The sequence below is a fragment of the Sprattus sprattus genome (assembly GCF_963457725.1).
Source record: "Sprattus sprattus genome assembly, chromosome: 5".
NCBI classification, from domain to species: domain Eukaryota; kingdom Metazoa; phylum Chordata; class Actinopteri; order Clupeiformes; family Clupeidae; genus Sprattus; species Sprattus sprattus.
Genome location: NC_137924.1, coordinates 24,737,095 through 25,002,094, shown reverse-complemented (window position 1 = coordinate 25,002,094; position 265,000 = coordinate 24,737,095). Strand labels below are relative to the sequence as shown.

At 42.4% G+C, this 265,000-nt stretch overlaps 12 protein-coding genes and 1 pseudogene across 17 annotated transcripts; 7 read left to right on the top strand and 6 right to left on the bottom strand.

Annotated features, from left to right (window-relative positions):
• Window positions 1-8,850: 8,850 nt before the first annotated feature.
• Window positions 8,851-13,292, bottom strand: LOC308365710 (uncharacterized protein). Its single transcript, XM_080839241.1, has 4 exons — window positions 11,871-13,292; window positions 10,236-10,445; window positions 9,701-9,803; window positions 8,851-9,525 (listed from the first exon to the last, which is right to left on the bottom strand). Exons 1-3 carry the CDS (start codon window positions 13,281-13,283, stop codon window positions 9,702-9,704), a joined length of 1,725 nt encoding a protein of 574 aa, XP_080695367.1. The 5' UTR covers window positions 13,284-13,292; the 3' UTR covers window positions 8,851-9,525; window position 9,701.
• A 13,056-nt stretch (window positions 13,293-26,348) lies between these two features.
• Window positions 26,349-51,736, bottom strand: chaf1b (chromatin assembly factor 1, subunit B; the record flags this gene model as incomplete). Its single annotated transcript, XM_080839172.1, has 13 exons — window positions 26,349-26,500; window positions 26,648-26,736; window positions 40,144-40,800; window positions 41,066-41,225; window positions 41,828-41,919; window positions 44,414-44,483; window positions 44,610-44,703; window positions 45,049-45,133; window positions 48,573-48,669; window positions 49,012-49,115; window positions 50,744-50,864; window positions 51,025-51,157; window positions 51,611-51,736. The coding sequence occupies 13 exons, from the start codon at window positions 51,734-51,736 to the stop codon at window positions 26,349-26,351; spliced, it is 1,980 nt and encodes a 659-aa protein (XP_080695298.1).
• A 4,809-nt stretch (window positions 51,737-56,545) lies between these two features.
• Window positions 56,546-61,422, bottom strand: LOC308366091 (annotated as a pseudogene). Its single transcript has 10 exons — window positions 61,297-61,422; window positions 60,787-60,906; window positions 60,592-60,689; window positions 60,372-60,479; window positions 60,166-60,294; window positions 59,463-59,534; window positions 59,291-59,327; window positions 57,968-59,185; window positions 57,387-57,709; window positions 56,546-56,705 (listed from the first exon to the last, which is right to left on the bottom strand). The product of its transcript is annotated as an uncharacterized misc_RNA (transcript).
• Window positions 61,423-71,987: 10,565 nt separating this feature from the next.
• Window positions 71,988-98,863, bottom strand: LOC308365660 (uncharacterized protein; the record flags this gene model as incomplete). Its single annotated transcript, XM_080839162.1, has 19 exons — window positions 71,988-73,270; window positions 74,723-75,057; window positions 75,330-76,590; window positions 76,834-76,900; window positions 76,991-77,078; window positions 77,384-77,494; window positions 77,600-77,642; window positions 77,773-77,844; window positions 78,047-78,175; window positions 78,494-78,601; window positions 78,706-78,803; window positions 78,950-79,069; window positions 79,293-79,421; window positions 79,734-79,881; window positions 80,557-80,715; window positions 81,012-81,236; window positions 81,637-81,769; window positions 86,531-86,603; window positions 98,825-98,863. The coding sequence occupies 19 exons, from the start codon at window positions 98,861-98,863 to the stop codon at window positions 73,111-73,113; spliced, it is 3,498 nt and encodes a 1,165-aa protein (XP_080695288.1). The 3' UTR covers window positions 71,988-73,110.
• A 2,374-nt stretch (window positions 98,864-101,237) lies between these two features.
• Window positions 101,238-102,530, top strand: hce2l2 (high choriolytic enzyme 2-like 2; the record flags this gene model as incomplete). The annotated part of the gene is made up of 6 exons (XM_080839726.1): window positions 101,238-101,271; window positions 101,391-101,543; window positions 101,627-101,744; window positions 101,936-102,114; window positions 102,234-102,315; window positions 102,401-102,530. 6 exons carry the CDS (start codon window positions 101,238-101,240, stop codon window positions 102,528-102,530), a joined length of 696 nt encoding a protein of 231 aa, XP_080695852.1.
• A 1,409-nt stretch (window positions 102,531-103,939) lies between these two features.
• On the top strand, window positions 103,940-105,263 carry hce2l1 (high choriolytic enzyme 2-like 1; the record flags this gene model as incomplete). Its single annotated transcript, XM_080839725.1, has 5 exons — window positions 103,940-104,066; window positions 104,245-104,362; window positions 104,513-104,691; window positions 104,854-104,932; window positions 105,131-105,263. 5 exons carry the CDS (start codon window positions 103,940-103,942, stop codon window positions 105,261-105,263), a joined length of 636 nt encoding a protein of 211 aa, XP_080695851.1.
• Window positions 105,264-111,386: 6,123 nt separating this feature from the next.
• On the top strand, window positions 111,387-113,528 carry tra2b (transformer 2 beta homolog). The gene is made up of 6 exons (XM_080839535.1): window positions 111,387-111,863; window positions 112,194-112,382; window positions 112,775-112,890; window positions 113,023-113,127; window positions 113,262-113,335; window positions 113,470-113,528. Exons 1-6 carry the CDS (start codon window positions 111,831-111,833, stop codon window positions 113,478-113,480), a joined length of 528 nt encoding a protein of 175 aa, XP_080695661.1. The 5' UTR covers window positions 111,387-111,830; the 3' UTR covers window positions 113,481-113,528.
• A 1,603-nt stretch (window positions 113,529-115,131) lies between these two features.
• igf2bp2a (insulin-like growth factor 2 mRNA binding protein 2a) lies at window positions 115,132-166,710 on the top strand. Its single transcript, XM_080838350.1, is given in 19 exon segments — window positions 115,132-115,180; window positions 115,829-116,017; window positions 117,175-117,235; window positions 150,693-150,741; window positions 153,593-153,644; window positions 156,638-156,701; window positions 156,926-156,948; window positions 156,951-157,009; window positions 157,011-157,222; window positions 157,627-157,761; window positions 158,283-158,405; window positions 159,263-159,398; window positions 160,783-160,917; window positions 161,350-161,418; window positions 162,062-162,181; window positions 162,743-162,817; window positions 163,163-163,294; window positions 163,553-163,666; window positions 166,431-166,710. Coding segments are annotated over 18 exon segments (1,830 nt in total). The 5' UTR covers window positions 115,132-115,180; window positions 115,829-115,842; the 3' UTR covers window positions 166,527-166,710.
• A 7,410-nt stretch (window positions 166,711-174,120) lies between these two features.
• Window positions 174,121-176,284, bottom strand: tmem41aa (transmembrane protein 41aa; the record flags this gene model as incomplete). Its single annotated transcript, XM_080839896.1, has 5 exons — window positions 174,121-174,341; window positions 174,526-174,664; window positions 175,149-175,310; window positions 175,491-175,641; window positions 176,142-176,284. 5 exons carry the CDS (start codon window positions 176,282-176,284, stop codon window positions 174,121-174,123), a joined length of 816 nt encoding a protein of 271 aa, XP_080696022.1.
• Window positions 176,143-181,567, top strand: ehhadh (enoyl-CoA, hydratase/3-hydroxyacyl CoA dehydrogenase). Of its 2 annotated transcripts, none has more exons than XM_080839895.1 (7): window positions 176,143-176,212; window positions 177,330-177,433; window positions 177,532-177,701; window positions 178,108-178,219; window positions 178,719-178,823; window positions 179,262-179,603; window positions 179,847-181,567. In XM_080839895.1, exons 3-7 carry the CDS (start codon window positions 177,561-177,563, stop codon window positions 181,097-181,099), a joined length of 1,953 nt encoding a protein of 650 aa, XP_080696021.1. In that variant the 5' UTR covers window positions 176,143-176,212; window positions 177,330-177,433; window positions 177,532-177,560; the 3' UTR covers window positions 181,100-181,567. The 2 variants fall into 2 exon arrangements, with proteins under 2 accessions (XP_080696021.1, XP_080696020.1); XM_080839894.1 differs by lacking the exon at window positions 176,143-176,212 and adding an exon at window positions 176,417-176,873.
• A 5,175-nt stretch (window positions 181,568-186,742) lies between these two features.
• LOC308366329 (splicing factor U2AF 35 kDa subunit-like) lies at window positions 186,743-199,656 on the top strand. 4 transcript variants are annotated; one of them, XM_080840004.1, is made up of 8 exons: window positions 186,743-186,797; window positions 187,491-187,578; window positions 193,272-193,338; window positions 195,592-195,641; window positions 195,797-195,895; window positions 196,051-196,184; window positions 198,412-198,504; window positions 199,198-199,656. In XM_080840004.1, the coding sequence occupies exons 1-8, from the start codon at window positions 186,754-186,756 to the stop codon at window positions 199,484-199,486; spliced, it is 864 nt and encodes a 287-aa protein (XP_080696130.1). In that variant the 5' UTR covers window positions 186,743-186,753; the 3' UTR covers window positions 199,487-199,656. The 4 variants fall into 4 exon arrangements, with proteins under 4 accessions (XP_080696130.1, XP_080696128.1, XP_080696129.1 ...); XM_080840002.1 differs by having other exon boundaries at window positions 198,412-198,534; XM_080840003.1 differs by having other exon boundaries at window positions 195,583-195,641.
• Window positions 199,657-200,713: 1,057 nt separating this feature from the next.
• LOC308365762 (cystathionine beta-synthase-like) lies at window positions 200,714-222,615 on the top strand. The gene is made up of 15 exons (XM_080839350.1): window positions 200,714-200,833; window positions 205,414-205,794; window positions 206,424-206,530; window positions 216,116-216,250; window positions 216,754-216,833; window positions 216,991-217,195; window positions 217,490-217,581; window positions 217,765-217,890; window positions 218,025-218,109; window positions 218,211-218,316; window positions 218,673-218,750; window positions 219,195-219,329; window positions 219,605-219,713; window positions 220,003-220,087; window positions 221,222-222,615. Exons 2-15 carry the CDS (start codon window positions 205,433-205,435, stop codon window positions 221,356-221,358), a joined length of 1,842 nt encoding a protein of 613 aa, XP_080695476.1. The 5' UTR covers window positions 200,714-200,833; window positions 205,414-205,432; the 3' UTR covers window positions 221,359-222,615.
• A 24,562-nt stretch (window positions 222,616-247,177) lies between these two features.
• sik1 (salt-inducible kinase 1) lies at window positions 247,178-258,587 on the bottom strand. The gene is made up of 14 exons (XM_080838798.1): window positions 258,337-258,587; window positions 257,549-257,772; window positions 257,231-257,347; window positions 254,207-254,270; window positions 253,685-253,846; window positions 253,165-253,289; window positions 252,941-253,064; window positions 252,578-252,798; window positions 251,889-252,038; window positions 251,646-251,753; window positions 251,213-251,438; window positions 250,851-251,105; window positions 250,494-250,686; window positions 247,178-250,366 (listed from the first exon to the last, which is right to left on the bottom strand). Exons 2-14 carry the CDS (start codon window positions 257,699-257,701, stop codon window positions 249,811-249,813), a joined length of 2,454 nt encoding a protein of 817 aa, XP_080694924.1. The 5' UTR covers window positions 257,702-257,772; window positions 258,337-258,587; the 3' UTR covers window positions 247,178-249,810.
• Window positions 258,588-265,000: the final 6,413 nt, after the last annotated feature.

Genomic DNA, 265,000 nt, shown 5'->3' with positions numbered 1-265,000 from the left:
ACTCAATGTGTGTGAACCTGGCAACATTTAGGTCAGAGGTCAACAAAAACATCAGAGAATCACTCACAGACAACAACTACAATGTGCACCTTCTCAGGCAAACCTACTGTCTTGATGGCAACTTCCGGAAAAACGCAAATATTGATCAATTTGTTTATTTAGATTGTAGGTCTATATCAAAAAGAATACAATACAGTTTAGCACCCACCTCTCTAAAGTTCTCTTCAGTGTTTGGCAGTAGTCCCTCGGTGAAAGTGTCATGTTCTGGTTTGAAGTTTGACCTGGCATTCCAGCACATTGACACCCTCTCCCTTGCTGTCTCCAGTGGGGTACAGCAAGAATACATGTGGGGGCAGAAACCCACAATTGAGGGATGATGATGCTGGCCAAGTCTTCAATTTGGTGCATGCAACAATACACACTTTGACTTTGACTTTACCTCCTACATCACCTGTTTGTGTCCAGCATTTTACATCTAAACACAATCGCCATACATTTTTAGTAAAGCGCTCGCTAAGGGCTTTCTAACTACAGATTCTACATAGAAGACTTGGCACAGAGCACAGATATTTGTGTTTACTGTTCTTCACAGCTAACATGTCCAACAACCTGCCTTAACCCCCCTCAAAAGACTCTTGTACCATCCACTTTTTCACCGAGCCAATGTCCACACAAAAACACCTCAGTAATAGATGTTCCTAAGGGGGCGGTGTGGGTATTGTGTGGGCAGGAGCGAATGCAGGAATGGAATGGCCTCTGTGCCTGACCCTGCGCGCTGTGTGTGCCCAGGCAATCAGGTGCACACAGCGGAGAAGGCACACAACAGAGGAGGCTCAAGCTGGACTGTCCCCTCATTAATTCAGGCTACGCTGCCATGGAAACTACTCTTCTTCATTTCTCAGGGACTGGACTCTATTTATCTGCCCAGGAGATGAAATGCCCCTCAACAGACACCTCCACCGCTCATTGCCACACAAACACAAAGAGAGATGCACGCATACTCCCACTCACACATCCACACCTGAACGAGAACATGAAATTGTTCCCCTACTAATTCTCTGACACAGGTTTTTGAAGGAAAGATAAATAATAAATAAAACCGCTAGAGAGGCTAGATGCATAAAGAACTGAGAGAGAGGCAGAGGGAGAGAGAGAGAGAGAGAGAGAGAAAGAGAGGCAGATGGAGAGAGAGAGACTACACTGGTGCGTGCTGCACTCTCTGCTTCACACTTTGATACAGTAATGAAACAATTACAAACATGCTTTTCATGAGTCTGCATTAGCATCACTGTCACTCAGCTTAGAGCCTTATCCTGAATTGCAGCGTCTCCTCTTAATCTGCAGCCATGACACCAGATAGACACTGACGCAGTAGAGAGAGTATGTGGGGAACAAACATCTCTCCATCGTCTGAAATGATTTATCTCGCTTACCTTTTACCTTAAGAAAAACAGACAGGCAGACAGAGAGAATGAAAGAAGGAATTAATCAAAGAAATGTGAATAAATTGATATATATGAAAGAATAAGAATGATATATGATATATGTGAATAAATGTTTAAACTGTATATCTGTCCTTCAATATAAAGAAAGAGCAAAATAGAAATTGAGAGAGAGAGAGAAAGAGAGAGAGAAGGTCAACCATGATTCAATTTCAACATCAGTTTCTGTGTGAAGGACCAGGTGTATACCTTGTACCTTGTCTGTACCTTGTACCTTTCCATCACCGTGCTCCCACAGAGATGGAAACAGGAAGGAGGTAGAGAGGTGAAAAAAAAACACTGCTTCCATTAAATCGTTCCCTTCAGCTCACCTCTGTTTTGCACTTCCAGCGATGAGATGAACTTTCTTCCCCTCACTTAAGAAAGTGTAGACTCAGCCAAAAACAAAAATAAGGAGGATTTTGTGAAAACACAGGAACTCCTTATGCTGAGTGGACAATCCAGATCTTTCCAGACAGACATTTGGAACCAAAATAATTCAAATGGAAAGAGACAGCAGTGTGCGCAGTGAGTCTGATTTTTACGGAACTTAACACATACAATCTTTATAATATTCTATGGCTGATCCCCAGGTTTCATACAAATAGACTGCTAGGAAGCACTATAACTACAAATTGCTTGTTTTTCAGTCACAAAATTGCAGGAAAAGTTTAAACTGGTACAATGGTTGGCACAGTGGCTAACTTTTCTAACTTTCTTTACTCTTTTTTCGAAATATTGCTCTAATGACTTAGTCAATGTGGCTGCCAGCAGTCAACGTTCAACAGTTTATAATTTTCACAGTGAACATCCAATCACCCTGAAGACTGGGACTTTGAGACATGGAGGAGTGGACCAACTCAAGGAGCAAATGGGGTTAAGGTGGGGCTGCAGGCAAGATGTTCACGTTTTAGCCACTCAGTGAATATCTCAGATATCACTTGACCTAAATTCAAAATGTCCTTTTTGTCCTGTTTCCTACAATCCACTTTTATACATGTGTATCATAAGTATGACTAGTTGTAAGTTAATCTTCCTGCCTTTTCACACCGTCTGAAATACCTGCTTTTAACAAATCATCCAAGACCATTTGTCAGATTCTTCTTCTAAAATTCCGTGTGAATTATTTAGAGACCATGCTTGTCAGAAGAGGTTAAAGACATTTTAATATGTCAAATCATTTTAAAGTAATACATCAAAATTTTATTTCATTAAATGTCATCAAAAATTCATTAATCTGATAAAATGAACTACTTCTCTAAAAAGAAATAATCAGTCATTACCAATAGTTGCATGTGTCATCATTAAGTCAGTACCAGCAAGGTATTTCAATAAATGTCTTCATTTAATTTCTGAATAGCTTGGAGCCATGACAATTCAACATGGTTGTAAGTTGGGCAGGTGAACTCAGGGAGGTTCCTTGGTGCTGAGGGTTAACTCCACATCATCACGACATGTCAGAAATCCTCAGTTTGAATCCTGACATAAGCTTGGCCTTCTGAATAACTGTTGAAAGGTAACTCACTGCTGCTTCAGTGAAGTTACCATAACCACATTTTGTCACATTGGGAAAGCATATGATTTTCTCAAATATCGGCAATTACCCAAGTTATTGCTCTTTATTCCATTTGACTCCAAATACTGGAATGACTAAGAATCTAAATTTATAAAAACCAATTTTCAGTGCCAAATCTAAAATATGTGTCCAATTATGAAGACAGTATTCATTTAACTTCAGGGGACACTTCTGTATTTTTTTTACTTGGGCCCTATTTTCCCATTTTTTGGGACAACATTTTTACTATAGACAACAAGCTAAATTGCATCAGTGTTGAGTTAGAACACTATAACAAGCAACCGAAAATTGACAATACATTGTAATCCTATTGGGCAAGCATCCGCGTCAAAGTGAACCGCTAATGTAATTATAAGTGTCTGACTACATGGAAAGGATACCTAAAGTCGGATTTCTACAGTCATTTTCCACAGAAACAGAAACCACAACTGAAACCTAAACTATACTACTGGATAAACTGTCATTATGAGCCTGTTAGTGGCCAAAATAAGCTGTTTACTTTCTAACTCAATACTGGACTGAGTTCGATTGTTTTTGTCCACAGTAAAAAAAATTGGACCCAGATTAAAAAATCCCAACGTTTCCCTCTTCTAAACTCTTAAGTTCATTCAATTCATAATGTATCCTGTGTGTCAGGAACTTTCTGGCCTTTTAAACACACATTGTATACTGTAAACATGCAGTAGTATAATTATTCCTTGGTATATTGCACATACAGTCAGGCTGGGAAGTCTGCACACCCCTTTCACCATCTCCCTGTTTTATTACGTAACAGACTATTTTTGCATAACAAAACATAACAATCAAACATCTACACACAATAGATGGGAAAGAAGCAATGAGCTTGGCACACTTGATTCTGGACATTTTTGCCCATTCCTCTTGGCATATCCTTGCAAACTCCGTCAGGTTGGATGGGGAGCTTCGATACACAGCCATTTTCAGCTCTTTCCACAGATGTTCAATTGCATTCAGGTCTGGGCTCTGGCTGGGCCACTCAAGGACATGCACAGACTTTCTTCATAGCCACTCCTTTGTTCTCTTGGCTGTGTGCTTCAGGTCCTTCGGCCCAGTCTGAGGTCCAGAGCGCTCTGGAACAGGTTTTCTTCAAGGATCTCAGTGTACTTAGCTGCATTCATCTTTCCCTCTATCAGGACTAGTCGCCCCGTTCCTGCTGCTGAAAAACATCCCCACATCATGATGCTGCCACCGCCATGCTTTACTGTATGGATGGTATTAGCCAGATTATGAGCGGTGCCTGGTTTCCTCCAGACGTGACGCTTGGTATTCAGGCCAAAAAGTTCCATTTTGATTTTTCATCAGACCAGAGAATCTTGATTCTCATGGCTTGAGAGTCTTGTAGGTGCCTTTTGGCAAACCCCAAGCGGGCTCTGATTTGCCTTTTAGTAAGGAGGGGCTTCCGTCTATCCACTCTACCATAAAGGCCTGATTGGTGGAGTGTTGCCTGGATAATTGATCTTCTGAAAGGTTCTCCCATCTCCACAAGGGTACGCTGGAGCTCTGGTGGTTACACAATCCTGTTTCTGAGGTCTGCAGATAATTCCTTTGACCCCATGGCTTGGAGTTTGCTCTGACACTGTCAACTGTCGGACCTTATATAGGCAGGTTGGCAATCCCCACTCATGTCCAATCAATTGAATTTATCACAGGTGGACTCCAATAAAGTTGGACAAACATCTCAAGCAGTATCAGTGGAAAGAAAATACACCTCAGCACACTTGTGTACATTTGATATTTAAGATTTAGATTATTAATAAATGAGCACAAACGTCTTAAAACCTGTTTTCACTTTGTCGTTATGGGCTATTTTGTGTAGAATTTTGAGACCAAAAACCAATTTAATCTATTGTATAATATGTCTGTAACGCAATTAAACGTGGAGAAGGTGGAAGGGGTGTGCAGACTTTCCGGCTTGACTGTACACACACACACACACACACACACACACACATGCGCGCACAACCCTGCTTCTTCCAGGCGCGAGTCCTATGATTCACTTACAAAAATGTCAAACTATCAGTCTTTAATAAGCAACAAGGGCCCTAATGTGCTCATGCTGCTTGGACCCCGTTATTGCCACTTGTAGCTATATTTGGTCTTATTTCCGCTCTCTTTGACACTAATTTTGATGGCGGAGAAGTGTTAAACTGGGAGGTAGTGCTACGTTGTTTGAATGAGAATGTGCAACAACTTTTAGAGATTAAAAGACTGGGACGACCACCATTAGATGTTACCACTGCAACAATATAGTAGCCCTGTTCACACTGGAACTTAAGCCCAGAAACTTTGTCCTGGGGTACCAGTATCAGGGCTAGTGTTTACACCATGGGCCATTTAACCAATAACAAAAATTGCAGCCATATTTACACTGTACAGCATTCCATAGACAGACAAACCAGAACCATTGGAGCAATCCACAAAAAAATTGCAATCCTGCTTATGATAGCTACACTGTACACTAAGGATGTTATATTTTTGACCATTGGTGGAAACTTTGGCGCTGTTCCAAGTTTGCTTTTGTAAAAAGCATTAATTAGTTAGTTAGCAGATAGGTAAGTTAACCCTATTTAGTAAACAGAAATGGCTAATTATAGCCTCTCTTACAATCAGCGACGGTAATTGTGAAAGCTTTTGGAATTACAATTGACTCTGTCCACACATTTGTGTGTGTGGTTGGGACATTAGAACAGCTGGATTGATTTGTCATGACTCAGTGCAGTGTAACCAATCAGATGCTGCATCCTGCCCACTAACATTGATGGCTGACATGAATGGTGTGTTGTACCAGTGATCATGAAATATATAAATGACAAGATAAATAATTAAATCATTACAAGCATGTGGAAATAGATACTACCATTAAATTATTCCAGCTCATATTCCTTGTTGAAATTCATTATTCCACATTTTAATTAATTTATTCATATTTTAATTATTCATTTAATTAACTTTTTCATTTTTTAATTTTGTCGCAAAAAGTTTTACATTCTTATTTTTATCATGAGGTATTTATTTGTATCCTTCTTAAGACATAGTAAAGTTTACGACATTTGATTTCATATGAGAGGTATGTTAGACATTAAGTTATCAAAATTATACATACGATATAATCTGTTTTTGAAAGTTCCACCTTGATATCTGATCACTACAGTATGTGTGTACAACAAAACTGTCCAAGTGACTGAAATCACTAATGTTATGTGACTACAAAGAGTTTCCCAGGAACAAACTAAAATCTTGAGCATCCACTCAAACATCCTAAATCAGAAACACATTCTCAAACTTTGTGTGAATTCTGCTCAAACACAACACACCATGTCTACAACGTACAATTTCACACCCCCCCACAAACACCCCCCCCCCCCCCCAACACACACGGTTATAAACAGCGACCCTGAATTTCAGAATCTCTTTTTCAGTTTATCCTTTTCTATTAGGGGGTGCTAGAGGGCTATTTTCTCTTTCCTTTGTCACACAAATACATAACACACACACACACACACACACACACACACACACACACACACACACACACACACACACACACACAGATACACTATACACAGCACCTGAAAGAGACCTCTTTTTGGTGGCCCCCTTCTGCTCACACTGACGAGGACATTAAAAGACTCGGGGAGCTGGTTGGTGAGGGGAGGGAGGGGGATAGTATAGCTATGGGGGCACCTAAGGGGCTTAGCGTCTCCTCTCCCTTACACTCTCCCCTCTTATCTCATGAAGTTGGTACAGTCCAGACATTCATTCCCAGTAGTTTTTAACACATGGTGAAAAGGCTTCCATCCAGCAACTGCTGACAAACCACAGGACTTTCTCCCTGCTTTCTCCCCTATTTTGAGTCTCTCACTCGCAACTGTTTAGCAAGAAAATCGTTTACAAAAACAAAGCAGTAAGCTGTAAATATACACAGACACCACCACAAATAGATGTGTAAAGATATGCTTGCAATCCCATTTCAATTTATTTTTAGTTTCCACACAACCTCCCCTCAGGAATGTATCACTCCTGAGCAGACATAACTACGCTATGTTTCAAACATTTGTTCATATAACTCCGCTAACATAGCACTTTATGAAATGTACAGGTCTAAACACTGTGATCACCTCTTACACTCTTCTGTTTCACACGGCGTAATACAACTGGCAACATGGAAATGGCGTGGCAGCGCCCTGAAGCAGAGTAGGAGATAGAGGTGAGTGCCCTTTCACGGCTGACTGGGCATCTTAATGTGATGGCAAGGTGAGTGTGCGGAGCAGCGGGATTAGGCGGCGTTCTATTTTTTCTCATTTCAGATGGGCCAAGGTTATCAGTGAGGGAATTACCCACCACCACCACCCCTCCCCCAGCCCGTTTCTGCCACTGCCATTCTGCAGCTGCGTCTAATTCTGAGCCAGTGTCATACCGAGTGAGTTTTTTTCATGCAGGTCTAATTGGGCTGCTCAGAACTCAACTTTCAACCAGGGGTTTGAGCCGCTTGGCCCGTGTTAGAATAGAGGGTTTGTTCCAACTAGGACGTTTAGCATCCTCATGAGGATTTCGTTAGAAAGAGGTGATGCCATTTGTTCCAACTAGCAGGCCTATCTGTTTGTCATATAGGTAAATCACGCCATTAATACAGGGGGTTGTGGAGATGCAAAATAAAACCCAATTGTGAATATTCCTTTCTGGTCATGACATTTTTCCCAGCTCTAGCAGATGGAGTTACTGAAGTTATGGCCTCTCTGTCATTGTGTTTATATTCTGATTTACAATAAATGGGAGAGGATCTGAATTCAGATAGATCAAAGCGTAACAGAACCATTTTCAACGAGGTGTCGCCCTCTTGTGTTTGTATGTGGACCCACTCCTCAAATGCGTTTCTTGAAAGAGGTTTGCATTCCTCCAGTGGAGGCAGTGAAGGTTGTAAATGTTTGTTCTGCTGTGATGGCATGACCGTAATCCTCCAATTAACGGCGTAACAAAACAATACACCACTAAAACGTGTAACATCCATTACAATTTCAACTTAAAAACATCTGTTAAGGAAAATCTTGACAGGTAATTCCACACACAAGTGATATTTTGCTATGCGGCATTCTGCTTATGCAAATTCTGGCAAATGATAATATGTGTATTGTTATGAACGAAGACACATCTATCATATAGAGAAATGACTTCAGACAATACTGAAGGACAGTCCAAGTGTAAAATGCGAAATTTATTCAGTTTCAGTCTTGTTGCAGTTGTTGAACCCCAGCTCGACTGTTAGACAAAAACAACATTCTATACATTTAGAATTTCTCTTCATAAGCTCATCAAAGCAAATGTTAAGTTTTTAAATATAAAAAGGTGGCAAATAACCTTTTAGATTTATAAGAACAAACAAGAAGTATATTGTGTCAATTACATTGTGAAAAATCAACCATTATCAATATGGCAGTATTCCCTTATTTAAAAGTAGGCAGTAGACACAAGGTTAATTTTGAATAGCCTGCCATTGGATATCAGCTCTGACCAGTTCATCCGAAACACAAGCAGGAATAACAACCCTCACAATACACTGAGGACATTTAAAAGGAGGACACCTGCGCCTAAAATCAGCATCTGTTTTCAATCAGTTCTAATGCACTTTTGATGGAGAAGTCAAACTCCTTCAACTGACACACAACTCCTAAGAAGTGGGCAAAAGCCCACCCACGATCAGTAGAATATTTCTCTTTATGCTCATGGCTTGCAATAATCTTCATTAAAAGCTTAACATTCTACACAAATCTCCCTCTCTGTATCTTTTAAAGACTGGCCATCCGACAAGAATGACAGCAACAGCAGTCCACATAGTCCTACAACAACAAACACTGTCCATCTTTCAAGTATATCCCATTATCCAACAAGGGCCTCTTAGGTTTACAACAAAGCTACCAGTTTAAGTGCACTCAAAATAACTATATTCATTTAAGAAATCAGCATAATAACATTAATAAGAACGGTAAACCCTAATTACAATAGCAGTAATCATTATTTTAACCCTTTCTGAACAATTCACAATGTACATATGTAACCATGACAACCAGACTCCACCCCATCCTGAGTGATTCACTTCTGGTTTCAGGTTACGTCCCGTAGCCATAAAAATACAACATCATTTTGGTCATTTAAATAACAATAATAAAGGATGGATGGAACCACAATATTAATATTAATCATTACAGTAATAATAATAGCAATAATTACATCTACCATTTGAGCATATTCTTATACGTGACAAATTCTTTGTATTCACAGCCATCGTATTTAAAGCAAAATAGAACATTCTCGCTCCTTCCACCTTCAATATATCATGACGGACTTCCAACCACTTCACTTTCAATGATAATTCTAAAATCCCTCTGCGTCTGCTTTCCATCTATGTGTAAAATATCTTCACCATGAATCATTTTACTGTTGATGTCCCTTCTGAAAAACCAAACAGAACAAAAACACATAAAACTCAATGATTGTTATTCAGCATACAGGTGCTTCTATTATCACAATCTGAACATGTAAATAAATTACAAAGTTTATGATTTTCTGTGTGTGTGTGTGTGTGTGTGTGTGTGTGGTTACGTATGGGTGTGAAGCTGTTTCATACCTCAGGACGAGGCCATACACTGATGACATTTGTACAACTTGGGGTCATGGTTCCGGATGTGATTCTTGACATTCTTCTGGCGGAAGAACGTCTTGCTGCACAGCTACAGAGGGAAGAGGAAAGAAAGTAGGGAGACAGAGCATAGGGAAAAATATGAACAGAAGAACCAAGGGATGACAACCGACAACACACAAAGACCATATATCAAACTCATAACAGCCCTGTCCCTCATCATAGCAGCACTGTCCCTCATTACAGCACTGTCCCTTATAGCAACACTGTCTCATTTAACATCACTGTCCCTCATAGCAACACTGTCTCAGTTAACATCACTGTCCCTCATAGTACCACTGTCACTCATAGTACCACTGTCCCTCATTACACCACTGTCTCAGTTAACATCACTGTCCCTCATAGTACCACTGTCCCTCATAGTACCACTGTCCCTCATAGTACCACTGTCCCTCATTACACCACTGTCTCAGTTAACATGAGGTCTTTCAGACACGTGAGAAGATGCTGCTGGGAGGCCTACCGGACAGGGCCAGTGCTTCCCCTCAATGTGGCGGATCCGGTGCATGATGAGGGTGTCGCAGTCCCTGTAGGAGCCCCGGCACTGCTGGCAGGCGTGGGACCCTCGTGGCGCTTGGGCGCTGGGGCCCCGCAGCTGCTTGAGTCGTGCCCGGCGGATGGACTCCAGGAGGATGGAGCGGCGGCTATGCAGCGGCAGCAGCTTGCCCAGATTCTACGAGGAAACACACCGGAACGTACACAAAACCGTCAACATTAATACAGTAATGTTTCAGTGGACTTAAACGAAGCTGGCGTGTCGAGTAGGCAGGTTCACTTCACTGACTGTTCAGCTAACAAAAGAACTGCCTCAACAAAAAGGCTAACCTTGGAAATGTTATTCATTCATGAGCTATTGGAGTGCAGTTACCATGGTTTTTCTCCTTGTTGTGACTATGGTGTGTAGGTATGATCACGTCTGAATGATGTCTAGATTAGATGTTGTGCTCCATAGATCTGTTGTTGTTGGACATTTACACTACATGGTTTTACTTTGAAAACAATAATCATGCCAATAGCTTTACCTTTCATACATTTCACAAGCCAGAGTAAATCACAGCAAATGTAGAATATACAAAGAAGGACAAAGGGACACTTCATTTTATATTTGGTTACACAAACACAAAAGCTTGTTAATGAATTTACTGCCAATGCCTCTAAAACTTCAAAACCTCAAAACAAAAGTTCTTAAACAGATCACCAATAAACCTTAGACTCAAACACATAGGTCCTATATGTGGCAGAAGTTAAAACAAACACTTGTGGTGGTTATTAGCAGTTGAGAATCACCTAATCTTCCCTATACACAGCACAGTATTGTGACTGTTGAGAGCTGTTAGACACCCCTCTGAAGGAGATAAAGAAGACTTTGGGAGACCGATACCCTCTAAGGTCTGACAGTGCTGGGGAGTTACATCATCAGCCAAGAATATGTGCAATTAGGATTACAATTGACTTTTTAAGTTCACAGGTAAGCAACTCCAAGATGTTACGAAAAATATGGGCTAACAAAAGACCACATAACACAAATGAATATGGTAGCTTAGCAAACCAAATTCAATTTTGTGGAAAGAGCTTGCTTGGAATCATTAGGCTTCCTTGATAACCCCTTGTAACATTGTGTCCACTCTTCACTTCATAAATCATTACAACTTTTACCCTTCATACATTTCATCTTAAACATTTGAGCCATTAAACATAAATCATTTAATAAAGCTTTACACCATCCTATTTCTTGGACTTGTTTTCATTATGCCCCTAATGCCTTTTTGCTTCGTTAATTTATAGTTTTTCAAAAGGTCAGTACTTAAGAAATATAAGATACAGTATAAACCTTTGAGAGCACTAGGAGACTACAGAAAAGTTCAACACTTCTCTCTGCCACACTACAACACTGCCTTTGAAAAACTGTATTTCCTTCAGAGATTAGTGATGTCTAACCACCCATTTCTATTAATTTTGTTATGTCTGCAACATCAGCATAATGATTAGATAGCTTGGCATCGGGTTTGCATCCAAACAGCTTGTGTACTGATATGTATAGCCATACATACTGACACACACACACACACACACACACACAAACACACATGGCTGTTACCTTTGGGGGCTCTCTCTTTGCATTTGAACTCTTCTTGGTGGCAGGTGGGCAAGCGCGAACTTTGGTAACCCTCTGACTCACACTCCTCTCCTCAGGCTCCTTCTTCACCTTGCGCCTGAGAGCTTTGGTGTCCCTCTGAGACGGCTGTACTGATTGGACCCCCTGCCTTTCCCGCTGAGGGCGCTCGGATCCTCTCCCGTCGACCAGGTTCCTTCTGCGGAGCCTTGTGTTGCTCCTGGTGTTCCCATGGGATGGATTGCTAGAGGGTACGTTGCCATGGGCAACAAAGCGGGTCAAGCAGATATCCACGCTCTCCTCCTCCCTCTTGATTCCGGCAGCCGGCTTACAGAAACTGAACAAGAAGCCTGGATCCAGAAGCTTCATGGGCAGCTTGCTCTGGCGTTTGCCCAGCTCGGGCATCTCCTGATCGGGTAACGGAACTGACAATGGAAGAGGGTCCGCTGGTTCTTCCTTGATGGCTTTGTACAGAGATTGTTGATGGAGGCAGTGGTGGTGAGCCCATTCTCGGCTTTCCTCTCTCTCTCTGATCTCCTTTAGCCGTCTTTTCACCTTACCTCTCTGCAAAACAGAGTTGTCAGAACTAGCGGTAGATCTTTGTCGACTCTGCGTCACCATACACCTGCTGTTATACCTCTGTGTGCGTCCTGTCACTACTGCAGATCTTGTGTGCACAAAACTGTCTTTCAGGACAGACTTCTTGGTTCTGCGTGAGGGCAGGGCTGCTCTCTGCCTCAATTGGCTGGAGTTGTGGTGTGGGATGTGTGGGATGTTTACGGGGTGAGTGGACACTAGGCAGTCTACAGGCTCCTGCTTGACCTTGACAATGGGCCTCTTCGGGGCTCTATCTGGCCATTCTGCAGGCTTGCCCTGGGCACGGGGGGCTTCCCTTACAGCGTGCCGATGCTCCTTCGGCCTGCGGACCTCCTGACACCTAGAGGGAGTGGGCAGAAGAGGCGGGAGTGTCACCTTACTGCGGGTGTTCTTCACCGTAGACAACAGGGGTGTGGAGTGGACATCCTTCTTCCTCTTCAGTTTCATGTCCTCGAGCCTGATAAGCTCAAGGGGCTCTGCCTTGATCACTCTTCGCAGCAGCTCCACTCGGGTCATGTCACAGAGAGAGAATGACGGGTTAATTCCGGCCATCACTCCGATGCTGGACCTTAAACCACCTGGCAGACCCACTGCCCCTGGTGCCAAATCACTGCCTGGGTCTTTAGGTTTTCGCCGAGCGGTGAGTGAATAATTGTTGACTTTAGGTTTCCTAAGACGGTTCTTCTGCTTCCAGCCGATGAGCGCGTCTGGACCTGGCAATAGGGATTTCCTCTGCAGGCCCAAGAAGCTGAGGAGACGGTACTTTTCTTGAGTCCGTGGGCTCAGCACCTCTTCCTGCATGCGGGCACTCTGGATCTCTTCCTCCACTGGTTCTTGCTTCACCTTTACAGGGGTCACCAGAACTGCCCCTTGGTTCTCATCAGCTTCAGCCTCGGTCTTAGGGGGACTGAACCTCTGACTCAAACTCTTGGAGGCAGAGGAAGTTGTGCTGGAGCAGAAAGAGGAGCCTATGCGTCTCCGCTTGCCTTTGAAGGAGCTGTCCAGCTTGGGTAAGAGCCTTCTCAGTGCAAGAGCAGCTCCTGGGCTGGAGCGGAGCAGGCGGGCCGGTTGACCGCCCTCAGCCCTTGGTTGACGGGGGGAAGTGCGTTTGGCTGCAGGTGAAGAGGTGTGAGTGGAAACGGAGGCGGGTGAAAGGCTGCAGGTGGACAATTTCCTCTTGATGGACGGAGACTTGAAATCCATCAGCTTCAACCTGCGACTGGGACTGCAGGGGAAGCCATTTTCCTCAGGTTGAGGGTGGCTGGAATGAAGTCTGTTCTGAGACTGGAACAAGCCTGGCCATTGGTGGCATTCTCCTTCGGACTCGTCCGAATCCTCCAGGCTAAGCTTAAAGTGGCCGTCTGCATTGTTCTCTTTGCTCTGAGCAGCACAGTTCCAAATTGATCCTCCATGATGATCGTCATCATTCCCCCCGCTGCTCAGCTCTCTCTTTCTCTTCCACTGAAACGCATCCGTCCTTTGTGAAAATGGAGAAAAGGTTCTTCGGCTGTTTGGCACCTCTGGGGGAGGGCACCCAGGTGCCAGGGAGAGAGGAAGCCCAGCGCGGTGCACTGTGCCTGGGGATCCATGCTCCCTCTGGATGGCTTTGCAGGCCTCCAGCGCAGGCCACATGCGGAGGTGTCTGGCCATGGTGGACACCTCTGGCAGGTTCTCCAGCTTCAGAGTCAGCGTGGAGGTGTAGGAATACTCCAGCAAGGGCATGAAGCTCTCCTCACTGAAGTCTGAAAGAAGTGAAGTTGAGAGTCACCATATGCAAATGGTCCATGAAAAAACTGTATTTTAGAGTTACACACATGTGACACATGCCCATTAGTAAAAAATGTACTTTAAAAATATGAAAATGGTAGTTTTCTACAATATGTACTTGAATACACGTGAAAACAACACAATTAATTTGCCATTCTTATAAAAAAAAACACACTTTGCAACACACTGGTTGCAGAGCAAGGCAGGTTAATAAGCTGTCAAAACCTAAAAGTACATACACATATCAGGAACACACACATCCTGAATAACAGGCCACACTGTGCTGTTCTTAGAGATCCCAAACACTGCATGTTTTTTCCTGGGACAGTATCCCTTATCAGTACAATACTCTGAATACAAAGACATGTCACAGAGACGACACTCTGTTTCACAATAATGATGTGTTCATAACCAACACATTCTCTCCTTTGGTGAAGTTTCAAGGGGAATCAAGTCAATCTAATATCCTCATGCAGTCATTCATAATAGCAGGGTGTTCTGTGTACACAGTTGAGGTACCTGTGAGATCAATGTATGACTGTGGAACAGCAGCAGAGTCCATCTCAGTAAAAACTTCCTGGAAGTATTCGCTGACTGCTGCCAGAACGGCCTTGTGGGCAGAGAAAGCGTGGCCACCGCCTGTTTTCAGAGTAATGTCACAGAAAAGCCCCGCCTCCTGTTGGGCCTTCAGCTTGCTCAGCACTTCCTGGCTGTGTGACATCATTGTCCTGGACGCACACCGGTCCTTTAACTAGAGGGGAATAAAGCAAACAACCAGATGATTAAAAGAGAATAGGAGTTTACAATATGTAGCAAGAGACAACCATGAGCTGAAGATTAACATGCAATTACACACACACACACACACACACACACACACACAGTCACACCACACACGTGGGTTTAAAAGGCATGAAACTGCTCTTTCAGAATTAAAACATGAAACTGACTAATACAAACAAAAATAAAATTTCATCCTGGGTAGATTTGTAACAAAACATTCAAGCGCCATTACATTGAGTCTTACCTCTTGCCTATCTGTCTTTCTGAGCTTGCACTCCTCACACCCCAGGACATACTCCCTCACCTGGAGGTACATTCCTGTGGGAATATTTGATCATATTTAATTACTCTAAAAGCAGACCTGGTAATAAAGTATAGCAACCAATTAGTTCAGTTACAAATAGTACAGTTACTGGTAGATTAGTGATTAATACAACTTCCTGGACCGTATGTTGTTCATCAGTGGTAAGCAAAAATGCCTGGATAATCATAATTCCACCAAGATGAAATCAAAATGCTGAGTATGTTTCAGTTCTGAACACTGTTAAGCTTACTGGTTCTAATTGGTGTCCTTAACATAACTACAGAATATGAGGTCGCGAGAACTCTGATATTAATATGCTGGTGTTAAACTCATTAAAAAGGGGGGAAAGTTGCCCATGTCACCTGCATCGAATACCATCCAGCATGCGGCATACCAACTTCAATTTACTACTCACTTTTCTATCTACACCAATGACACCCGGTGTAAAACTAAATCAGCACAATACCCCCTAGCAGGACATGTATTGCATTAAAGTGGGCTTAACAAGAAAGAGTATTCAGTCTGGCTGTGCTCAACTGATAGTGTCCTTAAATAACCTATACGCGTGTCGGGGATAAATCACCGGATTTCCGACATTCCCAAAACATCTGGGGACTTCAGGAAGTGGGCTAAGCAAGTTGCCATCCCAAGAGCTGGACATTAAATATCCATGGAGACGTAGTATACATCCTTTCACATAAGTAGCCTTAGGATAAAGCGCCATAGAAGTTGAAACTGAAAAGCTTGAAGACGACCTTCTGTACAGCACAGAATGTGCTTCAGTTTTTAGTAGGGGGATGAAACTGCGTGCACAAAGCATATGCATAATTAACACACGGGGTCGTTTATGTTCAGAAAAAGGGGGGAAACGACACGAAACAAAGGAAAATAAACAATTTACCTTCCCACCAGTAGTGCTCTGCCACGAATCTGTATGTGTCCTCAAGGGTGTGGTGTCTCTTTCCCGGTCGCTTCTGATGGAAAGTAGCGATGGCGTTCAGTCGCTGCTCTTCGGCCAGTACCTCTCGATACTGGACAAAACCCCTCTCCAACTTTTTGCGGTACAGAGAACCGCCGATCTCCTCGAAGTACGGTGACGGCGGCGAGCTGACGCTGCCCTGCGCCGTGCGGTCGCCATTGACATCTCCCACAAGCTCGTGTTGTCCATCCGCTGACTGTTTGATGGTGCCAAAAGTGTCATCATTAGCATAGTGCGTATTGTAGGTGCAATCGCCAGCCATTTTAACAGGTTCCTTGTTTAATATGCTTCCTCTTGGTAGTGCCTATGTTTTCCCCGCTCCGTCCCAAGAGGGGAGAAACCTAACGTATAGGCTACTCGCCCCTTCCTACCTTCGGGTCAAAAGGATGCTTGAAAAACCCCTCGTTACATACTTTCCATCATCCAAGAAAGTTGGTGGTCCACTTGACTCTCCATTGAGATGGCGGGGTCATAAATAGCCCCTATAGAGACCACGAGCATCACTCCATGAAACTTAAAAAAATTAATATGACCTATCACATAGCATCCAGTTATCCATCAGGGCTATGGTTAACTAGAATGACAAGAACCACTAAAGACTTCAAATATTCTGTTCTTCAAACTCAATTCAGGCTGCGAAATAATAGCCTACCGACAGAAACGTTGAGCTAAAACATCAATTCAAACCCAATGAAGTGTATGTGGGTTATAAGAAATATTACCATACAAGCCTTTGTGTTTTTTAAATTACACAATATACTGCTGAGAATAAGCAACCGCCATCCGATAGACCAAGTTAAAACTATACGATTTCCTATTGTCTATTCCTACATTGTGTTAAACGAGCAAAACAAAATCAAGCTATATCCAACAATAACACTACACGTGCACAACAGACAAAAGTCTGATGCTGTCTTCTTCAAGGGAGTTCACCAGAGACATCAGTTGGATCCGGTGTGTTAGGCTACTGCATTGATTTAGGCACAAAACAAAAGTTTGACGTACAATCAATTTTGAATTGCACTTAATCCGTGGCAAGATGGTGTTCAGAAGGCTATCAAATAATAAGTGTACGCATTATAACGTCCATCCTCCCCCGAAGTGAAGTAGCCTTGGGTACCGCGCCAGTGCTCAATGTAAATAAGTCCCGCAATTATGCCTGATTCTGGTTCCAGCGCAAGGGTTTACAACGTTCTGACACAGTTACTGGAAATCACACCAAACCATCAGCAGGAGAGGGGGACTAGGGCCAGTGTGCATCCGATTTCCCGCAAACAATTCCAATAGCGTGGGGATGTAGCCCACTGTCGAGAGACGGCTACCCTCTAGCTGTAACTTGGGATTTCTTTAACTCGGCAGCAACATGCTGCAGCTATCTATCGAGCATCGCGAGTTCAACGACCTATGCGCGAGAAGGTGTCTCCCTCCAAAATACGGAGCCGTCAAGGTGAATAAGCGGCTTCGGTTTGGAAAGAAATCCGTGTCGTTCGCCTCTCACACGTCCAGTATCTTTTGCCTTTACGCGAGGCTAGTCAGATGATCAAATAATCCAATTTTTTTTAACTCGTAACCTTCTGTTGGTAACCAGATGTCAACCTAACTTCGCGTTGACGCCCAGTGTCACTCCCCCTCCTTCACTGAATACCGATTAGCAGACCCTTTAAAGAACTTTAGCTACCGGCAATCCGATTGGTGTTTGGGGCTGTCATTCTATTGGAGTCTACTGTTTTTTCTACTCCTTTTTTTCCTGTAGGCTACATCAAGATAGGTTGTTGACGTCAATGTTGCTTTACTTATGTATAGGCTACGTCGAGTTGGTCTATATGAAATGGCAATAATTACCATGGCTACAGACTTACTATGCTATATTAAGGTGTAAGCACAATAGTGAAACGCGTTTTCTGTCGACATATTATAGGCTGCCACGAATCACGCACTACTAGCTTGTTATGTGTAAAAGAGTTACGTATAGGCTGGGCCTATTCATCTAACCAGAGAAACGGTGCATAGGCGATCTATTCTAGTGTATATCTTTCTTTAATTTGGCCAGACATGGAAAAGGCCGTGTGTCAATGTTGGTCTTTAACAGGCTGCCAAATAGGACAATATTTTACCATATTTGAATGTGTTGTCTGTTGTTTGCAATCACAGCCAATATTTCTGTGTGCAATTCTGGATGATACTGAGGCTCTCCTCGATCACACAGAACAGCAAAACAGAGAAAGAATAATGATAAAAGCATGGATGTTGCATCTAGCATGAAAGAAATATTTGAAAATATGTGTGTTTTTTTAAGGAAACAAGAATAAAAACAAAGAACGTATCTTCTTTTTGTATTGGTGTTAATGAAAGTGTTTGCTCGACTGGAAAATCAACATCTCATATTTTGGAGAATGTTTGGATAAGCCTCAGGGTTGATAATAATTGCTAAGCAACTATATGTGAAATCGTCACAGTAAACTAAGTGCTAGAAGATTCAATATTCAAATTGATTAGAGATGAGGTACTAAGACCTCACAAAATAATCCATACTCTCATATATGGGAGGCAGCCATATATAAGGTAAAAATTAAGGCAACGGACTGTATTTCTGATAAATAAATAAATCCATTGTGGCAGACATGCCTTTGATGGAATACACCACACTGAATGACATTATCTACATTTTCTCAGTCTGAAATTCAAATAAAAAGGTCCTAAGAGCAAACAAGTTGGGAAACGATACTTTGATTCCATGTCTTCTCATTATGATGGCATTCAGAACTGGGCTCTGATTCTGTTAAAGCATGCTGCATGTCTTGCTGAACAACAAACACTTTCACTTTTCAATCCCACCTATTCATTCCATAGGACATATTGATTCTTTATTGATTTGCTTGACAACTGAAGTTGGGGGTCCTTACATATTGACAGTGTCAATGATGCAAATACTCTGGGCGAGAGAAATGCATATACCAGCATGTTGGTTATGGATTCTGCTTACATCTTGTGAAATACCTTGTTCTTCAGGGTTTCTAAAGACACCATGGAGAATGTGTCCACCATCCCCAATGTTTCCCTGGACTCTATATCTCTGTCTGCTCAGTGACTCCCAAATCCGTAGATTTACATTGAAGTTGTCAACAGAGGGCCTCAGAGGGTCTGTAGAGCCGTGGCATCTAAGATCCTCCAGTGCTACCCCCATACCCGTGATGAATGTGATGTGATAAACAGGATCCTGAGCGGGGATGGCTCATGTGGCCTGATAGTTTACTATCCCAACATTTCATGCTAGTTAACCCTCAACATCTTGAAATTCCTCCGGTGACGCCACACTTCACCTTTTTTTCACCAGTTAATCAAAAGATTTTCACTTAGTATGTAATCATTACATAATCATAGAGATGATGAATTTATCTGTATGAGCTTTGTATAACGGGTCCCATGCTTTCTCTCTCTCCCTTCATGTATATCTGTTTTGTTGAACATATTTTCATGAGCTGCCGAGGTCTGTACACTGAGTTTCCTGAAACTAGGAATGCTACTTCACATTAATGTGTCTGTGATGCGAGATTCAGATAAGGACAGGCATGATCATCTGCACCCTGTGTGTCAGATGCTGGATCTCAAGCGCTTCTCTTGTAAGTGAAAAGGAAAGTGTGTAATTTGATAAATATTGATAATATTGTCTAATATTAACAACCTTTTGCCAGAATCGTGGACTCTGCCTTTAAAACTGAGAGGGTCTGCGGAAGATTACGTCACTGAGTGTCTTCACAGGCCAGGTCATTTTCGGGCAAGTCCATTCATGCCCTGTGTGAGAAATCTGGCCACTGGCTTTCACCAGACTTACTGCACACTAATCGCACAAAAACCTATTCTCAGGAAATTAAGTAAACATGCAGACTGAGAGGACCGTTTAATTTCAGCTGGAACAGTGGAACAATACTTGTGTTCGCTTTCACCACAGGATGAGTCACTTCCAACCCGGGGAGCACACTTACCCTCACACTCCATGAGTCAGACGGGCTCCATCCACATCTGATGAAAGGGCGATGTGTAAGGCAGCAGGCATTTCCTTGTGCTCCTGGTAGAAGAGCTGAGCCTGTGACTATACCCACACTATAGACACATCTGGATATGGATGGCACAACCACCACAACACTAAACTGAGAATAAACTATTTGCCCATGGCATTGATAATTACCTCCGTACTGTTAGACCAATGCCCTTGTATAAACATTTACATTTTTTACAAAGCATCAGGAATGAATGCAATTTATGTTGGTCATATATTCATATCTTCTCAAACCAGGCTGACCTTCATTCAATGGCAAATGATTTTTATGTTTCTTTGACATCGAACTGCAATTCACATTGCCAAACTGAAGATTGGTACATATTACAGCCTGTATAGTGAGTTTACAAATTAAAGTCAATGCAGAATACAAACACTGGCATCCAAAACTTTCGAAATGCTTCACATATTTTGTATAAAGTATATACACCTTATGATGTGATTACACGTAAGTGACAACACGAACTAAGCATGCACATTTTAAATAATAAAACAATTTTCACCAAAGAAAAGAAAAGATAAAAAAGCCAATAATTGAAAGCTATTATATACACTCTAGATCTCCAGTCACAGTTTTTATGGGGTATTCACTTGATCCTTAAGGACTGCCAAAACATGATTCAAACTGGTTGGACACTGTCACAGACAATACGGTCTAGCTCCTCTCATAGCAGATCAATCCGGTAAAGATCATGTGACTGGGCACGCATTTCACGACAGACAACCCTTTAGCTGACTCCTTCCTCTCCACATGTAGGCTACTCTGCATCGAAGTATGCTTTGGGATATTGACTTACAAGAAAGTGAAACTTGAACCAATAAGAAGCTGTCCAGAGAGAATTGCGATGTGTGTGTGTACTGTTGTGGTCAGCTGTCTTCTCTGTGCAATTTAGGTGTCAGTTGCAAAGACTGGAAACAGACATGTTTGAAAGGTGTGTCTTGGCCTTCCACTCTTCTCTTTACCTTCTCTACGGTTTGCTGACCTAAATTACTATAAAACACTAGACCAAGATTGATCCAGTAATCAGGCATCACAGCTGCCATACACTGCAAGTCTCATTTGATTGGTATATTACCATAATTATGTAAAATGATAGTTGGTCCTGTCATTGTGGTCACTTTAAGACATTTAAGCTAAGATATATATGGGCCATTCTACCGAATTCGTGTAATATGCAGTCCCTCAACAATAAAAACTATTTACAAAACAATTAGGTATTTAGGCATAGATATTTAATTAGAAAATGTTATGGTCTATATAAACCCAATGCATTACATGAGATAGTGATAAGCTAAATATATACAAAATCATCATTTATAGGGTACTTTCTATTGGGAAGTAGCTGTCCCCAACCCTGACATCTAAATTGCAATGCCTTTAAATAACACTTTTCAATTTTTTTCGATTTTTTTTCAATTATTTAATTTTAAAGATCTTTATGATTGGGTTGAAACAGAACTTGGAATATTTAGATTTATTGTGGGTTTAATTTTTAAATCAATTTACTATACTCAAAAAATCATGTCCCTAGTTTTCATGTCACTACCGAAACACAAGAGTTTTAGTCCATTGGCTGAGCTTGTGTTTTAGCCACGACTCTGCATTTTTGACCAAGCAGTGACACTGCATCTCTGTCCCTCATGGTTGAATGATAAGTAGCTAAATCCCATAGTTTTTATATAAATGTGTTCCAAAGTCTGAAAATCGACGTGTAACCTTTAGAATTGTCACTACCGAAACGCATCTTTTCTTCAATTAAGTAAACCTTTTGGGGTTTCATGGAAAATCTTATGTTTGTATGTGTGTTCACTTCTTCAAAGATGTGTTTGCAAGCCGTGTGCTTGCTAGAATTCTTTATTTATGCTTAAAGTTAGCTAGAATTGTCACTACCGAAACAGTCACTACCGAAACATATAGTGACCAGATGATTTCGGTAGTGACAAAATGAAATAGTTCAATCCCATCATTTTTAAATAAATGTGTTGTGTGTACTAAAGGGCGGCCCATAGCACCTTTTGGATGATTTTGGGAGAGAAATGAACATCCAACAGTGCAGTCACTACCGAAACAGTGCAGTCACTACCGAAACAGATAAATTGAACTTGAAAATTTGGTAAAAAATTCATTTCTATGAAAATATTTGTAAAAATACTCGTCAGAGAAGGGAAGGAAACACAATCTGAACAGGTCAATAATAATACTTTTTTTACTATAGTAAATGTGATGTTTCGGTAGTGACAATTTTTGGAAGAGGAAAAACATTCCAACACATTCTGAAAATACAATATAAAACTTGACTGTTCTTTTACTAGATATGTGTACTTTAGATATGGTACAATATACATACGGACAAAAATTTGGGAATAAACCATAAAAAAATTCAAAATATATCCGACATGACTTTGCATCAATTCGGTAGAATGGCCCATATAAGTCAAATATGCTCATATTTTTTTTTTAAACACTTTCACCAGGATGTTTCCAAAGGGCAATGTACAACAGTTAACATATTACAAATACAGTTCACACGCTCTTTGGCATTATTGTGGTAATAAACAAGTAGTAGCTGTAGCATTCATTTACGATTCACTTGTATTCTTAGGTCACTCTAAACAACTTGCACCTGCACACCTCCTGATCTCAAGACTTTATCAGACATATTACTGAGGCAACTTTGGTAGGTGACACCAAAAGCCCCACTTTAGAAACAAATTATGTACATTTCTAGTGTAAGTGCATGCAAGCACCATTGTGACTCAACTTGCTGACTTCTTTAGTAACTCGTATAGGTACAACACCGCTCTTCTGTCCAGTTAAGTATCTGTTGCAATGGTCTGTTGCAGTAGAATGTGTTGCAATGATCTGTTGCGTTAGAATGTGTTGAATCCTGAGAGGGTGCCTACACTGTGGTCACCAGGGCCAACAGGGACTATTATGGTGCCTTCAGGCAGCTTGGAATTGGGAAAGTTCCCATATCAGAACATCCCACTTCCAAGTTGAGAGCATTCACATAATAACAGGCAATAGTATCGACAGTTGGTAGGCTAAAATTACATTAGTTATAAAAGAGTAAACGTACAAAAAGTATCGTTTTACATCACAATCACCTGTGCTGAGTACAACTTAATTAAAGTCAAAGTCAAAGTGTGTTTATTATTGCATGTACCAAATTGCTTCAGCACAGCAAAATTCTTACGACTTGGCAAGCATCACTCATCTACGCAGTAGACGTCATACATATAACATATACCAAAAAATAACATAAAACTCTATAACACTATGACAATAAAACATATAAAATGTAACATTAACATACAACAATTTAAAGAACAACATATATCTCTGTAACACTATGACATTATAACAATATAACATATAACATTAACATTCAACAATTAGAGTACAGTAGAAGGGCTAGCAGCAGTTTAAGTGTGAATTGAGAATAAGTTAAAAAGAAATGTTAAGGATAAGTTAAAACAATTTTAAATTGTGCAAATATATCTATGAAGTGAATTGTATGAGTGGGGGAGCAGGGAGTAGGTGGAGGTGGCAACTGTTGAGTGGTTCAGTGTTTCTGATTCAGAAGCCTTACAGCCAGGGGGAAAAAGCTATTTGTGAGTCTGGTAGTCCGTGTTCGGATGCTCCGGTAGCGTCTACCATAGCCTGGGTGGCTGTTGTCCTTTAAAATCTTTTTTGCTTTCCTCAGGCATCTACTGTTGTAGATGCCTTGCACGGAGGGGAGATGGCTGCCGGTGATACGCTCCGCTGTCTTCACCACCCTCTGCAGGGCCTTGCGGTCGGCAGCGGAGCAGCTACCATACCAGGCAGTGATGCAGCCTGAGAGGATGCTCTCAATGGTGCATCTGTAAAAGTTTGTTAATGTTTTTGAAGGCATGCCAAACTTCTTGAGTCTCCTCAAGAAGTATAGCCGCTTCTGTGCAGTTTTGACTGCTGAGCCTGCCTGCATGGACCAGGTTAGGTCATCCTTGATGTACACACCGAGGAATTTGAAGTTGGAGACTCTTTCCACTTCAGCTCCCTAGATGTGTATGGGGTCCTGACCCCGCCTCTGCAGCTTCCTGAAATCCACGATCATCTCCTTGGTTTTGCAGACGTTGAGAGACAGGTTGTTGTCTGACTTGGCACCATTCTGCCAAGACCCTTACCTCATCTCTATAGGCGGTCTCATCGTTGTTAGAGATGAGACCCAGGATGGTAGTGTCGTCTGCAAACTTCAGGATGATGTTGGAACTGTGTGTTGCCACACAGTCATGCGTGTACAGGGAGTACAGGAGGGGACGGAGTACGCAGCCCTGGGGGCCCCCGGTACTCAGGGTCAGTGAGGAGGAGGTGTGGTTGCCCATTCTCACCACCTGGGGTCTGCTCGTCAGGAAGTCCAGGATCCAGTTGCACAGGGGTGTTTTAAGACCCAGGCCGCTGAGCTTCGGGACGAGCTTGGCAGGCACAATAGTGTTGAATGCTGAGCTGTAGTCCACAAACAGCATCCTCACATATGTGTTGCTCTTTTCCAGGTGGGAGAGGGTGGTGTGTGTAGCTAGGGCAATGGCATCGTCTGTTGATCGGTTTGGACGGTATGCAAACTGAAAGGGGTCCAGGGTGTTGGGAAGGGTAGAGCAGATGTGGGTTCTGACCAGCCGCTCAAAGCACTTCATAATTGTGGAGGTCAGTGCTACAGGGCGGTAGTCATTCAAGCAGGTTACTGATGTTTTCTTTGGTATGGGGATGATGGTGGCCTGCTTGAAGCAGGTGGGGACTTCAGACAGATGCAGTGATAAGTTGAATATGGAGGTGAATACCTCCGCAAGCTGGTCAGCGCACCCCCTGAGGACGCGGCCTGGGACTCCATCGGGCCCTGATGACTTCCGGGGGTTCACCCTTTGGAGCTCTCGCCTCACGTCAGCCACGGTCAGGGACAGAGTGTAGTCGTTCTGGTCCTCGGCCAGTCTTGCTGAAGGAAGGGGGTTTGTTGCCTCAAACCTTCCGTAAAAGGTTTAAACAATTAAGTGACTTTTTGAACAAATTAAAGAATTAAGTGACTTTTTTGATCGCAGAGCAAGTACATTTTTTATCTTTCATAAGAAACGTTTCTATGTCGAGTGACGTCAAACCTCCATCTCAAAGCTTTCCTAGTGTGATGTTCCGAGTTTGACAGGAGTTCAGGTGTATTCTCCCACCTGGAGGCAGGAACTTTCCTACTTCCCAGTTGCTCATGAACGCACCATTCACTTTAAGCATTAACAAGTATTAGACTAGATCTAAATTATATTTGCCTAGACCTGGGTGGGACTAATCTATGAAGATGACACTTTTATGTACTTTATGAACACAATCAATTTAGTCCATCAGATCTATACGTGGTGACAATTTGAGAGGAAAAAAATCTTGCAGAAATGATCTTTTGAAAATTCTTTTATATCACTTTGCAGAACATCAAAACATAAAAATTGTCCAGATAATCTGCTTAGAATAAGGTATAAATGCTGCACATGTACTTTAAGGATGAAAAAAATGAAAAGGGGACCACAGTATATGAAAGAGCAAATCCTTTCTTTTTTCATTAATGTGTAGAGACATAAACAAGAATTATTTTGCACATATTGTCATTATATTATATACAAAATGCTACCTTACAAAAAACACAAACGGCCCTTGGTTTAATGTTACAATGTAGACCATAATAAATGTTACTCTTTCTGGTTGTGTATACGTGTGTATGTGTGTGTGCATACTCATGTTCGTGGTACCAAAAAAAACAAATGCAGTTCCGCATTGACATCATAATTCCTGGACATTTTCAACTCTTTCTTCCCCTCTCCACTTAAAAGGATTGATATACAGTACATTTATATAAGTGCACATGTAAACACATGGGCATTCTTAAAAGAGGGCAGATGGTGGCATTGTTGAGACTGTCGGGACATGAGGTTCACAGATCCAGAGGTCAGCAGCTGGACTTAGACCGTGCTGGGCTTTTCCTGGGTAGGACCAGGGCTCGCTTCAGGATCTGGAGCAGGATCGCCAGATCCCTTTGGTTGGGGAGAATCCGTCTTCGGACGCTTGGACTCTGGAGGGTTGCACAAAGGGTCACTGGAAGGGGATGGCCTCTCTGAAGAACACACATACACACACACCTCAGTTAAAACAGTACAAAACAATGGTCTCGTTGTCACGCTACAAAAATGTGGTTGGCTGGCAGCGTGAAATTCTTGAGGCATTAGTCCAGGCCCCGCCCTTGTTTCTTGGCACGACTCACCGTGTTTGGCTTTTTCAGTGGAAGAGGGTGTGATGGCCTTCTGAGAGGGAGCAGGTGATCGCATCATAACTGATGTCAGAGAGATACGCCTACAAAACACAAAGCAAAGAATTGTGTCAAATCGAAGCGCAGATCAGGCTTGTTCCTACAAAAAATATACTAGTTTGCATTTTATTATGATCTTTTGTTGAGTCAAATCCTCCTTATCCCTTGCTTTGAGATGTCACCAAAAGATGGCTACTGGCAGCTCTTACAATTAAGAGTTGTTTTCTCTTACAAAAGCTGTTGGTATTTTGTGAAGATTTAAATAAAATTGAAAGCGAAAGATAATGAAGACGGAAGGAAATACCGTCTGCACTGCACCACCAACCCATCATTGAGGTTTCTTTGTTTTAACATACATCCGCATTACAACAACCAACACTTCCTTCTGGGAAAGAAGTGTTACTGCAATAATGAAAGTGAAAGCCTACATTTCTATTAGCCGAACAAACATTTGAGGCATAGATAAATCAAGAAGCAATAAATCAATATGATTTCTGTATATTTTGGTTTTAATACTATAAATGTGTTTTTCTAATAAATAATTTTGCTCCAAGTAGATATGCTTGAAAGCACCAAACATGTCTTTTAAATGAAGTTATTTTAATTAATTCATACATTTATCAGACTTGAAATGTGTTGCTGAAGCTACACTGGTAGAGCAGGTTGTGCCACCAATGACCTGACAGATGGCTGAAAAAAACCTGATATTAGGGATGCGCTTTAATAGCCTCTAAAAGAAGAGCATTCACGCAATGCTTGTTCATTTACAAAAAAATATTTCAAGAAACAGCTCCCCTGAAATACATGACCAGAGGTGTACAGATATTTTCTAGATTTCAATTTCTTTCTGCATTCCAGAATGTCTCTACTTCACTTTAGTCCTCATCCCCCAAGTTGACCTTGTACCAAATGTCATAGCAGTACCGCTGCAGTTCTCCACCATTGCACTAGGTCCATATTGAACAGGGAGGGTGTGAATGAGTATGTCTTCACCTGTCAAGTTAGTTGACAGCATTTCCTCACCAGCAGCTTCAGGAGCACACACCTGGGCCACAGGCACTGAAGCACAGACTGTAGTACACCCTCCTTCATTCCAAGGACAACCTAATGCAATGATGGCAAGGGAGGACTCAAAACCTAATCCTACGCTGATGCTTCATTATCCCTAAATCACAGCAAATGCAGACACAAATCAAAATATTGACGGTAATAATTATTATTGCCATTTTGGCCTTTTTCGGCCTCCCCCTCAGCTTCTATTCTATGGCTCATTCGGTCCCGATACACCATACATGCCTCATTATTTCTCCCGCTTCTTCACACTTCATTGATTTTGTCCACTTGTTCAATCGTTAGTTTTGCCTTTTTTCTCGCCTCTCGCTCTCTAAAACTCACACTTTCTCCCCTCTCTTGCCCCTGTCTTGCAGACCCTTGAAAGTACACAAGGACAGACTGGCCATTGTTTCAGAGCAAAGCTGGGAGGAACTCATTGTTACTGAACACACAGCAGGAGGTCTAACGATCCCCCCACCCTTCGTGTCCGTGACCATCAGACCTGGCCTGGAAACCAAAACAACACGAGGAGCCCAGTGCCAAGACTGGGGAGTCTGCTTCTTAATCCTGTTCCTCCATTGCAGCCACCACGTGCTCTGCTGACACCAATGTACTCTAAAACAACGAACTAAAACAGGTAAACAAATAAAATAATAGTTATTCAGCATCTAGATTCTTAAGAAAGATGAATGATAAATGTTAAGGGGAAAGTAAAACAGACGTTGATTTCCTGCTGCAAAAAATTCAAAACTAAGTCTACCTCTTTTCACATCTTCTTGTCACAGTTTGTAAATTAAGTTTCTTCATATTTTCAGTTACTTCCTAATACATGGTAAGGTTAAGATGATAAAATGTTCATTCCTAGCGCTAATAATTAAAGGATAAGGCCAACCTCATTTATCCCTGAACCCACCAAGGTCACAACAAACCCATAGGAATGATAACAGCATGCCACTGCTTCCCATGGTTGTGAGTTTAAATGCATTTAGGTATTTTTATTACAATCGAATTACAATCTACTGTAATCAGGGTAGCGGTATTAGAGAAATCTGATTTCCCGATATTTCAATGCAATATCCACAAGTAATTGAATTTCAAACCAGATTTCTGACTCACTTCTCACCCAACCCCTTACCAGGCATCTACCTGCAGAGCAGGTATTATTATCTCATCATCGTTATTGATAAGCTCAATAATAAGTTCAGCTATTTGCTAAGGGTTGGAATATGGACTCTCTCAAACCAAGCCCATGTCATAAAACCCTTTCTATAGAGTTAGCCATTATACTCTATTAGTCTTCATAGGGCGATCGGCAGGATTGTGACCTCTACTGAATGTGAATGGATGGTGAACATTTCATAGAAGCTGTTCATCAGACCTCTATTGACCAGCCATGACATCATCATGGGTTGATTTTCATCAGGTCTAACACAGGGATTAAAGCAAAAAAAAAAAATCATCTGACTGAAGAAAAAAAAAATAAATCAGCACTCACATGGGGTCGTGGCTGCATAGCCTACCGCCTCGATATTTGAACTTCATATTATCACGATATTATCACTTACTAGTTCAAAGCTAGGGCATAAAACCAATATTTTTGCAAGACTTCACCATTCTTGTTAATGGGCTTGTTACGGTGTTGTGGTTCTCGCTGGTGGGCGTGGTCGCGGACCTATTCTCTATTGCCGGGCGGGACCTCGCCCTTTATAAAGCCGGCCCTTCCAAAGATGGAGGCGCTCACTTGCTTGGAACTGGCCGCGTCTGCTTCCCACAAACTGTTCCTGATAACACACTGGATTACACACCGAACTTTGGAGACTTCTTGACTTGAGACATTTGCGCGTGTTACGCGCTTGTTCGTTGGCCTACTCTGGTTTGCTTGGTGGTTGTTTGTTTTGTCTGCACCTTTTTTAGCTTAGAAATAGCAAGTGCAGGTAAGGAAGTCTGCGGAAGACTCACCTCCTTTTTCATTTTGACAGGAGCTAGGTAAGCTGCTGCAACCAGTTAGTTTTATGAAGGCTTTTTTGTTGGTACTTTGTTTCCCCTCTCTTCCTCTTTTACTGCAACCACCACTGTGTTTGTTATAATAAACCAAACTGTTGATCCGCAAACCAGAGTCGGGCCTTTTATGTTACGGGACCTTTTGTTCTCAGGGTCTGCCGTAACATAAATGGGGGCTTGTCCGGATACGAATTTAGCACATTATTAATGGTGCCTTTAGTGCGACATTTCGCCGCCGTTATTGTCTCCGTTTATTGTGAGCCAGTGTTGTGTTTCACGTTGTTTTGCGTGATTTTGCCTTGGTAGGCTATTCCACACAGTAAAGATGTCTACTCTTGAAGAGTTTATTGAAGAGCAAAATCAGACTATTTTAACCAGTTTTACTCGCCATGAGTTACTGAGAATTGCGGGGCACTATAAAATAGAGGTACGGGGTAGTCCGTTAAAAGCGGAGCTCCTGACTAAACTTACGGAGGCTTTGCTTAGGCAGGGAATTATAGGGGAGGCCGAAAAGTTGCTTCCTGGAGCTGGAGCGTCTGCAGCGACGTCACCTGCACCTGATGTGTCAGGCGTCCAAATCACCAAAGGTGCACTCGAGCTTCGTAGAACAGAGTTGAGGGAGAAGGAGATCGAGTGGGATAAGGAAAGGACTCGGTTGGAAGCAGACAGACAGTGGCAGAGAGAGAAAGATCGACGAGAGCACAAGCTTAAGTTGAAAGACCTGGAGATAGGGCAGGCAATTCGGCTTAAAGAGCTAGACATAAAAGCTCGCGAAGCAGGGGTTATCATTCCATCTAATAATTTCGATGTAGCCTGGAATATTAGAATTGTCCCTCCGTTTAGAGAGAAGGAGGTGGATACATTCTTTGGACATTTTGAAATGGTAGCCACAGTCCTGAAGTGGCAGCGTGAGGTCTGGACAATGATGCTTCAGAGTGTGTTTACGGGGAAGGCGCAAGAGGCATACTCTGCCTTGTCGCTCGAAGATGCGCTCGACTATGATAAAGTCAAACAAGCGGTGCTGCGCATCTATTCACTTGTCCCTGAAGCCTACCGGCAGAAATTTCTGAACCATCAGAAGCAGGAAACGTTTTCGTATGTGGAGTTTTTTAGGGACAAAGCTGTATAGTTTGATCGCTGGCTTAAGGCGAGACACGGCAGGCAAAAACATCGTTTTTTCAGCAGTGGTCAATTTTGAGATTTTGAGCTAGTTCACTCCCTAAACATGTAATCTTTCATACTAGCATAAAGAAAATATCCTAATTATACATTAATGTGTATATTTATTCACATTTTGTCTGTTCGCGGCGTCAGCATTCTCATAGGTTTCCAGGAAAGTTAGCAGTCTAACGTAACGTGCAGTATGTCGGCTTTCTGATGCTTGACATGTTTGGTACCGTTGGAAAGCGCTATAGCTCTCACACAACGTTATCTAATCCAAATAAGGACATTTCCTTTCCAGCAGTAACCAATGATGTTAGCAAAAACGGGGGTTTAAACATAAGGACGCAATTTCATTGGTTTGCGGTGGTTTCTGATAACGTGATTCGCTCAGACGCATCACGTGGTATGGCTAGACACTTCCTGAATCTTTACATGCGATTTTCTCAAAATGAGTTTTTTGTCATTCTCCGGTAGATACTTCTCAGCCTATGTAGCACCTATGTACACCACACTTTCCAGTTATACACTTAGCAGTCTTCTGAAGATATTTACAGAAGGATTTGTTAATTAATCATTCCTGGCCTGATTTATGTGACATTTTGATCAAAAAAAGGTGGCGAAAATAAGTTTTTTAAGGCTGTAGACAGTATATTTTGATTTTCTAGGTAATGAAAGCAGATATCCTGAAATCCCTCTGTAAATGTGTTTGCATCTTGTATGTTAACAAAATGAAAATAAAAAAAATCACCTGGCTTTATCGTATGTCCAGATATATCTACCGGAAATATATGCAAATTTGAGCATATTTAATTAGATAAGGCCTAATTTGCATAATCAAACATAGTAATTACAGAAACTTGTAATACATTTTTTGTTCATACGTGTGTGAGTAATCAACTGAGGAAGTTTCATGGTGATATCTATTATTTAAAAAAATACCCTATTCACCTGTAGTGTCTCGCCTTAACTCACAAAACATCACAACTTTTGAGGGCCTGCGTGATTTAATACTGCTCGAAGACTTTAAAAACTGTCTACCCAAGAACGTCGCCACATACGTTAGCGAGCACAAAGACCTCAAGCCTTCCAGCGCAGCAGGGCTGGCTGATGAGTACATACTCTCCCATAAGAGCGTAAGCGCCTGCTCTATGAAATTTCAGCTCCGTAGTGGTAGTCCTCCGTGGGCCTCCAATACCTATAATATAATATAATAATATAACGTACCTATGGGTCAGTCTTCTTACACGGAGACGCTATGAACGTCCCGTCCGAGAGATACTGTTCCGATTTGCGGTTATTGCAAAAAGCGGGGCCATATTCTCTCCGACTGTTTTGCTCTGAAGCGTAAAAACAGGCCCAGCTCTACCAATTCCCGTATTGAGTCCAATTCATGTGTCTCTACACTTCTTATGACGTCTCGGAAAGACGAGAGTAGTAATAATTGCCAGAATTTTTCTCCGTTCATCATGGACGGTTTTGTCACGTTAGTGGGAAATTCTAGTGAGCGCATCCCAATAAAGATCCTACGCGACACTGGTGCGTCGCAAAGTTTTGTGTTGGAGAATGTCCTTCCTTTTGGTAAGGACTCCTGCACTGGAGCAAGTATAATTGTCCAGGGCTTCGAAATGGTCGCTGTGAGCGTCCCTCTGCACCCTATCTCACTTGTTTCGAAGTTAGTCACTGGTAATGTTACGGTGGGCATACGCCCCTCTCTTCCCGTAAAGGGTGTTTCGATGTTACTGGGTAACGATTTGGCTGGTGGAAAGGTTCTGCCTAGCCCTGTGGTGACTAAAATTTCTCCAACAATTCCAACCTCTTTAGGGTCTGATCTTTTAAACGTGACATAAAATAAGGCGCAAAGTGTTAAAGAGTCTCTACTCAAAGATCGCGAAAGTGAGCTGATGGCTCCTTCTGGTGATACTTTTGTTTCTCATTATTTGCCTACCTGTTCTGGTGGGGAATTATTTCAAGGGTCCGTATCACCTTTTATTCTGCCTTGCCTTCCTAATTTGACCTCTAGTCAAAAACCTACTGTCGTGCGAAAGAATGACCCTTCTCCTGGTCCTCTATTTGTTAGCCAGTTCCCAAGGACCACGTCAGGTAATCCGTACCTGCTGACTATTATGTCTACGTTAAGGAGTTTTCCTGTTGCCGTTTTTAAAGTGCTAATGGTGTTTTTCTTTATCGTTGCTGCTGTGTCTCTTTCTGACCTCGTTAATAAACGGTCTTTTCAGCACTTGGACTCCGTTAAAGCCCTCTCTAACACTGATTCCATACTGGCCGCTCTGAACTTGTCTTCTGCCTTTGCTCCAGCGGTAGACGCTGGTGTTTTGGGAGTGACGCGGTAGTCTGGCAATCAAGGGAAGACGGGCTGGAACACCCAGTGTGTTTCTTTTTGCGGAAATTTAAAGTTCGCAAAAGGGCGTTTTCCATTATCGAAAAGGAGGCCCTTGCTCTTGTGTTGGCTTTGGAGCATTTTGAAGTGCATGTCGGTGGGGCAGCGCAACCGGTGGAGCCTCACGATGATCTTTCTCGTGCCTAATTGCACGTCATGATGTCACTAAATTGTGGGTTGAATGTGGTGATGTTGTGCTAACCTTTTTTTTCAGCGGAGCCGGTGTGAGGGGTTCCAGCTGGAGAGATGAGTTATTTTTTGCTTCTTTTGCCCTCTGTATATAGCTTTACACATTTGTATATCTGTATAACCTTTGTTGTTTATCCCCCAATTTATTTCTTAAGGGTGGGGGTGTTACGGTGTTGTGGTTCTCCTCTGCTCGTCTCGACAAGGTGGAGTGGGCGTGGTCGCGGACCTATTCTCTATTGCCGGGCGGGACCTCGCCCTTTATAAAGCCGGCCCTTCCAAAGATGGAGGCGCTCACTTGCTTGGAACTGGCCGCGTCTGCTTCCCACAAACTGTTCCTGATAACACACTGGATTACACACCGAACTTTGGAGACTTTTTGACTTGAGACATTTACGCGTGTTACGCGCTTGTTCGTTGGCCTACTCTGGTTTGCTTGGTGGTTGTTTGTTTTGTCTGCACCTTTTTTAGCTTAGAAATAGCAAGTGCAGGTAAGGAAGTCTGCGGAAGACTCACCTCCTTTTTCATTTTGACGGGAGCTAGGTAAGCTGCTGCAACCAGTTAGTTTTATGAAGGCTTTTTTGTTGGTACTTTGTTTCCCCTCTCTTCCTCTTTTACTGCAACCACCACTGTGTTTGTTATAATAAACCAAACTGTTGATCCGCAAACCAGAGTCGGGCCTTTTATGTTACGGGACCTTTTGTTCTCAGGGTCTGCCGTAACAGGGCTATACATGGCAAAACGATTCACTGAAATCCAGGGGCATTTAAAAAAAAAAAAAAAATTGGGGGCACTTTTAGAAACTTGTGAAATAACATTTAGGCCTAACCTTTGTTCAAAAATAATAAACACACTTATTTAGGCTTACAGTATATGTGTAAAAATGGCTCCCTCCCCCAGAGCCATCAGCTGAAGCACCCTGCTGTTTTGGGCCACTCACAGAACCTGGGGTCCAGGCAGCGGTCAGCCTATCAGCTGATCCCTAGGTTCTGTGGGGGGTCGTAAACAGTGGAATGTCACTGTTTATTGGTCACCCCGGGACAGTTTCAAGGAAACCTACATAACTCTGTGGACTGTTTCAAGTCTTTCCCTGAGGCATGTCCTGACATGCCGCTCAGCCCCTCTCCCCCTATATAAGCCCGACCTTCTCTCTGGCCATTTTGTGGGAGCAGAAGCTGGAGAGAGGAGCAACAAGGATTTTGGGGGACTAAGTTCAGAGACTTTCATCATTGCCGTGCGTCTTTAAGACAGTGAGTGTTCTGTAATTACATGTATGCTTAGCTTATTAAGTTTGTAAATATTAGTTAGATAAATACCTGTTTATTATTTGTTGTATTGAGCATTCACTGTCGGACCGCTTCTCATTCAGGATATTGTCACCATTTCATGTTCACTCTTGTTGTACATAATGATTCATTTATTGTATTTGAGTGCTAATGTATATATTTGTTATATATTATTTCCATAGAAACCACGGATAACACAGTCATTACACGGTTCAATCAGTCATCACGGTTCAGTTCACGGTCACTTCATATCTGCACTGTGTGTTGGCAATAAACATTCATTATTGGACATTGACATCTGTATTGTTCTTACCGGACAACCTGTGGCGATTGTCACTCACTATTTCATCATTACCAGCAATACAGTCCTTTCTGGGGATTCTTCAACAGCCCCTATTTTATAATATGAACAATTGTCATCAAATGGCAATAATAAGACTATTAGCATTAGTCTACAGATTCAAAGTGTTTTCTTAGATTTTTTTAACAAAAACCAAACAGACAATGTAAATTAGACAATCATATTCAACAGTATTCTTATTTCTTTTAGGTTATTAGTTGTCATAGTAATAACAACTAATACAATCTTATTAAAGGTAAAAAAAAAAATTACTTTTAACAATCGTTTTTTTTAATTTTTTTATAACACATTATATTTATGGATTTTTGTGTTACCTTTAATCATATACCTACCATAGTAGGCCTACAGGAAATAGCCTACAGATTAGACTAATTAGCTAGCATGCAAGCAAGCCTTTGTAGCCAACGCACTATCAGAGATAGCCAACGTTAACTAACTAACATTAAACTAGCTTAACCGAACTTAATCATTTCTAAAAGTATTAAAGCTAGGGCCGGGACTTTAACGCGTTAATTAAGATTAATTCATTTCACAAAAATAAACGCGTTAAAAAAATTGACGCATTTTAAATCGTATCTATTTTTGCACCGCGGAACGTTTCTCACTGGAGGAGTTTCAGACGGACCGATTATACTGGCGCACCAACTAATGCGCATAAATTCGGTTCAAACAAGTTGAACCTTAGACATACATATATATGTCTATGAGTTGAACAACAAACCACAGTGGCACAGTGAACATGAACAAAGAAGCTGATGAGACCGCGTTGGTTGGCCCAGTGAATGGGACATTTTGTTACAAAAAATGAACGGATGGAGGCATCGATAAGAACATGGTTCAGTGCAAGCTATGCAACAAGGAATTCGCATATCACCGCAGCACATCGAGTATCACCTCAATGCAAAACATATAGCAGCTAGCGTGGACGTTAAGCCTGACTCCGGGTACAACCAGAGATGTTTTCTAACAGTCAGGGTTTCCAATGTTCTGAATGTACTTGAAAGTATTGTGTTTTACTTAAAAAACCCAAAGTATTATAGTTTACAGAAGGTCTACCTATCTATAGGCTACCTGGATTTCTGAAATGTACTACATTTCTAAATATGGTATTGCTACACTTAATGGCAAAACTTGCACTGGTCTGTTGAACTTGAACAAAAATAAACAATATTTGTGTTGCTTAAGCTTATGTATTCAGTCATTATTCAATGGTATACTAAAAATCCATGTGAAAAAAATTACTTCTCACTGTTCTCAGGTGAAATATTTATTTGCGATTAAAATGCGATTCATTTCGATTAATTAATTACAAAGCCTCTGATTAATTCGATTAATTTTTTTAATCGAGTCCCGGCCCTAATTATTACTAGTTATCATTCACCGTAGGCGATGTGTGTCGCTTGGCGCTTGGTGACGAAATGCCATGTATTTCTGAATGTTTTCGCTCCCCTTGATAGAGTCAGCAGAAGAATTTGCCTGTGCTGGATTGACAAGGATTCGGGCAACTCGTTGTCCACAATTTCGACATGCCTTGAAAACCGGGTCTGTTTCTCTTTGTCATTGTCTTCCTCCACCCAGTCAATCTAGCTTTCATTTTAGACAGTCGCTGGGTGTATACATTTTATATTTTAGAACCTGAGATGGTGACAGAGACTGCACTGATCCTCATTTCTCCTCACTCTCGCAGTCACAGCCAGGTCTGATTAGGAAGCGCTCCAAATATTTTTTGTTAGAACGTTCGTTTCTTCAAGTAACAATCAGTCAAGGCGAAAAATCAAAACATTAAATGGCAACTGACCGGGTCATATGCTACGATGTTTTTGACAAGTTAATTAAATTATTATTACAGAAAATGATATTATCCCCCCCCCCTCTTTTTTCTCTTCGGATCTGCATCAATCTCATTGTTGGCCTTATGCGAGCCAAGTTGACGGAAATCCGTCATAGCGACGGAAAACTTTAATCCATGCTAACAGCTACAGTGTTTCCCACACATTGACGAGACTATGGCGCACCGCCATAGTCTAATTTCGGCCGCCATAGTCTCTGCGTGCACATGAAGTTTTTTTTTTTTTTTTTTTTGCTCAGACGAAGTTCGTGTCGCTCTCATTGGGATTGCATGAAAGCACGAAGTTCGGCTGTCTGCCTGCGACTGTGCCGAAAACAAAACACTGTTGAGATATGTTAGTGTTTCCCCTACCATTGTATAAGGGGGGCGCCCTGCCCCCCAAACGGCACCCCCCCTGAAAGGTCAAGTTAACTTTGCTCAATTTAATTTTCTATAAAGCGCCAGATCACAACGGAAGTCAGTTAAGGATACCTTTCCTATAGAACAGGTCTATACTCTATAGCTTGTTATTTTATTAAACACAATAAATAGCTTTGTGTTATTTATCTTATTTGCACAACGGCATGTCATTTTTGTCACTAGATGATTGCGCGTTTACAATTGTCCTCTGCTCTCTGTATGCGCAAGGCGGACTTCTGCCCCGATGCGCACACGTTACTTTCTGTTTCAAGATAAGATAGCAGTTAGTAGTTGCCGGCCATCTAAAATGCATATTTTGCTCGCAATATATTTGGAAATACAGACAAAAAGCTGTCCGATTTGAATGGGGGTATTTATTCATGTATATTTTGTCATCACTCGATCTTGAGAGATGTCTTCAAGTAACGTTAATGTTCCAAAGTGAAACATTCTAATGTGTGCACCCAGTCTCAGAGAGTTACTAGCCAGACTAGCGGTAGCTACTGAAAGAATGCCATGGATCCAGCAAAGCGTAGAGCTAAACGAATGTATGAATATGAACACCGGGCGTTCTTGCCTGAATGGGAGGAATTATTTGCGGAGCGAAATGGAAAACCCCTTTGCTTAATATGCAGACGTCACGGTCGCATTTTAAAGCCTTGAACTTGGATGCTAACATAGCCCAGGAGTTCCTAAAAGCAGAGCTGGGCAAGCACAAGATACATTCTCTGATACATCAGTCAGAGAAACAGACTCGGCTAAGTACTCTGAAACGGTCACGTTGGCATCGTATCAGGTGTCATGGAATATTGCTCGATCAAAAAAGTAATATAGTGAGGGAGAGTTTGAAAATTGAACAGAGGATATCTGACATTAACTATAATGAGCACCTTTAGACCGTTATAGTCTTCAATATGTTTATTTTTGTGCCATATTTTAAATCTACATTTGTTAATTTCTCTTCCTAAAACAAAGGGAGGCAACTGCTGATACCAAGCTCTTCTCCAGGCACAGTCTGTTTCTCTGCTTTGTTTTGATCAGTCATTGCAGAGAAGGAGGCCTCACATTAATACGTGGAGGCAAAGTGTAGTAGCTGTTCCTAAGCTTTCTCTCCCGGGTCAGGGTGCTCTTGCTTCACACAAATCCCAAACAAAATCTCAGCAGATGTCTTCAATATGTTTATATTTGTGCCATATTTTAAATCTCAATTTGTTAATTTATCTTCCTAAAACTCACTAGAGGACACTATTTAAAAGGTTATTTTAAAAAAAAATCTTATGGGGGAGCATGCCCCCAGACCCCCCTAGTTTTGCTGGGTCACAGGAAAAATAATAGGTTTTATGTAGGGGCTTATCCCCGCCAAAAGTTGGAAGCTCCTGCGAAATCAGGAATTTTAGGCAAAAACATCCCCCCCCCAAAGTGGTAAACCGGTAAACATGCGCCCGCCGCGCGTCACTTCAAGTACACCAGACGCTGCTCATGCATGCAGATTCTAGACAACCGGATAACTAGAATGCTGTTGATATTTAGATACAGTTGAAGATGATGAAAGTTAAAAAGTGAAAAGTCCGTGCTGTCTGCTCAGGGAGTCGAATTGCGAAAATGCACGAAATAGCAAAAGATGAAGGTAGGCGAGGTCTTCTGCACTCATTTGTTTTCATCTGCGTTTGAATACCTGACTCAACAGCCATACCTTCAAAAGTACGTCACTTTATAAGAGACGAGTGAAACTAAATATGTTTTCAGATGCCTTCTTTGTAATCCAAAGAAAAAGTTCCTGTCAACGTCAATGACATCCAACACAAACATACGAACACGCAAATTTCATCCATTCAACCGTTTTTATCTGACTGACAGTTGTGTTGATCCCTAAAATTGCATTGACTTGGCATTCAGTTTGTTTAACTGAAAGTAGCTTCTAATGTATCAAACTACTTTTGACAGGTTTATATAACTTAGCTTGCTACTTTTTTTTTGAGTGGTAGCTTCTGTGTAGTGAAGCTGAATTTATTGTAGAGTAGCTGATAGCTTAGCTCACTACAAAAATCAAGTAGCTTGCCCAACACTGCATAAAAAAGGTTTGTAGCAGTAAGGCTTTAAGTCATCAAACAAATATTCACAATACACATAATATCCAGAGTTTCAAAGACAACATTTCCGTGTTTCAAAGTGTCAACTGCTGTGCTCCTAGCAAAGTAGACTATTCACCCATCTGCCAGACCACATACCTATATAGTGGATACCCTGGGTGACTAGTAGAAATAACAGGTCTGTTTTATCCTTCACATGACCATATACCACCAAAATCAACTTGAAGATACCAAAACTCTGCCTATAAAGACATGCCTCAAAAAGTGGCAAATACCTGCATATGGTTAGTTGGAAGATCACCAGTTGTTAAATACCTTACAGTTAACGTTCGGAATAATACCTCAATGCATTGACCATTTGTTAATTACTTAAATATTCTTGGTTAATGCCTTCCTAAAAAACTAGGGTGATATACATTGTTTAAAATGAACTGAGCACCTGCCTGAGACACTTCAAAGGATCCGCTGAACTAAGCATAATACCATACCACAGTATTTAACAATGAACTAGTTGACAGTTTTGTGCAAACAAAACTATTACTACCACCACCATCTTATTTACCATCTACCGAGATGAAGGACTTATAACTGGACACTATTAAGTGCCGTCATCAGATAAGTAACAGAAAGTTCTTCAGTAGGATTAAACACCATAGATGTACTGTACCTGGGACCGGGACCCTTGGCAGAGCTGCTGCTTTTCTGGTTTGCTACTCCGAGGGGGGTGAGAGGATCCGAGGAGCCCTTCTTGTTGCAGGGGGTGGATGGAGCAGTTTTGGGGGTGCATGATGCTGCTAATGTTGGGGTGCTTGCCGCAGACTGTCCAGGGGGAGAGGGGGCGGTTTTGGGGATGTCTGGTGAGGTTGTTAGAGGCGTAGTAACAGTGCTCTTGGCAGAGGAGGCAGGGGTTGAGGGCGCTGAACTGGGGGAGCTGGTATTTTTAGGGGTGCTGGGTTTGCTCCAGGCGGTCAGCGTGTTGAGGGTAATGCGGCGCGGCTGCGACTTGGCCTGCCGGTTCTGCGGCGTCTTCTTCTCCTCACTGCCACTGGGTTTGGCAGGTGGTGGGGAGGCCATGGTGGAGGCAGCAGCAGCCACTCTTTCCTTCTCCAGACTGACAGGTGTGCTGGGAAGGCGGGGTACAGGCGAGGCTGTCTTGCCATTGGCCGAGTTCCTTTTGCCCTTCTTCTCCTGGGCAGAGCCAGGCGTGGTCACCTTAAGGATGGGCTGCTCTTTGAGAGGGGTTCCGAGCTCACCCTCAGTAAATGTGACGAAAGAGCAGTAGCCATCTGTCGATGACACAGCCAACACTAAGCCATCTTTGGTCCTGTATGTGGAAGGCATGCGAAAAGGAGATCAATCCAATGGATTTCAAACCAATTCAGTGCTATCAGACATGCTGAATGCCTTTATTTAGCATTTTGAGAGGGCACACCTAAAGATAATCATGCATGCTTGCTAGAGTCTCTTAAACACAATGTTAATGTCACTTGACAGGGAATGTGAGGAATTGCAGTGGGTACACAACAAATACAACAGCTGTGTTTGGGGAAGAGGTTGTTAAGTAAATGGGATGAGTGTTAAGCACTGACCAGCTAAGGTCGCTGAGAGTATGGTAGTGTAGGTTGGAGACGTAGCCAAATGGGAGACTCTGCTGGGAGTCGTAGAAGAAGATGGAGTCTTCAGTTGCCACAGCAAACACCACGCGGTATGGCAGCTGCAGGGTGTTTGGCAAGGGTTTGACCTCACCATCTGAAAGACATGGTGGTTATGAGAGAGGTTATGAGTAAGAGAGACCTAGAGTTAAAGATGGCATTTGTGAAATTAAGGCAGCCCTTCGAATAAAACATTTTAGAATGTAATGTATCAAATTTTATCGATTTTGCACTGATACATTTTCATCACCACTAAATGCACTTAAATAGAAAAAGAAAAATGTGGACATTAAAATAAGTTATTTTACTCAGTCCTTTGTCTGCACCATTGACGACTAAACTGAGCAAGATCCAATGTCTTATCCCTGCCTTGTGTTCCAGATCAATAGATACAACTAGAGGCCAGCGCACATGGACTGTAACGGCACAAATGGTTTCGCTCTTTTGTCGATGACACAAAGCTTTAAACTACTGTAAAGCCTTTCAACCCCAGATATATGTATTTAGCGCTCACGTAATATCGGAGTGCAACACTGTACCACTGAGCTTGGCTTCACAGCTTAACATTAAAGCTGGTTTTGCCCCAAAGATCAAGCTGAGACTTCCTTCTACCTCAACAATGACGTAAAAGCTTCTTGTGCGTATGAGCTCAAAAGGAGAGCATGGTGAGGTCTTAAATGTTGTGTCGGGAGTCCTCACCTTCTCCCTTCTTTGTCCGGAGCTCAAAGTAGACAGGGCAGCAGCGCACTGCTAGCGTAGCCTTAGAAGGGCTGGGCAGATGAGCGACCGGCCTGCGGGGGACAGACAGATTTAGAGCAGACACAAGCAAACAAACAAGCAGAACCATGATGATTTAAGCCTGCAGAGTTTAGATGCAGATCGAGCTTATCAGGCTGAGACTGAACCTTTAACCTGCAGGAGGGTCTCTCAAGGGCCATTGGGCAGAGGAGAACACAGGACATGCAGCAGCCGGAAGATGGACTCACACATCCAAACACAGATGTGAGCTAGGGGTGCACCGATCCGCTTTTTTCACCTCCGATACCGATACCGATATCTGAGGTTTAGTATCGGCCGATACCAATCCGATACCGATATAAAAAAACAGCGCAAAACTATGGTAACTGTGTGTATGTGTGTGACCACACGTGCGAGGGGGAAAAATGAGGAGTGCATGACATGAGATCTTGGTGCATTTTTTGCTCATTTGCTACTTAACCCTCTGGGCGCCACAGTCGACTTTTGTCGACAAGATGCCGCACTGAATAAAAACGGTCGTTTTTTTTCAAAAAGGGTGTCAAACTCCGTTTCTACTCCCATCCACCAGTGGCAGAACATGTTGTACTTCAGTCTACACCAGGAATTACGTCATGTTTATATATAAAACTGAGGCGAAGAAGCGGGGTGAATCAGTGCGACGGTAGTGCAGCCGGGGAAAGTGCGAGTGTCCACCAAGCACAACAAACAACTTCTTGCCATGTTCCCCATACAGTAGATAGTGGTGTATCCGATGTCAGTGGGGGTGGCGATGTTTCACGGGGTCGGGGTGTTAGTGTGGAAGGTGTCGGTGAAGGTAATGAGCCTGGGGCAGCTGTTGAGGTCCGGTCATTTTACCGCGTTAGCCACCTAGCTCCCCGGTCTTCTGACCATGATTACCATGTTGCTACCTTTACTTCAGGTCGCGTTCCTCTCCGTAATGTTGGGGACACAAATGTGGTTCAGTCTTTGCCTGTCACTGGTGGTGTTGTTAGACGGGGGAGAAGTGTGCAGAGGAGAGGAAATGGGCAACGTAGGCACAGGGTGGGGATGGAAAATGACGATAGTCTGAGCTCCTCGGCCCGGCGTGCTGGCGGCAGAGGTCGGCGCGGTGTTGCTCGCAGCAGGAGCCGTGTGTCACGGGGGAGAGGGGCCGCGCGTAGTCGTAGTGCGCTGCCTGATCAAGACATGAATGACGAATAATGACGATGTTTATCAAAAAATACTAACGTTGTCTGTCGTCTTGTCTCGTCACCTCACTCATGAGCTGTGCCTTGCCGCGGCGAGTGAGCTTTCAAACTAAACGGGTCTTGTCTAATTTTTGTTTGTTTGTCATAAAAGTAATATAGGGCTATATTTGCTCCACATGGATTCTGAGTGCCTACATAATAAATGGAAAATAATAAATTAGCAAAAGAACAACCTATGCTACATGCATACATTCATGCACATAGCCTAAATACATTCGGTTTGTTTCTGCCATTTATTGCTCATAATTATTAAATAATCTTTATTATTTAGATAGATATGTTTGCTATTTACTATTTACCAGAGTATTCAGTATTGTGCTTTATAACATGTACAAGGTGAGGGCCATTTTGGAAGTGGAAACTAATGCATTTTACAATTCAAATATGTGTCATTTCGTGAAAATTCTATAATCTAAGATGGCCTCCACCCTATGACGTCATAATATGCAAATTAGATGGGTAAATCTAGTCTCCACATAAACTTTAGGTCATACTAAACATTTCTCTAATTTACAGAAAGTCTCTATCTATTATAATTTCTAAGTTATCAAATTGGAACATTTCAGAGAAAAACCTCTGGCGCCCAAAGGGTTAACATCATGTCTAGTCATCACTATCAATTCATAACATAGGCTAAAAATAAATCACAAATAATGTACGTTCTAACTAGCGCTAGTGTTCAAATTAGTTAACAATCATATATCCGCTAGCGTGAACTTTTACGTTACATTGTAGAGGCTCAGCATGGTGACCTGTTAATGTATTTGCTGGTTCTAGTCTATTAAAAGACCCACGATTACCAAAGCACTATTCTTTATCTCCCTTTAATGTGCATTCATCAATTTCCATTACATGACGATGCATGTGATCCTATTATGTGTGTGTCTGCAATGAGAATGGGGACTAATTAGCACTGCACTGAATTACTTTAACATGAGTTATTGCTACACGATTACAATTATACAACTAATATAACTCGATACATATAATTGTGGACATTACACAAGGCAACATGAATCTCATTCATAGCTCATCCAGTCGAAATCTTAACAGGATGAACCCATCTTTATTACAGCGAATCAACATCAGGACATAACTAAATCTCCGCTTAGCATGCTAATCGCTATGTGCACTCATAATACACTACCTATATACATAAACGTAAAAATACCCGATCTAGAAATGTCTTCAATATCGGTACCGATACAAATATCGGATCGGTGCATCCCTAATGTGAGCACGCATGCACGCTCCCACTGTCTCTCACACACACACACACCTTTTGAAGCTCTTCCTGGAGAACACATATGTGGTATTGGTGACATTCTCTCCGGCTTCCACACATCCCGCTGAGAATGAGGAAGAAAATTCAGTGTGTAAGTCAACCCAGGGTGGTGACTACATTAGAATGATGAGTATGTATATTAGTGTGTGTGTGTGCTGGTGCGTGTGCGTGTGTGTGTGTGTGTGCGTACCAGGGGCCAGGAGGAATGAGCCGTCTGGAGTGAAACTTAACCGTCTGAAGAAGGACCTCATGCTGTCGTCATGAAACATCCTGTAATTCCTCACCTATACATGTGTGGAACATGACAACAATGATAAGGCTCTACAGAATTAATCAAGGTCTTGGAAATAAATAGGCAGTCATGACCTTTTGAAATCTTTTATGCGGGAACAAAAACAAAAATGCCCCTATAACTGCCTGTCTGAGACCTTCCATTTTATTCTGATATGATTCTCCAAAAATCTTCCCCTTGCCACCTCCATGTAATTAGTCATAAAAATCACTACATTGTGGGTCAACACACACACACTTCCAAAGCCAATGATGCTCAAATTTGGGACAAATGCAGAAACTATTTCTACAAACAGGGTCTACAAATGGGGCCTAAATCATGTTCCACTTTCACATACCTCTCCCTCAGCTGAGGAGCTTGAAGCCATCTTGCTGATGCTGTGGACCCTCTTCTTCTGGTGGGCATTATACACACGCAACACCCTGAACAAAAGCAATGGAGATTGAAAATTATAATTTTCATCATACACTGTTAAAGCTCAACTAAGCCAGTAGAGAGCAAGAAGAACTACAGTTTCTGGTGCAGAAGCAGTGATTTGGGTCAGAAAGGGCTACATAGTCATGGACAAAAATATCGGCACCCCTGCACTTCCTTTAGATAATTCACAATTTCTCCCAGAAAATTGTTGCAATGACAAATGCTTTGGTATTCACATGTTTATTTCTTTTATTTGCATTGGAACAACACAAAAAATCTGAGAAAAAAAATGCCAAATCTGACTCGATTCCACACAAAACTCCAATAATAGACTGGACAAAAGTATTGGCACCCTCAACTTAATATTTGGAAGTAGGTGTGCAACGGATCATCATTGATCCGTGATCCGTTCGGATCATCTATTTCGGTTCGGCACACGCATGATCCGCGGATTGATTAATGAAAAAAATAAATTGTGCACATGTTCAGTCCACACACAGCCGTAACCATTCCTGCTAGTTCCAGGGACAGAGCTACTTAACACGCTCTGGGTAAAAGTCTGCAACAGTTCCCTTTTCAATAAGCAAACAGTCCTATGGCTCGTTGTGATTTATTGTCCTCAGCGTACAACATGTAGAACAGTGGGCATGGAAAATAAAAGTAGGCTAGACTTCGGTGACTACTGTAACGATAACTGCTGCCTCTAGTGCTACGTCTGTTTCCATATACTCGCACTGCCACACAAACCTGTCGCCTAGGTTACCACACAGACGTAACACGTAGCTGACATAGCGATTGCTAATGTCGCTGCCAAATGTGAGGACCCGCCTGATGTGAGTCCGCATGCGCAAACTTTGCGACACTATTGTAGTACAACGAGCCAGGTAATGCGGGTGGTGTAGGCTACAGCATGAAGTGGAATGACAAGCGCATTTGTTTATGTTTGAAATCCACCAAGGTTTATGATGTTAAGCTTCATGTTTATTGAATTATTAGTTAAGCAGTGCATTCATTAGCCTACTAGTAACAGTAATACAACATAGCCCCATATGTTGACACTGAGCCGTATGCTGTAAACCGTTGAAAAAATTATAAAACACTACGTTAAATAAACCTACATTATGCGTTAAGAGAAGCCAGATACGTTGATATTAAACCATGTATGAGCATGCACTTCTTGGATAGTTTGCTCCTGAGCCTTCTGCCGTAAACCGTTTGTGTTTGCGCATGCGGACTCACATCAGGCAGCGGCGGACTCACATCAGGCAGCGGACTCACATTTGGCAGCGACAGCTAACATAAAGAAAAACCTGCAACACAGCGTGGTCATGGCGAGCGGAGGAACAGAAGAACTTGAACGCCCCACATTTAAATCCCCTGTTTGGGAGCATTTTGGCTTCCCTGTCAAATTGAATGCAGAAGGAAAGAGGTTGGTGGATAAAACCGTGACGGTGTGTAGGCACTGAGGCACAAGAAAGCCATAGCCTACAACAGTGGAAACACATCGAGCATGGCCACGCATTTACAGCGACATCACCCCGGTGTTTCACTGACAGGAGTGAAACCGAAAGTGGCTCAACAACCGGTCATCACCACGGCATTTAAGCAGCCCCCCTCCACAATCAGACCGGGCTAAAGCAATCACAAGTGTTAATAAACAAAAAGACAAAATATGTTTATTTGTCTTGTCTATTTATTAATTTTTTTGCTGATCCGAAAAATGATCCGATCCGTGACTCTGATCCGAAGAACGATCCGAACCGTGAGTTTTTTGATCCGTTGCACCCCTATTTGGAAGCATAATTACCTTATGGAAAAAAAATACTGAAATCAATCGCTTCCTGTAACCATGAATGAGTGTCTTACAACTCTTTATTGGACTTTTGGACCACTCTTTTTCCAACTGCTCCAGGTCTCTCACATTTGAAGGGTGCCTTCTCTCAACTGCTGTTTTGAGATCATGCCACAGGTGTGCTATGGGATTCAGATCTGGACTCATCTCTGCCATTTCAGAACTCTCCAGTGCTTTGTCTTAACCATTTCTGGGTGCTTTTTGAAGTGTGCTATGGGTCATTGTGCTGCTGGAAGACCCATGACCACTGACGAAGACCCAGCTTCTGACACTCGGCCCAACATTGCGCCCAAAAATTCTTTGGTAGTCCTCAGATTTCCTGATGCCACGCACACAGTCAAGGCATTGGGTTCAAAAGCAGCAAAGCAACCCAAAAACATCGGTCCACCTCCATCATGTTTGACCGTAGGGACCGTGTTCTTTTCTTTGAAGGCCTCCTTTCGTTTTCTGTAAACTGCTTTACCAAAAAGCTCTACTTTGGTCTCATCTGTCCACAGGACGATCTCCCAGAATGATTTTGGCTCCCCCAGGAAGGTTTTGGCAAACGCCAGTCTGGCTTTTTTATGTCTCTGTGTCAGCAGTGGGGACCTCCTAGGTCTCCTACCAAAGCTTCCCATTTCATTCAAAAGGCGACGAATAGTGCGAGCTGACACTGTAGCCTTGAGATTGTCCATGCTTTTCTACAATTTTGGTTCTCAAACCCCCAAACAATTCTTTGCTCTTCATTCTTTTGTCCATGCTGAGTGCGGTATACACAGACACTCAACACAAAGGTTGAGTCAACTTTGCTACTCTTTAACTGGTTGCAAATGTGATTAAAATGTTACCAGCATCTGTGACTTGCCACAGGGACTTAAAATACAAATTAAAGGAGCATTACATGCTTGACTTTCACTTATTTCTTAAAATTTTGAAAGGGTGCCAATAATTTTGTCCGGCCAACTTTTGGAGATTTGTGTGGAATCATGTCAGATTTGGCTTTTCTTGTCTGCTTTTTTGAGTTGTTCCAATGCAAAAAAATAGAAATCAACATGTGAATACCAAAACATTTGAAATTGCAACAATTTCCTGGGAGAAGTGGTACATTAACTGACAAAAGTGCAGGGGTGCCAATATTTAAGTCCATGACCGTACCATAAAACGTCCAATAATCGTCCACTGAAATACTCTAAATCAGACAAATGTACGCTGGCCACTAATAGCCCAAAACTCTCTCATCCATTGATAGACTGGACTGCTATGATTGTGTTTACATGCAAAACAAACATGTGAATTATTGGTTATATGAAGGTTAGCGTGGAATACTAGCAGGGAAACACTTGATGTTGCACGAGGAAGTCAAATCTGGTGTGTAGGCTAATGGTGTCAAGTCCAGAGTTGGCGGTTAGGATGAATAGCCAACATGGAGAAGTTTGCAAGAATATGTGTACTTTTATACTTTCTATGTAGGATATTCATAATAGGTAATAGGTACACATTTGTCTCATTTTACTGGCAGGTCTCCAATAACTGCCAGGTGCGTAAAGGGACTCAAGCAAATAAACAAGGCCTTTACTAGAGGTTTTATAATATACCAATATCCTTTAGCCTACCTGTCACAACTTAATGTGCAAATATACTGTCCCAGAGGATCCCAGGTCACACCCTGCACGTAGCTTTTGTGGTCATTGAAGATGCACGTCTTCTGACCTGCACATAAGAACCAGACGCACACAATATAAGTAAAAAAAAGCTGGTACAAATAATTTACACAGCATACAATCAATGCAACAAAAAGATTTGCAAAGCAAATTACAAAGCATTTATATCCATATATATTGTGTTCAACATTAATTACAAAGCATTTATATCCATATATATTGTGTTCAACATGAATTTCAAAGCATTTATATCCATATATATCGTGTTCAATATGAATTACAAAGTATTTATATCCATATATATCGTGTTCAACATGAATTTTAAAGCATTTATATACATATATATTGTGTTCAACATGATTTGAAAAGCACACAGAAGCATAGGGCCCACCCTTGTTTACGTCCCACATGATGGCAGTGTTGTCCACAGAACCGGACACCATGGAGTTTCCATCATTAGTCCAGGATATGTCATAAACATCCTCGATGTGACCCCTACCACAGAGGAAACACATACATGAGCAGACTGCCATAGTACTCGGGGTCGGGGGCATGGTACCAGTGTTCATTTTGTCAATGAACCTTTTTCCAATGACTAAAACAGGACACTGATGAGACATTAAATACGTCAACATAAAGGCACTTTTTAGTTTTATTCATAAAGAAACGTTTTATTTATTTGAAAGATAATATGATTTGGTTTCAGATATTAGACTACCGTAAATCCTCAAATAAAGGCCGGGATTCAATTAGAAGCCGGGCTCCAGATAGTAGCCGGGTCCTGGTCCATACGGACTAATAAAGGCCGGGCCCCAAATACAAGCCGGGGGTAAAATAAAGTAGCCTATTACTGTAGCCTACCAGCATCAGTCCGTCGGCTCAAAGTAGACATTTAATTTAATTTAATTGAATGCATTTCACAAATACATGTTCTCCTCATGTTTAATATTATATTATATAATATAGTTGTCTAATTTCATGGGCTGTTTGCAATAAAAAAAAGACATTTCCCCACGTAGGATGACAAGGCTAATTTGTAATTGTTCATGAAGGGGCGTCTGGCAATTTGTTATGGTTTAGCCTAAATGCACGTATCGTATAGCCTACTGTTGTTTATCTGTAACGTTTTAGTTGGCTAGGTTACTTTTTCCAGAAGGGATCATAAAGCAGTAGTAGACTTACGTAACTTTGATATTAAATTCAAAGAGATGGTGTATGCTGATTGCTGAAGAACATTCGGGAGAAAAAGCAGCAAAGAAATTTGGCATTGACCCGAGACGAATGCAATAGGCTACGACTAGCAGGTGGATGTAGAAAGAAAGTTAGGCTGGATATCAAACCAGCTCTTTTCAGTCCGCGGTAAGCATAATAGAGTGTCTAGAAAAATGATTAAAATCAAGGCTTTGGAAATCTTTTCCTCCGTGACTGACAGTAGAGACGTTAACTCCGATGTTTATGTTTACGTTGACACCGCACATAAAGCGCTACGCGATGTGCAGGCAGTGTTGAACGCATATGCAATGAATTATATTAGCTTACTGCAATTATGCCCATTATTTAAATAATACAATTATATAACAGAAGATAAGTAAGAAATAAAGGCCTGCCCCTAATACAAGCCTGCCCCAAATAAAGGCCGGTGCGCTGTGCAGCCTAAGTAAATACAAGCCCCGGCCACAATTGGAGGATTTACGGTACGTATTTTTGCCTATATTGTGCCTTTATATGACAACTACACATTTAGTAGATTTATTATATTTCATTGTGCATCAAAATAGGCTAAAAGTTGACTAAAATATAGTGAGTCTTTATTGATTAAAACTACACTCAAATATTTGTTGACAAAAACAGACTAAGAATGTTTAAATCACTAATTATGACTAAACTGAACTTGCATTTTGGTCTAAAAAAATCAAGACTATGACTTAAAATGGCTGTCAAAATGACATGGCATGCCACCCAGCAATGGAAGTAGGGACAGAACATGGGACAACATAAAAAGGGAGGCTTGGAGTGGGGAGACAGGGAAATGCTGAGGTATAAAATGGAGGCTTTAGCACTCAAACAACGACAACCTTTAACTACATACTATGAGAATACTATGAGTGGGAAAAGAGGCTCACCTAAAGGTCTTTAGAACATTCCAGCTCTCCTTGTTGAGCTGTCCATCATCATCGTCATGGAAGGCGGGAGCCTGCTCCGCCTCCTTACTGTCATTCAGCTTCCAAATCAGAATGACTCCATCTAAGTAAGCACAAAACTCTCATTACCACACTGGCCACCACACACAAAATCCTGAAGTACATTACACTTGTAATGGGAAGAACTGCAACAAAATAAAAACACTTATAGAAATGACATCAATAATTTCCCCTTAACACAATTACACCTCCCTTAAACTCACCATCTCCTCCAGACGCCAGGAGCTCTTTATTCGGGCAGAAGCGGACCACATTTACAGCTTTAGTGTGGCGCGACAAATTAGACAGGAACTCCACACAGGCCTTCCCGTTAGGACCTTTGTCTACTCGCCATATCTGCAATACAGACGGAGGTCAAAGGCAAGCATGGGCACTCCGAGCCATTGACAGTAATAATGTTGTATACTGCTCACATATTGCTGATGGCAGCCTGCACAAATACAAGTGGATCCAACAGCACTTTCACTAAATGTCTTCTAATAGTTGTTTATCCATTTTGTATTGTCATTTCATAAATATTTCTCATATCCATAGGTCCAATTACAATGTTGTCGGGAAAAACATTTTAGTCCGTTGTAAATAGCCATGGCTTATTCGTTTTCAGGGTCATGACCAAGCTCAACCTGAAACGAGTATTACAATATTATTGATAGTATAGCACACGTCTCTGTAGAGGTACAGCCACTTCCACAATTGATACTTATACCCTTGAAACAACCTCAATGAAGTCACAAACCAGGCATCTGAAGTCCCGGACACGTCCAATCCCATTAATGCATGTGTGCTTACCCTAACTGTTGTGTCCACTCCAGCGGTGGCCAGCCGGTCAATCCTGGCCTCAGGGTTCTTCTGGAAATCTAAACTGTAGACGGGTTCCTTGTTGTGCCAGGCAATCTCACAGGTTACCACCTTCATCCTTTGACCTACTACAGCCAGTGGAAACAACGAGATTAATTACTAGGCGAGGTGATGAATCACTCGGAAACATACAATGACAGGGGGCAGCAAGAAACAAAGACATACAATGGAAAAAGCATGTTGTGTGGCAACAGAATTAAGGCGAGATAGCTAGAATAGCCATCTTAAAAATAACGCACTAAAGATACCGTTGTTAAGATCCCCTATCTTGCCAGGTTCACATGAAGGTAACGTAGTGACTTCATCGCTGCAGATCAACCAGTTCATGTTAAGCTCACTATCGTACATTTTCAAAATGCTTTACGTTACGCTAACGACTAAATACCGTTAACCTGCATTGGTGAGCTTTTCTAAATAGCCTGCTAGATAGCCAGATCCCTTTTCTGCAGAACATGACAAAATGACGGGAAACTAATGTTACCTAATGGTCACGTACACTCGGCTGTTGCGAGCAAATATCCGCCAGTATTAAAATCGAGCTTAGACAAGCAACTCTGGTTCGAAGAAAAGACAGTAAACCCTGGATCAAAGTGACTTCAAAGCATCTCTGAGAAACATATCTAGCTAGCAAGCATTGCCTGTAAGTGAAAGGCTAGCTAGTGATATATTGCTAGCTAACTTATATACCTCGTCGACTTAAGGAGTCCGTATAGAAAAGGTCGGTGATAACTCAAACCAAAACACAAGAAATATATTACAACTACTACGAAAGATACGAATATAAATATACGGTGACTGTCAACCAAACGTGTTTGTTTTACCCTTACCTGTTCACAACTGTTCACAATGTTGCCACGGTTGCCCCAGCTAGCAAGTTTCCCGCGTTGATTTTCATTCGCGGTCTAAACAGAGGTGTCATTGGAGGACTGCGTCATGCAATATTGTCAAAGCTGCGCAGTAAGAGCGCAGACAGACACAAACGTCAATTTGTCTAAAAACAAAACAAACAAGAAAACTACAATTGCATGTCCGCGAGAGAATGCAAATATTACTGCGCCTCAGCAGCAGTCGCCTGTATTATAACGATTGCAATTACGTGATGCTAACATTTCACCATACGAAAGAAAGGTTTGACTCTCCTACCACCTTTTTGACGAGCAATAAATAACAAGGCGCAAGGTAGCTATTCGTACACTGCTGCTGACCCACACACTCTGCTGTTAAAGCAGCAATACGGAGTTTCTCGTCCAAAATTTGGCAAAAGATGGCAATCAAGATTATTTTTCATTCATGGTACCTCGGTGGTGGAATGGCAATTATGTTACATGCACTTAGTTGTATTGTTATGGTTGTTGATATTTGTTTTGCAGGTCACCTCGGACATCCTTTAAATACCATTTACTGCTTAGTGAGACACAAGTGGAGACACTAAGCATATTTCTTTGAATAAAAAATGCTTAAAAACGGTGTAATATGATATAATGTTGACCATTACATATTATTAAACATATTTTAGACAACCATTCTAAGGATAAGACTGCATGCCACTGGTGTTTTGTGAAGGAGTCAAAGTCATTTTTTTAGTAGCTTTAGTGTGTAGCAATCTCAATACAAGTTATGCCTATTGCTGGTTTAGTATTTATCTACCGATCACTCAAGTTTTCAGTATGCGACAAATTAAGACAGACCATATAAATCCACACATACTTTCTAAGCCCCATTTTATTTAGCAACAAGCCTGCGTTTGCGACCAATCTTACAGACCATTATAAGGATTATAGCTTTTACCCTCGAAGTCTGACGACAAAAGAAAATTCACAACTGGTATGTGCTGTAGTCTAAATATAATAAACTAGCTTGTCCCATTACCATAGTCCTACATTCCCTGAGTTACCTTGTTGAAAGTTCTACTTCAAAAAGTGGATTTCCGTGTAATATCAGCATTACAAACAGTCAAAACACTTGGGGCCCTATCTTGCACCCAGCGCAATTGACATTGTCACCGACGCATGTATAATTCCTATCTTGCACCCGGCGCACAGCGCGATTTTTCCTCCAGAGGCGCGCTTCGAAATGAACTTGCGTCGACATGGGCGGGGGCGGAACAGAGAAGGCGTTTCTCTGGCGCAAGTGGTATTTTGCAGTTTCAAAACAACGCCGTGCGCCGTGCGCCATTGACCAAAAAAAAGCTGGTCTAATGTGAGGCGCAATGTCTAAAGTCTGTAACGCGTATTCAGAACGCTATTTTAAGGGCGCATGTGCTTGCCCGCACAGTATAGGACCTATAGGCTACACTTTACTTCTGTCGTCTTCACGAGAGATTTACACCAATTGTTTGGCAAGCCATATATAATTACAAGGAAAATAAAGTATTTACCACATGAGGAAATCATTGTGATATCCGTATCCAAGACATTTTAAAACTAGGCATACATCTAGCGTACACAATTGACCCAAATGATTCAGGTTAATTGAAGCTGCGTGACATTTGATTTATTGTATGGCTTTGTTGCATTTATTTAATGCCAGTATTATTATAAATCTTGTAAACTCATCTCTGTGTATGTGGACTTTATTTATGTACCTTGGGTTTGGTCAGCTGGTGCACTGGCTTGGGTGCCAATTTCCATGCCCCCAAATCCCTGCACGCTCTCAGGCGTGAGGGTAGACGTGGCGATGTCCTCTGCTGCCGTCAGATCTTGGGTCGAGGCAGATCCACCTCCCGTGAAGCCACGAGCCACGCTTCCAGCTTGGATGTCCCACGTCTCCGGACGACATTATAGCGTTTTCGGCAACGTTTTCGGGTGCCCCGTTGCAGAAACAATCACGGCAATATCTTGACATGCTTGCTTGACTTTGCTTACTTTTGGAGGGTTTCTCGCATCCCCATATATATCTATCTCCCGGCTTTTTACAAAGCCATACAATAAATCAAATGTCACGCAGCTTCAATTAACCTGAATCATTTGGGTCAATGTGTAGGCTACGCTAGATGTATGCCTATTTTTAAAATATCTTGGATATGGATATCACAATGATTTCCTCAAGTGGTAAATACTTTTTTTTTCTTGTAATTATATATGGCTTGACAAAAAATTGGTGTAAATCTCACGTCGGTCTCCTCGGCTGTGAACTTTTCCGGTCTTCCACCAGGTAATTCCGCCATCAAAATAACAAGCCGCTATGGACTATGCGCTCCTCGCTCTTAAAGGGAATGTGAGATGACGCTCGGATTGGTTTATTGCATATTACGCCCAAACCACACCTATGGCTGAGTAACCTCCTTCGGACCAACCCTTTTGACACTTGCGCTGGACGCAAGTGTGTTTTTTCCGCCGTTAAAATAGCAACTGCGCCATAGAGCCGCCCACACAGCTACTTGCGCTTGGCGCCGTCCTACTTGCGTGTCTGATCGGCAAGATAGGGCCCTTGATCTTTTGCCACTCATTTTATTATTGCTTAAGAAAAGTCGAAATTAAATATATTTTTTATCAATCCTCAATTGTATACAGTACCCTCATGTTAACACCCACTTGTACATCAGGCAAAACTAATGAACAATAATAACAAATAAAATGACACATTATTTACACACAAGTTTGGAAATTATCTTTATTGGGAATAACCACTTGAGATGTACCATCTCGTTTTCGAGGGGGTCCACAACACAATCAGATAGTAAACATACATTAAATGAACATAAACATAGAAACAACAATAAGACAGGACAAACAAAAACAACACACAACAAACGATCAGCAGAATTGCAGCAAGACATCAGATACATAACGGATCATACGACGTCGCTCCAAGCAGAGCACAACAACAGATCATCAGCTCAGGAGGAAGTGATACCAATGCAACTGTCTTCTTATATTGAGAGAGGGAAAGTTAAGTGTTTCATACATTGTACAGTGGTGGGTTGTGAAAGGACAGCCAAGGATAAACCTACACAATCTATTATACACAGTATTAAGAGGATGGAGATTTGTTTTTGAGGCCACCATATAAACAACATCTGCATAGTCGAGAGTTGGTAATATGAGTTGTGAAGCAAGTCTCTTCCTAACAGAAAATGAAAAACAGTGTTTAGATCTGTAGAGGACACTAAGGCAAAAATTCAGTTTCTTTACGGTGTGATCAATGTGATATTTAAATGGAAGTCCACAGTGTAATGTAAAATAACTGATAGCCCAACTCCTGTCAACATTTACAGAACTTGCATGTCTATAAAAGAAAGCACTCTGACACATCATATTCACATCAAAGACCAAAATAGTGTGATGACACACAAACAAACTGTATTTAAGTTAGTTTTTCAATGTTTCATTCTAGCTGGTCATACAAGTCATTGTTCCTGACCCAACTATTGATTCTGATTCCTTCTGCAAGGCACAGATTCCTTAGCCAACATGATTACTTCCATTACAAATAACTTTAAAAATTTAAGAATAGATCTCTTAACTTGAACATATTTGTATAAAGGAAATAATTCTATCCATTTAACATGTTCATCAACTGTATATCTTGCAACATCCGGCAGAAATTAGTTGTGCACAAGTTTCTGAATTTATTTGAAGACATAAGGAATGGATCTCTAGTGTTCCAAAATAAAAGCCATACATTTTGTCTTCAGAGAAAGTACAGTTCAGCTTCTTCTGTATCACAAACCAATATTCAGCAGTACAAAAATAAAATTATATAAATCTATGTACAAGATAATCAAATCCAGGTAGATTTAATTTCTCAGATATAAAATGAAGCATATTGTTTCAATTATTCAGAGCTTTAAAAAAAGACATTTAGCTGGGGTTAGTATTCTGTTATTTTTCTGTCCTAACAAAGCTTTGGTTAACTCTTTCTTTTCTATGTGGCATCAATCCCATTCTCACTCTGCGAGATCTCTTGAAGAACTTGGTCTAGAATTTCGTCAATGACTGAGCAGTTGTAGTCCACTTGGTTCAGGTCAAGAGCAGGTACAAATGTGACCAGGAGACGGCCCACACTGCGCCGAAGTTCACTCAGCCTGAGGAGAGAAGAGAGACATGGATAAATGGTTTGTCAGTGACGGAGACTTGTTTTGAGCCCGTTTTCTCTTAACATGGTGATGACCCCAGTTCATGCAACGCTTATCAGTTTAACTTTCTAATCACAAATAAATAGGAATAACAGAAAAATGGAGTTTTAACATAAATTCTATTTTCCAGCACTGACAAATTAAAATGTGGGATTTTTTCTTCCATTTTTAGTTTTAGTCAGATAAAAATAAAATAATAAAAAACTTTGAATCTTGGTTGGTGTCAAGTGTAAACCAGAGGCATTATAGTACATAAACTGTGATTGCTACTGATGGTTGCTACCCATATTTCATATCTAGGGAGGAAACAAAACCCACTACTAATCCATGCATAGCAGTGTGCATGCTATCCGGTTCCTGATGCTGCACTAATCCACATCACACATTTGATGTGGTTTTATATTCGTGGCAAAATATATCGTTTTATTCGTAAGCAAGCTAAAAGTTATTGTTCCTTTAAACTTGTCTTGAACTTGAATAGCATTCATCACCAATTTTCTGTTCTTTCCTCAGATATTTTATCAAGGAATTTTCCTACAGAAATACCAACTTTACTAATTTTCCCCAGTTCTCACCATCTGGCTTTCTAACAGTCAATATATGCATTAAAATATGATAATTCAAACCTACCTGTGCTTAAACTCTCTGCCAGGTCGGTTGGGGCTGCTGTGCGTCTGACTGCTCATCTGAGCCTCGTCCTCTCCCTGGCTCTCCACCTCCGTCACATCTGCATTCTCATTCTGGCGCAGCTCTCCCTCTCCCTGACGACTTGGGGAAGACCCACCGGCTGTGTCCACTCTGTCCTCCTGTTGGCTGGAGTGGACGGCTGAACTCTGGCCATTTGTTACTCCAGCTGGACCTCTGTACCCATCTTTTCTCACGTCCTCCAGTTCTTTCTGCAGCTGCTCCATCCGGGACGCCAAAGCTGCCTTTTCCACCTCCAGACTGCCCAGCTGTGGGAGAAAAAGAAAGACTTTGTTGGGCACGGGCAAATTAAATACTACAGGAAAAATGTGAAACTGTGCATTAGATCTAAAGCGTGTGAGAGGAGCATGGTCAGTGGTTAAATCAAACAGCAACCATCTTGTAGTTACGTCAGATGCCCCACAAGGCCTTTTTCAACACACTTAGTAGTTAAGCAAGAGAACTGACACAAAAGCCCACATTCAGCTCTCCAAAAAAAAAAAGCTCCCTCCATAGTAACCCATCACCTTGCTTTTCAGTTCATCCTGTTCAGCGTTCCGCTGGTCCAGCTCCCTGAGCAAGGAATCCACCTGCAGGGTCATTTCATCATCCACCTCAACCTGCGAGGTGCAGGTTCCCTCGTTCTCTTTTTGGTCTTTCTGTGTCGAGCTGCTGCTCCCTTCCCCACCGTTCTTCTCCCACTGTCTCTTTTCTTCTGCCAGAGCATCCCTCTCTTTCTGGATTCTCTCTATTTGTTGTTGGAGACTCGTGTAATCCTTCTCATAGTCTCGTTTGTCCGTTTGGCAAGCCTGATGGTTTGGTTCTTTGTTCACAGAGTCCATGGTGAGCAAGCGAACGGTCTGCTCCAGGTCCTCCACCTTGACGATGAGCTGGTGCACCTCACCCTGGTACGTGTCCCTCTCCTTGGCCGTTTTCTCCAGGAGCTCCATCAGCTGGTCTTGCTGCAGTTGAGCCTGTGCGAGGTAGGGAGTCTTACTGGAGCTTGGATCTGTTGGACGTGACATTGCCATCAATCCCCCCACTCCATCAGTCTGTGGCTCTGTCTCTCTCGCTAATATTGCATTTGTTTCACAGTGTCCTTCATCATCCATGCCTTCTCCAGCATTTTCCTCACCTCCCGGTGGGCTCTCTGAACACCCCTCCTTATCTTGTGCGACGTCAATCGCCGATGCTGCTGCCTCACCCACTTTCGTTGTTGCCTCTTCTTCAGCGAAAGATGACACACCCAAATCTGTTCTCTCCTCCTCCTCACCGTTTGGCCTGTTTTCCTCTCTGGTATCTTTTGTACTTTTAACTTCCTCCTTTTCCTCTTTAATATCGACAATGGCTTCCGTTTGGGTGGTGGCGCTGACCTGTCCCTGCTCTGGGCTTGAGGGTGAGCGGGTTGGGGTTGCAGCAGACGCTGCAGGAGATGCCACAGCAGGCTCGGGCACCTCTAGGGCAGCTGACGAGGATGTGGAAGCGCCCTCTGATGCTTTACCAGGATGATTGCTTCGAGCTTTCTTTGCCTCTACACTGTCAGGCACCGAGGTTTGCATCCTCTTCATTCTAGAAGTGAGTGTGTTCATTAATTTATGACCCTGTGTCTCATTAACAAATAACATTTAATTTTAATATTCATTACAAGTTAAGTGCCCTTATCCTTACCTCTGTCGAAGTTCCTCATTCTGCTGCGCCAGCTTGACCAGCCTCTGCATCTCCTCTTTCTTCTTCTCTTCCGCCTCCTTAAGGTGGAGGAAATACAGATTTTAACAGATGATCTCAACACACACAAGCATTAGGGTTGCACGGCCATGTTTAAACTCATGATGCAAGCATGTGTGCAGTACCAGATGCCTCTCCTGATGGATCTTGCTGAGGCGTTCACTGTGTGAAACAAATGTGTGGTCAGGTCACAATTTGCATTTCTAGGGCCATTATCATCACACGAAGACATAGAGCACAGATTCCATGGACACTCCCTGGGAGGACCTATTTATATTTAAGCAGAGGGTAACTTACTGTTGTTTGTAGGTTTTTTGGTAGGAGAGGTCATCGTCTGAATCCTCTATTTCTTGTGGGATGTGGCAACTCCTGAGAAGACAAATAAACAAAGGTAAGTTATTGACAATACACAAAGCTGAAAGCACTCAATATTTAAGAAATTTGACGTGAGTGAGAGTGGGGTTGGTAAAGCCATAAGCCAGAGGCCTCAAGCTGAAATATCAACAATCTTTTGCCATCTCTGGCCTCACTCCTTAGGAGATTGTTTCCAGTTGCATCCTAATGGGTGTAGACTTCAGGGTTAATTTTGAAACTGTTCAACCAGCCTTTAACCAATCAGCTATTGATCACTATTGCTATACTTCCTACTTCACTACTAATGGTGCAAGCTATATTAGGCTTGTCCCAAACCCCATTGGCAGTAAGACATATACTATACCAAAATGTGTGGTTAAATAAACACCATTAGGCCTAAGGTTTGTTAATTAGGTTAAAAAAGTATTATTATTATTGAAAAAATACATGCCTGCTTAAGTGTGAGATATACTCATTGAAAAAATATCAATCACTTAACTGACAGAATTAAGGGAAGTACAACAGACAGTATGGACTTGTTTACTGTATGAAGTATAGGGTTTCACAAAATAGAAACTAGAATCCTCCATACAACTAAAGAGAAACACTTTGCAAACTGTCAGAATAGTGGGGAGAGAAGAGTCACCTGAAGTTAGGCAATGGATTAATGTTGCAGGCCCATTGGGTAGGAAGTTTTTCTGGGTCGATGTCATCGGGGAGCTTTCTCCGCTTCAGGCACTTGACACACTGGACCCAGTTCTTATTCGGACGCTTGCTGAGAGTGTTGCGAGAAAAGAATGCCATCACTGTCTTCATTCTCCTGTTCTTATTTCATGATTCAAAGTCACTTACAAGTTGTTCTCCAAAGGAAATGAGCTGGTAGGATCTTCTTTTTCCCTCTTATAGCTAATTTCTTTCCAGCACTCCGCAAGTTTCAGCGCAGCACTATTGATGGTTTTCCTGCAAAAAGATTCACACACCAAGACATTAGAGAAATATCAGAATGCACATGCCGTTACAAAAATAGTGGTTCTTTATCTCACACAAAGTGATACACAGTGATGATCCTGACCTGTATTCGTCTGTGTAGTCAAAATCCTGTTTGTTGTGAGTTGGTTTGAGGATGTTACACTCTATAAAGCCTATGACACCCACCCCATTGATGTTGGCCTAAAAGACAAAAATACATCTAAGGGTTTGGCAGAGTAGGGACACAGCACACAAGACTGGTGAAACTAACAGGACTAAAAGTGTGGCCTTCACCCACCTTGAGCTGGCAGCCAACACGGTCATATGCTTTGATCAGGTGGTTTTTGTGGTACATCATGATACCATAGTGGTCTTTACTTTTGGTGTTGTAGCCAAAGGTTATTCGGACATGTGCAGTCTGGACTTACGTGCTTACGAGCACAAATACAAGTGGATCCAACAGCACTTTCACAAAATGTCTTCTAATGTGTGATTATCCATTTTGTATTGTAATTTCATGAATATTTCTCGTATTCATAGGTCCAGTTACAATGTTGTCAGGAAAAACATTTTAGTCCGTTGTAAATAGCCATGGCTTATTCGTTTTCAGGGTTATGACCAAACTCAACCTGAAATAAGTACTAAAATATTATAGTACAGCACGCATTTCTGTAAAGGTACAGCCACTTTAACAATTGATACTTATACCCTTGAGATTAACCTCAATGAAGTCACAAACCAGGCATCTGAAGTCCCACGCATGTGAAGTCCCAGACACGTCCAATCCCATTAATGCATGTGTGCTTACCCTAACTGTTGTGTCCACTCCAGCGGTGGCCAGCCGGTCAATCCTGGCCTCAGGGTTATTCTGGAAGTCTAAACTGTAGACGGGTTCCTTGTTGTGCCAGGCAATCTCAGAGGTTACCACCTTCATCCTTTGACCTACTACAGCCAGTGGAAACAACGAGATTAATTACTAACTTCTCGTAGTTGAAAGTCCGTAACAAAACAGACACAAATAGCTACACGGTCAAGCAATGTCATTTATTTCCTAAAATACGTTTTACGAATCCAACTTACATTACCACTGCACACTCACAACGGTGCTTCCTTTCGGTGCCAGCTAACTAGTAGTACCGGTAGTGGCGGAATTACAATATGAATTATTTTGTATTTTGTTGCTTGGCACATTTAGTGGGGCACATCTACAACTGCCCGAGCTCCCAATGTCAACGCTGTCCTATGTCCCTCACGCTCATTGGTGTTTTCATAGCAACATTCTTATGACAGTCGGCTCAGGCACCTAAAGGAAGCACCGAAATCTGCGTGACATTTTGGTCCGGGTAGGTACCTGTTGTATAGGAACCAGTGAAGAAGAGCAGGCAGCATTTCAGAGAGCAAGCACAAACAGAACTAGCCATCAAACTTTTAACAGAGAAATAACGAAAGGTAAACGGGCAAAAGTGTTGCTATATTTAGCACAAAAAGATTCAAACATCACGATGTGCAGCAAATGCAACAAAACAATTGCGTGTGTAACGAGGGGAGAGAAGGCAAGAGTAAGCAACTGCAGCAACTGCAGTGCAGACTGACAAATAAACGGAGATCACCGCAAAACTTATCCTATAGTCTCTTAAAGGGGCAGTACACATTTTCTCGTACTTAGTGTGTTCAGGTAACAAGTTTAACTATAAACAAGGTATAAAAGATATGTACAAACAAATCAGAAAATTATGAAATTTAATTAAATAAATACAAACAAAATAATACATTTTTGACTCAAAAGGCAATTAAGCTCAAATTTTTGCAAAAGAAGTTTGAAGCTGTAGTGTGTACAGAGTGAGTGTGTTTTGTATGTATTTATATTTCTAGTGTACTTTTAAACAGTTATTATATTGTTCAATTTGAAGAAAAAAATTGCCTTGGCAATAAAAAAGCCTTTCTTCAAAGTCATCAATCATTGTTTTCTTGCTTTAAAAAACAAAAGTATCGGTTCAGGCACCGGTATCGTTTTAAAAGTATCGGTTTAGCACCAGTATCGGATAAAACCCAAACGATACCCATCCCTAGGTATGAGCAGTAGTAACATTGGCAGCAATAGTTGGCCATTAGTGCAGATATGATACAGGTACAGGTGAAGGTTAGTCTGGGAAGTCCCGCCCCTCTTCTCCGGCCAATTTGATTTAGCCTCTGAAGGGGGTCTGGCAAACTTAGGATAGCAGTTCACTTCAAGATTTCCAGAATCCTTGGAGCCAATCACAAACTGGCTTTTGGCTACCTGGCGCGCCATTGGCGTAACAAAAGCGAAACTTAAGAGAAAAGCACAGTAAACTATATACTGCTCTCGCGGCTGTCTTGGATGATTTCAAAGGCAAGTTTTCTTTGAAAATAGAACAGAAACCTGCTCTGGAACAATTCATACAGAAAAAATATGTTTTTGCTTTATTACCGATCGTTGTATCGTTGTATAGTATCGTTGGTCTGATTGGTTAAAGGCGTGTCCAATTACGTGAGTGAAGTGGACCTCCATTGAGGAGTTGGCCAGACTAACTGAGCAAATGAAATGCAGTGAAGGGGCGGGGAATTCCCAGACAAGGTGAAGGTAGCAATAAAAGTTATGAATGAGGTAAGAGGCATGATAAGATATACTGTAAGTACATTTTGCAGTAACAATTTGCTGATTTCGGAACATTAATTTGTGGTTTTTGCTATTACAGATGAAGAGTGTGTGGTCAGGAAGGCCGTACTATGCAAGCCGTCAGTCCCCGTGTCGGAGATGAGTACGACGGAAGCCCGTTCCACAGTCGCAGCCTGGGTCCGGGTGCTCACCCCTGGCGCAGGAGTGCCGAAGTACGGGACGAAGCGTCAAGGCCAGTCTACTGGCCAGTGGGGATCCCGTTTGTCCTTCCGTCCAAGCCGCCCAAGGAATACGGAGGTACTGCCATATGCTTTATTTTTTGTATTTAAAAAAAATACTATTGACAGCTAAATAACACGTGACATATGACCGTGTTGATAGTCATATATTTCGTTCTAAATTATTTTACAGCTGGCCGGCTGGGGGCTTTGAGGGAAATCCAATCAAAACTATTTCTCGATTCCTGGCGAAGTTATGACGGGAAACCGGGAAATAATAATAATTAAAAAATCAAAAGGTGCGCGTCTATTTTTGTCATACAGTAACGTTAATGGAGGCGACGGTGCCGCCGTAGCTACGATAATACAGGCTCACCTGAAGGATGCTGCCGATGAGAATATGACCCAGTAATCCGAGCGCCCCTCATCCACAATGCAATGCCGTTCAACCATATACTCTGTGTGAAAATGCTTGAGTGAAGTTTTTTAATACCAATGTTTTATGCATTATTATTCATATACTCTGTGTGAAATTGCTTGAGTGAAGTTTTTTAATAACTATGTTTTCTGCAATATTAGCCATATAAATTGTGTGTGGGCTCTCTGAAACTAGCGTGTGAGACAAACCAGAAATGTGAGAAGTTGCTGCTGAGATAAATGTTAGTGAAGACTTGTATTCTGTATAAGGAGGAATATGCATGTAAGATCTCTGGGTTTGCTTAGACACGGGGCACACAGGAAGAGGCCCCTGATAACACAGGAAGCAAAAGGGGGGGTGTCACTGTGCAGGCTAAGAACCTAGGTTGCTAGGCGACCCAAGGAGGAAATCAGCTGTTGAAGGAGTGGTGAGGGGAGAGTGGTAAAAGTTTAAAAGCCAAGTCAGCTGTGGATTTTGGCAGTCTTTTCTACTTGCGCGCTGAATTGACTCAATTTGTTCCTCTGTTCACTTTTTACTTATTTCTTAGTTTATACTCTTTTGTAAAGGTCCAAAGCCTATAGTCTAGTGTTTTTATTTTGATTTTGTGCTTTTAAGCACTCTTGCCTCTTTTATAATAAACATCAGAGGTATTTGTTAATCTCCGTTCACCTGAGTCTGCGTCCATTCCTTGTTTGAGTGCCACTGAATTCGCTGAATCACCTTACTCATTAGCGTGTCCAGGAACCGTGCTATGACTTTGATAAGGTTGCCTATTAAAGAGGTGGGACTATTGATGAGCCATAGTGTTCGGACGGCCGCGTGACGGGGTAAGTGTCCGCCTTTTCCTATAAGGGAAAAGAATACAATAGTGGGGGCTAAGAGGGTTACTTTGTTGTATGGTGACAGAGACACCTAAGATGGAGCTATAAGGAGTGTCAAGATTTCCGAACTAGTCTGTTTAGATGTTAGTGACAAAGTGCCATCTTAGTTAATTGTGAGAGCTGTCGAAAAGGCTCTCGGCGTCGAAGAGCAAACAATTAATTATTAATGGAGGTTACTAAAAGATACATCTTACACACCATATCATGGTCAAGCAGGAAAATCCAGAAATACTTATATTGCTCTCATACCCTCACAACAAAAACACAGTAGCAAGTGAGAGATGGGACCGCAGCGCATTTGACGACGAAATTGCAGCTGAATAATGCCATCACACAAACAATGTCAATCTAACGACATAATAAAGTTGAGATGCAACATTTGTTTCCCTAAAAGACCTAGCTTAATGACATTATCCACATAAGACGCAAAGCGTTCGTGTTTTACCAGCCTTTCAAACCTTTAAATTCAGTGGTTGTCCAGACCGTTTTCCTTCCAATGAGCTGACATGTAAAGCAGTAGAACGCCTTTTTTGACGAGCCAAGTATTCCGCTTAATATAACCACTCCCGGTGTAATGGCCTAGTTTGTCTTTTCCCTCTTGAGAAATTATTAAATCCTCCGGTCGATGTGGTCCCAAACTTGTTATCTCCAACTTCTGCTCAAGTGGTAAAGTGCTAAATCAACTCGATTCACCATTCAATGAATGAATGAATGAATGAAACGTCAAGTAGGCCTATGTCCAAGGCAAACTTACGTTGGCCGAGCTAGCAAGATATGTGTAGAGCCAAAGTCACGGTCACGGACAATCCATCCGGCATTTCATAATTAGCGCTGCAGCAGATGTCGCGCAGTAGCCTATAATTTATTATTGCTTTGTTGATGGACATAAACTGTATTATTTTGCCCTAATAATGATACAAATAATGTGTAATCATTTGATACAAAATGTCAGTTTGGGATTTTCGAACGTATATTTGAATGATACATATACATTAAGCCAACTTGGGCTTAAAAAAACAAACAAAAAAACCCCCCGCTATTTCCCGCTATTTCCCACAGCACGACGCGCACTCGACCATCCACGACGCCGACCCGGACCAGGATTAATCCCTACTACGCAACCAACATGACCTAGACATGCCACCAGTACCGACTGTTCGCATGCACAGCACCCTGTGCACTCCACCATCAACGTCGTCGACCCGGACCAGATCCCCTCCAGAAGTCGCATCCACGATGCCGACCCGGACCAGATCCCCTCCAGAAGTCGCTGCTGCTGCTGCCTCGCCAATAGAAAGGCTGGTGTCTCGGGTATCACCAAGGAAGCCCAGCATAAGAGTAAAGAGGGCAAGGGTGGTTTACACGCCTTCGGGCAATCCAGAACAGGCTGCCTCGCCTATAGAAAGGCTGTGGGCCAGATCCCCTCCAGAAGTCTCTCCACCAAAGAAGCCAGGCAGAAGAGTGAAGAGGGCAAGGGTTATTTACACCAGGGTTTCTCAACCCATGGATGGGCCGCGGAGCACTATCATTGGGCCGTGAAAATGTTTCAGATTTTTTTTGTTCCCCATTGGTGGGCCGCGGAGCGAGTAACTGATTATAAATTGAGAACAATATGAATTAAGGACTTCAAAGTTAACACGTATCTATGATATTATTGTGGCCGAGATAAATGTGATACACATTTTGAATGCAGTTAACGCAACTTTGTTAACTTCCGGTGTGCGTTCGTTGACATGAAACCGGCGCGTGCCTGCAGTCAGTTAGGCAGAAGCGACCGAGACGGTAGTGAAAGTTGGAGAGAGCTGAGGGATTGTTTGGCGGAAAGTTTCTGTCTAAGAGGCAAAATGACGGAACAATCGACAAATCTAAAGTTGTATGTAGCATTTGTCACTGAAGCAACTCCTCTTTAAGTTATCACCTTAATGCAAGGCACCCGACAGAAAGCAACCCCAGGTTAGATAGTCGCCAACCCACACTATTCTAACGATTTACCATCGAGTGGCTACATTGTGTTTAGCATATTCCTTGCTTGACGGCGAGAGAGCACGAAAAATATACCATTAAACAACAGTGTCTAAAATACACGCTGTCTGAAGTGATTACTCGTAAATGTATAGGATTCGACGGACGTCAGTAACGTTACATTTGTGTTGTTTTTGTGCGTTATCATTGGAGTGGATATGCTTTTCTGTGGACAGTTACCAACTCAAACGACTGCCCAGGAATGATTGGTGCTATTTATGTTGATAATAGATTGCAGCCACAGATATAATTCATTATTTAAATTATTCTAATCATTATATTGACCTATTTGTTTGCATGTCTGAAGCATCACTTATTTTAATAAGGCCTAGCTGAGTGGTCTTGTTTGCATGTTCCATCACTTGTTTTGAGTACATGGTATCTTTTGGGTCCTGACTTGCTTGTTGTGCACAAATAGGCCTAGGCCTACTGCAATTCAGTTATCTGTGTGTATTTGTGTTGTTTTTGGGTGCACAATACAATTTGATGCAATTTTTAGAGTTAGATTTTCTTTTATTTCTTTCTAGGCTTCCACCTGTGGCAGGTGCTGATGTTGCTTTTTCTCACACATAACAATCGCTTATTAATTAGAATTAATGGATTATAGATTAAATTAGCCTAATGGAATATTCGCTAAAATAAGCGGGGTGTCTGTTGGGCCCCGACCTGTTACAAATACAAAAAGTTGGGCCTCGGAGTCAAAAAGATTGGGAACCCCTGATTTACACGCCTTCTTGATTTTCCTTCGTGGTGGTTTTTAATTAGTAAGATGTGTAATTTATATTTTGTGAGTGTATATTTTATATTTCTATTTTATTTTATTTATATTTCTTTCAACAAGATGTGTATTTTCTATTTGTATTTTGTGAGTGTGTATTTTCTCTATTAATACGACTCTCAACAACGTTTATAGTAGGCTAAGATCTTTAATAAGAGTCTCAACAACGTTTATAGTAGGCTATGTGCGCTGTGTGCTATGTCCCCCTGCCTCGAAGTGATGCAATGCGCCTCGAGCGCGTCTCATTCACAAAGTGGGGCTTCTCGCGTGCCAGATCGCGTCCTAGGTGAGGCGCGCCTCATTCACAAAGTGGGGCGTCTCGCCCAGGCGAGAAGTGCCAGATCGCGTCCAAGTGCTTACCTGTCTCGACAGATAGCCAGATCTCTTTTCTGTAGAACATTACAAAATACCAGAAAAGTAAAACTAACGTTACCTAATGGTCACTTACTCGGCTGTTACAAACAAATATACGCCAGCAGACAAATCGAACTGAAACTAGACGAGCAACTCAGGTTCGAAGTCAAAAGACCGTAAACCCTGGATTAGAGTGACTTCAAAGCATCTCTGAGAAACATAACTAGCTAGCTAGTTTGAGCCAAAAGTGTGCTAAAGCCTTTAAACTTGCTAGGTATGTCATAGAGACGCCATTTTCTGTGTCGTGTTTTGACGTATCGACTCATAAGCCCCTTATACATGCGTCAATGTAAAGCGGTTACATTGCGCCTACCACGATAGAAACTCGCGAGCGTGTTACAATTGCCTCATGTATAAGGGGTCTAGATGTAAACCGTTAGTTTTTCCGCCGATCGTCTGAGCCTTTCGAGAGAGGTGGTTTACCACGTTAATTCGTCTTACAAAAGGGCGTGTCAAATCAGGCCGATGTGTCATGGGGGAGGCCGTGCGTGACTGGGGGGAGACGGTGACAGGAGGCTAGAAAGTTCACTCCATCATCTCTTTGAAATTCCTTATTCCATGAGTGGTAGGCTACAATGACTGGCTGTTTTAAAATATAACTAATAGCCTAATGAAACAAAATAACCCAGGAAGTTTCATCTTCGACGTTAAGGCTTCTTCCAATACTGACAGCTGACTCATAGCTTGCAGGTTTGCGGGAGACGCGACATTTGAGGGATGTCACTTAATTTAAACCTTTTTTGCTTCCGTTAGTGTGTGTGTGTGTGTGTGTGTGTGTGTGTGTGATAGAGACAGAGAGGACTCAGTAAAACATCAGAAAACACAGTGTCTCGTAAGCCTTAAACTATCAATCACCCCCACAATGAAATATGCCATTACAGTCGCGACAAACTTCTTGGCATTGTGGTGCGCCCAAAACGCAAGCTATAAACGTAGCCATCCTAATGTAACCAAAATATACCTCTGCTGATATGCCTAACCTTCGTTCTATTTAGAATTTGTCTTAGCACTATGCAGGAATAAAATAGCATCTACAGTGTCAGGATTCAGGCGCTCTCGCCTGGCTTCTATAACGCGCCCTGCTGCACTGAAGGAGCGCTCACTCGCAGCACCTGTTGCTGGAACGCATATAATTCGTTTTGCAAGGTGCTGTAGTCGTGGGAACGACTGGCCTGGTTTCTCCCAAAAGGAAAGTAGATTTTCCTCTGCTGATCCCGCGTCTGTATGGAAGTTTGTAGAGAGATTGCCGGGGAGTAAAATGCTCCCTTTCCGTTACGTCTGCTGCTGGCTAGTAATACAGACAGCCGGAAAGGTTAATAAACGGAATGAAATAGCTACACATTACACACGCTATGTTTTAATAAAAGCCACGTTACTCACATACTGGTTAACACTGTTTGTTACAGCACATAAATGTTTGTCGCTACATCCAAACTGCGTCACCGTTGTCCCTCCCTGTGCTCCAGCCGCACCATTTTGCTTGCAATGTGAATAATTTAATTGAAATATGCTTATTGGCATTTGTTGCACCTTAATCATTTTCTACAAACATGATATGCTATGTATGGTGTAGTAGACTGAGACTCTATTCACTACTGCACAAAAACTAGACACGTTTGAAAAACTACGTTTGCAATGAAGTAGGTTAACTTTCGCCAATATCTCCGTAAGGGAGATGGGTTATGTGCTCAAATTTCCTGGGATCAAAGAAGACGTTAGTAGGCCTATTCATGTGCAAACTAAAAATCACGTCTCAGGATTGCTGCGCATGCAAGTTATTTCGGGTGTCTCAACTGTAACTAATACCACTGTCATATAATTATGAGTCCAGTAAAAGACGGAGCAAACACAGTTTTCTACCGTTGTTGAAACACATCCACGCGTAGACTCGTTTTCTTTCCATCCGAGAGTGGTTATTCAAAGAAAATATTAAGCACTATATGCTGATAGAAAGAAGGGAACTTTAAGCCACTACACTGCCTGTGCCCGATGCGGATCCACGTTGATGTTGTTAGTAAACAAACCAGGTGGGAGCACATCTCCGTGGTCTTTGCGCATGCCCGAGGCAATGTAACCGCTTTACATTTTGCACATGTATACAGGTAACGACAAGAGCCGTTTCCCTTGAAAATCTTCACACCTACACGCGAATACGATACGATAAACTGATCTGATCTCAGTTGGCACATGTATAAGGCCCTATAGATGTCTATGTATCTCCTCATTTACTAGTTGGCTACTGCTCGTGGAGTTCAAAGGCGGAGCTATTGAATGTATGCCCGAGGTAATAATATAAAGAGGACCTTTGATCCACACTAGCATTGCCTGTAAGTGAAAGGCTAACTAGGTTTATCTTGCTAGCTAACTTATATTTACTCACTGCCTTCAGGACTCCGTAGAGAAAAGTTCAGTGATAACTCAAAACAAGACATAAATTACTACGACAGATAAGAATATAAATATACGGTGACTGTCAACTAAACGTGTTCTACTCTTACCTGTTCCCAACTGTTCACAATGGGCCTCATTCTCGAACATTTTCGAGAATCGACAGACTCCACAGGAAAGCAAATCGAAAGCGAAAGTCATGTCATAGCAGAAAGCGAGCACCGGTCAGGTAAACGTAGATCTAACTCCACCGGTGCAGTGGTGGAGGTACTGTTGCAGAATGTAGATTTGTCCATTCTATTCCATTATGCACTTTTAAAAACACTTAACAATTAACACCAAGCACCAGGCCATATTTGACTCAGATCTCTGTTTTGAAACCCATATCAAAAATATAATTAAAACATATTTGTATCACTTATATTAGGAAACATTGCTAAGGGGCAACCGTCACTCTCTCAGGCTGACACTGAAAGACTGATGCACGCGTTCATCACAAGCAGGCTAGACTACTGTAAAATCCCTTTGTCTGGTCTACCAAAAAAGCCATTAGTCAACTATAAACAATACAGAATGCAGCAGCACGAGGACTAACTAAAACAAGACGGAGAGCGCACATCACACCACTATTAAAATCACTGCACTGGTTACCTGTTAGTTTCAGAAAAGATTTCAAGATTATTTTACTAGTCTATACATCACTCCATAGACATGCACCTGCATATATAACAGAGACATGCTCTCAAGGTACACACTGAATAACTCCCTGAGGTCCTCTGGCACTGAACTCTTAACAGTTACAAAAGTCAGGACAAAGAGACATGGAGAAGCAGCTTTTAGTTTCTATGCCCCCAGCCTTTGAAATACTCTGCCAGAATACCTAAGAATGGCTAAAACGGTGTAAACCTTTAAACATGCAATTCAGACGTACCTTTTTGATCTGGCTTAACACTCACACTCTGTTTACTTACCTCTGAAAAATGTGTCTCTTTAAAAGTGTTTGTAACCCCCCCCCCAGCCCTAGCACATATGGCACCCTAGGCAAGCTTCACTCCTGGCGCCTGTATAATAAATGGACATATTATATATTATTTTGGATAAAACCACCCCTGTAAAATCCTTAGAGAAATATGTGACAGTAAATAGGAAGGCTTTCAAAGATAAGGTACATCTTTTCTTCTTTACTCCACTAAAGTGCCTTGGTTTTCTTATTTGGGATTCATTCTTGGCTTTGAACAGGATTTAAGGATTTACCTTTCTCCGTGGCATGTTTCTCTTCTTCTACCTTTCTTTTCTTTTTCATAGTTTCTTTCGTCGGCGTTGTTATGTTATACTATGATCTGACCATACTGTTACATGCATTTTGTTGTATTGTTATGGTTGTTGTTCATATTTGTTTTGTAGGTCACCTTGGACATCCTCTAAATACCATTCACTGCTTAGTGAGACAGAGGTGGAGACACAAAGCATATTTATTTGAATAAATTAATGCTTAAAAACAGTGTAATATGATATAATGTTGAGGTTTACATATGATTAGACATCCATTCTAGGAAAGGATAGGACTGCATGCCACTGGTGTTTTGTGAAGGATTCGGAATAATTTGTTAAGTAGCTTTGCGTGTGTAGCAATCTCAATATTGTTGAGATTAAAGTTATAGTTATGCCTATTGCTGGTTGAGCTTTTATCTACCGATCACTCAAGTTTTCAGTTTGTGACAAATTAAGACAGACCATATAAATCCACAGATAGGTTCTAAGCCCCTTTTTATTTAGCAACAAGCCTGCGTTTGCGACCAATCTTACAGATATTATAAGGATTATAGCTTTTACCCTCGAAGTCTGACGCCAAAAGAAAATTCACAACACAAGGTATGTGCTGTAGTCTAAATATAATAAACTAGTTTGTCGCATTACCGGAGTCCGACATTCCCTGACGTTACCTTGTTGAAAGTTCTACTCCAAAAAGTGTATTTCCGTGTAAGATCAGCATTACAAAAAGTCAAAACACTTGATCTTTTGCCACTCATTTTGTTATTGCTTAAGAAAAGTGGAAATTAATTATATTTTTATCAATCCTCAATTTTATACAGTACCCTCATGTTAACACCCACATGTAGGTAAAACTAATAAACAATAATAAAAAAATATAAAATTACACATTATTTACACATAATGTAAAATAACTTGCATGTCTATAAAAGAAAGCATTGCGACTGAGGGTCTGTTAACGCATACAAACCCAGAACCTACCAACTACTGAAATATTCACATCATATTCAGACCAAAATAGTGTGATGACACCCTAAAAAACTGTATTTATGTAAGTTTTTCAAACTTTTGATTCTGATTTCTTTTGCAACGCACAGATTCCTTAGCCTACATAATTTCTTCCATTACAAATAACTTTAAAAATGTAAGAATAGATCTCATAACTTGAACATATTGGTATAAAGGAAATAATTCTATCCATTTAACAGGTTCATCAACTGTATATCCAGCAAAATCCGGCAGAAATGAGCTGTGCACAAGTTTCTGAATTTATTTGAAGACATAAGGAGTGGGTTTCTGAACATCAGTATCCAATGGATCTCTAGTGTTCCAAAATAAAAGCCATACATTTTGTCTTCAGAGAAAGTACAGTGCAAGTTCAGCTTCTTCTGTATCACAAACCAATATGCAGCAGTACAAAAATAAAATGATATAAAACTATGTACAATATAATCAAAAGGTACATTCAATTTCTCAGATATAAAATGAAGCATATTGTTTCAATTATTCAGAGCTTTAAAAAAAGACATTTAGCTGGGGTTAGTATTCTGTTCTTTTTCTGTCCTAACAAAGCTTTGGTTGACTCTTTCTTTTCTATGTGGCATCAATCCCATTCTCACTCTGCGAGATCTCTTGAAGAACTTGGTCTAGAATTTCGTCAATGACTGAGCAGTTGTAGTTCACTTGGTTCAGGTCAAGAGCAGGTACAAATGTGACCAGGAGACGGCCCACACTGCGCCGAAGTTCACTCAGCCTGAGGAGAGAAGAGAGACATGGATACATTGATTATCAGTGACAGAGACTTTATTTTTATGGTGATGACCCCAGTCCATGCAACGTTTATCAGTTTAACTTTTTAACCACAAATTAATATTTAGAAAAACAGAAAATGGAGTTTGACAAATTAAAATGTGGGATTTTTTCTTCCATTTTTAGTTTCAGTCAGATAAAAAATTCAAATAAAAGCTTGGTTGGTTGGTTGGTTTGAATCTTGGTTGGTGTCAAGTGTAAACCAGAGGCATTATAGTACATAAACTGTGATCGCAACTGATGGTTGCTACCCATATTTCATATCTAGTGAGGAAACAAAACCCACTACCAGTCCATGCATAGCAGTGTGCATTTTTATCCCGTACAGGATTTAGGCTGGGCTCGCAGGTAGAGTCCACACTTTAAAAGCCAAACTCACTGAATAAGTAGCCCCACCAATGAAATTTTACATAGTTTAATATTAATGGAAAAATGTATCGTTTAATTCGTTAGCAAGCTAAAGATATTATGGTTGAATGCAACCGTCCTTATCTACAAGACAAATAATGAACACCAGCCAGAAATTGAGAAAGGGAGTAGCCTATTGTATAAGACTAGTGGTGTAGTTGGGATTTTTAAAACACAGAGATATTAATGTTGAGTTAAAATGGTTCTCATGTGCGTTTCAATGTCCAAATCTGACGAAAAAAACAGTGCTTGTACAGGGAAGAGCTATCCACTCTCTTATCGTTATCCACTACAGCCCTGTTCAAGACAAGGTTAGCTTTTTCTCAGTTATAGTAGCATACCAGTTTAAAGGCTAGCCTAAAAAGTCAATCCCAGACCAAGCGTTAGCATCAGTCATCCTTAAACGTGTTTGTAGTATGAAATGTTAAGTTTATTCACCAGGTGTTGTAGCCCTGCCACAAATACTTCAACAGCTTGGTTTAGATTGATGCAAAACTATAGACTTTACAGTATCACAATTTGCATCATATCCCCACATGAAAACATAACATAACTTATAACCTTAACAAGCAGATATATTCTTTGGCAGTGCACCGTTAATCAGTGTAGGCCAACGTCATCGTACATAGTCGCATCTGCAGTAGCTTCAACAAACAAAACAATATAAGCTACCAACTTTACCCTCAACAATTGGGGCCAATTCAAGATGATAAAAACAGTAGTTGCTGTATCCCAGAAGTTGAGCTAAAAATTACAGACAAGCAAGATAGGACTCACCGTGGCTTATTTCATGTACACATACACAAGTTAATGTCCCTTGAAATTTGTCTTGAACTTGAATATAAATCATAACCAGTTTTCTGTTCTTTCCTCAGATATTATCTCAAGGAATTTATCGAACAGAAATAACTACTAATTTTCTCCAGTTCTCACCATCTGGCTTTCTAACAGTCAATATATGCATTTAAATATGATCATTCAAACCTACCTGTGCTTGAGCTCTCTGCCAGGTCGGTTGGGGCTGCTGTGCGTCTGACTGCTTGTCTGAGCCTCGTCCTCTCCCTGGCTCTCCACCTCCATCACATCTGCGTCCCCATTCTGGCACAGCTCTCCACTGCCATTGGTTTGCGCCTGACGGCTTGGGGAAGACCCACCGGCTGTGTCCACTCTGTCCTCCTGTTGGCTGGAGTGGACGGCTGAACTCTGGCCATTTGTTACTCCAGCTGGACCTCTGTACCCATCTTTTCTCACGTCCTCCAGTTCTTTCTGCAGCTGCTCCATCCGGGACGCCAAAGCTGCCTTTTCCACCTCCAGACTGCCCAGCTGTGGGAGTAAAACAAAGACTTTGTTGGACACGGGTAATGACTACAGGAACAATGTGAAACTGTGCATTAGATCTAAAGCTTGTGAGAGGAGCATGGTCAGTGGTTAAATAACACATCAACCATCTTGTAGTTACGTCAGATGCCCCACAAGGCCTTTTTCAACACACTTAGTAGTTAAGCAAGAGAACTGACACAAAAGCCCACATTCAGCTCTCCTATGCTTCTAAGGGGGGGGGGGGGGGGGAGCTCCCTCCATGGTAAACGACTCACCTTGTTCTTCAGTTCATCGCGCTCCGCGTTCCGCTGGTCCAGCTCCCTGAGCAAGGAATCCACCTGCAGGGCCATTTCATCATCCACCTCAACCTGCGAGGTGCAGGGTCCCTCGTTCTCTTTTTGGTCTTTCTGTGTCGAGCTGCTGCTCCGTTCCCCTACGTTCTTCTCCCACTGTCTCTTTTCTTCCACCAGAGCATCCCTCTCTTTCTGGATTCTCTCTATTTGTTGTTGGAGACTCGTGTAATCCTTCTCATCCTCTCGTTTGTCTGTTTGGCAAGCCCGATGGTTTGGTTCTTTTTTCACAGAGTCCATGGTGAGCGTGCAAACGGTCTGCTCCAGGTCTTCCACCTTGACGATGAGCTGGTGCACCTCACCCTGGTACGTGTCCCTCTCCTTGGCCGTTTTCTCCAGGAGCTCCATCAGCTGGTCTTGCTGCAGTTGAGCCTGTGCGAGGTAGGGAGTCTCACTGGAGCTTGGATCTGTTGGACGTGACATTGCCATCAATCCCCCCTCTCCATCAGTCTGTGGCTCTGTCTCTCTCGCTAATATTGCATTTGTTTCAGAGTGTCCTTCATCATCCATGCCTTCTCCAGCCTTTTCCTCACTCCCCGGTGGGCTCTCTGAACACCCCTCTTTATCTTGTGCGATGACCATCGCCGATGCTGCTGCCTCACCCACTTTCTTTGTTGCCTCTTCTTCAGCGAAAGATGACACACCCACATCTGTTCCCTCCTCCTCACCGTTCGGCCTGTTTCCCTCTCTGGTATCTTTTGTACTTTTCACTTCCTCCTTTTCCTCTTTAATATCGACACTGGTTTCTGTTTGGGTGGTGGTGCTGACCTGTCCCTGCTCTGGGCTTGAGGGTGAGCGGGTTGGGGTTGCAGCAGACGCCGCAGGAGATGCCACAGCAGGCTCGGGCACCTCTGGGGCAGCGTCGTCAGAACACTCCATGAGAATCCCGGGCACCTCACTGGCCCGGAGCTCTGTCTTCACTTTGGAGATGTCAAAGGTCGGCGCCTTGGGTTTGGGGGTGCTTTTGGTTTCATCGATGACAATGTCTCCTTCGTCATCACTGCTGATTCTTCCATTTGCACAATCTTCTTCATCATCATCATCATCAGGGATGACCACTGTAGGAGACTGGCAGGCTGCTGCTGACGAGGATGTGGAAGCGCCCTCTGATGCTTTACCGGGATGATTGTTTCGAGCTTTCTTTGCCTCTACACTGTCAGGCACCGAGGTTTGCATCCTCTTCATTCTAAAAGTGAGTGTGTTCATTAGTATAGGGCCCTGTGTCTCATTAACAAATAACATTTCATTTAAATATTCATAACGAGTTAAGTGCCCTCATCCTTAACCTGATTTAAGTGTGATAAACTGAAGGAATGGCAAGGGTTTTTACCATGACAACATAAATGACTACATCAAAGTTATCAAATCAACAAGTTACTGATAGATAGAATCCCTTGGGCATGGAGTGGAGCATGCTGAGTGTGTATACCTGGGAGGAGTGGAGAGGGAGCAGACACTAGAGATGATGGGCATGCCATGAGACGAAGGGCTGGGGCCTGCCAAATCAGAAACAAGTTCCATCAAAACACAGAGCACAGAAAAAATGCCAAAAACACCTCACAGAGCCTGGAGTGGTGTCTCCTCACCTGCTTGGCGGAGGGTACTGGAGCTCTGGGGAGCAGTTGCCAAGGCGCTCCTCAGTGGCGGTGGAGGCACAGACACTCTGAAAGAACTCTGTGAAGACAGAAATGTGTGAACACATAAACACACACCCTAATGTGAGCATTCAAAAGTGAGGTACAGAAGGACTACATCATACATAGTTGTCAAACAGCTAACCATGCCCAATAGAAACTTTACATTAGAAATCCTATTTCTTCAGCAGCTCATCACTTGAAGTAGACCAATCAACTTCAGACTATATTTATACTTGGCTTGCTAGGCTGTGCAAAGCAGGCTGTGACAGGCTACAGCAGTGGGCTTCGCCTAGCCTTCTTGTCCCACATACAGTATCACTGGCAGCCTTTGCGCCCACCCACCGTCTGTCTGAGCTGAATTTTGAGCCTCTCGTGCTGCCGTCGAAGTTCTTCGTTCTGCTGCGCCAGCTTGACCATCCTCTGCATCTCCTCTTTCTTCTTCGCTTCCGCCTCCTAAAGGCGGAGGAAATACAGATTTTAACAGATGATCGCAACACACGCAAGCATTAGGGTTGCACGGCCATGTTTAAACTCATGATGCAAGCATGTGTGCAGTACCAGTTGCTTCTGCCTCTCCTGATGGATCTTGCTGAGGCGTTCACTGTGTGAAACAAATAGGGAGCAGTGGTCAGGTCACAATTTGCATTTTTGCATCACCCCAAGACCTAGGCACAGATTCCATGGACACTCCCTGGTAGGACCTATTTCTGTTTAAGCAGAGAGTATCTTACTGTTGTTTGTAGGTTTTTGGGTAGGAGAGGTCATCGTCTGAATCCTCTGCTTCTTGCGGGACTTGGCAATTCCTGAGAAGACAAATACACAAACAAACAAAGGTTACTTATTGACAATACACAAAGCAGAGAGCACTCAATATTTAAGCAATATGACGTGAGTGAGAGTGGGGTTGGTAAAGCCATAGGCCAGAGGCCTCAAGCTGAAATATCAGCAATCTTTTGCCATCTGCTGCTTTGCAAACTGTTAGAATAGTGGGGAGAGAAGAGTCACCTGAACTGAGGGTCTGGATTCATGTGGCAGAACCACTGGGTAGGGAGTCTTTCTGGGTCGATGCCATCGGGGAGCTTCCTCCACTGCAGGCACTTGTCACACTGGACCCAGTTCTGATCCGGACGCTTGCTGAGAGTGTTGCGAATAAAAACTAACAGGTCAAACCAAATTGCTGATGCTCATTCATAGATGATGAAGTAAACTAAAACATGCACGCCTGTGTTTATTGCCCTTTAATGCATAGCATTTAACATGTCAACAAAGAAACTTTGGTCACACTAAGTATTATAATATTAAGCCAGTTGTTTATTCAAGGCGTCACGGTAATGCAGCATTCACAAAATGATATCATTACTCTAAATTCATGATCTGAAAGGACACCATTGCAACTCATGACATCACTGTCTGTATTCTCCTGTTCTTATTTCATGATGCAAAGTCACTTACAAGGTGTCCTCCAAAGGAATCATGCTGGTAGGATCTTCTTTTTCCCTCTTAAAGCGAATTTCTTTCCAGTACTCCTCAAGTTTCAGCGCAACACTATTGATGGTTTTCCTGCAAAAAGATTCACACACCAAGACATTATTGGAATGCACATGCCGTTACAAAAATAGTGGTTCTTTATCTCACACAAAGTGATACACAGTGATGATCCTGACCTGTATTCGTCTGTGTAGTCAAAATCCTGTTTGTTGTGAGTCGGTTTGAGGAAGTTACACTGTATAACGCCTATGACACCCACACCCTTGATGTTGGCCTAATAGACAAAAATACATCAAAGGGTTTGGCAGAGCATGGACACAGCACACAAGCACTCAATACTGGTGAAATTAACAGGACTAAAAGTTCAATTAAATTCAATTTTATTTATATTTTTATTTTCAAAGTGTGGCCTTCACCCACCTGGCGCTGGCAGCCAACACGCTCATATGCTTTGATCAGGCGGTTTTTGTGGTACATCATGATACCATAGTGGTCTTTACTTTTGGTGTTGTAGCCAAAGGTAATTGGGACCCGGTCAGTCTGGACTTACGAGTTAAGGAGAAATTACAACAATGTACTCGCGCTATCCACATGAAACCCAAGTTCATTAGATACCCAATTAAAACTTCAAACCCTAGGTCACATAATTCCACAGTTTACGATCAATCTTACATCTCTCCCCCATCACAATTCGTGTGAGTACCAGATGAATATTGCCGCATTTCTGAAAACCTCAGGCCTTGACCAAGTGGTAAAAAGATACAAGAAAGTTGGGCTTGTAGGAGTCTTTCCGGCTGTAGGCCAGGTTCTTGGAGACGAGCTGGGTCTTCACTTTCTGTCCCCTTATGATTATCTGCATCCTGGGCTTTAGGTACAGTATGCTACAATATGCCTGGAACAAAACGTTTAATAAAATATTCAACAAAAAAAATATCAAGAGCAACAAGCACAACATTCCAGTAATAGTCATATTGCAATCTTAAGATTTTATATATTAAAGATATTACAGCTCAAAGGTACAACAAAAGGTGCAATCTTAAGATTTTACATATTAAAGATACTACAGCTCAAAGGTACAACAAAGGTGCAATCTTAAGATTTTATATATTAAAGATACTACAGCTCAAAGGTACAACAATGAAACAATAAGATTGCAATGCGTGTGATCTTGTCATGTGTGTGAGCTGCTGCCATTCTGATTTACCTGGAGTGAGGAGTCGCTCTCCGGGGGAGACTCCATCGGCCGCTCAGGCCGTTTGTACATTTCCCGGTTACTCTCAAATACGGTTGGAGGGATCCGGATGTCATATTTGTCTCTGTTGAACTCAAACTCCATTTGTCCTGTTGTGGACCTGCAAGCCAATGGGACGCGTTGATTCATTCACACCGTGTCTGGAGCATCTAGCATGTTCTAGTCAGACTTACCACTCTGCAATACCACTCGAAGGTCTAAACCTTTAACGAAAATGTCATACCCATGTTCTTTATCCACCTTCTAAACCCACTACCCTTCCTGCTCTTCAGCCTGGTCTCCTCACACTCCTCTCCCCAGCATGTGCAGTGAGAGCACACTGGCACACAGTGAGTGCAGTCACGCCATATAGGTTGATGGTGAAGATAGGAGGATTCCCCTTGTGTCCAGTAATAATGCTTATACCAACAAATAAAACATATCCTTAAACTAGGCATTTGTGCTTTAACCACAGCAAAAAAAAAAAAAAAAAAACATTTTATTATCTTATTTTAGTGATTAATGTCGTCACAAAATGTGATCACTTCCTACTCTTATTAGACAGTGTGGGGGATTTCATCCAATCACGTTTCATTCTTCGTAAAGCTCCGGTGACACATCATGGTGATCAGCTGACCAAATTGTTCTATTTCTATGAGGAGGGCGCAAGTATAGGCTTCTTCACTTCTTTCTGCACACCTGGCCAACAAGCAAAAAACCCTAGCAGAAACCCTGCTATGGAGATGTTATCATAAATTCAATCACTATGAATTCACAATCTCTCTCTCCATCTCACCTTCTGAGGTTCCAGATGATGATGCGAGTGCCGCTTGTAGCCGTGGTTCCGTTGGCGGTGATAGTACGAAGCTCAGAATCTAGCTCAGGCACACTCTTAAACAGGGAGTATCTTAGAATGTCCTGCAAACTGGATGAGTGCTCCGGTGCAGGTCGGAGTGGAGGGCAAAGGTCAAGGTTAAATGAGAATATGAACTGGCACAGCTGATTTTGTCTTATCACCATATTTATATGTCACAGACATACTGACATCCCTCTGCCCAGTGTCAAACCAACTATTTTAAAAGTGGGCTCTGTAAGGTGTAATTTGTGTGTTCCTATGCCAGATAAATTATTCTTCCCAATCAAACCACATGAGCTACTTTGTAGTCTCTTGAGGCAAGGATGTTTTTATTTTTTTTCTGACCATTATGGCACTGCTCAATCTTACTTTTCTAAAAAAAAAAAAGGATATACAAGTTGTTTCCCGTGCGTCTGAAGGCGACGATGGGGACGACCACATTATTGGCCCTCGTTTGCTCCAGGTAGGTCTGAGAGAGCATGCCCACGCACATGGCATCCTGGGTCTTTGAGAATACGATGGCGTCCTTCCCCAGGCGCATGGAACCAGACTTGAAGCCGTTGCCATAAAGACCGACAGGTACGTGACCATTTATGGCTTGCTTATCACTGAAGCCAAAGCTGCAAGAGAACAGGCAGAAGTGAATGAGAGGAATCTGGGAAGTATGCATTATTCTGCTCATCGTGGGTGTTTACAAAGCAAGGCTGGAGAAGACAGGTATTCACTGTGTGCCTAGTATCCTAGAAGGATATTTCTACAGTTAAAGATGTGCTCTGACTGCCATGACAGACTAGAGTGGATTCAATTACTTATTTAATTCAAGGATATAATAACCAGGGTTATATTTCCTATATAAACTGAAATAACACAACCTATGGATTTCAGAGCGTGTGAATCATTTTTTTTTAAAAACATGTTTTCAAATTGTAAACTGATTAACGAGATATGTATTCAGAAGGTTAAGCAGTTTCCTGATTAAACATACTGGCCTTGATTGAGTGTTCCTGGTACGTGACTCACCTCAGCATCTTGTGCATCTTGTCATAGATGAGCCCGTTTCCATTGTCCATGAACGTCAGACAATCAACATTTCTGATCCGCGTTTTATCGATCCAAAACTGTTTGGCACTAACATCTGGATCATATGCATTGTCTGGAAACACAGGAAAAGGGCGTCTGGTCAGCCTCAAACACACCGAAGAGGACATCAGAAAGCAGAGTGGTGCTACTGTTAGTTTTGTTAAAGATGGGCACAACCTGCTAAGAACGCATTTACGAAGGTGCATTAATAAATATGTTAACGTAGTTATAATTTCTGTATTATCCAAACATCTATAGCCATAGACCGTGGGAGTGTAACCAGAGCATTTCTCCTTTGTTCAGTCCCTATGTTTATTCCCAGAGCGCTCCAGCTGAGCACCAGAGCAGCAGGAAAGGAAACGCACCACTGAGCCAGACCAACAGCCAGCCCAGCTACATCTGTGCAAGCAAGCCAATGACGGCAACCACTGTGCCAGCCGGCATTAGAGTGGCTTCTCCTTTGCCAGACATGGAGCTAGGCCACAAAACAGTAATTGTACTGAGCAGTACTGGTGTTTTCATATTTGAACACTAGGCTATGTATTGTGAAGCTGAGCGGATAGCGGAAGGAAAAGGATGACATCTTGAATGTATCTACGTGGTAAAGCTTAAAACAGATGGCAGCCATGCGTGTGGATTTGATCTTTGATCTAAGGGAGGAGAACAGCCATTTTGTGACTGATTAAAATCCCCTAGTAGAACACCCTTTAGAGTTAGACGATATTCATCATTGCTGGGGCCGTGGTCTGCAATGTACCATATACAAAGTGTCTTACTCTCTACCACTAGACTTCAACTGACTGACTCATCACTCCTCATTGAGTGGACTCTGTGCTCCTTTGTCTTTCTTCCCAAGTGGATCTACTGAATGTACCATGGAATGACAACCATTTCAGTCCGTCTGTTCCTCTCTACTGATGATGCCTACAGTTTTCAGGGCTGACAACGTTGTGCTCATTTGAGAGAACACTAGATTTCTGTATTGAGCCAGGTCAGGGTGACTGACTAAAAAGATGTAGTAATGTTGCTCCTCAAGGTGCTTGCGTGAATGTTAATCTTTACCTGTTAGCTGCTGCCTTGGGTTATGGTTGTCCAGCTCATTTGCGTATCTAACCCTCCCTAGCACAGCTCTTAAACCATCCTGGCTGCGTATCTAACCCTCCCTAGCACAGCTCTTAAACCATCCTGGCTGCCTTATCTCATCTTGGAAGCCTCTGAATTGGCAACTGTCTGGTACAAAATCTGTTTTTCTTTGGACTCTTTATAATAATAATAATAATACATTTTATTTATAGGGCGCCTTTCAAGACACCCAAGGTCGCCTTACAACATTGAATAAAACATGGAATTATACATAATACAGCAACAACTTTACAGGTTATAGGCTTGCTTGAACAGGTGTGTTTTGATTTGTGTTTTAAAAAGAGCGATTGAGTTAGGGTCAATGTTCCTGATGTCAGGGGGGAGGGAGTTCCAGAGGTGAGGGGCAGAGCGGCTGAAGGCTCTGGATCCCATGGTGGACAGATGGGCTTGGGGGACGGTCAGGGTGATGGAGGAGGCAGACCTGAGAGACCGGGTAGGGACATTGATGTGGAGGAGGTCAAAGAGGTATGGAGGGGCGAGGTTATGGATTGCCTTAAATGTGTGGAGGAGGATTTTGTAATTTATGCGGTGTTTAATGGGAAGCCAGTGGAGTTGATGTAGAACAGGGGTGATGTGATTGATGGATGGCGTCCTAGTGACGATACGGGCAGCAGCATTTTGTACCAGTTGAAGTTTATGGAGGAGTTTGTGTGGGAGACCAAAGAGAAGGGAATTGCAGTAGTCCAGGCGGGAAGTGACAAGGGAGTGAACCAGGATTGCGGCGGTGTTGGGAGTGAGTGAGGGGCGGAGGCGGTTGATATTGCGGATGTGAAAGTAGGCAGATCGGATGGTGTTGTTGATGTGGGTATTGAATGATAGGGTGCTGTCGAGGACGACACCCAGGTTTTTAACCTGAGGAGAGGGGGTAACCAAGGAGTTATCTATGGTGAGGGTGAAACTGGGGTGTTTGGTGAGGGTGTGTTTGGAGCCAATGAGGACTGCCTCAGTTTTTTCACTGTTAAGCTTTAGGAAATTTGAAGAAAACCAGGATTTGATTTCCTGTAAACAGGCACAGAGGGAGGAGGGTGGGAAGGTGGAAGTGGGTTTGGTGTAAACGTAGAGCTGGGTGTCATATGAGCGGAACCAGTCCAGGGGTGTGTGAGTTATGCCAATGGAGGCTAGTCTGTCAAGGAGGGTGGGATATGGTGTCAAAAGCCGCGCTCAGGTCGAGGAAGATGAGGATGGATAATAGTCCTGAGTCAGCTGCCATCAGGAGGTCATTAGTGATTTTGATGAGGGCCGTTTCTGTGCTGTGGCGGGGGCGAAAACCGGATTGGAATTGTTCATAGAGGTTATTGTTGAGAGATGGGCATGGACCTGTGATGCCACTACCTTTTCCAGGATTTTTGAGAGAAATGGCAGTTTGGAGATGGGACGAAGGTTATTGAAGTTGTTGGGGTCTGAACCAGGTTTTTTTAGCGTTGGTGTCACTGCAGCAGATTTAAGAGAAGATGGGACTGAACCAGAGGTCATGGAAGAATGGATAATGGCAGTTCAGGGGCAGTAGAGAGGGGAGGGAGGCTATAACCAGGGAGGATGGCAGGGGGTCGAGTTGGCAGGTGGATGGTTTGGATTTCCGGATGGCATCTGATAACTCAGCGGCAGAGGGGAGTTGGAAGCATGAAAGTGGTACAGAGATGGGGGAGTGGAGAACTAGAGGGGGTGGACAACTAGACATGTGAGGGGTTAGTTGCTGGTGGATGGTGGCTATTTTTGTATTAAAAAATGACATCAGGGAGTTACAGTGGTCAGTGGAATAGAAGGAAATCTGGGGGGCGCAGTGTGCTGTTGACCACTGAGAACAGGGCCCTAGTGTTCCCAGCACCAGCAGTGATTTTTTCTGTAAAGTGTTGGGATTTGGCTGAGGAGAGGGCGTCTTTGTATTTGATGATGTGACCATGATAGATCTGCTTGTGGATAGTGAGTCCAGATCTTCTGGAAATCTTCTAGATGTTGACTAAAACAGTTGGAGTGGGACCATTCAATTGTAGAGCGACAGATTCAAAGGACTGAAACACTGGCACGGTGACAGGCGAAACCTTCCAGGTCTCGCGGTGAATTATCGCGAGACCACCTCCTCTGCCGGTGTGACGGGGTTGAGAAGTGTAAACAAACCCAGGTGGAGTAGACTCATTCAGCTGAGAAAAGTCATTGGGTTGCTGCCACGTCTCCGTTAGACAAAGAAAGTCATACTTGCGGTCGAGGAGGAGGTCTTGTAGTAGTTGTCCCTTGCCTCTGATGGAGCGGATGTTAAATAGCCCAAGATTGATGACACTGTGTTCGTTGGAGAAGCCAGCGGTGGCCGACCTGCCTAGGCTGGCTAACGCGCTGTGGTCCACCTTTCTGGGGGTATTTCTCGGAGGTCGGCAGCGGCACGAGGACCAGAAGGAGCCGATAGCAGTGGAGTCATCGATGGGAAGGCGAGCAATATCCGGGAAGTGGTGTAAAATCGGTAGAGGTGACCGCACTCCACTCTTCCCAAATCGCACCAGGGCTTCAGATGGGATGTTCGCATCCGAGCAGCTTGTCCGATTATGGGAGATGATTTTTCCACCGGAGCCTCTGTGGATGTAGCGGGACGAAGACGGCAGAGTTGCGAGCTGGTATAGCCGAACACCATGGTGACCGATTAGAGATGCCGCCTAGCCTCGCCAGCTACACTGTGGTGAGATGGAGGAAAGTTGGAAAGCTGTCCGTCCAGGCGAGCACGATGGCTGGATCCCTGAGCCATTTCCCCTAGAGCCCTTTTCCAGGTGGGACGGACAATGCCGAGAGTCTTTTAAAGATTAGCGTCCTCGCCTCAATAAAAAATTTAATGAAAACAAGTCACCGGAATGATATTTTGGTAGCTGAACTAACTAAGACCCTTATGACGTTTTTAAATAGATCGAGCAGTATAAAAATCAATGGTTATGTACAGCGATTTAACTAAACTACGCTATTATATACAACAGAAGAACTGACATTTAGAATTATTTAAGATTACCGTGAAAATCTGATAAAAACTGGGCTAGACAGAGCGGCGTTAGACTCGCCAGCGTCCCCGTAACCTAGCAACCTTTAAGATATGAATGATCCTCAGTGGCATAGCAAATGCAGGTCTTTCACCCTCATATTTTTGTGTGCAACCTTCAACCTCCTTCTTCATCTTATTCTGTAACCCTCTAACAATGACTTAACTGAAAGGTATGTCTGGAAAATCTGAACCTGGCTTAGACTAGTTGTACTAGGATACAGACATGTTAAGTGTTAAAAACACACATTAGGCTATTTTGAAAAGTCAAAGTAAACTGCACTTAAGTGTTTCCATGGCAACACCACCCCTTCTGGAGGATTTGAAGGGCACCCAGCAACTCCTTGCAGGTAGCATACTTACAGCACATGACAACTCCCCTTGTAGTGCTGCATGGCAACAAATTAAATATTTGTGTGTCTGGCTAATTAGAATAATATGTGGTGGAAGTTTCATAAGAATGTTCCAGTACAGAAGGAAATATGAGTGCTAGTAACGGTTTGTGAAGAATAACAAAACACATGCAGAAAGTTTTGTCTGCCCAACTAACATTTAAAAGGACGGGAGCAAGAAGTGTTTCACTAATTCACATAATTGATTCATAATGGGCATTCCAAGTTAGGCTGTGCATTAGAAGGAGCCAATAGATGAGGAAGGAAAAACCTTAACTGTACTCACCGACAAGCTCTGCAATAGCGCTGAATGGCCAGGTGTGGCTTGTGGAATTCGTGTGCAGGAATTTCGGGCTGAGCTGTGAAGTAAAACAATGGCAATGGATGCAATCAAAAAACAAACAAGCAAGTGTTTCCAGACCGTATTTTATGCATTTCTATGAAGCAAGCCTGTGTATTAACCGCGTGTATTCAACGTTGCTTCATCGGGTCACGCAAAACTAAAACCGCGGATGCAAAGTCACCGATTTTACAAACCTTAGTCAAATCTTATAGCCTGATGATGTCATACTCATAATTCTAGTCAGAATATGAGTCTAATACTGCTCCATTGGGCAATGATTGGGGGGCGCGTTTCAAAGAACCAGACAAAAAAAGCCTCTTCGCTCAATTGGATATACCTAGAACCAGTCAGCGCAACGTAGTATGACCATCAGGGCCAGGCCAGCTGATACATTAAACTTTTACCGGATCCCGTAGAAAGGACGGCAAACAGATCTTTTCGATCGACAAATACCTTGATAGCGTGTCTCTGTTTCTCTTTCAAAATGAATGCGCTGTCAATGTCTTCTAAAACAGACTTGAATCCCCAAATTTTAGCTCTCCAGCGGCAGTCATGTTTGTTGAATACGAATTCAACCCAAGCGTTGGTGACGTAGTTGATTACGTAACGGTTGATCATCTGTCCATCATCGTATAAAGCTCGCCATGACAATTTGATTGGTCAGATCATTTTCTGAAATCTGATCATTTCTCCCCAATGGAGCAGTGCCAAACTTCCAGACCTCAAATGTTGTGGGCGGGGCTAAGTTCGTTCTGATATCCAGGCTACAAATCTCAAGCTTTCAGCCATGATTGCACTGTTGAGACTCTCGCAATGATTTTATACAGGTCACAAAATCCCGTTGGAGCTGTGGGTTACGACTTTTTCTACCCCGATTCGCCCCCCGCTTCTTGTGTTTTTGAAGACTTTTTAGTATTTCCACATTGGCACGCCATCGCCGTATCACACTTGCATGCATCTATACCATATTCTCGTCCAGCCTCTCTATTTCCTTTTTCTTTGGCCGGTTGTATCACATTTAATTTTAATCCAGCAGTAAAAGGACGACGCTGTTTAGGATTGGTATTTTCCATGATGATTTAGCCACAACGTTGGGCAAAAGCCGTTTTAAAAACCGCATTCAATGCAACGGGCTATCAAAACAGACCGGGCTAATTTTCCCTGATAACGGTATCTCTTAGCGTTTAACAAAGACAAATAATATCTTACTAAAGTTTTCTGCTACGAGAAACCTCCCTACTAGACTTTTTCTGACATTCAAGTAGGTTGGAGCATGCCTGAGTTTAGCATGATGGCATGAGCAGAGAATTTCTAATAAAGTAAGGCGCGGTTCATATCAGACATCTTTTTTAGAAAAAAGCGCTACCTTCAGCACCTTTTGAGCATTTCAGAATTCATGGATATCATGTGAAGTCACTGTGTTTAAGTGCCGCCATATTTGTGTCCGACGACACAGCCACATTACGGTCACAACCCACAGAAAGTTAAAAACGCTAGAGGATATGTTGTGCTGTTGAATGCGACAACCTTGATATTCAATTGCTAAAGATTTAGGGAATGACTGACCTGTTAAGTGAAATGCACCACGTTGATACAATCGTGAATATCTTTGCTGTGTCTTAGCAGTCTACTGAGCAAGGTAGAGTGCTAATAGCTGGCGAGCTGTTTAGCCATTAACCCAGGGCTTTAGCTACAACTAGTAAGCCCATATTGGCACTCTTGCCTGCTCAGTACGCTAGGGAAGGTACACGCACCTTCTCTCGTCCCGATTGGTCAGCTGTCAAAAAGGCACTTGACGTCACCCTGCACTAGGGATGCAAATGATTAATCGACTTTAGATTAATTGTCTATTAAGAGGTTGCTCGATCAAAATGTATTAATCACGATTAATCGCTAGAGGGCGCTAGCGCAAGAGACCGGTTGAAAACAAATGTTCTCTGTGTAATGCGGTATTGAAATACAATAGTTCCACTAGCTCACTCAGTTACCATTTGAACACCGTGCATGCTTCTGTCCTGCATGGCACCACCAGTTCACCTGGTCAACCTAAAAATCACAGCTACACTGTATTATACCTTCTCTCGCTTACTGCCGCGAGTTATGGCTTATAGTCTTAAAACTCAGGTTAGCTAATAGCTCGTTAGCGGGCTAGCTCACTGAGACTTCATAGAGTTAGCTACCTAGCTCGTTAGCGGGCTAGCTCACCTTGCTATGAATGTGAATATCTCTGTCTACTCCCGCGCTAACGTGTGCCCGCGAGTTTGGCTCATGAGAGTAAGTAAGTAAGTAAGAGTTGAGTTGGCTATTTAGCTTGATAGCGGACTAGCTCACTCAGGCTTAATGATTAGATACCTAGCTCGTTAGCGGGCTAGCTTACCTTTGCCTGATGGCTTGTCATTAAGAATGTAAAGTTACTCTATCCCTCACTACCGTGAGCGCGAGTTAAACTTCAGAGAGTTGTGTTGGCTATTTAGCTTGTAATAGCCTAGATGCAGTTTCTTCATAATCTATAGGCTCAATAATATTCTGTTTGGCTCTATTTAATTTCTTCTATTCTTTTTTGTTTTATGTCCGTTTCAAATGCAAGAACTGAGCCAGTCCATAATTTTTTATTTTTTTTTTAAATTAATGAATGGATTTTGTTATACCATAAAAAAACTTTTCTGCTTTCTTTTCCTAATGCATAATTACTTGAGGAATGTATAATAGAATATAATAGAATTATCATAATGTAATGTAATATAATAATAATAGGGCCTATTTTTAAAGGCCCTATTGAAGCACTGAAACTCAGGTGAAAAACGCCGCTTATCAATTAATCGAAAGTCGATCGATAAGATTATCAACTAATGATTAATGAATTAATCGATAATTTGCATCCCTACCCTGCACTGAAAAGTTGAGAAAATTGAACTCAAAAAGGCGTCAGGGGTTGCGCTTTAGACGTTTTTAAAAGGTAGCCGCTTTTTGAAAAGGCGTCGGCCTTTTGCCTTTTCCCATAGGGTTGCATGTAAATAAGGCGCTGAAAAAAAAAAAAGGGGTCAAGTGTGAACTATGGGGCCTAACACACAAAAGGTGTTTTTAAAAACGGGACGCTAGCAAATGCATTGATTCCTATGGTACGGCGCGCCTTGCGTGGGCACCTTTTCAGCATTTTTTTGTGTGCGCTTAAAAGTTGAACTATTCTCAACTTTCCAGCGCAAGGCAGGGAGGCGGTGGTGGTGGTGAAAACAATTCCCTGTTTTGTGAAAATGTAATTGAAGTTGCCGTCAGATAACGGTGGAATTGCTAATCGCTAACATAATGCTAACGTCTAAACCTAGCGAAACCTGTTGAATTTTGCTTATCTTGACACTATAACAAACTAGTGAGTCAACAACTTTCCTAACACAGTCAAACTTCAAGCACATGATTGTTTTGCTTGGTTTTATTGCAGGTAAAATAAAGACAAGCTGGTCTCAGGTAGCAGAGTATAATGCGTGATGCTCTGGGGTAAATAGCGTTATTGAGGTATTTAAGTCTGTGACTTTCAAAAAGTGTCCAGGTGACGCAATCCTAGCGTAATAGCAACTGTCACCCAAGAGTTGCTCGAAAGCCAATATTACATCATCCGGACACTTTTTGCCATGACAGTACCGTTAGATCATTGGCTCGCAAATGAAGCTTTTCTTCCATTTTTGCAGGGTGTTCCAGTCCAGTACACAGAATTACATAGGGCATATCCTGGATGGCAAGTGGGGAAGACACAGGTAGTTTATCTGTTCTTCACATGACCATATGCTATCAAAATTAATTTGAGGAAGGTCCCAAAACTAGTTGCCTATAAAGCCATACCTCAAAAAGTATCAAATTGTTGCATAGTGTTACTTTAATGAAACATTTAATGTAACTATGGATCAATTTTGCATGTGCAAATTATATTTTTACCATGACTGGTGACAGGGAAGCTTTTCAATGTAAAATCGTAAGCTTCTGGTTTTACAGTAGGCTTGCACGTACATTATGGTGTTGAGGGGAAGCCAATCAAGGACACCCCCACAGACCCCCTTTCACATATTTTTCTTTAGAAAAATTAGCTAATCTAAAGAGTGTTGTAATGCTCAGACTGGACAAGTGGGCTGCTGAGGGAATTAAATCTAGTATCGTCTTCACGCCAGTCAGTGTGTTAATCAGGTCACAAAGTCCATTGGCTTATCAAAAACAAAGTCCATTGGCTGATAATTGAATCTGTCTTTTAATTGTGAGGTTTAGTTGCAAACAATTTTCAAGGCTAGGCTACAACTAAACTGACTTTGTTGCTCTGCTAGCCTAACGTTTTACAACCAAATGCTGCTGAAGTGCAGTACATCTATCTTAGCAAGGACCCTGGGATGGTATTTTGAAACGGTTTCTCTCATTTATTTCGAGTAAGGGTATCTGTGATGTACTCGTAGAAAATCCTCTGCATCACCGCCCTCACATCCAAATTCACGGGAGTGGGAAGGGTCCAGTTTTGAAAAGGCCTTAGGTCTTCCGCAGCGGCTTGGTTAATACTTGATTAATAAGTGAAATTACCAGCAAAGCTTAAGTCAACTGATTCGTAACTTTACAATCAGTTCATGGTACATTTAGGTCGATCCACGGATATGCATATCGATGTAGTCGCGCCTTTTACGATACAACTATTTTTTCATTTAATTCAGGTGAATCGTTAGAATTTGAATCGATTACCCAATAATAGACTACTATTAAACTCATAAGGACACAGTGGAATAAAGAAAGTTAGACAGAAAAACTTTAGACATTTTCATTTTATTTTCCAGGCTTGGCTGTAAAAAGCAAGAAATGTGTGCCCATCTTTAAGAATATCTGTTACTGATTCAGGACTAATGTGACACATTAACATGGAGTTGATAACATCAAGATAGTGATTTACAACTTCCCCCTACTAACACTTAAAGGTAATGTTACATTAACCTTACTTATCAAGGAAGTTCTTTTAGATGCTAAGTTATGCAAAAATAGCCCCCTGACATTCGATGAACTGAAGTTTATTCAATCTTGCGACTTTTACTTCAATCAGAGTGGTGGTCCATGGAGATCCTCAGTCAAAAGACAAGTGCACTAACTTTTAAATGGTATATTTCGTCACTATGCTTTTCCAATCAAAACCTTATCCAAATTGAACCAATCGAGAACCCAAAACTATCCAAGTTGAACCAATCAGAATATTCTCTCAGACCTATAGATTTTATCTAAGGTCAGCCAACCAGAATATTATGCTCACTTGTTGCTGTCTGCATCACTTATCCAGAGACACCTCTAAGAATGCTTGGCTGTCTCCAGTTTTGGTTTTGAAAACAGGCCTTTTGGATTGATCTTACAACAAAATTCATCTCTGCACACATTTCTGCCTGATCCTACATTACTTTTTTTTTGCAAACCTGCTTCATGTTCCCCACACTACTGTATTACAACTAAGGATGCACCGATACCAATTTTTTACAAACCGATACGAGTACGAGAATTTTTATTTGTGTACTTTCCGATACCGAGTACCGATACCGATACTTTTTAAATTTGGTCTCAATGAAAGTGCAATTGATTTGAAGGCATATTTGATTTTATCCTCAGCAGATTATGTCAAGCCTATAGTACAAAATTAAGAGAAGGCTTTCCCAAGCCAAAAATAAACAGAGCTTTCTGGTTTTAACAAAAAAAAAGCCTTCAAAGAGTCAATATCATCACATTAGACAAAATGCAAATAAAACCAGATAAAGGCAATTCAATTTGCTGCATAGTTAACATCAAAGTCTGCCGTACAAAACTTGAACAGAACTATTACTGGATAAGCACAAGAGGCTCATTTCTTTTTTTTAAGTGGGGGCCACGCGAGGCCCCCTAACCCTGTGAGGCCCCCCGCGGTGCGGGGGCTGCGGGGGTATTCTCTACGGGCCTGTCATGACCACATTTTAGTTACAAATGGATCAAAAGAGTCTCCTGCTCAAGTACTCAAACAATCACTTAACCTATGTGTGGCACTATTAAGTGCTGTTTATACGAAGTCTAGTTTGTCTGCGTCCGAGCTGTTCATAATACAGATAGCCCTATCATTTGGACGAACACTCTCTATCCTCACACGATATCCGCAATGATCCGAATCGGGGGTAGAAAGTGAGTAGATTTGAATCGGTACAGGGGCTGGTGCACCGATTCACGCAACCTGATGACGTCATTGTCCCACGTGATCCACACGCGATCTCCAACCAATATATATCACTTGTTGTCGCTTTACATCTCACTAATGGTGTGTCTCGAACTCACTCTCATTAATCCAGCCTACTGATTTTTGTTAAGCCTCCTATCTTGATCTAATTCTTTTTATTCAGACGTTACATAACTTTCATGACCACAAATATAAATTGGCCAGCGATTTAATTAGCTTTTTTATTCATAAATTGATGTAAAATGGTCGGAGCAAAGCCTCATGGGAAATGGGATGACAGACATGTCATGTTGTACTGTTCCAAGCTCTTTATTATCAATAGAAAATAGAATTCAGGCGTGGGGTATGTACTACAGCCCGTTCAACCTAATCTGGTAGCTCCGTCTTTACGCAAATCTCTCTTCACCAGGCTCCATCCTTACGGAATTAAAAGATTCGATTTGTGTGAAAAATGAACCCGATTCAGTGGAACTAGGCTCCGTCTAAATTCAGCCTTAGTCTGTCAGTCTGTCTCTCTGTCTCTCTACCTCTCTCTCTCTCTCTCTCCGTGCGCGTTTTTTTCTTTTGCAAGACGTCGGTAAAGAGTGTTTGCTTTGGTCTTTCGCCACTAGCATTAGTGAACTTTGTGTACTTAGCACTATGGTGCGTCTTCAGATGTTTAATCAAATTGCTTCTGTTAAACAAAGAACTTTCCTTTCCGCCCCTCGACACCATAGCAGTGCAGATCTTACACTGTGAGTTACCGCTGACGTCGTCATTTATCTTCAAATTAGCCCAAATCGCCGGTAAGGCAGCACAACGGAATTGCTAATCGCTAACCGTTAGGCTAACGGTTAAATTTAGCGAAACCTGTTGACATTTACCTACTTTGACACTATGACAAACTTTCCTAATACAGTCAAACATCAAGCTAGTGCAACAACAAAACAAGACAGCAAATAAGCCACTTACTAGTAGGGCAGCGAGTGGTAGGAAAAGTAGGACCACAAATCACATTTAGTGTCCGCTTAGCCCAACCAGTTAGATGTAGTGAAATACTGTTAAGTGGTACCGGCAGTGTTTGGAAAGTTAACTTTCTACATAAAATAGTTCAGTTAATAGTTCAACATTTTTTAAATGAACTCAGTGTTTCCCACACATTGACGAGACTATGGCGCACCGCCATAGTCTAATTTCGGCCGCCATAGTCTCTGCGTGCACATGAAGTTTTTTTTTTTTTTTTTTTTTTGCTCAGACGAAGTTCGTGTCGCTCTCATTGGAATTGCATGAAAGCACGAAGTTCGGCTGTCTGCCTGCGACTGTGCCGAAAACAAAACACTGTTGAGATATGTTAGTGTTTCCCCTACCCATTGTATAAGGGGGGCGCCCCGCCCCCCCAATGGCACCCCCCCCCCCCTGAAAGGTCAAGTTAACTTTGCTCAATTTAATTTTCTATAAAGCGCCAGATCACAACGGAAGTCAGTTAAGGATACCTTTCCTATAGAACAGGTCTATACTCTATAGCTTGCTATTTTATTAAACACAATAAATAGCTTTGTGTTATTTATCTTATTTGCACAACGGCATGTCATTTTTGTCACTAGATAATCGCGCGTTTACAATTGTCCTCTGCTCTCTGTATGCGCAAGGCGGACTTCTGCCCGATGCGCACACGTTACTTTCTGTTTGAAGATAAGATAGCAGTTAGTAGTTGCCGGCCATCTAAACCATCTAAAATGCATATTTTGCTCGCAATATATTTGGAAATACAGACGAAAAGCTGTCCGATTTGAATGGGGGTATTTATTCATGTATATTTTGTCATCACTCGATCTTGAGAGATGTCTTCAAGTAACGTTAATGTTCCAAAGTGAAACATTCTAATGTGTGCACCCAGTCTCAGAGAGTTACTAGCCAGACTAGCGGTAGCTACTGAAAGAATGCCATGGATCCAGCAAAGCGTAGAGCTAAACGAATGTATGAATATGAACACCGGGCGTTCTTGCCTGAATGGTAGGAATTATTTGCGGAGCGAAATGGAAAACCCCTTTGCTTAATATGCAGACGTCACGGTCGCATTTTAAAGCCTTGAACTTGGATGCTAACATAGCCCAGGAGTTCCTAAAAGCAGAGCTGGGCAAGCACAAGGTACATTCTTTGATACATCAGTCAGAGAAACAGACTCGGCTAAGTACTCTGAAACGGTCACGTTGGCATCGTATCAGGTGTCATGGAATATTGCTCGATCAAAAAAGTAATATAGTGAGGGAGAGTTTGAAAATTGAACAGAGGATATCTGACATTAACTATAATGAGCACCTTTAGACCATTATAGTCTTCAATATGTTTATTTTTGTGCCATATTTTAAATCTACATTTGTTCATTTCTCTTCCTAAAACAAAGGGAGGCAACTGCTGATACCAAGCTCTTCTCCAGGCACAGTCTGTTTCTCTGCTTTGTTTTGATCAGTCATTGCAGAGAAGGAGGCCTCACATTAATATGTGGAGGCAAAGTGTAGTAGCTGTTCCTAAGCTTTCTCTCCCGGGTCAGGGTGCTCTTGCTTCACACAAATCCCAAACAAAATCTCAGCAGATGTCTTCAATATGTTTATATTTGTGCCATATTTTAAATCTCAATTTGTTAATTTATCTTCTAGTCTCCAAAATTTCTGTGGGAAACACTGGAACTAGTTCAGTTCATAGTTCAAAATGTTAAACTTAGTTCACAGCTCCAAAAAATTAACCAGTTCAGTTATCTTTTTCAATATGTTGCGGCTATAATTTTTCTACAATCTCTATCTGTCTGCAATACCACTCTCGGCCTCTACGCAACTTTGGCCACTCACACTTGCCAGGAAATCCTTCAATGAACGAGTTCAGACACAATACTGGGTATCGTTTTTTGGTAGCTGCAATTCGAAAAACTAGTATTTAAACGAAGTATCGGCCCGATACCCGATACTGGTATCTGTGCATCCCTAATTACAACCATGGTATTTACAACTCTTGGTTACACAAATCTACCCAGCATTGTTAACAAGAGCAATCCGAGATTTCTGACCTCCAGCTAAGAGGTACACAAATCCGGATCCAGAATCGTCCCAGGACCAAGATCCACCTCTTTCTAAAATTTCAGAAAGATCCGCCCAGTAGTTTCTGAGAAATCTTGTCCACAGACAGACAAACAGACAAACAGACGGACAAATAAATTAATGGACCCGATCGCATAACCTCCTTGCTGGAGGTAATAAAAATAAGTCAACAACCTGAAAAAACCCAAATAACCGTAAAACCCACCCTGCTTTTCCTATTGGAACATCTGTTTTGCTTGCTGAAGACTATTGGTGTTTTTCCATTCACTTCCTCAGTAGTTGCAACTTATGTGAAATCCTCCCCCACAAGAATGTATCACAATCACGTCACGTTTATTAACATTCAAATTGGCAGCCAGACTCTCCCTGTCTGCAGACCTTCACACCTTTCATGTCTAGGTAGTCCCCCATACTGTTCCCCTTTCCTAACGACCCAACACATAACACCTTGAACCAGACCCCCAGATACAACCATTATGTTAATGTGTGTAATCTACCTTTCAAACTACTTACTGAAATAAAACTGGTATGCCAGAGAAGAGAAAAACATTCAGAACAGGTTTTGCAGTGTCCTTCAGGTCTGTTGCATAAAACACGCAGAATAAACCGACACCCTACCCATCAGACCGGCATTACATCGAGTGCTTTGCTTAACTAACTTCAAAGGTAAAATAGAGGTCTTGTTATAATAAAGTATAACAGTGGTGTCCGTCAGAACTTGCAGATCTTTTAGTTGGCGTTTTTATCCAGTTCCATGATCTTTCCTTTATGTTTTTTTAGTTGGAGGAGTTGTTGGCTGTGGAGTAGGTCGGAGAGGGTCTTATAAGAACTCCCTCGGGAAGCTCCACAAAGTACTCTGGTCCGGAACTACCTTAACATGTTTTGCTACTGCCCTGTGTTTTCTTTGATTTTCCCGCCATTGCTTTCGCCTCTTTTCAGTTGTAACATTTGACAATTTCCTGATTGCTGAGTGTTCAGGATTTGCACCCAAGGCAGCCTGCTTTCTTCTCTAAAAGCTGAAATGCAAATTTGATTCAATTACTTACAAACATAAAATTATTGACATGAATATAAACTTAGTTATGACTACTTTCTGCTTCTCGGCCAAAAAATTACATAAGATGGACCCTTTGTCCAGAAAAAATGGTAGGCTAATATTCTGACTGTTGCAATCCTCAATATTTTTCTGGTCTCTTTGCTAGTAGCTCTGCCCTAGCTACTGGGTCTGCATTTATTTTCTGCCTGTGCTTTGCGACCTTCTCTTTAGGCAAGAGCATCTCAAATAGGGAAAGCATTAATTGAGGTTAAAACATAATGGTCTAAACTAAAAATCCCTCATTTATCTCAAATATACAGTACATACAATGCTAAAATTGATATCTATACAGTGATACTGTCATTCAGTGTAATAGATGAGGTGATGGAAAGCTGGGACATTGTTTGGACATTGACGAGGTTGTTCGACACAAAACAAAGAACTATGTTATTGTTATTGTCCCTCTCTTTCCCTGTGAAACATCCTGTGTAGCATTTATATGTCTTAGCAATATTTTTGCAGATGTATCAAATATTAGCAATTGCCTTAATAAATGCATATCCTGTGTTAGCACAGATGCATACCGTGATCCTGTTTTACAAATGTAAGATAATGAGGCAAGATATGTAATTGTCCTTTGTCTAAACTATAAAACATATGTGTTAACACTCCACTCACTTCGAGGAGAGCTAGGCCCCGCTTGCAAGCTGGTAAATAAACATTTGAAACTTTACTGCGCAGGGTCCCCGTCCGACTAAACTGAGATATTGTGAATTTCCATGACAGATGACACTGTAGTGTAACAGAGAAGCTGCATTACACTGAATGACAAACTTCCACTTAAACATATATTGTGTAGGCTTTCAACTGGCCACCTATATCAAACAATGACCTTGACAAGGATGGTAAATCACACCTATTCACAACAAAGCCAATACATCATTTAAGATCTAACAATATGCAAGTGTTTTTGGGGGCATTTCACGGAATGACATTAACTTAGGTTACTGTGCTATGAAAAGGTGAAATGATAAAATATTTAAGAGATAACCTCACCTTGCTGCAGCACCACAGGTGTCTTCAGGGGTCCTTATAATGATGTCACAGACTGTCACATAACTATACGTTTTTGCTATGATTTCAAATTATTTAAATACGTTTAGTAAAAATCATGTTTGTAAATTGTATTTGATGCGTATACACGCCTCTAGTCGTTGACCCTGCTGCTTTGGAATTCTAAAATAAAATAAATGTTAGAAGCTTAGTTTCGCCACGTTTGGGTATTCTGATTTACAGCACAGGCTTTCCAAATGTACACAGTTGTAGCTTCAAAGATGCTGTATACCGATATGGTGTTTGTGATTGTCAAGCTGGTTGTTTGTATCTAACTGCCACGGAAACCTTATAACTTTAACAGTGAAACGAAAGCGAAAGCATTGTATTCATTTCGCTGAAGTGTCATGCCGTATCCCCCGGGTTTTTGAAACATTCCGGCGACGTAGAGATGCGTCGGATGCATCTTTGACAATGGAAGATGAGAACCATTGGGCAATGCCGTGTGTGACAAGGAAAATAATACTCACGTCACCATAACAACTTAGCACATGACAAGATCTTAAGAAACGCCTCTCATGCTAAACTAACTTTATGGGAAGTTAAGAGCAATTAACGACACCGTCTCAAAACACACACTATGAAACATTGACAGTGTAAATAACAATTCAAAATTGTTACCCATGAGCTAGTTAACTCTTTCGTCGTAGCCAGCTATGCTAGTGTTTACGCTGTGAGCGTACCTTATTTCATGCTCAAATTTTCAAATACGGATGACACTTGGAAATGTAACAGTGCCTATGACAAGAATATAACATACAATTCATATTGTTTATAGTTGTAAAGGGAAGAGTCAATAATATATCACTTACTGCGCTCAGAGGTATGCCTCGCTCAGTCTGCGCCGCCATTTTCCCCCATACAGTTTTCTGTCACGCCTCATAAGGGGAGGAGGGTATGGGATTGTTAGCGCAATCGCAGTCTGCAGCCCTGTTTCATCCGAAGAGAGGGATACAAAGTGCTGTAACAGTTATCCAGCGAAATGAAATAACACAATGAAGCCCACTGTGGAACATGGTCGCTTTAAAGCGGTATATTACAAGGCAGTTATTACAACTCCTGGTTTCACTATTTGTGTACCATCTGACAAGGAGCTATACTCGAAGAACCTGTAGTCAAAAACTATGTACTAGCTCTGCATTGTCAGAGCCCGGATAGCTCAGTCGGTAGAGCATCAGACTTTTAATCTGAGGGTCCAGGGTTCAAGTCCCTGTTCGGGCGGAAGTTTTTTGCGATTACTGCCTTCATATGATGCTCAGCAATGTTCATTGATTAAGTGCATACTTTGATCAGCTCGAGAAACAGTCGCTAAGTGGTGGCCAATGCAGTCAATGCAGACGTTTTCAATGGGTAATTTCACACCGGCAGGCCTATTTACATCCAATTAGGGGAAAAAAGTGAGGTATTTGAATTTGTATATTGCAACGCAATAAGAATGTTTCCATATGACAACATTCCAAACTTTCTAAACAAGAAAAAAAAAACGCTGCATGCAACTAAACTTCTGAATTAGAACTGGCTTCAGTGGTTATATGCCTAATTGTACTGGTTTTATTGGGCACTGCAGTGGTCTGTTGAAAATATTAATCAGTTAATATAGGCTAGAACGTTTATTTTCTGCGGATAACACCTATAGGCCCAATTCTAAGGGGGGTTGAAACTTCATGGGGATCATTATTATTATTAGGTAGTGATTACAGCTTACAGCAGTCCAATGATTCATAGGTGAGAGGTCTCATGAATTTACTAACTTTCTGTAACATTTGAACAAGTTGCCTAAAAACAATAGCCCAGCCTTCAGAGCAAATACGTATTTAAACAGGTCCATATTTCAGTCTTTAGTGGTATGGTTGGTATTTCCAAAAGAAAAGTTCCATAAAAAGTACCATGTTCACTGGAAACCAATGTAGGCTACAACATATTTGATATTCAATTTGAATGGAATATCCCAAGACACATAAGCTTGCTTTTATTCAGTAGGGATAGTTGCAAGTAAACAAAACACTTTAAGGTTGCTCATAAAACTATCTCCTGAAATCTCTGCCATGACATATCTTTAGATGCATGATGCTAAAGAGGTTATTGTCATGGTGCTTATTTTCACCGTTTCAAACTCAGGTTCATTCCAGATAAGCTTGATAAATGTGACGGAGACAAGTACATTTACATGTTAATAACAGATAATTCTGCCTGAGAATGCAAATTCTTTGGAGACAAAATCAACGATAACTGAAGAAAATTTGTTCAGGTCCCCTTACGTGCAATTTACAGTATTAAATAAAAAAAATCATGAAAAGTCTGTAGGGTGTGTATTTGATGCATCTCCTCTATTGTTGAAAGATATTTTTTAATATAGGTTTATTTGTTTAAAGTTATTGCACAAACACTTCTGAAGCAGATAAACAAGTTGGAATGGATTGGTAAATTCAAGTTTTCAGAACAACTTATTGTTTGTTTGGGAATATTTTACTATTAACAAAACAGTGTGAGTTTAATGTAAAATGCTTTTCTTTTCAAGTAAGAAACAATCCACTTAGTTTTGTGGAATTTCCCATGGACAGGTGGCCTTGTGGTACTGTGTTTTGCTTCCAGTGAGGATATCAGAGTTGTTATGAGTAAAAACATCAATGATACACCGCTGCTGTCATGAAGCACGGCTAACCCAAGTTGACTGTGTTTTAAAAATTGCACGGTGTGTAACTATTGTTATTGTCACACCCAGATTACAATGTTGTGCCACCCTCAGTGAGTGACCAAATGTCTGTAGTCTCTGTGATGTCTGGATGTCTGACTTGTGTTTTCAGGTATGGACAGTTTAACTACTATTTTTGATATGTAATTATGCAGAAAGATGATATATAAGACTGTCAACTTGGCACAAAAACTAGAGAATCAAAATGGATGTTTTAGCTGTGATAATACTGTTCTTCATACTGCAAAGTCTGGCTGTATCCACTCAGGTAAACACACTAATTCAATTGAATTGAATCAATTATTATTATTTTATATATTAGCAGTTATGGAACCTATCATAATAGGTAATTTTTCTCTGTTGAAATAGAAGTCTTCCATGATGAATGTGAAAAGGAGGTTCCGAAGACGACTTTCAGGTAATTTTGATTACAAACCAAAGACTATTTTAAAATCACATTCCACAGTCAGTTACTTGATATAATTATTTTTCACTGGGCAGATGACCAACACCTGTTGAATGAAATGACAGCCATGGATCAAATTATTGAGGCCAATGAGTATGAAGGCAAGTCGTAATTTGTAAAATATTTCCTCATATCATATTTTACACTGTACACTGCATTTGAACACCTAAGATTAGACAGGTGTTCGACAATACTTGAAGTAGTATTCCTTCTTTTTCAGCCACCTCAATAACTGAAGGAACAACATTAAGAGAAGGGGACATAGCTGTCTCCAACAGGATGGGTTCAAAGACATGCTTTGCCAGGAGCTGTCTGTGGTCTAAATCTGTGGATGGTCATGTGTATATAGCTTACAGTCTTTCACCTGACTACAGTAGGTATCAAATACAAAAGATAAAGTATATCTCTGTGTAATAAGGGTGTGTGCACTTACATTTTAATTTTGTAACTTGGAAGATGAGTTGGATGAGAAAACCATCATGAAAGGCATGGAACTCATTGAGGAGGACACCTGTGTTCGCTTCGTGCCGAGGACTCATCAGAGGGACTACCTGGACATCCAGCCTAAGTCTGGGTTAGTGTTTCCCCAAGATATTATGATATTTCAAGTCTTGACTGAATCCCCCAGTGGAAAGCAAAACTATTCAGCAACTTCACATCTTAATACTGTCAATTTGCCCACTCCAGCATTTGTATGAACCCCCATCTTTACCAGAACAGAATCCACAGTAGAACACTGTATAAAACAACGTCTGTGGTATACAGGTGTTGGTCCTACCTGGGGGTACGTGGCGGAAGGCAGGCTCTGTCTATGCAGACACCCGACTGCATGTCGTCAGGCGTGGCCGCGCATGAGCTAATGCATGCCCTTGGATTTGTGCACGAGCAGTCACGAGCAGATCGTGACAACTATGTGACCATCAAGTGGTCTAACATCTGGAAAGGTACAATAGAAAACATCAATAGAAAATGCCTAATTTACGATGAAGAATGTCATCAGTTTTGATGATGTATGATTATATTCCACAACTTTTCACAACTTATTTTTGCTCTCTATCATCAGATCGTCTGAGGAATTTTGAAAAGTTCAAGACGAATAACCTGGACACTCCGTATGACTATGGATCTCTGATGCATTTTGGAATGTATGTGAGAGATTTACGTTCTACAAATTCCCTTATTTACCAGTGAAAATTGGGCCTTTTACTAATGATTTTTGTTTTCATAAAGGTATGCCTATTCTGAAGATGGTGATCCCACTGTTGTTCCAAAAACAAGCTGGAGTGTTCAGATGGGTCAGGGATATGGTCCCAGTCGTTTGGACAAATTCAAAATTAACCAACTCTACAAATGTGGTTAATGGTTGCTTGTTCATAACTCACTGAAAACACTGCTATGGATGACATTGATGGACACTGCTATGGATGACACTGATGCTTTGTAATGATAACTGCCTGTACTGTATCTTCAATGTGAAACTGATTACAATTTGATGTGCCTCTCTGATTTATCCATGTTGTTTCTCACAGGATGGTGGGCCATTCCACTATTTCCAGTTTAGGTCTCTGTGCCTGTTAATCTAGTCTGCTTGTCTCCTTCATAGATAATAAAGTCTTTACAATCTCTCTCACTTTTGTTGTAATATTTTTGTAAATTTCAAATATCTTCGCCTTCCTTCCCCAATCCTTGTACAGGATTCCTCCAGTTTCAGTGGCGATAGGCTGAGGCCATAACTTTGCATATATTTCAATTAAAGCACCTTAATAATAACACTTTTGTCAGAGAAGGTATTCATAAATTCACAGATGTACAAGAGAACTTTCTTGATAATCAGTTCAGATAGTATGATAACCCTAAACTGACTCTTCATCCCTCCTCTGTTTTGAATGGTATGTTGCTTAACTCTTACAATCCCAAGAATTAATAAATCTCTCATTACGTTTTTTAAATAAGTGTTTCATTACTCAGAGCTTATCAACATTTGACAGCTTTTTAATTAAATTAATACACTTTTTTCTCCCAAAAAATCTTTCTAAATGAGCAGGACTTTTATTACATCACAGGACACGTGACCTCATAATAATAACAGATTTCATTCAACGCTATAATTTCATCAGTGCAAAGCAATCTGATGAACGAAACGGCTTGTCATTGGTCGAAGGATTAAGATAACTCCCTTAAACGCTGGGGTTGGATACAGACCTGAGAAAACACAATGATCTCCATTGGAAGCTTCTTTGCAATCACCCTTGCAGTGGTGACGGAAATTCGGACTGTTCCTCTAAAGGTTAGCTATAAAATAATGTAGTTGGTGACTTTATATCGATTCATTTATTAATCTTTACATTGGTACTGTTCTTTACAGAATTCTTCTATGGCACAACAAGCAGTAGTGAGGGTCAAAAGGAGATACTCAGGTATGTGTCAGTGTTCTTCATTCATTTTAACAACAATAGTATTAATATAAATATGTATTATTTTCTGTAATGATAATATCACCCCAAAGTAAAGTATACAAAAGTCCTCTGAAGCACTCTGAGGAGAATATGCTTCCTTGAATAGTCAATGAAAATAATTGTTTAACATTTTGTATATTTCTCAGGAATGTTAATAGACCATGAGGATATGAGTGTCATGGACAAGATCATTTTGGCAAACAGAAGTAAGTTTAACTACAGTGTGCCCAAATGTTCTGTTGCAGAAACTTTGAATTATTTCAGAGGGTCCCTTTCTCTGCTTTGAACAGGACTGGGTGTCGCGGGAATTTCCATGAGAGATGGTGACATTGCCAGCTCAAACACACGAAGTGCTCTTATTTGTCAAGAATACTCTTGCCTTTGGCCAAAATCTGTGGACGGTTTTGTCTATGTTCCTTACATAATCTCGCCATTCTATGGTGAGTACAACACAACCGTATTACAGTCACGAAAAGAATACAGAGTAAGTATTGATTAGTCTTTTACTAATATAATGTATTGGTTCCAAACTCAGTGTAGCTACAGTCAAGTAATGGACAGAACATACATTCATCCAATGTATCCAGCAGGCTTAATGAAAAATGTGGTGCTTTTCAGATGACATGGACAGAATCACCATTGAGACAGGTATGCTGGACATCTTGTCTCAAACTTGTATCAAGTTTGTTCCACGAACTCATGAAGCCAACTTCCTCAACATTCAACCCAAGCGTGGGTGAGTGCCTTTCTGTTTGTCCATGAACCATTTTGAAAGTAAGACAGTCATTTTCTTTATTAAAATAATGGAAGGTAAGTGAATTTTGTGTTGAAGGAAAAATAATGAGTTGAATACCACACAATGCTTTTCTCTCTCCTGGCCCCACAGCTGCTGGTCCTTCTTGGGTATGACAGGTGGAGCTCAGACTCTGTCCCTGCAGACCCCAGCCTGCATGTGGTCAGGGGTGGCCTCCCATGAGCTCATGCACGCCCTGAGTTTTGTTCACGAGCAGTCGCGCTCCGACCGGGACACCTATGTCACCATTCTGTGGGGAAATATCATGAGAGGTCAGTATTTGGTTCTCCACCCTAAGATAAACACTGTTGTATCAGACAATGCCAGACACAGCTTGACTGGTAGCTTTGCATGTAATGTATGTTTATGTTTGGGATCAAGGTCAAATTGCTAGTTACTAAGGACTTGTCATTTTTTGCTTACATATCTGACAGGCCAGACACACAACTTTCAAAAGCACAAGACATACATCAACACAGCATATGATTACAATTCAGTCATGCACTATGGGAGGTGAGAACTGCCACGTGTGTGTGTGTGTGTGTGTGTGTGTGGGGGGGGTGTGTGTGTGCGGTGTGCGGTGTGCTTGTGCGTGTGCGTGTGCGTGTGCGTGTGCGTGTGTGTGTGTGAGTGTGTGTGTGTGTGTTTTCCACTGTGCATTACAATATGAATCATATAAGATCAATCAGGGAAGCCATGGCTGTTTTTCAGGTATGCCTTTTCTCAGGATGGTGAACCAACGATAATTCCCAAACTAGACCCAAACATCCCTATTGGACAAAGAGATGGACCCAGCACATCAGACATTCATAAAATAAACGTTTTGTATGATTGTGGTGGGTGAAGTGATACTGTCTCTTTTAATTTGGATTTATAGTATTCACATTTATACATCATATTTTTAAATATATAGTAAGTCAATTATTTATCTAAATGTCCAATGCCATCATTTATTTCATCTGAATAATGAGAGCATTATATATTTTCATTTTGTCTGAATTAATTTGATTAAATAAGACTAAATGTCCTATTTTTTCTCTCCACTAGGTGGCATGGTGTAACAAGGATAATGATACCTGCTAATTTCATGTTCAGCACACTTGCATTAAAGTTACATTTGATCATTCAATTGTAGTTTACCTAAATGAAAATGTACCTCAGTATAAATTGTTTTTACTTGAATCTGAATAAAATAATAGATATTGTTGCATTTCAATACAGTTTTGTAAACATTCTTATAAGGTCATGGGAAACCACACTGTTCATTCAAAGACCATCATCCCTCAGTGCAGTTATCATACCACCTTTATGTAATTAATGTAAACTTCAGATTATTTGTCTGATTAAGACAAGCTCTTGGTTATCCTGTGATCTTTATAAAAAACACATATGCACGTAGCTGGCTCTGTGAGAGGTTTAGACTGAGGGATGTGTTATAGGCTAACTTATAAGAGCATGACAGATTGGCAAACATGTGAAAGATCATGATTTATTTGTTTATCTAACAAGCCATACCATTCAATCTAAGCAGCAGGCATAAAGGTTCAGATGGTTTTCCAATAGACATGGTTCAAACAAGGATTTGCGATTAGATTAACAAGGCACTGTAATCATTTTAATCCTGACACTCTCGTCATTCATGACACCTTGCCCTCCCTACTCTTCTCAGCAAATAAAATTCAACCTCCCTCTCTTCTCTTAATGCCCACCCAAAAGACTTGAGGCTGCAGTAAACTGGTGTGGTATTCCTCTTATGCTTTTAATAGTAGTTTCGTATGATCTCGTAAGAAAGAGCCATGTTTGACAAACCTCTAATGGTGATCTTTGCAGTTTTCTGTGAATCCCAGGTTGTTAGTGGATGCTCTTGCAAAAGGCCATTCTTTTGGATAGCCCGGAAGTTCATGTCCTGCGACTTTTCCTTCAAATTCTTGCTCTTTTTTGCTTTCCACTGTCCATTGTGAAGTAGCTGTGAAGAAATATGAAGTACAGGTACAGAGAAAGGTATGTGAGGAACGTATAGCAGAACCAAATAATCATGCTGAAATAGCACTCAAGTAAATGAATTGTATAAAATCTGTAAATAAAAATGAAATCTTATTGCATATTTGAAATAATAGGGTAAATAAAAAACAAGACCACTGCAAGCAACGAGGAGCAATGGCTTTAGTGTTTTCACTCTTGTGGTTCCAGTCTGTCTTCTTAAGCTGCTTGCACCGGAGAAATTGTAATCATGGGCCTCATTAACATTGTGAGTCATTTGTTTTTCTTCCCTGTGCCTGTTGGTATTGTATTTAAGAAGCTGGGATTATCTTAAAGTTTTGGTTTAATTTTCTTACCATGATTTCAAGGAAAGAGGCAAGCTGAAATGATTATTTGTGGCTTGAAAGAGAAGTTAAAGCACTTCTGGAACACACATAGAAATGAATCCCTTGGCCTCTCCCTTGGTAATGCTTTATTTCAACCCACATGGATCAGATGTCTTACGTGCCTTACACAAAGTATACAAGTCAAGAGGCATGAATGGTATACAAACTTTCCCACAGAAAAGGTCGTGCATTTAAAACTTAAAATAACCACCTGGTGATGGTATATACCAACTGATGCTATATAAACTGTTATGTTTCTGTGTCATTTATGACATTACGACTAGATGTAACAAACAACGTTTATCCATAGTCATCAATAGTTTAGGCCTGCAGGTTCTTGCGTCAAAAGAGCTACTTTTATTTTAATTCGGAGCAGTAGGCAAACTTGCCATCTAATCAGAAGTGGTCCTCTAGGAGTCGCCAGCTTCAATTCTATTCATTGACCAATAACATCACAGAGATCGTACACTCGTCAGGATAAACCGAACTAGATTGCTGCATACGCGACCTTGGTGCAACTTGAGGCTTCTTTGAGAGACTTGCGAAAAAGCAACTGCCGAAATGAGTGACAACGAAAAAGAATTCGTTGGTCGGGTATGTGTGCTCAAAACACCCGAGTTAGTAATATAATCCGTTAAATTCATTTATTCTAAACTTGCGTTTCCATAAAACACAGTTATTCATTCGTGGCGGAGAAGCTAACGTCATCAGGCTAGTGAAGAAAGCTTGCGTGGTTGCAATCAGGGGCTGTTCCTCTATTACTGCACAGGCCCAAGCACTATATGTCAAAATGCAACTGCACATGTTGTTGTTTAGAAGTTAACGATAATTAATGTTGGTTGTTTGAGTTGTAGTGCGTTGGATTTGAGTGGTTTGGTTAATTAAACTGCAAAATAAATGCACTTTCGTTGTAACAAAGATAGAGCTACATTACTTATTTTCGTATACAAGATGGTTAGGATGCTATCATGACAGTCGACCTCATACACATCCGCAGTATTTATTTGCCAGTTCGTTTACACTCACAGCATCGATTGTTACTTGGAAGCCAGAGAACTGCCAAATTTAGCAGTTTGATTTCCAGTAGATCGTAATAACGTATCATAACCTATATTGCGATAGAACGGCTTAGCATTAGCTATAAGTGAACATGTTTTTCTTAACAATATTGTCGTATGAGAAGGCACCAAGGAACGTGTCACGGAAAAGTAACGGTATCGTTTTGTATTCTGCTAATCATTAGGCATCTATCCTAGCTAGCTAGCTAGCTAGTTAGACAGGCTAAGCATATGTGGGCTGCTAAAGCTTTCACAGGCCATATTGAGTGTCGAGCACACATGCTCCGTAGTGTGTAGTAATTTTTGGTGTCAACGTTTTCATCCTGATTGTTGTGTGTAACATTACATGGCACACGGGATTACTTTAATGTTGCAATTTTGATTAACCTCAGCTTGCTCCACAGTGGTGGTCTGCCTAATTCAACATGCACGGAAGTCTTAGGACAACAATGTTATCATTGACGAACGGGCTGGAATACCAGTTCTCAAAGGCGTCACGAATTGCTTAAAGGCACCCAGTGCAACTTTCGAGGCTTAAAAATAAACATTCAATTTCTAGTCTTTTTTACACGTAGTAAGTTTCAATAACACCATACCATTACATACCGACATTCAAGCAGCAAAGATGAGACGTCGTTGTGTGGTGAGAACTGATAGAAAATCGATAACAACAACAATCGCCGCCATTTTATTTATTTTTTGTAACCTACAATAAATAAAGCAGGCTTCCAGTCAATGGAAAAATGGCTTCTCCCCACCGGCGATTGTTGTTGTTTACGATTTTCTATCAGTTCTCACCACACAACGACGTCTCATCTTTGCTCCTTGAATGTCGATATGTAGGCTAATGGTATGGAGTTACTACTTACTACGTTTAAAAAAGACTAGAAATTGAATGTTTATTTTTCATTGAATGTTTACATAAAGTTGCACTGGGTGCCTTTAACCACTCTCTTTATTAAAAGCAGTACATATGCATTATTGGCTTAATGTCTGTAGTTTCATACTTTGGGGCTTATGGTTGCAATAATGTCTGTAGTAAAAACATTCTTTATCCTTTTCTTTTTTTGTTAAGGTTAAAGTTGGAAGAAGACAAATGTGGAAGAAGTCAAATATGAAGTTTTTAATCAGAATAATTTGAAGCTCGAGTGTGTGAAGCTGAATTTTCAGAATGCATGCTTGTTGTGAGGTGGAAAGACGCTCCTGTATAGACTATAGGCGGTGTGAGGAATTGGGGAAGAGGATTGAAGTCAGACATTTGAAGAAAGAAGAAAACATGTATTTGAAGTAATGAAGTTAAGATCAGAAGTAATCTGGGATAAGATCACAGTGCTAAGTAATTATTAGTATGTTTATCCAATGCGTGCATGCAATTATTTTACACACAAATGCTAAGGGTAACTGTAGTCCCATAAAATTGATACTTAAAATTGAAACGTTAGCGTTAATCACATCGTATTATTTCATTCTGCACACAACACATTTATTTGATTATTTTTAGTTTCATGGAGCACCCAATAACTACACTTAAGTATAAAGATTTTAAATCATAAAAGTGTGAATACACACTCAAGATTTGTCAATGAATAACTGTATTTAGTTGCCAAAATCATCATATTGCTGAATTACCCTTCATGGGTTGTGCATGTTTTCCTGGGGCTAATGTCATGCTGGTGTGGTTAATCCAGGAGTCTCGCTCCGCCTCTAGGAGTGTTAGTCCCAGGCGCTCTGGCAAATCTGCCAGCCGCTCCCCAGCACACTCTCCTGCTCGTTCAAAGGAGGACTCACGCCACTCCCGCTCGAAATCCGGCTCTCACTCCAGGTCCAGGTCGAGGTAAGTAACAAATTAAATGTAAATGGATTTGTAGATTTGTTTAACTGAGCTGAATATGCTCACTGAACCACCCTAATTTGTACTAGTTGGATTAATGGGATTGAGTTGTGGTTTATAATTAAGGACAGAACGCTTGTGACGAGTTTTTCAGAAATAATGAATGGAAATGTCTGATTTCCAGTGGTGGAGGAAGTACTGAAGTTTAGTACTTAAGTAAAAGTACAAGTACCCAGGAAAAAAAGTAAGTAAAAAAGTTTACTTAAAAGTAAAAGTACTCACACAATGGGTTGTCTCTCAATGTCTAGGCTGTGCCATTTTGACAAAGAAATAGCTACTGGTTATAAATGCCTCTACAGATGTCACTACTAGTAATAATTATAAGCAACAACATTTGTTAATTTTAAAGGTTGGTGTATTTATTGGGCCTTCTGTCTTTAATACTGTCCACACTCTATCTTACATTTCTGCGGATGACAAGTTATCTACCAGGGATTATTTGCAAAGTTAATACCATTAAGTCAAACCTATAAAGACACAATGTTATATCTTTTAATATTTTATTTAATTGTAAACGTGTAAAAAATGGAAATATGAAACATGAAAAACAAATGGATTTGTTAAACTGGTCAATGCAGAGGTTTATGGTCTATTGATTGCAGAAAAGGAAAAAGACATATAGAGTAACCCAAGACAAGGCATTAAGTTTGCATGCCAGGCATTAAGCAGTCAATAAAAAAGGCAAATCTTCACGTTAGCTTGACATTGCTAAACTACCAGCTTTATCTTACCACTTAAATAAATAATCAAGGTACAATCGTGTTATTTTGATGCTATTGCTGTATGTCAACATGTATTTGGCTAGATAACAGTATAAAATCATGTCAGTAAATGCATACGATATGCAAAAGTCATAGACATTAACTTAGAATAGCAAGACCTCCTCATAACTCGACCTGTTTCTCCAAATTTGAAGGCGAATTTTTGAAGGCTAGCAAGTCCTTTTTTGATGTAGACAGGAAACGCACTGAAACCTCCACGAGTCATTCTTGGGGCCTCTGAACTTGAACATGTCTTAAATAAGGCCAAGGGTGGCTCATATCAGAGGGCTCAGTGGAGGCTACCTCTGGATCCATGTTGAATGATTAGACCGTTTGTCAGGCTGTCTTTTAAATGTTTAGGCAAATGGCAAGTCTACCACTCGCGCTGCTGTCAGACGCGTACGCTATAATTGGAGCTGATAGAGACACCTGATTGGTTTAAACTTTCAACAGCAACGCAATCAATGTTTTTGTGTAGGCAACATTTAGGTGAAACTGTGTTGATAAAATGTAACAAGTAACAACATATAGTGTAGAAATTTAGCGGAGTAAAAGTATAGATAATAGCTCCAAAATGTAACGGAGTAAAAGTAAAAAGTATGCACTATTATTTTTACTTAAGTAAAGTACAGATACGTTCAAATGTACTAAAGTACAGTAACAAAGTAGAAATACTTCGTTACATTCCACCACTGCTGATTTCATAGGACCAGCAGATTCAGATACCTTATTCTTCTTTATCAGGAACCAGGGCCATATTTCACCATTGGTTAGTGTTCTGAGGACTGCTTTAGTCATAAGTTGCTCAGGGCATGGATAGAGTGATTCCAAATTGAGTGGTCTACTAAGTGACAAAGTTCAGAGCCTAATTTTAGTCATCATTGTTGGGGTTCACTCATTGTCTTTAGCTATATTTGAAATTACTTGCGGTGATTTGAAACACATGACATGCAGTAGTTGTGATGAGTCTTTGGGAACTTGTTATGGTTTGTTGAAGTGCAGTAATGGAGAAGTTTGTGTACACCCTTGACACCCACAGGAGAATGCTATTTATATGTGTTTAGTGGTAGCAATGTAATAGCAATTTAACAGAGTAGAAATCGCTTCTTTAAGTGAAATCTCACTGAATTAGATGTTGTGATTTTGGGTTATATTGCAAAACCACTGGCCGTTCTCAAATGGAATTTGTTCCTCTACCCTGTCTTAAGATCCCGTTCTCACCGGAGCTCCCGCCGGTACTACAGCAGGTCACGCTCTGGCTCGCGCTCACGCCATCGCCGCTCACGCTCTGGCAGCAGGGAGTATGGACGCCGACGCAGCCACAGCCGCTCGCCAATGTCCAACCGCCGTCGCCACATTGGAAACCGGGTACGTTGTTGACACACCCCATTCATCAGTGTTCCCCCACAGGTCTTTCACCTGTTGCTCAGTTCTAAAATAATGACGGCCAATATGCCCTGATGATGGCAAAATGCTAATATACCAAATTGTTCATTAAATATACAATGAGACTTCAGGGAAAGTCCACCGTATTAGTGGATGTCTGTGCATGTCACTGATGAATGTGAGCGTTCATCACGGCTAGCTTAGATGGATAGATAGATAGATAGATAGATTGATAGATAGATGGATATTTTATTAATCCGGAGGGAGTTTTAGGTTACTCACATTCATCTTTGTTTCCCTGTGGTCGTTCAGGCCAACCCTGATCCTAACAACTGCCTTGGCGTATTTGGCTTGAGCCTGTACACCACAGAGAGGGACCTGCGGGAAGTGTTCTCCAAGTATGGCCCGCTGGCTGACGTCAGTATCGTCTACGACCAGCAGTCGCGTCGCTCCAGGGGCTTCGCCTTTGTCTACTTTGAAAACAATGCGGATTCCAGAGAGGTAAGCCATTTGTCTTTAGATTTTGCAATTGACGAAAAGAACTCTGCTGTTGTTTGCTGTGAACACTTTCTGTTGGCAATCAATCAAACTCATAGCACAGAAAACTAATGCTCAATTTGTTATTGGTTGGCCCACAGTCTGATGAACTGTTATGCGGTACAAATAGTTAAGTTCAACCTAAGAGTTCACAGGGTTGACTTTATTTCAACTTGACTTGATTTCAACTATTACTTGTTATATCGGAGTAAAAATTAGTTTATTAAATTAATCCGTTTTTAAATTCCGTTTTAGAAGTTAGGATTATGTACAGCACCTAGTAGAGCTTCTTTTCTGAGGCATTGTAGTTCCATGACTGTTATTTTCCAGATAATGATTTGAATTGAATTATTCAGGCAAAGGAGCGAGCTAATGGAATGGAGTTAGATGGTCGCAGGATCAGGGTCGACTACTCCATCACAAAGAGGCCTCACACTCCAACTCCTGGAATTTACATGGGAAGGCCCACATAGTGAGTTTTGGCTGCTCCTACCTTTACACTGTAACTGTGTCTTCAGACTTTGTGACTTTAGTGTAATGTTCTAATAAATGCATAGGTTGACTTTGTGTATGTTTAGAAATAATCTCCCGTCTCCCCCTGCAGCGGTGCCCCGAGCATGTCTCGACGATCTTCACGTGACTCATATGACCGCGGGTATGAGCGTGGCTATGATCGCTATGATGATAGAGAATACTACAGATCCTATCGGTGAGATGGAGGAAACGCATGATACATTTCATTCACTTGTGCTGTTTTCATTTTCCCTGTGTAGACATGCTTTGTAAAACTTTCATTTATTTTTCATTTTATTTATGCATATTTTCCCCAATAATTTTTTGTAGACGGAGGTCCCCTTCCCCTTACTATGGTCGAGGAGCTTACAGATCCCGCTCCCGCTCTCGCTCGTACTCCCCCCGTAAGTATAATGAAACTTATTTGACCATTTTTTAAGTGATTCATCTATACAGTTCCATCACAATGCTGTGCTAGTAGTTGTTGAAGTGGGACTAATCCCCCCCCCCCTTTTTTTTTTCTTCTTTTTCTCTACAGGTCATTACTGAAAGAGGCTATGTGATGATCATTGTTTTACCCAGAAAGGATCATTGGTGGTCTGTGATTTATGGTGTTCATTCTCTAACTTAATGCTATAATTTTATGTATCGGAGTACTGTGCATGTAGTTCCAGATGTGACATCAGAACTAAATTACAGAATTTTTGCACTTATGTCTCCTGGAACTGGTTTTCCTTTTGTAATGTAAGGCTTCTGTGAAGGTGTAGAGGGCGCCAGACCTCCGGCTCTCCAGTTTGTATTGTGTATATATTTCATGTAGCCTGTATTCACAGAATAAACCATGTCTTTACACATTTTTATTATGTTTATTGTCTCTTTCTGCCTCTGTTTCCAGGTGGTAGAAACATCATAATGTCATGGATAGGGTTATACTTTTATACAGCATTTTAATGTTTAGTGAATGCTTAACAGTGTCACACAAAATTAAACATTTCAAAAACCTGAACAGCTATATTTTATGAAACCTAATATGGTTAGTCTTATGTGACCATCTGTGTACTGTATGCATACAGATTAGTACAGAATGCTGAAACTGTTCTCTTTTCTCCCCACTATTAGCTCACATTTAATATTTTGAGAGCATATTGTTACACAAGAAGTGAAATGCAGTGTCCACTGGATGTTTGGAAGGAAATCGTTAGACGTGGCAAGTAGGCGGTGCTGTAATAAATCGGTAAATTAATAGAGCTAACCTTTTTACGGAAAAGGTCCGCTGTTACCTCCATATTGCAATTTCTGTAGTGAACGTGAGCTTTTCTGTGGTGCTCTAAATTTCACATGAAATCAAGGAATGTGGGGGGGAGGAATCCTAGGGAAAAGGTAGCTAAATATTGTTTGGCTGTTGTGGCCTTGTGTTATCAAAAACATCAACTATAGTTTTAAATAATGAAATGGGGAAAGTAATGTTGACAATTATGTAAAATGAACACTCACCAGCTCCTGGGAAGTGACGAGTAAGTGTGTTAATAACGATACTGTTCTAATTGTAAAGTGTGTGCAATTATAAGTTGCTAGAATAGAACAGTACACACAATAGGAAGCAAATAAAATTGTTGATCAATTGGACTGTCTGTCCTTTTTTTATAATGGTCTGTATCTCTTAAATACGTAAATATGGTATCAAGTATTGCCCTACCTTCTAGATTGATACTGTGTAGAACCCTGTCTAATGGCCAGAAAAGGCACGTGAAACAATTACTTAAACGAGGATGATTTTTGTCTTAGCGTAGAATTGCTTGATGTGTTGTTTCGAGTAGGGTTTCGTTTTTTTTCTTAAACTGCTGTAGGAGGCTTGATCTGACATGATATGGAAATGCATTTATTGCTCCCTCAATTAGCCTAATTCAATGTATATTACATTAACATGTTTTTAAAAATCAGTGGAAGGTGGGGCTACTGTTTGCATAGCCATTGCCTATACGGTCAGTTTATTCTTAACTCGCCTTTTAAATATTCCACAAGGTGGCCCTAACACAGTAGAAATCCTTCCATGTATAACCTAGATGTCCCTTTTCCATATATGTGGGCGTGCCCTCGTCCTAAGGAGAATCCCCGAGATTCCCATTCCATTCGGCCAGAAGCCTACAGATACCCCGCGTTCGGACCTGGGATGACATTATCCTTTTGCCCTGCAATATGTCATGCATCGATTGAAGAGAGACCACGGGGGTGTGATGGTTCCAAATAAGGTTGTAGTTTTTAAATGGTCCAAAAAGGCTGGGGAATTAGGTTTTATGCGGAGCCTCAATTATTTGCAACAATGTTTTAGATACGTGCTCAGTAAATAACTGTCATCAATTCTTAAGAAGAGCCTGATGCTAGATACCTCGCGTTTACGGTGTCTGTTATGATGGAAGTTAAATACCGTGTATCCCATCGAAATGTATCGTGGCTTTAGTCCAGATTTACGTGGATCCTATAGTGCAAATCATACCTTGTTCAGCCACTGGTTGAGACACTCCTCAATGGCATGATTTGAATGAACTTTCATAGCGTTCAGAGCTCAATTTCATACCTGCTTGTCTTTGGTCACAAGTACGCGTGCCCATGCTTAAGACAAATTATGGTGTATTACATAAACACATTCAAACTAATTTCTGATGTATAAGAGCGATTTTATTTAGAGGCGGCGCTTGTTGGCTCCAGAGTAGCGTCGTAACGACACTTTTTTCTATCCCAGTAAAAAGAGTTTGACCAGGAACCGAGTTGTAGCTGGGGGTCGACTGGATCTGGGGGGTGATTGCTGCTTTTCAGCAGAATTTTCTATTTTATTTTTAATTTTCTTATTGTTTCATATTTTCTCAAATTCACTACTTCCACCATAACTTCTTCACCAGGATTGTATTAGATCATGAACAAACTATATGTCGGGAATTTGAGTCCTTCGGTCACCGTCGAGGACTTGAAGCAGCTCTTTGGCGAGAGGAAGCTTCCAGTGGCCGATCAGGTCCTGCTCAAATCCGGCTATGCCTTTGTGGACTTCCCCGACCAAAACTGGGCCATTAAAGCTATTGAAACTCTATCTGGTGAGTGCATTTGCAGTACTAAAGATTCAAATAATCATGTATTTTATCAAGTATTTAAGTTTGTAGTCCTCTGAGCCATAATTGGAAAATAAATATAAAGTAATTGTGGTTACCTTACCAGTATTCCGGTCGGGACTGTGCGCCGTTACATCAGCGCTCGAGTTCTCACAGATACCATGGACGCAAATATGTGCAAATTTCAATTCATATAGCAGCACTATGCAATGCGTTATCGTGATAAGCGATGCACTGTACAGCAGTTACGCTCTTCACCTTTATTTTAGAAGCATTATGTGTGTTGAATGGGGCTTCTTACCAATCAGCCATAGGAATGTATGGGATGGTCTGATGTTCGGGTAGGCATAATTATTTTTCAGTTATTTTTTATCTTGATTTTATTGAAAAGAACCGACCGAACTAACTGGGAAAAATGTGTAATATCCATGTTCCTATGATGTCTAGGTATGTTTTTACGAGGTGTCTTGAAGGTAGGTGATGGGGGTCCGGAGCAAAGTGCTAATAAACAGGTAGCTGGGGGGACGAGGTGAGATCCCAATTCTAAGCTGCGCCAGGCCACTCATACATAATAGTATCGAAAATGGAAAACACCTATCTCTCCCCTGGACGTATTTCGCACCATCAGAGTTTCATAAACGCGAAGAACAGATGAAAAGGAGAGAATGGCACATTCTCGTGGGTACAAAACTGTCCTTTTTGATGTTCCATTCTCTTAAAAAAGTATCCTCGTTGCTGTGTGGTTTGTGGGAGTGGAAAGCATGGCTGCCCATTCCTCATCGTAAGCTTTTAACTATGAGCTGAAGCATTTGGCGCCGAATTTCCAAAATATGATTTCAAAACTTCTCGCCAATGAGGATTTTATCAAACGTTACACACCTTAAAGCCTACTCTGAAGTGTTGAATGGTTAGATTAAAGGCCTATGGCGACATTTGTTACAGCAATAATTTAGTGAAGTCTTTCACATTTACCTCATATATATGTATATAGCCTATATCATAACATGCATTTGTATGTAGCCTGGGAGATTTAGGAGCTACACTGTAAACTCTACAGGCTGTGAATTAATATCAGTCGTCCTATGAGAAATGTTACATTAAGGCTATGTATGAGTAATGCAACTGTTCCATTCCCCCCGCAGGAAAAGTTGAATTACATGGGAAGGTGATTGAGGTAGACTACTCTGTTCCCAAAAAACTAAGGTAATGTTATTGCTTAATTCATGTTTTCCTCTACCATCCTGCAGTTTGCTTGTAAACTTGTATTTCGCTGTGGCCTATTGCAAGTCTCTCAGTATGTTGAATTAGACGCCGTTTGGTTGCCTCTGTTTCAGACACTGACACTGTGAAACGATGACATGTAGATGCATTTTACATTTAGGATACAGTAATAAGGACTATGTCTTATGCAACACGTAAACTATAGTTTGACGTTATACCTCACCCGTAGGCCTTACCACCAGACACTTCGTCAGAATTTGTTCTATCTATGCAGACTTAACATGGCGAGGCCTTTAATGTTGTAGCACTATTCTGTAATTCTCCTTCAAATGAATAACATTGTGGATAAAATGGTGAATGGCCGTAGGCAAAAGGATGTCGTTGATTTGTATCTGATGTATTATTCCCCGGGTTTTTTATTTAAAATATATTGTGACATTTTACGCATTTGGCGAATAATCAGTGAAAAACCAAGTAAAACGTATAGCTAATTAAACAATGTAACCTGCGTGTTTATGTTCATCGAGGTTGCCTGTACCCATGTGTGTGTGTGTGTGTGTGTGTGTGTGTGTGTGTGTGTGTGTGTGTGTGTGTGTGTGTGTGATTGTAGCCTAATAAACGTAACATTTGTCAGCCGCTTGACTTTGCTGTTTTGAGTCATTGCATTGCTACTCTACAAAAAAAGGCCAGCCTGAGAACGACTATGGTACACTGTGTTATAGGACTACGACAGGGTATAATCATTTTTTTGTCTTCGCATTGAAATAAGGCCTCAAGCTCACTGATGGTTTATATGGCAGGTTCATGTTCGACGGCTACTTGCACATGCTGTTTAGGTTTTCGTTGCGTGACCTCATGGCAAATCGTAGGCCTTGGTGGTCACGTGATTCCCTCTGTATGTACTTCCTCCATGCACATGCTTGGGTCCAGTGAGATAATAGGGTATATGAGTAGGCTGGTTAGCGTCTAGCAGAACGTGAATGTAGTGCTAGGTAGGCTATATGTTGTAAGAAATGAAAGTCTCCGTCACGTTGTTTCTACTAGAGCGATGCCTCTCGGGACGGTCAGAAACTGTTGTTTAAACAAGGGTATTTTGTTGTCGCCAAAACAAAACATCTATGTATCCTAAAATCCTGTTGACGTAATTGTCTTCGTTTTAGGTGTTCTCGCAGTGCTGTATGTTGCATGAAAGACATCGCATGTATTGGCAGTGTAGTTCTAATGGAACACACCACTAGTTCATGGAGATTGAGTTAAGATGGCCACAGCCTTGATGTGGAAGAGGCGGCCATGGTGGAGAAATAGCCTACGCCCCACTAGCCTCTCCCCCATTCAGTTCGCTGTGTGTGTGGCGACGACACAGAATTAATAGATGTTTTGCACAGAATTAATTGATTGCTAGCCATGCAGTTTTACATTATTGTTATAACTTACTATTTCGTCTGACAGTTGTGTAGAAATGGGCTTGTTGAATATGCTGCCGTTACGCCATCAACATTTGACAGCCTACACACGTTTAAGAAATGGTGGTGTAAGCAAATCTGGCCTGCAGCAGTCAATTAAACTAATTAGGCTCACTGATTGGAACATTTTGCTTTAAGATGAATATGAATGACCGGATAAGTCGGTGATATATTAATGTTCATAAACATGAAGTAAACAACTAAATGTGGGCTGATGATACTGAAAGAATAAACGTGAGCAATCGTTTTTGGATAATGCTTTGGTGTGTGCTCAAAATGAGCTTGCTGATTAGAAACTTTGTTTTACAATGACAGTTAGTAATTACTGTCAGTTCTAAAGTCTATTGAGAATGTGGCCCAAGTTTACCTCAAGTAAACAGGACGTATATGCCAAACGTTTTCATGTGATGGATGTTATTTTCTTGCATTGGTATAGCATTAAAATAGAAAAAGCTAGCCACCGTCTTACAGTCTAGGCCACGTGGATTTAGGCCTTATGTGTGTGATTTAAACATGTATCTGTAGGCTGCATCACCATAAAGTCTACTGTCTGACTATGGTAAGATGTGAGAAGCGTTGCTGTCTGTGAACTCATTGTACAGTGTATAACATTGTTTCAGCTGTGGATAGTCAACATTCAGTTTCAAAATTCAGCTTTAAATTCAATGTTAAAAGCATCTGTGTTAAAAGTTAAGCAAGCACAACAGGAAAAGAATAGTTACGTCTCTGTTATTGTAGTGTGATAGCATTTTCTTCTTGGGATTAATCTTAAAGACTGTTTTTCCTTAACTCTCCATGATGATCAACTCTCTTTAAACTAGGGTTTGGTTAATGTTATTATCTTATTAAGATATCTAATATCTAATCCATATTGAAAGGTGAATTTAAATCATTATATTTAGTGATATGTGTGATTTTATCTTTTCCCCTTTACAAGAAATAAATATCCAGATGTGATACTGTTTTCTAGTGGATTTTTGCTGAACACAGTTCATGTATAATCTTTTGTATCATAAAATGAAAATGGATTATTTTAGAAAACTGTTTATAGTTTAAAGATCAAAAATGGTTTATCGTGTACAAACTCTATGACATTGCAATATAATATAGCCTTGCAATAATTTATACACATGCTGAACTACTGCACTAGATAGACTGATAATAACTAGATAAATATTTATGTTTATTGGAAACAGGTTTAACAGCTTGCAGTAGATAGGTTCACAGTTTTATAAACACATTGACTTTGTATATCCAGGGCCTGAATATAGATTAAATTAAATATGTTGAATGATGACATCTAATCGTTTAATGGCTGACTATGTAGGAAATGGCAAAACTACAGCCTTTGGGAGTTCATGCACTCATTGTAAATAAGAGTTTACTGTTACTTGCCTGATCGAATAAAGTGTCTTGGTCAACATATTCCGGCTCTCTTTGTCTGAACAACAGACAATGATTTCTTCCCCTTCCCGAGTGCTTTCTTGTCTTCCTTGCAGTATTTTGGTCGTGAACGTTGGCCTGATAGAGCACATGTCTCAAGGAAGTATGCTATGTAACATGTGCTAGAGTACAATAGGGGGCACTGCCATCACAGATGCATTGTGTTTTTTTTTTTCTGTGGTGCCTTCTAGGTTTAAGATGGCTGTATAAATGGAATGGGTTAACTGGCTGATAATCTCATATTGATTTAAAAGTTCTCATAAAATGTATCTAATCAGAAACATTGCTTTACCCCATTGTAGCAATCTTCATGACAAGTATTTCATTTGTAACTGATTCTACAAATAGCCTTGATAACTTAAACTTTATAAAATGAAATCTGAAAGTCATGCAGATCGAAACTAATTATAAAACGCACGTGTGAATATTTCTGACACAACTAAAATTGGGATTTATGCATGCACTCAATTCAGTGAAGGTAAACCAGTCCGTGAATAGCCTTACTATGGGCAGAAATACATTCTGAAGCGTAGGGGCAAGGCTTGGGACATTTAAAGAATGGTTTAGTAATTTAACATTTAAGTTGTCACATCTGTGTTGTGAAATTGGTTTATACTGTGGTTGTATTGTATTTAGCATAGAAAATATCTGAAAGCTGTCTGCAGAATTACAAAGAAAATCCCACTTGTTATGAAAATGTATAGTTTTTCTAATTTATGTTAATGAAAAGGGAATGGAATCATCCTGTAATGTAAAAGTTATGAATATATAATTTAGCTAAATTTAACGTTGAAATTATATGTATTAAAATAATTTCATATCTCATAGTAATACAAAGAAAAGATAATATTCTTGAAAAAGACAATGAGTTTCTTTATTATTTAAATGATTATTTAGAACTATGAAAAAAAGTGTTAGTTAGATGTTAATGTTTCTGTACAAATGGAAATGGTTAGATACATAACCAACTTACACACACCAGACAGGAGCAAACTGTTAATTTGTGATTAGTGTCCTCAACAGTCGATTAAACAGCCCTTGCTGTTTAACACAGTGAATAAATGGCGTTACACCTGCACAGTATATTAAATTGGATGTTAACACTCTATTCCAAAATAAAGAAATGTATACTTTAATTGTTGAGATAATACATTCTGATTTATCAAACTAGGACATTGCTTTATGTAGAAATTAAACTAAATGGATGAAGTCACAAATGTAAGTGGTTAATCAGGTTTTATGTTTGTGTTGGCTTACTTTGAAAATCATAAAAAAACTGACACATTCTAAAATGAGGATGTATTCATCTGCATCCAAGCTGAATTGGACACTTCACATACACCTTCAGCTTTATAGGTAAAGTCCACCCAGGTTTATGTGATTTATATTTTTTGGACTTCAAGCCTATCTTGATTCAGTAATTCCGTTTGTGAGCTTTTAAAAATAGATCGATTTGTGTTTTGAAATTGAGCATCTTATGATTACATGTAATTCAACAGCTTTGTTGAGAAGGAAGCTACGGTGGCAATCTATGTGCTTCTTTGACATGCGTTATCTCCTAGAGCCTAATAGTTAGCATTTGGAAGTTCTCTGGTCTCACATGCACTGTTTAATGATATGCATGTAAAGTGTTCTTAACTTAACTGTTAGTCAGATGTTATCAATTATTAGTTTATAGCCAGGAAAAGGGCAGCATTCAGACATCATTGGTTTATGGTTTTATAAACCATCAAAAGTGTTGAAAAGACATGGAAATCATAAAGGCCAGGACTTGTTTCTGTCAGGTGCAATTGATTTACTAGATAACTTCTCAAATGAGTTGTGTGAAGTCATGCAAACTTTTGGTCTGTGACAGTGTTTGTGTGTGAGAGGGAGAGAGTGTGTGTATGTGTGTTAGTCAGATGTGTTTAGGAGTCTGATAGCAGTGCCAACAGGGACATGATAGCAATCAGTTTATCCTGTTCTTATCCATTATTGCTGGATTTTTATTCTACTCTTAAACCCCTTTTTTAAGATGTACACAGAGTGTGTTGATCTTGTCTCTGCAGCCAGTGTCCATTAATTAAACTCTATATTTTTCTGTGTGTATCTGTCTCACCGCACATACTCAGTCTCTCTCTTTTTCTGAGTGCGTTGGTGAGCTATCTAAAGACTTGCTTAGGATCTTAAACCTTTAGCATGTGGAGAACTCTCATTCTACACATATAAATGGTGGAAAACCTTTTATTGAGATGCACTTCCAAATTTTTTAAGGACGAATTGGAATACACACTTAAACCTGTAACCTATGCTTTTACATCTCCCTCATACTTACATACCCACACTTGCATGCTCATTCATTTGGCAGAAAGGTTTATCTCAGAATAATTGATTGAAAAATGTTCCACAGTTGAAATGCACCATTGATTGGAACTCCATTCAATTTGCAGGAAAAATATGAAATTTGCCCAGACACAATTCTACTCTATGCATGGAAGATATGAAGGTTATATAACCTCCGTCAGTACTGGGAACTAAAAGTGTGACAATAGCAATTAGTTGTTATTCTGTTTACACATAGAATGTCATCATACAGTATCCATCCTGTCTAATTTCTAGCACCGCCCACTGCTGGGTGGAAATCTCACTATGGCCCATTTTAATTCATTCGTTAATCCATTTATCTTTACAATTACATTCATCGGGGAAGACAGGATTAACACTTAGAGAGAGAGAGATTGCCTGCCTTGCTAGAGCTGGGGTTGTTGCATTGCAATCTTGTTGTTGTTAGCTCACTTGTTCCCGCATAAATAGCGAGGACCGAGTGTTTGATGAACCACAGGTGTTTACCAATCAGTGCCACAGGTGTTTATCAACAAGTGTGAGGATCAGAATATCACATTTACATCATGGTTTAAAATTATTATTCTTTACTTTGAGGCCATGTGGTCCAGCCTAGCAATGTCATTCAGGCTGGATAGAGAGATCTCCACCTAAAGGGGAGATCCAGTAGTGGAGCAGCGTTGTCCACTGTGGCCGAGGTGATGACAGTCCGTCAGCAAACCCATGTCGTTAGGATTCGATCACTCGCAAACAAAAGCACTAACAGCCTGTTATTAGGAGGGGCTGGGGGCATGCTGAGGCTGGAGGAGAGCTGGGTGAGCTTAGTCTGAGTGTCCATGTGGAGGCTGGCGAGAGTGCTGCCTAGCATAAGGTCCATCATAAGGTGCCACTGGTCAGTAGGGATGGTAGGTGGTTAGCAGAGGGCAGGACGTCACTGGTTGGTGCCTTTCGTAAGGCTGTGCAAATAGGAGGCAGCTAGAAATGAGAGCTGTGTGTGCATGCTGTGTGAGGGCTTTGGGCTGTGACTGACAGTGATCTGCATGCTGGGTTAAACTCCACCAAAACACCACCTTCCATCTCACTGCCTGATGAATTGTTTAAATATATGTAGTATGGAAATAAATACATTCACTGTTCATTCACCCAGATTGTAAATGTTGTGGGAATGGTACTGCCGAACATTATTGGTCATGAGTCATTTCATCAAGTGTAGCGCTTTCTGATGTTGTGCACAGAACTCCTGTGTCGGCTGTATTTCTGGACGTCTTTTTAAGAAACTGCTTGTCCGCCACCGTGCGCCTCTGACATCCGCGTCGCTGTCGGTGGCCGCAGCCAAATGGGCCCGGAGCGGTTCGTTGAAATATTCAGACAAAGCACTTGAGTGAGGCAACACCTCTCATGCTGTTAAAGTCGCTCGTGGCAGAGCGCTGTAACACCATGCCTCCTGAGCTACAGAAGCTAGGCATCCTGAAAGGGCTCTGATGGACAGGGTCGAAGTGGTGTGGGTGGCATACAGGTGATGGGCACACAAGGCTCAAAGGGGCATTTAAACAGGGCGTTTGGTCAATGCCAAAGTGCTGGTAGAGATGGCAGTGTGTGCTCTTTCAGACGTAGATGAAATGGTGTGCTGAGAATGTGACAGAGCAGCTCTGGCTTGATGCGGTGGTGATGGCTGGTTGATGAGTGCTGGTGACGGGTGTTAATATGTGTCAGTCATGGCCACATGCTCCCCTCACCTTTCTGCGCAGCCTCAGTTTGGTCTCTCTTTCTTTGCTATGTATTGGGATGGTCAGTGAACATGCCAGGGAAGGCAAATGTTGTGTTACAAAATCTCAAAATGACTGAATGTCTGTATATGTACACATACAATGCCTCGGTACAGAAAATACACGAGGCATCTATCAGATCAAGTATGTGTTGAAAAGGTTAGCTCATTGTTGATGTTTCCTATTGTTAGGAGGAGAGCAAGATGCATCCTCTGCAGTGTTGTTATCCTGGCATCCCTATGGTTTCTATGGCAACCAAGCAGCAAGCTAAACAACAGATACTGGGCAGAGATAAAGCACTCTGAGTTTGGTTTAACCTTAGTCACTGGGGTTAAAAGACACACAATACTCTGAAACAGCAAGCTTTGTAAGAGTATCAGAGAAAAAGATTCCTCCGTCATTTTTCAACCTTTTTTTATGTTTGGCTAAACAGATTACCTTGGAGAAGAAAACAGACTCTCCTTTCTGTTGAAGTATCAAAGTTGTGTGTGGAAGTGGCATTTCTCTTGACATTTCCTCATGCCTCATCTATAACATGCTGCACACTGCTCTGATGTCCCCTACTCCAAAGCTCTCAGCTGGCCGTACTGTTCCCAGTTGGTGGCATTTTCATTCACAAACCCACTCAAAAGATTCCATTTACATGTTAGTTTTCCATATTGGGGGGGGGGGGGGGGTGATCTCAGAAGGGGAAAAAAAGAAAATGGACAAGACGTTCACTGAAACCCCACAGCCACAGACATTCTAATCGCTTGGGAGAGCACAAGTGTGGGTATTGTTTTCATGGGTTGTGAATGGATCGAGCGCGGGATGTGGTTTGTGTGATCGGAGATGGACCCAGGGAGCCTCAATGAGACTCAGTGTGGCGTGGTCGGGAACTTTGGAGGAGGAGGATTTTTACATGGACGTTTTGTGGGTTTTTGACGTGATCCTGTTTTTTTTTTTTTTTTTGGCGTCTTGCAGTGCTCCTTTGAGCTCCATCTAGTTTTGAATTTGTCTTTATGTAAAATGTCATTCCACCCTCCTGCAGACTGTCAGTGTAAATGTCTGAATGGGATGCATAGAGATCGTCACTAAAATTAGCATGAATACTCATCATGCTCATTTAACTTTGAGATTAAAGTCATCAGATTCTAGACGCAACAGGGCTTGTTCACATTGCGAAGTGCGAGCGTGCGTCAGGGGTTGATAGAGGGCACTGTTTCTGTGTGATCGGAGCTAGCCAGGAACCACCTTGTTCAAAAGCCACTGCTTCACACTTTCTCCCTCCCTCTCTGGCTCTCTCTCTCTCTCTCTCCTTCTCTCTGTCTTTCTGCCTGTCTCTCTCTGTTCATTTGTCACTCTCGTTCTGACTGACCCGACTCCTCCGCTGGTGACCGGTGGTCAGTGGGTGCATTCAGTGGATATCAGGCTGATAAATATTTAGTGTCTGCAGTGCTGGGTCTGACAAGAGATGTGCAAGGAGAACATGACTCAGCAGAAATGTAAAATGAAAGAGGCTGCTTTGAGAGAGAGAAAAAAAAGCCAAAGCAAGAGAAGGCGAATATCTGTACCCATATGCTGTTTTCTGATCAGTCAGTCATAGAAGTTTTAGAAAGGCGCATAAAGACCTTAGTTTGATATTGCACTTGACGTCGCTCATGCTGGTATTTGAGGAAAGTGAAGTTTCTTACTGTCAATCTCCTCTAACAGTCTTTTTTTCAGAGCACCGACAAAAGTAAGGCCACTATAGGTGTGTTGTGCAAACAACCTCGAAGTTGTATTGCATTTTGCTAGTCCTGATGTTGGAGGCTATAGATGAAATGAGGAGTTTATACCTCATGTGGCTGTGCACCTGCATACCCCTTCTTAATCATAAGTTATATTTTAACACAGCGCGGCTTGGTATGGACAGGCAGCAGTAGCACTACGTTGTGTACAGAACAAAATGTAGTGTTCATTTTAATGTGTTTGTTATTATTTATTATTATTATTTTTCAGCTTGTGTAATGAACAGCGGAGATGTGAATGTCAAAACAAAAAAATATCTTTATATTAGTTTAGTAAAATAATGATTAGATGGAGAAGCCAAAACGTTTTGCTGTACCTGAAGAGCTGACCCCTTTCTGCCCTTCGCTGAGTTATTTTTAGTGGTATTTAGTGTGACTGGGTTTGGTAGTGTTTCCACAGAAATGCTTCGCACAGCCTTTTGTGACGGAAACTCAAACAGACCCTTCTCCTTTCCCCTCAGCTGAGCTCATCACCAGTCTCTTCCTTCCTGCTCACAGCGGCGGGCTCTGAAGCTCCTCTGCTCCCAGACAGAAGGCCTGGAATGGGCCGCTGCGAGCGAATTCAGAGTACTCTTGTCCGGGCTCACTGCTCGTGACCGGTCCCGTCACACCGTGGCAGGAGAATGCTCCGGCACTTGGTTGTGTGCGTTGTGATGTCAAGTATAGAGACCTGGCAGAGTGATGTTGTGATGCAGTTGGCATCTTCACAGAGGATCTGGTCTGTAGGCTCATCAAATTCACTGTGTGGTTTGAATCCGGAGGACTGTCTTTTCAGAAAAATGGTGAGCCAGCTCAAGACTCCACAAATCTATTCACGCATCTGTTCTGGGGTCCATCTGCGCTCGGTTGTTCACTGTGTTTCTCACTATCTATGATGCTCAAACACACACATACACTCTCACACACACACACAAAACCAACAACGAAAAAGTCCAAACACACTCACACTTACAAAAAAAAGGCAAACAGCCTTACTGATAAAGTGTGGTGACAGACATGTTGCTAGGTTACTGTGCTGTCCCAGTTGGCAGCCTGTGTACCGTACAGTAGGCTGGTGGAGACGAGGAGGAGGAGGAGAACGATATCGAGAGGTTGTGTATGTGTGTGTGTGTGTGTGTGTGTGTGTGTGTGTGTGTGCGCGTGTGCGCGTGCGTGCGTGCGTGTGAGCGAGAGAGAGATGCTGAGTGGCTCTCTGTCGTATCTGAGGTCTGTCATCTCACTGCCCCTCAGCTCACCACCTGCTCTCCAAAAGCAGGGCTGAGAGTGTTTGACAAAAAACTCTTTCAGCAGAACAGGGATTTAAATTGAAAGCAATTGGGTGCAGTTTTAAGACTCGATGCTGTGGCTGGTATGTCAGGTTTTGAACCATAACGACAGGCTGAAGGCTATCTACTGAAACCTTTTGGACTTGTGAAAAGAGTCTGTGCTGGAAAGTAGCATGCAGAGCAAAGTGTCTTCTCCTTTTGTAATTGTTCGGTTACTGTAATGGACTGTGGCCCGGTGAAGGCTGCATATGCCCTGGATGGATGGCAGATCCCTGCCTGTTGGTTGCACTGCCAGATCCCTGTGTAAATTAATGCAAGTGCTGGGAGACTCTGGGGTAGGAGGGGATGGGGGGGCTTTAAACAGTGGCAAAAAAGGGGCCATACACATGGGGTGTTTCACATATCACCTGGTTTGCGTTTTGGTGGTGTGCAGTGTGTCTGTGAGATGCTTAGTCTCTGAAGCTCTCTACAGCCCCTACCCACCGCCTGGCAATTATTTAAAAGATTAGACTTCATGTGGGTCTTCAGTGCATTTGTCATTCCCTATAAGTTTCTCTTTTTCTCTTTTGTCTTTTTAGCAGCGAGATAACAGCAGTCTCTTAGTAGTTTTCATTCGCTTGTGCTTGAGTTCAGCGCACAGCTCTTTCGTTATTGGCACCACAGAGAGAAGGAGGAAACAGGAACAAAGATAGTTTAGTGCTTTCTGAGCGAAAGTACCACTTGTGCACTTTTAAAAGACTGTGATTTTGGAGAGTTATTTTTAGAAGCAGATTTACATCATCTTGGAGAACATGTTAGCAGTTTCACTTGTTCATCTTTTTACAACACTACTTTGGTACTGACATCTAACCTGTGGCCATCGACTATTGGAATTAACCAGGATAAATGTATTTTAAGCAGGTAGAAATGATAACACAGGTGTAACTTAAAGGTGGCATCATGTTAAGTTGACACACTCAATACAAATGAAAAGGTATATAGTTCAGTATAGGTCAGTATAGGTTGGTATAGTTCTATTAATAGTTCAATATTTCATTTAATTAATGTCTTGTATTTGGTGGAGGCATCACCTGCAAATCGGCTCCAGAAAAGAAGCTTCTTTCGAGTGTTGGGTGGGTGAAGTTGCCCCTCAGTATAAGCCTGGTTGCTTTAGCATAAGCGTCAGCAGCTGTTGGCCTCGACGCTGGCCTGCTTGGTTGCGAAGGGATACATTTAATGGGCTTGTGAGTTACCTTGTCAAGCATGTTTCATCTCAAGTGTCTTCTTGCCACTTAGTTTAATTTTTCAGACTGAGTGCTTTAATTTCTCCCCTCCTCAGGTAGTTAGGGTTGGTCTCTGTCCTAGAATTCTGACACAAAGTTGAGGCATCGTCTCTTTCAGAGCAGCAACATATAACTTCAGATCCGAAGGGTACTTGCCATGTGTGATAGCCCATGTCATTAACCTAATGAGTTCCATGTCAGACGGATTCCATTTCTCACATGTAATGTGTGCTAGTCAAGTTAGCATTCCTACCAGTTGACTTGACGTTTGTTTATTATTTTGTCAGAGTGCACGAATAGAAGGTGATAGAAAACGCTTTGAAATAACAGACATTCCTTGTTATGCCAATTTCTCCATCCTGCCGGAATGGAAATAAAATATGTCAATCATCAAAGCAGTCCTGTCTTCAGTTTGGTTGGCTGAGCTGTGGGTTTTAACGAATGGTTGGACACTCTGACAAGAGGTCCAGGAACAGAAGCTTACAGTGCTTTCTAAATGGACATGACTCTCTATCAATATGTAACAGTACGTAAATGGTGTGCTGGACCCATAGAAATATAAATGGTCTTAGAAAGAGCTCATATAGAAAGAAGAGGCCCTCCAAATCCGTGTTTGACTTTTCACTCTCATATTAAAGCCTTTCACTTAAAAAAACTCGCTGGCCTGTTGGCTGTGTCTCGCTGGCTAAGGTGATGTTGCTTTGGTCTTTCGGTCGGTCTTTGTAAGAACAACCTGCCTCTCAGCCAGAGTCTCTCAGCACAAGCCCAAGCCCCCGTGCCATGCCCAGTCTGTGCAATGCCGGAGCACTTGGCAGCTCCTTGGTGGGGGATTTGGAGGGTTGAGCCACAGGATTACAACCCTGTGCAATGTGACGGACGGCTCTCTCGGCCACTCGCCTGCCACCGGTCATACTCAGGGGCGGGGCTTAGTTGCTCCCACTCCACCCCCAACCGAGGGATTCCTATTCCCTCAATGACCACGCCTCCTTACACCTCTTTTGGCTGTGGGTGGTTCTAGCCACTGCCACCGGTGCTCTGTACTCAGTGTTAGGGTTGGGCGATGTGTTCCGAATTGCCATATGATGTCTACAGTGACAGTACAGAGGGTTGTGGGGATGAATCACGATGCTGGTTTGTGTGTACTTCTCAGTTGTGTGTGTACTTCTCAGTGTTGTATGTACTTCTCAGTGTTGTGTGTACTTTAATCAGTTAAATGAGGTGCTCACAATGACTTTCGTCTTTGAATGTGAGCATGTGTGAATCGGTTCTGTCTCACTACTTGAGTGGGTGTATTTACACATTTTGCAAAGTGTGTGCACAAATCTGTGTGAAGTTCTGAGTGTGCTGGGAATGTTGCATGTTAAGTTGATGGGCATCAGTCAGTGTGAGTGATAGCTTGGGGCTTAAGTGTACCTCTCGCTGTCACTGTTTGTCTGGAGTGTGCAGGCGTCAGTCTTGCTCTCTCTCATGACCTGTCCTGTGAAAATAGTCGCTGTGCGCATGTGTGTCTGTGAGAGAGATAGTGAGTGAGTGTTCAGACATATTTTAAGAACACACTGTCCCTCTCCTCTCTCACTCTCTGTTTCTCTCTTAGACACACACACACACAGATCCTATTAGGTGGTACGCACACCAGTCCATATTGTCCTAGGTTAAACCCCTGAGACCGCTGCACCTATAGCAAGCTCAGACTCCTTGCTATAATGCTCAGAGTTGAAGGATTAAATTAAGAGGGAGAGCAGGAGAGAGAGAGAGGGAGAGAGAGAGTGAGAGCAGGAGAGAGAGAGAGTTAGAGCAGGAGAGAGAGAGGGAGAGCAGGAGAGAAAGAGAGAGTGAGAGTGTGTCTGTCATAGGCACTGAGACCACGCAGCGATGCACAGCAACTAAAGCCGAACCTCCATCTGGGCCGGAATGAGCGGGTACTGAACTCTGTGTGTGTGTGTGTGTGTGTGTGTGTGTGTGTGTGTGTGTGTGTGTGTGTGTGTGTGTGTGTGTGTGTGTGTGTGTGTGTGTGTGTGTGTGTGTGTGTGTGTGTGTGTGTGTGTGTGTGTGTGTGTGTGTGTGTGTGTGTGTGTGTGTGTGTATGAGGGAGGGAGTGAGAGTGCTGAGTGTGTGTCTTTATACGATTGAGAGAGGTTGTGTGTGTTTGGAATATTTTTGCCTCATGGTGTAAGAAACTGTAAATGCTCTAGTGTGTGTCCACACCAATTTTTTTTAACAAAGAAAAAAATGCTTTATATTAATCTAGTTAGAAAAGCCACCTTTTAATGTCTCTGTCTTAAGGGTAAGGAAGTAATGTAAGGAAAACCCAGTATCGAATTGTAAATATATTTCTACACAAGTTTTTTTGTTATTGTCCTTCAAAGACAGATTTTTCATTTGTGCATCTTTTTACGAACGAATCCTCTCTCAGGTCAGATTCTGTTCATGTGTTGCCGATGTGAGAACTGATGAACACAGGAGCATGTTCCCTCAGCCTCTCTCTCGTTTGGATTTGCTACTCTGCCTCGCTGATTGGCTGGGGCCTTTGGGAACCCTGATTGGTTGTACAGGCCAGTGGAGGGTGGGGCTGGGGTGGGGCCATGTGTGTTTGGCTAAGCTACGCGCTTGTATTAGTGTGTGTGTGTGTGTGTGAGTGTGTGTGTGTGTGTGTGTGTGTGTGAGCTGTGGGCGGAGTGCGCAGCAACTGCCTGTGCGGTAACGGCATGTTGCCCAGCAGCGAGACTGTTCTCAGTGTGGAAGCGTTTCCTCACATGCTTTCAGCTCAGCCCTGACTGTTGTCGCCAGTTTGGACCAGGATGGTGGTTTCTTTAGGGGCACTTAGACACACACTGATTGTACTCAAGGAAAAGGGAAAGATCAAGCTGAGTGACGCTAGTAGGGCAAAACAGGGACTTTCTTGGACCATGTCTTCAAAAGAGAGACCACAAGGCAGCAGGAGCTGTTTTCTTTCTCCCTTGTGTAGCTTTAATAAGTAATGTGTTTTTGGCATTGTTAGCGTCTTGTATCTGTCTTTCTCCTTCTCTTTCTCAGCCTTGCTTTCTTTCTCTCTCCTACCGACACTGTTTCTTGCGTTTTCTCTCATTCTCTCACTATTTCACTTTCTCTCCATCTCTCACTCTTTCACTTTCTCCCGATCTCTTAGCCTTTCACTTTCTCTGTTCCCTGGTGCTTGTGAAACACAGATGGTTTTTTGCTCGTCATTAATATTCATATCGTCCCCTGTGGAGAAAGCAACTGTTTTGAAGAGGAGCAGGTCGCTTGTTACTAATCCATCCACAAATAATTAATTGACTGACCTGTCCAAAAGCATTTTATGCTTTCTGAGGGACATCAGGGAAACAGCAGGCTAATGAAGATAAATTGTGGTTTAGTGAGTATCCCAGAATTGCCAACATTAGCACTAGGGTGTGGGAAGAATCCACAGTGACTTGTTAGTGTTCTGGTGAGTTAGCACAAGCACTTAATACTTGCAGACTATTCGTTCCAGCTGGTTTTGAAGAACAAGACAGGTTAAATGTAAACCCATTAATAATAGAATACGTTTAGATAAGCATTTAGTTTGTTTTTGTTTACATAGGAAAGGCCCATTTGTACTGAATCTCAAAGTCTTAGCATGTAATAAAATACCTTAAAGTTTTGCTAAGCAATTTAAATTCAGGCAATTTTTTGGAACATTTTGCAGCTCTCAGTACAGTATATACTCAGAAGAATTGATCTTGCCTCTGTCACAGATCTAGGCTCAACATCCAACCAATCACTACAAAAACAGCTAACTTGCACCAGATTTTTTCAAGTTCAAGTGCTTTATTTGTCACATACACAAACATGTAGAGATATGTAAAAGGGTCTATGCTCCACACTGCAAAAATGAAATAATTAAAAACTAAAATTGAGGTCAGTAGTCATTCTGCCTGTGGGTAAAAACTCCTCCTAAGTCTCTCAGTCCTTGAATTGAGACTGTGTTGACTGTCCCTTTACTGTAACATTGATATGGATAGGATAGTACAGACACCATACTGTGTATTATATCATCTCAGACATTCAGGAAAGAAACACAGCTTCTATTCTTAACCAGAACTAAGTGCTAACAACCCTTCATCACAGCCAACATCAGGCCGACAACCTGACAGAAGTCAACACATTCGCCATGCTGCCTTTCTGTGTGTCTGTGCGTGCTGGCTTCTTACATGACTGAGTCCTAGCACAGCTAAGCGGCTTGTGGGTGACCAGGTGAGTGCTCTCCTGACGCGGGTGACCAGGTGAGTGCTCTCCTGACACGGGTGACCAGGTGAGTGCTCTCCAGATGCGGGTGACCAGGTGAGCGCTCTCCAGACGCGGGTGACCAGGTGAGCACTCTCCAGACGCGGGTGACCAGGTGAGCGCTCTCCTGACGCGGGTGACCAGGTGAGCGCTCTCCAGACGCGGGTGACCAGGTGAGCACTCTCCTGACGCGGGTGACCAGGTGAGCGCTCTCCTGACGCGGGTGACCAGGTGAGTGCTCTCCTGACGTGGGTGACCAGGTGAGCGCTCTCCAGACGCAGGTGACCAGGTGAGCGCTCTCCTGACGCAGGTGACCAGGTGAGTGCTCTCCTGACGCGGGTGACCAGGTGAGCGCTCTCCTGACGCGGGTGACCAGGTGAGCGCTCTCCTTACGTGGGTGACCAGGTGAGCGCTCGGGTGACCAGGTGAGCACTCTCAGCATACTGTTGAGGCAGGGCCGGGGCTCAGAGGAGGGTAGAAAGCTTTGCTTTTGACATCAACGCTGGCCTGTTGGACTCCCGATGTCTGGAATGCCTCGGATTGTTTCTCTGTCGAAATCATGCTGTGAAAGAGATCATTGCAGAAACCATGTACCATGTACCCTATGGTGTCCTCGACTTAAAGCAAAGGTAGCTTTAGTCCAGTTCTCATACAATTGCATACAAGTGGAGGAGACTTAGACCTAGTGCCCTCTTAAGGGTAGAATGGACCAATCACCAATCCTTCCTGCCAATTCAAGAGTTCTTAACATCTTAGGGCTTAAGGGATAAAGCTGGAAATAAGGTTATTTGAGTTGTAGGGTTGGGTACCGAAACTCGATGCCAATATGGTTTCTACACAGCCGGTATCTACCGGACCGAATCTCAATGCAGATATCGGTTCCACTTATATGCCTGAGTTATCGATTGAAATATTTGCCCTCTGACCCTCCGAAACGGAGGAGCAGTAGTGGCGCGTCACTGTTGACACCGAGGAAGCCCCGCCATTAACACCTGTTAACCCTGTAAGCAAAATGACGTCCCCTAGACGTCCCGTAATGGTCTCTCTGAACGTTCTAAAAACGTAAATGTGTATGGTTCCCGTGACAACTTTAGGACGTTTTGCACGACGTTCCAAGACCGTCCCGAGGACGTTGCGGTGACAACTGAGAAACGTTTTCTATAGGTCCTGGGGACGTTATGCAGGACGTTGCAAGCACCTCCCGAGGGCATTGTGGTTACGTCTGGGGAACGTGTTTCTATAGGTCCTGGGGACGTTCTGCAGGAAGTTGCAAGAACGTCCTGAGGGCATTGTGGTGACATCTACAAAACCTATTTTAGACGTCCTGGGTACGTTATTCAAGGATGCACCGCGGACGTAGCAGGCACGACCGTTTTTGCTGAGCTAAATGAAGAAAATAAAATAATAATAGATCGCGGAGCCGTCATTTTGCTTACAGTGCGCACACACACACAAGTTCAAGTTCATTTATATTACACATTTCATATGATATGCATAGACACAGACACACACGATTACAAACTTGATTGCGGGCATGGGAATTGAACCATAAACCTTCCTATTACTAAACGAGATCGCTACCTACTGTCCTAACACTGTCTGATTACTATAGTGCCACTTTAACAGGTTTATCACAGTGTGAGACAGCCAACAAACTTAGTCTTTTTTGAGGAAAAGCATATTGTAGCAATCTCAGTCACTACGCATTGAGGGTTTTCCGTAATGATTCCTTTTTTAATTAACATCCATGGCACATCACGGACGTGCGGGCAGGGAGGTAGAATAACTAGCCAAACTAAGAATGATGAAATAAAATAAATATGAATGCTTCTGTACTGATCTGTGCTATAAATGTAATGTCTGCATGATTCCAATACAATGCATACATAGGAAGGTGACCAAGTGTCTAGCTTTAACATATTGAGCTTTCCACAGGCCTTCAAAGATGGTGCAACAGAACGAAGAGCTCACCGGTCAAATTGTCTGATTGGAATTTCTTTAAAAATCCCGTCTCGCAAACACAATTTTGACAACAATCCTAATATTACGTAAGGCCTATAAAGCAAACATGCACTGCCCTTATTATGTTTAAAAGGAACAGGCTAATCTGCCGTTAGAAAGTTATTTAACAACACGCATATGCTGCATTTTAAAGCGCAAACCCTCGGTTTCAAACGAGGAGCGAACTGAGTGAGAAGGATCCAACATGGCCAAGCAGACTAGCCTTAAAAGCTTTTTTTCAGAGGCCAAAAACATCTGATGAGGGTAAACCTTCTGACGAGGATGAACCTGTAATACCTGCAGTGTTGCTCGTTTCCTTTTATTACCGTGCGTGAGCGCGCGGAAGAGCCGAGAGCGGTATTGCAGACAGAGATTTTGAAAAATTATAGCACTCGCCTCATATTGAAAATTGGAGCTGTGAACGTAGTTCAAAATTATGAATTATCAACAATGAACTGAGCAAGTTCATGTAGAAAGTGAACTTTCCAAACACTGAATACCTGAAGCCCTAGATGTTCGAACAGCATCACCAAAGAAAAAGCTGAAATGTCGGGCGTTTATGTCGTTATGGAGTGACAAGTTCTCTTGGCTCAGGTGCGAGGTAATTGATAGTCACAGTAAAATGTGCAAAGGATTCACAAGAGGGTCGAATAATTTAAGAATCTCTGCTCTCATTGAACAGAGCAATGACCATGTTGCGGCGCTCATTTTAACGCCACAGCAGGTTGCGCTTAAAGGCCACTAATTGACGCGCATCAGACATAAATGTTTTTGTTTCCCATTGTAAACTTAGGAAAATAAACATGTTGCATTCTAAACTACCTGATTATGTTATTATTTAAGCTATGCAGGCCGTCAGTTTTCTTCAATGGGCTAATTTAGAAGCAGAAATAGGCTAGATATTTGGCCGGCTTATCATTAAAATGTCGGGCAAATGAAAATCATTTTTCTCTAGCGGAACTTCTGGTTCAGAGAGGACCATCAGAGGACCAAATAAGAACGGTCCCTAAAAGTCCGTTTTAAGGCTCATGCGAACGTCACGCAGAGGACCTGCAGGTAAAGGTTACGGGACGTTTTTAAATGACGTCCTGGGGATGTGTGCTGAGTTACCAAATTATAACGTTCCTTAATAGTCCGTTTTAAGGCTCATGCGAACGTCACGCAGAGGACCTGCAGGTAAAGGTTACGGGACGTTTTTAAATGACGTCCTGGGGACGTGTGCTGAGTGACCAAATTATAACGTTCCTTAATAGTCCGTTTTAAGGCTCATGCGAACGTCACGCAGAGGACCTGCAGGTAAAGGTTACGGGGCGTTTTTAAATGACGTCCTGGGGACGTGTGCTGAGTGACCAAATTATAACGTTCCTTAATAGTCCGTTTTAAGGCTCATGCGAACGTCACGCAGAGGACCTGCAGGTAAAGGTTACGGGACGTTTTTAAATGACGTCCTGGGGACGTGTGCTAAGTGACCAAATTATAACGTTCCTTAATAGTCCGTTTTAAGGCTCATGCGAACGTCACGCAGAGGACCTGCAGGTAAAGGTTATGGGGACGTTTTTAAATGACGTCCTGGGGACGTGTGCTGAGTGACCAAATTATAACGTTCCTTAATAGTCCGTTTTAAGGCTCATGCGAACGTTACGCAGAGGACCTGCAGGTAAAGGTTATGGGGACGTTTTTAAATGACGTCCTGGGGAGGTGTGCTGACAGACCAATTTATAAGGTTCCCTAAAAGTCCGATTTAAGACTCATGCGAACGTCGCAGAAGGACCAAACGTAGACTTGCTACGAACGTCAAAAACGTTCTGGTAACGTCCTCTAGCGAACGTTGTGGCGGGGACCAATTGGGGACGATTGGGGACCTTGCGAATGTCCTGTTAACGTCCTGGGGACGTTCCCTGTTTGCGGGGAAGTGTGTTAAGTTTGGCCACGGAGATGGAGGCGTGGTATTTAGGTTATGATACAGAGGGTTGACCATGATTTTGTTTTGGTGACGTCATGGCTGGTTTAATTTGGTCAATTTCATGTTCTCTCAGTATATCACGGAGTCACAATAAAAGAGACCGTTTCAGAAGACCATCCCAGGTTATTTTTTGCTAAGCTAGGTATGTGGCACATCAGCAATATTTGTTTGTGAAATGTAACATTAGCAAAGCAATAAAATCAGTTTAGTTTGTAGCGTAGCCAGCCTATACACTGCACGAAAAGCAAGATTATCAGGCCCGTATACGCTGTGATACAGCCGCAAATGATCACCATTCCTGGCTGATCGCGGACATTCCCCCGAAATATCCGTCTGCCGCATACGAACGGAATTTCCCGGAAAGGAACCTGCGAGGGGAGGGGGGCCGATGTTTAGCATTCTCACCTCCCGCTGACAGAGGTGCGAAATGCTCTTATTAGCATATTGACTGTCAGTAGTCTAGCCACACACACCCTGCTGCAGCCATTGGTTGAAAACGACAAGGAATTGAATTAAAACGTCTTGTGATGAGACGGAATGAGATTCTGTCTATAGGTCAGCTTTCAACTGACAAAACGTATCCCCTCCCATCTATTGCCCCATAAAAGCGAAATTAAAATGTACACGATAATAATTTAATTAATATTCTGTCTTTAGGGTTTTGCTCTGGGGTTATCACATTTCTTGATTCGCCTACCGTTTTCAGAGTTCTGTCTTTAGGGTTTTGATTTCGGGGATATCATGATTCTTGCTTTGCCTTTCATTTTCAGAGTTCGGGGGTTGCAATGTACTTTCGAGGCTGTTCCACTCATATTCCGGAGCTTCCTCTCTGTAATGTTCTTGAGATTCACTTTTGGCATGTATTTATACAGAGTCGGGCTTACTCTGATATTGAGATAGTCATTTCGCAACTTGGGACATGTTTGCCACTTGTAAATATCTAACCTGTGTCTTTTCAGGTAGATTTTGAAATCTTACGCGAGCTTCGCGAGATCCAAACCTGCGCTCTTCAGGTTAGTGGTACTGTGTACCTAATGGTGCTGTTTCTAACCGCTTAGCCACCTTTGCTGGTAAGGATCTAGCTCATCGGTGCGACCAAGTACCTGGTATATCATTCCTCCCTCCTCTGGGGTATTTCTCTTCTGTTACTGGAGCGTGCGAATTGGGAATTGTTTAGTGGACTTATGTGACGTTTTAATTATTTTCACGTAAAGGCGCCCGAGGCAACATTAGAAACTTTAGACTCGAATAATAAACGTTCAATTTCTAGTCTTTTTTACACGTAGTAAGTTTCAATAACACCATACCATTACATATCGACATTCACAGTGGTGTAGTGGTCCCTGGAGAAGTGGGTATACTCTTTATTTATTCAAACAGCACAGGATAAACACCCTGTTTTAAGAAGTGGGTATACCCAATGCTGACTGAAAAATAAGTGGGTATACTCCGTATACCTGCGTATACACTGGACTACACCACTGGACATTCAAGCAGCAAAGATGAGACGTCGTTGTGTGGTGAGAACTGATAACAAAAATCGCCTGCCTTCTGTTTTCCACGGTAGATCGCATGTTATGCTAGAAATTGCTTAGCATGGGTGGGATGGGGAAAGATAACACCTTTCCATCCAGACGCAAATTTAGCTAATCGGAATCTGTAAGTGGTTTCCAGATATATATATATATATATATCTGGTATATATATATATATATATATACAGTACTGTGCAAAAGTTTTAGGCAGGTGTGAAAAAATGCTGTAAACTAAGAATGCTTTCAAAAATGGAAGTGTTAACAGTTTATTTTCATCAATTCTTCATAAATTAACAAAATGCAGTGAAGGAACAGAAGAAAATTCTAAATTAAATCAATATTTTGCCTTCAAAATAGCATAAATTCTTCCAGATACACTTGCGCACAGTTTTTGAAGGAACTCGGCTGGTAAATTGTTCCAAACATCTTGGAGAACTAACCACAGATCTTCTGTGGATGTAGGCTTCCTAAAATTCTCCTGTCTCTTCATGTAAACCCAGACAGACTCGATGATGTAGAGATCAGGGCTCTGTGGGGTCATACCATCACTTGCAGGACTCTCTGTTCTTCTTTAAGCTGAAGATAGTTGTTAATGACATTGGCTGTATGTTTGGGGTTATGTTCCTGCTGCAGAATACATTTGGTGCCAATCATACGCCTCCCTGATGGTATTGCATGATGGATTAGTATCTGCCTGTATTTCTCAGCATTGAGGACACTATTCATCCTGACCAAATCTCCAACTCCACATGCAGAAATGCAGCCCCAAACTGGAAAGGAACCTCTACCATGCTTCACTGTTGCCTGCAGACTCTCATTATTGTACCTCTCTCCAGCCCTTCGGCGAACAAACTGCCTTCTTCTACAGCCAAATATTTCTAATTTTGACTCATCAGTCCATAGCACCTTCTGCCATGTTTCTGCACCCCAGTTTCTATGTTTTCGTGCTTAGTTCAGTCACTTGGCCTTGTTTCCTTGTCGGGGTAGAGCTTTTTGGCTGGAACTCTTCCATGAAGACCACTTCTGGCCAGACTTCCCCGGACAGTAAATGTCTGTACCTGGGTACCACTGGTTTCTGCCAGTTCTGAGCTGATGCCACTGCTTGAAATCTTCTGATTTCAAAGGTAAATTGGCTTGATGTGTTTTTCATCAGCTGCATTAAGTTTCCTTGGCTGACCACTGCGTCTACGATCCTCAACGTCTTCTTCAAAAGAGCTTGAACTGCACATTTCGAAACCCCTGTCTGCTTTGAAATCTTTGTCTGGGAGAGACCCTGCTGATGCAGTATAACTACGTTGTGTCTTGTTGCTGTGCTCAGTCTTACCATGTAAATGGATAAAAAATAAACATTTATTGTTGACATTTTTCAAAGCATTCTTAGTTCATAGCATTTTTTCACACCTGCCTAAAACTTTTGCACAGTACTGTATATATATATATATATATATATATATATATAGTTGATCTCTCTTATTTGACGAAGCAGTGAGTTAGCTGTCTTTCAATGTCTCTTGTCAAATTATCTCACATGTTTATGGTGGTATGTGTTTAAAAGTTTTAACTTAGGCTATGTGTAATGTTCCTAACTTATATATTATTATTTCACCTTAATGTTCTTGAGATCCGTTTCTGGCATGTAATTATACAGAGTCAGGCTTACTCTGATAACAGTCATTAAGAGTCGTTAACAGTCGTTTAGCAACTTGGGCCATGGTTGCCACTATTTTTGGTCCCTTTTTCTGCAAAAGTTCCTTTAGTGTTGGAATAGGCCTCCCTATTGCTAGTTACTGCTTTTTTCTATTAAAGTCGAGTTTAGAGAAATGTCTAATTTCCACAGTATCGGTAGATACCGCTGTTGTCATTTTTACTTTGATTTTCGCGGGGATTACGCTTAGCTTGTGTAATGACGTCAGCTGCGCAAATGTCCAGTAATATCTCGATTTTAATTGGTCCATGTTTGATACGTAACGTAGATGATTACTGGGGGAGTTGTTTTCACTCCAGGTCAATTCAATTAACATAACAAAACCTAGGCCTGGCCAAGGGGAAGGGGTGGGGGGCCTTTCACACCAATGTGGGCTTCTACGGCAATACACAGGGTCGAAGGCTGTCGTAAATCCCACATTTCATGCAGTGATAGAGCCATTTGCAAATGAGCATCACAATTAAAAGACAGATAATTAAATATCAACCCATGGACTTTGTTTTCTGATGTTTGTCAACTGACCTGGACAAATAGACTTATTCGCTTTTTGCATATGATGTCCAGTTCAACAGTAAGTAGCGTGGCTAACCAGTCTTTTGAGCTGCAGCCTTAGTATGAATTTGATTAGGAAAATTAATCCTACTGTTCGTTTAATCCTAGTGTCCGTTTCCATAACTGATTTAAAACTGTTTGTTATATCTTGGTGTGACTATTTCTAATCTGATTGGAACAACGGGTTGTTCAAACTCCCAAGTTTGAAACTGGAGTTTGTAGAATGTCAAGAATACTGAAAGTGCATTTTGCTGTTATTAGTACTGTAACTATTACATAGTGTTACATTTTACATTTTAAATGATTTAATTGGGCTAGATTTGATTTATTATATGAATTTGTTATGTTATGTTTTGTACTTATTTACATTTATACATTTACTTTTAGGACCTACCTTAAAATCACACAGTTAACCATTTGGGACACCTCTATGTCATGAAATGGGTGATGAAAAGTTAACCGTTTGGGACACCTTTATGTCATGAAATGGGTGATGTAGAGTCAACCGTTTGGGACACCTCTATGTCATGAAATGGGTGATGTAGAGTCAACCGTTTGGGACACCTTTATGTCATGAAATGGGTGATGTAGAGTCAACCGTTTGGGCAGTGATGGGCAAGCTACTTGATATGTGTAGTGAGCTAAGCTACAAGCTACTCTACAATAAATTCAGCTTCACTACAAGCTACTCTACAATAAATTCAGCTTCACTACACAGAAGCTACCCCTCATGAAAATGTAGCAAGCTAAGTTACAAAAACCTGTCAAAAGTAGCTTGCTACATTAGTAGCTACGTTTCAGTTAAACAAGCCAAGTCAATGCATTTTAAAATCAACTAATTTTACTTTTAAAATAATTTATAAATTCAATTCAATTTTATTTATATAGCTCCAGAACAATACATTTGTCTCAAGGCGCTTTACAGAGACAGGACCTGAAACGAAAAATAAAATGACAATAATACAACTCAATTCCATGTAGGCTACTTGGTTTCCCTGTAATGTTACTAAAACAGCCTGGTTAAGTCCACACTATTAAAGATGCAGACAATTTGTGTAAACACTTCACACACAGCACTCACCTCCCCCAGTCCTCACCTGTGAGAATTTTATTTGATGATCGAGACTCATCATTCACAGAAATGTATGCCTGTTGTGAGCAATTTCTTTTTTTACGCAGCGGTTTAGGCACTGGTTTGGCCTGAATGAGTTTAAATGTATCTTTTTAGCTTTGGTATCAGGGGAAAAACAAACAATACCCGACTCTGATTTTATGCAGGTCTGGATCCACAGGTACTGTCAGTGTTCTCTCTCATAAATTAGACCACCCCGATGCATGGGACTGTCAGATGAAGGACTTCACAGTACAAATGATTAATCTTGGAGTTGAAATCACACTGAAAACATGAAGTAGAATCTTCAGTGGAAGTAGGAGTAGGAGAAGCCGATCCAATAGCCTCCAACTTAACCCCAAAATCACAAAGCCAGCTTGGCTTCTCGTGGTCCACCAGCATGGAGGTAAAGAAGCCTGAGCTGCCTGGTCTGCATCTTGTTGGTTGTCCGAGCTAAATCTGTAATGTCGGGACACGTGCCAGAGGAGTCAGGAGACTGCTGGTTTGATTTATGGCCCCCGTGGTTGCCCTTGTCACCCCGCCACTTTGACCCTTTTTATTCTCGGGGCATAATGAAGCTGGAGATTATTTTACGCATTGCTTTTCCCTCCTTGGTGTGATATTTTTATAACAGGAAAAAAAGAAGGAGAGAAATGAAGGCTGTTCCAAAAAACACCTCTTGTGTGAACCATTGGCAGCATCTCACTTCGCTCTACACTGATGAGGAGAGATAGCAGTTCGGTAGAAGAGAGCAGTAATATCATTTGTTTGTTCCATTGGTTTCGCTCTGTGTCCCATACACTATTAGGCAGATCGTTTTAAGGTAGCCTATAGTATTCTTCCTGTGATTCGACTTGTTGTGGTAACTTCAAGTTCTGGTTGTGCCAATAACAATGATGGTCTGTTTGACAATATTTTGACAATACATTTGTGGACATGCTGATTTGTGGACATGACAGCTCTGTTTTGCATTGCTGGTTATCAGTGGTGGGATGCTTTGAGAGGGAGGCTGGTTTTCTGACAGGGGATGTGGATAGGAAAGGGATTGTAGCCCTTCTCTTTTCACAGTATGGATCCAGTGAAGCAAGAAAAGTACACGCTCAAGCTAGAAACTTTTAAACCAGAAGAGAAAAATATGTTTGCTGAGCAGTTTTCAGGGTTGGTTGAAAGAAACAAAATCTGAGCAGTAACAGCTTGCAGACAGGACATGACAGAGCAGCAGCGAGACGGATTCCTGTGGATCCCTGGGATGTCCTGAACCCCATGTCACATGACCACAGTTTTCAGCAAGTGGCACATGACGCAGGGTGTGGTGGTGGGTACGCACATCCTACAGCAGAGCCCTGCCTTATGCTTCCACTGCTATCCAGTGAAAAGAGCCTCAGAGTAGTCACACACACACTCTCTCTCTCTCTCTCTGTGTGTGTGTGTGTGTGTGTGTGTTTTTGTGTGTGACTTTGAGTGCATATATTGTGAATATCCCACATAGAACAGAGTCAGTCTGTCTGTGATGATGGCATTGTCAGCTCACTTGATAAGCTTGTGTAGTCTCAAGTGGCCAGTTTGATTTTGCCAGACGCTATTGCTTTTCAGCCATCAAAGTTTCACTTTAATAGGCAATTGTCATGGAAAGCATAAGTCAGGGTGTCATCAACAGTGTTTCCTGAAGTACAACCCAAAGGCTCCAGAAGTACAACCCAATGGGAATTTAGAATTGGGTCTGGACATCACATACTGATGGGCAAACTGAGATTTATTTCACAGACCTGAGTTGTCAGTGATAAGTCTGTGTGGTGTAGAGGCATATTTAGATGATTTAGATTAGATTAGATTCAACTTTATTGTCATTGCACAGAGTACAAGTACTGAGGCAACGAAATGCAGTTAGCATCTAACCAGAAGTGCAAAAACAGAAGAGTGCAGAGAATAAGCATATGTACAGTGGTAATATAATATTATCTTGGATGTTTCTGAGGATAGATTAGAGCAACGTCAGTGTAGTCTGAAGGCAGATACCATCCCACCATCTCTTATAGGCCTTTAGACATCATCTTTCCACAAACCTCAGCAAGCCACCAGTTCTCAATTCCTCAAACTAAAGACAACCTGATCTACACTGACCTATAAAAAACAGTTCTGAGTCTTGTTCCTTTAGAGGAAAGCCAGATATGTGCCTGTGACTGAGTGGCTATTTTGTTAACAAAGATCAGCCACACTACAAACTGAGACTGTCTGTGGCCAGAGTAGTGGGATTCTGTGTAAATTATACTATAATTAAACTATAATTGTGTGAGTAAATTGGCGCAAAATTACTGAAACAGAAAATAATACCGGAAGAAGTGTTTATCACAGTTATAGGATAAAGGCCAACACCCACAAGTAAATGACAGTCCACAAATGCATGAAAATGTGTAAAATGACTTGTTGATCTGTGACAAATTAATCAGGATTTTACAAGACATACCGACTAGTAATATTGATGTTTATGCATGTTTATTTCTGTGTAAACTGATATACCTAGAACGTGGTGCAAACATGCGAATGAATGTGTGTATATGTTGTCTCTCTTTTTCTCCTGAACACAACATTGCTGTTCTTTTCAACCGTTGTTGTTGCCCTTTGAAACCGTTTGACATCTCAGTCTCATCCCATTTCAGTTTCAAAATTTGATTTTTTTGTAAATATCATTTTTACAACAAGTACAAAATGGATCCATGAAATTTAGCACTACTTCAAACAGCACTACTCCAAACAAACACACACATCAAAAACACAACACAAAAACCATCTTAGTTTTTAAACACAGTACTGATTTAATCACAAGTAATCATATTCTTGGTAAAAACAACTTGGCCAGGCGAGTACGTGCACGAGAGCGTCTCATTAAACCCTAGGTTGAGCCCTTTTAACCTTTTTGCATGTGGATTCCAGGAAGAATGACTCAAAGACCAGTGATCTAAATAGAATTCTTCCACAGAGAGATCCTCTTTGCATGCATGTGTTGGCCTTTGTTGTGGCTGGGAAAAGAGTGATTCATCTGTTTGTGCATCAAAGTGTCTTCACTTGATATTTTGTTCACGTTAATGCTTATTTATATCACAGCTTTGCTCAGTAATACCACATGCTGTCTTGACTCACCCTAGACACCTACAGCGGATCGTCTAATTTATCTACTTAAGCTTACTGTTTATCTGATGTTATCATACTGGTGGTGACACTGTTGGTTGGTAATTTGTGCGTCCAAATGGTAATACTTTGCTCCTAAATATAATTCTGGCGGACTCAGGACACGTGTCTGCCTGGAAATGTTGTGCTGGCAGTTGATGGATCTGAATCATTCTATGTCTGCCAGCATGTAAATTCCCACTAGCATATTACACGCCCTGATGTCTCCATAACAGGCCGTATTTTCATGCCATGTAAAGACAGATCTTGGCATCCCTGAAGATAGACCGTTTGACAACAGGTTGAGTTGTGCAAATAATTGATTTGAAATCAGAACTGGCATTAAGTGGCTGGGCATTAGACCTTGGATATTCAATTATTTAGAAGAATATTGGCGTCTGAGAATGCACGCGTTGAACAGAATATGAATGAATCTCAATAATTCTGTGAAAAAAAGGAACCAGTTCGAGCAGCTCAGTGCACACAGTCCTCTCTGGCACTGGAGTACAACAGTTCCACCCGGGGGGCACAGTGGTACATAGTAATCGGAAGGTTGGAAGGTTGCTAGTTCAATTCCCCCCTCCTCCTTACCAAGTGTGTAAGTGTCCTTGAGCAAGACACTGAACCCCTAACGGCTCCTGATAAAAGCGTCTGCTTAATGACTAAATGTAAATGTCAACCAAAGAATCCATTGAGTCAGTCACCGTGTGTGAGAGCTCTCAACCTCTTGACTTAAGATTCATCTCACCCACAGATCATCTCTCCCTTGCAACCTCCTGTGACACTCTCACACCCTCTCCATCCCTTCCCTCTCCAGTCCCTCACTCCCGCCTCTCACCCTTGTCCTAGTGAGCAGCTCTGGCAGACTACTCACCAATCACTCCCTTCACCATGACTTGGTGTGGAGTGGCGAGAAACACCCTAACGTGTTTCACTCACCAGGAGGGGTGATGACAGTAACTCTGAGGAGCGCTGGAGGAGAGGTGGCAACGAGGAGGAGGAGGAAGAGGCCGGTGACTGGCTGGCAGACGGTGAATGCCTCCATTCTGGGCCTCCTCTGTCGTCCGCTCTCCTCCTTCTCTTCTCTTCTCCTCCCCATACCGCAGTCCTTGCCGCCGAGCCTGACATTCCACTGCATGCGTGCATTAGTATGCCGGCGCGCGTGCCGACCTGGACTCCCCCTGCTCTCCGCTAGCCTACAGCTGGCTGCAGTCAATATTAGCTCTTTAGACCAGACATGGCTGCCCACCCTGGTTTATTCAAAGGCCGAAATTTAGAAGGCTTCTTTTTTTTTGCCTCTCTCTACTCGTTTTGGCAGTGGTGGCAGACGGTGTGGTCACTTTAGGCAAACATTAGGTAAGCGTTGCGTATGCATTGCAGCCTGCATCTTCAAGCAGGGCCCAGTTTGTGATTTTATTGAGAGCCGGTTTGTGTGTGTGTGTGTGTGTGTGTGTGTGTGCGTGTGTGTGTGAGGGTGGGGTAGAGGTGGTGGGGAGTGTATTTGTGGTTGTAGCTGTGTGAAGGGCACAGAGTTCATCCTGGTCACCAGCCATAAAAATACCCCTTGAAGAAACACACATGATGAAGCTTCTGTGGTGCTCGCTCTGCTCAGTCGTGGTAGAGGATGATATTAACAAGAACAGTTTGTGAACGAGCTTGCCTCCCTCCACATGACTAACACTTGTGAATGATCCACAGCCTCCCCTAAATGTGTGTTTGCAAATGCCTATTTTCACTGCAGTGTTTGTTTATTAACGAGACGGCATGCAACTGTTTGCCACTATGTGAATCATATTTTTTTATTCAACTAGTACTTGTATCATCTTCAGATTAATTTGTATGGTATATATACCATCTATAAAGACAGATAAACACACATTTCATTCTAACTAGCTTTCTAGACTCTGCACTATACTGTACTGTCCAGTTCGGGCCACTTGGCAAAACTATAAAAAAAAAAGCTTTCATTGGCGACTGTAGTACTGAGTTAGCATGATGGCAAACCTTTTATAAGAGCCAAGTATGCTGTTTATTTTGCATGCATTTTTAGTGCACATGCATGCTGATTTATGCCATCAGCCACTATGGTGTAACTGCGTGTAAGTTTCAGAGGTAGCTCTACAGTCATTGTCACAAATCAGCCTGCAGATGACTACACCCCTCATGTCTGTCTCCTGCTCCAACATCATGCTAGCCAGCTAATCCACAAGGACGTCACTTCACTCTGCAGAGGACATACTCTCAGTAGTCGAGGGGGGTCACACACCCTGGTCTTATTCACAGCCTCTCTCTCTCCCTCTCCCTCCCTCTCTCTCTCTCTCTCTCTCTCTGTCTGTCATGCATACAAATGGAGGGCAGGACTGTGAGTGAAGATGTGGATAGTGGAGATGATGAGTGGGCTGGGTGGGGTTGAGGTGTTACTCTGGGCTGGGGCGGAGTCGGTTGGGGTTGGGGTGTTGCTCTGGGCCGGGGCGGAGTAACAGGTCCCCGGGCGGCGGCTGCTGCTGAGTCCCCGGTGGTGGCCACAGGCACGCTGGAAATGAGGGGTCTCCCTGAGAGCTGCGGGGAGGTGCTGTCACTTTTTCCGTGGGCCAGACCCTTCCACAAGGAGTCACTAACCGCGGTGTGATGGCAGCCACCTCGTCTGTGTGTCTCAGTCTGTCTCTGTGTGTGTTTGGTGTTCTCTGTGTGTGCACGGCTGTCTGTATGTCTGCATTCCATCTTCAGGACTGTCTGTCTCTGTGGTTTGTCTGTGTGGCCTCGCATGTGCACCAGTTTGTAGGATGGTTTGCATGTGTGCATGTCTGTGTGTGTGTGTTTGTGTGTGCGCTTTGTTTTTTTGGTTGGCTTCCGTAGGAGGCGATCTCCTTCTCTATCACTGTATATGACTGTGAGGAGAGTCAGTGTTGATCTACAGTAGTGCTTCTCCCATACTCCATACCCTCTGCAGCTTGTAAGAGAGGGCCCTGCTGTTGGCTTCCCTCTCCTCTCCTCTCCTCTCCTCTCCTCTCCTCTGCTCTGCTCTGCTCCCCTCTCCTCTCCTCTCCTCTCCTCTCCTCTCCTCCCCTCATCTCTCCTCTCCTCTCCTCTCCTCTCCTCTCCTCTCCTCCCCTCTCCTCTCCTCCCCTCTCCTCTCCTCTCCTCTCCTCCCATCATCTCTCCTCTCCTCTCCTCTGCTCTGCTCTGCTCTGCTCCGCTCCCCTCTCCTCTTCTCTTCTCTTCTCTCCTCTCCTCTCCTCTCCTCTCCTCTCCTCTCCTCTTCTCTTCTCTTCTCTTCTCTTCTCTTCTCTTCTCTTCTCTCCTCTCCTCTGCTCTGCTCTCCTCTGCTCTCCTCCCCTAACCCTGTCTACCTGGTCCAACACCCCCACCCACACTGTCCAGCCCAGGCCATTGAAGCCAAGGGACACAATGTGCACAATCCACTCATGTTGTGGAATAGTCTTTTTTTCCATCTATGTATGATGGTTAGGACTCCTAAACCTAGCGGATTCATCAACTCAGATGCTCATGTAATGTTTCCTACCAGGTGTGTGTGTGTGTGTGCGTGTGTGTGTGTTTGTGTGTGTGTGTTTTGTCCCCTCACACCGAAGTCAAGGTCCTACGCAGCTTGTTTGTAATTGCATAGATAATAACAGTAATCACATAGCGTTCCAGTCATTGTCACCATATTGGAGGCAGGCGCGTATGTAACTAGGTGTCCAAGGCAACCATCAGTCTGCACCTCTCAGAATGGATTGATTACTGCATGACTTAACCGAACAACAGTACATCGAATGAGGGCATTTTATTTGCGTGAAATAATGGCAATGTGTCCCACCATCAGTCCAAGTTCCTCTGCTGTCATTTACATGAAGGTGTCTGTTTGTCGGGGTGGACCTTATTGATGGCTGCGTCTGCGCACAATTGTGAAATTATGTGGCAGGTTTTCCTTTCCGGTTGGACTGGCCCCAACTAGTTTCACTTCAAATCAGCCCACCGGAAGACAGCGAGGCAGAGATTTCTCTCTTCTGTAAAGAGGGAAGAGAGGGAGCAGGAATCAGAGAGAAGAGAGAAAGAGAGAGGAAGGGGTGGGTGGCTGAGTGAGTGAGTGCGTGAGTTGGGCTGTCCCTGACCTGGGTGCCACTCTGACTCTCATCCCCCCCGTGTATTTCTCTTTCTTTCAGCACAGAGAGACTTATTCCCTCACGTCAGGCTGTGAGCACGGCCCTCAGACCTCAGTGACAGGACACTCTCTTACACACTACAAAGCCGGCAACAGACACCTGAGTGTGCCCAACAAAGAGATGAAAATAGAGGAGTGTAAGGACAACAACCGTGCAGTTTGAGAATTTCGTTTTTTTAACAAATGTGTCAGTATTTTAGTGGTCTGTTATTGGAGGCGTGTGTGCAATGCTGTGCCTCTGTAAGGGGTGAGCTCGGCATACACACAGATCTAGGTTATGCGGAGTAGCTCAATAACCGCACTGGCCAGAGTGCAGGACTACTATCAGCACATTCAGCAGCTGAGTATGTGCCAGCTCCAGTTTAGAACACTAGTACTCCCAAGTGCAGCCATTGACAGCTACTGTATACCGAGGGATTGTGCAGGTCTGTGCTGTACTCGAGCCTATAGATGTAATCTCTCTTATCAACCCTCAGCGCTACTGTCTACTACTGTCTGCACCCCTGCAGACTGCCACTCTAAGTCTCTCTCCCTCTCTCTCTCTTTCCCTCTCTCCCTCTCTCATTCTCTCTCTCGCTGTCCCTCTTTCACTTTTGATCTCCCTGTCTCTTCGCTAGCTAACTCTATCCCTCTTCATTTTGCTCACGTTCCCTCTCTGTGTTTCTCTCTTTACTTTCCCTCTTCTTCTCTCTTCACTAACTAATTCTATCGCTGTTAACAGTACTAGTGTTCCCCCTCTCTCTTCCTCTCTCTCCCTCTCTAACGTCTCTCTTCCTCTCTCTCCCTCTCTAACGTCTCTATTCCTCGCTCTCCCTGCTCCTCTTGCCGCTCTTTAAATCTCTCTCCTGGTCGAGGAGGCTCCCTCATGTTAATGCAGTTGTTAACAACTTGTGGTCGGGCGGTTAGTGTGGCTTCTGGTCAGGGAGCGAAGCACTTGTGCTGTGCGGAGAGAGAGAGAGAGAGAGAGAGGAGCTCTTAGGGTAGCGCTGGATGCAAGCACAGTTCCAGGGAGGGAAAAAAATGTGTCTGATTGGTCTAGCCGAAACTAGCACACTGTAACTAAGACAGCATTTTGTATCGTGTTCTTACTCTTTTGCTCTCTCTCGCTCCCTCTCTCTCTCTCTCTCTCTCTCTCTCTCTCTCTCTCACACACACACACACACCTTCTCTTACCATGCAATACCTTTTGGAACGCTGTCCTGGTTGATGTACGCAGAGAGAATGGTGATTGGCTGTATGAGATTTGGTTTGTTTGTGGTTTTTAGAGCATCGTTATGTGACAGGGATATTTCTTCTGCTGTGGATGTTTCCACGCACTACATGACACCAAAAGATTTCACTGCCAAGCCCTATGGAATAGTTTTTGGCAAACTTACATTTGTTCCAAATATAGTATATTCTCTGTTGCTTCTCTTTGTTTCTCTAAATTGTTACAGATGCATTTTATATTATTTTGTGCAAGATTTAATGTATTAGCCTGTGTTAAGATATTATAAATTGTGTGTGAAAACGAGAGTTCTGATAAATTGCATTGGCTTCCTTTTTCAAATGGATAACTGAATGAACTCTCTGCTACTGTCAGCCTGCAAGAGGGAAGACGGTGAAATGACTGCCAATGTAGCCTTCATCCTTTCTAATCCCTCTCTCCTCCTCTCCCTCCTTCCCTCTTTCCCCTTTTCTCCCCCTCCGCAGGAGTCGTAAGATTCAGATCCGAAACATCCCCCCTCATCTTCAGTGGGAGGTGAGTGTCATTTCACTGCTCAGAGGGGTGTGTGTGTGTGTGTGTGTGTGTGTGTGTGTGTGTGTGTGTGTGTGTGTGTGTGTGTGTGTGTGTGTGTGTGTGTGTGTGTGTGTGTGTGTGTGTGTGTGTGTGTGTGTGTGTGTGTGTGTGTGTGTGTGTGTTTGTGTGTGTGTCTGCGTACATACGTGTCAGTGTCTATGTTCACTTCCTGTAAATGACAGACGTGTGTGTGTGTATCATCCGGCTGACCATTCAGACCAGTGTCGTAATCACACACGCCACCCTCTGTCCCTCTTCACCACTGATCCCCCCCCTTGTAGCCTGCTGCTGCTGCTACTGCTACTTCTGTTAATGCTACTGCTGTCACTGGTACTACTGCTGCTACTGCTACTGCTGTAAATGTTGCTGCTGCTACTGCTACTGCTACTGCTGTAAATGCTACTGCTGTTACTGCTACTGCTACTGCTACTGCTTCTGCTACTGCTACTGCTACTGCAGCTGCTGCTGCTGCTGCTGCTGCTGCTGCTGCTGCTGCTACTGCTGTTACTGCTACTGCTTCTTTTGCTACTGCTGTTACTGCTACTGTTTTTACTGCTAGCGCTGTTACAACTACTGCTGCTGCTGTTTTTCTGTTGCCCATAGTGTCAGATTCTGGCTCCAAGGCCACATCAGGGCAGAGTGTTTCCAAGTCATCACCCTTCTCTCTCTCTCTCTCTCTCTCTCTCTCTCTCTCTCTCTCTCTCTCTCTGAGTAACCCTTTCTTTACTTTCTCACCTTCTCTCTTTCTTTCTGTCTCTTTATCTGTTGCTCTCCCCAGCTTGCTCTGTCCCCATCTCTTTTCCTTCTTTATTTCTGTCAATCTCTTTCACACCTGTCATGCAGTATGCCCCTTTTTTTAAGATCATAACACGCATGCACACACACACACACACACACACACACTCATAACAGTGGCACATACTGTATATAGACACAAACTGATGGAAAACTAGCTAACACTTACTAGGGATGAAATGGATTTGTAGCAAAACTGAAAACCGTTGGCTGAATCATGTCCACATTTCTGAATCCCTGGCAGACATTCTTCAGAGTTTGGTTGCCTGAAAAGATATCATAAATATCATTATGCATCTGACTAAAGTTTAGGAAATCTACCTGAAAAAAATATCAAGAACACATTTTAACATAGTTATTCTTTTTAAATATATCACTGTTACAAAACTTTGCTATTAAATTAATCACCAGAAGTCTTAAGATATATCTAGTAAAATATAATCAGATTTTTGTTTTCATGAGATTTTCACGACTTTTGCATTTTTCTACACTGTGCATGCACGTGAATTCACTCGGTCTACGCTCATGGCTCAGTCCGGGCACTGTGGCTATATCTTTGCACAAGTGTAAATGGATAAAGGTGTGGTTAAACTTGAGGTAAATGCTATGTTATGAGATACTCAGCTTTTTTAGATTTTTTCTGATGCACTATTTTTCATGCAATGCTTGTGTGGCAGAGGACTCTGGTATCAAACACAACCCAACAAACAAACTACAAACTATCATGATCAACAACTTGTTCATTTGGTGGTCAAGGTTTTTCCTCCAAATAGCAAGTTAAAGGAACAGAAACAGCAAAAAGTGGACGGAATTATACTTCACTTAGTGGATCATCTCTGATAGCCCATCAGACATTTTGGTAGCCTGACAAGAAACCTTGCTTGTCTCAGGACGTCTGGCTTACACATATTACAATAATAATAATAATAATAATACATTTTATTTGTATTGCACTTTACATTATACAAATCTCAAAGTGCTACATATACATATAAAACAACAATGAACATTGATTAGCAGAAAGCTTTTGAAAAAAAGATACGTTTTTAGGCCTTTTTAAAAAACGTCAGTAGACTGTGGGGCCCTGAGATGGTCAGGGAGGGCATTCCACAGCCTTGGGGCAGCAGAGGAGAAAGCCCGGTCACCCATGGTGCAGAGCTTGGTTCTGGTGGCTGTTCATATAGGTGGGTGATATCACATCATTCACATTCAACAAGCATCTTGGATACCAGCAAAGACATCCAAATGTCATTACACAGATGTAGTGTTAAATTCCTTGTGGTGGTGTTATAGGTCTTTACGCAGAGACCTAGCTCCCAGCAACAGAGTATTTTTCAGGGGCTATGAAGTGGTCACATTCTGTTTACAGATAGCCGTCATATAATACTTATCCTTCTTTTTTGATTTATAGCCTTTTACAGAGACAGAGAGGGAATTGCAATAGGTCTGACCACTACACAACACTACACAAAGTCCTGACCCACAACCACTGGTTCCATGACGCCATTAAAGTAAAGCACCTCCACTACCATACAACACTGATGTGCTTACTCCATGTTTACCAATGAAGTTGTCCTCTACCATGTGGGCTTTCCAAATGACTAGTCCATGTTCCATCCATGCTCAGTGCTACTGGTAGCATATGCTTTTTTGAAATGACCACTATGTACAGTATATATCTACGTTATTGATACCCTCTCAGCTTATATTACAACATGTCAGTCTACAAATAGAGTTCATTTCTATTCATATACTCATATGCTCATGTATATAAATTCACATTCGCTGTCATTGTTTTACATTCATACACTGATCTCTGCCTGGGAAGAGACTATGAAAGCGGACAGTTGCAGTTTAGCCACCTTTTATTTTTGTTAAACGTGACGATGTGAGAGAGTGGCTGTCTTTATCATGGCAGAGAAAAATGTGAAACCTGGAATGGAATTAGGAAAGCGGCCTTCAGGAGAACATACAGCTCAGACCCCCACCCCCCCTCTCTTGTGTTTCTTTGCTCCAGGTTTTGGACGGCCTTTTAGCACAGTATGGTACGGTCGAGAACGTGGAACAAGGTAAAAGCCTCCTTCATCTTCACATTTGTGCCTGTGTGTGGGGTCTTTCATACACGTGTTATGCTGTCAAGTACGTGCACATTATGCTAAAATGAGCGGTCATTATGTGGCTAGATTTGCAGTTGCTCATGGACCCACGTCTGAAACCGTTCACCACAGTGGATATTAAACCCCTTTTGTTGTGGATGTTAGTGTAGCTCTGAGTATATGTGTAAATATTTTGGTGAAATAAAATGTGTGTAGTAGGTGTATGTTCGACAGGATGTATGTGAATATTTTTGGTGTGTACATATGTGTCTTAAGTATGTGCATGCTTATACTTATATGTTTATACTTATATACTTGTTTGTGTGTGTGTGTGTGTGTGTGTGTGTGTGTGTGTGTGTGTGTGTGTGCGCGTGCAGTTTTATCACACATGTTTGTGTATGTGTGTGTGCTTTTACTTACTGAGGGCGCATGAACCCTGTGCACCCTCCCAATAATGAGCGCTGTGTAGCGGTGCGGGTGGCGTCCAGCAAGGCCGGCAGGCTTGAAGTGGAGAGAGGCAGAAAGAGAGAGAGAGAGAGAGAGAGAGGCAGAGAGAGAGAGAGAGAGAGTGGCAGGCAGCCAGCGGTAATGTGTGTATGTGTGTTTTTCAGGGAGGGAACAGGGAGATGTAGGCGCCTGTGGTGTGTCTCTCTGCCTCTTACACTCTCTCTCTCTCTCGTTTTCTTTCATACTCTCCCCTCTTGGTCCTTCCCCTCTGCTTCCTTCTTCAGCCCTTTCCAACCCCATCCCTCTCTCTTCGTCTGCCTCTCTCTCTCTCTGACCGTCTGTTCTGCTCTCTCTCTGTCCACCTCCATCCCTCTCATTGTCTGTCTGTTCTGTCAGGATAACACACCCTCTCTCTAACACACAAACAAATTCTAACCCTGCAGTGTCTGGAGGCCACCAACACTCTGCCCCAGTGCAACCTGCTACTTGCCTCTGCAGATGTGACAGGTGATAGGTGACAGGTGACCAGTGGCGGATCTTCCATTAGGCAAACCTAGGCAAGTGCCTAGGGCCCCAACCAAATCTGTCTTTATTAGGGGCCCCCAAATCTGACCCCCCCCAGCCATTACTTATGTAAAGTAAATAACAAAAACACATTTCTAGTAGAAAAAAATAACAAAAATATCAACATAACGCCGAACTAATGCCTAAATAATTATTTTCCTGCAGACATGCCCCCCTCCATTGTGCATTGGACTAGTCCAGAATATGATGACGTAGTAACGCACAGCGCGAAATAACGTTACTTCAAACCAAAGCAGAGGGATCTGTATGCGACTCGGTGAAAATGACCCTGCACATTGGCCAGAAAAGTTTACAGACTCCGAGCGTTGTTCAATTGTACGGAAAGGACCAGTGCAATTACGAGGAGATTTCCCCCAGAACAAGCACGCACTACTATTTGAACATGAAAAATGGCAAAAATATCCAGAGGTCCTGGCTTGTGTTTGTTTGCGCTGTTTGTTTCTGTTGTCGGCTGTTTGGCGATTGCAATAAGCAGCGGTACTGCACTGACGGCACGAACGACTGGAAAAATGTATCAGCCTTCCTAAAAGAACACGGCAGAGAATGGAAATTCTAATATCTCTCTCTCTCTCTCTGTCTCTCACTTTCTCTCTCTCTCTCGCTCTCTCTCTCTCGTTTGATCTGAGTAATAAACATGTAATTTTGGCAAAGGCTGGAGAAATCTGAAACTGATTTTACTGTGGAGAGTTGAGTGGCAGTGCACTATGGGTTTATTGCGATTCTAAGAGTATTGGGATGGTTATTTGTTTTGTGTACGTGTTTCAAAAATGAGGGCCCCATGTCTATATTTTGCCTAGGGCCCCAAAATGGCTAGATCCGCCCCTGCAGGTGACAACAAACCATATGGCACGGCCATCAAGCCTCTTAAGATATTATGTTTGGAGGGCTGTGTAGTTAGGCGCTGTGAGAAGTCAGAGCCTTTGCACACATTCAAAACGGTTTTATATTTCAGATGTATTTGGATGCCAATGCATTGAACTGAGCATTTGTATATCGGAAGGTGTCTGTTGTGGTTAACATATTAGATTTTGTGACCAAGATCAGAGATTTTATGTCTTCTTTTTCTGTTATTCTTGTTGTTGTTGTTATTCTTGTTGTTGTTGTTGTTGTATGTTGTTGTTGAGACGGTGAAACAGACAGGCCATAACCTTGCTCCACCTACTCTGTCTCTCCAACAGCTGGCTGTTCTGGCAAAATTAACTCTGTGCTCTCCCACTGGTTCCTTTTAGTGTGTGTGTGTGTCCTAACATCTGCGTGTTTTGTTCCCAGTGTGGGTTTTTGTATGTGCATACAAGCTGATGTATGCTGCTATGACAATCTCTGTATATGTGCATGCGTATCATGTATGTAATGCTTTACTTCTGAGCACCTGAGCATGTTTGTGTATATATATGTGTGTGTGTGTGAGAGAGAGAGAGTATCAGGGTGTGTACATACAGTATCAAAGAGTGTGTGTATGCGTGGCACATAAATTGAAGTTAATTCCTCAAAGGGCTTGTAGCAGCTGGGTGAGTTGCTCCGCCTCTAACAGGTTAAGCTCACGCTGTGGCTCCATGTTGGCCACTGTGCTCGGGGCTCATTTATTAGCCTAGCGCCTCTCATAAACAGCAAAACAAGAGCGCGAGAGAGGCTGGGATTGGCTGTGGCTGGGCGGCACGCTGGGCTTTGATCTGTGAGAGCGCTCCCTCTCCGTGGTGTGGCCATTGTCTGGCGGGGCTGCAGGCCACCCCACGGTAACGTCCATTATGGATGAGGACGACGAAGTGGCCCTCCACAATACCGCATGAGGCTGACTGTCATGCTGCGGACTTGCCACATGAACAGATGTGTGTATGCATACGACCCAATGTTTAAATGTGCCCTCTGTCTCCTCCCCCTCTCTTTCTCTCTCTCTCTCTCTCTCTCTCTGACTATCTCTCTGTCTCTACCTGTAGTCAACACTGACACAGAAACAGCAGTGGTGAATGTCACATACGCAACAAAGGAAGAAGCAAAAGTGTAAGCAACTTTAAAGTGACTGTAAAAAGTCTGACTCTTACTTTTCTCCATATCTCTCAAACTATGATAACATAAACGAATTGGAGCAACCCGGTCTTGTTTGGTTTGGAAAATAACTTCTATTATTGCTACTGCTGTTAGTTTTTATCGTCTGTTTTCATCAGTCATGAGGAGTTTCCCATTTGCTCCATCTCATCCCGTCTGTCTGATGTCTTTGTCTCCAGAGCGATCGAGAAGCTGACTGGACACAGTTCGAGGACTACTCCTTCCACGTGTCCTACATCATGGACACGGACGCCGCGGTGGTGCTGCAGTCGCCCACGCATGCGGCGGGGCGGACGCTCGTCGCGGGAGCAGGACGCGTCCTCGCAGCCCGGCCCGTCGGGTGGCCTGCCGTCGCAGCGCTACAAGCAGCAGCACGACTTCCCCCTGCGCCTGCTGGTGCCCACGCAGTTCGTCGGTGCCATCATCGGCAAGGAGGGCCTCACCATCAAGAATGTCACCAAACAGACCCAATCCAAGTATGTGTTGGTTTGCGTGCCTTCCTCACCTCGCCTCGTATTGCTCACAGTGGGCGTGGGCGTGGGCGACTAAGGCAGATATGGGCGACGTAGTAGCATGGGCGACTAAGGCAGATATGACTCAGGCACATGGCTGATTGTTGCCCTCTGACAGTAGTCTTTTAGGTATCTGCCATCTCTTCATGATATCCTTGAGTGTAGAAGTGAATGCGTGATACTCTTTTTTTACATACATTTACAAAGTTTAGTCATTTAGTAGTCATCTTGACTCTGAAACTTTTCAAGAGCCCTCCAGTGTCAAGGAAGTCAGGTCCTGGTGAAAGTCTGACACCTCTGCCCTGTTGGCCCTCTGTCTCTCACTCCCTCTCTCTCTCTCTCTCTCTCTCTCTCTGTCTCTCTCTCAGGGTGGACATCCACCGGAAGGAGAACGCCGGAGCAGCGGAGAAGCCCATCACCATCCACTCCACGCCCGAGGGCTGCTCAGCGGCCTGCCGCATGATCCTGGACATCATGCAGAAGGAGGCCAACGACACCAAGGTGTAAGTTCCCACCGCTACCCCTGGTTTCCCTGAACCACGCTGCCACCCACCATACCACCATAAGAATTCCTTTTGCACCAATATTAGGCAGAGGTCCTTTCAGGCATAACAAACAACAGGATTCAAGATCCATTCGGTTCACCGCTTGTTCGAATTTCAAGGTTCAAATGTTTGTTTTTAAAAAAAAGGTACATCTTCACAAAAGGTGTCCTGGATGATGTCCTGGTACATTTCATAGTTTAGCCGCAGTGGTATTCTTTCAGAAATGCAATTCGGTTTCTGTGTTTTTTGTTTTTTTTAGAGGATCTCAAGGCTACTTGTACAAAATGTTTCACACTGTCTATCAGAGCACCAAACTTCTCCTGAGATTCCTCCTCTTACCCATTGCCAATCAAGCCACGTCGTCTCCACAGTCACCCCAAGGACTCATGACATATCCAAAAGACTTCCGTCCCCCTTATCTGGATATGCTAGACACCCAGATTAAATGCTTCTCTCCTCATCTGTGATTCTGCTCTCAGGACGGAGGAGATCCCTCTGAAAATTCTGGCTCACAACAGCCTGGTGGGGAGGCTAATTGGGAAGGAGGGCAGGAACCTGAAGAAGATTGAAGAGGAGACAGGGTCCAAGATTACCATCTCCTCGTAAGTACCTTAGCTCCTTATGTAGCCACCTGTGATGCTAATTAGCCCAAGGCTAATTGGCCTGGTATTTAAGTCTTGTTGGCCTTTGTGATATGATGTTTGCTCAGAACACAATGTGACGAGAGGTAGAGTAGTAAATTACTTACTAATGAACCATTAAATGTGGTCAACATAAACTCGTAAGAGTTACAACTTCTACCCACTTACCAGGAATGTCCAAGATCGTCATCATCAGCATTCGCCCATAGTACCGGTGTTTCACAGTTAATATTAGTTGCATATCAGCACTGGGATATATGTGGCCTGTGGCTAACCCTATTAGCTCTACTGCATGTGCTGGCTCTGAGGTTGGTCAGCCAATTTAAACCTGTGCCGATTACATGCATCCCAGTCCTCAGCACACTGTCAAGAAGTGGGGATTGGACCCATTTAGACCGCAGCTCTGAATCTTTATCAATTTGTCCTAATGATGGGCTCTGTGTGTAGGGTGTGTGTGTGTGTGTGTGTGAGAGAGAGTGTCAGTCTGTGTGTGTGTGAGGGGGGCGATGTGAAGGCCTTTGAGTGAATAAGTCGCCCAATTACAAGGCTGCCAATGCCGGTCCCTCCTCAGCCGAGTATTCCATTAAGGGTTTATTGAAACACAAGCCCTGCTAGCAGTCTCTCACTGCAGCATATTGTCTATTTTCTCTTATGACAGCTGATTGGATCCTACAGACACAGAGTCTTGAGTTTGTGCTGACTTAAAGATGCGTGGGATGTTTTGTGCTTCTCCTTGTACTCTCCTGTTTTCAGTGTATCACTCCTTTAATCTCTCTCTCTCTCTCTCTCTCTCTCTCTCTCTCTCTCTCTCTGTGTAGATTACAAGACTTAACCATCTACAACCCTGAGCGGACCATCACAGTGAAGGGCAGCTTGGAGGCCTGCTGTAAGGCGGAGGTGGAGATCATGCGGAAGCTGAGGGAAGCCTACGAAAACGACATTGCTGCTATAAACGTAAGGCCCATAACACTGGCTCTCTATGTCCTTCTCTTTCTTTCTCTGCTCTCTCTCTCTCTCTCTCTCTTTCTCTCTCTCTCTCTCTCTCTGTTCTCTCCTCATTCTCTCCTTCCCTGCCTCTCTCCACCTACAGAAAGGTGTGAGGGGCTGTGAAAGAGGGTGGGTTCTAAGGTCTCACTGCAGAGGAGGGGAGAGATCCTCCAGGGGCTGGTCTTCTCACGATGAGTCGTGCTAAGAAACACAAGAGGTCTTTAAGAATGCGTATTTAACATCATGCAAGAATATACTATGAAGCTGTATGAGATTAAGAAATGGGATATTGATTTCTGGTGAACATTTAAATGTTAATGTCTTTATCCAAACATATTTCTATGATGACAAAATCAATACAGCTACTGATCCGCTTTAATTTCCTTCTCCACTATGTCCATGAGATTAGGATAACTCGGTCCATATGGTGTTTCTAGTTCATTCTGGCATCTGCAGGTGTGGTCGTTTTCAGATGCTTGCCAGAACATACTTTACAATTAGTGTAACTCATGACTTAATTATGTATTCATGTGCAAGTGGAAGAATATGTGTTTGAAAGACAGCCATGCTCTGCAGTCACTCACGCATATACACATATACACACGCTCTCATACGCATGAACAAACACACTCATGCCCTCACTCTGTTTCTCTCACATATACATGTATGCGTGCGCACACATTCACACACACACACATACCTACCTACCTCTTATGTCACTGTCCCCATTTCCTATATCATCAATACAGTTCCCTGGAGGATTTGAAACTGAGAAGTGCAGCAGTTTCCAGTCAGGCAGAATTTTCATTTTCTGCTGCTTTTAATATAGATTCGCCATCCGCCCATCTGTCATGCACGAGAAATGTTTCCTCAAAGATCAGTTTAATGCGCATCAAGATATTGAATCAGTCTCTTTCTCCATTACTCATCCCTCCTCATTGTGTCAGTGGTGGTGTGAGTTCCCTCATGCCTTCGCCACACCGTTGACCGGAAGGCCACTTCATAGAGTTTGTCAGACTGCCTATCTATTGATACTGGCACTCTCTGTGATGAGGTCACCGACAGTAAGACAGTAACACCAGGTTTGGGTACAGTGAGGGGTGAAGGATGTTTCAAACGTGCTAGAGAGCGAGCGCAGGACGAGCCAGCTTCTGAGAGCCGCGTTGCTGAGGGAGACATGGTGTGTGCGCGCACGCGTGTGTGTGTGTGCACGTGGGGCCACCTAGCGCCGCAGCAGAGACACTGCAGTCGCTTGGTCATCGTGCCAGAGAGAGGGGGGGATGGGGAAGCGGGACGGCACCTGACTGTTTTTTAAATTATTTTCTGTTTCTTTATTATTTTCTTCCAACAGCAACAAACCAACTTGATCCCGGGGCTGAATCTCAACGCCCTAGGCATCTTTTCCAGCGGCCTTCCCATGTTGCCTCATGCCCCTGGGCCTCGAGGAGTCCCCCCTGTGCCTCCTGGGGGATACAGCCCTTTCCTGGTGAGTATGCGTCGGGTGCCTGTGCGGTCCCATTGATCCTCAGAATTCCCCTTCCTTCATTCAGAAGTATGAGTCACACACAATCACACGGCAGCTCTCACCCACAACGCACCCACACACCCTACCCCAAAGCCTCTCTGCTACTCATACATGCTGGGTGATCGTCCATGCCTGAGGGGAGTTATTTGGTATGTTTGTCCAGTGTCTGTGTGTGTGTGTGAGTGTTTGTGTGTGCTGTGTGCTGTGTGTGTGCGTGTGTGTGTGTCTCCAGTTGTCTTTAGTTCATGTACTTGCATTTGCTGTCAATTTGTTCTTTTCTACCTACGGAGTACTTCAGACTCACGATTACCTCAGGAGAGTATGAAGTGTGCGTTACCTTGTTGTTGAGAGAACCCCTTCAAGTTTATTTTTCGCCTTTGGCTGTGTCCACAGAGTCCCTCGTCACATCTTAGTGGCTTATATGGAGTGCCTCCAGCGAGTGCCATCGCCCACCAGCACACGGTCAGTCCCTCCTCCCCTATGTATCTAACATACCGGGGATGTGTAAGCACACCTGCTGGTTAGTTTGCATGTTGTTTTGTCAATGTTGAGGCAGACTACATTGAATGAACCCACATCAATAGTGTGAGATAGTGTGAATAGCTCTCCCTGCCTTACTGTCTTACCGTGTTTTCTGTTATGTCTAAGGTCAGGTACCTTTTTGAAGTAGTCGCCCACACTCCTTCATTAAACTTTTAAGAGCCCCTCTTGTAAATGCAGGCAGGCGGAGAGCCAACAAGCAATGACGTAGGGAGCCCCTATTGTAACATCAAAATCTAGTACAATAAAGTTTTTTTTTATGTTATGTTGGAAAAAAAGCAAAATTGGCTGTTTTGAACCCTTCTCTGATTAGTCAGATATGTACGTGTATACTCATTTAATCATTCAGTCATTCACTCAGATGCAACAGAGCGATATCTACACAAAAGTAAAGTGACGTGCCTGGCTAAATTAGCTGGAGTTAAGGTTGTTAATATTTTTTTTCACGCCTAATTCTTAGCAGAACCAGCCCTTCTAATCTGTGGATGGCTTAGCTGTCGGGTTCGTGGGGGTCTAGTTGACATTTCCCATGCTGATTTTCTGTTCTTTCTCTTCTTGTCCACAGTCAGCTCCAGAACAGGAGGTGGTCTACCTCTTCATTCCAACTCAGGCTGTTGGGGCAATTATCGGCAAAAAGGGCCAGCACATTAAGCAACTTGCACGCTTCGCCGGAGCATCCATTAAGGTGAGGAATTGGCAGCCTGTTTACCTCTGAGCGCTCTGAGTCGTTGATATGCACGGCTGGCCTGGCCGAGCCTGTCTGTCCTCCGCACTTTAGCCGTGACCTCAGCGAGACGACCGTGATAATTGCCCTGGCCAATTAGAACACGGCTCAGAGAGAGTTTTCAGTCTGAGCCGCGCCTTGCTTTTGGACGGCGGCTCGTGGAGGCAGCGGATGCTCAGAGGAGGGGAATGCGAGGCCCTTTGACTCATGCAAAAACTCTTCTCTCTGCGGTTAGGGAGCCGGGGGCTGAGTCACGCGAGGATGTTTAACTTTTGCCGCCTTCACTCGGAGCCCGAGCAGATGAACTATCGGCCCAGGCATTCCTCAAGATCCCCCCACCCCCCCACTCCCCCTCTCCCAACTGTTTTTATGGCCACTAGGCAGGGTTCCCACTTACCATGAAAGCGTTGGAACGCACTCGCGTCAGAGACAAACACTTTTAAGCCTTCAGAATTTGCTGGAATGCGTCTGCCATTTAATGGTTCATTCTGTGTTTTTGTTGTTGTTATTGCCCTCTTCCAGATTGCGCCTGCAGAAAGCCCTGATGTCACCCAGAGGATGGTGATCATCACAGGACCCCCAGAAGCCCAGTTTAAGGTGAGGCACCTCGAGGGCATCCCAGTCAGCGCACACACTAATTAGGACAATAAGTGCCAATGAGTGATTAATGTTAACCACACCATAAAGTGTGTGATTGCGTGTGATTGTGTGTGTGTGTGTGTGTGTGTGTGTGTGTGTATGTGTGTGTGTGTGTGTGTGTGTGTGTGTGTGTGTGTGTGTGTATGTGTGTGTTTGCATCTATTCCATATATGCAGTTATAGGAAGCACATTTATCAGGAAAATACATGAAATGTAACAAAAGGTTGGACTGATTCCTGATGAAACTTGACTTGTAATGTGGAATCAAATAAAGTATATAAAATATGTGTTTACTCACACCAGGCACAGGGCAGGATATTTGGGAAGCTGAAGGAGGAGAACTTCTTCACGGCGAAAGAGGAGGTTAAGCTTGAGACGCATATCAAAGTGCCCTCATCTGCTGCTGGCAGGGTCATTGGCAAAGGTGGCAAAACGGTGAGGCTTCATCGTGCGGCTGGACAGATAGCTGTCGATATGATTAAGGATTAAGGATGATAGGATTAAGGCCAATGGCACTGACTGTGATACCACCATGTTGCCATTTAGTAGAATGTGTCCCCTGACAGGATGTGGTCTGTGGGTGTATATCAATGGAAGAAATGTTACAGTCCAAGGAAAAACAGTCACAGGTGGAGATGAGTTTAGACTTCCTTTGAGGATAGCTAATAGTCTGCACCACACTGCTCTTCACAGGTGAATGAACTGCAGAACCTCACCAGCGCAGAGGTCATCGTGCCTCGGGACCAAACACCTGATGAAAATGACGAGGTCTTTGTCAAAATCAGTGGGCATTTCTTCGCTAGCCAGGTGTGTGGATACGAGTCTTGCACAGAACACATCTATGTGCACATTGTTGTAATTGTTCATTCATTTATTCATGAATTCTTTCCTAGGCCTTCATCAAGTGATACAGTAGTGCAATGAGTGCAAAGAGTGTTCATGTGCATGTGTGGATAGTGCAAATAAAGTACTGTGCTTGTGTGTGTGAGGATAGTGCAAAGTGATATAAATAGTAAAGTAAAAGTAAATTCTGTCCAAGGGGCTAGTATAGCCAGTAAAAGGATGGGCAGTGATATAGTGAGGTGAGAAGAGGAGGGCAGACTGAGGTAGACGCATGCAGAGAAGTCCAACTCCCTCCCCCTCCCCTTCTGTGTGGCATTGTAAAGCTGTATGGCCCTGGGGACAAAGGACTTCCTCAGCCTGTCCGATGACCTTGACAGTGACAGGAGTCTGCCACTGAAAATGCTCCTCTGTCCATTGAAAGTACTGTACAGTGGGTGGTGGACATTGTTCAAGATGGTCAGCAGCCTACTCAGGGTCCTTCTCTCCGCCACTGTTGTTAGGCAGTCCAGTTCGGTGCCAACAACAGCTCTTGCCTTCCTCACCAGCCTGTCTAGTCGCCCTGCATCCCTCTTCTTTATGCTGCCTTCCCAGCACACCACAGCATAAAAAAGGACGCTGGCAACAACAGACTGGTAAAACATGCGCAGGAGTTTGCTGCAGATATTGAAGGACCTCAGCATCCTCAGGAAGTAGTGTCGGCTCTGACCCTTCTTGTAGATGGCATCTATGTTGGCTGACCAGTCTAGTTTATTGTCCAGATGATCTCCTAAGTACTTGTAGGTGCTGACCACCTCCGCACTGACGCCCTCTATGGAGATTGGTAGCAGAGGAGGCTGAGACCTCCTACAATCCACCACCATCTCCTTGGTCTTGGAGGTGTTCAGCTGCAGTCGGTTATGCCTACACCACTGCACAAAATTGTCCACCAGGCTCCTGTACTCACCCTCCTGTCCATCCTTGATACACCCCACAACAGCAGAGTCATCAGAGAACTTCTGGATGTGGCACGACTCTGTGTTGTAGGTGAAGTCTGATGTGTACAGGGTGAACAGCACTGGTTTGAGTACAGTCCCCTGTGGAGCGCCGATGCTGCACAACACAGTCTCAGATACGCAGTCTTAAAGGCCGGACAAACTGCGGCCTCTCCGTCAGGTAGTCAGTGACCCAGGATACAAGGTGGGCGTTCACACCCATCTGCACGAGCTTGTCACTCAGACAGAGGGGCTGGAGACAGTACTCAGTAATTTGGGATTGTTTCGTGATGCTTGAATTGGAGCCCTGGCTACTATGAAGGCACAGATCTATGTAGACAACCAGATAGTAGCCACAGTGCCAGTAGGGGTGAACAGGTAAAAGACAAACCCTTACCACAAGATTCAAGTCACTGAAAGAACCATCACCTTTACCTCAAACCCCTCCAAAGGCACCAAATCAGAGGCTGTTTGGCAAGTTCATCCTTGATGTTCATGGAGACAAAAGGCATAGCTTTTATGTATGTGTGGCGGTCCGGAGTTGATTAAATAAGGAAGATATGAAATGAATGCTGTGGATTGTAGCAACGCCTCTAGGCACACTGATTCAACAAGACAGCAGTGTTTCAGCAGTGACCACACAATTAGTCATAGGAAGTGGAGATCAACTCAAGGGAGAGGAATGTATCAGTCTTTTATCAGGAGGAGCAGCACCAGGAGTATTTGAGTGCCAAGCCATCTTGGAACTAATGGACTCACAGACTAATATGTTCAGACCTTTAAACAATCCCTGAAAGCCATGCAATATGTCACTGTGAAAGGAAGATGCAAACTTTAAGTTTAACTTTAGTTTAGATTTTTTAGTTTAACTCTGCCCACTCCACCATCAGTCAAACTCCTGCAGTTTTCCAGATGGGACCATCTCTAAGGTCACACGTGGTCCTTTTAAAGCATGACTCATATCGGAAGAGGAAGTAATTAAGCCATCGGGACCTCATTGATATATTTTTCTTTGGTATGTTTTCTTTACACCTCAGTCAAGACATTTCTTTCTGCTGTTCTCATTTGTTCTCTCAAGCAGCAACCTTATAACAGTCATGTAGCAACATGCTAATATAAGTAAAATAAGTTTAAAAACATTTGCGTAGGTTATGGATGTTTACCTTTACAGGAACTTTATTTGAAGGAATAGAGCTGTGTATCATAATGTCATGCACTGAAATAGGCATTCCAATGAAATGCTAATATACTGTATGTGTTGTTAAGACAGTAACATTTCCTTGAACCTTTGTTTTTTTTACTGTTTGTGTAAGGATTCAACCTAACACAACATCTCCAATGAACCACCATCATACTTTTTGTTCATTTACATTTCTTACCTATAATCTTTCTAGTATTTCTATGTAATTTGATCCGAAGAAATATTTTAGTACAAGGAAGTAAGACCTGTAAAACCAGTGTGTTGGTTTGTGATTTAACTCTCAATTTGTTATACGACACTTTCAACTGCCTCTTGTATGTGTGTGTTTGTATTACAGAATGATTAAGCATTCAACACAGTTGAAGCATTCGACACATGTCAAGTTGTGAGAAATTAAACCTTAATAAATGTTGGAGTAGCATAAGGTGGTGTGAGCTCTGTGCTGTAGAATGTGGAATAGTTTCCTAAAGTCGCCCTGTGTGTGCCTGTGTTGCAGACTGTGCTGTAGAATGTGGAATAGTTTCCTAAAGTCGCCCTGTGTGTGCCTGTGTTGCAGACTGCACAGAGGAAGATCAGGGAGATCATCCAGCAGGTGAAGCAGCAGGAACACAAGCACCAGCAGGGGGGTCCCGTGCCACGCCACTCCAAGTGACCTGCAGCGCCGCCCCAGCGGGCACCAGCCGATGAATGTAGCCCTCCCAACTTGAGAGAGAGAAGAGAAGGAGTGAGAGACAGAGAAGAGGCAGAGGGGAACAAATGGGACAGGCAGGGGCACACCAGCAACAACGGGAACAAAGAAAACCAAAGAACTTCACAAGGGGGAAAAGGTGTGAGCCAAAGGCTAAAGGGGCTAAGTGGGCTGCCAGCCTGAGGGGGCTGTGGCTAACGTGGAGAGACCTGACTGCTCAAAAACTACCACACACACACACACACACACACACACACACACACACACACACACACACACAGACACACACACACACACACACACACACACACACATACAGACACACTCTGCTCACACATGTGCTAAAACATTGACAAAGAAAATTATGAAAAAGAAATGACAAAAAAATGTATGGAATGGATTGGGTATCTGGTGTGTTCACAAATTTAAAAACAGGAAGCATCATCACCCTGTACAACTTTATCTCATTTAGTTGGACTAACATAGGCCTAACAACCAGACCAGACAGTATGTACATTCATGCATTGCGTTTGAGTTAGGTTTGGAGTAGACTTAGGGCAGGTGTGTTATAGTGACTGAGATGTTTTTTTTTTTATTATTTCATCAACGGTTTTGATGCTAAGATTGCAAGTGTCAGTATCATTAGCAGTATTAATAAGCATTAGAACAAATATACTGTTATATACTGAAAAGATGTACGGTTTATCTTGTTTATACATGAAGTATATAAGCACTTATATACAGACTGATGTGTATATTTGTGTATACATATATAGTTGTATGTATATAACAGTATATTTTTTCATAGATGATAAAGGTCTTTTAAAAAGAAAAGTGGGAGGGGAGATCTTGGGCATACCTAGAAGGAAAAAGAGCTTGATGCATATCTTTTACTTGTTTGCATTTGAGATCATAATTACAGTGAAACAAAGATACGCAAAAGCATTGACAACCATAGAGGAGAAAAACAAAACCAAGTGGATTGTTCGGAATCCATGTCATTCAGCCTGTGTGTGCCAACAGGAGAGTTTAACATCCCTGTGAAACTGTTCTTAGTTCTCATATCAAACGCTGGTTTCTTGTATTTTGTCATTGCTAACTTTTCTGTCCATTCAACTCTTTTTTTTTTTTACTCTTTTTGTGCTGTCTCAGTATCAGCTGAAGTCTGTTGTTTTTCTTTTTTTTCTTGCGTTGCGTCACAGTGAAATTCCATATTGCCTGTGATTTTACCTTGCAGCCTTTTTGACTTTCACAAAATTGAAATGACTGCCACGTCTCAGTTAAGAAGACACGAAAGAAATCATTACAGAAAACGTGAAACTCTAGGCCTATATATATATACATACACACATTGATCATCCATATGAGGAGAGTGACCTATCGTCTAGATGTTTCGTGGCAGTTTGCTAGAGGGGCTGGATGCAGATATCGGCTGTTGTGACGGCATGTCGTCATGTCTTCGGACAGGAGACAAAGTCTCAAACCAGGCCTGGAGTTTGTCTGTCCCCGTGTGTCTTGTCATACACTAAGCGCAGAGGGAAGCACAAAAAATGTGACAGAAGGGAGGATATGGGGGTGGTGGTGGTGGGAGAGGTTACGGGTGGGAGGATGGGAGAATGGGGGGGATGGTGGGTGGTGGGAGGGAGGATGAGATGGGATGAGCATTGGAGCGTGGCAAAGGGGTGTTTTGGACATTTTTTTGTGGAGAGAGCATTAGTATGATCTGTGGTACACATACACACCACCACCCCCCACCCCTCCACACACACACACACACATATACAACAACAGCATTTGGCTTTAAACCTCTTAGTCAGGGAGCTTCTTTAAGTGGCTTGACAGATGTGAATGTAAATATGTACCACCTGCACCTTGTGTTTTAGTGCAGTGGTTGGCCCAGCCAGATTATTTTTGTTTTTTATCTTGATATTTAAAAATGTCATATAATTTCAAAAACAAACATACAAAAAAGATCTCCGCTCTTTTACGTTTTCCTGAACACCCAGGTACAGATTTATCCCTTTGTGCTTTCATTTATTTTTGTTTTTATATCGTTTTATTTTACTCTATGTGCGAGTGAAAGCTTGTGGCCTTAATTGTCCCCAAGTAAGTACTCTCACCATGGTCCCCTTCTCCTCCCCTCCCTGTGAGCTACCAGCTGCATCTTCCAGACGCAAGGTTAATGCCAATACGCACTGCTTCCTCCATTGGTGTGTATGCGTGCGTGTGTGTGTATATATTATATATATATATAAAGAGAAAGAGAAAATATTTATGGATCTATTTTTTTTTTCTATTTTGTGATGAGAGCTATAACTGATTCGGTGGGACACTGCCATATTACTTTGAAGGGAAGTGTTTTATTTTCTTGAGAAACTAAAAGAAGAATACATAAATGAATATGAATAATGACAGCATAATTCAACGCTAATGGGGAGAAGAACACATGAATCACTGCATTACTTTGATCAGGATGTGAACAGTGCGCGTGTCGGTTTTATGATCTACCTCAGGCTTCAGGGTACCTCAGTCCAATCTTTCATTCCCCCCTCCCCCCTTTTTAAATCCCCCAAACCTCCCCTCCCCACAAAAAATATTTTGTATGCCTTGTGAAACTAGTTTTTAAAATTTCTTTCTTTTTTTCATTTTTAAGAATAAAACAAAAAGATTGTGATTAAAAAAAATTGCAATTTGAGAGTTGACACTTTTCAGGTCCAGCTGACTGGAGAAGGAAGGATGGGTCTTGAAACTTTTGGAATATGTAGCGCACCCCGTCTCAGTGGACATTCATCTATCTCTGGTAAAACAAGACAAGATGATTAGTTCTATTTTGTTTTTCAATTTTGTTAATATAATTCCTATTATTTTCAAATCAACCTCAGTAGCATGAAATTAATGGGATTGCAGAGGTCCTTACCAGCCCAGAGCGGTTATCAATATGGATGATGTGTGCTGATGTCATGATCAAAAAGTTCTACAAATACAAATGGGAAAAAATGTAACGATTAATTGTCTCACGAATAACTGTCAGTATTGTTTCAGACCAGATGACAAAAGTACAACTACAGGTATAAAAAATATATATATTTAGTTCCCCCCCTCAATATTGACCCAATCACCAGGTTAAACTAGAATGTGTGCACTTGGTACAACCTAAATGAGCCTGAAAAATGTGTAACACTCAGTCCTCATGTATAATGAACCACACTTGTCTCTTTGGGCTGTCACTTTGTCTGGATAAAGAGCAACTGTATATCTGTAAACATGTACATTCACAAGTTTCAAGTTTTTTTGTTTGTATTTGTTGGTTGGTTAGTTGGTTTGTGAGCTTTTAAATCTCTGTAATCCTGACACCCAACCGTGTACATCTGTGCTCTTTGGAAGAGAGGTCTGGCCAGGTGTTTGTGCCTGCTCCGAGGTCAGCTTCCCTGGGCTTATCACATCAGTCCCCTTTCTCCCACCTCTATGCTGTGCATGTGTGAATTACCTCACTTACCTTAAGGCTGACATTTTAAACCTTGAATACAAAAACAAAAACACTCAAGGGAGGGAAAATGGGGAGGTGTCAATAAACGACAAGAGTACAGAGGACACACTCAATTTTGTGTGCATTTACTGTAATCATGTGAGAGAAAAAACAATATGTGCCCTGTGGTCAAGTGTTGTTTGACTGTCTGCTTTTTTCAATTGGCACACCTGGTCAGAGAATTTTATTATGTGTGAAACAAGAAGCTCTATGCTCAAATCCCTTGTGATTTGATTTTAACAACCATGAAAGTTTGATGTGCAGCCAACCAAATTCTATAGTTATCAATGCTGCAAGATTTTGTTCTTGTTGGCTGTAGTTAAGATTAACTTTAATTTAACTTGCTTTTTATGCATGTCAGATGCCACTCACACATAGGTTAAAGGAGTCATTTTGATCTAAAACAAGCTGTTGTCAGATCTGTGAATTCTGTGAAAATGTACAATGCTGCTGTATGTCCCAAGCATATTTTTGGGAAGTTTTACCCCTTAAAACTCCTTTGTATTCACCAAACTGATATAGACAACCAGCACCTACTAGATAAGTACCATTATACAACTAAGCCTGACACCCAAGACTTTTCCTAGGTATTAGCTTTATGGCTTTTTCTTCTGTATTGACAGATCTTTTCGTCTCAGGTCTTTTTCTTATAGAGACTGAGGCCAGGTTGCTATGCGGTGATGGTAGAGTTGATTTGAATTGAATCATTCAGGTGTTTGAAAAGTTGTTAATAGAACTGAAACCAGGAGTTTAGTGGTAGACACAGACACAACATGGTCAACAGACAACAACAACAAAGCATTTAAAACAAAACTTTCTACAGTGATTCTTAACTTTTTTTTTTTTTCCCCCAGAAATGATTGTGTTTTTAAGGGTCTTTTGTAATGTGTGTTAGATATTAACAGATCACCCATGTATGCCAGCGCAAGGCATTATACAAGACATGTACTACCCTGCCCAATCCATTGATGTCTTCAAAACATTGTCTTCTATTGTGGTGAACCAACTGTCTTGTCAATCAGTGTAATGTAGCCTTGAAATGTAGCTGGGTTTCTTTGCGCAAAATGTGTTTATTATTCTAATAGACCACCAGCTAATATTCAGTGTGGGGTGATAGTTTTAGCCTACATGCAACAGGAGCAACTGGGGAAGCCAGGAGTAGTCATATTGTCTCTTGGTAGAAAGGTTTTCCTGTTCTGTTGTGTTTTTTGTCTCACAAACGCTGTTTCTATCCTCTCAGCTTCAATGTATGAGAGGGACTTGGCATGACACTTAGGCCAACATCATATAAATATCTGGCATGGATTGATTAGGATAGCTCACACTCACTCACACTCTTATGTCGCTAGCGGCACTTGTAAGGCCAAGTTTTCCTTTTTTCTTTCTTTTTTTCTTGGTCCCTTCTTGTTTGAGATTCTGTGGGAGACATGTGTATGAGATGTCATTAACTAGGCTCTGCTTAGAAAGACCTGAGTCAATCGCTACAATGCGAAAGCTTCACCTTTTAGCCTTTTCTACACCCTAGTTTAGAAGGAGGATCCATTCCTGAGCAGCGACTTTCACCACCTCAAGTTTCCCCTGTTCTTTCAAAGCGATGTGGGTTGGTGTCCCAGCCCACTGCACTGCCACTGAACCCCCCCCCGCCCCCATGGCGACACACACACGTGCATGATCCCCAGTTGTAACCATTGTAGGCGGTAACTAGGGTGTGCTGAGAGCTGACTCATATCTCTCTTTTTGCTAACAGCCATGCTGTTGTTTTGAATAGTAGGTGAACTGTACTGCTGATCAACATGGATCTGAGCAATAAAAGGTCTTTCTAAAAAGTCTGTGTCCTCTTGCCTTTGCTTTGGAATTGAGTTATCCTTTGGAAACTATTGATAGCCATCCCTCATTTTTATTAAATTAAACAGAAAAGACAAATTTACAAAGTAGGCTATCACTGGGGGCCAGCAGATAGGCTGTGCAGGCCCCCATTGTGTTTCTACCTTCACTTATACATGTCAACCCCTTTGGATGCCCACCTGTATAGTCCTTTGGCAAAATCCTTATAACCCATACAGAAATCCGTAAGGTCCTTGTCAATGGAGGGGTAAAGGGGAGCTCATTAGGGCTGACAGTGTGAAGTCATAACCGCAGGATATTATGCGAGACTATGATTTGATCCAGACGGTGACAGTATACAAGCTGCCGTAAAACGACAACAACCAAGAAGAAAACTTTAGGAAACAAGCATCCGATTGTTGTTCTTTGTTTACTGTATTGTGTTTGTGCGTTATCGTTCCTAAAACAAATAACACAATACGTTTTTGACCAGAATAAAACTATTTCCATGGAGGAAAATCTGTGTAATTTACAGGGAATCTGTAAGAGTTAACATGCCTCTCTTATTGTTACACTTAATCATCTTCTGCCATTGGAGTCAATCCGCTGATTCTTTTCCCTCGAGCACTCAAGTGGCACCAGTTGGTTGAAGTTGGAGGTGTGTTTATGCACGTACACCACATCCCCGATTTTCAAAAAATGATGCACCATTGGGTTCCTTTAAACAAGCAGAGTTCAATACACATTGATACGACATCGATTTCCACCATATTGGATTTTATGAAAAAGTTACATTCTTCACAGGACACAGATTTTGTCCAACTTTCACCTAATCAGGGCTCACACAAGTTAAATGGATTTTTGAAATTCAGTGGCAAAGCCACCAAACAGCAAGTAAGGTCATATCTCAGCAAACCTAGTACATAGACTGAGCCACCACTGATAGCTTTTGCTTTTTATGGAGCCACCTATCATTTTGATCAAAAACCTTGGCAAGTCTTCACAAAAGACTGAGCCTCACAAATATTATCAGACGGATTGTTATTTTCGAAACCATTTGTCCAATTACAGCTTATCAAATTTGGCAGGAAAGCCAAAAGAACGTAAGTTCTAAAGACAAACTAAATATGAGATTTTTTTTTTTTGATTGGTCATATGCATTGCGTGAATACAAGAACCACTGCTAAATGGATCCAGAGACCAGTAAGGCATTGTGAAGTAGATACACTGGTTAAAAAAAGTCACCCAAAATAAACCCTCACAAACCCAAAATACAGTTCTGTCAGATTAACAGAGGGCATATTCACCCTTCATCTGGAGGTAGATCCCTTATTAAATAAAAACATCAGCACAATTAAAATCTAATAGGCACTCACATTTCTGGACATATAAAATACATGACATCTTAATCAAAAGACCCAAAAGGGCAATATCAAAAATGACTCCTCGTCTGCTTTGCTTTGGAAACAATACAAAAGCAATACATTACAGCTTGTGTACATAAAGCACACATTTTTGACATTTCTGTTAGCACCTGAACAATTAACAAGTGTGTTGGGTGGGCAGTTTATGTATTGTGTTGTGTTGTACTGTGTTGTGTTTGGATGTCAGACATGAGAGAAACTGCAAGTCATGCAGACATGGACCTCTAATCCACCTTCAGGTGTTGGTTTCCTATAAATCACTGCATGTTCATTCAAAATTAAGGCAGTGTCTTGATATTTGACTCTGGGGTTGTAAGAAAACTGGTTTGCAGACCTCAAGGCCTGTGATTTAAATAAGAGTGCTTTAGTTACGGATCACTGAACAGACTCACAAAGCTCAAGTCGAATGATTGTCCTTTTGAATATCAATATTCAGACACACATACCTTCAACATTGCACTTAAAACATTCTCTTCAAAATCTATTGTGATTACATTTATGGCCATAGTTCCTTTGGAGGCACATCTACATGGTCGCGGCCCACACTGTGGACATGCACCATCAGCAGCCATTACAACACATTCTCATTTTCAACACGGGTGTTCAGTGTATGACACAGGCCAGACCTCAAACAAACATCAGGGCACGGCCCCAAAGTGAACATCTCCCTTTTACTTATGGTCTTACCCTTGTTTTCAAATTAAAAAGTATCTTTCTGCGTAGAAAAACATTCTGCGTAGCAGTATAGTGCAGGTGTGGGTGATGGTGCACATCACCGGAAGGTTTATCTCGTCTTGCGGTCCTGGCCGACTCCGTTCTGCTCTGGGCCATCCAGCTTGAGGCGGCTCTGGCTGTAGCGGCGGATCAGGGCCCCGGGCAGCAGGGCCACACAGGCGATGGCCAGCAGCTGCAGCACTGTGCCCCAGGTGAACAGGTTGTCCAGCGAGGTGAGCTCCGACAGCATGGAGCCCGTCTGCACGCAGATGAAGTTGTATGGCATGAGACCTGTGGGGAAATGATGACAGACAAGAGAAATGGAAGTGAGATGCATGTCTGTGAATCAAACAATTTTAGTTAAGTGAATTCTACACAAACACAACATTTCTGAGGATTATAATACCCATGGGCACAGCTGCCCTTTACGCTAGCACATATACTAGTGTATTGTAACATTGAAACAAGTGCTTACCTATGAAGATGGAGAGAGCGAATAGTGTGACGGGAATGTTAACTATCGGTGCGGTCATGTTCAAGAACCAGTTTGGACTCATGGGGAAAAATCGAAGGAAAAGCAAATAGAAAAACAGGCTGTTCCGATTGTCCTCTACCTAAAAAGCAAAAGGTAGGAAATAATCAATTGTGAACTACTACTACCACCTGGTGGACTAAATGTAACTTAAAAGAAAGATGAAATGGATGTCCCAAGTTGTAGGGAAACTTTTAACCTGGGCCCTATTTTCCCATCTTTTTTGGTCCAAATTTTTACCAGAGACAAAAAGAATAATACAAAATCTGTCCAGAAAAAAAATGACTGTTGGGACCGAATGCCATTTGTCTTAATTACTAAGTAATTAGTAACAATGACCATTTCGCTCTGCTAGTTTAACATTGCAAGCCCCTTACTGTTACTACTAAATAAGCTAAGACTAAGCTATTTTGCACAATTACAAATGTCTGGTCTGGAAATTAAATGCAGGCTAAACCTGGAATAGGAATAACACACAACACATAAGAACACACATGAATATACACACATAGGATGTAATAAGAAGAACGGTGCAGTATTAATTAAAACCATGTTAATCTACACACCTTTTTCTGGAGCTTGTTTACTTTGTCTGGGAAGAGTCGTATGATGTGGTGTTTGCCAAAAGCTTGAGAAAGGAGGTAACAGAATGTGGCCCCCAGCGTGGTGAGGACACAGGCCAGCGGCAACCCTTGCCATGGCCCAAATAGAGCTCCAGCCAGGATGTTCTGAGAGAAACAGGAGAGGGTGGTTATATATGTGTAAACAACAGGCAGCAGAACACCTGTCAAATCTTGTCAGTGTTCTCTGAGTCCATGCAGTCCTCCCTAGGTTTCACTAGCTGGGCAAACTACCAAATGAAGGGCCATAGTGGCTCCGGTGTATGTTTGCAGGGAACCGGCTCTTACCAGGAATGAGGAGCCAGGAATTGCAAATGACTGCTTGTAGAGGTATGCACTGCAGAAAAGGAGCAGTACATAAGATGTGTGCTCTGTCCTGTAGGACTGCAGGAGCTCAGCCATCTCTTTGAGCTCCTCGAGGTCTGACGGGAACTTCAACCTTTGAACATATGAAAAATTGTCTGAGGTGTAATCTACAAAACTTCAGTAAATGACGTTCATTTATAACAAATGATTATAAAGTTAGTATATTTTACAGCAGTTACAAGTTATCGCTACATTTCAAATGAGTAGCTAAGCTATACAATGTACAATCTATAGACCCTTAAAGTATATACCAGCTAAAATCAGCTAACATCTCTTTTTAGCCTACACAGTCGTTTGTTTCCATAACTTTGTTAACGTCTTTCGAAACACTGTCTTCTGAGTGACTCGTCTCCGGCACAACTAGGCAAGCGTTAGCAACAGCTAGTGTCTAAATTCACATTATGCTGAACTATAATGCAAGATATATTGCAACCCAGACACCAATTGTAATCATTACTTGAATAAATACTGTGATTAGGCACAGCAGGTTATTATTGTGTAATGTACAGTTAGCAAACGTTGCTTAGCCAGCTGAGCTAGCCATTAGAGGTGGCAGTTGCCATTGTGCCAGACCTGTGTTCCACTGTCCTGAAGATTTCCGCGTCTTCATTTTCTACTCGAACCTGTCGGCGAAGAGGGGGGAGGTAGGTAGATAGCAAATAGAGGTAAAAAGTTGCCCCAATAACCACCAAAATTAAGCCTAAAACAGAGCGCATACTGACGAATCAGTAAAGGAGGATCGGAGCAGTGTGTCAGTGTCACCCACTACCAGTGGGAGTTTACAGTTACACGCTTAAGAGTCACGTGACAACACACTAAAAAGTTACGCTTCGTTTAGCATAGTTGTCGCCCCGTTGTACATAGAGTTATTTAATCTTTTTTAAAGTTCCGACGTTACAGAGACAACAGTCCGATAAAATAGCGTCTTAATGCATTAGTCAAATCAGTCATTCTCTTAAAATGGTTGAAATGAAGGGCGTCTTGACCACAAGTTGAGAAGTTAGCATCTGTCTGATGTGAACGAGCGGGCTTATAAACGATATGCTATATTAAAAGATAGCTGGTCCAATACAAATGGTCGAATAGCATGATTTGTAACTCTAATCTACTCCGTATCCACCAGGAAGTTCCTGACAGGACCACCCACAGACAAGATTGTGACATTCCAAAGTGCGGTTTTGAAGTTGCAAAATTAAGATCTCTCCCTTAGGGCGTTTCATGTTGAGGTATAATGGCTCGTTATGAACAGGTACAGGGAACTGTTGCATTGATTACACTGACGAATCCACCCGTAAATGCCCTTAGGTGAGTTGTATAGTTAAACCCGTACTCAAATGTAGTAAAAAAAAAAATACAGTTACCTTTGACCTATTTCGAACATTTAGGTTATAAAATGTAACAACAACATTGCAGGACGGCTAATATCAGATCCTAGTTACATTTTTTAAGTTAATTCAAGGATTGCTTCGATAAACACCATTGGGTGTTTTTTTCACTGCTGGGATTTTCTGTTTCGTGTTTAAAACAACGTGTAACTACAGTAATTATATCATATTTTTTTTAAGTTAACGCACACCTATCTCTTCACTTTGCCTTTAGAGTAGTGTTGGTTGCTGTTTTTATGTTTACTGTCACGTTTGTTTGCCAAGTTTGACGGTACTAGAAAACTTTGTTATGTTATGTTAGATCTACACCACATGAATGTATAATTGATCTGTGTCTGGACTGAACTGACATTTAAAATATGCTCATTTCTGCTAGTGCTGCAGTGCGCCGTGGCATTACAGAGACAGTGACTAGAGCCCTCCGTGACCCTGAGGTGAAGTCAGTGGTGATTTGCGGAGAAAATGGAGTTTTCTGTGGCGGTAAAGTACTTCTAAACCCTAACAGTGGAGCAATGAACATGGATCTGCCTACTCGTAAAATTATTTTTTAATTTAGATATATTCGTTCTTTACTTCAGGTGCAGACATCCGTGAATTTGCCAAACCTATGAGTGGCCCTCCTTTGGTGCCAATGATCGCTGCCATTGAGGAAGGTGAGAAGCCAGTAGTTGCGGCCATTGAGGGAGCAGCGTTTGGTGGAGGTCTGGAGCTGGCCCTTGGCTGCCACTACCGCATTGCTCATTCAAAGGTCAGTCTTGTGCGGCAGGCTGGTCAGGTGAAATGTCTGATGCATTTCTCACTGGGATTCAGCCTCTTCTGATATTATGTGAGCTCCTTTTGAAAGCAGCACCCTGCAGACTAGTTAGCATCAGTATTCCCAATAATAGGAAAGTATTTCAGAACTCAGTTTGGTGGTTCGGTGGATGTACTCTGTAAAGATGGCCCCTTTTACGAATGCCCTCTGAAAAATTGCTGTGCAGAATTCCTACTTTGGAAGTGTACCTGTTGTTAATCAATAACTCAGTATTAATTCCTTAGGTAGTTTAATCCTATGTAAATAGGCTAGCCTTTTTTCCACAGTATTGACTAATTCTGATAACTGTACATGCATCTGAGAGAAACCACACTTGTTATGTATGCTTGTTGTGTTGCAGGCACGTGTTGGACTTCCTGAGGTGACCCTGGGTCTTCTCCCTGCTGCTGGAGGCACGCAGCGTCTGCCCAGACTCATTGGGTTAGCTCCAGCCTTGGATCTAATCACTACAGGTACTGAACACAACCACTCATTGGGTTAGCTCCAGCCTTGGATCTCATCATTACAGGAACTGAACACAACCACTCACCGAAGCCCTGAAAATGCACTAGACAGCTCGTGGTCCGCAACAAATAAAAATCTATTAGGCTGGTAACCTGTGATCTTTTCTAAGTTGCTGCAGTGGAACAGTGGTGCTGCTGTGGTTCTATGCTCATTATTTATTTTCAGAATATTAACAAAACAATATAGGGGAGAATGAGATGCATGATTACAGCAGACCTTCAATTATTTGGACAGCCAACAGCAGTTTCCTCTCAGACAGGTGGCCATATGACCAAAAGAGGGCACTGTATGAACACAGTGTCTGAATACTATTGTTTTCTGTACAGCCTAGGAGATTCACGAGGGAGTGGGGAAGTTTATTATCTTATCAATCATTTTGGATCAGGGACAACATAGACTGTGGCATAATTGCATAACTTATAGATAATATTTCTTCCATTTTCACAGGGCGACATGTGACAGCTCAAGAGGCGCTGAAGCTTGGTATTGTAGACCAAGTGACTGACCAAAGCGCTCTAGACTTGGCCATACAGTTCGCCCAACAAGTTGTAGGTATGACATGCAGTCCACCAACGTAGATCTGCAAGATCAATTTGAGCCGTAATTGGTCTTTTTGGACTGAATGAAAAGTCAATGGGTCAATACTAATGGCATGTACTTGTTCAGTTATGTTACTGTGTTTGTGTTGGAACTTGATGCTTGACGGTTTTATTGAACCAGGTGAATCCATTGAATATACACACTAACACATCCCCCAGTTCCTTTGCACATGCTCTCAGTGACAGTACTAGCTGACCATTTGACAAACTAAAAACGATAGCAGCAGTAGTAGAATAAGCAACAGTAGAATTTGAAAAAAATTACAAATTGTATTGTCATTATTGTTTAGAATTGTTGTAGTATGCAGGATTAAACTAAGATAAGAGTTGTACATTTATATTCTTTAACCTTTGTCTAGTATACATATTATTTTCTAAACTTCTGCTGCAGGCCAACCCCTGCTCCCCCGTAAGCTGAGTACACGTCAGACTCCGTGCCCTCCAGATGTTGACGCCCTCCTGAAGGAGACCATGGCCCGAGTGAAGCAGCGCGCGCATGGCGCAATGGCACCCATAGCCTGTGTCCAGGCTGTCAGGGCAGCCGCCACCCTGCCATACGAGGCAGGCATGCAGAAGGAGCAGGAGCTGATGGCCACCCTGTTCCACTCTAGCCAGGCCCGTGCCATGCAATACTGCTTCTTTGCCCAGAGGGCTGTTGGGAGATGGAGTCTTTCCAGTGGGGCTCACAGTGGCAACAGCAAACCCAGACCTGTGAGCAAGGTAGCTGTTATAGGTGAGGGATGCTTTGCTGTCAGTCATTTTGAAAGGACATTGAATTGTGTCTGCTGCCAAAAACTTTAGAACAGTATCTGTGCTGATCTGTAATTTTCTGGAGAGAAAATGTGTCTCAGAAGGTGTCTCAAACAAATGATTAATATTGATGGTAATGTATGATGAGTCTTTACGTACACTTGGAGTTGCTAAGTGTAGGCCTACACAATATCAGCTGCTGAGAGATCCTTCTGTGTCTGAACAGGCCTTGGCACCATGGGAAGAGGCATCACTGTGGCTCTTGTGAAGGCTGGGATGTCTGTTTTAGCAGTGGAGACAAACATGAAGCAATTGGAAATTGGAAAACAAATGGTGTCAGCTATGCTCAAGCATGACGCTCAGAAAAGGAACGCAACTCCTCGTCTTGACCTTCTTCACTTTACCATAGACTTGCTCGAGCTAAAGAACACAGATCTGATCATTGAGGCTGTGTTTGAGGATATGACACTCAAGAAACAAGTTTTCAAGGAGCTTTCGTCTGTGTGCAAAGCCGATGCCTTCCTTTGCACCAATACGTCTGGTTTAGACGTGGATGAGCTTGCCGCCGTAACCAAGAGACCAGACCTGGTGGTGGGCATGCACTTCTTCGCCCCAGCGCATGTGATGAAGCTCCTCGAGGTCGTCCATGGAAGCCGATCCTCCCCTGAAGCTGTGGCAACAGCTATGCATCTGGGCAAGAGACTCGGGAAGGTCAGTGTGCTGGTGGGCAACTGCCCAGGTTTTGTGGGGAATCGCATGCTGAAGCCCTACCTGGAGCAGGCCAACTTCCTGCTGGAGGAAGGGGCCACTCCTGAGCTGGTGGATGGGGCCCTGGAGGAATTTGGCTTTCCCATGGGGGTTTTCAAAATGTCTGATCTGTCTGGGTTGGATGTTGGTTGGAGAATTCGGAAGGAAGCTGGGCTGACTGGGCCCAACGTTGACCCAAGAGATCCCCCGCGGAGGCGGCAGGGTCGCCGGTACAGCCCTTTGCCTGACCTGGTGTGCGAGCAGGGCCGTCTCGGGCAGAAGAATGGCCGTGGGTGGTACCTCTACGACAAGCCTGGGGGCCGAGTTGCAACACAAGATCCAAGCATCCACAAGTTCCTGGAGGAGTACAGGATCAAGCATGGCATCAGTCCTCGTCAAATTGACAGGCAGGAGGTGGTGGAGCGATGCCTTTTTGCCCTCATCAATGAAGGCTTCTGCAGCCTGGATGACGGCATCGCTGCTGGACCTGAAGACATCGACATGATCTACGTGTTTGGGTACGGTTGGCCGCGGCACAGGGGCGGGCCCATGTTCTACGCTGGGATGGTGGGATTGCCCAGGGTGCTGACGCGGCTGGAGCACTACTGGCAGGCCCACCCAGATGTGCCTCACCTGGAGCCCAGTCCTTTGCTGAGGAGGCTGGTGGCCAGTGGCAGCCCCCCCATCGACAAATGGAGGGATTTCCTCCAGCGACCCCACAGTCAACTTTGAGGATCAACCAAATCCTTAATAATAATAATAATAATAATAATTTTCAGTAAAAAAAAAGGTTTGTAACGGTACACAAAATTTACACTAAATAAAAAAAAAACAAATTTATTTTGATAATTGGCTCATTGGTCATAATTCTTATACTGTAAAAGTTAAGGCACTCAAATACTGGCATATTGTCAATAAGAAAAATAAATAACAAGAATAAACACAAATTTTTGTAATGCTCCATCCAGGGATGGACTCACAAGCAGGGCTTAATCCCCAAGGCTGACAGGGCCCTGGTTGACCGAGGAAGTCTGCCTTTATTTGTTTAGTGTAAATTCGCCCATGTCTCCATACTCGTACTTGGTGTGGGAAAAAGTGGTACAAATAAAAAAGTTGATTTCTATGATGTCAGGTTGCAGTCAAATTGCATATGTCAGAATGAGAGTTGTCTTAGACTAGAGACTATCATACTAATAATGATGATTTCTTTAATGCTTAAAAAGTGCTTCATACACAGAAATAAAACACTTTCCGTCCCATAGCCTACTGTTTGGATTTGTTGATGTGTTTTTATTTATCTATTTATCACAGAAAACCCTCACTTTTAATTGTCTCATTTTAACATTAAAACAAGCTCATATACAGTAACTTATGACAGTTCTTCATCTGGCTGGTAGGTAAACCAAACCAAACCTTTCCTTCCGGGGGTGTCGCAAGCCCTTTTTTGGGGAGCCCCCTCATTAAATGTGCTTCACTTGACTGTAGCTATCAGTATACCTTATTATTGTGGTTGAAAAAAACAATCTGCAATTGCACTATTGCGTAATACTACTCTCAGTAAAAGAAATCTTGGATTCATAAGCATATCATGCATTCTACAAACTCTGTTGCATCAACACATATTTGAGCTCAATAGGGAAAGGGGCCTTGGAGCGCCAAAAACTCACTCACACATTTGCTCTCCTTTCCTGCCCTTTGTGGGACATTCATTTAGTATGTATGTAAAACCTCACCACTGTGCCTACATCAAGGGGAAAGATGGCTTTCACAATCTGTGTGATTACCTGTTGTGCAAGAGTTTTTAAACAAAGTACCAGTGCATGTTGTCATTTACTTCTTTAATAATTAATTTCGTTCAATAATCTATCATTCTCTATTTAAATCATTTCACACATTGTTTATGTATCATTTCTTGAAATGTGTTTTCCAAAATTCATACAAGTTTTACAAGTCATACTACAAGATTTAGAACAATTTTGTTACTATCCCACAAACAGCAATTCTTTGGGAGAATCTGGAAAAAGTACAAGTACTTAGAAGTGGTCAGAGACAGGAAATATCGGTGAGAATAGAATGATTAGTTTCACACTGTAATTATTGACTTAAATGTTGTTTTAGTCACATTTTACCTGACCGTTTCTTATCTGTCAAGTGTGACAGAATCTTAATGAGCACACCAAAGTTGAAGAAGGGGCCGGAGGACGCGGTCAGGATTTCTTAGAGTTTATTTCAGAGTGGAGGCCCTCTAAGTTGGTGCTCAGAGAATGGCCTAACTGGTTGGAATATGTTGGCATCAGGGGAGACCACACCCTACAGGTGATTGTGGGGTGAGGCAGTGGGATGGTGCGGGTTAGCAGGAAGAGGCTATCTGGGGGGGAGGGGTTCACATGCTAATTGTTAAGGTCTCAGTGAGACAGACAGAGTACACATCCAAGGTTACAGATACAAATTATAAAAAATAACAGTATAATAGCTATTTTTCGGTTCCATCAGTCCCCCATATGAGCATTTCTATGCTCACACAAGAACCATGCAACAAGCAAATAAAAACCGCAAAAATCAATATGAGGTTCCATCAAGTGGATTTACACAGCACACATATGTATGCGATTTCTGTATACAACACCGAAAAGAAATGACTTGTAAATGAAAGGAAAGCAAAAAGAAAGTAAAGGAAATATGTGTAATCGAAGATGGATTTAGCAGTTTCAAACTGTTCTTCAGCTAAGTAATTACATTTACCATCATCAACCAAGGGCAATGTCCTGATTCAAGGCGTCTCTCCTTGAATGGATAACTTGCAAGACCTTGTGCCACAACTCAATGGCCCTCTGCCTAAACAGAGTTTGACCAATACCGAGATTAATAGAAGTTCCAAGAGAATACAGTGATACAAAAGTGTAGAAGATATGGCTTTCCCTGTCAAATGTGTCAGCTAACATGTCGATGAAAATCCATATGGCACACAGTAAATAGAGGAGGGTTTGCACGATGCCTGTGGTGGTCACCCTCACCTGACTTTGCAGCGAAGATGAGAGCCTGCTTGACTTCATATTCTTCATGTGACGCTTTAGGTAGGACACTGTGGCACAACTAGATGCCATCATCACAGCAAGACTCAGAAATAAATGCAGCAGTTCAGTCACATAACTGATGACAGAAACGTCTCGGAGCAGCACATTTTCTTGTGGATCTATGTCATTGTACATGCCTGTGGAATTGATTGTATTTTGTGACCATTCCAAAGAAGTTGAAAGAATCATCAAAATGCCATTAAAGGAAAAGAAAACCCATTCAAAGACCAACGCACAATATATGAAAAGTTTGATATTTGTCTTCAGCCAGAGGAAAAAATCCTTCTGTGCAGGAACAATCTGTGAGAAGTAGAAGACATTGAGCCATACGGTTGTTGTCATGCTAATCTCCACAATTTCTTTCAGTAGGCTGTGAACTATTTTATTATGAGTCGAGCTGCTGAACTGGAATATCATGATGATGTACTGAAGAAACAAGGCTTGAAGGATAGCTGAGCACATCACAACTTCTGCGAGCAGAATTCTTAAGGGTTGTTTGAAAGCCGCTGCACTTTTTGGAGAAAAAATGCAATAAATGAAAAATAGGTTGACAACCGTGCAACAGAGAGAGAGAGGTCCATTCAGCACCACAAATTCGAAGCGACCCATTTGAAGAGGATATTCTTCCATCGTGTGGGATAATTATGTGCTTCTTTTCTGGTGTCTGTCTCTTGCTCCTTTATTTGCAGGAAGGTTTTTATAGGAAGTACGGGTTAAATACTCTGTGTGGTAAAGTAATGCTCTGAGTTTGCATAGGCCTTTGTTTCTATTGTTTAGTTCCTTGAATTTCACATGCAAAATCATGTCTATGTAACACAATAGGGAGACAATACGTGGCATACTGGTCACTGAACACTGATCTTAAGCATTGTTTTATTAATGTAACATGATGACTACATATTTGCATTATAAGTGCATGATCAAAGTAGTTTGCTTATTTGTTGATTGATTGGATTTTCCATCAGGGACATAACTCCTATTTGCTTATGTTGATTTTGAAAGGATATCATGTTGTTTGATATCAAATTATGCTGGTCTTATTGCTGTTATTATCTAATTACAGCATACAATTGAATTAAATCCAAGGTAATTTTTTTATGATATAAGTTTGGGTAGTGTTGTGTTGTGCTGTGTTTGGTACAGTGTAGTGTCAACAAGAACTCTATGGACGTAATGTGAAAACCTTTCACACTGATATCTACAAAACTGAAAGTATACTATGAATGGGTCAATTCTTTGATGGTCACACAACTTTTTTTTTGTTTAAAAACTAAGATAATAAACCACTGAAATCAACATTGCCCAAAATCATGTCTATGTCACACAATAGGCAGACAAGACATGGCATACTGGTCACTGAACTATGATCTTAAGCGTTGTTTTACATGGTGACTACATATTTGCATTGTGCATAAGTGCATGATAAAAGTAGTTTGCATAATTGTTTATTGATTTGTATGTTCCATCAGGGACATAACTCCTATTTGCTTATGTTGATTTTGAAAGGATATTATGTTGTTTGATATCAAATTATGCTATTCTTTTGGACTGGTCTTATTGCTGTTATTATCTAATTACAGCATACAATTGAAATAAATCCATGGTAATTTTCTAGTTTTATGATATAGGCTTGGGTAGTGTTGTGTTTTGTTGTGCTGTGTTTGGTACAGTGTAGTGTCAACAAGAACTCCATGGACATAATGTGAAAACCTTTCACACTGATATCTACAAAACTGAAAGTATACTATAAATGGGTCAATTCTTTGATGGTCACACAACTTTTTTTTTGTTGAAAAACTAAAATAATGAACCACGGAAATCTACATTGCCCAAAATCATGTCTATAACACAAAAGGCAGACAAGACATGGCATACTGGTCACTGAACTATGATCTTAAGCGTTGTTTTACATGATGACTACATATTTGCATTGTGCATAAGTTCATGATAAAAGTAGTTTGCATAATTGTTTATTGATTTGTATTTTCCATCAGGGACATAACTCCTATTTGCTGTGTTGATTTTGAAGAACATCATGTTGTTTGATATCAAATTATGCCATTCTTTTGGACTGGTCTTATTGCTGTTATAATCTAATTACAATTGAAATAAATCCAGGGTAATTTTCTAGTTTTATGATATAGGTTTGGGTAGTGTTGTGTTGTGCTGTGTTTGGTACAGTGTAGTGTCAACAAGAACTCTATGGACATACAGCCGCGGAAAAAATTAACAGACCACTTCAAAATGATCAGTTTCTTTGGTTTTACTATTTATTGGGATGTGTTAAAGTAAATTGAACATTTTTGTTTTATTCTATAAACTACTGACAACATTTCTACCAAATAAAAATATTGTCATTTAAAGCATTAATTTGCAGCAAAATGACAATTGGTCAAAATAGCATTTTTTTTTTTATTCCACCAAATATTTATTTCTGAACTCTTGTTAAGTTAAAACATTAGTAGGCTATTGCATTGTTTAAAAATGAATATGAACTTGTTTTTTTTTTTTTTGCATTATTCGAGATCTGAGAACACTGCATCTTTTTTGGTACGTTGACCAATTGTCATTTTTCTGCAAATAAATGCTCAAAATGACAAAAAAAATATTTTAAATTTGGTAGAAATGTTGTCAGTAGTTTAAAAAATAAAAGAACAAACATTTTCAATTTACTTTAACACATTTCACTAAAAAGTAAAACCAGAGAAACGAAGTGTGGTCTCTTTTTCGCGGCTGTAATGTGAAAACCTTTCACACTGATATCTACAAAACTGAAAGTAGGCTATACTATAAATGGGTCAATTCTTTGATGGTCACACAACTTTTTTTTTTTGTTTAACAACTAAAATAATGAACCACTGAAATCTACATTGCCTAAAATATGAAGCCCCGTTAAAGTTAGTGACCCTCTGCCAACTGAAAACTTATTTGCCCTAGCTGGCTTCAGATACAAATACTTAGCGGATGTTTTAACGAAGGCTTTATGTGATGCAGAAGTTATATTGTTGCCAAAGACCAGTTTATAAATGTAATCTTCTTTCATCATCTGAGCTGTCCTACTGTCCTATTACTCCATCACCGGGTTCAGCAGAGACGACATGAGCAAGCCAAAAAAAAAAGTCGCCTCATGCAACTCAATGACCAAAATAGTTATATAAAATCTTTCAAGTCTTGAGTTGCAATGGATGGGGATGTTAGTAGGTCTGTTTATGTAGAGACCATAGAGGTCAGTATTCGAAAAACGTTTTGTTTCACTTAGGACAAAAAGGAAATGACGTTGTTCAATGCAAATGATTTTTGACGAATTCAAACATGGCGGAATACTTGGCGTCCATTTTCGGAACAGAGAAAGATAAGTGAGTTACATTAATTAATTTATTTCTAAATCAGTATTATTATGTGTAGACCAAGCAGTCGTATGAGATGTGTAGAAACCATTAACCGCTTCGGAATTAACCGCACAGAAACTGCGGATGCAGACTAACGTTCTAACACGCTAACCAACTAGCGAAGACGCGAATGCTAACTAGCTGGCTAGCTAGTTTAGCTAACTCGCATGCTTCTTTCCATGGCTTGTTTTGTAGCAAGTTACGCGCGCCTATGTGTATTTGAATCAACTTTATTTATATAATATGGTTATTTAACGTTAGTGGGCTATACTGCAAACTATGTGTGTCAATATATCTAGCTAAGTTAGCTAAGAGGTTACTTATAATGGCTAGCTAGCTGCAAACTGGTCATTATTCATTCATTGCGCTTCACCCTGTTGTGATATTTTGAGTATTGCAGCAACGTTTCACCTCAACTGATCATGTTACTGTAAAACAAAGACCAACTTGCCCTGTAATAAGTCATTGTTGACGTCGTGTCGTCATTTTACCTACAACCATGTGTAGTTGTATTCAGAATCATATACTGTTGGCCTTGTTTGGGAAACGTTGTTGCTCTGCCTAACGTTACTGTTTGTAGCTCTGCAGACGAGGGAAAGAAGGCTTTCATTCATGAAAGTACCATGTGCCTAAGCATTTGTGGTTATTTTCTTTTTACAGGGTCAATTGCTCATTTTACTTCAAAATCGGAGCATGCCGTCATGGGGATCGATGTTCCAGACTCCACAACAAGCCAACTTTCAGCCAAGTAAGGATCCCTTGTTTTATTATTACTAGTGCAGTGCCCGTAGGAATTATGCATTCTGTAGTGTTAGCAGACGTAGGTGTAGCTGTTGGGTAGTGTAATAGCAAGACATATTTGCACTCCACATAGGTAAGCTACAGGTTACACTGAAGTGTTATTGTGATGCATGTTTCCTTTTCATTAAGAAATGTTTTAATGTTAGCCTTTTTGGAGATATACCAACAAATAAAGTTTGAGATTATGTAGTGGATGCAGTTGAATATAGACGTCAACGTTGCTGTCTAAACTATAAACTAAATGTCATAAAGAAAGAAATGATTTAAAATGAAGTTATGGTTGAAATAGGATCACTTCTTTATTGTAAGGGTAAGTGTAGGGTAAGAAGGGTCATGCAGTTGGACTCAAATGTAGGTTCATTGTATTGAATGTATGTAGCCTACTGTACTGTATGACTTCGATGATGCTAGCTTTGACAGCCCACTCTCAGACAGATCGTAAGCTAATAAATGTCCTTACAATGGGAACACAGTTTAAATACTCTGACTGGAGATGGCGTTACTATCCCCCACCCGAATTCAGTGCAGGACTGGGAGGATAACATGACAACGTGGGCCAACATAATTTACAGCGAGATTTGCGCTGACTGGAGATGGCGTTACTATCCCCCACCCGAATTCAGTGCACAGTGCACGTTCGATGCACGTCAATAGGCTAGCTAATTTCACAGCAATTAACGTGAACAGGTTAAATTTACTTACAGATGAGCAGGCCTACTCCAGACGTCGAAGTGTGTGTTCATCGAAGTGTGTGTTCCTCATGAATAGCCTACACACTATAGGACATTTTACGCCAAAATCGCTGGTCTATGTCACAATGTATTGGCTCCCGTTGAAATGCATTGGGTTTAGAAATCGCGTCGCTAAACCCAATGCATTTCAATGCACGGCAAACGGTATACTAATAAACAATATGAATATTTTTGATGGATTACTATTCCCTGTCTGTTAGATGACTGTACAACAGACATTACTTTGAAACTTAATATAAAGAAGCTTAAAAATAAACGAATAGATAAAATCAATCACTGTTTTAAGATTACCTGAGCAAAAGTCTGTATCTGTTCACCAAGAAGAATTTGAATGCGAACCTCCTGTATCATATCCATATCCTCCTGTATCATATCTGTATCATATCCAACGCTATTCTGAACTTTGAGTGAAGGCAGGATAGTTTAATAACGCTACGCGTTTGATTGTGACGTCACTACCCATAGTGCCGACGGGAGGGGAAACGATAACCCATTGTTTCCTATGGGAAACGGTAAAATACAGTTATCTCGAAAACTATAATTTCAAAAATCTTCAAAATCAAGGAGGCACAGGTTCATGACATGCGTAAGCTACATGCGAAATCTCATAACTAACGTAACTACCGTCAGTGAGATACGCCCTAGACTGACAGACTGACACGCAGAGATTCCTGGATTTATAGATAGATAACTAGTTTTCGCCAATGTAATAGTTTGTGAATTGAAGATATTCACCTTACACTCCTGTGTTATGAGAATCCTAGACACACGTCCCATGTTCTATTAGGACATACCTTGCAGTACTTTTTTAGTCATTTCATACTTAATCAGTACTTGTTCCTGTAGCCGTTTAGTAAATATAGGTTTCACGCTATGGGATTAGCCTGTAGTTGGTTCATTTTATGTGGGCGATTACGCTAATGTGAATATATGTATTAGGTTTGTAATTCGTTTTTTTTGTGAGGAAAAGGCTAAAAATAAACCTTAAAGTAGGCCAGTATCTGCTCTGGGACCAGTAGAGGGTGATATTGAATGAATTATACATACATGAGTAAAATGCCAAGACCTGGTCTTTGTGCTGTTCCATAGATGGGGTGCCCCATAGAGGTCGACCATTTTTGGTTTCTTCTTTTAGATCTCTGTCAGCGTCCATATTATTCGAACACCCCTTCCTACATCTGTTTCTTGATAATCCCTTGATAATCTTTTTTTTTCAGTTCTCTCAGCAGAGCTTCTATATCTAGGCTAGCCAGCGGTGCAGAGGGGATTTTTGAACTGGGGGGGACGCTAACATCGCCTAATCAGCTGTGCAGAGTTATTAACTGATGATTGTCGCCTTACTTAGGGAGAGTGGTGTGGACGGATCGGGGTCACTATGAATCTGGGGGGGACATGTCCCCCCCCGTCCCCAGTGTTATGTGCGCCCCTGAGGCTAGCGTCATCTTGTGTGAAACACAATGCAAAGATGGCAGTTGACTCCTATTTCTAAATGTATCTTTTCTAGATTAATCTTAGGGGCGCCATTGCAGCACAATGACCAAATTGTTCCTTTTTGAACCTAAATTACTTCCAATGTGAATTGGGCCTAAAAAAAAATTAGTTTTGGTTCCGGTTTCCGACCGACCCTGTCAATTTATGTGCGACCCAAATTATTTTATGAGCTTGGGGGAAAAAAAAAACCACAAGGCAGACTATAATTTTTTTAGGTAGACTATTACGTTTTTGTACAGCACCTCTTCATTCTGTACAAGGATGAGCGCATTTTCTCGTGAAAACAACGACTTCAAAAAGATCACATATAAACCGTATTATGATTCGTCCCTTGCGCCGGTAACGCGCCAATAGGATTGGCCGTACTTTTTTTTTTTTTTTTAAATGCCGTTACCAATGTTGACAAGTGACTAGCGGTGAAGTTCGTGGCTGCTGAAGCACCGACTCTTTCAGTGTCAGATTTACAAATATATGAACCCAATAGAGTAGCTTAAATCACCATTCAATTGGCAGCTTGCACATTGACAACTGGTTGTTTTTCATATTTCATATCAGCATTCTTTACACACACATTGGTAAGGTATACAGTTGGCAGTTGCTAGCTTGTGATAAACTCTTGTTAATATCTGGATATGTGAACTCGTGAATATGAACTGTTTCATACGAAGTTACACAGGCACCCTGAGGGTTTAAGTTCCCACTACAATTGTATAGTTAAATCGAAGAGGCTATAACATCAGCTAGATAACTAGCCATCATTTCATGCAAATTGAACTCTTCCATTTAAATCGTTGAAGGTAACTCAAAGTGTCCTTAGCCATAGAAATATATATAGTGTTTATTTCTATGGTCCTTAGCTAGTAAACTAGCATAGCAACTACTTAAACGTATCAACCAGGAAACAACTTCAGCTGGAAAGTTTAATCCCTCAAAATCAGCTCACCAATAAAAAGCAGTCAAAGTGGGTTCAAAGTGATCACAACCACTTGTATGATGTTAAATGGCTTCGCATAGATATTAAACAATCCTCAGATAAATAATGTGAAATCAACGGAGCAAGGGCTTACTCTAATAACGATGTAATGTTAGCGAATGAGGGGTGAGAAGCTCCCCCTTGCTAATATTTAGTCTCCGCTGTTCGTCCAAAGCATATTCTTGGGGTTCCAAATAGCAATTTGGCTTTGAAAGTGAGAAGACGATCGAGCTATCTTCTGTCCTGTATTTTGAAACAAACATTTTAGCTTCAGCATTGGTCTCCCACCATTATTTATATCACTTTACATTTCGATTGAAAGTCCCGTTTTCAAGCTCCCGCACGCCCCCTTCATTGAGGCAGAGATACTGCTTTTTCACTGCGGTTTTAAGATCAGCAAGTCTAAATAGCTTCTACACAGACGTGAAATACATTAACTTTTATATGGATAGAAAGGGCATATAATAAAGGTGTCTACAAATATGACGGTGGTAACAGACAATGAGAAAGCAAAAGGCATGCACTCAACCCAGTTTGAGAGGATTGCGCCATCTGCAGAGACGCAACTCGTCGCTGCCTCACCTCACGTGTCTCCTCAGCGATTTTGATTATAAAAATGCTTAAAATAATTCGAATCCTACAGATATTACATATATACCATAGATCAGTAGATACATATTCATATTTATTTTATGTTGACTAATGTTCAGTGCTTAGTGACCATGTGTTTGGGTAATAAAACACTTTTTCGTGTATGTCTGTGTATAATTGTGTGCAACAGGGAAAAGAGAAAATTATAAACTCAAAATAGGCCTACTGCAGTTATTTTGCAGAAAAACATGTCCTAATATGACCTAGATTGCATCTCAGAGCACGTGAACTCTCTGGCTTTTCAGACCCCCCGCCTAAAAATGTTTTATTTTCCCTTGCTACTATTTTATGAATCACAATGTTGCCAGCTCTGCACACTGGCCGAGGCCCTGTCAGATGATGGTATGGATTTTTACATGTGGGAGTTACATCCTGGAGCCCAAACATCAACTTTCATCTACTGTGCAGGTCAGGCTGTCTCTCTCGTGTGGTGATCCCATAGAGCTGGACTACTACCGGGCACCTTTTGGGAGGCAAGATCTCTGTGCACACTGTGGCGGGCCTCAAGGCAACACCTGCCTAGCCCTGTTATTGAAATTTAAGACGGTCTTGCCCTGCTGCCACATTTGTATTGGGGCTGGAAAAAAGCACATTGTGGCCAGACCCTATGGCAAGCAGAAATGAGCAGTGTTCATGTGGTTTAAAGAGGCCCTGCAGTTGTATTTTCCTTAATTTAACTTAGTGTTAGTGTTAGTGTTATTCAACCCATAGCCCTGTTGTGCGAGGTCACCATGTGCTGTCTGTGGGAAAACAATGAGAAAATGTGGTACAATATAGAGCGAATAGTGACCTGGAAGAGTTTGCCTAATGGGCCAGTTGGCTTTTGTTTCAGTTTCAGTTTTAATGTCCCATGAATAGGTTAGCTTTAGCTGACAGACCTCTATTTGCTCTCGGTTGTACCAATGTTTTTCCTACTAATAGCAGGCAGTAATGTCGGACAACAGGGCTATGAGACGCAGAACACCAGAGTTACACTTTATCTAAACAGCTTCGGAGTCATTCATGATTTTAAAACATTTTCCGGGTTGATTGGATGTTGTCTCGCTAATATGCTGGGAGTATCCATTGCTGCTGTAAAAAATAAAAAATACAAAAAAAATCTACCTATCACTCGCTGCCACTGGAAAAATAAAAAAATAAAAAAAAATAAAATAAATTCCCTACCTACCCATGTCCTCAACTGACAACCAACAGGAACCAAACTTTTTTTTTTTTTTAGGCCTTGGCTGTGTAAATAAACGAAGAAGACTAATTATATACATGTAATTCGCAGCACACTGGTTTCAGAAATCAATGCGTCATGGAAATAGGGTTCACTTCCCTGCCCTTCAGTAGTTTTTAGAACAGTTACATTCTGAAAAAGGCACTGGAATTTTCGTGGTGTCAGAAATGGTGGAGGCATTTTCCTATGAGGCCTGTAACACATTGTCATCAAGGCTGTTCGGGGAATACAGAAATCACTGAAAAGCCACCGACAGTTTAAGGGATTTTGAACTAACTGGTTGAAGTATTGGTTTAGATTTGTTAGCCATACTGGCTGATACATTTTTTTTCAGGTGCGGTAGTGTTCTCCACTGTTTAACCGTTTCTGTTTGTGTGCATTGCTCAGCCTCAGCCAATTTACTCAACCCTCTTTGTACTGCACATAACCTTTAGGAAGGCAACGATGGAGTAGTCAGATATGATCTGTTCAAATCCTGTTGTTCTGAATGCTGACTGAACTTTCTGTAACCTTCCATGTTGCTTAAAATTTTGCGATGTTTTGTGTTTCAGACTATTGCCCTCTTGAATATTTACCGAAACCCTCAAAACTCTGCCCAGTCTGCTGATGGTCTGCGCAGTAAGTTTTTACTTGGTCTGAATGTTGTATGCCTGCAGTTTGTGTACTGAGAAGGTGTTTGTCCCTTTAGTCTTCTAAATCCTTGTCTGTATTAACTGAAGAACACCCTATAACAAAAATACCCTTAGATATGTTGAAGTTTTAGTTTTCCTGTATAAGATAAAAAGCCTTATGCTAAAGAAGCAGTCTGCAATTCTGTGTCTGTTTCAGAAAAGCTTATTGATACTCAATCTTAGCCACTGTTTGTTTACCATTTACAGAGCCAGGACTGTGTACAAACAGAACTAAAGACAGCTAGAGGACTGAGGAGCAATTTGCAAAATTTTACAAAAAGTGTATGGGTTTAGAATTGCGGACTGCACCCTTGAGTTTTTAGATATAAATTCCCCTAAATTATGGCTCAGAATGCACTATGGTGTACACTGGTGATCTCTCCCAAAACTAGTCACAACATCTCAAAACTAAAGTAGCTGTATTTTGTGACACAACCCCCTGAATAAACCTCTTGTTTACTTTGTCAGGGTCACCTGAGACTGAGGTGAATGCAATTCCTCCACTTTTTCTCTTTCAAAAGTAAAACTATGGCATGCTGAACTAGCCCGGAGTTGAAGCCCATAGTCGTTCATTAGTGAGTTTGGGGAAAGTTGTCAGAGTTGACCTCAAAGCCCTGGCAGGTTTTCTTAACCTTGTGTAACCCGATCCAAATAAACATCATGAATAGGTTCTGGCCACGCTCCATTTGGGAATTGTTTCCAGTTGTTGCATCCTAATGGATGTAGACTTCAGGCTAATTTTGAAACAATTGGATCAGCCTTAATCCAATCAGCGTTGACCACTATAGGCTTGCTTTACCTCCTACGCTACTAATGGTGCAAGCTGATGTATTGGGCTTTTCCCAAAATGTGGTTGGCTGTTGGGCAGCAATGTCTTTGCCCACTGTGTGGAAATATTTTCAAATAGCCGGCCAAAGGAGACTTGGGTTCTTGGCCCATGTTGTACGCAGGCCATATCAAGAGAGGCTTATATGTTTTGCCAGAATTATGACTGAAAAATGCTGTCAAACAAACCCTTGGTGTTTGTCTTCAATTTAGTCTGCCATCATTATTTTTTACTGATGGGCATGATTTTGCATAATTTTTTAGAAAATAAGTGGTTACTTTTATGTTTGCATATGGTGTTGAGCTTATGATATAAAATTTGTTTGGGATCTTCAATAAAAAAGATCAATTTTCACAATTAGTTAAGAGTTATTATTGGCATGATAATCCAATGTGACTACGTACCTCCTAATGGAGCATGTTGTCACAAAAACACATTTTAAAGTTAATGCATAGTAATTTGGCACTGAAACACATTGCACGTATTGTATTACAACACAATGAATATCATCATCAGCATTATTACTTATTCTGGGAGACTTGACTGAGCACAGTGCTCTTTTGCAGCAATGCCCTGAATATGAAATATGTGCCGAAGACTTGGGTCTTTCCTTTGGAACATTATGGCCGTTATGATGTATCGTTAGCGGTATTGTGAGAACTTGAAACAATATAGCTCATCTTCGTGTAATTCCTTTGACTTGGTAAGTTTTCCTGTGTTTGTATAGTGTGCTGGGAATGTTTAAATTGATTCTCTGGTTTCCAAAAGGCTTTTAATTCTTAAAAAAATGGGAGTGTGACCGTTTATTGTCCCTTCTAGTTACCATACCCAAGCCATGAGGGCGTTAGGAAATGTCCCTGCATTTAATGCATTCTGATTCCATTAAGCACTACCTTGTTAAACATACTTTAAAGTTGTATGTTGCATTGCACACTTGGCTACTCATAATTAAATGTAAATGGCTTCTGTTAGCCAAAGTACATAGTAACAGTCACTCGGAGTCATAAAACCAAATAGTTTGTTATGGCTTAATGCATTTACTAGTGAGGACATTAGATGTGTGCCCTGTAAAAAAGTGTTTGTCATTTGACCATCTAAAAGGACAAACAGTAGTCTTTTTATCCATGCTTATGTGGCACTTCTGTTTCCTCTTTATGTGGATGTGGTGATCTTGAATAGCTGATCATTATAGGCTTACAGGTTCTACAAGCACAGATACTCTGGTGGAGTGAGATAAAGAATACTGGGTTAGTGTTGTATGTTCTTGTAAACAAATCTAGTTCTATAGTCTTACAGAAAGGGCCCCTTAAATGTGCTTGAAAGTCGTACCTTATGCTCTAAGTTGTTTGTTTTTCTCCCTTGTTGTGTGTGCAGGCACAGTCAGTGATGTGGAGATGCAGGAGCATTATGATGACTTCTTTGAGGTGAGTGCCCCGTATCACTGTTTGTGTGGGGATCTGTTTCTCTCATAGCAAATGTCTGTACCTTTGGTAAGACTTTGTGTGTGTTCGTATGAAAGAGCACGTTTGGATTCAGAGGTCACTCTTATCTCACCACCCATCCCCTTCTTACCCCACAGGAAGTGTTCACAGAGATGGAAGAGAAATACGGAGAGGTGGAAGAGATGAACGTGTGCGATAACCTGGGAGATCACTTGGTGGGAAATGTGTATGTAAAGGTGAGTGAACCTGTTTCTGAGTTCCTAGAGCAACGTAGGTCTGTGGCCCATCATACTGACATTTGAGTGCACAAGTCTGCTTCTGCTGGTAATCAGGTAAATGTAGGCATTTTTCGGTGAACTTGGGATGTGTGTGTGTACTTTTTCCCATATAGTTCCGTCGTGAAGAGGATGCAGAGAAAGCAGTCATTGACCTTAATAACCGCTGGTTTAACGGGCAGCCCATCCATGCAGAGCTGTCTCCAGTCACCGACTTCAGAGAAGCCTGCTGTCGTCAGTATGAGATGGGGTCAGTGAAAAATTTAAAAAAAGTTTAACGCTTCATTGCTTCCAGAAACTGAAGAGGACGTAGAGTCCAGAGCTGCGGTTAAATAGTCTTTTTTTGCTCAAATTTCAGTTTAATTTATCAAACTAATATTTTCTATATAGTATTAACATTTTTCTTTATTAGGTTATTTTAATTGTGTGAGTGGTTGTTATGGTTACTTGAATGTCCAGCGCTCAGCTGAAGCAGGCTGAACCAGACATACATATATAGATAGATAGATAGATAGATATCTATATACAGTTAGGTCCATAAATATTTGGACATTGACACAATTTTCATCTTTTTGGCTCTGTACACTACAACCAAAAACAACCAATATGTCATTTAAGTGCAGACTTTCAGCTTTAATTTGAGGGTATTTGCATCCAAATCAGGTGAACGGTGTAGGAATTACAACATATTATATATGTGGCCCCCCCTTTTTGAGGGACCAAAAGTAATTGGACAAACTAACATAATCATTAATCTAATTGTCACTTTTAATTCTTGGTTGCAAATCCATTGCAGTCAACAATGACAATTGGCTGCTCCGCTATTCCATGGCCAGGGGTGTGTTATTCCCTCGCTTTTTTTCATTTACCAGGCTGTACAAGGTGCAGACAAAAGGTTTAGAGTTAATTTCAAGTGTTGTATTTGCATTTGGAATCTGTTGCTGTCAACTCTCAGTATGATATTCAAAGAGCTGTCACTATCAGTGAAGCAATCCATCATTAGGCTGAAAAATTGAAACAAATCCATCAGAGAGATAGCAAAAACATTAGGTGGGGCCAAATCAACTGTTTGGTACATTCTTAAAAAGAACACACTGCTGAGCTCAGCAACACCAAAAGACCAGGAAGACCACGGAAAACAACTGTGGTGGATGACAGAAGAAATATTTCTCTGGTGAAGAAAAACCCCTTCACAACTGTTTGCCAGATCAAGAACACCCTCCAGGAGGTAGGCGTATCTGTGTCAAAGTCAACCGTCAAAAGAAGACTTCACCAGAGTCAATACAGAGGGTTCACCACAAGATGTAAACCATTGGTGAGCCTCAAAAACAGGAAGACCAGATTAGAGTTAACCAAAAAACATCTAAAAGAGCCTGATCGATTCTGGAACAACATCCGATAGACAGATACAAAGCTCAACTTGTACCAGAATGATAGGAAGAGAAGAGTATGGAGAAGGGAAGGAACTGCTCATGATCCAAAGCATACCACCTCATCAGTGAAGCATGGTGGAGGTAGTGTTATGGCGTGGCCATGTATGGCTGCTAATGGAACTGGTTCCCTTGTATTTATTGATGATGTGACTGCTGATGAAAGCAGCAGGATGAATTCTGAGGTGTTTGGGGCAATATTATCTGCTCATATTCAGCCAAATGCTTCAGAACACATTGGACAGCGCTTCACAGTGCAGATGGACAATGACCCGAAGCATACTGCGAAAGCAACCAAATAGTTTTTTAAGGCAAATAAGTGTAATGTTCTGCAATGGCAAGTCAATCACCCAACCTGAATCCAATTGAGCATGCATTTCACTTGCTGAAGACAAAACTGAAGGGAAAATGCCCCAAGAACAAGCAGGAACTGAAGACAGTTGCAGTACAGGCCTGGCAGAGCATCACCAGGGACAAAACCCAGCGTCTGGTGATGTCTATGGGTTCCAGACTTCAGGCTGTCATTGACTGCAATGGATTTGCAACCAAGAATTAAAAGTGACAATTAGATTAATGATTATGTTAGTTTGTCCAATTACTTTTGGTCCCCTAAAAAAAGGGTGCTTCATATCAAATGTGTTCTAATTCCTACACCGTTCACCTGATTTGGATGTAAATACCCTCAAATTAAAGCTGAAAGTCTGCACTTAAAGCACATTGATTGCTTCATTTCAAGTCCATTGTGGTGGTGTACAGAGTCAAAATGATGAAAATTGTGGCAATGTCCGAATATTTATGGACCTAACTGTATGTCTATGGGTTGAACACACTTAATACTGTTTTTGTCCCTTCAGCATAGAGGCAGCTGGTTTTTCCATACATTATAGATCATGGAAATCCAGCTATTTTGGTAATGGAAGTCAGTGAATTTGACTTAGTAATGGGAACCCTGAGACAGGATGACATTTGTTTTGACTTTTCGACTGCAGCCCCAACTTTCCTCTTGATTTGCATTGGACTAACTGCAGTACTCCTCTTTCCCTGCAGGGAGTGCACTCGAGGCGGTTTCTGCAATTTCATGCACCTTAAACCCATCTCTCGGGAATTGAGGCGAGAGCTGTATGGTCGTCGCAAGAAGAGGTGCGTGGGAGGGGGAAAAGAAACCACATGGTATGAGTACTGAAGGATTTTGAGCACAGTAATACCTCAGAGTCCTCTTTCATTACAGTTTGAGTAGCTGTTGAAGTCAGTGTGTTAAGTTTGCAAAAGGATGTGAGGAGGGAGGGAAACTTTTGTTAAAGTCAGAAGACTGAGTTCAAACCCAAGGAATGATTTAAGTTCTTTATGTCAAGAATGCTTCTTATGGGGGATTGGATGTCAGGGAGTCAGCTAATTATAACGTTGCCTGCTTAAAAATGTACCTCCTAACATTGTTTTAAACCAGCGTTGGTTAGGCCATGATCACTGCTGCAATGTAATACTGTTTGGTAATTGGCCTTGCGTGTGAAGCTGGATGTAAGTTCCATTATCACCATCTGGGCTTTTGCATTTTCTTTTTTTTCCCTTTTTAAGACATAAAATTAAACAAACCAACATATTGGAAGGAAGTGAAACGGTTGTATGTACAGAAAGGTTAGAGAAGCTGCCCAGGAATGGCTCCGGTTACTGAAACTCAGATTATGCCAACAGGTATTAAGTTTCTAGACACCCTGTCCCTTGGCTAGTTACATAGAGTAACCAAAGGTCTTAGGTTGCTGACCTAGGAGAGTTTTGGGTGTTGTGGGCCATTTACTGGGCATCTACTCATCATCATCTTACTGTTTTGTTAAGCAGGCATCGCTCACGATCACGATCCAGGGAACGCCGCTCTCGCTCCCGGGACCGTGGTAGAGGAGGTGGAGGAGGAGGAGCCGGCGGTGGCGGTGGTGGTGGTGGTGGTGGCGGCGGCAGTGATCGAGGTGGTGGTGGTGGAGGTGGCGGCGATCGAGGTGGTGGCGGCGGAGGCGATCGAGGTGGTGGCGGCGGAGGCGATCGAGGTGGTGGCGGTGGCGGCGGACGGGAAGGAGGCAGAGATCGAGAGAGACGGAGGTCACGGGACCGGGAACGTTCTGGAAGATTTTAAATGTGGCTCAAACCCTTACCATCCCCCTCCTCTCTTGGGTGTAGAAATAGTCTCACTATGACCAAAATGTGATTAAAATGTTGGATATGTCTCTCTCTCTCGCGCGCGTTTTTTTTTTTTTTCCTTTTTAGTAACGACTTGCCTTCTCAATAAAAAAAGTTTTTTGGTGAGTGTTGTACAGTGCTTATTTTTCCATCAGGCTTTTTCAATTGGCTCTGTTGGTGGAACATATGTCCCAGATAACCTTTATCAGAATTGTGTAAAGTGTTTGGAGGATACACCTTAATGTACTAAATGGAAAATGTATTTAATCAGTTTTGTATATGCATTTTTAAGAAACCAGATGAATTGCATCACTATGTTGGGAGGTTGTCCTTACTGTAAGTTTGCGTATGATTAACACGTAACTCTTTATCAATGCCAATGTTTTGTTGACACACCATATTAGGGAATAAAGGGAAAAGTATTTCGTACTCAGTAGTTAAACCACAAATATGTTCTCATTCTCATTTTGTGTAGGTCTGTTTTATTCAGTGAAGTATTTATTTTACTTTTTATGTTTTTTAGTGATCTCTTATATGTTGTGTAACAGAAGTCTAGAAAACTGCCTGATCAGATTTTAAAACAGCGGTTGTGTGTTAGACAGAAAGCCATACGCTCCTTAAAGACTTTTTCAAAACTGTCCTGTGCGAATATGAGAAGTACCGTAGGTCTTGAAATGGTGGTACGTCCAAGTAGACGTAAAAAAAACCTGGCAAACGCTTGGGGAGAAACATTAGCACTGCATTGCAACCTTCTTGAAAACATAAATGTTTTCAATAGGTAAAGATTATTGGACATTGTTATTAATGGACGCGAGAATAAATAACGACGATACTTAAACGCGTTTAAATACGAATTGGTAGCCCTCAAATCATAATGGAAGTGAAAGTGTGATATATATATATATATAAGTAGTAATATATTTGACTACTTAAATTCAATTATGTTTAAACAACATTGTCAGCTAAATATGGATTATAAATTACAGGAACTCGTTTGTTTACTCTCGTCGTGATCACAAGATCTTATAAAAACGTGGTTATGTGAGGCTGGTCCAAAAGGAGGCACGACCACATACAACGCTGTGATTGGCGGATCTACAATTAGCCAATCCACGCATAGGCTACACCAAACAAGGCGTACTTACAAAGTCCCTCCCTTCTAACGTCTCTGGATTGGACAAAGGTTTGTCTCTTTAACGCATGTGAACCGACCGGCAGTAGTGTATCCTTGACATTTTACGAAAGCTCGCCGTTGCTGTTAGTCAACACCGTTGAACACTTTTGATATACATCAACACAACAGGTGAGTTGCTTTCTAGTTTCAGTCTAAAATAGGTATTCTCTAAAATAGTTTTTTGTTTCTCATAGCACAGTTTCCACACAGCATCCGTACGTACTCGTTACACATGGAGGTCGACAGCGCTAGCCAGCATTTTTGGTTTCCAATAAATGGATACCATGATCGTCATATATTTAGATACCACTATCCTGATCGAGATCTTGTTAGGACGCGATAGGATTAATACATGTTCTATAAATTCTGAACTGTATCTGATTGCATTGGAGAGGAAACGAATATGATGAAATACCTCTGACGTCACGTCTGAGCATCACCACCAGTAAAGCATGTGGTGCCAAGGATAAATGTTACGAATACGATTGCATCATCTGACTGCAGCACTCAAAACATGGTTTAGCATGTGTAATTCATACAGGTATACAGTTATGCTGATCACTGGCATAACTGTGAAATTACTCATCAGGTCTTGAAAGTATCTATAAAACGTTCTTATCTCTGAGTACTCTATTACTTATGGGAATCCAGTAACATTGGTGTCCAGGTAATACTGAATTGCTGCTGGATGCCAAATTAAATTTAAGACGTGCTGTTAGCGTCTCTATAAAATGTAATGTATGGGTTGTAGCAGCAGCTGCTGCTTTATGTGTAACAGTGGCATCTCAGGACAAGCAAGGCTATGTAAAAATAGACATGAATACGCATTATATCTTTGTGATTAGTATCGTTGTACCATAGCCGTTATCTCTCAATTTACTATCTAACTTTTGAATGAAGTTAAGCGAAATGTATAACTTCCGTTCCTGTTCCTGCGCATGGCGGCGCTCGACGCCATTTCCGATGGCGCATGATGGATTTTTGTTTAACTTCGGCTGGTCGTGCACCTCCCAATTTTTGTAACCTGTGGCATATGCAAAATGAGCGAGCTGGAGCCACCAGTGGCAGCTACGTCTGCATCTCTATTGACACCAATGCAAGAGCATAGCACAGAAGGAGATGACTGCAACAATTGTACAAACGTCTGTGAGGTGTACTAACCATACACGCTGGCCTGATGCAGACCAGAGGGTCACCACGTAGGCCGTGCCAAAACATAACGGTTTTTTCCCTGAGAAAAATCCCCAGAACAAAAATACTGTCTCACAACGAATTTTATTACCATAACAAGTTACATCAACCTAAAGTGAGGTGACGGGCTAGTTTTTCTGGTGACTAGCAATACAACACTAACCGTCAACTTTTAGGACTTGTCCAGTAAATACAGATCCAGTTAGACTGTCATGTCATATAGCATAGGCTGCTCTATTTGGCACATTTACTCTTCTTAATACTACAGAACACTCTCAGAGCATGTGCTTCGTAGGGGGCACTTACGAGACTCCAAAATGAATGGGGGTGAGCTTTGGTTTTGGATTTTATTCCTGGGAATTTTTATTCTGTTTTTGACAAATCGCACCATACCAATAATACAAGTGCTGGTTTCAAATTGGTTAAGGCTGTCGATTAGATAAAGAATAAGATTAAGATTAACACTTGCCACCAGAATACAGTCATAACTGGGTCATAACAGGTAGGGTGAAAAAGAGGACACTGCATCGCGGGGGAGGGGGCGGGCTTGTGTAAAGCATACCGGGGGAGTGGGGCTATGCTATAGTATACACTACCCCGCCACCTCCCCTGTGACGTTTTGACATCTTTTTCACATGCAGATGTCATGTGCTGTTGTAAACAATGCAACTAGTGGAGGCGGCAAGGTGCTCAGTGTTGCCAATGACTGTTCTCTCTACAGTCAGAGCTTGCGCAAGAAGGTGGAACGTAAGGGAGATATCCTTTCCAAAACTTGTAAGGGCGTAATAACTAGTTTGTGAAACACCCAGAGAAACGCAAATATCGGATGATTTTGGAAACCCTGCCGTACCATTTTTTAGGTCTCGAAAAGAGGACATCTCTGGGTAAAAAAAGGCGTCTGGTCACCCTATAACAAGCCTGAGCGAGCCAACCAAACATTAGCAGAATGCTAGCTTTTATAGGGGGCAATCACTAAAACACATTTTTCATTTGATGTATAATATATAATTGACACAATATAGCCTTTTTTTTGTGGCCAGAAGCAGGTGTAAATAATTATTTTGCTTTTTATTCACACCCATTCATTGAGGACTATCTCGCAAGTGCAGATCAATTTTGATCGTTTTTGTCCTTACTGACTTAGGTGATGTTCTGTTAGCCCATAGCTTTTAATGAGTGTGCAAGTGTCAGTTGTCATTTTGCTGCGGATTAACATTTTTTTTTCAAGGTCCGGCTTGTTGAAAATATCCCTATGAGAGAATTAATGTGGTTTTGGAAAATCAACAAATGCCTGTGGAAGTTAAATAATTCCTTAGGAGGCTCCGCATTCGATTCTGTTAAATAAACTTGCATACTCTATAATCCAGGCCAGAAGTGTGACCATAGCCAACGGAATCCCTATGTCTGAGTGTGACATTATAGTGCCATAGCTGGATTGGAATGTATTGATTTGCCGAACAAATCTACTACCAATGAATTCCAATAAGTGAATACCAACGAGCCTGCACCATCATAACACCCATATGCTCATATAGACAGCCTTGAACACATGGAACCATCTCATCAGTTATGTGCCTGCTGCGTGTACGTGTGTGCGCTCAGGTTTCAAATGCGTCATCTGAACGTGAAGGGCCATTTTAAAAATAGCAGTTGTAGTAAAAGGTAATGTTTTGATACTAACATGCACAGCTTGGAGCTTTCAGCTTGGAATGTAAACGTGTCAAGTGAATTTAGGTCAATAAGACTCATTAGGTTGTTAGGTTTGCGTGGATACCAGATGAATCCACTTTTGCTTCAAGGTATATTCTTTGAAAACCCTGGAAACCTTAACATTATCTTCGTTTTTCCCTCTTGCCATAGCAGAACTCAAATTATGGTTTGCTGAGTGTCCTTGGGATTGTTGCCCACATCATATTGCATTTAAGATCTTTCAGGTGGTTAAAGAGACAGGATATTGCACTGTAACTAAACATTCTTTCGATTTTATCTAGACATGAGGGTACTATTTGTGGAACAGTGCATCATGAATGAGGAATTCACTGTGGGATTTTGCCACTCCTTAGAACTTCTTTCATCTCAATTTTAATTGGAATTTTTAGAAAGTTGTTTCTTTTTTGTTTTTAGTCAATGTATCTTTATTGAGCTTTCAAACACAAAGTCTGGAAACTAAAGACACTCAAATACCCAAGCAAACAAACACACAAAATAAAACAAGGGAGAAAAAGAAGGTCCAGAGTAGTTAGTTACCTACAAAGTAAATGTAGTACATCTTATTCAGAGCCAAGGTGCATTGTAATCTGTTCTAAGAGACTTGTAATTTTATGTCGCTATTTGTCTTGACACATTCCTTTGTCTGTCTGATATTGGCGCATATGGCTACCTATATGCCCCAGAGATCAGTTTTCTGACCTCTTCTGTTCAATCTCTATATGCTGCGTTTGGGCCAGATTGTAAAGAACAACAACATTGATTATCATAGTTGGGCAGATGATACACATATATATCTGACTCTCTCACCAGACAACTACAGCCCAATAGATTCACTGTTTAAGCGCAAGTAAATCATTTGATGCGCCAAAATTGTCTTCAATGTCTTCAACGTCTTCAACAAGGACAAAATAGAGAAAAGTATTTTCTAAAAAAGAGAATTAGTATTATTAAACACTTTGGCTCTACAAAACCAAAGACCAAGGCTAAAATCTTGGCGATTGTAATGAACATATTGTAGTGAGCATATTGCCTATGATTGAGCTCTAACACTTGAACTCTGTTCTTACAGCACTTTAACTCTGGTAGTAGACCTCTAGTCATTCCTGATGGGAAAGTGACATCTTGGGTTTCCAAAGAGATAAAACACACAGTTGGGGCTACGGGCACTGTTTTAATTCTACATTATGTATTTTGTACTTTATTTAGAAGAAAGGTATATAATTTAAAGATAAAGTGTGATTTAAATTATTATTCATCTTGTGTACATTTATCTTTAACTGTCTAAAAGTAACACTATGCAACAATTTGACACTTTTTGTGGTATGCTTTTTTTTTTACCATCCTCAAATTAATTTTGATAGCATATGGTCATGTGAAGGATAGATAAGCACCTCTGTCTTACACACTAGCAATATTTAGGTTGTGTATATTTTTATTTATGAGTGTGTGTGTAGATGTCTCTGTCTATTAGGGGTGGGCACGAGGAAATGGGAAAGTGTGTGTAGGGGGTTGGTAGATGAATTCGGAGTAGAATTTTTGCAGCGTGCAGCTTGCTCCAGCTTGCCCTGATTAGTCACTGTTATGTAATAGCCTGAGTGATAGCCTCACTTTTTTCAAACATAAGTATACAGTAGCCTCCACCCAGTGAAGCCAGCTTGAGGGCTTTTGTTGCGTAATACTTCCATGAAAATATTGGGACTTCTCTGAATAGGCCATCCACATGTTTCCTGTGGAAAGGTATTTTAACTGTGTTTTTGTCATTAGTATTTTAAATTCAGAGTCTAATGTTGTCTTCCTCTCTGTCTAAGTCTGCAAAACAGGTGAGCCATGCCATCCGTACCCTCCAGTGCAGACAATGGCAGCCTGGCCAAAACCTGCCCCCATGCTGCCAAGATGATGCTCCTCAATGGTGATGGCAAAACCAATGACGAGGCCATCTTAAAAGGCGAGGCCAAAATGAAGGTGGCTGCAATGCTGAATGGTGACCGTGGTCACAAACTCTCCACAAACGGACATACGAATGGAGAAGGCAACGGCTTGGCCAAGGTGCATACGGCGCTGGATCCAGAGGAGGAGAACGGAGAGGAGAGACCAGTGGAGAGGCAGTGGATTCGGCCAGACCTGCCCAGCAGATGCACCTGGAGACTTGGGGGCCCCAACACGGGTTCCCCTCACAGCACCGCAGAAAGGTATCGTTCAGCTAAAGTGAACAAAGTATTAACCTGACAGGTTTTCCTGATGTCCACTCATTATTTCAATAGTTTGCTTTGCCTTGTTCTGGTTATGCCAAGTCATTGTCTAGCCTGTCTGAGCGCTTCCAAAAACTGCAGAGTCACTGTGATGCAGTACTTCCTTAAGGAGGTGTGTATTTAAGGAAGTACCGCATCACAGTGAGACTGCAGTTTTAATGCTACAGTTTGCCAAGCCAGTGCCTATCAATGCTGGCTGGTCAGAGAAATGAACACCTCTTCCACTTCCTCTTTTGAGTGGTGTCATTGCTCACTCGGGTCACATGCCACACTTCCCCGATCAATGTGAGCGTTATATAACTTTCAAAATTCCGCCCTGAATTTGAAAGGCTTAAAGCAAACCCTTAATTAAGCAAACCCTTAATTACTAATGACTAATACAATTTGTTTTGACTAGTGATAAGAGTAAGCCATAGAGGCTATTTTATACCATATCCGACTGGGTACAGAGATTCCTGGGGGGGCGAAATGATTCCCTCATGTGAATAACAGAGTAGCCTTGAACATCTGTGTGTTTAATGTGACTTCACTGGTGATGTACAACTGTGCGTTCTTCATTGCTGCTTCAGGACAAAACCTCCCGGCATCCTGCCTAACATCTTGAGGAGAATTGGAGACACCCCTCTTGTCCGCATAAATAAGATATCCAAGGAATTTGGTCTGAAGTGTGAGCTCTGTAAGTATTGTTGTATTCAGATACTGTTTCAAGAAATTATTGCGTAGTAGTGTTGCCTTAGATGGCTTCACTTACTGTTTTTAGTGGTTTTCCCCTAGAAATTAAGCAGTGCAGACAGTTAGGAACTTTATTTTTTGATTTTTCCTCAAAAGTCTTTTTGTACTCTTTGTGAACTGTGAATTAAAGGCACCCAAAGCAACATTAGGGCATCAAAATGGAAATATTCTGGATAAGACAATCTTTATGATATTGACATTTACTTCACCATATTAGCACATTTGCATCATTATTTGATACTTTGGGCGTTAAAAAGAGCGCTAAAACTAGCCGCAAGTGCGTAGCCCTTTATTTATTGGTGCCACCAATAAATACAGATTTGAAAAAAAAAATGGCCTCTCCCCACTGGCGGCGCTGGCAGCGCCATTTTCTAGCAGTTCTCACCACACAACGACGTCTCATCTTTGCTCCTTGAATGTCGATATGTAATGGTATGGAGTTTTTGAAACTTACTATGTGTAAAAAAGACTAGAAATTGAATGTTTATTTTTCAAGTCTCAAGCCTTTAATGTTGCACTGGGTGCCTTTAAGAGAACTAGATTATTGTGGCCTTGTACAAGTATGCCAAAATTCAAAAGGCAGGAACATGCTATGAGAACTTTGAACAGAACGTACCAAATACAAAAGGCCATAGCAAACAGCCCCCCCCCCCCCCCCACAATATTTGTCCTAGAAAGCACCTGCTAAGAATATCCATTTTCTAACACTTCTTATTGGAGATCAAAGTGACACCCCCCACAGTATCTTTCTTAGAAAACACCTGATAAGAGTATCCATTTTCTAGCACTTCTCAATGGAGATCAAAGTGACACCCTCCCAGATTATCTGTCCTAGTAAACACCTGATAAGAATATCCATTTTCTAGCACTTATCAATGGAGATCCTAGTGACACCCTACCATAAACCAGACTTAACATTCCAACCAGAACACAACTGAGTTAATGAGCCTTTTTTTCTGCTTTCTGAGCAGAAGAATGCCCTGTCTGATAGCCTTAGCTGCCCCCCTAGAAAAAAGGCCATTCCATAAGCTATTGTTAGAAGAGCGTAGATAAAAGCTGTTCCTGTCACACTGACCCTGGGGCTCTAAGCTCATGAAGGCACAAAGGTCCAGTGGGGGTTGTGGAGGGGTTAGGCCAATTGACGTTCCATGAGTGCGCAAGGTTCCGCTAGGGTAACATGTATGTACATTTTGTCATCAGAGAGGGTACACTCGGTTCTGTGCAGATGACCATGTGCCCTTCAATTTTTTGTGAGGTCTGTGCGGCTACAACTACAAGAGCATCAACTGCGCATGCGCAGCTTTAAGCAGACTCTAGAAAGTATAATAAGGCCAACGGCATGGGAGTCTGCAGGAGGAAGCGTTTCTGCCCTGTGGCATGTGTTTGTGTGTGTGAGTGACTTGCAGAGAAAGAGGGCAGGGGGGGTTGGGAGTTATGTCTGCGCACGTGTGTGCTGTGGGACGGGAGAGGGCGTGTTGGGTGTGTGAGGGGTGGGTCAGATTTCAGCCTCTCAGCTGTGTGCTCTATGGAAAGCAACAGGTGTGCCTGACTGTCAGGATAAGGAGGTGTGCGAGTGTGTACGTGGAAGGGTGTGTATTTGTGTAGGTGGAGGGGTGTGTGTGTGTGTGCTTGCTTGTTCAAACATACAGTCAGGAGGCCAATGCACAGAATACAGGTGACATTGAGTAATAATATCTGTGAATGCAATTCAAAACGTCAATACATTACATTTATCCATGCATTTTTCCAGAGTGAATTTAGAGTACAAATTAGGTATTGATTTTTTAGCTGGGTGTACATTTTTTTTTTTGTGAACCATTATCTGAATACTGTGCTTTGTTCAGTTACTGGAATACATTAAAGCAGTGGTTATTTAAAATTGGTTACACAACCCATAGCCAGGGGGTTTGCCAAATAATTTGCTATGAATTATAAAACTGTGCTGTATCATTAAAAATGCATATTTACAGTCGGGGGACCATTTAGCAGTAGAACAAGCATATTGTGTCCATTATTCCCACCCACGTTAACTTTGGGCCAATAGAAACTCTGACTTGATTCATGACTGATTGCTGTGATGTCACAATCACGGTTGCTGTTTAGCTTGGTTAGCTTGAGTCATTCCACATCAGGTCATTCTTAACCCAAGCTAACTTATTTAAGAAAATATGATGGCAGTTCTGTCAAGTTTGGCTTTATTGAGGACAGCGGTGGGAGACCAAAATGCGTCAAGTTTCTGCATGCGCTAGTGAACGAAGCCATGAAGCCGGCTTAAGCATCATCTGATTACAGAACATACGGAATATAATGGTTTACAATTAGATGGGGCGGCTCCTTGGAAATTAGTTTCCCCTGTAAGGGGCCCCTGGCCCCAAAAAGTTTGAGACCCGATACTTTTCTGCCTCCGGAGACTCCACTGCCAGAGGTCATTTAGTTCTTGTTACTCCAGCGATTATTTGGCCTATCTATCTGAAGTGCCAGAATGTAACAGTTCTGAGAGTCGTCAGCCACTCGGAGTCATTAGGAGGCACTGAGACACACCCCATAGAGTGAACTATTAAAAAAGGTTTTAGCAGTACACTGTTGAACTTCCATCATTGCCACTGCCATGCTATCGTCCTCCGTGCCATATTTCCACCATGATGAGTGAGGCAGCTGGTCTAAACGGCGAGCTGTTTGCTAACTTGCTCTCCTCCTATTTCCTACTGCAAATTACATCATGCTGTCCATGGTGGCTCTGTTGGTTGGTTCAAAAGTGCTGGGGACATAAATGGGACTTGGGGTATGTGAGGGACCAACCTGTCACCCCACGTTATTTTTGGGGTGTGGCGACTGAACCGGGTGAAGATGGGGGAAAAATTAGCAGGAGATAGTGGTCTTTCATATAAAAATATATATATTTATAGGGGGACTGTCAACCCCAACCCACTGCACACAAAATAAACAAATGAAAACATTCAGGCCATACTCACCGGAACTCAATTGTGTGGCACCCTGGGCACCTGCTTGGCTGATAAGACCCAATACCAGTGTAACAGGCCATAGTATACCCCCAGTCCAGGCTATACCTGGTGTTATAGGGGCCTAGGCTAGATTATACCCCGGGTATATTATGGCCTAGGCCAATTTGTACTCCGGGGTATAAATTGGCCTAGGACAATTCATACCCCTCACGCCAGATTATACCCCCATGATATCAGTAGTGTGATATACACTAAGAATTATAATTAATTATAAGAATTATTTAATTTTTCAACATTGTATTGGGGGTTCAGCTTTGACAGGTAAATTAAGTGAGAAATCTAACTGACTTAAATCTTAAAACTCTAAAACATAGACTTTTATTACTTTAACCAGAAAAACTTATAATATATAGACTTCCACAAAGATCAAAGATTACTACATCCTGAAACTTCAACTTCTAACACTAGCAAGTCCTTACTTCAATATAAATATTCAAAGGTGAACACTGATAATAACATCAAAACATTCAGAAAGATCAAAGATCACTACAACACTTCTCAGTATTGTTACACGTTAAAATAAAAGCACATTTACATGATGCAATTGTAACATAATATAATAAGTCATAACGTCCTGAAACTTCAACTTCTATGACTAGCAAGTCCTCGCTACAATATAAATGTTCAAAGTTATACACTGATAACAACATCAAAGTGATCATACTTAGAGATGCTCCGATCAGGTTTTTTGGTGCCGATCACTGAAATCAGTATCTGCCGATCCGATAATACCGATCACCGATGTCGATTGAAGCATTCTATTTATTGTGTAGCATTATTTATGAAATGAATTATTCTTAACAACATTGGTATTGTATTTTAAGTATTTAAATAACAAGACGAGAGAGTATCATGAATTGACAACCATCCACTGTATTGCAGGGAACGTGTAACATTCCAGTGTAGAAGATATCTCACTTACTATAAAATGTGTAAATAATAAAAATTAATAAAAATATAAATCTTTAAATGAAAATCACGACAATAGAAGCGCAACACTCCACTCTCTAGACGCTCTCAATAGAACTTGGAGCTTAACAGTAGCTTTCCTGTGGAAAAATAATAATACAAACTGTTCTGCAACATAAACAGGCTATAGCCAAATATCCAATATGTTTCAAGTCGATTTGTCTGCCTTTAGGAGGAGATAACAGACCGAATAAAGATTCAAGGTGCACAGGAAGTCAGCAATTAAACAAAAAACCAAAACATATCTTTCTGTATAGTGTCTAACTCACTAACTCTCACATACTTCTCACCCACTCACAGAGGGGGCATACTAGAGTATTCAAACCTTACTTCTGATTAGGGATGGGCATTCGATTAAATTGTCTTAATCGATCGTAGGGAGAATTAACGATCGATTTTCGATTAATCATTAAAAATGTTATATTAAAAATGCACTATTTATGGGCTATATTAAAATGCAGTGAAAAAGAGAAAACACAGCGTGTTCCTCAATGAGATCTTTATTACAAGATTGACAACTCTTGTGGCAGTTAAACCGGATCCGTTTAATGGTTACACTGAAAATATGCGCTGCTGTACTCTTAAGCAGCGGAGCTGACAACTAGAAGCCGGTGCTCATAAACACAACTTTCTCGGGTTTTTTTCCCTTGAGAAAGAGGCTGAGACAGAGTTTAGCCTACTTAACAATGAATTAGGCTTATTAACAAAGCTCCATTAAAACAGCCAGTAACAGTGTGATCGACAAGCCATTCAATTCACTGGTAAAGAAAATATTAATAGTTAACCCTAAACCTACAAGTCCAGGAGCTTAGAATAACAGCTGATTGTAAGCGACAACTTTTAAGATGATTCTTAACAAACTGACCAGTGCCAATTTCAAGCTACATCATTCCCTGGTTTTGTAACCAGAAACAATAACCCTGGAAGGTATTGCAAACTAGTAACTAACTGCTAAAGCACATGTTTACAAAACAACCAGTTAGCTAGCTTGGCTACCTTTCGGAATCCTTCAAGCCAAGTTCGCAAGCAAACCTAGGTTAGGCAGGGATGCTAACTTAGCCACGGTAAGCTAAGTGATGGAGGCTGGTAGGATGGCAAGCTATTTCCAACAGTGCTGATAAATACGGTTGGTTCCAAATGTTTAATACTCACTTAGTTGTGTACTGTCACTAACCAGGGTCGGATGTGCGTTGACAGTGGTACATCATTTGAGTTGTGGCCGAGTTGTACTTATACACAGCTTCGCAGTTTTGCCAATGAACTAAGTAACTGTTTTAAATCAAAATGGTCCCAGGCTACACTTCGCCGTGACCTCTTCATGTTTACGTTTGAAAGACACGGAAACTCGCAGGTGCATCTGAAAACGGGGGCCAATGAAATGTAATAACATGGAGTGACAGCCAATCACAAGCTTTTTTTTTTTTTAAGAATCATTTTCTACCAGTGGCGGCCTGAAATGCCTGTCTCTAGCGTTTTATTGAAACGTCTTTGACCGTAGTTCTCGCAGATTTTAAGTAATCTGATCGGTCATGTTTGATCGGCTGTTTTGAGAACCCCGATCGATACCGATAAGGGGAATATCTGCCGATTACGATCGGCGCCGATCAGATCGGAGCATCCCTAATCATACTTGTTTTCAAGATAAAAAGCATGTTCTGTTGTCCATGGAGTCACCGACTTTTGTGTGGATGACAATGTCGCAACTCAACAGATTTGCTGTGGCCTTGATCTCTATCAGTTGCCCAGACTTCATCACAAGTTTGGCCTAGGACAGTTTATCCCCTGGGGTATATTCTGGCCTAGAGGGGTATAGTTTGGCCTAGGCTATTTTACACCCCCGGGTATAGTTTGGCCCAGGACAGTTTATCCCCGGGTTATACTCTGGCCTGGGCCAAAGTATACTCAGGTTTAATCTGGCTAGTTAATTTGGCCTGTTACACCGGAACCTTCTTAAGGCACAAGCTAGGCCCAGGCACTAAGCCGGAAGCAAAGTACACAGCTAGCCACACAGAAAATAAGGGACACGGACAAGGCAGAGGAACAGGCACAAAACAAGGCAAACGCTGTCCACACATCTAGACAGAAAACACTTCACCTCACCTCATATCTCTCAGAATTCCTCTCTCAGTGCACTCCACTGCCTTTCTGAAAAAATCCCTCTCAGCCAGTCTTTCTTCATAAAAATGAGGCACCCTTTGAATGAGCACAGCCACTGGGGCTTAATTAGGTCGAACCATGGATGCATGGGAGCCCAGACCCAACCATTATGGTGGTGGAGTCCAAAAGTCTTAAAGGGCACCACCCCTTCTTGCCACAGTGAGGAGGGGGAGAATTCACCTTCACAGGCTAGTAAATGGCACTCCTGCTAGGCTTTGGGAGCAGAGTCAGAATGTGGGCGACATGCTGCTCTTTCTCTCCCAGGCAGGTGTGTAGTAGCACACAACACATGCAGTGCTCTGTTGATTTGACTAACTCCCCATGCACCTCGACTGACACTCAGTCTGGTCGAGTGGGTTGGTGTCCTTATGTAAACAAGCTTTATGCAAGCAATGACGAGCATGCCCTGATTCAATAACTAAGGTCTGTGCATATATGTTTTACTGATTTGCCCCATTCATAGCATAATGGGTAAGGTGCTGGTTAGCTATGGCTCCAGGGACCACAGCGATTTTCCTATCACAGGAGATTCAAGACCTTCTGTCAAATGCTTCATCGTGCGAGTACTGAAATCAGACCGCAAAAGGAATTTTTACTTCAGGTTCCTGGTCCCCACAGGTGCTAATTGGCTATGACGCCCAGTAGTCCATCAGTGCCAAGTGTATGTCCACGTATGACGCCCAAACATCAAATCCTGTGTTGTGCACTTCACAGCGGAGACTCTAATTTCACGATGTTAGGCTCATAGATGTCTGTGGCTATCAGTAAAATAACTGCTGCCCAACTAAGTTTAACAAACTTAGCTGTAAATAAGTACTCAACTCAAGTATCTCGCCTTTATTTGGTACCCTGAAAGTCCACTGAAAAACTACGTCTTCACTTTAACTGAAGCATATTGTTTGCTAGACATGACGAACTGGCTAGTTATGAAGCATACTGTTTGCTAGACATGACAAACTGGCTAGTTTTGAAGCATATTGTATGCTAGATATGATGAACTGGCTAGTTATGAAGTATTTTGTATGCTAGATCTGATGAACTATGATAAGCCTGCCCAGAGTTGCTAGTGTCATCACTCTAAAACCAACTTTCTTTTTTAAAAGCACAGCAACACTTTCTTGAATGAAGAACCAAAATTGCGATTGTAGTTAAACTGTGATAGAGCATTACCACATAACGCCAGGAAGACAACGTTTATGTCATTTGATTGGAAAGCACAAAGTCAATTCCTTCTGACTGGGGGTCATCGAAGAATGGCTGCATTGTAACATTTTACCCACTTAACTTTACACAGAACTTTTATTTATTCGTGTATTGGATTTTCACCTATCAACTGGTGATGAAGAACTTAATTTGAGAAGCTTTCTATTTTCAATGGTCAAAAGTGGTGGGGATGAAATAACTGATTGCAGGGAACATCTCAGTGTTAATGACCCTGAGGTCTTGTCAACTCGCGTGTCTCTTCATGCATTACTGTATCCAAGGTCAGCCAGGTCACCATGTCCTTGATTTCCATCTCGCATGTCAACCTTATTACCATCAGATTCTTTTTTTTTATTATTTTCTTTTTATTTTGGTCATCTGGATATTGACGAGTACAATCAAACATGACACATTTAGAATATCTTCAATACTTTGATAAACACACGTTCCTTACACATTTCTAAGCCAAATATATAATTTTGAACCTGAAAATATTTGTCAAGACCAAAGGTTTACCTAATTAAATGAAAAAAAAGAAAAATAAGAAATACAAATAAAAACACATACACGAACATGGGTAGCTTTCACATTACATATCGCAAAGATTAGAATAGAAATAGAGTTCAAATAAGTAAAAATACATCATATTATTATGTTCTTTTAACAATTAAAAAAAAATCTGACCGTATAGGTTTAACATACTCAGTCCATCTAGTCCAGATCCAAAGGATTTTTTCTTTCTGAATTCTAAGTGAGAAAGACCGCTTTTCCATTATATAAATATCATGGATTATATCTATCCATTCATCCACTGTAGGTGGTTCTGGTTTTAACCATTTTCTTGTGATATTACCATCAGTTTCATGCTGAAAAAAGACTTGGCCAGGGCCTTAGCACCTGTTTGGGTATACTGGGGCCTGGGAGTCAGGCTTAGGAGGTGAGGAAGACCAGGACTGGCGGAGGGTGCAATCATCAGGGTGGTTGATGAGTTGGGGCTGGTTTTTCATTTTACCAAGGTGAGGATTGTATTCGCAGGCACCCAGGCTTTGTCTGAGATCATATCCTCTGGGCTCTCTCAGATAAGGAGGAATGTTCTAGAAACCGCTGTTTGTTTGCGTGAGCGTGTCTGGAGTCAATTTTGTATGTGGCCTTCAATTATAAGAGGCTTGGAAAGGGCTGCAAAACCCTAAGGAGCCTCATTAAGCCATGTGTCTGCATAGAGGTTGGCTTGGGTCGCTCAGCAAAACACAGAAAGAGAGAGAGAGAGAGAGAGTGTGTGTGTGTGAGTGTGTGTTCCTGTGTTCGTGTGTGTGGTAACAGCAGATGTAAGTTGCATTACTACTAGCACACTGCAGTTTTAACGAGATATCTGACTTGATTTACATCAGTCTGTCTAAGGGGGGTGGATTGAACAAATGAAATGAATGAGCGATTGCAGCCGCAGCACATTCGGGTGCCCATGTAGGTGAGTGAGTTCACTGCTCCTGTGGTTGACCCACTCACACCAGCTCCAGGCTAAACCGAATAAGCCTGTTTTTTTGTGCTTGCTGAGGCTAAATGTCAGGTCAAAGCCCCAGTTGATTGAAATGGTTTAACAAAGCTCAGAATCAGCAGGAGTTTGAGATTTCTGGAAAATTCATGTGAGCTGGATTGTTGTCTTTGGCTATCTGATCTCCTCTGGATTGCGCTGCTTAACTCATGTGTGCCAACTGGCCTTTGTTTGCGATTTTGAGAGGAGGAGTGAGTTCACAGACCTTTCCGTGACCCTTTTGTTCCTTCATCGGTCCTCACAATTGTACATTGTCTTGATCCCTTAAAATTCCCACGTCTCTTTAAGCAAAATCCTCCGTCAGGTGTTGTCCATTTTGTATGTTTCGTGAAGTAAAGAGATTTCAGAAATTCGTCTTTTATATCCTGGTCTAGACAGGTGCATGAGTGATCTGTTTAAGGTATGAACAGAGGGCTTTGGCTCCATTTCTCTTGTACACACTGGAAATTATTGTTTCGTTTTGAAGGACGCTTCATAAGGGAACAGTCCTCCATCATGTAGTGGTGTGTCAATACTTCATGAGGGGTACACACAGGCTACTGTTTGAGTTGCCCTGTCTCTGTATACCTTATTTTTTCTTTCTTTTATTCTCAGTCCATCTCTCTCTCCCTCTCTCTCTCGTCCACAGTGGCAAAATGCGAGTTTTTTAACGCCGGTGGCAGTGTTAAGGACCGCATCAGTCTGCGCATGGTGGAAGACGCGGAGAAGGCCGGCCTCCTCAAACCCGGAGACACCATCATCGAGCCCACCTCTGGCAACACAGGTATGAACCCCCCCTTACCCTAACCTCCCCCCTCCCCAGAACTGGGCCTCAAACGTGACATCCATTCCTAGAGAGAGGCAGTGTTATTTGAGCTTCTCCCAGGGAGAGCTACTTTCCTGCAGGACTTTCCTTCTCTTCCTGACATAATACATCTGGTCATAGTTAATCAGGCACAACCGTGACCTGGACACCAGCATTACTGTGATATTTATTTACGGGTACAGCCAAAGCCTGCTTATCCGGGAAGATGGGTTAGTCAGGGATACAGCAGAAATTAGTTTTCCCACGCACATCCCCACGTTGAGCCAGGCACTCAACCCTTACATACAATAGCGCCGTCATGTCTAACATGGCAGTCCCACTCCACATCTACATGATTATTAAGTGGGAGTAAGACAAGCATGTGAACATCAGTTGTGTGTAGACACAGTGAGACCGACGCATAGAGTCTGATTGTCTTGTTTGTGGCCATGGACTGAACTCCCTCTCCATCCCCTCTGCAGGCATCGGTCTGGCCCTGGCTGCCGCTGTGAAGGGCTACCGCTGCATCATCGTCATGCCTGAGAAGATGAGCATGGAGAAGGTAGTGTGTGTGTGTGTGTGTGTGTGTGTGTGTGTGTGTGTGTACGCAAGTGTTTTAAACCTGTGAATATTCAGTGAGTAGGTTAATCCTCTTAAGATTGTGATCAGTAAGTACATTTAATAGGCATGTATTCATGTGCGCGTGTGTTTGTGTTTAGGTGGACGTCCTGCGTGCTCTCGGCGCGGAGATTGTCCGCACTCCCACCGCAGCTCGCTTCGACTCCCCCGAGTCGCACGTGGGTGTGGCCTGGAGGCTGAAGAACGAGATCCCCAATGCCCACATCCTGGACCAGTACCGCAATCCCAGCAACCCCCTGGCCCACTACGACACCACTGCTGAGGAGATCCTTGAGCAGTGTGATGGTGAGGCCTGTGTTTATATCGGAGCTGGAACTTCCAGGGGGTGAAGGCAGCTTGACTACACTAAATAATGCAGTAAAAATAAATACAGGGAATTGAGGGAAAGCAATTTCCCTACATTATATTGTCTGTTTTCTCTGCTCTGAGTATGAATCACAAGAAAAGGGCTAGTACTGCGTAGATTTGCATAGGGCCTGTAGAGCTCTTTGTTTTTCGTTTTGTCATTTCTGCGCCCCTAAAAAAAAGGTGACCCAAAAGCTTCAGTGCTTGTAACTCTTCACATTCTCCTGTCTGCAGGTAGGGTGGACATGCTGGTGGCAGGAGCTGGCACCGGTGGCACCATCACCGGCATCGCCCGCAAGCTGAAGGAAAGATGCCCCAACATCAAGGTGAGGCTCCAGACTGCTATTTTGTTTTTCCCCCTGATAACTACTCATTGAGTACTCCGATCAGTTTTAAGTAAAACTACCCTTAAATTACCGTCCTCTACATATTTCAGTAGCCTCTTCATATTTCACTAGCTTATACTAGACATAGGATTGATGTTTTCCGTGTTTCCCTGCCGGTGCTAGATCATTGGTGTGGACCCGGAGGGCTCGATCTTGGCAGAACCAGAGGAGCTGAATGTAACCGATAAGACCCAGTACGAGGTCGAGGGCATTGGCTATGACTTCATCCCCACTGTGCTGGACCGATCTGTGAGTATCTCCCAGTCTGTGTAGCTCTATACAAGCCCAGTGTTGTTGAGCTTAGGGTTTTCCTATGCGTACATTGAAATTGACTTTGAATTGAAATTGACTTTTTTTTTTTTTCTTTCCTGTCCCCTGTTCAGGTGATTGATGGCTGGTACAAATCGAATGATGACGAGTCTTTCGCCATGTCGCGCATGCTCCTCCGAGACGAAGGACTCCTGTGTGGTACGCCAGCTTCACCTCTCGCCCATGTATCTCTTTACCTCCATACCTTTGCTTCACACAAACTAATCTCTCCGTCCCCCTCTGTCCTTTCCTGCCCCCAGGAGGCAGCTCAGGTACAGCCATGGCTGCTGCCGTGAGGGTGGCTCAGGAGCTGAAGGAGGGCCAGCGCTGTGTTGTCATTCTGCCCGACTCCATTCGCAACTACATGTAGGTTTTTACTGCACTCTCTCACTGTGGTTCTCTCTGGCAAACGCTCCGTCTCACGGTGTGAGCCATGTTGTTGTGTTCAGTGCTTTTAGCAAACCGGTTTATTACCGGCGTATTACTGCTGCCTAGTGCTCAGTGGTGTTTATTACACGTGCATTCCACTGCTAAGTTTATTGACAATGGCCATCTCTGTTTCCTAATACTGTGAAAGAATTAGATGGGTTCTTAACAAGTGGATTATTCTGAAAATGTGTGGCATGTGTGCGATTTCACCTATCTGAGTGCTATGAGTGTTACCAGCAGAATGACAAGCATGTACAGTTTCATCATCTTAACTGTTTTTTTTGTCTCCACAGGTCCAAATTCCTCAGTGATAAGTGGATGTGTGAGAAGGGCTTCCTGAAGCCTGAGGACCTGATGGTTAAGAAACCTTGGTAAGTCAAGGCATCACTGAAGGTATGCGCCTGTGCACACCATTCAGAAATGAAACTGAAAAAAACTGATGAGAGAAAAAAAATCTTTTTGTGGATTATTGCTACTAAATGCTGTCCTGCGGTAGTTTGTATGGTTTGTTGGGGGGTTTTCTAAATGATCACATGCTGTAGGCAAGGACATGTTTTTCGGTCATGCTATCAACATGGTCATGTGGGTCACTGAAACAGATCTTGTGATTTGTGTAGCTGTCATGCCAAATGTGCTACTAGCCTTAAGTGGCCTCCTCTCAAGCTTGAGAAGCAATATAAGAATGTGGTTAAAGTGGTTCCACAGATGGAATACCTCTGATATCTCCAGTAGAATATTAAGAAGTGGTATGTGAATGTACTGAATCATTTCTTGTTCTATTCTTTCTTTCTTCCTCTTTCTCGCTCTCTTTCAAGGTGGTGGAACCTCACTCTGCAGGTGCTGAATCTGTCGGCTCCTCTGACTGTCCTGCCCACAGTCACCTGTCAGAAGACCATCAAGATCCTGAAGGAGAAGGCCTTCGACCAGGCTCCAGTGGTGGATCAGACTGGGTAAGCATTCTACCTGAGGCAGTGACAATACAACCACTGGATCACTCCCTTTATCTATCTATTTATATATCTATATCTCTCTTTCCTTCTCTTTCTTTCTTTTTTCTTTCTCTCTCTTTCGTTCTCTTTCTTTTTCTCTTTCGTTCTTTCTTTCTTATCCTTCTTACCTTCCCTTCACTTTGTCTTCCTCCCCTTGTCTGGTAATAATATTTAAATTCAGGCCTCTGTCCTTTGCCTCATACATATTCTGTTCTGTTCCCATGTTCCTGCCGTAGGGTGATCCTGGGCATGGTGACGCTGGGTAATATGCTCTCCTCAGTGCTGGCAGGGAAGGTCAGGCCCTCTGACCCTGTCAGCAAGGTGCTGTACAAGCAGTTTAAACAGGTGAGCATCTCTGAGTGAGACTGCATACAATGTGTGTGAAGGAAAGGCATATACTGTACATACACATGTATTGAACAGAAGGCATTTTTGAAAACGGAAAGCGGCCATGTCCTAGTGTACTTTACATTTAAGTTTACTTTTAAGGAGATTGTCAAGATGTTGTCTTTGTTAGCGGGGTCACTGAGATTATAAGTAAGGTGCTGTTTTGATAGCACTAAAGGGTGAAGAGTTTTAATGTCACCCAGTTGGACTCTCTCAGGATCTAACACTTCTCGCTTGCTTTTCTCAGGTGCGGCTGACTGACGACCTGGGCAAACTTTCTCGTATCCTGGAGACAGACTACTTTGCCCTAGTGGTGCATGAGCAGATCCAATGTAAGTCTCTTCTTCTTTTTTCTTCTTCGCCCTTCCTCACCACTATTGGTCGCCACCATCACAGAGTCATGATGGGCTCAAAGAGGCCAAAGTTCCTTTTTTTCTTTTATGAGATTCAACAAGGCTTCCAGACCCCTGTTCAGACCCATATGACCCATAGCATGTGCCTATAGCTGACCACGGTGGGTCTGCGGCCAGCAACTCTTGCCCAATGAGTCCGTCCGTCGAGCCCTGCATGGGCAGAATTTGCAGGGTGCGTTGCCTCAGTTCTCGTCACTCAGAGAGAGTTTATATATATATTCTCATCTCCTGGGGGGTTAAACTCTTGCCTCATGCCTTGCAAATTAATTTAATTGCCACTTAGCCGCTTACTGCTCTGGTCTATTCAGAGTTTAAATATGTTCTACAGGTGAGGACAGGATTTAGACTGTGTCACATGGATTCAGTTTGGTCCTTTGGTGTCTGATGGCTGTCACGCCTTGTTTAACTTATGAAGGACAAACAATTTTTTGTGTTTGTGTATCTTGTGTGACTGGCATGTTTGCCATGTTCTAGCTGCCAAGCTCGCAAAGTCCACAAGTCTAGGCACATTCTAACTCTTGCAGTCCTTTGTTATCTTAAAATGTTGCCACCTCAGGAGCTTTGGATGCCCGAATAAGGGCGTTTGGGCAGACACCCCCAAGGACACGCCCTGTTCTGGCCCCGCAGTTAACTGGCTTCAAGGGCACAGTGTGATATGCTCTGATTACGCTGAAAACAGGTTGCATAAAACCAGATATTTAGGAGTCTTTGTTTACTTTTCAGTAATGCAAGTTGGCAGACTGCTCTTTTGTTTGGCTAATAATGTTTTACCTGTTCGTAAGAGCCTGGTCCGGTATCTGTTCAGTTTGCAGAAACCATATGTTTTTTTAATTTCAAATGGAATAATTTGAAATGCTGATCGGAATGAATTGAGTTTGAATTGGGTATGAAGACTGCCCTGCTCCTTCTTTGCTTTCTCTCTGTACTCCTCCTTGTTTTTTCCGTCTTGTTGTTTCTGTTTCTTTTTCTCTCTGTCTTGCTTTATTTGTTTCATATGCACAACATCTCAAATCCTCTTGCTTACTCCCCCCTTCCTCTCTCCCTGTGCTGTAGACATGACTGAAGACTCTCCGGTGCTGAAGCAGATGGTGTTTGGGGTGGTGACGGCCATAGACCTGCTCAACTATGTGGCCACGCGGGAGAGGAGAGAGCGCACACTGTCAGAGTGCTCCCTGCCCGACGAGCAGTGACCACTCACACATACAGATTTATACATATTCATAAATACACACACACACACACACACACACACACACAACTTAACCACCACTGAGGTGAAGGAGATTGTCTGATGTTTTGCATTTGACAGATCAGATATTTTCAAATATTTCCGCTTTCCTTATAATCGCATTTTCTTGCACCAAAACTTGTTATTTCTGTCAAATCTGATAAAAAAAAACATTATCAAAATTACTGTATTACTGTTTAGACAAGAATGTATATAGAAATATGTATAATGTATCAGTTTACTTTGTCTTACCTGATGAAAAGGGTTCTTTGGTCAGCAAAATCAGCAATCTCCTAACTTGAGCATTTTATTCTCTCATGAGTAATACATTGAAAACAGGACTCAAAATAGGTCTTGCAATAGGTCAGCGTGTGAACAATTCAGTGAACCAAAGCCTAGCACAGGAGCAGACACGCATGATCCCATTGAGAGGTGTATATAGTTGATACTTTTAAGACGCTTGTCTTTTTGTTTTGAGACTTCCAAATATCTAATGTATTGTTTATAAGGCCATCCATAAGACTCACAGCTCATACTTCATTTCACAAACAGTGGTGTTATACTGGGGGGGGGGGGGGTATTCTGACTGATATTCATTCAGGGTTATGCTGCCACCTAGTGACTGTAAAAGGCAACATAGGCATTGTTTGATTGACGGACATGGTCAAGGAAGTGCTCTGTATGGGGCAAGTACTAAGATGTGTTTGGCAGACACAACATCCCCAAACCAAGCCGACTTGTGTTGGTTAATTTCTTTTTTGTATTAAAACAAGATCTTTTTAAAAATGTATTTGTTTTGACAGGTGTATTTAAAGAAAGGATTTGTAACAAGGTTTGTACAGGCAGATCTAATATAGAGGTCTATATGTATGGAATGGGGAGGTGGGATTATTTTCTTACTCGCTGTGCTTTTGACCACATGTAAATGAATAAATGTAACTGAAATAGGACTGAATAAATGGGTAATGTACTGAATTAGAGAGGGTTGTAATGCAGTGTGATTGTATAAGGGAAAGGAAATCTTTGTGGATAGACGTTATGCTTTAAGGACTTCAGTTACTCTGTCCATAATGTTTTTGGCATCCTTCTGCTTTTTAAGTTGATATGTGCAGACCTATGGGGGAATTTTACTGTTACTTTTTGTTCTGTACCAATCTATCATCTACATTACCTTTGGAATTGCATAATTGCTTGAAATAAAGATCATTTTTCCTTGAAATGAACTTCAGAATGAAGTATTTTTCATACCTGTGTTCCACACCTTCAACACGTGGGGGCAGTATCAGAACATCTCTAAGAGTGTGGTCACAGCTTCAGTGTCAATTCTTGAGAGGCGCAGCATGAAATGTTAATGTTACCTTCACATAATTTACTCACTGTGTGAATGTACTTTTAAAAGATATTTGACTTGCTACATGATTAACCTCATAATGTGCTCTAGTGAACGTACGTGTTTGGAAAAATGGAACATCTTTTAAATATTACCTGACTTGAGTGAGTATGAATGGCCGTGAATAGTGAGAGAAGACGTCTGTTTACAGTAAGTAAAACCCCTAGGGTCCTTCAGGGAACCATGTCGGCTAATACTGTGAGGAACACAGCCTTCAGCTGGTGGCGCCAGACTTCCATCAGTGCCTCATTATCACTGCGCCCCCTGCTCAGTCAATGCACTGGAGGAGGACCTGCCTGCTGTTTGAGACCCAGTGTTGAGGCCCCGGTGTTAGGAGAGGCTGTTGGTATTTGCTAAGCCTCCTTTGGCCCCCTCTCCTCATTAGGGTTATGGGATTACTGTACCCAGCTGCCCACGGACCGGAGGCAGGGTGGAGGAGGCCTGGGTTGGGGAAGGGGAGGGAGGGAGATTCTGCAAGGCAGCCAGAGACAAATGATCAACAGGGGGCAGGATCATGATTGTGTAGAGGTAGCTCATAATAGTCCTGTTTTTCTGAATTAGTGCCCATCACGCAGTGCCCATCATGCTTTGCCATTGTGCTTGCACTAAGGGGGTCCAGGCTCTGGGCTCTGTAAGAGGCCATTTAGACGGAGTTGGTCTGCGTCCGAAATGAAACTAATTCAGATAGGCCTATCATTTAGACGAACGCTCTCTGTCCGCACACGGTATCTGCAACGATTCGAATCGGGGGTAGAAAGTGAGTAGATTTGAATCGGTACGGGGGCTGGTGTTTGTGTGCACGGATTCACGCAACCTGATGATGTCATTGCCCCATGTGATCACATCACAATCTCCAACTAATATATATAACACTTGTTGTCTCTCTACATCTCACTCATGGTATGTGTTGAACTCACTCTCATTAATCCAGCCTACTTATTTTTGTTTAATCTCCTATCTTGATCTAATTCTTTTTATTCAGACTTTACATAACTTTCATGACCACAAATATAAATTGGCCAGCGATTTAATTTGCTTTTTTGTTCATAAAATAATGTAGAATGGTCGGAGCAAAGCCTCATGGGAAATGGGATGACAGACATGTTCCAAACTCTTTATTATCAATAGAAAATAGAATTCATTTTCGCATAACCTATAGTCTGCTCTGACCACTGATTTTATTAAAAATGACCACTGATTTTATTAACCACCATAATGTTTCACTGTGTACTGTTCTTCTACGTTTTTTCAGTTGTCTGTAGTAGCGCTAAAGCGCCACCAACAGGCGTGGGGTATGTACTTCAGCCGGTTCATCCCAATCGGCTGGGTTCGTCCTTACGCAAATCTCTTGTTACCAGGCTCCATCCTTACGAAATTAAAAGATTCAATTAAATTCAATGAGACAATGTATTGTTCTGGTGCTATATAAAGACAAATTGAATTGAATTGAATTTAAAATAATGTAGATTTGTTTCACACAACAATAATGATAGTAAAGTTTTTTTCAATCAGGTTTATAAACCAAACTTTCTACAATTCAGACTTGTTGGCAGAGTTTAAGTGCAACAGATGTCAACTCCATCTAGCGTTAATTAATTGGACTACACCAAAATGCTCAAAGCACCAGTGAACATCTGAAGCAACAGAATAAACGAGAATAAAGTGTTTGCGAGATCAGTGCAACTGGCAGTGATAACCCTGACTGCCGTGTTTTTCTTCAGCTGTCTCAGAGTAGCAGCAGACCTGGTGGTAGAAGAAGGCCTGATTTAGGGGTCACATGAGGATGGTGTTAGTCATGCTGGAACAGAAAACAGGAAATTGTGAATGAGGGGGATAAAAGGGAACACCATGTGCAACATACTCTGCCAGCTCGCACGTGGCCAAGATTCCATTAGCCACAACAGCACTGAGGGGCGGACACCACAGACAGACCCCACACTGACAATAGCACCTCCACACCTGCAGGAAAACCACAGCCAGAGCACCAAGTAGTTGAAACGCATACATACATCACTATGCCGAGAGCCTTTTATGCTCTGTAAACACACCATCTGCTGATGTTCCCTTTGCAGCAGTTCTGAGAACCTAAACCCACAACTGCTTAGTGTTTTATCTAAAGTACACATTCACGTCATGAAAGACACATTCAGTCCCTGAAACAGGCCAGGAACTGCACCAACTGCACTATTCTCACGGTCACTTAACCATCTCCAAACCACAGTCACCAAGCTGCAGTCCCTCTGCATATCACCCCACCTCTCCTTCTCTACAGAACAAACTCTAGGCTACTGCAATGATACGTTAGCTTACAGTAGGCCCACTGATGTATTACTCATATTAAATACACAGAAGCATGCCTCTATGGTGGAGAAGGTGGAGTATTAATATACTTGATACACAGAAGCATGCCTCTATGGTGGAGAAGGTGGAGTATTAATATACTTGATACACAGAAGCATGCCTCTATGGTGGAGAGGGTGGAGTATTAATATACTTGATACACAGAAGCATGCCTCTATGGTGGAGAGGGTGGAGTATTAATATACTTGATACACAGAAGCATGCCTCTATGGTGGAGAGGGTGGAGTATTAATATACTTGATACACAGAAGCATGCCTCTATGGTGGAGAAGGTGGAGTATTAATATACTTGATACTGCAGCCGTGGAGAGAATTCCTGTCTGTTAGAGGTCCCACCTGTGCCTCATGAGTAATTAAGTCGCTTTAGCTAGTTGCCCTGGTAACCTCATTGGGCAACTAAGCAGAAGGCTGTAACAAACTGAGGACAGATGTGAAAGTACTAGTAGTCAGAGTTGTCCATTTTCACTGTTTGCTAATACAAGTGAAAGGGACTTGATGTTAAACCAAGCTCAGCTGTGGTAGATAATGGAGCAACCGTTAATTTGATGCTGACAATACACAGTTCTATCTGCCCATTAGATCATCAGATTCTGGTATGCTGATTTGACTTTGTGATGCCAAAGACAGAATGTTCTTCAGCTAAACTCAGACTAAACTGAGATCCTTGTCGTTGGGTCCCAACACATGGCAAAACTAATTCTGCCAACTGCTAGTTCCCTAGTGGATCATATCAAGCCTGTTGCAAAGAATCTTGGTGCCTGGTTTGAAAGTAATCAAAATTTTAAGCAGCATATTACAACGGTTGTGCAATAATGTGTTTTATCATCCTGGAAATATTTCAAAATGAAGAACTATGCTTATTTTTAAAGCCCCAGACACCATTACATGCCTCATCTCATCACGCCTGGATTACTGCAGCAGTCTTTTTTACCTACCTGAACCCAAAGATCTATTCAGTGGCTTCAGACTGTACAGAAATCAGCTGCCAGGCTTTTAACCAAAACCAAGAGACGTGATCACATTACTCCTGTTGTAGCCTCTCTACACGGGCTCCCAGTATGTTTTAGAATAGGTTTGAAGATTTTACTAATGACTCTAAAGGCTCTTCATGGCCTCTCTCCTAGCTATATCTCTGACATCTTAGTAACGTACGTGTCAAGTCGTACTTTAAGATCCTAAGTGAGAGGTCTTTTGTCTGCTCCAGAGGCCCGGCTGGAAACTGAAGGGGAAAGAGCAGTCCGGGCCCTGAGGCTCTGGAACAAACAGCCTGAGGAAATCATGTTGGCTGAGTGAGTGAAGTCCCTTCTTAAAACACCATCCTGGAAAGTCATGCTCATGCCACCTTTGTCAGCCAGAGTTAGACACACACACACACACACACACACACACACACACACACACACTTGGTTTCCCTGCACGCAGAGGCAGCAGTGCTCATGGAGGAAACCTGTACAGTTGCTGGGTTTTCTCTTGCCCTGGGCCACAACGCCGTTACATCACCACATCGCTTCCTCCTGACCTGGTTTCCGTTGGTAAGACCATCTGTCTGCTGCCTGCTCTGTTTGTCTGCCTCTAGGGTTCTCTCTCTCTCACTCTCTCTCTTTCTCTGTTTACGTAGATGGTTTTTGTACATGATTGTGTATATGTGCATGTTTGTGTGCACTGTTAAACACTTCCTGTAAAAAGCAAAGTTACTGGCAGCTATTGGACAGGAACAGTGAAGTTCTTTTCTTGGATTGTATCAGCATGGTATCCACAGTAACAAGAAATCTGCTGTACAAAAAAAAAGTTTGACAGTAATTCCAGTAAATCACCTAACAAAAGTCAACAGCAAATCACTGTCATACTTTCATCAGTCCTTTACATTGAATCTAAATTAAGAATTAGTCTACTGTAAACAAACAAAACAAAAACAGCAGTATCTTACTGTGCAGCAATTGACCAGTTAATTTTAAATATCTGCTGTTTAATATATTGAAGTACAAATAAAGCTCCTGTGATGTATTGTCAGCATATATGCATCTTGGGTATTAAACCCTCTGCTTTTTCAACTGCACCAAGAAATTCACTCAGGTAAAAAACACAACAATACATCTACTTTAAGTACCACCTTAAAATGAATTAAAAAAATAACAAAGATTCACTTTGGAAATGTACTGCTCAGAAAAGCACTGTTGGTCTATATTTAAGTTAAAGTTGTAGGCCTATTGCTGGATGTTTTTTTATTGGTCTTCCCAAGGATTTTTTAAAAATATACTATCCAACTATGCATCTTTGTTTGCGCTCTTTTCATTAACTACTTAAGTGTGAAGGCTTATTTTTGTTTTGTAGTTCAAATTCATGAAAATATATTTGAATAACAATTATCAATCCTTCCATAGTGCAACTGTCGGACACACAGCACTATGCCGGATATCATCTCTACAGTAACATAGTGCTTTATGTATGCACAATTTCCCATAATGCAATCGTGATTCACTTTGAGCTGCAAAGCTATTCTTAATATACTAACTACACAGTCACAGTAAAAATACAGATTTCATACGAATTGCTTACAGTGTGCGTTTGTGTACGTGAGTGTTTATAAGAGGGTTGTGTCATTTGTTCTCGCTTTTGTTTTGGAAACTTGACTTCCTCTGTTGGGTTATCCCCTTGTCATCACGTATTTCTCCTCTTCCTGAGAAACTTCTGGAAATCTCGCCTTGTTTCTCATCATGGGAAATCCCTGCATTGTTCCTTAAAGGGAACATCGCTCACACGTAACACGGCAAGACACAAGGCAATGTGAATCATGCTACTTGGAACACGGAGACAGAGAGTTCTCAAATACAAAGCAGTTTAATCAAAACTGACCTCTGAAAAAATATCCCTGTGATCGTTTCCTCTTTTCCCTTTTGTGTCCAGTGTTCCCCTCCGCTCAGAGGAGCATTTCTGGGATGAAAGGTGTGTCTGGCCTACATAGGAGAACAAACGGGGACAGGGCCTGGTCGTCTGTGTATGTAACCTGAGAGTTTTTATTTTCTCTTTCTTAACATCAGGCATTGACATCGGTGTGGTGTGTTACCTATCTAAACATATTCATGGGAAATGTGTTACGTAACTTATGACAATAATAATTATTATAATTATAGACCTTTCAACAGGCAACATAAAGGCATTTGACATTTTAAAAGTGTTTGTTTGTCAGGTAGCACGCTAGCTACCTTTTATGTCTATCAGCAGTTATGTAACTGGTGTTTGCTGGTCTAGTGGCTGTTTGTTTGTGAGACAAAAACACTGTAATTCCTCTTTAATTTGTTCAAAAAAGGATTTCCATTCTCACTTGCTTTCAAGCATCAATTGTTTGTATGTGAATACAGGTGATTGAATGAGAATGTTACACAACAATGGAGCTTATACCATTACTACCCTTGGCCCCGTCAGAAGAACAGTTTTCCCCTCTGAGGGACATCTGATTGGTCTTTTGACGTATGATATTTACTGTTCTCCAATGGTTTTCGCCACCTTCTCCCCCAGACATAAGACAGACCCGGCTGTTGTTGTGGAACAAAAGCTGCATTGTGTCTGTGATTGTATTTTTTGGCATGGGCCAATTATTGGTTTGTTTTTGTTGCTTTGCACTTTGGCAATAATGTGCGTCACATTTCTGTTTGACTTTGAGTAAACTGTCTGGCCTTTCACCTATATTGTTGTTATTACGTTTTTCTTTGTTTTATTTTGAAATTCAGGAAAAATTCAGTTCCTGCTGTCGTCTTACCAGAGTTTCACAAGACTTCCCCAGTACTATTAAAACTTAATTAAGTTTATTTTATGTGTGTTGAAGTATGCATATAGTATGTCTGAGAGTGTTGTTTGGATAGAGCGTGTGTGAGAGAAGTGTGTGTGTGTGTGTGTGTTTATGTGTGTGTGTGTGTGTGTTTACATAAGGGAGGCAGGACAGATTTAGTAGGGCCAAAATGTACCCTCCTTCAAGGAAATTCAATTCAATTTTATTCATATAGCTCCAAAACAATACAATTGTCTCAAGGTGCTTTCCAGAGCCCACATTTACAGAGGGAAATGATAACTCATATGTAAAGAGACGATCTAAATTTGCCTGAGATGTAACTTGCACTCTTTCTGAGGAGACCCACCTCCTTACTGGATGGTCTGGAGGCAATTGGTGAGGATGGAACGAGGAGGAAGCTGGACTGTTTTTATTTCATTTTTTTATGTGTATGTTTTGATTCCCATTCCTGTTGTCCTCTTCTTGCTGATAAGACACCTGAATTTCCCTAATGGTATTAATAAAAGTTTATCTTATCTTATCTTATCTTATTAGAGTCATCTGAAAACTCTAAAGTGTCCGTTTCGATTGGCAGAAAGGATCACAGCAAACTAGCTAGTAAGATCTTGATCTGTGGTGTGAAGAAAAGAGAGAGAGAGCGAGAGAGAAAGAGAGAGAAATTGATTGTGAAAACTGTCTGCCTCTGGATGACGTGCGTTTGGAAATTCGAGCTAACTGATTGCTGTATCTGTTTCCCGGTGTTGTGGCGCACACATGTCCAGCCGTGGGTGTGGGCGAATGGGTGTAGGTTACGTGTCACACGGCCCCTGTCATAGGCCGTTATGTCACAGGCCTTGAGACTAGGGCATTGTGAGGACGTGCCACTGGTGCCGGTGACAGACCCAAGGAGCCCTGGCTCTCTGGTGTGGACTCTGGCCCTGCTGTGGACCTGATTGGACGGAAAGGCCCCGGACAGCAGGAGCAGAGAGCATGCCTGACAGGCTGAGGGTTTGTGTCCAACTCAGATCTCCTTTCATTTTGCTGTCTTACTACTTTATCTCTCCCTCCCTTTCTCTTCCACTCTCTCTCTCCTTTCCTCTCCATCTCTCTCTCTTTTTCACACACACACACACACACGTACATGCACACACAACTTTTACAAAGAAACCATATTTAAAATAAATAAAGATCATATCTTTCACATCCTCTTTGGGTGGCTCCACATGTGTGTCTTTCTCAGCGAGACAGGCCAGCATGAGACGTGCTGGCACACAGACGAAGACAAACAAAGATACACACCTTAATGACTTTCTCACCCCACCATAGCGGGCTCCATCAAGAACACAAACACACCATGCTGTGCTGGTTGATGTAAACAGTCCAGACTCAGTTAATGAGAAGAATACCAGCATAAAGGAACCAGTCTAAAACTTATGTGGCTCAACACACTGCAACTGCTATATAATTCCTTACTTTTTGGCCTAAATTAGTCTCCTAATGGATTTTTTTCTAAATTGGTGAGTTCAGTGGAATGTTAGCGGCAACACTCTTCAACTCTCTTTTTTATTACGGGAGCATTTACTATACAGCTAATCGAAAGCCAGGCTTCATGCATTGTTTTTACCCAGACATCTCACTGATTGTCAGTTTGCTGCTGCCTAACTATGGTTGTTCTAGCAGGAGAGGAAAGACGAGGTGTTGTTGCTAAAGGGTGAGGTGTGTTTGGTCTCCAGCCCAAGGGTCTGATGTAATGTTGGCACCAGGGTGCCAGTCATCATGTCCCTCAGAAATACCCTGTAGCAAAACTGGGTCTGGAAAAAGGGGGCAGAATAGAATGGAGGGTAGAAAGTGTGAGGACATGTTTTGATTTATCAATAGATTACCCTTTGGCAATGTGAAAATGCTCTTAGCACCTACGCTGCGTTATTCTCTGTTGAAGCCTCTTCCTGTGGATGCCCCTTCTTCCCCGCTCTCTTAGGATTTGTCTCTGTGTTTTTTTGGGTGAACGTGCGCCATATCAGGCCCCCCATAAGTCTGATTACAACATGCAGATCAAAGCAAAATGAGCAGAAAAACAAACCTCACTGCATTGGAACAATAAGACAAATGCACAAACACACCGGACATACATGCACGTCAACCCATTTCAGCTAACCTTGGTGAACATTTTTGTCTGACCAACAAAAACATATACTGTATGTACATAAACACAGGCTCACACATTGTACTGGGACACACTATTGTGTATGTTAGCACACTGAAAAGCTGGGAACTGACTGACTTCTGCATACAGGAGGAGGCTTGAAGCCTGCACAGATCCCGGTGGGGTTAACGCTGCACAATGAAGCACATTGTGTGTGCTGATTTGATTTTCTAATGCAAAAGGTGGCGTGGTGCAAATCTGTGCAGACGTTTGTGGTCACACGGAGGGTGTGGTGTGTGTGTGTGTGTGTGTGGTGTGTGTTTGTGTGGTGTGTGCGTGTGGTGTGTGTGTGTGTGTGTGTGTGTGTGTGTGTGTGTGTGTGTGTGTGTGTGTGTGTGTGTGTGTCAGGGTGGGGGGTGGGGGACCGGTGGATCTGAGAGAGAGAGAAAATAAGGGGCATTAGAGTAGAGGAGAGAGTGAAGTGAGTGAGTGAGTGGACGGGAATTTGGAATGAACCATGAAAAAAAGTGTAGGAGAGGTAAAGAGAGAGAGAGAGAGAGAGAGAGAGAGCCTAAAAGGAGCACAGCTGCTGTTGATGTTCTCTTGTGCGTCACTGTCTCACTGGCCCCCGAGGGCGGATTAGGAGCTGGCGTCCGAACTTTCACCCTCTGGCTTTAAAAAAAAAAATCAAAAATGCAGTACTTCGTATAATTACCCAATCATGGGATCTGCTTAAGACTTGAGACGAGGTGAGGCATGCTCAGTGACCTACTACAGGGGGTTGCGAAGGAGAGTGAGGCCAAGAATGGTCACCACATGCAAGGTTAATAAACCATGACATACTTTTATTTACACATAAAGAGTAACCCTACTTTCTCTGTGTACGTTATGGCAACACAAGGGCAGAGAAGGGCATATTTAATCTCCAGTGTTATGTGGAGCCAAGTGTAACAGACCTTTTTTCACAGACAGAACACGTTTATTTATTCCAAAACACTGCAATGCCTTTTGTTCATGAAAACATGAATGTGTGAGCATTGCGTCCACAAACTATCAAAGAGAGCACACTCTTTTGTGCACAGAAAACAAAAAAGGATGATTGTTATGTCACGCACTGAATTGACTGTTATGCTTTTCACTTTGTGGACAAAAGGCTAAATGCACTTCTCACAAAATAATAGAGAAAAGGCTGAATGCTCTCTCAAAATAATAAAGAATAGATATCCTCGGCCAACATATACTTATACTTTTGTGACATGAATACTTTTTACGCTACACTATGATCATTCTGTGCCACTGAATGTTAAGTTTGTCCACATAAGTTGACAGTTCTGCTATATTAGGTAAAGTGTGACAAAAGTGTGCACAAAAGGCCTTTGGTCCATACAGTCAGCAAGTTACTGCAGGCAAAAGCAGTTTCAAGACTGCTTGAACTGTTGTAGACATCATTGATTTGCTTAAGTATGCTTCCATAGGCGATCATATAGGCTTCCAGAGAAAGGGAGCATTCCTGTGATTAGCTGCAAGATGATCATGTTTCTAATCTCTTTTCTGCCACCAGGGTTAAAGGGACGAAACATGGAGAAGAGGTGCCTCCCAGAGGAAGACCCTGTAGCTGTGCTGGAGGCAAGGCACAGGTATGACAGACAGCAATGCCAAGCATGTAGGTACCGCACCTAGCTGAAATGCCAAGCATGTAGGTACCGCACCTAGCTGAAATGCCAAGCATGTAGGTACCGCACCTAGCAGCAATGCCAAGCATGTAGGTACAGCACCCAGCCGTAAATCCAGTCAGTGAAGCTCCTCATGAACACTGATCTGTTTGATGATGTGGGCTGCCTCTCTCTCTCTCTCGCTCTCTTTCTCTGCTTATCTTTCCCTCTGCCTCTCTCCCTCTCTCTCTTTCTCTCTTTCTCTCTTTCTCTCCATCTCCCTCTCCCCCTCTCCCCCTCTCCCTCTTCTGCAGTAGATCATGTGGAGTTAGTGAGGCTCCTCATGACCACTGATCTGTCTTCCTCTCACACTGCCATGTGGCCTTGATTGATGTGGGCATACATCGCCATAGGAACCTTCCGCTCCTAGTGGCCTGCTCTTTACCCCTCTGTGCTTAATATATTGATGGAACGTTGAAGAGGGCCTATGGTGATGTAACACAGAGTGACCTCCTGACCCCTGTGTCAAAGGAATCTAACACTAGCTGAGAGGGAATGCCTAACTCACTTGGACACCACAGTTGGAAAATGTTTGAGGTGGATGCATTTCACTTGTGTATGTGTGTGTGTGTGTGTGTGTGTGTGTGTGTGTGTGTGTGTGTGTGTAAGTGAGCACATGTTGTAAAAACTTGTGATAATATACTGATGGGTAAGCGAATTGATTGTATGAGTGTCACAATGCACTCATGTGTCCAGAACTGCCCTGGGCATGTTGTTGTCCTGGCTAAGCTGTTGAGGTTCATTTTCACCATGCTGGGCTTTTACTGGCATGCTGTCCTCACTGTAGCCTCAGTCAGAACATGTGCCTTTAAACAGCTCTCAGAATGCCATTACATTACTGCTGGAGTCATTTCATTACTTCTCCCAGTTTGACCAGGTTGACAGAGGGCAACAATAGCTGTGCAAGTAGATTACTTCAGGAGTTGCTTAGGAATTGCAATGCATGCTGATATTTCCTTTACCTCTACTGTACAGCACTGACTGTTCAAGAATGATAACCAGCCCAAGTGTCTTCCCTCTCCCATGATGCACTCAAGCATCTCAATGTGTTGCTGGGGAGAAGTGACGGCAGAAACTAAAGCACTTTCACATTTTGGTTGCCAGTGAGTTAGAGAGAGGTTGCTTCGAAACTGAGGAAGAAGAACGAGCACCTGTGACGTAATCCCAGTTGACAACATTTGGAGATTGGATGGCATGTTTCCCATCTCCCCTATTGATATTCTGTTGTTGTAAAAGACATTAACTAAGTGTAGCCTTATTTTGTATCTGTAACTCATTCTTGGATGTATACTCTGTCTGTCTCAACAAATGGCATGTGAACCCCCCCCCCCCCCTTTTGGGAACCCTTCACCCCACTGTCTCCCCCTCTCTCTCACTCATAGGTCACCCTCTCCCCTATTGTATTCTACCTGACTGAATGGTATACCAGCATAGTCTACAAACAGGTAGGCCTTTCTCTGAGCACCAGCTGAGAGGGGGTCTCCACGCCGAAATGATCTCCAGAAACCTGAATACGTCCTCCGGTCCCTTCTTCAACTTTGGCGTGCTCATTGAGATTCTATCACATCTTTCCCTGAAACGAGAGTGCTCAGCCAAGCCCAAGGACTGCACAGACTCCACACTCCCTTCAGCCCCAGGGCCAGACTACCACTTTGGCATCAGCACTAAATATGTGCTGACATGAAGCAATAACTGCGAAGGCGAGCGGAACACACAGAAGGGTACACTGTTTTTGTTTGTTTGTTTGTTTTCTGGAGTGTGGATTACTCTCTGTTTGTCATGGTGTTTCGCCAGCAGAGGCAAATGTTCCTAACACAATCAGACGCTCATAATTCGATTATGACAGCAACCTTGAGTAGTTTTCTTTAATACTCGGCTCAGAAAATGTAAGAATCATTGGCAGTACAAAGTAGAAAACAAGATTTGGAGCACACATTTGGAAATGTACTGTAATAGGGACCCTGCAGTAAAGACTAATCTCAGTAATGAACAAATGGGTAAAACTTGAGGAAGAAGACTACCAGTGTCTTCCCTAAGCAAAAAAATCAACAAAACCCCTGAAATCAAATCATGAGATCGCAACATGAAGGCACAACATTTTAGAAAGGCATTTTGATCTCCAGTGTAAGGATGAGTTAACCGATGCAGACCAGGCTTTTATGGAGTGTGAAGCCAAACAAGGTATGGGGTGACGTCTCCCCTAAACTGCTGGCCTCATTCGTCCTCCCAGGCCAAAAGCTTTTCTGTCTCTTTCAACTGTGACTTAATCGACCATTACTCGTGCTGCTTATCCTGACCTTCACAACTTGATGAGGGAGAGGGAAAAAGAGAGAAGCTCAGGGTAACCTCTACACCCCTGGAGAGAGAAGAGAGTGATTGTGTAACTGTGGCGAGAGGGAGGGGAGCCTTAAGTGCATTCTGCTGCTCAGGCTGCAGATTTGATTTGAGAACAGTTCCATCACCAGGGCTATGCAGCAAAAATGCCCTCGCTCGGAGTCTGTGTTTTTTTTCTAACGGCCTTCTCTTTTTGGTCTTGCTCATTACTAAAAGGCTGTAGGTCTTCAAGGAAGAGTCTTTGAGGAAAAGTAGAAAGGTATTTAAAATACACACACAAACACACACACTTTCATACTCATACACACATGTACAGAGTAAGCCAGCTTATACAGTGGCCGTCAGAGTAAGTATGAGTGTGTCTCGAGAGAAATGGAGCGAGTGTGAGAGCGAGACAGACAGAGAGGCAAAGACACTAGGAGAGAGAATGTGTCTGTTAGTGCAAGAGAGAGAGAGAGAGAGGGAGAATGTCGTCATCATAGCATCCCTAACTGACGCTGAAGCAATCCGCAGTGACAATCACTGAAAACACTGTTATATTTGGAGCGTCTCCGCCGATGCAGTCATGTCTGACACAACACGCCCGATGATGGCACGCCGCGGACTGGCATGTCTAATAGAGCCAGACAGCTATGACATCAGTACCCCTCAACCAGCTTGCTCTTGAACAGTGAGCCTAGTGACAGCCATGTACTGATGCCCTCAGGAGGAGTGCCTTTGCGTTGGGATTGTTTCTTGTCTGTCTGTCTGGCAGAATCCCACTGTTAGAAGAACAGGGAAAAATCCAGGCTACAAAAACCCAAATTGACATGTATAGCTCCCCATCCACTCACACACACACACACACACACACACACACACACCCACACACACACACACACACACACACACACACATACATGAATACACACACACACACACACACACACACACACACACACACACACACACACACACACACACGCATACACAGGGACTGAATGTTCCAAAGAGAAATACGTGCAAAGAGTTCCAGGGAATCGGTGCAGACTTTGTGACGCATTTGGGGGCCTTCTGCACTTTCACTCTCCGTCAAGTTTCCATTTGGCACCTAGCTGCACACACGACTTTGTGTCCTAGCCCTTCCACTTGAGTGGAAGAGATTGTCACAGTCAGGCAGGCATGACGCTTTAAAGAGAGAGAGAGAATGACCAGATACGTTTTGTCCTCACTGATGCCGAACACTAGAATGAAATACCTATAATAAGAGTGGGTACCAGAGATGCTGTCCAAGCGCTGTGATATTCTCCTGGTCAGGTTACTCGACACGTGATACAAGGGAGCCCAGCCGCAGGCAGGCAAAGCAGAACTCTCCTGGTGTCACTCACTCACCCGAGACCAAAGTGGACCGTCCCTGAAACGTGACAAGAAAATGCAATCCATCAGAACCCTCTTCAGTGTCAGTGTTAAATATACTATACCTGCGAATAGCTGAGTTCACCTCCAGTGCATTTGTATGGAATCCTCGTTAAGGGTAGTTTATGTGCAGGTTATGTTGCAGTGAGCTGGCAGAAAACAAGCACGTCGAGAAAGGGTACATTTACATTTAGGAATATAATGAGGGAGAATCGGGGGGGGGGAAGGATAAAGTATATTATACATACAGAGTGAATGTGAGAGAAAGAGGTGGGGAGCACAAAAAGAGAACAAGAGATAAAAGGAGGGTGGGAATTAGCCTCCCTCCCTCCCAGGGTCAGCTGTTTGCTGAATGACGCACGTTGAGCCCCAGTTAATATTGTACAGGAGGCATTGGCGTCTGACTGAGCATTCCATTAGAGGCCTTTCACGCTGAGTTCACTAAGCAGCTGTGTGCTGATTTGGCCTCTCTCTCTCACTCTCTCTTTCTCTGCCCCCCCCCCACCTCTCTCCCCTTCTCTTAACCCCATCTCTCTCTCTCTTTCTCTCTTTCATTCTCTTGTTGTTCTTTTGAATCATTAGTGTCCTCTTTCTGTCTGCCTGAACACAGTTCCAAAGGCTAGGTTAAATTACCGCTACCCATGCTATGGATCACTGACTAAAACGCACTGAGTGGTAGATAATAGGCTAATGATTAGCTTTTTATGCAGCTATCTGTAGAAGCACAGAGAATGACTATCCTAATAGACTGAAATTTGCCTGGTTGCTTTGTGGACTTGGACCATCAACATTCCCCGTAAAACTTTGCTCCCTGATAAACAAATCCTATAACATTGATTTCAGTTGGATAGAATATAAAAATTCACTTTACACAGTGTAAATAAACTCTTACATTTAGAATAGAATTATGATTGTCAGAGGGGGGATTCCTCAAAATCAGACTGATGTCCAGTGAGAGATTAATTAAAAGGGGGATACTCTCCTGGGAGATAAATCTCTCTCTAAACTATTGATTTCTGTGGAGTCAGGAACTGAGGCCCATATCTTCTTGAGAGATACCCTTGTGACAGAAGGCCCATAGTTACACAAAATGTGTCTGAGACAGGAAGCCAAGCTGATACAAACACAGAACTGAAACATGAACAGACCAGTTCAAAGGTGCAGTTTAACTCAAATGTTGCTGAAAGAGAACACAAAGTAATTTTGTTTGGCAAAACAATTATTTAGGACATGAAGTTCAGATGAACCAGAGTTCAGGTCATATGCCTCGTGCAGGTTATGGGAGGTAGTGTTGTCATGGCATTAACACAGGCTATTTCCTAAGAAGCTACTAGCATGAGTAACACCCACTAAAGTCTGTTCAGTGAAGTGTTGCACTTGGGAGAATGGGTGTGAGAGTTTTGTTTTGTCTTCAGTACAGAGAGTGGAAAAAACAAAGTGCTTTGCTCTCTGTTAAAAATAACTAAACCATATTATAGAGGAGTCTTTAAACTGTCGTCCTTGTCACCCCACCCTCTTTGTCCTCCAGTAGATTATTATAAAATGACACACTGAGCTCCTAAAAGAGTTCTGAAATGTCTCTGAGAGGTTTACGTAGAAAAGGAAATCCCCTTGGCTCCACGCACTTGTATTGGAAAGTGTTGTAAGGCAAGCCTAGGCAAATTCTGTGACTAAACCATGAACATGAAACCAGACATGTGAAATATATTGATGTGGGTAACTTTAATACATTTCTCAATCAAAACCGTTTGTGTATTAATCTCCAAACTTTATAATTGCTCTTTTGAAGCTGTGACTGCTCAGGGGGAAGAAGTTGTATTTGAAAACTGGCCATAAGTTTACCTAATTAACCAGAAATGCTGGACACGACTAGCCAAGATCCAAATGGCTGTTGGGTCACCATCAGAGGACCCTATCTTGATGAAAACTGCATATCAAAATTGTGTTAATATGCATGGCCATGGAATATCCATGATATACCATGACTCATCATGTTTTGTCTTTATTGTTAGATTTTAATTATGATTCTATTCACCAGTGTTGCATTTCTGATTACACATGAACTGAGGCTAGGTGATGCTAAAGATATGTTTTCAATTTAAATATGAAATCATGCCATGGCATGCGGCTGACGTCAGAGAGGGACTATGCAATGAAAGCCTAGGTCCTCGAAATCACTGTGAGGAAGCTGTCCTTTGTAGATGAGTGAGCCTCAGATGTGGTATGCTAATTGTGGTTTCTAATGAGTGTCTTGAACACCTGGAACTGGTTGTAGGGCATTCCTGCACAAATCCGAATGAGAAAACTGTTTAAACCTTTCAACTCCTTTGAAACCAAACATCCTCAAATCTTCCTACAAAGAGAAGCTGTTGTCCCCCCCTGAGGCGCAAGAGAATAAGAACCTTTCCTTGTTCGGCTAAGCGATGTGTTTGAATTATTTGACAATGTGTTAGCACACTGTGTTCAGACAGCAGAGATCTCATTGGCAGGTGCCACTGCGGCTGCACTTTACCACAGTGCTGTCACAATGCAGGAAGTTCTGTTTCTGTGTAGAAGAAGTGCACAGACTGAGATAGAGATTCAAAGTTGAAGAAAGAGAGAGAACAGAGTTGAAGAGATACAAATGTATTATGATCCTAGTGATCCTAGTATTTACAACCTGTGTGTCTGTATGTGTGTGTGTGCATGTGTGTGTGTGTGTGTGTGTGCGTGCGTGCGTGCGTGCGTGCGTGCGTGCGCGTGTGTGTGTGTGTGTGTGTGTGTGTGTGTGTGTGTGTGTGTGTGTGTGTGTGTGTGTGTGTGTGTGTGTGTGTGTGTGTGTGTGTGTGTGTGTGTGTGTGTGTGTGTGTGTGTGTGTGTGTGTGTGTGTGTTCGCCTGATGACAGTTGTTCTCTGCAGACTTTACATGGTTCAGCTTCGAAGCACAGGGATTTTCCTCATTCATATTCCTAGAATGTATTAACTCCTGTCACTCTCTCTCTTTCTCTCTCTCTCTCTCTCCCTCTCTCTCTTTCTCTCTCTCTTTCTCTCTCTCTTATTCTATCCTCCCCTGGAGAGCCATCTTTGTTTTCATTTGTTTGCAAACATTTGCAATCTTGCATCTGTATCAATCAGTGCAGTCATCACAAAACATTTCTTGATACATTCAAAAACGGGTCGTCTTTTAAAGTAATGCCCCTTCCCCCCAACCAGTGGCTCCAGTCAGAGGGGTTCTGCTGCTGACAGGCGGTACTGTTAGCCTCTGCACTGACTGACCTTGCCAGATTCGGAACATCTCATCCCCCTCCACAGCTCAGCTTACAGCCAGAGCCACAGCATGTCCCCGTAGAGAACAGGAGGGGGGCTATGGCTCGCGCCCAAAATACTTCACATCTACTCACACACACACACACACACACGCACGCGGGCACGCATGTACACACACACATATACTCACACTGAAACGTACATGTAAGCTTGGAACATGTTCAACCGGAACAACAAACATCCAGTCTGCTCTGACAAACAAGTTGCAAGCGGCATACGTCGTAAACACAGTATGCTGTATTTTTATGTGAGGTTGGCAGGTACTGACTGACATGTTCACAGGTATGATATACAGTCCGCACACACACACACATACAAACAAACAGACATACAAACACGTGCGCGCACCCCATCAAAGCATGCCCTCAGCAGTCATGGTGCCCCCGTCTCTCTCATACACACACACATACACAAACAACACCCACAATACACACACACACACACACACACACTCACACTCACTCAGTCACGCTTTCTTGCAGAGTCAGACTCACAAATCGTCACATGAGCCGGTGGCGATCATTTCACTGGCAAAACAGCCTTATTAACCGAGACTCACACACAGCCACCTCCTGCCCAGCCACACGGCGAGGAATGATGGATCGTCGACCGCCTGGTCCAGGGTGCCCACCCCGCCCCGCCCTAGTGGCCAGCTTCGGAGCTTTGCATTCCGATCAATCCTACTGAAAAAAACACTCCTGGGCGTAGTGCCAGCTGTCCTCTCAGAGTACGTTCTGTCAGTAAGTGGAGTAGACCTTGTTTACACCCATATTGCTACCTGCCTTTCACTTGAACTTGCGCTGGCTTCATATGAAGCTGTCGCGTTATCCGGCTAGCTAAATAACTTATCTCTCAACAATTCAGACATGGACACCATTGCTAACATAGTTCTGTACTTGTAGGTGGGAGCAAAGGTCATGTTAGCACAGTAGTGTCAAAGTGATATAAATATGATGTAGCTTGTGCAGAGAGAGAGAAAGATATAGACTCAGTCTTGTATGTTGGCACCATATCCTCTCAGGTTCCCTAAAAAAGACATAATACGCTGTAGAATATGATGTTCATAGTTTTAGACATGAATGCTACCTGCCTTTCATTTGCTCCTGATATGTAGCCGTTGGGCTATTTGACTGGCAGTTGACTTATCTCCCAACAATGGTCATTTGGGCACCACAGCTAATATAGTCCTTCACTTGCAGGCAGGAGGATAAGTCTCAAAATGCTTCACCTGCTCGGCATCTGATCGGGAAGTTTCAAAGGCAAATGTTAACGCATGTAATGAATTCATGTCTCTCCTCAACCATATGCAAACACATCTCAACTCTAGGGCACGGATTGTCCACTCGAGAGAGGGAGCTTGTTGACTGAGGAAGGTAAGCATCCTTTTGAACTCCTAACAAGAAGAAATCCAAGATCTTAGATGTGCAATGAGGGCTGTAGCGAAGGGAACAGTCATCTCATCCGGGTCTTGAACCCAGGTCTACAGGGTACACAAACCTGCACCCTGACTACAATGCCAAAGAGCTAGGCTAGGTTGGGCTGACTGCCCTCTCCTTCACTACAAGCAGACATGCTGAGCTCCAGAGGAACCTTCTCCAGAGGGAAGGTCTGCCATCCCTCATATCAGTGCTGTCCAACCCTTCATATAGGGCGGACACCAAAACAAAATCTCCCAGGGACAGTATGACCTCTGCTCCAAAACCAGACACCAGTGATCGGACTCCAAAAACAGGAAGGCATGTACTTAACAGAGAGAGCCAGACTTAAACACAAAAAGACATTTGTATGACCAAAATAATCCAGAAATGTTGTTCTTCTCAGTGATTTGAACGGAAAATTCCTTAATATAAATCTCTAAAACTCTGGCGCCCAGACACATTTAGCATGCAAGAAGCCACACACATCAGCCACACAGGAACCAGTGACCTTACAGCAGGAAATGAGGATGTAGGAATGTCTGAGTCAAGTTGCAACAAAAGCCATCACAGCAATATCAGCAGCTCAGGTGATCATATCCTCCCCTCTCCCTCGGCTACAGAAGACATCACAACTAATTCAACAGATCAATGCTGATCTCCTATACTGTGTGCCTCTGTCCTGCAAGTTCCCCTTGTGTAACATCCACATATCCAACTGAACAATACATACGAGCAGATCCACTTGAACAATGGAGTAAGGATATTGGCAAGAGCACTGAAAGACACAGCATTGGACTGAATGGAGGGAGACAAACAGGAACAATCAATATATCTTCCACAACACCCTTGAAAACACTAGGGCCTTATACATGTGCCACTGAGATCAGATCAGTTTATCGTATCGTATTCGCGTGTAGGTGTGAAGATTTTCAAGGGAAACGGCTCTTGTCGTTACCTGTATACATGTGCAAAATGTAAAGCGGTTACATTGCCTCGGGCATGCGCAAAGACCACGGAGATGTGCTCCCACCTGGTTTGTTTACTAACAACATCAACGTGGATCCGCATCGGGCACAGGCAGTGTAGTGGCTTAAAGTTCCCTTCTTTCTATCAGCATATAGTTCTTAATATTTTCTTTGAATAACCACTCTCGGATGGAAAGAAAACGAGTCTACGCGTGGATGTGTTTCAACAACGGTAGAAAACTGTGTTTGCTCCGTCTTTTACTGGACTCATAATTATATGACAGTGGTATTAGTTACAGTTGAGACACCCGAAATAACTTGCATGCGCAGCAATCCTGAGACGTGATTTTTAGTTTGCACATGAATACTAACGTCTTCTTTGATCCCAGGAAATTTGAGCACATAACCCATCTCCCTTACGGAGATATTGGCGAAAGTTAACCTACTTCATTGCAAACGTCTAGTTTTTCAAACGTGTCTAGTTTTTGTGCAGTAGTGAATAGAGTCTCAGTCTACTACACCATACATAGCATATCATGTTTGTAGAAAATGATTAAGGTGCAACAAATGCCAATAAGCATATTTCAATTAAATGATTCACATTGCAAGCAAAATGGTGCGGCTGGAGCACAGGGAGGGACAACGGTGACGCAGTTTGGATGTAGCGACAAACATTTATGTGCTGTAACAAACAGTGTTAACCAGTATGTGAGTAACGTGGCTTTTATGAAAACATAGCGTGTGTAATGTGTAGCTATTTCATTCCGTTTATTAACCTTTCCGGCTGTCTGTATTACTAGCCAGCAGCAGACGTAACGGAAAGGGAGCATTTTACTCCCCGGCAATCTCTCTACAAACTTCCATACAGACGCGGGATCAGCAGAGGAAAATCTACTTTCCTTTTGGGAGAAACCAGGCCAGTCGTTCCCACGACTACAGCACCTTGCAAAACGAATTATATGCGTTCCAGCAACAGGTGCTGCGAGTGAGCGCTCCTTCAGTGCAGCAGGGCGCGTTATAGAAGCCAGGCGAGAGCGCCTGAATCCTGACACTGTAGATGCTATTTTATTCCTGCATAGTGCTAAGACAAATTCTAAATAGAACGAAGGTTAGGCATATCAGCAGAGGTATATTTTGGTTACATTAGGATGGCTACGTTTATAGCTTGCGTTTTGGGCGCACCACAATGCCAAGAAGTTTGTCGCGACTGTAATGGCATATTTCATTGTGGGGGTGATTGATAGTTTAAGGCTTACGAGACACGGTGTTTTCTGATGTTTTACTGTCCTCTCTGTCTCTATCACACACACACACACACACACACACACACACACACACTAACGGAAGCAAAAAAGGTTTAAATTAAGTGACATCCCTCAAATGTCGCGTCTCCCGCAAACCTGCAAGCTATGAGTCAGCTGTCAGTATTGGAAGAAGCCTTAACGTGGAAGATGAAACTTCCTGGGTTATTTTGTTTCGTTAGGCTATTAGTTATATTTTAAAACAGCCAGTCATTGTAGCCTACCACTCATGGAATAAGGAATTTCAAAGAGATGATGGAGTGAACTTTCTAGCCTCCTGTCACCGTCTCCCCCCAGTCACGCACGGCCTCCCCCATGACACATCGGCCTGATTTGACACGCCCTTTTGTAAGACGAATTAACGTGGTAAACCACCTCTCTCGAAAGGCTCAGACGATCGGCGGAAAAACTAACGGTTTACATCTAGACCCCTTATACATGAGGCAATTGTAACACGCTCGCGAGTTTCTATCGTGGTAGGCGCAATGTAACCGCTTTACATTGACGCATGTATAAGGGGCTACTGATCTTGAGATGCACCGATACCACTCTTTTCAGACCAAGTACAAGTATGAGTACTTATTACTTACATTAGCACTTACATTTGTGTACTTGCCGATACTGAGTACTGTTACGAGAACTTAATCATTTGCCTCAGCTTCTAAGGGATGCAATAAGGGATGCAGTTGTTATAAACGTCTTTTGACCGGTTGTTTGGGGGATTATTTTATAGGGATAACATTTTCTTGTTTTACTCTGCTGTTCCGAAAGCCTTTGGTACTTCTGTCACTGTAACCGTTAAATCAAATCAAACGCAAAATATAAATAAATGTATGTGTACCACATGATACAAATGTTGTATTATTTGACCAATTTAAAAGTTTTATTACATTTGGTTCCTGAAATCCATCCAACCATCCTTCTGATGGAATCTGATTTCTTTGGATCAAAAGTATCCCATACTAACAAAAAAACAACACTAACTGAAGATTTGATCCAGATAAAAAACAAATCTCGATTATGAGATTGAATCTGATTTCAGAATCCTTTTTTTTCTCTTTTGAACAACCCATTTTCAAGATTTGATCCAATCCAATAGGCAAAGTAATCTGACCAAATTACTTTGGAACAACTGGACCCTGTTTATTGTGGATGAATACTGCCTACCCTCTGCTAGTCCTGATGCACTCATTAGTTAATCAGAGCTATAGATAAGTTCTCTGATCAGTTGTGAAGTTATCCTTTTAGGAGATTTTAACCTAGATTGGATGTCTCATGCAGCTGATGAGTTCAATCTCACCCAAGTGATTACAGAACCCACACAACCTAATATGAAAATTCCCAGTCATTCCTCTCTGTTAGATCTTACTCCCAGTCATTCCTCTCTGTTAGATCTTACTCCCAGTCATTCCTCTCTGCTAGATCTCGCTCTGACTACCAGGCCGCATCATTATGTATGTCTAGCTGTGTGTTCCTCATAGACCCAAGTGATCACTGTCTAATGGGATTTATTAGAGGCTGTAGAATGAAAAGAGCAGAACCTCAGTATGTCTATAAGAGTTATTTTAAAAACTTTGATGTGCAGGCATTTTACATGACCTAATTTTCAGCAATCTCTCTTCTGTAGATCTCATCCCTAACGCTGAAATTGCAGTGCAATGCTTTCTGTTTGGTTTTAACTTCTAAACATGCTCCATTTAAGAGATTGAGGAGGAGAAAAAGATTTAACCCTTGGTCTACTCATGGCAGCGTGGGCGCTGACTACATCCACCAGTTGTGATGTAGACTGGCAAATATTTAGAAATATACTGTATGTACTTACATGGTAAAAAGGGCTAAATCTACCTACAGTTTAACCAATTTGACACTTCCCTCTCTGTGTTTCGAGGGCATTGCTAGGCAAGTTACACTTCTAAATTACTTCTCTTTAAAGGTCAAATCCATTTGTCAAAAGTCTGTTTTCTATCCCTTGAAACACCTCACATCAGTACTGAGCTTGGTAAATCTGTCATCAAATACATGGAACAAATGTCAAGAGCTATTTACGGTAGACGGTATGCATCAGTAGACCTATTTAGGGGTATGCTAGATGATATGGTTGTTGTTGTATTCTTGCTTTCCCTGATTTGCAGACATGTTTGTTATTCCTTTGGCGTTACTTGACTTTCTCTACATCTTATTGTTTTTATTGATGTGGTATATCCCTCTTAGCAGACATATTTGTTGTTATTTCTTTTACATTTGACTTTTACACCATTTAATTTCCCTTTATTGTTTTTGTTATTGAATACTGTATATAATTTTTATCCAGACACGTTTGCTATTAATTGTTTTTAATGGACATGTTCGGCATTTTATTTTAGTTATTATTGTTGTTAATATTGGTTGCTATGACAATCTTTTTTTTAAATGCATGCCTGTATGAATGTGAAGTCAGGGCATTGCTGTAAAAGAACTTAATGCTCCTTCAGCCTTCACCGAATAAACAACGACTGATGAGAAAGTCTTATTATTTCAGTACTGTCAAAGTGATAGAAATGTGATCTAGCTGATGCAGAGAGAGAGCGGGTGAGAGAGAGTCTTGTATGTTGACACCACATCCTCTCAGATTCACGTTCATAGTTTTAGTCATACTTGCTACCTGCCTTTCACTTGCACTTGTGCTCACTTTATTTGACTGGCAAAATGACTTATCTCTCAACCATGGTCATATGGGCAGCACTGCTAACATAGTTCTTCACTCGAAGGCAGGGGCATAAGTCATGTTAGCAGAGTAATGTTAAAGTGATAGAAATATGATGTTGCTGGTGCAGAGAGAGTGAGTGAGTGAGTGAGAGAGAGAGAGAGAGAGAGAGAGAGAGAGAGAGAGAGAATGAATATTGCAGTCTTTTATGTTGGCACCATATCCCTCAAATTGACATGTAACTCTGTAGAATGACATTTATAGTTTTATCCACATGGTGCTGTTGCCATGCTCAGGAAAAGGCTATGGTGGTGCTTGACTGCCTCTGACGCCTTAACCCACAACCCAGCTACCTCTGTCCCTGATCCGTCACTGACTCATTGGGCGGGTGGCCTGCTGCTGGCCACCTGAGTAATACAGGACCAGCAGGGTCACCTGTGCACATCACAGTCTGCATTACCACTAAGCGTCATCGCCGTGTCAATAACTCATGCGGCATACGAGACGTCAGTGGACAGGAAGTGCCAGAGGCGTTTTTTGTATGTATTGGTCATGCATTCAGGGTTTCATTTAGCCAACCTGCTGAAGTTTCTCTGAAAGCACAGCTAATCCATCTGATTGGATGGAGTACTAACAATTTGGCCTTATAGGCTGTAGGAGAAATGCAATTTAATCTTCTGAAAAAAAAGAGAGCAGTAGGCTACAACATCAAAGAACTACATTGTCATTGACGTGCATCAGTAATTGAATAATACTCGCACTTCAAAAGAAAACTAACGTCATGAACTGGTGACTGCCACTAAGTAGCTCTGTGATGTCAGCTGGATTATGAAACAGCCTGAAGTAGCATATTATCTGTGCAGGTGTTTTTGATAGAATATAATTTTTTGTTATTCCTAAATCTTTCAAAATGATCAAATGTTTATTGCTTTTTATTGTCTAAGGTTGACTGAAAATAAACCAGGCAGTTCCAAGGAAAACAAAGTTCCACGTCTGAATTTTTAGGAAGTAAATTTTATTCAAATAAATAGCCACATAAATAAAACAATTGTTTCATTTCTACAACACTCTTTCATCTTCATACAAAAAGCTTGTCACACACACACGCACGCACACAAACACACACAGCATGGAAATCAGGAAATTACATCAGCAATTGGAAATAACCAAAAATGAGAAACATTTAGATCTGCATCAAAGGTTGTAGTGTGTCCAATGGTTACATGTCACATCACTGGTCATAGTAACCTTCTGGATTCATCTTCCTCGGAAACAGAGGTTTTTCTAATAAAGTGCATTTTTTCCCAACAAACCAAAGTAAACTAAAGTATTCAAAATTGATTTTTTTTTAAAACCATAGACTGAAATGTTGGGGATATCAGTTTATGTGCTTTTAGAATCCTGAACTAAAATCAACCTGTTTTTCTTTCCACATGTAGGATTTGTTCGGAAAAAGGCACAAGCGTTGGTGGAGAGTGCAACCTACATCATTGGACGGAGCAAATGTTAACACTGTGTAATGACTGATCCCACCTCAAACATTTTTTTTCCTGAATGGAAATTTGAACATTGTCTCATATTGTTCTTGACAAGGAGAAACGCTATCAAAGATACTGTGAATCGACCAAGCACAGCATTCAAGTGGAGAGATCTACCAAACCAAACTCCAGTCAAGGTGGTTGACATGGCAAATTCAATGGTGGTGTTTCAACAACATACAGTTAATCTGAAATAAAAAAGCACATGAAACTCGATTGCACTCTACTTTTAGCATCTAAGAGCAATGTTTCTCGAGCAAAACAATTCATCCAGAAAGTCTATTGCTAAGTTGACATCAACTCATTTTCACAAATAAAGTAATAAGAATATATAAATACAACCATGGTCCTTGTGAGACAGGGAGAATCCATTTATACCACCATAGCATCTAGTCATGGAAGCAGCTTTAGCTGAAGTGAAATGCAAAGAAAGCCGTACACTGAGCTATGGAGATCAAAAAGGCAGTGATACATCTACCTCTTTCTCCCCACTCTAGATTTTCTTTGGCTTACACTAGTACGGCCATTTTACACCAGGACTCAAAGGCAACCTGTGTCGTGTAGAGACAAAGCAAAAAGTCACCATGGCCTCTACTGTGTACAAATATATGTCATTCTACACTCCGTGTTCAAATAATCTCATACAATCATAAAAAAAAGAAGTTAGAAAACAACCACTTTAGGCATCTGAAGCCTCTTTGTTTCCTACATGAGCTTTCTCTCCTGGTTTCTCTACATTTCAATGTGAAATATTGCACTATTCCCAAAAAAGCTTTTTGTTCTCTATTTCTGGTGGAGGAAGAGGTAGTGATATGATGTCACTATGAGTTTTTTTAATTTTTTTTTGGAGGGGGGTTAAAGACAATTAATTAATCAAATAATTGGATTGAGGTCAAATACTTGATGTATGAACAGGAGCCAATGACTGTCACCACAGAAGTGGCACAATACACATAGTGTGTGTGAGTATGTGGATCACAGACTGGTCATGGCATAATACAAAGCAGCAAAGCAGCTCATCTTCACAGTCTCACCTGCGTGTGCGCACACACAAACACACACACACACACACTGCACCTAGCTTGGGCGGTCTCCTAGTCGAAGACTCAGCAGGCAGCACTCGCTTCTGTAATCAAGCTAGAAGCTTGCTTAACCCCCTCCACTTTTTTTTAAAGCATCATAACGTACCAGTTACGTCTCTGTTTTTTTCTACGTGAAGCAGCTTTAACCCCGCAAAGCATTGCTGAGCGAATTTTCAAATCACAGTTCACAAAACAATGATAGCATTTTTTCTTGAGAAATGTTGGAAGTCTAGGATGTCTGATGCTACAAACAAGGCATGTAAATCAAAGCAACCGATAATCCCCAAACTTTGGTCTTGCCTGACAAAATGAAAAACTCACTTAGTCTGCAAACTTAAAAAAAAAAGAAGAAAAAAAAGGAAATCAAACCAGGAAGACGTGCAGTTCCTGCACTCTTATACAGTAAAAAAAACTACTTTGACTTGACATAAGCATTTTGTTTTCTTTATGGAAGTCAGTCCTCCGTTCTTCAAGTGAGTCCAATCGTTTGCACTCTCCACAGCTCTCCCCTTGGGCAAAGAGCCATTACTTATTGCTTGTAAGGGGAGTCCAGAGTCTGACAAGAGTGGAAGGCCTCCACTGAGAGTTTGGTTATTGCTTCTTTGTTTGAGTCACAGATGCACACGACAACAACAAATGTGGACTTGCATGTTGCTCAAAAGTGTGGAATCGTCATTTGCATCTTTTTTTTAATATTTTCTCTTGGTTTTATGTAAGAAAGAGACTGTATCTAAAAAGTATAGGACACCTTCATTTTTTGTTTGCTACCATCACAAACAAAGTCAGATGGTTTCAGCCTCAACACTTCTGTGTTTTTGTTCATTGTTAGTGACTGTCCTCTTCTCAGCTGGTCTCATCCAACCAAACAAAGGGACTGAGTCATAGACAAGAGAGATAGAAGGAGAGAGCAAAACCAGTGTGATGAATCGACCTCGTCTCTCACCACCTCTCACACTTCTACTCTCCATGTTTCTTCTGCAAGTGAACTTCAGATGGCGTCTAGTGTTTCGTCTCCTGCTCTCACTTCACCATCACGCAGCTGCTAATCTGCTGCTGTTGTCCACTGCAGACCAGCTCCTGGACCTCAGGCTGTTGTGCGCTTGTGGTGCCCAGGCTCCAGCTGCCCTGCTGGGGCAGGAAAGAGAAGGGCCCCTGGTTCTGTGGCAGGGCCTGGAAGTGTTGGTGGGAGAGAGTCGGCCGGGCTTGGAGGGGGTGGGCGGAAGGGTGCTGGCTAATGTGCAGACGCGCCTCCAGCAGGTGAGCGGTTGAGACCACGGGGGACATGGTCGGGGAGGAGGAAGAAGAGGCGGAGGCGGAGGATGAGGTGGAGGTAGAGAAGGAATCCATGGGCTGACGCCAGAGCGAGGCCTGCTGAGGCTGTGGGGCCAGAGGGGTCTGCTGGCACAGGGGCAGAAGCACTGGTGCCTCAGAGAACAGGGCGGCCGGGGCGAAGAGGTTGGTGGGGGGAGGGGACGGCGGGTGCTGGTGCAGGTGCTGGTGTGACTGAGAGAGGAAGAGGACCGGCGGCTGCTGAGCGGTCACCTGAGACGGGGTCTGGTGCTGGATCTGGAGCATCCTGTGTGCCAAAGCAAAGAGTGCAAGATTAACACCACAGCCTAACTCTTCGCCCGGACAGAACTGTGCACAGCGGGACATATTGAGACTAGCATGAAGATTTTCAACAGTAAAACCACGGCTCTGACCTCTGCTGGTGCAGCACCTCCTCCAGCATGCCGCGGCCGCTGGGTGCGCACATGGCCGGCCCCAGGGAGCCTCGGCTGCCGCGGGTGCAAGCGGTCGGAGGGCACATCTGCCGCGCCAGCCCCTTGATCTTGTTAAGCCCCAACAGTCCCTTGGTCCGAGTGTTCTTCCTCAGCTGCCGGAATGCCTTCAGACCTGGAGATGGTCAGAGGTCAAAAGGTTAAATTGGATCCAGGTCTAGAACTAGGTAATTTCATGGCCAATAACTATGGAGAACATGATAATGTAAGAAGGAGATGGAAAGAAAATCCTTCCACAGTGCCCCCCTCTCATGTGAACACATATGAACCAGCGCTCACCTTGAGTGAGGGAGGTGTCGGAGGCTCTCCGGCCCTCCTGGAAGCTGGCTGCGTGGAGGCTGCCCTGGGCCTGGAGGAGCTGGTTGGAGGAGAAGGTGAGAGGAGTTCCACCAGGGGCGAGTACTCGTGGGCCCACCCCAGAGCTCAGCAAGGTGGACAGGCCCTCAATGGGGTTGGAGAGGGCAGGATGAGGGTTGGAGGAGTACTTGAGGCAGCTGTCTGAGACGGCTCCATCAGTAGGGTGGACAACGATACCTGCAGATAGAAAAGCCCCATGAGTTTGTGTTCTGTCATACACATAGGCTATCACAACAAGCAGTGACTGGGACCTGCTGTGTAGGAATGTTTGTCTTGGCACTCACAGGGAGGGTTGCACTGGTGGAAGCGGGCCGACACCTCGGCCAGCGTGTGCCGCCGGGAAGAGGTGCTCGACGGGGGAGTCGATGCGACGGTGACCGAGACCTCCTCCTCCTCGAAGTCGCGGGGGCGCACCTCCTCGCTGATGGTTGTCTCCAGCAGACTGTTGGGCGAGATGGAGCGGTTCCACAGCAGCCCGCTCAGATTGGCCTCCACAGGGCACACCACGCGCTGGGGGATAGGGGAGAGGGCATTCACGTTAGAGCCACTGTCTCTAATGGAGTGGAGAAGGGAGGAGGGGTGGGGGTTCACTGCACATCTGTAACATGAAACAGGAAAGGGTCTAAGCACCACACAACTGGTGGTATGGAGGAGATCTCTTCTAATGGCATGCGTGTGGAAAATGACAGTTGCTCTGAAGTTGGGGAAAATCCTCACCTGAAAGAGGCCACTCTGGTCGCAGTCCATGTCTGAATGCATGCGGGTGCTCTTCTTGGCCGGAAACGGGAAGGCTGTTCTGAAGCTATCTGTAGACTCCATGATTACCTGGAGAACAGAAGAACCAAGAGTCCATAATTAGAAAAAAGTATCACTTTTACCCTATAATCTGTGCCAAGCTAGGTCAACCGTCTAAAAAAACATGCAGGAGGTTTGCTGAAGTGCCCTGTTGCAATCTCTCACCTCTGGAACAGCAGAGTCTGACGTGCTCCTGGGTCTCTGACCCCAGGCGCCGCCCTGACGGCTGAGCTGCTGGCTGCGGTGCTCCTTCACCCTCTCCAGCAGCAGGTAGTAGATGGCGGAGAAGTGGTTGTAGCTGCTGCTTTGGAGCGACTGCAACAGGTGGGAAGCAAATAGAATTAGAACCTTTCAATAAGCCCCGTTTGGATTCCTACTGTTTGAGGCTTACCGCTACCCCCCGTCCCACACACACGCACGAACACACGCATGAGACAGCCAAGCCTGATCTCGTCAGGCGAAGCTGCGAGAACAACAAGGCGTAAGCATGCAATATGCTGGCTTTAGAAAACAGATGCCAGTTATCCAGCCTAATTCCGATGGCAAAATGCCTCTAAAGCCACGAGGCGAAGTGGGATATAGGGTGCCTCTGGTAGTGGCGCCTGGGAGGGGGTGGCAGAATGCCTGCACTAACTCCTTAACTGTGGCACGCACACAACTCCTTCCCTTATGCTTGTTAACCTCAAGACCCTATGTCCCCCACACCACTGTATAACATTTCTTCCTAGTTCTCCCCCTCACTCTAACCTCCACTCTCAAACTCCAAATGTCTACTGATCATCCAGCAGCGCCACTCCTGCCGGCCAGCCCTGCCCACCAGCCCCGCTCCCTCACACCTTCTCTCAGATGCTTACCTCCACAGTCCTCTGTCTGTCGATGCCCAGAGTCTGCATGATGCCCAGGACCGGCTCGCTGTAGTCGCCCAGGTTGGAGTTGTAGTCAGTGAGGGACATCGACAGCGTCTGGAGGGGGGCTGCGGGGTCAGCCAACATCCAGCGGTGCTGCTTGATCTGGGCCACCGTGATCCGCTTGGCAGGGTCCACCACTAGCATCTTACGGATCAGGTTCTCACAGTCTGGAGGAAGTGAAAAAAATGTTAACAGGTTGTTAACAATGAAGGCCTGACAAAGGAATTATAGATAAACAAACTGTGAGGGAATGAGAAGTGAAACGAGCTGGTGTAGGTGGGTGGGTTTTTTCGTTGAAGTGTGTCTCACCTTGTGACATGAAGTAGGGGATGCGGAAGCGACCCTCTGTTACTCGCTGTCTCAGGGCAGGCAGGCTGGCCCCGTCGAAGGGCAGAGAGCCACAGACCAGCACATAGAGGACCACACCCAAGCTCTGTGAACCGCACAGAAACAGGACGACATGAGACTCTGCTGCAAGGTTTTGGATGAGCAGACTTTTTCGACTTCACTGTAGTACTGGTGTAAATGCATACCCAGATGTCCAGCTGAGGCCCTTCGTACTCCTTCCCCTCGAAGACCTCAGGGGCAGCGTAGGGTGGGCTGCCGCACCACGTGGACAGAGGCTCACCGGCGTTGTAGAAGTTCCCAAAACCAAAATCTGTGAACCGCATGAAAGGAGGGTCAGAGAAAGAGAGAGAGAGAAGAAGAAAGGGATTTTAATTGACAAGCCCCACTGCCTGACATCTGCCCTGTAATCAGAATGTTCTATGCGATCTTTCACTTTAAGTAGGACAGCCTGGTAATGTGGTATAATGAAATATAAACAGCTATAATGAAAGAATGATTAATTATGGAAAAGACATTAGGAGGTTTTTTACCAACAGAACAAGGCCTCATGAGGTAATCACATTGGCTACATGATTTGCTTACTGAGTTTTATGTTATTACATTATCTTGTCAATGAATGCGGCTATTAACTCCTTCGCCTGGCGCACAAAAGTGTGTGCCAGCCTCTCTACCAAGCCAGTGAGTGCCCAGTCACCCTGTGCCCACCTGCTAGCTTGATGTTCATGTTGGCGTCGAGAAGAAGGTTCTCTGTCTTGAGGTCTCGGTGCACGATGTGGTGGCGATGGCAGTAGTCCACCGCAGTCAGAATTTGCCAGAACTTCTTGCGAGCCTCTTCCTCACTCAGCCGGCCGTTGGTGGTCAGGTAGTCTAGAGTGGCGAAGAGGAAGAAAGAGAGAGAGATGAGTAGAGGTTAGCGGTGTGGTCCTGAGATAACACAGACAGGTGAGCAGACAGGCTGTCTGGTTTAATGGTGGGTCTGAGGAACATCAGCTTATCCCCTCTGTGTGGTTACATAAAGCCTGCAAAATCCCACACCTGTTCCCCCCTCTGAATCCCCAACCCCACAAGCTCTTAGTGAGCTAAATGCCACTCCACTTATCCAGACCACAGTGACCACCCTGTTTCAACACCAAGCTCAAAGGGGCTCACACATGCCAACCATTTTTCTTGACTGTATGGGAGCCTGGCGGGTTTAAAAAAGCCAGAATATTCTAAAAGTTTACTCACCAAACATCTCTCCGTTCTTCGCATATTCTGTGACAATGTAGAGCATATCTTTCGTCTCCATAACCTGGATGGCAAAACAAAACAAGGGAATAACACATTAGTACTACATTACATTACTACACAAACAGACTACAGAATGCAATGGGCGGGGAGCTAGTAGAGTTACACAGGATAAATTGACTCAAACTCTAGGCATGTTTTTTTGGTGTGTTTTTGTGTTCTCTTGCGTCCACACTAGTACTCATTTGTTCCATATCTTCTGTCATCCAAAGATGGGTGTTTGCTTTTCCATTGCTATGTGTGGTTGCATAAGGGAGCTGACAAGTACTTCCTGAATGGCCTTTATTTATAGTAGAACATGACACACACACTCAGACACACACACACACACACACACACACACACACACACACACACACACACACACACACACACATGCAGGGTCAAAAATTCCATCTATGTCTATCTCGTTTACTCAAAACCCTCTGTCAAACACATCAAGCACATAGAAACACAAATCACCAGCTGACAGCTGAAACCTGGCTACAGCATTTCCTTCATGTATATGAAAAACACATGAACGAAAAGCTCACTGACAAAAAAAACAGGAATCAACTTGTGTCTTAGGAATGCCTGGAGCATATCCCGAGGCCTGTGTGAAAACTTTACGCTGGCAAGTGAACGGAAAAGAAAGCAAAAAGAACTAAATGGTGGGAAGGAGGATGCAATGTCCCATACTCTTCCTGGAACATCCGAAAACCTTCCTGGGAGAGCCCTAAGGGGAGGGGGTGGATAGTAATATAAAACTCTACTGAGAAGCATGGGCTAAGATTTGCACAACAGCCCATGAAAAAAAAGAAAGAAGTTCAGTAAGACCAAGGTGTAACAAGCGAGACAAAACAGCAACGGGTTGACATAAATGTCACCAGGCTTGAGTGGGGCGAGGCACAGTTACACAACCCCCAGTGTTCACCCTCGACCGGGAAGGAGGTCAAGTCAGAGCAGAAAAAAAGGGGCCCTTCTTTATCTTCAGATAGCCTTCGCTTCCTAAGAATCCTGCCCTTCAATGTCAGGCCAGAGGTGCCAGCGATGTCACCTTTTTCAGAAGAAAAGGATTTCTTGGGTGGCACACACACACACACATACACTCACACTGTAAACACACCACAAACACGCACAAGACTCGTCACTTTTTCCCTCACTGCAGGAGAAGGATGGAGATGGGAGGGGATGAGGGGATGAGGAAGAAGGGAGAGAGAGAAAAGGAACGCCTAGCTAAAAACCTCTAGTGTTGAGGGGGAAAAAGAAATGTCTGTCTTGTGACTGCCATGGTGAAAAAAATGCAAAGGGGGGAAAAATCATTGTGTTTATACAGGCAGTGAGAAAACGGAAACTGCAGCTTATCATGACACGCCATGGGTCAGCAGATCCATGGCTGTTTTTTTCTCTTCCTCTTGAGGGGTTTTCTTTTTATATCCCTCTCGCCTGTTTTTTAAATAAACAGATGCTTCTGTAGAGCCGTCTTTTAATTTATTCCTGTCACTAAAGAAGCAATGGGAGAAATGGGAGACCTCTGTATCACATTCTGTGGCAATCCCTCTCCACCATTCAAAATGTGTGGCATACATGCTGCGTCTCAACCAACGACTGTAAAAAGCAGTGCTTTAGAGTCATTGGTCTCACCCGTCATCTCTCTCCCTTTCCCACCAAAGACAGAATGACGTGACCTAGCTAGACTGTGAGAGTGACACAGATTTAAGACCATGCTAAAGTGACCACTGCCCACGAGGGCTCTGTCCCTTCTATTGGCCATCATGTGATCCTTGCTGGCTCATGGTACAGAAAGTGCTCTTCTGAACACAAGAATAATCAGGTCAGTGTGCCAGTGAAATATGATGAAGATTAATTCTGCTAATTTCCATGGGCCTATGAAAGACAAGGACTGTCAGGCACACGAGAGAGGACTGTCTGGCACACGAGAGAGACCTCCAGCCATAGACGCTTTAGGACTGCTATTGCAACAAAGCAATCCTTGAGGGATGATCTTGTTTGGTAGTACTTCAGCTTCTGGGAAAAAGAACAACTTTCACAAGCTCAGCACAAGTCCGAAAGCTGGTGATCAATAAACAAGCGCAACAGACCCAAATGGCACAAGGAGGAAAAAAACCAACAAAACAAAAAATGGGAGAAGGGGTGAAATATTTCGAGGGCAAACAAAAATGCTGACATGTGCCTGGCACCCGCTGAGAAAACAACCAGCACCCAGGCATTCTTAGGACGAAATCAGATTCCCTTTATCTCTGGAGACGGACAGCTTCACGTGAGGGCGGCTGCACACTCCACCAGCATTAATTAACACGGACAGCCAACACACTGAGAGGAGGCTAACCCCTTAAGTCACCAGTCACACACACAACCACACGTGCACACACGCACACGCACACGCACACACACACACACACACACCCTATCGTCATCATGGTCAGGGGGGATTGCACTAACGCACCTGTACTTATGCTTCAGTACAACGTGCCTAGGTGATCCCCGGTCCCTTTCAAAGCTAGGAGAGCTTTGCTTTGCCCTTGTGTGACCAGCACTCAGTGGGGAACGCAGCACCACCACACATCTGTGGGCTCACTACCAAACAGCAAGGTGGCCATTTGTGACCTTAGCAGCACACTAAATTCCAATTTTGCACTCAAACCAGGCTTCCCTAAAATGTCCCTAAAATTACTGCAACAGTACCACATGAAAATTGAAAACTCTCTGTTGTGTTGTCACAGGGTAAGTTCCCGCAGATGCACATGGTTATAAATGCAGCACGTCATTTCTTAATTTTTCACAAGAAAACCCCTACAATACCCTAGCTTAGTCATAACCACAGATGCTCTAATGCTACACTACTCAGTAGAGTACAATTGTTATGCTATTGAACTCCATAACGTGTATGCTATGGTTGTAATGCCTCTAGCATTAGAATTTGAATTAAGGTCCTAACTGTTAGGAACTGGAAAATGGACCTACCTGGTAAAGCTTGATGATATGAGGGTGATTGAGAAGCTTCATTATCTGCACCTCTCTGTAGACCTTCTCCAGGTTTGAGGAGTTGAGCCGAGTCTTATCAATAATTTTGATAGCGACCTGTGAGTAGGGAGAAAGATAAAATAAACATTTACATCGAATGTAGCAGCACGTTTTCATGTTCAATATTGCAGTGCTTTAAATATCACGCAATCAGAACAATGTAAGTGTTACGAATGGAATTTTTACATTACATGCAAGTGGACTGTAATAACATATATGAACGAATAAATATTTTACAGCAGGTAAATGTTTATCTACCTGTGTTTTGGTGACTTTGTGCCTGGCCAACTTGACAACGGCGAAGTTTCCTTTGCCCAGTGTGCGGATGATTTCATAGAAACCGACCTGAAGGGGCCTGCCTTGCGAGGGATTGGGCTGAGACCCCGGACCGCTCTCTGTCATGATCACCATGGTGCGAGGCTGTGTTCCTATATTGCCGCGGGGATTTCTGTTGGTTTTGGTTAAGGCAACTTATGTTGTACCTGGAATTAAAAAGAAGGCTGATGTCAATGCATGAAACAAATGGCAGTTACAGGTGCACAATTCTAACATAACCTAATTATTAATATTGTTATTTTTAGTATTATGATTGATATTATTAATGTTATTATTATCCGTAGTAGCTTGAGCCGGGAATTAATTGTGACGACTACTACACTTAGCCTCAAGACCACCGCGTCTCTAAAGGTGACTTTCTAACCATTCGTAGTAGTATTAGTAGTAATAATAATAATAATAATAAGTCTACTACTACTACTCATAATTATAATAATAATAATAATAATAATAATAATAATAATAATAATAATAATAATAATAATATCTATACTCAATACACTGCATTTCAAAAGGTAGAAAACTATGACGCATAGTTGCCTACTGCGAGGCATTAAAAGTAGTCCATAATGACTTTGACAGCTGTTGGACTGTACGTTTGAATAGAACAAAAAGTAGAGACATTAGACCTACTACTGTAGACCATATATAAAACCCAAGCCAAAGAAAAACATAAAATAAAAGCAAATAAGAAAATAAAGTACACTCACCTTAACAGACAAACAAATTCCAGCTCCTTTCACAATCGAAAAGATTCACAACTGCGGATTTACACGTCATTCCACATGGATATCAGAGCTCCGAATTAGAATAAAAAAACTAAGCAAAATCATCCACTCCCGTATAACTTCTAGTGGTGTATGTACAGATACACTCTCCGCGTGAACCGTAGAATACAAACAGGACTATTTACAGGGATGACACTTCTGGCCACCTAAGCTTCAGCACTCGCTACTGCGATCCGCTGGTATGCAGGAAAAGGCTACGGGCTGAATCGTCTGATTTGGGAACTCCACCTCTTTCCCGTCCTGCCATAACAAATTGATAGCCACCTCATTAACGTCACACGCGCGTCAGAGCTCGGAGCGGGGCGCAAGGCCGGGCTAGCGCGCAAGGCACAAGTTGCCGGGCAACAGTGCAGCTCGGCGTACGGTGACGTGAGTGGTGATGGAGGGGTTGCTTGGAGATGAAGACGATGACGCCAGTCCCAGAGATGTGTCACCACGTGATTTTCCTCTCAAGCTGTTACTGTGTGTGTTGAGCGCGGGGCAGCGCTAGAGTCGACTCCTGCTGGAAGGCATTCGGTGCTAACAGCTTTCTGAACAGAAAATGTTCGTTCTGCGTGAGGGCTGACTATTTCCTCTTATTTAAGTTTCACATTGGGAAGTTCAGTTTGTTTATTTGAACAACTCAACTAGACTTTGATTGCATACATCTTTTTTTTTTTTACATTTTCCACCATTTGCCTTTCATACCAGAGATCTTTAGCATTTTCTGCTAGAAAGGGAGATTAACTGTTTCTGCATGCAGGCAGCTGCATATCACACACACACACACACACACACACACACACACACACACACACGAAAGCGAAAGAAAATGATTTTGCACTCATCCCTGCTCCTATACGTTTGCACACAGATGTGTTTGAAGTTCATGCCTCTCTTTCAGTGACAAGGTTGTCTGTAATCCACCCTGATCTCTGCAGAATGAGAAGGAGAGGATGTGTGCATGTGGGTGTTCGTGTGTACTTTAAGTGCTTATTTAGTATGCTGTACAACCGACAGTATCTCTTATGTGTCCAACCTTTAGCAAAGCTGCTGAATTTATGCGTAATGTCATAAAGAGAGTACTGATAAACATGCATGCATTTATACAAACACACACACACACACACGTACACACACACACACACACACTCACACGCACACGTACACATACACACACACACGCACACACACACATAGACACATTCATGCACCAGTAAGCATACTTACTCTCTCTAACAGATAATCAATATTCTGAATTTGTATTCAGAGCAACTGCCTCTGGCTCCTTTTACTGGGAAAGCCATTTACACAGGGAAGTTTCATGGTGTTGTCTGACATTTAATGGGATAATCACTTTATCGGGCCGTCCCTATTGCAAGGTACCAGTCTCCACTCGGTAAACAGAGTGCGATGCATCGAAACTGCATTCTGGAAACCACACACTGTGGAGTCAGAGCATACCCTTCTACACCCACACGTGCATGCACAAGTTTGCATGTACAAACACACACTGCTGCAACACACAACAGCCAATAGTAACCACAGTTCAGATCACGCACTGATAAGACATACCTTACAGAGGATGTAACCAAATATCAAGGTTTCAATGCTTCACTAATATACTGCACTGATATTCTGCGATGTCATTGAAATATCTGCATTCTTTTGAAATGTCAATAGCGTCATGTATGCCAGTTAACACACTCTAGCTGCCTTAGGGCTCCTCATGTGTGACACAATGTCCTAGCTTTCAATGTTTCCATAGTTTCAGTAACTCAAAGTACTCAAGCTAATGTTCTGGCTACCATGTGGAGCTTATTAAAAAGTGATTAATGTCAAGCGGGATCATTTGTTACAGCAAAGCATATGTGCAAGATCGCCCACTTCCAAAGCCATGTGCTCGCAAGATGTCCACAAACCAGATTTCACCTTGTGTCCTATGCCTCGAGCTGAACATCTTGTTCTGATACCTGGGATGGATTATACAGATGACTGTGCCTTTTGGAGGAGTAGGGGGTGGGGGAACCCAGGCTTTTATAACAGCGTCTGGTGTGGTTAACTCATCCCACATTTGTCTGCTGGCAATTGCACCTAGCGTCCTGTGCTGTCCACTGGGGATACATAGGAGGTGTGAGAGTTAGTGCAGCTAACGCTACACTGTTGTGTGCGATACTGCACTCATTTTTATTCGCTTTAGGGTTTCTGTGGATGAAAATATTCAGCATGAGTGAGATTGGCTTTTCTCCTTGGTGGGGGTTGTGAGTTATACGGCCTTGTTTTGACAGTTTGCATATGGGTCTTGAATGTCACAGTTCGAGGTATTGGCACAAATGTGGTAGAGCTGCAGTTTTACATCCTCCTGTGCTGTTCCTCAAATGACACATTTTGATCCATTGTAACAGATAAGAGAAGTGATTGAATAGGTTTTTAACAGTGGACTATAAGGGACACCACATTTATGACATTTACTCATATCTGGCCTTTGTCATTGTTGTTTCATTTATGGGAATGATTGTTCCCTGGCAGAGCTGGAAAACACCAAGTTTTTTGCATAGTAAATTAAACGGGAAGGTGGCAACATGTTTAATTTTCTCTCATTGAGAAAGTCACAAAGCGTTCGCATGTCTTGACATTACTAAGGGGTCTCCCAGAGAAAGTCTTCACCTTTTCCAAAATGGGCGATACGCAGCCTACGTAATGAGGAGAGAAAAGAGGGGTTTTTCAAGAGTAGTAAACACCACACACGCACACCAGCACACACAAACAAACAAAGCCTTTTCCATTGGTGACCAAAGAGCATCAATGTGAGTTGTCTGAGTCATGGCAAAGATTGCAGGTACTGAAGATGACCTCCAAACAAAAGGTAAATACCAGCAGAGCGGAAGGAAGTCGGAGAGAGAGAGAGAGCGAGAAAGACATAGAGAGAACACGTGACAAAGAGGTTGAGAAAGAAAGTATGCGAATGGGGAAGAGACACAGGCAGAGCGCGTTTAAGAGAGAGCGAAAGAAAGTAAACATCACACCTGCAGCACAAGAGAAGAAAGAGTAAAAACAGGCCATCCCACGCTGCTGAATAATCTTCGCTCTTGCTAGAGGAATGCAAAGTGCAATGCAAAGTGCCCAGACCGGCCCCAAAGGTCAAACCACCTCACCTGATGACACCCCCAGTCTCTGTAGTGAAACTCTACACGCCAAATGTCACAGCACACTTCTCCTGTGCTCAACCCCCAGATGTTCCTTTGGCCTGAGAAGGTTTGCATACCTACTTCTACTGCCAGGGCCCAGCCCCGTTTCCATATCTACTGCTTTTTGCATGTTATCTGCTCCTGATAGGGAATTACTGGTTATATAACTCCACTTGAGAGCCTTGATGCACTCTTATGCCAGTGTGTTAGTGAGGGTGTGTGTGTGTGAGACAGAAAGAGAGAGAGTGAGAGGATGTGTGTGTGTGTGTGTGTGTGTGTGTGTGTGTGTGTGTGTGTGTGTGTGTATGCGTGTGTGTGTGTGTGTATGTGTGTGTGTGGGGGGGGGTTCTGTGTGTGTACTTTTTCAGCAACTGAAATTGCAGACAAGGTGCATAATGGTTTTTATTGGGATGAGTTTGCTTAGGAAGTTGAAGGGAACAGGACTGAAGTTTGAATACAGGAAAGGTCTGAGTATTAATATGACATTTCATAACTTGTAGCAGCTGTACATTATTAGTTTCTTAACCGGTTTCAGAGTGAATGAAACCGTATTTAGTCTTTGCAAAAAGAGCCGACAGGTATGTTTAGATTAGGGTTACCAGGGTTACCAGTACAGAAATTGTAAGAGCAGTACAATGGAGACGAGGTATGGGGATCAAAAAGGCTATCTTTAATTTCCTGGAAATGAATGGGAGAGACCAAAATTTCATGAGGGAAGGACATGCGAGCACACACACACACACACACACACACACACACACACACACACACACACTGACAGATGCACACTACTACTATGAGAGAGATATACGTAAGTCTAAGAGATGATTCATGATATTCTCCAAGCAGACTTCCTGTGACAGTATCAATCAAGGTTACAATGTTATGGAGAGATAAAAAGATGCAGACGAGAGAGAGAAACAGAAAGAAAGAAAATGAGTGAGGGAGATAATAGGTGAGAGTGAGACTGAAAAGAGCATTCACTGACATCTATTTTCTTCTCTCCAAACCTCACTATAATGCTGCATCTGCTCTCTTCCCTATTTTGAATCTGGTATTGTGTGTGTCCTTTAGTTAATATTTAGAGGCATGCTTTCTGCCATGCAGTACATTGACCTCTAAGATCCTCAGGCGTATTATATGACCTATAAAACAGACCATATCAACGCTTGTTAGTGTCTATAACCCAAGACTACTGTTTACCCCAAAACAGGGAATAATCGCCCACACAGGTCTGTTGCCGGTCGCTAGTAATCTAGAAATCTGGATATTGTGCCCTTAATGTCTGCCCAGGCTATTCAACACTCACAGGCTGAGTGTGTTTTCTCACTGTGGTCATGGGGTGTTTGTGTGTGTGTGTGTTTTGTTACCCTCGCATTGCCCCTGGCGCAAAAAAGGAAAAAAAAGAAAATCCCAACCTGTTTTTCATTGAAATTTGCTCAGCAATTATTTTATGTTTGTCTTCACTCAAAGTATTGTCCTCGCTAATTATCTGTCATTTGAAAATGCGTCTTTGCGTCATCATTTCATGGATGGTTTGACTGTGCCTTTGAGAAATGTACCTATCATGTCTGGCCATTGTGCTAGCTGCCAGTACGCTATTAGGTCCCCTGCAAAACCGCATTCCCTGTCTCAAAGGCTAAACCAATAATGACTAAACTTACAGGAAAGTCTTAACTTTAGAAAATCCTGTGGTTAAATCATGTAAATCCCTCATGTCAAAACAAGGGAGGCACATTTAACAAACGGTATGACACACGTACGCACACTGCACTGCACTGGGAGGGAAGTGCGCGCGCTAAGCTCCTTAGCAGAGATGATGCATGGTGATACACAGGGCTCCCTGTTAGAGTTAGCGGCCCTGTTTACTGTCAGCGCTGGAGAGGAATGGGGAAATGGTGGCCGCAGTGCCAGCCGATTGCAGGGGATTGAGAAATGAGACTGAGGTGCATGACCCTGCAGTTTCTAAGTTGCATCGTCCTCTGGTGTACTGACATCGGTTGTGCAACAGGCGTCAGGGCTGTTTTTTATTTAGCCTCGGCATATGATGATGCTCATGGTCACCATCATCATCAAGATTACTGCCACCAGCATCAGCAGCAGCAGCAGCGTCATCAACATCATGTCAGCACCACAGTGGGGTTCACATGCTAGTGCAAGTGGGGGTCGGCCTCACTGCTCTTGCCTGCCTCTTTCCCAGGGTGCACTGGGCAAGCGGGACTGCCATTCGTCTCTCCCACAGTCCCTCTCTCTCTCTTTCTCTCTCTTTCTCTCTCTTTCTCTCTCTTTCTCTCTCTCTCTCTCTTAAAAGCCACTTTGTGTGGGGCGCGGGAGGCCGATGAATGGGAGGACTGAGAGGCGATTCTTCATTGGCCGGTAATTAGCAGAGCGTCGTCTGAGCGGGCGAGTTTGTTGGCTTTGGCTGGGGCTGCTGCTGCAGCTGGCTGGCCCGCCCGCCTCGTGAGTTTCCTACGTCAGGGAACTCGTCTCCTGACTGGCCCCCGTTAGTAAACAACAGCTACCCTCACCTCAGCGTGAGCCAGCGTGACACCTCTGCCCCGGGAGCCCACGAGAGGAGCACACAAACATTCATGCAAACATGTAGGCCAATGCAGTCTCATACACACACACACACACACACACACACACACACACACACACACACACACACATATGCATGCATGTATATTGCATTGTTGCTCAAACAAATATGTGTAATATACACGCACATACACACACAAAGGCTCCCATATGCACATATTTACACAGACACGCACACACTAGCCTTGACACAGAAGCAAACACACATATATGCCTGAAGGTCACAGGAGGTTTACACAGAGGATGATGTATGCAGAGACTCGTTTAGTTAGGCAACTTGTCAACGCTCACTGCAGAGGAGAGGGGCGTGCCCCCGCATGTGTAAGGCATCAATCAAGCTCTCTTATAGACACATAACGATCCTATAATCCATTAGAGAATCACTGGGTGGGATGTACTAGATTGGCCACCTAGGCTTTGGCCTTGGCTGCCTAGATAAAGCAGGATGATGACTGGGCTTGCATTCTTGGATAGAGACCTTGAGCATGGTCAACTTTCACCTGGTTTATTGGACTTTGTCCCTATAAGCCTTCTGTGACGTCACCCGGTATCTTCAGTGGCTTGTTGAGTGCTCTGTGTGTTGTTGGTGTGTATGTCTGAGCTTGTGTGTGTGTGTGTGTGTGTGTGTGTGTGTGTGTGTGTGTGTGTGTGTGTGTGTGTGTGTGTGTGTGTGTGTGTGTGTGTGTGTGTGTGTGTGTGTCTGTTGGTGTGTGATGGTGTGTGTGACTGAATGTGTGCATGGATACAGAAACAGTCATGTGTAGGACAGCTTAGGGAAGGGAAGAAAACAAAACAAAGAAAGAAAGAAGGATAGAAAC

Excerpts from the sequence above, each read along its gene's own strand:
- LOC308365710 (XM_080839241.1), bottom strand. The coding sequence starts at position 13,283 with ATGCAGGAAGAGGTGCTGAGCCCACGGACTCAAGAAAAGTACCGTCTC. Across the intron at positions 10,446-11,870 it reads CAAAGAGAGAGCCCCCAAAG|AATCTGGGCAAGCTGCTGCC; the intron begins GTAACAGCCATG and ends GTTTCCTCGTAG. Across the intron at positions 9,804-10,235 it reads GGAAGCACTGGCCCTGTCCG|CTGTGCAGCAAGACGTTCTT; the intron begins GTAGGCCTCCCA and ends TTCCCTCTGTAG.
- tra2b (XM_080839535.1), top strand. The coding sequence starts at position 111,831 with ATGTCCAACCGCCGTCGCCACATTGGAAACCGG. Across the intron at positions 111,864-112,193 it reads GTCGCCACATTGGAAACCGG|GCCAACCCTGATCCTAACAA; the intron begins GTACGTTGTTGA and ends GTGGTCGTTCAG. Across the intron at positions 112,383-112,774 it reads ACAATGCGGATTCCAGAGAG|GCAAAGGAGCGAGCTAATGG; the intron begins GTAAGCCATTTG and ends TGAATTATTCAG.
- ehhadh (XM_080839894.1), top strand. The coding sequence starts at position 176,800 with ATGGCTCGTTATGAACAGGTACAGGGAACTGTTGCATTGATTACACTG. Across the intron at positions 176,874-177,329 it reads CCACCCGTAAATGCCCTTAG|TGCTGCAGTGCGCCGTGGCA; the intron begins GTGAGTTGTATA and ends CATTTCTGCTAG. Across the intron at positions 177,434-177,531 it reads AAATGGAGTTTTCTGTGGCG|GTGCAGACATCCGTGAATTT; the intron begins GTAAAGTACTTC and ends TCTTTACTTCAG.
- LOC308366329 (XM_080840001.1), top strand. The coding sequence starts at position 186,754 with ATGGCGGAATACTTGGCGTCCATTTTCGGAACAGAGAAAGATAA. Across the intron at positions 187,579-193,271 it reads ACAAGCCAACTTTCAGCCAA|ACTATTGCCCTCTTGAATAT; the intron begins GTAAGGATCCCT and ends TTTGTGTTTCAG. Across the intron at positions 198,535-199,197 it reads GGGGGAAAAGAAACCACATG|GCATCGCTCACGATCACGAT; the intron begins GTATGAGTACTG and ends TTTGTTAAGCAG.
- LOC308365762 (XM_080839350.1), top strand. The coding sequence starts at position 205,433 with ATGCCATCCGTACCCTCCAGTGCAGACAATGGCAGCCTGGCCAAAACC. Across the intron at positions 217,196-217,489 it reads GATCCTTGAGCAGTGTGATG|GTAGGGTGGACATGCTGGTG; the intron begins GTGAGGCCTGTG and ends TCCTGTCTGCAG. Across the intron at positions 219,714-220,002 it reads TGTACAAGCAGTTTAAACAG|GTGCGGCTGACTGACGACCT; the intron begins GTGAGCATCTCT and ends TGCTTTTCTCAG.
- sik1 (XM_080838798.1), bottom strand. The coding sequence starts at position 257,701 with ATGGTGATCATGACAGAGAGCGGTCCGGGGTCTCAGCCCAATCCCTCG. Across the intron at positions 252,039-252,577 it reads ACAGACAGAGGACTGTGGAG|TCGCTCCAAAGCAGCAGCTA; the intron begins GTAAGCATCTGA and ends CACCTGTTGCAG. Across the intron at positions 251,439-251,645 it reads ACCAGAGTGGCCTCTTTCAG|CGCGTGGTGTGCCCTGTGGA; the intron begins GTGAGGATTTTC and ends CCTATCCCCCAG.